At 46.5% G+C, this 279,876-nt stretch overlaps 26 protein-coding genes and 1 long non-coding RNA gene across 58 annotated transcripts; 14 read left to right on the top strand and 13 right to left on the bottom strand.

The window, feature by feature from the left end:
• The first annotated feature begins 6,701 nt into the window (after positions 1 to 6,701).
• On the top strand, positions 6,702 to 7,943 carry LOC120904970. The gene has a single exon (XM_040315548.1). The coding sequence runs from the start codon at positions 7,014 to 7,016 to the stop codon at positions 7,941 to 7,943; it is 930 nt and encodes a 309-aa protein (XP_040171482.1). The 5' UTR covers positions 6,702 to 7,013.
• A 9,950-nt stretch (positions 7,944 to 17,893) lies between these two features.
• On the top strand, positions 17,894 to 19,571 carry LOC120904969. Its single transcript, XM_040315547.1, has 3 exons — positions 17,894 to 17,983; positions 18,048 to 18,963; positions 19,009 to 19,571. Exons 1-3 carry the CDS (start codon positions 17,894 to 17,896, stop codon positions 19,569 to 19,571), a joined length of 1,569 nt encoding a protein of 522 aa, XP_040171481.1.
• Positions 19,572 to 24,023: 4,452 nt separating this feature from the next.
• LOC120902840 (meiosis regulator and mRNA stability factor 1) lies at positions 24,024 to 30,739 on the bottom strand. Of its 2 annotated transcripts, XR_005739491.1 has the most exons (12): positions 30,124 to 30,739; positions 29,872 to 30,053; positions 29,073 to 29,804; positions 28,327 to 29,002; positions 27,540 to 28,255; positions 27,023 to 27,463; positions 26,729 to 26,882; positions 26,537 to 26,647; positions 25,692 to 26,467; positions 25,539 to 25,625; positions 25,051 to 25,452; positions 24,024 to 24,920 (listed from the first exon to the last, which is right to left on the bottom strand). XR_005739491.1 is itself a non-coding variant. In XM_040311877.1 (11 exons), the coding sequence occupies exons 2-11, from the start codon at positions 30,025 to 30,027 to the stop codon at positions 25,339 to 25,341; spliced, it is 3,963 nt and encodes a 1,320-aa protein (XP_040167811.1). In that variant the 5' UTR covers positions 30,028 to 30,053; positions 30,124 to 30,739; the 3' UTR covers positions 24,024 to 25,338. The 2 variants fall into 2 exon arrangements, 1 of the variants encoding a protein (XP_040167811.1); XM_040311877.1 differs by having other exon boundaries at positions 24,024 to 25,452.
• Positions 30,740 to 37,377: 6,638 nt separating this feature from the next.
• LOC120904966 (basic helix-loop-helix neural transcription factor TAP-like) lies at positions 37,378 to 38,247 on the top strand. The gene has a single exon (XM_040315536.1). It carries the CDS (start codon positions 37,378 to 37,380, stop codon positions 38,245 to 38,247), a length of 870 nt encoding a protein of 289 aa, XP_040171470.1.
• A 4,926-nt stretch (positions 38,248 to 43,173) lies between these two features.
• On the bottom strand, positions 43,174 to 67,068 carry LOC120902006. Its single transcript, XM_040310426.1, has 3 exons — positions 66,463 to 67,068; positions 48,794 to 48,875; positions 43,174 to 46,343 (listed from the first exon to the last, which is right to left on the bottom strand). The coding sequence occupies exons 1-3, from the start codon at positions 66,593 to 66,595 to the stop codon at positions 46,181 to 46,183; spliced, it is 378 nt and encodes a 125-aa protein (XP_040166360.1). The 5' UTR covers positions 66,596 to 67,068; the 3' UTR covers positions 43,174 to 46,180.
• A 5,157-nt stretch (positions 67,069 to 72,225) lies between these two features.
• LOC120901517 (AT-rich interactive domain-containing protein 1A-like) lies at positions 72,226 to 80,641 on the bottom strand. Of its 2 annotated transcripts, XM_040309536.1 has the most exons (9): positions 80,281 to 80,641; positions 79,541 to 79,971; positions 78,706 to 79,457; positions 78,375 to 78,633; positions 77,335 to 77,876; positions 76,379 to 77,251; positions 76,203 to 76,302; positions 75,926 to 76,066; positions 72,226 to 75,768 (listed from the first exon to the last, which is right to left on the bottom strand). In XM_040309536.1, exons 2-9 carry the CDS (start codon positions 79,764 to 79,766, stop codon positions 74,993 to 74,995), a joined length of 3,669 nt encoding a protein of 1,222 aa, XP_040165470.1. In that variant the 5' UTR covers positions 79,767 to 79,971; positions 80,281 to 80,641; the 3' UTR covers positions 72,226 to 74,992. The 2 variants fall into 2 exon arrangements, with proteins under 2 accessions (XP_040165470.1, XP_040165471.1); XM_040309537.1 differs by having other exon boundaries at positions 77,335 to 77,789; positions 79,541 to 80,641.
• Positions 80,642 to 81,224: 583 nt separating this feature from the next.
• On the top strand, positions 81,225 to 83,872 carry LOC120902880 (ATP-sensitive inward rectifier potassium channel 11-like). 3 transcript variants are annotated; one of them, XM_040311955.1, is made up of 6 exons: positions 81,225 to 81,382; positions 81,487 to 81,681; positions 81,833 to 81,960; positions 82,037 to 82,236; positions 82,313 to 83,269; positions 83,352 to 83,872. In XM_040311955.1, exons 1-6 carry the CDS (start codon positions 81,372 to 81,374, stop codon positions 83,607 to 83,609), a joined length of 1,749 nt encoding a protein of 582 aa, XP_040167889.1. In that variant the 5' UTR covers positions 81,225 to 81,371; the 3' UTR covers positions 83,610 to 83,872. The 3 variants fall into 3 exon arrangements, with proteins under 3 accessions (XP_040167889.1, XP_040167888.1, XP_040167890.1); XM_040311954.1 differs by having other exon boundaries at positions 81,484 to 81,681; XM_040311956.1 differs by lacking the exon at positions 81,225 to 81,382 and having other exon boundaries at positions 81,575 to 81,681; positions 81,838 to 81,960.
• Positions 83,873 to 83,976: 104 nt separating this feature from the next.
• LOC120902881 (G protein-activated inward rectifier potassium channel 4) lies at positions 83,977 to 85,406 on the top strand. The gene is made up of 2 exons (XM_040311957.1): positions 83,977 to 84,265; positions 84,349 to 85,406. The coding sequence occupies exons 1-2, from the start codon at positions 84,086 to 84,088 to the stop codon at positions 85,357 to 85,359; spliced, it is 1,191 nt and encodes a 396-aa protein (XP_040167891.1). The 5' UTR covers positions 83,977 to 84,085; the 3' UTR covers positions 85,360 to 85,406.
• Positions 85,407 to 85,423: 17 nt separating this feature from the next.
• On the bottom strand, positions 85,424 to 87,862 carry LOC120902879. Its single transcript, XM_040311953.1, has 2 exons — positions 87,224 to 87,862; positions 85,424 to 87,154 (listed from the first exon to the last, which is right to left on the bottom strand). Exons 1-2 carry the CDS (start codon positions 87,751 to 87,753, stop codon positions 85,594 to 85,596), a joined length of 2,091 nt encoding a protein of 696 aa, XP_040167887.1. The 5' UTR covers positions 87,754 to 87,862; the 3' UTR covers positions 85,424 to 85,593.
• A 367-nt stretch (positions 87,863 to 88,229) lies between these two features.
• Positions 88,230 to 129,061, bottom strand: LOC120900045 (kinesin-like protein KIF21B). 8 transcript variants are annotated; one of them, XM_040306548.1, is made up of 17 exons: positions 128,948 to 129,061; positions 127,411 to 127,738; positions 119,821 to 120,116; positions 102,410 to 102,548; positions 100,336 to 100,419; positions 100,029 to 100,265; positions 99,492 to 99,960; positions 99,220 to 99,422; positions 97,173 to 99,142; positions 96,040 to 96,274; positions 95,792 to 95,970; positions 94,413 to 94,556; positions 93,253 to 93,397; positions 92,902 to 93,191; positions 92,189 to 92,830; positions 90,621 to 91,920; positions 88,230 to 90,042 (listed from the first exon to the last, which is right to left on the bottom strand). In XM_040306548.1, exons 3-16 carry the CDS (start codon positions 119,862 to 119,864, stop codon positions 91,752 to 91,754), a joined length of 4,950 nt encoding a protein of 1,649 aa, XP_040162482.1. In that variant the 5' UTR covers positions 119,865 to 120,116; positions 127,411 to 127,738; positions 128,948 to 129,061; the 3' UTR covers positions 88,230 to 90,042; positions 90,621 to 91,751. The 8 variants fall into 8 exon arrangements, with proteins under 8 accessions (XP_040162482.1, XP_040162478.1, XP_040162477.1 ...); XM_040306544.1 differs by having other exon boundaries at positions 95,792 to 96,274; positions 128,928 to 129,061; XM_040306543.1 differs by having other exon boundaries at positions 95,792 to 96,274.
• A 321-nt stretch (positions 129,062 to 129,382) lies between these two features.
• On the top strand, positions 129,383 to 131,321 carry LOC120904771 (probable aminopeptidase NPEPL1). Its single transcript, XM_040315104.1, has one exon. The coding sequence runs from the start codon at positions 129,543 to 129,545 to the stop codon at positions 131,121 to 131,123; it is 1,581 nt and encodes a 526-aa protein (XP_040171038.1). The 5' UTR covers positions 129,383 to 129,542; the 3' UTR covers positions 131,124 to 131,321.
• Positions 131,322 to 131,346: 25 nt separating this feature from the next.
• Positions 131,347 to 132,405, bottom strand: LOC120904773 (ankyrin repeat domain-containing protein 49). Its single transcript, XM_040315107.1, has 2 exons — positions 132,113 to 132,405; positions 131,347 to 132,045 (listed from the first exon to the last, which is right to left on the bottom strand). The coding sequence occupies exons 1-2, from the start codon at positions 132,306 to 132,308 to the stop codon at positions 131,534 to 131,536; spliced, it is 708 nt and encodes a 235-aa protein (XP_040171041.1). The 5' UTR covers positions 132,309 to 132,405; the 3' UTR covers positions 131,347 to 131,533.
• A 170-nt stretch (positions 132,406 to 132,575) lies between these two features.
• Positions 132,576 to 133,858, bottom strand: LOC120904774 (peroxisomal membrane protein 11B). Its single transcript, XM_040315108.1, has 3 exons — positions 133,532 to 133,858; positions 133,350 to 133,462; positions 132,576 to 133,273 (listed from the first exon to the last, which is right to left on the bottom strand). The coding sequence occupies exons 1-3, from the start codon at positions 133,585 to 133,587 to the stop codon at positions 132,780 to 132,782; spliced, it is 663 nt and encodes a 220-aa protein (XP_040171042.1). The 5' UTR covers positions 133,588 to 133,858; the 3' UTR covers positions 132,576 to 132,779.
• A 115-nt stretch (positions 133,859 to 133,973) lies between these two features.
• LOC120904772 (uncharacterized protein C19orf47 homolog) lies at positions 133,974 to 135,774 on the bottom strand. Its single transcript, XM_040315105.1, has 3 exons — positions 135,572 to 135,774; positions 135,160 to 135,486; positions 133,974 to 135,086 (listed from the first exon to the last, which is right to left on the bottom strand). The coding sequence occupies exons 1-3, from the start codon at positions 135,588 to 135,590 to the stop codon at positions 134,050 to 134,052; spliced, it is 1,383 nt and encodes a 460-aa protein (XP_040171039.1). The 5' UTR covers positions 135,591 to 135,774; the 3' UTR covers positions 133,974 to 134,049.
• Positions 135,775 to 136,043: 269 nt separating this feature from the next.
• On the top strand, positions 136,044 to 142,759 carry LOC120904770 (DNA-directed RNA polymerase II subunit RPB1). The gene is made up of 3 exons (XM_040315103.1): positions 136,044 to 138,773; positions 138,840 to 142,159; positions 142,228 to 142,759. Exons 1-2 carry the CDS (start codon positions 136,458 to 136,460, stop codon positions 142,155 to 142,157), a joined length of 5,634 nt encoding a protein of 1,877 aa, XP_040171037.1. The 5' UTR covers positions 136,044 to 136,457; the 3' UTR covers positions 142,158 to 142,159; positions 142,228 to 142,759.
• A 478-nt stretch (positions 142,760 to 143,237) lies between these two features.
• LOC120902125 (protein Gawky-like) lies at positions 143,238 to 169,239 on the top strand. 6 transcript variants are annotated; one of them, XM_040310640.1, is made up of 12 exons: positions 143,238 to 144,406; positions 146,050 to 147,695; positions 148,867 to 148,949; positions 149,044 to 153,653; positions 153,725 to 154,117; positions 154,219 to 154,760; positions 154,855 to 154,990; positions 155,071 to 155,565; positions 155,655 to 155,988; positions 156,088 to 156,517; positions 156,724 to 163,957; positions 164,389 to 169,239. In XM_040310640.1, the coding sequence occupies exons 4-10, from the start codon at positions 150,636 to 150,638 to the stop codon at positions 156,234 to 156,236; spliced, it is 5,067 nt and encodes a 1,688-aa protein (XP_040166574.1). In that variant the 5' UTR covers positions 143,238 to 144,406; positions 146,050 to 147,695; positions 148,867 to 148,949; positions 149,044 to 150,635; the 3' UTR covers positions 156,237 to 156,517; positions 156,724 to 163,957; positions 164,389 to 169,239. The 6 variants fall into 6 exon arrangements, with proteins under 6 accessions (XP_040166574.1, XP_040166577.1, XP_040166576.1 ...); XM_040310643.1 differs by having other exon boundaries at positions 156,724 to 164,577; positions 164,645 to 169,239; XM_040310642.1 differs by having other exon boundaries at positions 156,724 to 164,875; positions 166,169 to 169,239.
• A 396-nt stretch (positions 169,240 to 169,635) lies between these two features.
• On the top strand, positions 169,636 to 173,851 carry LOC120902126 (DDB1- and CUL4-associated factor 11). The gene is made up of 9 exons (XM_040310645.1): positions 169,636 to 170,220; positions 170,309 to 170,687; positions 170,772 to 170,859; positions 170,934 to 171,378; positions 171,483 to 171,766; positions 171,839 to 172,073; positions 172,153 to 172,308; positions 172,391 to 172,497; positions 172,584 to 173,851. Exons 2-9 carry the CDS (start codon positions 170,497 to 170,499, stop codon positions 172,995 to 172,997), a joined length of 1,920 nt encoding a protein of 639 aa, XP_040166579.1. The 5' UTR covers positions 169,636 to 170,220; positions 170,309 to 170,496; the 3' UTR covers positions 172,998 to 173,851.
• Positions 173,852 to 173,860: 9 nt separating this feature from the next.
• LOC120902128 (F-box/LRR-repeat protein 20) lies at positions 173,861 to 186,362 on the bottom strand. 4 transcript variants are annotated; one of them, XM_040310648.1, is made up of 11 exons: positions 186,235 to 186,362; positions 183,322 to 184,371; positions 178,840 to 178,947; positions 178,689 to 178,772; positions 178,350 to 178,622; positions 178,173 to 178,275; positions 177,784 to 177,869; positions 177,494 to 177,685; positions 177,322 to 177,423; positions 177,027 to 177,239; positions 173,863 to 176,952 (listed from the first exon to the last, which is right to left on the bottom strand). In XM_040310648.1, exons 2-11 carry the CDS (start codon positions 183,427 to 183,429, stop codon positions 176,845 to 176,847), a joined length of 1,377 nt encoding a protein of 458 aa, XP_040166582.1. In that variant the 5' UTR covers positions 183,430 to 184,371; positions 186,235 to 186,362; the 3' UTR covers positions 173,863 to 176,844. The 4 variants fall into 4 exon arrangements, with proteins under 4 accessions (XP_040166581.1, XP_040166582.1, XP_040166583.1 ...); XM_040310649.1 differs by lacking the exon at positions 186,235 to 186,362 and adding an exon at positions 184,472 to 184,828; XM_040310647.1 differs by lacking the exons at positions 183,322 to 184,371; positions 186,235 to 186,362 and adding an exon at positions 179,878 to 181,745 and having other exon boundaries at positions 173,861 to 176,952.
• On the top strand, positions 185,993 to 186,763 carry LOC120902131. The gene is made up of 3 exons (XM_040310662.1): positions 185,993 to 186,262; positions 186,385 to 186,511; positions 186,572 to 186,763. Exons 1-3 carry the CDS (start codon positions 186,100 to 186,102, stop codon positions 186,729 to 186,731), a joined length of 450 nt encoding a protein of 149 aa, XP_040166596.1. The 5' UTR covers positions 185,993 to 186,099; the 3' UTR covers positions 186,732 to 186,763.
• On the top strand, positions 186,665 to 194,667 carry LOC120902130 (myosin-2 essential light chain). 7 transcript variants are annotated; one of them, XM_040310660.1, is made up of 4 exons: positions 186,665 to 186,794; positions 186,904 to 186,931; positions 193,318 to 193,646; positions 193,727 to 194,667. In XM_040310660.1, exons 1-4 carry the CDS (start codon positions 186,792 to 186,794, stop codon positions 193,808 to 193,810), a joined length of 444 nt encoding a protein of 147 aa, XP_040166594.1. In that variant the 5' UTR covers positions 186,665 to 186,791; the 3' UTR covers positions 193,811 to 194,667. The 7 variants fall into 7 exon arrangements, with proteins under 7 accessions (XP_040166594.1, XP_040166591.1, XP_040166592.1 ...); XM_040310657.1 differs by lacking the exons at positions 186,665 to 186,794; positions 186,904 to 186,931 and adding exons at positions 191,604 to 191,735; positions 192,467 to 192,697; XM_040310658.1 differs by lacking the exons at positions 186,665 to 186,794; positions 186,904 to 186,931 and adding exons at positions 191,606 to 191,731; positions 192,467 to 192,697.
• On the bottom strand, positions 194,312 to 196,573 carry LOC120902129 (STE20-related kinase adapter protein alpha). The gene is made up of 3 exons (XM_040310653.1): positions 195,477 to 196,573; positions 195,279 to 195,409; positions 194,312 to 195,210 (listed from the first exon to the last, which is right to left on the bottom strand). Exons 1-3 carry the CDS (start codon positions 196,343 to 196,345, stop codon positions 195,122 to 195,124), a joined length of 1,089 nt encoding a protein of 362 aa, XP_040166587.1. The 5' UTR covers positions 196,346 to 196,573; the 3' UTR covers positions 194,312 to 195,121.
• Positions 196,574 to 196,643: 70 nt separating this feature from the next.
• LOC120902127 (zinc finger and BTB domain-containing protein 17-like) lies at positions 196,644 to 198,507 on the top strand. The gene is made up of 3 exons (XM_040310646.1): positions 196,644 to 196,852; positions 196,925 to 197,061; positions 197,126 to 198,507. The coding sequence occupies exons 1-3, from the start codon at positions 196,739 to 196,741 to the stop codon at positions 198,369 to 198,371; spliced, it is 1,497 nt and encodes a 498-aa protein (XP_040166580.1). The 5' UTR covers positions 196,644 to 196,738; the 3' UTR covers positions 198,372 to 198,507.
• Positions 198,508 to 198,602: 95 nt separating this feature from the next.
• On the bottom strand, positions 198,603 to 207,585 carry LOC120902123 (protein Gawky-like). Of its 2 annotated transcripts, none has more exons than XM_040310636.1 (9): positions 207,508 to 207,585; positions 205,729 to 206,034; positions 202,191 to 205,658; positions 201,707 to 202,108; positions 201,006 to 201,637; positions 200,746 to 200,905; positions 200,169 to 200,675; positions 199,784 to 200,099; positions 198,603 to 199,702 (listed from the first exon to the last, which is right to left on the bottom strand). In XM_040310636.1, exons 3-9 carry the CDS (start codon positions 205,335 to 205,337, stop codon positions 199,530 to 199,532), a joined length of 5,337 nt encoding a protein of 1,778 aa, XP_040166570.1. In that variant the 5' UTR covers positions 205,338 to 205,658; positions 205,729 to 206,034; positions 207,508 to 207,585; the 3' UTR covers positions 198,603 to 199,529. The 2 variants fall into 2 exon arrangements, with proteins under 2 accessions (XP_040166570.1, XP_040166571.1); XM_040310637.1 differs by lacking the exon at positions 207,508 to 207,585 and adding an exon at positions 207,087 to 207,183.
• Positions 207,586 to 208,127: 542 nt separating this feature from the next.
• Positions 208,128 to 243,743, top strand: LOC120904474 (protein Gawky-like). Of its 3 annotated transcripts, none has more exons than XM_040314482.1 (9): positions 208,128 to 208,429; positions 217,772 to 218,083; positions 218,171 to 222,924; positions 223,001 to 223,387; positions 223,449 to 224,092; positions 224,156 to 224,297; positions 224,372 to 224,911; positions 224,976 to 225,327; positions 225,390 to 243,743. In XM_040314482.1, the coding sequence occupies exons 3-9, from the start codon at positions 220,090 to 220,092 to the stop codon at positions 225,527 to 225,529; spliced, it is 5,040 nt and encodes a 1,679-aa protein (XP_040170416.1). In that variant the 5' UTR covers positions 208,128 to 208,429; positions 217,772 to 218,083; positions 218,171 to 220,089; the 3' UTR covers positions 225,530 to 243,743. The 3 variants fall into 3 exon arrangements, with proteins under 3 accessions (XP_040170416.1, XP_040170413.1, XP_040170415.1); XM_040314479.1 differs by having other exon boundaries at positions 208,128 to 209,290; XM_040314481.1 differs by lacking the exon at positions 208,128 to 208,429 and adding an exon at positions 212,087 to 212,486.
• LOC120904476 lies at positions 214,212 to 248,445 on the bottom strand. Of its 2 annotated transcripts, none has more exons than XR_005739766.1 (3): positions 247,837 to 248,445; positions 247,580 to 247,762; positions 214,212 to 214,342 (listed from the first exon to the last, which is right to left on the bottom strand). It is a non-coding gene; the product is annotated as an uncharacterized LOC120904476 (long non-coding RNA). The 2 variants fall into 2 exon arrangements; XR_005739767.1 differs by lacking the exon at positions 214,212 to 214,342 and adding an exon at positions 233,812 to 233,915.
• Positions 245,039 to 247,586, top strand: LOC120904475. Its single transcript, XM_040314483.1, has 2 exons — positions 245,039 to 245,934; positions 246,008 to 247,586. The coding sequence occupies exons 1-2, from the start codon at positions 245,810 to 245,812 to the stop codon at positions 246,570 to 246,572; spliced, it is 690 nt and encodes a 229-aa protein (XP_040170417.1). The 5' UTR covers positions 245,039 to 245,809; the 3' UTR covers positions 246,573 to 247,586.
• Positions 248,446 to 251,640: 3,195 nt separating the features above from the next.
• Positions 251,641 to 258,591, bottom strand: LOC120904555. Of its 3 annotated transcripts, XR_005739789.1 has the most exons (3): positions 258,498 to 258,589; positions 257,168 to 257,416; positions 251,641 to 252,252 (listed from the first exon to the last, which is right to left on the bottom strand). XR_005739789.1 is itself a non-coding variant. In XM_040314649.1 (2 exons), the coding sequence occupies exons 1-2, from the start codon at positions 258,553 to 258,555 to the stop codon at positions 258,067 to 258,069; spliced, it is 411 nt and encodes a 136-aa protein (XP_040170583.1). In that variant the 5' UTR covers positions 258,556 to 258,591; the 3' UTR covers positions 257,974 to 258,066. The 3 variants fall into 3 exon arrangements, 1 of the variants encoding a protein (XP_040170583.1); XR_005739790.1 differs by lacking the exons at positions 257,168 to 257,416; positions 258,498 to 258,589 and adding an exon at positions 252,509 to 254,285; XM_040314649.1 differs by lacking the exons at positions 251,641 to 252,252; positions 257,168 to 257,416 and adding an exon at positions 257,974 to 258,419 and having other exon boundaries at positions 258,498 to 258,591.
• Between the last annotated feature and the right edge of the window lie 21,285 nt (positions 258,592 to 279,876).

Here is a 279,876-nt window from a genome sequence, read left to right as displayed (position 1 = left end):
AATTTCCGGTTAATGACATAATTGCACACCGTTAGAATAAATCGAGAAAAGCTCAGCGCCTCTAATAAACACCAACACCGCAACGGACATGCACCCCGGTAACCTTAACGCAACCTCCCGGTCAGTCCCTGAGGGCACGATGGGTTTGCTTCCGTTTTCTCTCCTTCTCCAAACCATCGCTGCGAGATGAATCTCTCGACGAAATTAATCCATCATCCATTAATCGACATCGACGCTCGGTAGCGATCGGTCGGGCTGTGATTGCAATCCAATACTGAAGCCGAAGTTTGCCCAGTCTCCGTTGACTTCTTCCGAATTCCATCGCAAAGGTGAGGTCCATGCAACGTACAGACAGATCGATAGATCCGATCGATACTACGCCGCACCCAAGTACACTCACCTTCAGGGAGGAATCTTGCCTTACGCAGTTTTGGGGAAAAATCCACTAAAATGGAAACGCCCAACTCAACCAGGCATACGGCGGTGGGTTGAGCCCGTTGTTGGGTAACAACTCGCGCGCGCCTCTAGGGGATGATGCCTCGTGGTATGCCGGAAGTAAAGAGAAGCAAATACCTTTTCGACGTCTCTCTCTCTCTCGTCTTTCTCGGCTGGAGGGCATCATTGCCGAAAATCACTTCACCACTTACCCCCACAAAAAGCTCTCCTTCTCTCTCTCTCTCACCTAAGGCAGTTTCTCAATTAGAACGCGCAGAAGAGAAAACCACACTGAAGGTGTAAAAAAACGCGTGCCCTCTCCTCGCCCCAGGGTCAGTTCATCTTAACATGGAACGGGTTACGAAAGAAAGTGGTGCGTTTTGCGCTTCGAGAAAGACCTCCGGCAACACCCCAATCGAGAACAAGGTGGAAAAGATCGCGGAGATTACACGATCAGGCGCCGATTGATTGGTATTTTAACCCTTCAGGGGCAACCCTTGGAACAATTTTAACCCTTGGAACATTCAGGGGCAGAAAAGCCTGGTGCAAGCCTTTCCTAGCACATGCTTTGGCGGGTTGCCGTAGTAACGTAGATGAGACTTCATCCACTTCATAAATAAATAAAACCCCACTAGAAAGCGCCCCAAGGGTTAATGAGTAGAGTAGTAAATCGATTTACGCAGCCTACTCCGCTAGTCCACGGTTGACAGCCGGGCGAACCAAAGTGCAGACCGCGGACGGTTGACTTGCCCGTAAACATGCTCTCACTTCGGTAATAATTCGGAAGACTATAATCATCTTCGCACCATCATCATCCAGCGTGTTCTGAAGCAGCCGCAGCAGCATCAGCATCAACAGCAAGCAAGAAACAAGGGAAGTTCATCCGGATTCTTGTAGAGGTGTGCGGTTTCGTTCACCCGCTCGCGCTTAATACGGTGAGCAATTTGTAGCCGGCGGTACTTTTGGAAGACTGGGTCTAGGGGCCTTTTTTTCATAAGCAAAAGGTAAAAGGGTGTAAAGGCCAACGGTGTTAAGCGGTTATCCATTTCCGCAATGCATTTTTCTAACCGTTTTCCGATCGCCTTTCCTCGGTGCAGTTCCGGTGGAGCGTAAGGCTCATTATATTACAGTTTGTAGCGTGCGATGTGGAGGAAAAGTCCTAACCGAACTCTACGATTGGCAAATTTTGGACATGATTTATGTGGGAAACAAGAGTCGCCTAACCCACACCACCTGCCACTCAGTATGGCCGCGAATCATTAGCCCTAGACATCGTGGCTATTGTTTTACCAGGCGCCATCCGATCTACTTCGAAACCGAAGGCCCTCCTCCCAAGGGCAGCATCCCATCTGGCCCTCCTTACCTGGGCCCGGGTCCAATCTCAAACACTCTCTGGGAACTGTCAAACCCCGATCCGTCAATTGGCAAATTTGTGGTGGTCAGCTGGGCTGGCCTGCGGAACCGCCAACCGCCACTCTAAGAAAAGAAGCAAAGCCCGCCAAAGTCATTAGCACATCGGGCGATTCCCTCTTTAGCGATGTACAAACCAACCAGCCGACGCAAAATCATAATGATAGCCTTTCAAGCTGCGACCCCGTAGAAGCCGAACCGGAAAGTGAAATAGTTATAAATTGGCAGCAGTTTTTCTTAACCCAATGAAGGGCACCGCAATGCCCACGCACAAAACAAAGCAATGAATAATTGAATCGAGAGAACGCCGGAGAGCCGCGCCGACAGAGAACGGACCGACTAAGGCAGGATCAAAGACGAAGGTGCTAATAGTGGGCTGGCCCACGTTCTGTTACCGTGTATTCGGGGCATCGATGCTGGCTTTGGAAATCAAACACTACCACTGAGTGATGAGCTCGGTCAGCTACAGAAACGGGAGCAGCCTAGAAAGGAGGAAGGATCTCGATAGGTTATGTCATCCTTTCTCCAGGATTTGGCCTTTTACCGGAGGCGGCATTGCCTTTGCCGTAGGATGGCAGTGCCTTCCCCTACTCCCCGCGCTCGTCAAGTTGAGAAGGACGTTTATTAGACTTTTTATTTGAAAGTAAATGAGAAATCCCGGGAACTTCTCGAGCAGCATTCCAGCAGCAGCAAAAGCTCACAAACTGTCACACAGCTCACTGCCCTTGTTGACTTCGACCACAGTCACACACACACACACACACTGGCCCTGTGGAACGAGCTAATCGGTTTTCCGTGTGGGTTTGGCAAGTGGTGTACGCCCACGTTCGGGTCCGGGATTCTCGGGCAAAGGATCATCTTACACACACCAGTGGATATGGTCCAGTTCGTCCTTTCTTCATCCCGCCCAAAACCCTGTAATTTGGGCCGAGTTTAGCGCCACCTTTGTTGTCCAGCACCGCCACATTAACCGCCCTTACCTTGTACGATATCGATACGGTTTATTTGTCCGAGGGCCAGACAGTACGCCGTCTATTGTTCTCGATTCGATAGGGTGTGTCGGAGTGTGGTGACGGGTGAGCAGGCGGTAAACGGGAACCTTCCAAGAGGTCGTCAAAATTAAATTCCAAACTTTTGCGGAGTGAGAATCTCGGGAGTGGGCGCTACATTTGCGGGACAATGATGGACAGTTGGCAGAACGGTTTTGTTTTTGGCAAAGGAAAGGCAGCAACAAGCTAGCAAATAATTACCACAACTGTGGTGAGGTTTGGCGAGGAATTGGATCAACTACATCAAGATTAATGGCTGGATCATTAATGTGTAGATCAGGCTTGTTAGATTTACTTGCTTGGAACATGATGGGTGTTGGGTATCTTGCTTTCTATCATCACTTCTTTTGCGTACATTGTATACGCCTGTGCACGTTTAATGTGTTGTCTTCGAAGGATTAACTGCTAACTGCGTCACCATTACCGCTTCGTATGATATGATCACCGTGGATCGCGTCCTAGTTCGTTCCTCACAAAGATCCTCACAAGATCTCAACCAACTGAAACCTATCCCGCTACAGTAGTGCTGCGATATAGCAATAATAATAATAATAATTTGATCTTGAACTGCATCTCAAAATTGCATCAATGCAGTATCCCTTTTATTGGTAGCTTCCGTACCATCGTTCCACCGTGTCGATTGCCACTTGATGGCGGTGCTTTACCCGTCGCTACCTCCGAGATCACTTTAAACGCTTCCGATTATCTCAATTTTATCGTGCACATCGCCCGAAGCTAAGCGAGTGAGAGCGACGAGACGGGAAGGGAAAACAATTTCGGAAGAAAATAAGCCTCCTCCCCATCCCCCGAGCGCGGGTTGGTGGGATCGATGCAAAGTGGTACCCAGAAGACGCCGCAGTCCACTTTTTATCGGTCTGGCGATAGGCGAAAGGTTTGCCGGCTCAACGTAAAAGAAGTGGTAGAGCACACACAAAAAAAAACCCTAACGGTGTCTTTACTGTTTCTTTTTGCCTGCCCTTTCCAATAAAAAACCCCTTTTTCGGTATCGATATTGGCGTTTTTATCAGTAACGGCAGCAACGGCAAGGTAGAACCTTTCGCAGTCGCTCGAAAGGTTCTCGTTTTCGTATTTATAGATTTACCGGCTGTAAATTAAATAAACACAACGAGCACACAGGAGCGTTTTTGTGAAAAGTGTTTGATTTTGTTTGATTGTATTTTGTAGCCACAAAACGACGTGGGTCATCATTATGCTGTCCAAAATTGGGATTGCCCTGGAATAGATTAAAAGAAGCGACACATTAAACAACTATGTACACAACCGTTCGAAGGGGATTGTCCATTGCACATGCTGAAATGATGCTGGTTTTAATGTCGTTCGAGCGTACAAGACTCCTACAGTCGGTCGGATGTCCTCGGAATCAGTGCTCAATCAACAAATTACAAGATACGAGTGTGTGGTTTCATCCTGTTTGATCCGTACTTTTTATGACTTGTCCTTTCCACTGTTTATGATCCATGTGGTTGCGGTTAACCCCGGTTTAATCGGGTTCCGTAGGTGGGTCTCATTAAGATGGATGTCATTCGTAATTGTTGCTGCACTGGTTTCCCACTTCGGATGTGTTCGCTTTACACGCTACCGAAACCGCATCACATTTATAGTAGTTTTGGAGCACAAAAAAAACTTAATTAAACGAACAATTCCAAGCAAAAGTTTCTGAGTTAAAAATACAGTCAAAATTAAGAGGTAAATGGATTGTGTTGCTGAGAAAAAACTGAAACCCAAACACTTTCGCTGAGTCACCCGTTTGCCGCACTGCACAAGACATTGTGGCGCTTATCCTCCATATCCTTTCGGCGTATAGACATGGCAGGATGGGAATGCCAGGAAAGGATATTGTAGCAGCAAAAATAAGAAGAAAAAAAAAGGTTGAGTAGTAACCCCCCGTGGTGGAACCCTTGCTAGAGCGTGGTAATTTGCAACAAAGCATGCTTCATTTCATGCCGCGTTAGCTAAAGCGAGCACCAGGCGAGGCCTGCACGAAGCCGTCCTCCGTACGGAAGCGCGCAAAACTCGGCTAGATTAAATCATCCAGGATGTGGGCCACCTACCGTGTGGAACAGACCTTTGCTGGTATACAGTGTCTGTGTGTGTGTTTGTGTGTCCTTTCCCGCACAGCGACAAGCGTTTTGCTGCATTTTCACGCCTGGCGGGTGGTTGCACTTTTTTCCCTTTCATTTGGAGTGTTTGTGCATCCTTCCTGTGAATCGGTCCGGCAGGTTGGTGGCAGGTTGGATTCGAGGGCGTGAAATTAGTACGATTGTTCGCAAACAAATACCAATGTTTGCCATCCGGTGGGTGAGTGCGTTTGGGTGAGAATTAATTAAGTCGTGCCGTTGAATAATGTAAAAACTATCGCTCGATCTTCTAATGCACGCTTTGGCCAAGATTACTTCCAAGTGATTCCCCATGTGACGGGTTCGATTGTGTGAGAAGAGAATTCCATTATGCTATTTGTAGATGCAAGCCTGAACAAACTGCTCCTAAACTCTAAACGCCCCGCGTCTAGCATTGAAATACGCAAACAATGCTCCATCTGGTCGGCGTCGGGGAGCGTAGTTGAAGCTCTCTCTCTCTCTTTATAGTAATCTTTCATTAATTGTAGAGCAATCAAATTTAATCAAATCAGTGTTTAACAGACCGGGCGCCGGGTAGACACATTTAAATCAATTTTGCCCTCCCAAAACCTTCCTCCGACACCGAAGTCCGCAAACGCGTTGAGGTGAGAAGAAATCAACCATCGCGATCGCGACCACCATTATGGGGCGCGTTATGTTCAATTGTTTTTCCACGCGAGATAATTCGTTGGAATGGCGATAAATGGGCTTGAACGGTTTTGGCCCCTCTCAGGTAGGTGCCACTCAGTGATTAAGGGCATCAAACTGGACCAACTGGCATTGGCCTTGGGGAGTAACACCGGTTGACCACTCTGGGCGCCACTCTGCTAGGCCGGGAGTCCTTAAAATGTAGAAATCGCTTCTTACTGGAGCACTTACTATGGGGCACCAATTTGGATCAATTTTGAGTAGACAGAAACAGAGCTTTTTTGTTTTGTTTTGGGGTAAATTAGATGCCATCTGTTGAATGTGTTGGATGGTGCCAAATGCATGTTAAAAATGGTTCAATAATGGTGCACAGCAGCTAAGCGAACCGTGTGAATATTCGGCGTTTGCGTTTGGGTAACAAAGAAAAAAGAATCCTTCATCCAAGAGAAGCAAGCGTGCAGTGATCATTTCATCAGCACCGGCTGCTACGTCAAGCCCTTCGACCGATCGTCCCAACACTGGTCTGCACCGTGCACGGTCCTCTCCTCGCAGGTCGATCGTGCCGGAAAATGAACGCAAAAGAAACTTCCGATAAACGAGGAGAAACGATCATACGCATTTTTCGATATGCGAGGCGACCGTACACACCTCAGCCGAGCGGCAGAATGAGATGGAACATTCTTCCAGCAGCGATCGCCGGCTCTTTCCCTTCGGGAGGGATCGACCAATCACACGTCCATCCAAGCGTATCCCGCTGCGTTTTGCTTTGTTTTGATCTTTCGATTCGGCGGTTGTAGAGGCACGCGAGATCCACCTGACGCGATGTAGAGATTTCCGTAGGCCGTACAAGATCCCGGCCACGGAGCAGCTCTTCGTACGCACGAAGGTATTGCGTTCTTCCCGACTTACCAGGGGCCACGACCGGGACCAGAGCATGCTTCGATCATTCGATTACGAAACCTTGTCGAAATCGGACGAACCATACATTGATGCTGCGGCTCACCTCGAAGATCAGTTTAGCGATCGTGCCCAGAGTCAGAGCGTTTTTGTTTCCAGTGTGACGTTAATGATACTTAATTTGTCGATTAAAATATCCGTGTACGTCTGGATAGAGTGCAAAGTGTGCACGGTGTGCAGAAGTAAAGGAAGTGCTTTGTGATCTGATCGTGATCTTCAGCAGGACAGCAGTGATAGTGGAAATCGTTCTTTGCGATTCTGTGACAAGCTGTGGCGGGAATTTTATAATTGACGTTTCATTTTGAAGATCGTTAATGCGTGTTTGTGCCCGTGATCAAGACAGGTGACTTAAACGAAGACACTCTAGTGATTGAAAATGACTTCGGCATACGTGCAGCAGCAGCAGCAGTACAATCATTCTTCGATGTACGGTGGCGGTGGAATGATGGGTTCCGGAGCAGGAGCTATGTTGGACACCTCGTCCTACAACCATTACAACGGAATGTCTGCCATGAGTATGGGAGGTTCAGGGCTCTGCTATGGCTATGGAACGGACAGTGCATCCTCAGAGGGCTATCACAGCCCAGGGCCGGTGTCGAGTCCTGAATCGTACTTCAACAACACAAGTCCCGCAGAATACAGTCCATCCAGTCCGTACACAAACTATGGATACTGCAGTGGAGGAGGCTCTGGATCGGGTGTTCCCAGTAACTCCAGCACCAGTAATCAAAACGCATCCTGCGAATCATACTACAGCTACGCTAATAACAGTTTCAAAACTGCCTGCCCAACCGTTCCTCGCTATGGTATGACGGAAACGAGCACTACTTCCGATCGTCCCGTCCTGCTAAACAACTACCAGAAGCGTGAGGAAAGTACACAACCACTCACCTCGTCTCAAAGCCATGCCCTCCAATCTTCAGCTACTACTTGTGGTACTGCGAAACGGCCTGTTGCTGTCGCTCAGCATCATCCGATCGCTGCGAGCTACTACAACCCGTACACCGTACCGATCGCTCGCAATCGAGCCAGCCCGACACACAGTTCCAGCAGCTCAGTCTCGCCCACTCCTTCGCAATCCAGTGGACAATCGGTGGTCGTGGTGCAGCCGGAAGTTGTGAAGAAGCGCCGACTGGCAGCGAATGCACGGGAGCGCCGGAGAATGAACAGTCTGAACGATGCGTTCGATCGCTTAAGAGATGTGGTTCCTTCGCTGGGGAACGATCGTAAGCTGTCCAAGTTTGAAACGCTTCAGATGGCCCAGACGTACATAGCGGCATTGAATGAGCTGCTTTCGCGGGATTAAGCAGCAGAATAGATAGAGGGTTTTGTAATATACTGTACAGGTGTAAGAAGTGGCTTAGCGGAGTGATATCAGAGGTGCTATGATCATGTACAGCGAAGATCGTTTAAGATAGAAATCATCGTTAAACAAGGTTCAGTAAATATAGAATAAGGCATGAAGTACTTGTAAAAAGAATCAATAATTGCACAAACCACTATGAGGAAAGCTAACATACCAAGAGCAGTTTAGGATAAGTAGAGTAAACATCAAACAATACACTAATTCAGTTTCAATAATGCTACCGTTCTTTAGCAACTCCATTGCAGCAGTGCTCCCCAACAGGATCAGGCAAGTAAGGAGAACGAACAAGTAACAAGAAAAGCAGTATAAAGAGAGAGGCAAGACTAAATGTGTATATTTAAGAAATTAATGTGTGACCAATGTGTTTGCGAGTAGGTCACTCTCGATTGTAGACATCTCTCCTGGGTCTCTCTGCCTGATTTGGCTGGAATTTTGCCCCGAAAATCGAACAGCGAAAAACCGTACCGTCATCGTCGTCAGGGTGAAATACTTCGATAATGGTACGCAATTGCTCGAAATTAAGGTGTGAAATCGAAAACGGAATGAACGATAACAGACGAAAGAAGGAGAAACGAAGGGGAGCGAATGGGACGCGGGGGGGCATATACGAAATATACCCACAAAATAAACGATAAACGCTAAACGATTGTTCGGCGATCGAGTGATAACTAATTTGTGCGAGTTGGAATTGTCTTTGTAGTTCGAAGTTGAAGGAAAGAAAACATTCCACAGCAGCCCCAGCGAACCTGTTCGGGACCAGCGACCAGCGGACGAAGGACATTCACTAGCCATACCGTAAGGTGACGGTCAATGGTGTGTCTTCCCATATTTTTTCCAGTCCTCTGTGTACGTAGGTCGTCCAGAAAAATTGGGTCTGATCAATTACCCATCGCTCCAACCAGCTCCCCCAACAGGGACGGCGGCCCGAGGTAGACCCGAGACCCGAATTACGTGCCACTCGATTGGTTTTTGGTAATTAAATTATACGCCCAAAACTTCCAGCACGTCTTCACGATCGTAACGATCGTATCGAACGTGGAGGCTGATTAGCGAAAGGAAAGCCAGAAAAAGGGCAGGGGCCTCGTCGGTGACAGCAAAACGTAAGAATTACCGGCAATTTACCCGTAAGAGGGTGAACTATTAGGACGGTTTTGTAGATCACGGCTTGAAGGTGGTGATCGATCGTCGGTGGGTAAGCATCGTCGATCGGTGTCTGTCGTCGCCGTCGTTCGTCTGGAGCCGTTGACTGCGAGATGACTTGTGGAAAATGCGCTTTGCTTCGGTCAGTTTTTGTGTGGTAGGTGTTGTGTTGGGGGGGGGGGGGGGGTATAGTGTTCTTTGCTGTACGGTCTTTGATGGGGTTAGACTTGCAAACATCTCTCTGTACAGGGTGAGCTACAGGGATGCGCGGATTGTATGTTTCATTCAAATAGTATGTTAAAATAGCAATAAAGTAGGACCAGCATCCTTGAACAAGACTTTTTTGAAAATGAAACTAGACTTCTTGAGAAAAATTCCAACACAAAAATCGTTTCAGCTGGGAGTAATTTTGCCATTAAACGTAGTCATACATCCAGCAGTGTAGCTCCACATATCCAACAAACAACCAAGCTCTCTCGGGCTGTCGTTATTGTTGCAGACGTCCCACCGATTGGCATCATCTACCCGAGCTGGTAGCTGTCGGTTCTTGGTAACGCCAGCCAAGCAGTGTGTTATTACCGTCTTCACACTTCGTCTTAGCCGACTGGCACGTTTTGTCTGATTACAATGATTTTCGAATTTGTGGTACCTTACGCACCTTACCGGAGTGCTCCACTATCCGTCACCCGGGGAGCTCGATTCACTCGCGCCACTCCACGATCTGTGGCCTGTGTCGTAAAGCCGGAAGGCTACAGGAAACGTTGCTAGATCGATTGATTAGATTCTAAGGTGGATCGTTATGACTCGACGGATAGAAGGCTAGAAGTGCCGAGATGATCTAATTGGATTTGTGGTTTAGCTGGCAGGGGTGTATTTGACGTCACTGTATTCAATTTAAGACACGTTGCATCATATTCCATCACTTTTGAAGAAGTTTTAGATAGTTAAGTTGCAAATTGAACTCTTATAGGTTATCCGTTTCCCTAGTCTTATCCACATGGGAACTACATTGTGTCTCGCAATATCTGAAGCAATTTACGAGGTGTTAGGCAGTCCCAACAAAAGCCAAACCCACACTTCATAAATTACACTTCATGGCGCCAAGCAACTGGGTTCAACTTCTCCGGACCAACAAGCAACAAGCGAACCCCTAGCAAATCCAAACAAACAAACAAAAAGTGCAAAACGCACAACGAAAACAACTTATGAAGCCATCAAAACGGTGGAAAACGTCTCCACAAGGGCGACAAGGATTGGTGGGCTTCCGTGTGACCTGCCCTGGGAGAACTTCTGGCGGAATCGGTTGCGAAAGAATCTCAAACTCGGATCTGATTTCCGATAACAGCCATCCTTCCGATACCGTTCCCATTGCACGAAGACATAAAACTACCTGCACGGGACGGGGTGGGCGAAACCGACCTGCGTCGGTTGTGCCCCGGCCGTAATTTACCACCCTCTGGGGCGATAACCGGAACGATAACTGACTATTGTCGGATGTGAACTGAAGCCCCTGGTATGGGTCAATCGAACTGCGGATGAATGACGGATAGAGCTGACCCGAGATCTGTGAAGGTCACAAAAACAGTTCGACACCGAAGGCGCACCACCAGAGGATCCCGATCGGTTTATGACAGTCGTAAATTTTAGCCTAATTTGACCGGCTTCCACCGACACATTACATGGGATGCTGCTGCTGCTGTTCCAAAGCATTTGTTGCCCTAAATGGCCATTGTTGCAATTGGTGAGCCTAAAGCCGGTCGATTATGAAACCCACGGGATGTGTGTTGCTTTCTTGGAAAACAAAGCAAAAACATATGTACCCGACTTGAGGCAGTTTGGGAGTTATGAGTTCAGGGTTGGTGCGGCGCCAGCGATTAGAAGTTTGTGTGAAATGTGGCAAATTTATTGATTCTAGGTATAGGACGATCTTACACAAGAGTGCAAGAAAGATTCCTTAGAAGTGTTTGCTGTTTAACGTGTGCCTTTTAAACGCTGAAATAGATAAACGCTCGCTTCTGATACTCCACCTCCACACGTGAATGAGCTTCCAATGGCTTTCATGCCTCATTTTCCAAAGTAACAAGGGAACCTCTCACTGCTCTCGATTATTAGCCGCCGATTGATTAACGCACAACAAACATCATCCTACAGTTATAGTTCATTGAAATGCTAAAAAGGTATCGGTTCCTTTGCGTTTTCCCGGGGGCCAGGTCGGAAGTGCCCGTTGCAACCCTCGGGCATCAATTATCCGTGGCCACCAGTTCAACGACTTTTTCGTCGCTGGACGCGCCTCGGGTTGTATTTGTTGGGGTGAAAAATCCGAAAATCGTTCTTTCTCCCCCAAAACATGCCCGTCGGAAGGTGAACAAACCTGAGCGACCATTATGAGCCTTCTCGCGCGCTCTCTTTCTCTATCGGCACAATGGAAAATTATTCAAATTACACTGATAGTTCTAAGAACTTCGGCAACATTCCGCGTATCATACAGGCCGTGAGCACTTCCAGCATCCCGACGGCATTATTTCTTTCTCTCTCTCTCTCTCGCTGTCTTCCGTTCCGGCAGATAATGTTCCGGTTTTTGGGGGGTTGCTCGGTGGCAAGGTGAACGAGCCTCTCCCCATCAAATCGTACCGCGTCCGGATGGAAGTGGTCAGCAGTATATCGGGAAATAGACGCGGGAAGCAAGAGAGGTTCAAAAAAATTGCATAATTTCCTTCCACAACCTATGCACTCCGGAGCTGAACAGGGGCAAGAGGCTTTGTAGCATTCGGCAAAGAATATTCCGGCGAATGGATTTCGAGCGATTTGATTTGGCAAAAGAGGAAATTTGGTGCTGAAATGGAAGATTGGCTGTAAAGACGGAGAAAAGAAGAGGCGCCACTGAATGGACTTGTTCGTGTTCAACGCACTTCAAGTGTTTTCCCCCATTCGCACTCTCGCTTTTAAACTCCCAATTGAGCTGCAGAAGGAAAAGGAGGCAATATGTAAAGATGTAAAGTACATTTAAACTATAGTAGAAATGCCAACACACAGCTTGTGGTTTACCTTCAATATCATCTATAAAAAATGCATACTTTTTTTCAGATCATCATTTAAACTTGTTCCTTCCGGATCTCATCTCAACAGTCGGAACAAAAAAACAGACCATAAAAATCACAATACAATATCATCCTCCAAGTGCCCAGTCGTGCGTAGATCCTTCCTGCGTAAAGTGCAGCTCGCCTCGCTTATCTGCTTGCTTGCGTGCTTACTTGCGCATGCATCGATGCGCAACGGAAGATGCTGCAACACAAACTCAGCCAAGGCGCAGAACGCAACTCGGGAGCGCAAACATTCGCACATCCGTGCACGCAGCAGGGGAAACGGGAGGGCGGTATCGTTAATGGTAAATGATGAGTGGAGTGTGTATATATTTTCCTCTCCAATTCTTCTGCCCGGGTTTTTCACTTTGGCCTTCATTATTATTTAGCTTCTCGCTTTCGTTTACACTTTCGTTGGTTGTGGCGGTTTGTTTTTTTTCTCTTCCCTTTGCTCAAAATATGTATTCCACCGACCTGGCACCGACGTTACCTCCTGAGATTCCACCGTCTTAGTAGCACATTTTGTTGCCCTTTAGTTTTGTCTAAGTAGCCGGCGGGTTGCTAAGGGCAGTGCCGCGCGGTCGTCTTGCACTGATTGCCCTCCGCCCGGTAGCTGATCATTATTCAAACAATAATCCCTAATCACCGGTACGGCACGACTGGGGCGAAGGCCGCCGAATGCAAAAACCCCTCCGAAGCGAGGCTGGAGCGTGGAATTCGTGCCAATGTAGCTACAAAGAAGCCAAATCTATAATGTTTGGGCCTTGAATGCTTTACAGGCTGCGTATTTTTTGCGTTCGGTACAGTTTTGGTGCTGAAAAAGGAGAACAGTGTGTGAGTGTTTGGTCCATTTGTGCTTTTCTTCCCAGTTTTCGATCGCAACGGCGTTGATTAACATTCTAGTTGCTGTTTAATGTCATTAAATGGGAGAATATGGTAGTTATGTTTAAGAAATTGCAAGGTAAAATTAAATGGTTGTAATTATGTATGGAAGCTTTCATTTACTTAACGACCCTTTTTTGCTTGGTGGAAGGAAAATGAAGAATTGATCATTTGTCTCAACAATAGGCTATCGGGATCTTGGGCTAAAGCTTTCCCAGGGAAATTAAGCACAAATGGGTAAATTTTCTTAAGACAAACCAAATCTTTTCCTAACAACAGGACATGGATACAATATAAAAATCTAACAAAAACCTCAAAGCGTGTTTGAGGCTTCAAATTGAAACAATTTCATCGAAAAAAGAAGATAAATGCAAACATAAAAAACAACATTTGTCCGTCATGGGAGTTTAGAAAACTGCAGACTGTATTTGTGGTTTCAAGTACGTATTTCCGCTGCACCGTGTAGCTTCCGACTTCGATCTCAATCTCCAGCCTACGCATTTATGTGGTTGCAAACAAACTGGTACAGTCTCACATCTAGATTAGCGTAAATCGTTGCCCTAAGCGCGCAAAGAAACCGCCTCCGAAAAGGAATCCGCTTGCCAATGGTAACAATTTTATTAAATTACATCCCTAACCGCACGCATACCTGGGCAAGGGAAAAAAGCCAAATGTTTAGGTAACGGACAACAGCACTATCGACGCCACCGTTGCCGCTACCATTTCAACAGGTAGCTGCTGGTCTCTGCCAGATCATGGGTAATCAACCCACACCACCACCATCATCCCATCGGTTCCCACGGCACTGGCCAGTGTTACAATTTATCATAAACATCTCCACCCGCTCGTACTCGGACCACGAGGTCATCGGCGGTGGTCGAAAAATTCCCAGCACTGGGAGAACCTGCGAAAGACATCAATTAGCGATCGATAAGCGAACTGCGATGATGAACGGTGTTTGCAGACAGGAGGCCGGAAATTCCAGGCCCCAAACAAAAAAAACCTACGTTCCACGAGGAACTGAGAGAGAGTGCAATACTCCTAAAACATCGCACCCCAGACGGACGCGCGTGTAATTAGAGCTGAGGGCTGAGAACAAGAAGCCCCATGTACGCATACGATCCGTCACATTAGGATCACCGCTAATCGTTCTGGTGCTGTGCGCGGCTCGATTAAGCTAAAAACGGTAGCAAAATTGTGTCGAGAAAGTCGACAAAGACGGATGCCGCCACCACGGTAAAGCCACGGTGCGGTGCGCTGATGACTACAAGAAAGCAAGCATGGCAAAGGGCGGCACTGTTCTGTCCCACGGCGCTAGTGACCTCTGTGTTTGCTCCGCCGCCAACACTGTAAGCGGGCGGTCGGCTGCGCTTGCCTTTGACTCATCTACATACATCTACGCCACATTGGAGGAAGGGATTGTTTACGCTTATTAATTAAATTCAAATTATGATCTTCTGTACTTTTTCTTTCTCTCTCTCTCTCTATCCCTCTCTGTTGTTGCACAATTATCCGGTGCTCCATCTAGTGCTCACTGATGTAAATGATGTTTCGGCGTGAAGAATAAGCCGTCGATGACGAAGAATGGATACTCACGGGACTTTAGGATGGACTTTAGTTGGGCCACGGTTTATTCATTCGCTATGGTTGCCTATGGGTTCATCCCAGCAATGAAAGGATTTGGAGGGAAGGGATTTTTTTCTATGCTCAGTCTCCCCAAAACTTGGGAGCGGAACAGAGACGTGTAACGGCATAGCAACCGTAGTGTGCTATGAGTATGTTATGGACGGTGGTATGATGACCACACAAGATTTGTGAGTTCCGTAAGAACGATCTATTCGTTCAAGTTCGAAAACTTCAAGAAACCTCTTTGCAATCGGGAAAAGAAACAACAGAAGCACCTCAAAAAGTCCATTATCCTGAAATCCTGAAACGGCGTTGCAACTTCACAACACACGTACCAATCGGCTCCGGGCAGAAACGTGTCGCGTGCTGAAATGAGCCTTTTAAGCTGCCCGTTCCTGCATTTCAACACGTTCGCAGAAAAGCCATTCGCCCCCCAGGACAAGACACTCTCGATCGGCTCCATTTATACTCACCGCCTCGCAAACTGCCTCGGAGGTGTTAAGCTGAAAATGATTCCTAACAAGCGGCATCCTTTCACCGGCACGAGAGCCTTCCCGACGGCGACCAAGGGACTCTTTCGTGAAAAACAATTGCGTGCAATCTGATTACGGTAAGAACGGGCTGTGTCTTGTTATTTAAGATCGGCACAAGTTCGTAGCCTTTGGGGATCGAAGGAGCATGTTATCTTCTCTGAGTTTTGGGGGCAAGATCGTGTACAGAACTGGTCTTGTCAATTGAAGTCATTAAGGTAAGTCCAGACTGGAGGCGCTAGTATGATGTGATTATTAGTTATGGCCTATAATGTTGTAAATCATTTTCAACACACCAACCAAGGACCATTAATCTCTTCAACAACTTCAGAAGCAAATCCGAACAACCCTCAACACTGTCGCGCTCAACAATCACAGCCATCCTGTCATTGGAACCGTTTAAATGAACCTTCTTCCCCCGTCAAGAATCGATTGAATTCTCGAAAAATCAAAATAACTCTCTGCCCAACGCACTGGCCAATCGAACCCTTCCCGGCTATTGGTAATTATCGGCGATTATCAGCAGGTCCCCGTTTAATCACACTTGTGCTTCGCGAGTTTCGCTTTCACGCAGGCCGACGACCACGGAGGTCATTCTCCCCCTGCCGGGCCGCCCCCGGGGGTATCAATCGGAAACGAGTCACATTGCTAGGATTGTTACCCCTTCCGATGCAGAAATGATGGCGCTTTCGGTTCTACCCGCACCTGCCGGAGGTCTCTATCTCCGACTCGATCGCCAATTAGATCACAGAATGGTCTCCAAGGTGAATTGTTGGTGAATTCGATTAACCTCCACTCGATGTCCAATCTCGAGTGCGCTCGATCTGGAATGAATTCAGAATGCTAGAAACCAAGTTCCTTACCCCGTATAAGCTCTAGCCTGGTTAACACGCATGGTGAACAATTTAATAAGCAATAATGACATTTCTGTGTCTCATCGATTGCTTCCAGTGATGCGGCGCTTTGCTGCAAGATGGGGTGTGGAGGATTTACTGAAGGTACTGATCGAACTGATCGTTTGTGTTGCTTGTTTTTTTTGCTCTCCACTCCAGAACTTCCGCCGGGATTCACATTTTTCCGATACCGATCGGGTACTTATGTAACTCGGCGGAGCTTACGGTTCGGCCCGCGAGGCCCACAAGGTAATAGCCCATAATTGAGACTGAAAAATTGTAAACCTCCGCGCACCGAACACCGTTTGCACCGCATCGGGAAGCGGGTGTAAGCGTTGAGAGTATCACCGGGTAAAGAAAGAAAGAGAGAGCAAGAGAGAAGAAATCACCGATTGAGCATATTTATTAATTATCTTCATCGCTTCGGTACGGATTTAACGCAGCGACCGGAAAGCATTTCGGACGCTTTGTGCCAACGAGTTTGGCTGGGCTGTGTGCTTGCGCGGTGTCTTTTGAATGCCCCCGTTGAAGTAACGATCGATTTGAAGATGTTACCACGGGGTTGACTTTTTGCAGGCAAGAAAATCTGGACTGAAACTCCTTTATAACCCTTAAAATACGAGGAGCTATTATCCCACTGAGCGAAATGTATGATAAATTGCTAATCAAAATATTTCCTTGTCATCCCATCTCCAACGCAACTCGCTGCGTGTTTAACCGCTTCTTCCGGCCGTACTCGTAGTAAGAGCGAAAAATTCTTCCGATCTATCAAACTCATCGATCGGTTTCCCATCGACCCCGATGAGAACGAGATCACTTCCGGAAGTCGTGCTCGATAATCGTTTTTTCCTCCCTTCCTTGGTGATCATCGTGGGACACACGGGACACTCGTCTAGAGCCCCTTCTTGGTCACGGAGCATCATTCGTCATTCTCAAGATTTTCTCACAACTCATCCCATCGGCACAGTGAACCGATCGGATCGTGTAAGCGCGCGCAAACTAAATTGACCGAAAAATTTCTCCACGGGCGTGGAATATTAGACTAGCGAGACCAGCGCCACCAGAGCAGCAGCACCACGGCGGCAGTGAGCGTTCTGAGGGATAATTAATTTCTCAAGCTTAGCGGCTCATCATGGTAACGTTGGAACCGGGTTTGTTACTGGGCGGCATCCAGCAAAGTATCGTCGGGAGCGGTTTTGTTCCATTGAAGATGGGTTGAGACGATAGTGTGCAATTGAATATCTTTGTCCAATGCCGCTCTTGTAACATCACACAATATTGTGCCACAGGTTGACAAAAGTTGATGTTGGTCTAAGGTAAAGAATCCCTTGACAGTTAGCTCCATATACAGAGTTGAAATTATTTGCCATCCCCAAGGGAACAATTTTGTGACATAGCTAATAACGTTTATTTTTACTATAATTACTCATATTAATTGTTGGACGAGGAGGACCTCAGTTCATTCAGTTGTGTTTCAGCTACCAAACCTTCAACTAAACATGACGCGTAAGCTACTGTGTGTAGTAGTACTCTTGTGTTTCGTCACCTCCAGTGCTAATGCTTCTTTAGTGGTTAAGCCCGCTCCAGATGACTACAAGGCGGAAAGCACCGCTTCTTTGGTAGAACGAATTCTTCTCGAATCAACCTCCATACCGATCGAAACTTACACCCTTGCGGGAACAAATGAGTCATTTGTCAAAGCGGTGATTGATCGGCTTGCTTGGAGAGCAGGCAAACTAATGATTCCGATGTTTAACAACGCTCTCTCGTCGCATGTCCAAACTAGACAGCTGATCATAATGGGAGCAGATGATGTCGACACTATGATGGTATGGTTGGAATGATACTTTATTTCATTGTGATGATAAAACGAATAGTTGTACATCTTTTAAGGGCACCGATGTGAAGGTGTTTGGACGACAACAGCCCAACTACTTTGCTGCTAACAACCGGGACATCTACATCATACTCCTTTTGTCCGATCTGCGTTTCCTGAATGGGCGAATCGTGTTTCTGCTCAGTGAATTGTTCTCATCGATCAACTTTATAGTGATTGTGCCGCCTCCGTTTGAATTTCAACCACCGCTCCTCATTAGCACTGACTATAACAAGGGCCTCGTGATCGTGCCTCATGACGTAACTATGCGGGAAATGTTTTCCGATCGCTTCGATGCCGATCGTCACCCAGTGGTGAAGATAGTAGGCTATGGTTTTCGAATATGTATACGGATCAACGAGCAGGGACAAGCGGTAGGCTACGATTGGAACGTGTTTCGTACCATTTTGGAGCACATGAAACTGCGCTGGCATGTGACTGTTTACGAGCTGAATTCAACTATGGAGCTGATGCAATGGTTCAACAAGGAGCTGGATGAGGGTCACATAGAGATCTTGATCGATCGAACCTTCCGGCCGAATACGAACTCGGTGCAGCATGTCCTACCCGAGATGAACGGAGTGTGTCTGATCATTCCCAAAACGCAAAAGTACGAGATCCTACAGCATCTCCTGCGACCGTTTGCCTCGACTGCTTGGATTGTACTGATCGTTGCCCTGCTGGTTGGTTCCTACATAGCTAAGCGCCACTTTCGGCATAGCCTACTCGACACTCTCATCTTCGGTGTGGACCTGGACGCTGCCAGCGTATCTCGCAGGGAACGTATCGTGCTGTTCGCCTGCTTGGTTGTGTTTTTCATCCTTTCCGAAGCGTACCAAGCCAAGCTGTTGGCGCTGATGAGCTCCAGCCGCTATCCGCCCGATCCAAAGACGGTGGCCGAATTCCTGCAAACCGACACACTGCTGTACGTAGGTGAGGCTACTGCAACGGTTCTTTCGTTTCGTCCATCGTTAACAGGACGCGTGCGGAAGGCGGCCGACTACTGGTTCACGTTCGATGGTGAGCAGGACTACGGCACACTGATGCAGTGTCCTGTTGCATGGGACTTTTTCCTACGCTGGACCAACCGGCATTACAACCTGTACGGGTACAACGTTCGGCCGCGGGTGCACATCGTGGCGGAGAATATCCTTTCCCTGTCGGCTTCTTACACGTTTTCACGTACGTTTTTGCTCTATCCACGGTTTAAGGTTTATCTGGACCGTATTTACGAAAGCGGGCTGATGCGCTACTGGCAAACGGAACAGGATCGTCGGCAAATGTTTGAGCAAAAGTTTGTGTTCGTAGAGAATGAGATCATTTCGTTCAACGATCTGATCATGGTGTGGATCGTACTGGGGATCGGTCATGGATTGGCGTTTGGGGTGTTTTTGATAGAGCTGTTGAGCTTTTTGCTCAAACGATACGTGCGCAATCGTTGGCCCGCAACACGCAGACAACAACGGTTGTTTAAAAAGTCCAAAAAGCATCGTCAATTATATCCATCCATACCGATGAACGACTCCAACGAAAGCCATTAACTCGGATTCAATTGCAGTTAAGCAAATCACAATAAAGTGCAGCTTAATCCAATGTAGTACCCAGCGGGCACTATCAGCACACGCTCCCTCACAGATGGTTCGTATCGTTTTTCCCCAGCTTTCAATTACGGGTTGTCATTATTACAGCTTTTGCTCGCGTGTCACTCCGCACTCTGCTTAATTGAGCCGTAAAGCTAAGGGATAAGCCTTGAAGCGCCTGTAAAGAGCCACCGAAAACAGCAGCCAGGGCGCATAACTGGCCAGCTGTTGCACCCAGCACAAACACATTGTCGCTTAACATTGTCTTCGACGACCTATGGCGCGTAATTTCGTGGCGCAAGACATAGACAAAAGCCCGTGGCACCCGTGGGTCAGCTCCAGCCGTATCTAAATTGCTTTCCAAACGCCGATACTTGCTTCCCATGTATCCCATGAACCATAAGTTCTCATCTCAAACCGTACAACTGGTTGTTTGTGCTTGTTTGTGTCTACAATGAGCTTCGGCTTATCTTCACACCTGATCGGTATCTCAATTGCTTACCTTGTAACCGGGGGCTAATTTACGAGCTTAGTGTATGTAAGCTGCTCTGCTGCTATTTACACCATCAGTGTTTGGTGTCGTCCTTTTCGTCACACTTCAATCTACCCCGATAGGCGACCGGATCAAGACACGACATGTGATGAGGTAGGAAAAGAAAGGAATTGAAAAGAAATAACCAAGGGCTTTGAAGAATCAACGGTAACGGCAACAGAAGAAGGAGAAGAAAAAAAACACTCCTCCCGAGAGCATCAGTGTCAATCTCTGTCCTGCCTTACTTGCAGGAGACATTGTGATGGCGCATTCCGGCCGGGTTGGTACGGCACCGGCAAGATGTTCGACGGCCGATAAAACATCCATCCATCCAGCCCAATCCTGGTCGGTACGACGCTCATTACCTAATTACGGCGAGGTGTCTTTGAATTCCCGGAATGGCTTTATGGCTTCGGCCTGCCTCGTGTCATGCGGGCTTTGCGGGTGGATGCTGGTGGTGTTGAAATTGTGTGCTTTCTGATGTGAAGCTTCACAAAACGTTGTGCAGAGACACCGGGCACAATAATTCACCCGAAAACTCTGTCGCTGTAGCTTAAGCTCAACGATAACTTTGCACAGGGTGTGTGTGTGCTCTTGGAATGGGAAAGATCACGTGCTGTGGAAGTTGTAATGAAAGGATTGATTTACATAATTGGTTCTATTAAAATTGATTCGTGAAAGTGTCGGATTGATGCATGTATAATGTGGTTGGAAATTGAAATTGTAGCTCTCATGGGTATCTAGCTTTTGCATTTTAATTCAAATAAATCACACAATATTTATCAAATCGTCTCCAGACTGAGCTAAATTTCGTTCCGAAACTCGTTCGTTCCAGCCAACGAGGAGAGGGTAATACAATTTTCCAATAAAAAAATCACTAATTCCCTCCACGCATGTGGGACAGTTATGCAAATGCAAACTGAATCGTTTCATATTTTTCGCACTCAGTCGTTCGTTTGTCGATCAGCAAAAAGGACTAACCGCTACCATGAAACCTACCCGCTGGTTGTATATTAAATGTAAGAGAGAGAGCGAGAGAGAGAGAGAGAGAAACTATTTTTGCAAGCATACGATATCTCTAGCGTGTCCGACGATGGATAAGGGATTGTTGGGACGAATCTGCATCTAATAAATCACATAAACTCATCAATCCGAAATCGAGTGGGCAAAAGGGGGTTTAAAAAAAGGGGCCAAACCGAGAAGCCAAGCGTCAGGCACACACATACACACACACAAACACAGCAAACGTTACGAAGTGACGAATGGTACGAACGGTGGATCGATTTTTGGCTCACGGTTATTGGATTCCCGCACCCGGGATGACGGATCGGTGTAACGGAATCTGAGCGAAGTAATAGACCGAGAGAGAGAGAGAGAGAGAGAGAGAGAAGAGAAAGAGCATGGAGAGAGATATGCATAAATGGATTGTGCCCATCTAGCTACCATCAATGGTACGAAAAAGGGCTAGAGGAACGCGAGACAGGATGGACTGTCTTTAGCCTGTCTTTAGTGGTTTCGGACATCGGACATCGGACTGTGAAATAAATCATCCCTGCGCACCCTAACGGTCCGGCGTAGGAAGAGAATTGCTTCCTAGAATTGCCTCAGGTGCTGATGCAAAGCATGCAGCAAGCAGTCATCTGTACTGTGACAGTGAAAAAACAACGGGTGGAAGAGAGGAGGTCCTGTGCAATATGGATGCATTAGAAGGTGGGTTTTTTAGGTCTTACCTGTGGTTGGGCAGGTCTTAATGCAATGATTATTTTAAATCGTACTAACTTCAACATTTTCATACACACTCCGGTATTTGTCTGCTGATCAACAGAACGCATCATGGACATGAGTTGAAGTTGAAAAAACCCTTTTAACGGTCCTTCTACACTTCAGCATGTGGATGCATATTGATTAGACCGGACTCTGCATATTATGTATTTGTCCAAACCCATACCCATTAGTTCGTCAAATATTAATGCTCAGGAGATAGAGGAGTGTGTGTGCGTGTGTGTGTTTGCGATTCGATTGCCGAGATTGCAGATTGTGTGTGGCATTAATTCGCTTGAGGGATTATAACGTTTTAAGTTCTCTTCCTTTTTTTTGTTTAGTTTGCTCCATCCTTGTGCCTTTAACTCGAGCTGTGTGCATTCAAAGATTTCCATTTCTATGTTGGACCGGACCGGTTCACCGGCGCTGCTGGGATGGAATATTTATGTTTCCATTTTCATCCATAATCGATAGTTCACACTACTTTCGAGCTCGTCGTCTGGACTGAACGTTCGTGAATATGCAAACGGGCACGTCGGCTTAGACATGTTCCAGTGATGTTTTCATTTTTCAGAGAGAATGTTGAATTTTACATTCATTTTAAATCAATGCTTTTTATAAATGTGTTTTTTTATTTGTGAACTGAGAACTAGAAGCACAACATAGCACCCAGCAAACCCATAATGCACCGTCCATCGTCCTTTACTGGGTACGCGCTCGGACACAAATTATGTCTTAAGGCAACGCTTTGCTGCATGCAGCACCCTGCAAAAACCCATCTCACCGGCGAACGGGAGGCACTTGTGAGCGATAAAATCCCTTCTTCGCCAGTTCAGTTTAATAAATTCATAACGGCAACCCCTACGGTGGAACGGTCACTTTTCGCGATCGGAATGCTTCGCCCTACCTCTATCTCCAGCGTTCATACCGTGCGCATTGTCAGACAAACGGAGAAAAATGTGCAAGAATGTCGCTGGGTGCATGCATGCATGCGTTCATTGGGTGTATATGAGACAAAAAGGAAAGCAAAGACACACACACACACACACACGCACAATAGGCACCTTCGGAGTAGGAAATAACTCCGATCCGATCGTGACCATAACGTCGTCGCTGCGACCGGCCGCCCATCGGCAACGGATCTCGATCAACGCGCGCCGATTACCTGACGAAAGCGAACGAGAGAGAGAAAAAAATATATCACAGAATGAATGTCTTAAAGGAGGTCCACAGTGCGCCCCAAACACGGCAAAGGAATGAAATTAATAACTCATAAGAACGCTATTTAAATAATTTTGATTTTTAATTAACCTTCGGCTCGATGATGACGATGACGATGAGGACGACGTCGGTGCACCCATTCGTCGGTCGTCTACGACGCGCCTTTTGTGTGTTGCCTTGTACGGCAAATCAAGGGAATGAGCTCCTGGGCTGGCGTCTGGATGCGTGGTCACAGGACGCAGGGTTGGATTTTATTGTCACATCTTCTCGATTTTGATTTTGACTGACGCCCTGCGCAAAGTGGCGAAAGTGCGGACAGGGACGGGAACCGTACGCGCTTGACGACTTCGAAATGACAGATCGATTGGGCGACATACAGGACACATACATTCGGATGGAAGGCGGTTCCCTTGGGACGGTAAGGGAGTACCGTCCATGGGTGCACGTTTGCACGATTGAGAAGTTAAATCATGAAGTGATCGTCTGGTAAAGAAGTCGATCTTTTGGGCGATCTCGTCTGATCGGACGCATTCGCGCCCGGAATGATGAAAAGGAAGCTAAGACTGTCCCATCGCCGTAAGAAGCTTCTTGTGGCGAAGGTGTATCTGATAATTTATGATGTGCATTGGCGGTCGGGAAAGGCAAACAAGTATAATTAGAAACGACAGTTAACGGTTCGGTAGTAAAGGGCTTGTAAAGGGCCCTGTTCTCCTTTAATGGAGTGGTCATTCAGACGGACGACAAGTCATTGTGTTTTTGCTTAGATTTTGAAGATGTTGTTAATGGTCGCTCAGGCCGGTACTAATAAAATGAAGATACATCTAAAAAGAATTATGATGATAGTGGCATTGAGTGACAACATCAATTGCAGTAACACATCATGCTGGAAGTCACACAGATTACAGAAGAACAGAAAATTTATTAAGTACATTAACAACGGTGGAACTTAATACTAGCTTAGGTTTGAAGGCCTCGCACAAGCAAACATGACGTGTTTTGTAAGGACAACTGATTGTTCATAAACATGGCACTCGCGCAGCAATCGATTAAATCTACAAAATAACGTTTATGCATGCAATCAATACAATTGGCGAACGAACCTGCCATTGGATATGGCCTAGCCTTTTTTTAACTAAAAATTATCCTCACCTTTTGCTTACAAACTAGCGAGCTATTGCACAACCCCAGCTCAACGATTAAAATCTTTTAATAACAGAAACAATGCGTCGATAAAATCGATAACATGCAGAAACACTCGCTAACGGGTAACAATCACACCTTTCTCTTTATGGCCGAATAATAAATTATTAATTATGACGGTTAAAATTGTTTCACATAAAGCTATGATAATTGCTAAAAGCCTCGACGGCATCGGGCACACGGGAGCTTCACTTGCGCACTTTTCTTGCTGTGTGTTTTTCACGAATGTAAATTCGTTCCTGTTGTTTCGCGGCTCATTTGCTGCTGCTCACTCCTGCCGTTACCGATAAGGGGACATTGTTTGTTTGATTTACTTGGCTAATCTTGGCTCTCCAGCACTGTTGCTCGCTTTTGACCAGAAAAGCGATCCGGAATCAAGATTGTTCCATTGTACAAGGGTTATGCATTACAATGGTTTGTTGTGGTACAATGTCGCACTCCTTCGGACTTCGTAACATCCCTCCAGTTTCTTCTCCAATAGTCACAAATACTAGAAATTGTACGAGTTTTGGTGAGCTTTCTTTGGTGCTTGCACCGCTCCCGATCTGAGTAATGTGAATCAGGTTCGCTTAATTGGCCCACTGTCTCTTTTCTCCCTAGGCGATGAATAAATTTAACGTTACGATCAATTTAAACTTAAATAATATCGAGTCCTTCACACAGGGCCTGAAAGGTACTTTATGATACTTAAGCGTAATAGGGCTGATGCAGCATCGTAGGAATTACCTCGTTGATGCTATACTATCGTTTCCACGAACAATTCAACTTCCAGTGAAATATATCCCTTTCGGAAAATCGATCTCCTCGGAAATCCTTCCAATGGCAAACAGGATTATGATCCTTGCCGGGCCGGGGTGAAGCTTTAACCCATGACCGAAAGGGAAAGCAGTCGATCAATCTCCAAGAAAAGGATATCGCCCGCGTTTGTGAGGGTCTCGCGCGAGTGCCTGACCGTCACCGACAGCTTGTGGTCGACTCAATCGACTGCCTGTCAGGATGAAAGGGACATGATCACTACTTATCTTGATCAAAAGAAAATGACGATAGTTTCTCCGACAGCATTGCGAGTGGCGTATCCAGGGGCGGTAGATTGTTGATTGTTTTCAGCTCCGGAATAGGAATGTTAAGCTGTAACGAAGAAGGGGTACTTGACTGAAGAAAGGCGATAGGAAATAACGTGTTAGTTGACACTATTAGAAGTCATTATTACATACCATCTTGCTGGCATCCGAGCGCATGGAAATGTTGTCCAGGTTTTGTAGAGAATCACTCCAGACAGGATCCAGCCAGAATGGAAGATTCTTTGGAATGAAACGATAACAGTTAGCAAGGAGGGAGATTACATATGCTGAGGATAATATTGTTACCATTTCTGTCGGAGTATCGGGTTTTGGTGGCTCCCAGTACGCGGAAACCACATCCATCATAGATTTGCGGGATAGCGACAAATCGGTTAAATGTTCACCCTTCTTCTTCCAATTATCTTGACATTGCACTCGTGGATTATGCATGGCCAATTGATCTGTTAGTCCTTTGGTAGCAGGCATTTTAAGCGACTGGAACACATTTGTCTGCTGATCTTGTGGAAAGGCTGATGAAAACTTGTTACTATTGCTATTCGTGCCCATTAGCCCCTGAATACCATAACCGTTCGGTAGCGGGTGGATGTTTTCCTTATCAAATTGAATGCCAAATTCGTTGGAATGCTGTCCCATCAATGGTCCGTGTGCCATTGTTGAAAGCATTGATGGATTATTGCCATTGCCGTAATTATTGTGCTGAAGCGTGTTCTGTTGCATGCGATTGTTTGCGTAGTAAGAATTCGGTGGTCCTTGCTGCTGTTGGTTGTATTGCATCGAATGTTGCTGTATAGCTTGCAACGGTTGTGGAGCAGGTGGTTGTTGCGGAACTTTAAACAAAGGATTTGCATAATCATTGCCCCCCGAATGGCGCTGCTGCTGGTACTGTGTGTTGACCATGTTACGGAATGGTGCCGGATCTTTAGGATAACAACCTCCAGAAGGTATGGGAGCAGCTGGATAGCGAGTATCATTGGCTACATTTTTGTTATTTTGAGCTAGGTTAGCCTGTGATGCATACATCATGAAAGAGCTTTCTTCTAATGTATTCAATGATTTAGATACTGTGTGAACGAATCGATAGTTATAGTTACCCATGTTTACTAGTTACCAATCAAAAAGCGCATACTTACAAATACAGTCACGATTTAATTCAATATCACTTTTTTCCCCGATGAAAGTAGTATTGCTAGCCACAAACACGTCCGAAAAAGCGTTCAGTACAGACACCAGATTGGGAAATCCTTTGGGAAAAGAGACAAGTAGAGAACGAAAATCGAAAAGTAAAATCCGGGCGTTCTTTTAGAGAAGATCATATTGCTCACCAAATTCAAAGCACGTTCCTAACGACACATTCATGGCCAGTTTTAGATCGTACACGTTGATAGACGGTCGTTGTTTGACCACTTGCACCATTCGCATGACAAAATTCATCAACGCCGTCAGTGACACCGTTTGCAAGCCCTTATCCATTTCAATCTTTCGTATCGCAGAGCAGTCCCAACAAATGAAAGAATTAAATTACATTAATCGATGCGTTGGCTCGTCGCATACACAAACATCATCGTAATTTGCACACGTCAGCTGAATGCAAATCGCGACTACGACCTTCAACTTACGGTCAGCGCATGTTTCATATTGCAAATATTCTTTTCGTTCAGGAACTCCTTGAATCGTAAATGATAGCTACGCACCAGCTCCGAGAGGGAAATGCGATCTTTGCGTGTCTCCGTCAGCACCATACAAACGGCGTACGTTCGCATGCGAAAGGCAGGATCTTCGAGATGCGATACTACCATGTACTCACCGCCAGACTCAAATACTTCGGTGTACGGTAGAGCTTTTATAGCGTCGTACATATTGCTGAATCCTAGGCAGCCCGGTTGAAGCTGATAGCCGTATTGACTCTTGTGAATGTTCAGAATAGCCGACAGCCGCACGACAGTGCACGGTTTACCAGTGCATGTCTTGATGATCTCCTGGACCTGCTCCGCGAAGATACGTAGCGCAACCTGATAGTTGAGATAAATCTTACGATCCTCATCGTTGGTTTGCTCCATCTAAAAAATAGACATAAATAAGAACTTAGCTACTGCCACCATCTAATGATGTATTGTAAAGGATTCGCCAACACACCTCAACAATTCCGCTTATTGCTTCAAGCAGATCCGCTAGCTTCAACAGTCCATAATCGCTCAGACGACACTGATACCCAAAATGATAGTGGTACGATCGAACAAACTTCTTAAACAGTATCGAGAACTGAGGCGCTTTCCGGAACAGCTCCACCACTTCACCGGCAAATACACTTGTCTTGTCCAGCTCGGGTAGAGTCTGTTTGCGTTTGACGATCGAAATCATCACATCGTTGTCGTTGTGTACCTTTGTCGTGATGGAATTGCTGTACACCAACCCATCCACAATGTCGTACAGATTGCACACACCGTAGTCGGTCACGTCGAAGGGCCGATTTTGAGCATGCATGAATACCATTGGCAGCTGGGACAGCAGTATCGACTTGTTGGCTCGGTTGCGCAAGATCTTTAGCAGATCGTTCGTGAACCGGCGTATCTGTGTGCGATGGGTTAGGGTAATGTGACGGTTTTCACCATCTCCCATTACTTGCACGACTGGTGAGAGAGCCTCAAACAGTTCGATCAGTCTCGTGTATCCATAGTCCGCTACCCGACATTGTTTCCCAAAGTGGTTATGATAGGCGGGAATGAAACGTGTAAACTTCATCGTGGATTTAGGTGACATCTTGATCAGCTCAACGACCTCGCGTGAGATCTGTTGAAGGAACTCATTGGATGGACTTTTCGGCATGTAACGCAAATTTACGGACCAAGCATCTAAGAAACCAAAAGAAATGCTGTAAATAAAAAACACCTCAAACACCTAGAAACATTGCTTTCCAGCTTACCATCGTTATCCTTGGTCGAGTTCTGTTCGTGATCCATCCAGGACAGCACTTTAATGCCGAAACTATTGTTCGCTATTTGTACTCCCCGGATGCAACACAGCAAATGCTCCATCGGCACACCATTATCGTTGGGCACAATCTTTACCTGCAACTCATGCTCGATGCAGTACAGAATACTTGCCACAGGTATGTCGTTCTTGTGAGACTTGAGCAGCGAATACACAAGCGACTGCAGCTGATTAATGGTCATCATAACGTTTGGCAACGGTTCGACCTCCTGTTCAGCCCAGCCCTTTTCCTTCTCCTGCTTAAAGTGATACATACAGTACGGGACACTGTGCTGCGACGTCTCCACGAGCGAACTGTTCTTCAGCGTATCGATCAACACCGGTTGGAGCGAGATGTGCTTCTCTTCGTTCTTATCGAGCGCTATCACGCACACATCCTGCATGCGGTACAGGTCGAGCACACTAATGGAAGACTTGAAGCGTGATTGAAACAGCTCACGGAAACGGTTGATGGGCAGGCTACAAAACGGGACATCCTTCAGTAAACCGGCCACCTGGCAACGCAGGGCGGACGATTCCGCCGAAGTAGGATCCTTGATGTACGAAACCACCATACGCTTGTGGCCAATCTTCTTACGATGCAGATTGGCAACCACTTGTTTGGCACACTGTTGAAAAGACAAAAGGAGGACAAATTAACACCGCATCTAGTAGGCTGTGGCATGCCAATGAACTTACCTGTGCCGTGGGTACTTTAACCTTCGCCAGCGAAGGACTTTCAATCGTCAGCGAAATAACGGGAGTGATGGGTTTCAGCTGACACATCAAGAACTGGTGCATCTTGTGCTCCTCGATGGACGAATCCAGATTGCTAATCTGAAGCACTACCATCTCCTTCTGATCGGACGCATCCACACTCGCACTCAGCAGTGCTGCAGACAGTGGCTGCGATGATGATGATGGTGGTTGTGGTGGCGGTGGTGGTACTTGTGGCACCGGCGACACCGAGGAGCTGGATGTACTGGAGCAAGTTCCCAGGCCACTGCTCGTGTTAATCGTACTGCTGCTACCGGTGCTGACCATGCTGCCACTGTCGTTCGAGTAGTTGCTCTGATGTGGGCTGCTGCACCCGCTCTGATTACTGCTGAAGAAGGTGGAGTTCTTACCGGAATCGGAATAGCTGCTACTGTTCAGCGACGAGTTCAACGACTTATTAATCGGCACCGGCACCTGGCTGAAGCAGGTGCTAGCGGATTGAAACGCGGACGACAAATGTGACTGTGGTTGCTGGCTTTGTTGTGCTGGAGGTAGAAGCGGCTGCGGTAGGTTGCTTTGATTCGTAGCACCGCCGTAGTTGCTAAGGGTGTTGTTAGCGTTGACACCTCCGCCGTAGTTGCGGCTTGCGTACGGTGCATAGCGCTGCTTCTGAAGATTATTGCCATACATTTGCGGTACAAATGGTGCAGATTGCTTGTAAAAAAGAGAGAAAATGCTTTAAAATTAACAAACAGGCTGCTTCTGGCGGTTGAAAACGCACCTGATAATAATTAGAAAGCTTCGTATTATAACCACCCTGCCCATTGTAGGACTGTCGCGTGTTGGGCATCTTGGTGTTTTCCCAAGCAGCCAAGCTTACCACCAGATCGGGAAAGGATCGCATATCGTAGTACGCGTTGGCGGTACCGTTATTCATGGTCACAAATTACGAGTTGAGCACCACTGCAATGGAGGAAATGCATCGAAAGGACGCCATTTTGAAAGCCTTCAACGAGAAACCGGTCAACCTTACCTTTAGCAAGATGACACAAAATTGTTACAAGAGTAGCTTGTTCTTCTCTTCAAAAAAAACGGCAAACGTTAAATCGTACCTAGCTACTCTAGTTCAATAAATAACTTTACAATAAACGCACGCACAGCACAACCTACTTTCACACGTACGCTCAGAAGTCTCGGAAGACTTGCACTAACACGCAACAAACGATACTAAACTAAACTTTCAACTTATTTGGTTCCTGCACACAGACGTCCAAACCAAAGGACGCACGATACGCTAACGGTAAATGGTTAAAATCAAGGGCTTAACCTATCTAACTACGAACGAAATTACAATGGTCGCACTGGAAGGGTTAAAAGCACACAACCGTACGGGACTCTGCGCGTAGTACGGGGACGCTGTAACACAATTGCACAACAATCACTATCGAACAGGCGCCTCGGCGGTCGGACAAAGGAGACACACACGTGACAATGGGAATGTTGCGAAGAAAACAGGTGGATACGAATTGAAAAAACGGCAGCTTAAGTTAGGTGATACAGAGTTAAAATAGGAAAGGAAACGGGCCTAAAAATACGGGCCACTATGCTAGCAAGCTGGGTTGCTCCCGTGAGTGCCGACGAAGCAATGTCCTGCCAGTGGCTCGGGAAGTGGCAATTGTCCTCCGGCAGCAGCTTGATCAGGTGATCGCACACCTACAAGCGATAGTGTGCAGGTGCGATAATACGCAGTGTGTGTGTTGGTGCTAAGCTTTAGTACAAGCAATCGTTACAGCGTGTGCTATTTGAATACGTTTAAGCACGTTTAGATTTTGGGAGAGAAATGATGTGTAGTTCATGTGACATAGGGTCAGCAATTTCTTCTTTTTTGACCGAAATAGCTGACCCAAATATTGCCGATGAGTGATAAAGTGACGGACAATACCTCATCATCTACAACGCGACCTGAACAGGGCTGGCAAAGAAAATTCACAGCATAGAATCTATCAAGGTCACACGGGGAACGTGCAATAAAGTTGTCAAAACGATCACCTTAACAGGCTCAATGTTTACACCTTTGCTTGTCAGCATAACATTGTTCTCCCTGGATATTATGTTACCGTGCAAGAAACAACACTCCCCGCCGTCACAATGATGCGGCCAGCGCTGGGAATGATGCTGCTCACTTCCTACAACAGCGGGCACAGCATTAGCTATCGTTCATCCCCAATTGTTCATCAGCGTTCATTAGGGGCGGCGATAATCTCAGTCGAAACTATCGACAATTTAACGCCACATATAATACGCGCCTTCACGCCTTTGATCTCTGAAGACGCGCGCACCGCATCATGCACCCAACGGTTTTCTTATCGCCGGACGATCGATCGATCGCGGAGGTCAGAGGTACGGTACGCGTTTTCCGGCATTACACTGCCTCCAAGGTGGTCAGCAACAGCAAACAGCAAAGCGATTGAGGGAGAGCGAGCAAACGATACAATGCCGGCAAAAGAGCCCTTAAGGTGACTTACGGTTTTTGGGGGCTTTCGGGGCGCTTATCGGCTCTCGTTTATCTATTGCTATTGCCGTTTCTGCTTCCACGCGGTGGGCTGGTGTGCGGTTGCTCAGATCAATCCGTGTGGTGGAATTAATCGAAATCTATTGGTGCTCACTGAGATCTTAATCGATTTCGTCCGAGAAAACAGTGCGCTGATGAAGCTGTATGGATTGGTATGGTGCGCAGTGAGAGCGGGAGAACGAGGAAGATGTCTGCACACGGCGTTCACACATTACCAATATTTGTTTCCCATGCAACCGGGGTTTCTGGTGGCTCGGAGGGTGTTCAAATGAAAAAGGCCGCCAACCACATACCACCCGGCAGCTGATCGAGTGATATGCTGAATATCTAATTGAAGCAATGGGTTTGCGTTTGAAGTGGCCAACAAATGAAGACATCGAAGCACGTTTCCTTTGATTGCTTGTGTTAAAACCAACACATACAGTATTTTTGTCGATTATTTAAGCACTTTCTACAGCGCTTAAGCCTACTTGCCGCTTCGATACCAAAGATTTCGTCGTTTTCGCGATTCAAACCGGACGCCGGCTACCCTTTTCGCTCGAACCAGGACCAACGCATCCTTTCGATGGTCATAAATTTTACGCTTCGCTGAACAACACAAAGCAACAAGGGGCATCCTTGTTTCACAACCCCAAAGCAAAAGTGCCATTCCACTGACTGAATTGACCCCTAAAAACGCTGGCACGCGTTTGAACTGGTAAAAAGGTGGTTCTGGTCTGCTGGCTTTGGGCCGAGCAGGGGTGGAAATGGTGGACACCATGACGGGCTTCCAGGGCTGGATCCCTTCTTCTGTGTAAAGAGATCAATTTGGATCGTGTTTATCGTGCAATTCGATCTGGGTAATTTCGGTCCAGTGCGGCGTCCCGCAGGAAACTACCCGTTTTTGTGTTCTAACCTTTCCGATCAGTTTGCTAGCCCATTGACCGCTTGTTTAATAATGTGGATATTTCTTGTGGTAAGCTCCAATAATAGAGCACACAGTTTCTTGCACTGGTGGACAACCGCAATGCCATATCACACTGCGTTCCTTGCTCTGCGGCCGAATTATCAAGAACAATTCCCCTTCTCCGTCCCACTCCCCCGGCCGAAATAATCCGACAGCAGAATTATTGGATTGTAAGATGTTGGGTTAAAAATAGCTAATCCTTTTCGCGGTTTTCCTTCCCCGTTGGAAGGAATCATTTCTGCCGCACACTTTCCTTCCCACAAACCCACACGCAACATGATTGTGTCGATTTTTCCACCCTGTAGTCTTGCGTCTTTGGCAGCATTTTGTAGTGGGAAGGAAAGGGAAAGAAAAAAGTCGTTCAATTATTCATGAATTTCGATTTCGGACGACTTTGCAGCTGCTGATCGTCAAACTGATGCTGCTCGTGCTGCTGCTGTGAAGTTGTGTAGGTGGGATACATTCCTCTGGTTGTTGTCGGGGCTGGAAATCACACTTGACAGCAATTCCAAACAGTTCAAGTGATCGGTTTTCTTTCGCATTTGGCCGCTTGTTTGCTTCATCCGTTTTGTTGGTGGAAGGTAAAATCGTTTGGTTGTAATCGGATTGGAATTCAATTTGCATCCGACGGTGGGTTGGTCGGGCGCAGTTCGCAGTTCGACACTGGTAGAGAATTGCATTTTCGATGCTTAAAGTAGTTGGTTTTGTTCGTATTAGTCAGTGGAATTAAATAAGCGTCTTTCTAGGGTTCGTTTTCTTAGGAGCAAAAGTCAATTAAGCATGTTTTCTAATAGTAATTCACACACAGGAAGCATTACTTCGTAATGTTATGTGTTTAAATTATGGAAAATAAATAAAATTCATTTTTCCATCGAAGTTTATTCCGTACATATGTATGCATATTGCTTCAAAACCAACGCATCTTCTTATAAGTAACTGTACGTTAGGTGCATCGAACCATAGCGACACTGACTGACGCGTTCAAGTAGAGTCATGAATATTCAATTGTCCAAATATTCGTACCACCACGCACAATACACCACCGAAAGCAGCTGCCATCTTTGCTTCCTCCTCCAAAGGACGCCTTCCCGAAACAAGCCCAACGAGTCCTGTTTCTTACCAAATCTTAAGATCCGTGCTTTTGAACACATCGCTCCGCTTTAAAGCAGCCCCTAATGCAGTCCCTACAACACGGACTCACCGATGCGCAAACGGGCACCCCAGCGCAGTAAGGATGGCTTCCGACATTGCGGCCTCATCCCATCCCTCTGCTCCCTGGCAAGGATCGCGATCGTTATGGTTGATGGTGCACTATGCTTCCACCGCTTGCAGTGGAGCGAATACACGCGCAAGGGTGCTCTAATTATGACCCTAACGCGTCCATCCCTCCCTGCTTGTGCAGTAAAAGACGCGCAAAGGACAACAGTTGGTCAGCACAGCACGCCCCGGAGAGATCGATCGGTCGGTCGGCTCGGTGATCGAGATCCCTTGGAAATTAACAAACGCGAGGGTGAAAACAGGACGAGACAAGTCAGTTAGACACAAAAAAACGGTAACAAACCAACCGTCTGCATCGACTGGCACGTGTGTGTGTGCTGGCGAGGATTCGGCACACCGTCTGTTTGATATGGTTCATTACCTGTCATCAATCCCAACCGGAATCGACCCCCACACAGGACACACGGGACGCATGGCCGTTCTTGCACGAGCTGGAGCGGGTTGATTGTATTGATTGATTGTAAAACTGTCGTCGATAATTGAATTTGCTGTCATAAAAATTGAAAATTTATGAGCCCGCACGACCCCGTTGGCGAGACAGTTGGTCGCGATGTGTGTGTGTGTTTGTCGTGCACATTCCGTCACTGGGTTCGATTCCTTCGTACGAGGACTTCCATTTCGCCACCCTTTACGATCAACGAATTACCGTATCGAATGTAAACAAGCTAATAACACTCGTAATAATATGGCTAATCCGTGGTCGTGGAGGTGAAATCAATTGGACGTGGTCGTCGGCGTCAGTGGTGATGATGATGAGTAGTCAGGACGACCTTTTGTCGAGTACAGGACCGTAAAGTGGTTCAACAAGGGATTTTTATGTGGCGTATCCCGATGTCAGCAGGTCACCGATAGCGATAAGCTCTCTCTCTATGTGTGTGTGTTTGAGGTTGGAGGCTTGATGAAGGTAAAAATCTGTCCAGTCACTTTGGGTTAATCAACGGGAATCGAAAAACGCCTAATGAAATAGTATCAGAATTTTACTGTCCTTTTATTGGAAAACGATGATGCGCAGTTTGGAGGAATTTGATATGAAATGAAGCATTTATATCTTTTCGATTGAGAGTTTACATTACTTGCAGTGAATATAAAGCGTTCTTTATTTCTTCTCCCTAAAACAAAGGATGCAAAACCCTAAAACATAGTTAAATGAAAGTTGTTATGCTTTATTTTTGCAATTCAAACAGCCATTAAAGTGCAAACAACTCAACTCAAGATCCTTGAACGTAAAGGAATTTATTCCACTGCATGGACGTTAGTTCTTTTGTCCGCAGCTCGGCATCATTCCAGTGAACAGTAAAAACAGAAAAAAACTTTTTGTTCACCTTTCCTACGTCCTGCATCCCCACACTTAGAAAAGCTCTTGCGAGGTAGCAGTTAACACCTACTGTCTAACGGCACGTTCTCCAAACTATTCTCGCCGCACATCGCCGCCGTCTGCGTCGTCCTTTTTTCTTTGCGTCGTCCTCCGCACGCGCGCGCTCGCACGCACCGCAACCCACACCGTTGCCCCGTGTCCACGCGTAAGACACTGTAGCGTAATTTAAGTTTACGCGTTCTTGTGTTGTTGTTTTTTTGCTTCTTCGCTATCCTCTTTATTCCTTGAAGGGGAGAGAACTCAAGACAGATGTTTCACGGTGCACGGTGAATCCTTACAAGCGGCTGTGATGTTTTACCTTTCACAGCCCCACACAGTTTGCTGGCGAAAGATAAACACAGAAGGTGTGCGAACTGACCAAACTGGACGCCGGGACAGCACGCGATGCTTCTTCTTTCTGTGTTCACCCTACGCCCAGGACCAACAATTCTGACTTCCGTCCGTAATGAACGCTGATCTTTGGAGACCTTGTTAACCTTTGAAACACATTCCTTCGCTATCATTGCGTACTTGGGAGCAGTAATGCTTATCTATTTATGGTTCAATTGCCATCTTTTCAATTTTCATTCACATTTATTTAATTTCGTTTTCTCTGGATGGAATCCCCAACATCATTTCCTTATTGACGATCACCATCTCGAGCACAGCAAGCTCGTCTGTTCACCCAAAACATTAAGGCCTCAAATCACAATACACATACAAGGAGCCACTGTGTCGTTGCTAAGCAATTTTTGTCTCATTTCAATGCCTTTTTCTTTCCCTTTCCCTATGATTTTTCCCGTTATTTCTCGTCAATATCCGAGCTCGAGGGCGGAAATCAATGCGAAAAAGGCCTCCGTTTGGATGATCCAAGCACCGTTCAATCCGTAGCGAACCTATCAGCAAGTTATTGTTGTCGTGACCTTTTCTCCCCTGCAACCCAAGCGACACTTCAGGCGCCCCATCATCCATCATCAACGCGCTCCATCGAATGAATCGATCAGCGTGCAGGCGACGGAAAATAGAAAAGACAAACGCCGGACACGTGCGACAGCAACGCGCTAATGCGATTATCTGTTGAATGTGTCCCGCCCGTAAGACGGGGAAAGTTTGCTACTCCCACGATGACACCGTGTAACTTTACTCACCGCCAAAGACGCCCGGTTCGCGACGCATAAGTTAATGGGCGGGATATTAAAATTGTGCGATGTGCCGGTGTGCCGGTGTGCGGAAAATGCGGCCGTGCGGAACACATCCCAACATAGATTTGCTCTGCACGACGTTACGGTTCATTAATGAGCGAATGAGCTAAACCAATTACGATGGCGGGAAGGGAGCAGGGCCAATGCTTTGCGAAATTGCGAAAGTGTGCCAATGTGTCGATAATAATCCGTTTATGAAAATGGTCAGAAGCGGGCACGCTGCCGGAATGCTAATTTCCGTCACGAACAGGGTCGAATTTGTTTGTTTTTTTTTTTCGATTAAATGCTCTACTAACTAAACAGTAAACGTGAATGCTGAACAGTAGCATAATTTATCCTTCGATTTTGAGGTTCATTTGCTCAAAGGTTCATTCGTTCGATCAAAACATTGATCCTGTTTCCGGTATTTTTCATTCGATTCTGCTTATATTTAGCTCGTATTCCAACACAAAAGAGAGTGCTCCTCCTTTGAACTTCATCCATCCTCATGCACGCTTTGGCACGTGCTGCCAGGGGGAATCATCCCTCTATCGCTTCTTCTCTGTATCCTTTTCTTTCCGGAAGGAATTGATCGTGCGTGCCATCTCCCTTGCCATTCACCCTGTGGTTACATTGAACATGTGTGTCCGTCCGTAGAACGCCCTCTCTCTCTCTCTCTCTCTCTCTCTCTCTCTCTCTCTCTCTGACTGTCCCCTTGTGCTACAAAGGGACATTAACTTTATACTGCAGGATCGATCCCCTTTCCGTGTTTTGTAGGATCAGGGAAGCGTGGCACGATCCTGAGGGCTTCCCCATTTCGCTCGCCGTGGATCGGGTCAACAACATACCGACGCAGTTCACTCCCGTCCATCGTTCTGTGCAGATCAACCACTTCACAAAAGTGGAAGAAAGCGTTTGTCTGTGCCTTAAGCCAACAAAAAATGGAACACTACACAATGATGGGCATCGACAGGATAACGACGTACGGGCATATCACCGACAGTAGTGCTGCTGCTGCTGCTGTTAGTGCCGCTGCTGGTGTCACTTACTTATCACACTACCCAACGCCCGACACTTCCCTCTGCCGGAGCAGCTACAGTGCATCCTCCCCGGGCACAAGTCCATCGGTGTCCGGGCCCGATCTGAACCACACCAACTTCGGCCTCTCCTTTGCGGACGTAATGTTCGATGGCGAATCGTTCGTACAGATAGACTCCTCCGATCTGCACATCTTTGGATCCGGCCCAGCGCAAACGCTCGGTGGCACGATTGATCCTTGTCCGGTGCAAAGTCACCCCAGCTCACCCTACCCACCGGAAGAGTCGCGGAACGGACGGCCAGTTGAGACGAAGACGTGCACTGCCAGTTTCATATCTACCCCGGTGAGCCGCACTACCGACCACCGTCGGCTGTACAAGACGCGCAAATCTATCTCGGCGGGTAAGAAGGACTGCACACCACCGAGTCCGACCGTGCTGAAGAAGCGACGGCTAGCGGCGAACGCACGGGAACGCAAGCGCATGAACAGTCTGAACGTTGCGTTCGATCGGTTGCGCGAGATCGTCCCTTCGCTAGGGCCGGATCACAAGCTGTCCAAGTTTGAGACGCTTCAGATGGCGCAGACGTACATTAATGCGCTCAGTGATCTGTTGGAGCGCGGTGCCGATGCAACGACCTACAGTCTGTTCGATAGTCTTGAATCGAGGGTCGCGTCCAACGATACCAACAATAACAGCAGTAGCGGCGTGAATGGGCAGCAGTTGCTCGGGAGGGACGATGACTCGCTGGACGATCGATTCTTGGACATGGGATATGATGTGATGTGAATGTGGGGAGGTGGCTGAAGCGTGCGGGGGGCACCACGAAAGTATAAATCAGTGATATTAGGAAGCTTCAACCCGTTTTGTGGTCCGCCGTGTGCAGTGCGGTACGAGTAAGCAGTGCTCTAGTCCTAAGCGAAGTTTGTTTTGTCACTACTCTGCCGAGTGGATTTGACCGATATTATAGCGTTGTATTTAAGACACAGCTGTGTGAATGTATATTAGTGGGATACAAATAAAGAAGAATGTAAAATTGAATGATTTATCTAAACTATCTAAATAGCTTTACGGAGGTGATCTATTTCCACCAGAAATTTCGCACCCGAAAACTCGATTCCCCACTTTTGCCAATTTAATTTACTCCCTTCACTGACCGGTACTGATCGCTACATTTTACCGATATGAGTCCCTCCTCGTCCCGTTGCTTCCCCAAAGTTTCAGTAAATTTAATCGAAAAAACGGCACTGGTTCCCACTGGAGCGGCAACATTCAATCAGCACCGTATCCGGAAGATAAGTAACAAAACTCGCACCTCACGATCCCGATACCGCCCGATCGATCGATTGCAGCAGCGAATTCCAGGCACGTCCACACACACACGCACACACACCCGACAGTTCCGGATATTGATTCTGACGTATTTGTTTGACGTATCTAGTGCTGGGTATTGAGTTTTAAAGCTTCGTACAGCAGCCCCAATAACCGCGGCATGAGAACGCGCTCGCCCAGCACTCATCATTGCGCCTACAGGGGCAATTTGCTATTGACCCTGGTACGATATGCCGTGTCCCATAAAGTCCGTCCAACCGAGTTCCCATGCTGTTTCGGAAGTACACGCAGTCGAGAGTTAAGGGATGGGGTGAGGCTTGGTCCCGGAAGTTTTGTTGTTCCGCTGTGATCATGTGCTGTTCGTCCCCGAAGGGAGTTTCGCTGCGTCATCATGATTCCGATGGAAAGGGGCAGAGTGGGATGGGAGGGTTTTTTTTGTTGTTTTGGGAAGAAAATGCGAGGAATTTCAATAACACTTCCACGGTGCAGAAGAGTTGAGCTGGAGTGTTTGAACTGAGCCGCCAATCGCCACCGTCGAGTGTCTTACTGGAGGTAAGATTGAGCAACGATTTTCCAACCCTCTGACCGTTAAACCGTTTGTTCGTGGAATGTAACGAATGTGGGACAAAGGGGGAGCCAGTTGGGGAAGCGACGGAGAGCTTGGTATTTGACAAGCCCTGAAGTATTTGAAAAGGATTAAGGTTAAGGTGAAGGTGTCAGGAGAGGGGTCGGTATTTTCAGATGGCTATTTAGGATACGTTCAGAAAGTTGTGCTCTATTGCTAGTCGAGTTACAGATTTTGCGTGTAAATCTTAAAGCACCAACATCCCTTTTTAAAGCACTCTCAGCTAAAATATCAAACATTGGAGGAATCTTTCACACAAACAAAGCTCTTCCGTACGAGGATGCTCTTCTTCCACGCGATTTATGATGCTGATTCACGCGTTTCGCCCAATCGGATTGGGCTGTTGTTGTGTCAGATTACGAGTGCTATTTCAACGTTTTCTGTGCCAGCTTCCGTGCTTGACTTTGCGTGAATCAATATTTCCCTATCGGCTTTTCCGCGAGCAGCTTTTCGCCGTGCAAACATCGCTTGGGCTAGCGGTAAAAAAACGAAGAAAAAACGAGATCTGTCTCCCTGCTTCATACAAGCAGCTCGAACAGGCAACTTATTTGCAATTTGTTTGTGCTGCTCTTGAGCGAACGGCGAACAAGGAGTCTCCGGTCCGTGTGACATAGTTCGATTGGAAACCAGCTTGGCTTAAAAGTCAGTGCGTCTTCCCTCAAATTCCCCTCTACCCCTTCCCCATAGTGTGTGTGGTTGTGTGCTCCATTGTGTTCCAACCCCGCGGTGGGAGCTGCGAAAATCACGACACGACACGCATTCTGGTAAAGATATCTGCGCAAACATATCGAGGCACGTGTTGTGTGACAAGCTTTCGTCAAAAAAAGCCAACGCCTACTAACGGTGCGGTACCTTTGCATTGCCCTCGCACAATGCAAGGATTGTGTACATGCAAGAAAAGCAATCCCTGTGCGCACAGCAGCAGTAGTAGTAGTAGTCAATGGCTCTAGATTACATATCAATTTCATTCGCCCCGGCTGTTTGACAGCGAGCGAGAACGTGTTATCTATCGCGTAGACGGCTTGCGTTGACGTCACACGTCCGTTGGGCGCTGCTACTACAGCCACTATAATGTAATGTTCTACCACCGACAACACTCCCCGTTCGCGGTTGTTTATTTTTAGGTACCGGCATATGTCGCACATATTAAGAAGAACGTTTCTTTCCCTCCATTAAGCGCTGATCAAATCTCCTTCTCGGTATGTGATGTTAACGCCAAACGTGTCGCGCGTTCGAGTGATGCGTTGTTCGGTGGGTGGGGAGTGGGATTTTAAGTTATATTTTTAGTGCTTTCCAGCTCACACGGTTTTGTTCCATTCTAAACGAAAATTAAATTCCCAAACCACCCGAAAGGCCACTGAACTGTATCGATATCTAAAAACACGAACGGCCCAAAAATTCCCATCCAGCACCACGAATACAACATAAAAAAACAGGCATTCGCAAATATTTCACCACAATTTCCATTTTCATCACAAAGAGGTGAATGCATATTTTAGAAAACAGGATGCTGCCCCAACAATAGCTAATTGCACTTAATTTGCGCTCCCGTTGCTGTACCATTTGTTCTGCATCAAACAGCAACGGGTATGGGCGAAAAAATTGCATCGTTATTCAAATCGCTCGTGTGTATGTGTGCGTGTTGCAATCGTCTATTGTGTTAGAGCTAGCGTTTTACGGGCGAAATTATCCTTTACCAAAACCGCATCGTGCATTTGTTTCTTTCCTTTGGTCCGCTCTTTTTCATGTTGTCCTTTTAACAAAAGAGCATAAATTAAACGTACGTACTCGTACAACAATAGCTTACCAATTTCCGACCGGGATCATTCTGGGCGAGCTGTATTTTCTTTCGCAGGAAACAGGGCCAATGTACTCCAAAGGGGGAGGGTGTTATGCAACATTAGTCGCTTTTTTGTTTGTCCCAACAGCTTGGCTTATGATGTGTGGGGTTGAGAAAGGTGGTTTGATCCTGTTTCATCTGACGTCAATTAAATCAAATGCCAACATTTCCGCTTTTGAAGCATGTAAGTTCATCAAGATGAGCAAAGAAAGCTCCCTTTTTTCAATATATGTAATAAGCAAATGTTATTGCTGCGGTTGCCAACCTCAAGCATATGTTTCGCAACCGTGTGTTTGGGGGAAAGCATCGCTTTATTGGCTTCCTGGAAATGGGTACGGAAGCAAAAAGTAAGCAATACTCTCTCGCAACACGTCGTAATTGGCGTATTGCGATACATTTGGAATGGAATATTACATCATTTTAACGTAAAGAGATTGGTTGGATTGTATTAAAAAGCGATACTTCTAAGCGATCTGCTGCGTGACATGACGACCAAACCCATGATGTGATGAGGAGCAAACACATTAATGGAAAGGATTCTTGGAACTTTACAGTCGGTATTTCGCAAAACGTAACATTTCCCATATATCTATCGCCCACAATGTCTGTATGTATTCTGATGCTACCATGAAGTGAAATTTGATTCTCTCAATCAATTGGCCCGTAGCGGGAACGCGAATATTGACGCGCCTTGAAGCGTTGCGCCTTGGTAAACAACACCGAGCGAGAAGCGACACCGATGGCCTGCTCATTCCTGCAAAACCGCCACCACCACCATCGATTGGTCGATCGGTAGCTCACGTTTGGGAAGAAAATGGAGGAAAAACAACACGTTACAGTGACTTGTTTTTGTGCCGATATCGGAAGGCAGTCAATAATCGGGTGAGTGATTGATAAATAACGTTTCACGAATCGCACCCCATCAAGTGTCAATTTGTGGCATGACGAGTACGAGCTTTTCCGAAATTAGCTAACTTTATTTTCCTATGAATGGAGTTGATTTGCATTTCAATAGAAATGACGTGAAAACAATACGATTGAAGCTCTGGGAATCGTTAGCGTTGCGAACGCACCGCGTCCTTTCCGTATACGCCTAAATGTATGCAATCCGCTCGTAATCATCGTTCGTGCGCTGGCTGCGTACGTTCCGATGCACGAGAGCACGTGGTTTGATGGACCTTTTTGCTTTAGTGAATGGGTTTCCAAGTTTAGCTATTGTTTAAAAACGTAAAACCATTTAAAGTACTTCATATTCAAAATGAACAGAAATTTAAGTGTGATATTATTCAAATCCCATTTTACTGCAGAGTTTTCTTAAGCTTCATAGCAGATGACAATGCACCCGTGGATGGATGCTTCCTTGAAAGCGCTTCCAGATGCTCTCGAAAGCTTCTTATCGTACAAGATCATGCTGCTGGAAGTGGACCAACTTTTGTCTTTATATCGCTCATCCCGACAAACTCTTTCACTCGAGATCCATTTCGCACGCCTCGAGAGTGGTGCTTTATGGCGTTAAAACCAAAGTTTTACTCTAGACTAACTTCTTGCAGCGCGGGTGCCGGTATAAGAAAGGGACGAGCAGCACCACTTAGCGGTAATAGAAATTCACGCTTTATTAGCATTCACGTTGATTGAGTGAAATAATCGCAAGAAATACTTCTTTTGTTGAATGAAACGGCTCTCCTGCTAACCAGCATTAAGCGAACACGTTAATCATGTTATCTTACCTTCGCATCGCCGAAAACACGATCCAACTCAATCAACAATCCTTTTCTTTCATATTTTTCTCAGCTTTTTCCAGTATAATTAACAACAAAAAAAAAAGATCTGGATGTTTCAGAACGGAAGCATCCCAAAACAGAAGGGAAAGTGTAGAGCAGTGATTTATGCTTTTGCAACAGTGTATCGAACAGTGTGATTAACTTTGCATTGGTTTGTTTGTATATTGTTTTATTTGTTCATTTTTCATTGTCCACATCATACTCTCTCTCTCTCTCTCCTCCCTCGCTATCCCCTTGTACTATTCCCTTCTCTCTTTACAGTGTGTTTTATCCTTCTTTTATTTATCTTGTCTTGTTTCATCATGCTCCTGATCTCTTCCCAAGCGATTCTTTGCTTTGGGCGCACGACGCACCGCTGCCCAGCCAGTGCGGAATGGGCATCGAAAAATAACGGACCATTAACGTAAGATTTTCAAACAAAAAGACTCACACATCTTCATCATCAGGACACACTCGTTACAGAGCTTGCGTGTTGTAAAGTCTCGTGAAGCTTACTCAGAGTTTCTTTTGTTTAAATACGGCAAGGACTTCAATGACACTAGTTGGATCGTTCCGATCTATACATATATGTATGTATGTATGTATGTATATGGGGGATGAGAAGGATGGAGGTGGGAATAATTACAATTCGTCCAGCAACTACAATACAATAACTGCTAGTGTTCTAGATGCTTACCGATTGGATAAAAAATGCAAACTTTGGTATCAATAAACAAAAAGGCTTACACGCAAAAGGTTCCACGCGCAAAGGGCATGCCACAGCTGGGAAGAGTGTTGCTCCCCCTGGTGGTGGGGATTTTAAGCTACCGCACAAATCGATTGCAATCGCCGTATCCTCCAAACGGTGGAGAGAGATGAATTTTACTATCGTTTGTTTGAAAGGCTGGGAAACGGTCCACCTCTCGCCATCGTGTGTGTGTGCACCGGTTGACCGGTGGTGCATGTGGCAGAGACACAGCAATAAGCAGGCTTGCACGAACGTCCCACTACACACCGGTCGGACTTTTGCCGTCAGTCCGTTTTTGGAGCATAAAAACACACTTCACCACACCACAGACAACAATTGCGGTAAACCTTTTTGGTGAGCCTTTTTTTGTTGTTCGCACCATTCGAGCTAATTAGCTGCCAAGATGAGATTTCGAGCAGTTAGGTATGGGCGGTTGCGCAGGTTCGCTTCTTGCGCCACCTTTGCAACCCAACCCAGAGCGTACTTTGATGGAGTTTGCGGCTCAATCTTCCTCCAACTGCTCGACCATTCTCTGAATCTTTCGCCTTACGTGTGCGCCTAACCTGTGCTGTTGTGTTATTGTGTGTGGCTGGGCACTAGGACGCTCACAGGAGACCACATTAAGTAGCTCCAAAGTATTCGTACCACGCATGGATGGTTGTACAATTATACTGCACATAGATAATGGCGTTAAATATGTATGCGTATTTTTATATGCAACTGAATGAAAAGTTTCCATCATTTCGGCTTGTGCCTTGTATCTAGTGCCAATGGGGGCGAAAACTTACTATTTGGTATTTGTTTTACATCATAATGCTAGTTTCTGTCCCCCATCCCAATCTAGTGCTGTGTCCGTACCCTGCTCGACTGTGCATATTTGCTAGTGCAACCTTTCTCGGTATCTTCTCCTCTCCCTGGACAGAAAAAAAACTTGTACAATTGATCTTGTCATTTTGTGCACTGTGTCTAATTGGATCGTTTTCTTTAAGTCTTTTTGCCACCCATCTCTTTCTCTTATTGACACAAAGATTAAACAACAATGGAAAGCTTCTTTTGCAAGTGATGTTTGAAGATCTTTAAAAGAAACGTTCTGATTTGAATGATGGTGTTTTCAGTGGAAGTACACAAACAATACATTTTTCGCCAAGCGATTTACTAGAATGGAATGGTATTTATTCCTTACAAACGTAATGATTGTACGAAAATGAACTAAACCAAGATAGGAATCGCTTTTCTCATTTAATTCTATTATCTTTGGACACTCACACACATCGAGAAGCTTTTGAGAGCTTGTTTAAGGGAGGGGGTTTGATTTCTCCTATTAAAAACGTTTATCTTTATCATGATTAATAGCAATGGCAACGGCAGTTAACCTGCCTGGTGATTTTCATGTAACACCTTGTCCACCCATCCTAATCCTAAAACAGTAACTCTGTAATGTGTAGTTAGTTTCGTCATCCCCGATCTCGCCAGTCACCGCAGTCACACCACACCAGAGTCAGTCCGACCATCTGTCTGTGAAGTGCGTTTGGAAGTATGAAGGACAGACAACGAAGAAACGAGCGGGGTTTATGCGGGTGTTTGCTGCAGGGTTGCTGCAGGGTTTGTTCTTGAACCAGTTGAACCAGTTGGACACTTCATTCGTATGGAGCGGCGCAATGGAACGTATTTGGCACCGCCCAAGGAGCCACTTCGGAGTGTGTCTGTGCCGTACGGCCCTGTTCCCGTACACACCCGTGTACATACACACGCACACACACACGCCATCAGGTGCGTGTGTATGGGAATGTGCTAGCAGAGGAGCTAGCACTGTGTGTGTGTGCGGAATCGTAAAACGTATGCTTTAGGGATGCTTTATGTGTACGTGTGTATATATATAATATATATGTATAGGGGGGTTTGTATATATATAAATGTATTTGGTTTTGCTTCTTTATATAAAATCCTTAATTTCACCATCAGAGCAGCTAGGAAGTAATTTGTGTGGTTTGCAATACAACATTGCGCGTTTGTTTTTCATACAATGCGTCGGTAAATGTTAGTTTTTGCCATGTTCCGTGATCAGATGTTCCTGTTCGTGTTATTTTTTTTTTCTCTCCCATTGTCTCTGTTCCGTGTCGTGATAGAATTGCGCGTTTTTCCGATAAATCGTTTGCTATGGTTCTGATATCGGTATCCGTTTTGGGAGCAAAGATTGAAATTATTTAACTGAAGCCAATACAAAAACCAATCACTGGATACTGGGAGGATAAATAATAAGTGTCTACTAAATTGAACAGAATCGTCAATGTAAGATAGGAAATACAGTTTCTTCAAAAAGATTTGACTACTATTTCAAATGTGAAATGAGGATCGGGAAATGATTGGGAAGAAAGCAAAAAAATGGAAAGATCTTAGTGGTCTAGCTCGTTCAGCGCTCATCCCCATTTCTGGAACAGGCCCATGCGTTGACAGCGACAGTTGGAGCCCCAAAGGTTGCATCGGCAGGAGCTGTTGTGGCAGCAGTCGTTGGACCGATGATCGCAGTTGCCACCTCTTGGGATGCATCCCCTTCGGTACACCTGGATCAGGGATGATCGTCTGCAAAGTTAGGAAACGAAATGACACTGTTAAGTAGTGGGTTGTCATACAAACGACATTTGTGGGGAAAGTTAGGTCATATCAACTGAAGAAATAAGTAATAATGTACTAAATGTATGCTATCGGTATATCTATGACTCATCGAAACTCTTAATTATCCTTGTCGTTAACATTATCGGGGCCTCCTGGCTTATTTGTTGAACAATAGCAGTACATGTGAACATGATACTTCATAAGTACGAAACGACACTAAATCTGAATACGTTAATTATCTCCACAAACAATGATAGCTGCTCCTACACAAACCCATACTCCTTGAATGGCTATTAATCATCCAATCACTGACAGCAGCGTTGGACACATCGATAGTGACATCGGCAAAACAGTGCCTGTCTTTTGGCGTAAAAATGGTGTACCACTCATTTACCGCTGCTGAAAACAAAGACCAAACAAGGCTACGGGATGAAGATGATACGAGCTTCTCAAATGTCAGCTCTCCACCTCCACCACGGAGAACAGAAAAATAGTCCCAAAAATGCCAAAAGCGAAAAATTAAACGACAAAAAACGAACGAACCCGGAACACAGCATAATCGCACAAAAATCGTTAATCCGGTCCCACTAATAGAAGGTCATGCTGGAGGAAGCCACATCGTCGTCGGTCACGGTTTTTGGTAAACAAAGCTCTCGTAGAGCAGCACAAGCAGCAACAGCAGCAGTCGCAAAAAACGAACAGCTTGATAACTACGGAGTGTTGAAATGTGTGTCGCTTCCAATCAATTTTCACATCCCACTGCCGCGTCGTTATCGGCACATTTTCCTCTCCCGGGCTACGGGGACCATGTATGACAACTCAGCATTTTTGTCGCATTTTCCCTTGACTTCATTCTCCAGCCGCGACCACAGAGATTAAGTAAACCGTCAAACCGTCAAAAGCTCAAAAGCTCAACCAATAATGCGCAACAACAACAACAACAACAGCGTGCCCACAAAAAAATCACGTACAAGTGGTAGAAAAGTTGAAGTTATGTTCCACTGGTTGGAGTGATTTTTTTTTCTTCTGGTTTTGTTATTACTTACTCCCACACCAACCAACCATTACGATGCCTGTCCGTTAGTGCCACACACTCGTGTCGCTATGGTGCGATAGGAATTTTGGGCATTTATCGTACCGATAAGGCGTTTACGAAATCAGAGCGAGAGAGGAACATGGCGGCGTAGGGGACACGCATGCACACACACACACACAAAGAGAAGAAATCCTCTTCGTTGGGCTGATAAAATGCCTTGAGGATGGAGGTTACGGTGCGAAAGGAAAAAAACAATCTCCTGTCAGTGCTGGAGCTTTCTCTGTCATGATGACAACAATAATAATAATGCTAGCATGCTCTTGATCAGAGCGCTTTGCACTGGTGAGTGGAGTGGAGTTGGGAAGCGAAACGGCCACCGTGCCACCGGCCTTGGTCCTTGAAGTCGGTTGTGTCGGTGTCGCTTTATTTTTTGCACTTCTCATGGTCAAGCGCTGGTGGATTTGTCTCGTGCCTGTACTGCTGCCTTGTGCTAACACATATTAATATCTCCAGCACTTTCTACCAGCACCAGCACTTTCTACTTATCGTTATCGGCTTTGTGATGTGTTTTGTTTTCGAGGTTGTTGTACATTTTTTCGTCATTCTCTTCTCCTTGATAAAAGGTTTGCTTTTGCACACTTACAGCGAAATGTTCTTCCCGCGCAAGCTTGTTCTACTTCTCATTCATCTTTCCTTCACTCCCTAACCCCAACTCTCTCTCTCTCCCTCGCTCTCTCTCCCCAGCTCCATCCATCATCATCTGTCTGTTTGTGTTTGTCGAGTGTAGTTGGCACGTTGTTGATGAAATGGAATTTTCATCACGTCCCGGATTGGTTGTACTATCACTACACTCGAGCCGCTGCTATCAATCCTCAACCAGGGCGGGACGCGGTGTAAGCTAGTGCGAAATACATATTGGTACACATTTTTATGACGAATGCCTGTTACAATTCCTCCTCGCACCATATGGTGCTGCAGTAATGGAATAAAAACAACATTAAATTAGTTCACCAGTCGCCGCGGGCCGTGCACTTTGTAACAGAAAAAGTGCCCTTATTTTTGCCAACAACGTGAACAACGAGAGCGAGGTCTTAGAATCCACTTGAAAGTTATTCATATCGCATCTAATCGATCATTCATGACAAAAACAAAAGCACCACCCCTCCACGACCAGCGCAGCAGGGGGTGGTGGTAAATTGAAAAACTTTTCCCACCAGAATCCGTAGAGATTTAAGGGATGTAGAAGCTCTGGAAGTTCATCGAAATTGGGCTACGGGTTGGGTTCTTCCGGCAATGCAATGACTGAATATTGCTAGAACTGGAACTTCGAGAATGTTTTGTCACGTGATTTGAATGGGGCTTTTTGTTTGCCGATACTTACTTGGAAGCACCTCCTCCTTGCAAATAGTTTTCTAGCACCCCATCGTCCGTGAGGCTCGTTCGATCGCTATCCTCGACGTCATCTGTAAATAAAGAGCAATGGTAAATACTTGTACATTAATGGTCGAGTTCCATCAAAAGTCAAAGAAAAATGGTGAAATGTTTGGTTTCATGCCTTTCCAAAGAATGTAATTAAGCTAATAAAGTGATCACCACCATTTACACCCATGGGAATGTAAAGCACAAACACAAATACACACACACATGGAAGATCGCAACCTTGGCGTTCCATTATGCCATGCTGCTATCCTTCAATTACCGCCCGTCAATTAATCGTCCCTCAAATCACATCATTTCCCACGCACCCAAAAACGCAACGCACAGAGGCGTTAGGGATTGGGAGGGGAACTTTGTCATTAAATTTCCTCCCTAAATGCTTCCAAATAATGCAAAAAACACACCACGCATAAAATTCCATATGTCGGAAATTACCGCACAACGCTCTATCCTTTTACGTTTCTTCTTCCTTTTTTGTATGGTTTTGTGGTCCCTACGCCCTCTCTAAAGCTACTGGCGTCCAACCAACGCAGGCCTGTCGCAGGGGTGAATGGATACGATAGCAGCATAAATTTGTACCGAACCAAGTTAACATCCACTTAGGGCGGCACATGAGATCACAACCCCTACGTCCCAAAGCATACGGAGCAGCGCCAGCAGCAGCAGCAACAACAACACATTATTGATCCACGTGTTCGACATCGCACGTTGGTGGCTGGCAAAGTGTTGATGGTGGCCCCCACCGCGCTGTGGGAATGCTTCCTCCCCGGCTGGGTGTGTGTGTGTGTGTGTGTAGGACGAGGAGGAAGTGCGGGTTGACGTTTACGCTCACTTGCTCCCCGGGACCTGGGACCCTTTAATCGATCTCGTCGTAGGCGTCGTAGACACAGGCTGGCCGGCCAACCGAACCGACGGAACCATTTCGTTAGTGGTTAGTCACATGGATTGATTGTATTTATTGGCTGTATTTTTTACATCGCCACACACACACACATGCACACGTACAGCTTACTGTTCCCTTATCGATAAGAGTACGAGTCAACATCACAGGCTGCACAGCTGGTACGATGGTACGTGCAGCGAGGGCGTTCAGGGTACGAAAAGTGCGATGTAATTGAGCATTAAGTTGGTGCGTCGAAGGAATAACGGGGAAGCCGGAACACTCCGCTCTGCCGGAGTGGGTCGGAAGTGGGGCGGACGACAAAAAATGACGAGCAACTGGAGATAAATCATCTGCTAGTGTGGTACAGCATGTTACCAGCGAGCGCCCGATGACGTTCGGGTGTGTTCTATATATATATATTGGTTCTCGTTCGATAAACTCGTTTTATGGTAAGTTTATCGAAATCGAACAGAATCAATGGATGGGCTTGGGTTGGGATGGGTGCTGGAATGAAGCACGAACGTGTGGGCGAACGAACTAATGTACTAAACTGCCAGCCACACCAAGTCGATGCTGACGTTGGCCGATAAGTTTTGGGAAGGAGTATCAGATCAGTAAATAAATAATTAAATTTTATCTGTCGTTACAAAACACAACACACTACAGATATCGTTTTCACAAGAAATGTCCCCCAAAACAACAGAAAACAAAAGCTTTCTCTTTCACAACAACGTGTCCTGCCGATATCGGTATCAATTTCTCATCATCCTTGCATGGGAGAATGCTACCTACTGAAGCAGCACAGCTGACTCCCTTGTGTTAGTAGAAAGCTTCTCCTTCTCACCCAGACCCAGCACCATTCAACAGGTTACCAATTACAGCAATCGCTTCCCAACCCGTAGGGGGTAAACGAGCCCTTGTGCGAGCCTTTGTTGCATCATAATGGGAGATTTATATCAATTGCGTGAAACGGCCTCTGCCTCTGCCTGATGCTAGCTGGATCGGAGGTGCTGGGGAAGCTTATTTTTCTAACAGCGCCCGAATCAATCCATGAATGAATGGAAATTCTCGTAGGCGGAAGGAACGCAAAAACCTACGCAAAATAAACCACCCGTAAGGATACATCATCGCTCGCCTTGTGGATAGGCTGGATGGGCGAAGAAGGACAAGAGCAGTTTCTGGTGAAACGTTTTAAAAAGACATTCCATCCATTGTAATTATGAATGGCTCAAAAGGATGCTTAGAAAAAAGAGCTTTTGTCACTGGAATATGCACGACAGAAGGGTCGATAGCATTAATGATACTACAAATGCTGCCCATAAATTCGGTGTACATCGTGTCTTAATTTTCATGAGCAAACAGCCGCTTTAACAAAACCACCACCCAGGGCTATGACCACATCAAAAACGATTCAGGCAGACATAAAAGTTAACCTCATTTTGTGCACTCAAAAGGCTCATCTTTGCGAAAGCTTTTCGCGGCCCACTCCAAAGTAAGCCTTTTGTGATCTGCCAACCATACGCCACAAGATAATGCAAGAGGGCGGTTTTCCTTCACTTCCTTCACTTTACACTACTTCCGACTATCAAACAGGATATGAGATCACACTTCCCAGCTCGAATAACGTACGACACTGTACGATAAATCGTTCAATAACGAAAAAAAAAGCTTAGCTAACGTAAATTAAGCTCCACGCGTGAAAGAAAGTATCCCCAAGTCCGTGGAAATTGACCCACCCCGGAAACTCTTGCACATATTGCCCGTCGTGCACTTCAAAGGAACTCCTCTGTACCCCTCGTTTCACAGTAGCCTTGCTGAAGCACCATTTCGTCAACGCCAGCATAATAATACCCTCTGCTTGTTGAATTAACGATGCCATGGACTTTCTTTCCAACGCTTCCAGATGATACGCCAAAGGGACTGTTGCACGCAAGGTGTGGAGCTGCTGCGGCTCGAAAAGCACTCTCCGACACTCCAGCACGGTGAGCAGGCTCGCTGGGTTTTGCTAGCTGTCCTCTATATTTTCCAACCCCACTCCAACCAGCGGCTGAAGAATCGTGAGGAAGCGAATGAACGTTACACTGTGTTCCTTCTGCGTGCCGAGGAAAATGTTTTCTTAAATCTCTCCTGCCCATGTTGGCTGTCCTATGCGAAGCATGTCGCCAGTACGCAGCAGTGGAATGGCAACGCATGACTACGATGATCATCCCGATGACGATGATGATCCATTTTTATATTTTTACATCATCAATTTGAGGGTGCTTCGGTAAGCGTGAAGTAATATTCGTAGATTTTATTTGCCAGACGATGATAGGGCTTCGGCGAAAAAACAGACCAAAAAACACACACACGCAGGAAACCCTCGGCACATCCAGACCGCCTCATGCAGGGCGATGCTTATTGGGAAATGGGGGAAATTACTTCATCCAATGTTATGCTTTTGGAATTTCGGGAATCGCAGATGAAGAAGCATCGAGGATGCATACCAACGATGAAGCAAAAGCTCCAACGAAGGGGGAAGAGGGCGTAAGAAAAGTGACATAATCACGTTTTTAATGTAACTTAATTTAACATCCGTTTGAGGGGGGGGGGTGAAACTCGACGGTTCATTGTACAGCGGGGTTTGATTTTCTGGGTTTCCGGAAGCCCACAAGAGCGATGTTTTATAGGGAAAAAATCGAGGATGGAAAATAATTGGCAAATTGTAAGCGATACCTATGCGTCTGGGTGATGAATTCCTGGAGTTTGAGAGCAAGACGACGAAGACGACGAACCAACGTCATACAATGAGTGATGTGGGACGAAAATGAGTTTTGGTTAAGCACATTTGGTTCCATTTTTCATCTCATCATCAAACATAAAAGCTAATCAATCTTTATCGTCCCATCCTCATCATAAACTCAGTCACTGGGTAATCTAAATATTGCTTTAAAATTCTCACAGTCTTTCGTAAGAGTTACCCTTTATATCCCATTGACCATTATAATTCGCAGGTGGTTGCAATCTTTGCAATATCCTCTGGCTTTAAATGCTTTTCTTCTTTAAAAGAACACGACTCCCATCACAAAAAGAAGGCACAGCAAACGTGGGGAGGAAACAGTTCCAAGAGACGACCACCTTCGCCGCTGTGTGTTGATTCAGAGTGCAATTTCAATTTCCTCCTTACTTCCTGGAGCTGGTCGTAAGACACCCACAACCCCACAATCCACACAACGTACGGAGGACACAATGCTCCCCCCGGAAACGCCATCTGGGTTTTGTCGACCAGCCAGAACCAGCCGGAGGTTATGGGTTGCTTTAGCTCAACAGAGCTTCATTTATTGTGCACTGGCAGCAGCAGCGAGTCCCAAGGGACAGACCCTGCAGTGGTGCAGGGATCGCTTGCGGTACAATGGATCTCAAAATGGCAACCATTAATTGAGACCTTTCCAGCTTACCGGTTCCGGTCGCACCAAAGGCACGACGGGGAAGTGTGTCACCATGATCCAATTCTGGTGTAAAATCTGTTGCTAAAAAATTGTCACACACCAGACAGAGCACATGGGCCTGCAGTGTGCTCTGGAGCGCTGTTACGTTGATTGGATCATGCAGCGACTGCAGACACTTAATGGTCGAGACTGGTCGAGACGAACAAGAAACGTAGGGCTCCAGCGGGTAGGGTGGTTTGGTGGTTTTGGGTGGATGATGATTCCATTAAGAATTGTTTATTCGAGAGTTTGTAACATAGATCCTCAGACTAATATTGTTAAATTAATTAAGTTTTCTTCTTGTTATCATCACATTCCTAGGAACCAATGGCTAAGAGATGGTATGAATAATAGAGTCATTAGTAAAACTAATCTCAAACGAAAAGCTCACGGTACATCAAATCTCGGCTCACTTTAAAATGGTTTAAATCCCAAACCCAACACGCCTAGCACCCTTTAACCCAATCTTAAGCTTTTGAGGTTTTTGATGTTATCTACCCGTTGTTTTCTCCAGTACCTTTCGCACACCACGATAAAGCTGTTTAACCGAAGGCACAGCACCTACCCTTTTCCTCGTCGGTACAATCCACCATGGCAGACGCCCTGTTATCTAGTATTGTCGCTAGTCACTGATCCGTAAATGAGTACGTCCTTGTTTGCTCTCCTCCGTTTTTTTCTCTTCCCTGGCTCCATCCGACTGATGGATCCCTTTGATTGGCATGGAAGCATAGTCGTGTGAGTCAAGCGTAACGGTACATTATGTGGGGTTCAGTGCGTGGATAGAAGCGAGATTTATTCTTTTCTTACATTGCCCGTATCGCTTTTTGTGTAGCTTATTGACCCTTGAAGGCTGATTTTCGGGTGAATTACTGTAGGTGTCTGGTTTAACAGGAGATCAGCTCTACCTATGCAAACAGGCTTTTGAAGTAAAGTGGAAAAGAAGACACAGTTCCTTCATCTAAAGCACACACACACACACACACACACACACACACACACAACAAAAAGCACTTAACAAAGCTGTACAAACAAATACGCAAACACACACACACATTCTAGCACTAGCAAACCTTGCTGCCATTGAAGACGAGCCAAACGATATCATCTTTCAACGGAAGTGCCTTGCGTCCATCGACATGTCCATTTGCACGTCAACATCAAACACTTGCGTTCCGTTCTCCTAAATTCAATAACCATTTCCATTCCATCCCCAAAAGTACCTTCGACCGGTGTTGTGGAGACAGGACAGGTGTGTCAATCGCCATCGGAACGGGAACGGCAATCCAATTCAAACTCGGCCATTCCCCTTGAGAGTGGGGGAACAAACAAGTGATCGATTTTCCACCGTTCCACCTGGTCCATAATTTAAACAAACTCCTTCGCAGAAAGTATGCTAACTCTATTGTATCCTTCAGTTCCTGTTCCAGGACATACGTTAAATGCAAGCTTCGTAATAACTACCGAACGGCTTGGGAGCTTTCCCGGCGCAAAGAAGGAAAGCCAATAGGCGACGATGCTCACCCTCCTCGAAAGTTCAATCGATTGTTGTTCCTTCCAAGAAATCGGATCTTGGAAAATCAGATAAGAGCAACGAGCAGAAACAACAATCTGCAAAGTGTTGCTAGTGTTGCAGTGCCGTCTAAGCTAATCGAATTACCATCGTCATCAACACCGCCGTGTCGCCGATGCATACGTAATTAAAGCTCCTGCTCAACAACGGGCCACAGCAGACAAAAACGGCAACCCACTCACTCCGGGCGGAAAAGCGTTGTACAGCTTTCCGGTTCCATTATTAGGTTTCGTAAAGGCGCCACACGCGTTCATCTCATCCCTCTTCCCTGGCCGACCCTGAAGGCCGACCCCCCGGGGCGGTGGATGTGGTAGGAAAGCGTATTTTCTTTTGTAACTATTTATTTACGTATCATAAACTACACGGCGACGGGTCGCACGGGTGTAGCGTTTCATTATAATTTATGCAGCCATTTCTCACGCTGCGGGAACGTGAGCGAACGTGAAGCGATGAATATATTACAACGCCACACTTTACGCCCCGGCTAAGGTTTCTAGTCCCCTTTTTTCCCCGCGTATGTGTTTGTGCACGATGTGAAGGAAGTAATGGAAGTTGAATCCTTCTTCTTTTTTGGTTTGTAGCGCATGGAACCACTCTCTCCAAGGTGCCATAAATATTTTTGCACTAACCTGCGTTAGTGCATTCATATCGCAAGGGATAAAGAGCGGCTGGTTGTGGGTACGTTATTGAGATAAAGAGCTGGGATAGCAACGTAATGGAATTATTGCAACGCGTCGGCTAATGGGAACAGGGCGCCCAACCATATGGTTAATTTCCATTTCCATTTTACAGCGTGTCAGAGCTGAAAGCGACCAAAGTCTTTGAAGCCGATTTCTAGGGAAAACTAGTCCTTACCTTATTTACCTTTTACAACTAGTCTATCTTAAGCGTTACGTACTTCATACACTAACGTCACATCCAATATGATCTATTTCTGAAAACCATTACCAACCACAATGACTATTTATATCCCAACCCACACCATCATCCAACGCGCCTCCAAATCGACCAAAATACAAGCTTCCGACAGTGTTTTCCCATCCGACTCGACCGACTGATGCATCCAAACTTGACACATTGAGCTGCAACCGAGAGGCGCTCTAAAAATAGTGTCCATTAAAACAGACACACTATACATCGTCACCACAATCCCGCCAGCTTAATCCCGAAAAAGGAGAAAATTAAGCATAATCGATCACCAGCCCGAACGGCGAATTCGGAAAGGTCAAATTTACGTTCCCGGAACTGTTTACTCCAGCTCCTGGTCCCCGGATTGAAAGTTTGTTTGCATCATCGTTTATAAATTATTCATAGCTTTATCCACCTAGATGGCATAGATGCTTTCCATAGGTCAATTATAGATTTTGTGGCCTTCAATTCCCGGCTGAACTTTGCTTTGCTGGCAATAGAAATAAGCCAAAACTGGTAACCACATTTATTGAGAATGCAGTTGCCCGAACAGTGCCTTCTCACACATCTCGGAAACGATTCAATCAGAAGCCGGCAAAGTTTAAATTATGTTTTTTTTGTTCTTCTGCCACACAACATGGTCAAGGGAAAAAGTTCCTATAGAACACCGTAGCGACCTGTCCGACAATAGCTTCATCGCTCGCACGTACTACATCCGCACAACAATTTCTCGACATTTCTTTTTCCAAGGGAAATAGCCAACTTCACCATGCAAGTTTGTCGCTTCGAACCGTTTCATTCCATTTTTATTTGTGTTTGCAAAACAATAGCTACTACGCCCCATGACTATTTGCTCACAGTTCACCCTCCAACTGGCAGGCAGGTTGACATAGTTTAACGCCAAAGCGCCATACGGATAATGCGGCGAGAAGTTGCTGGTGGCACCATACCGGAAATACACAGGTGAAGAGGAAATTGTTCCCTGCACTCTGCATGGTACGTACGCATTTCCTGTGTGTGTTTTTTTCTGTTCCCCAACCCACCACGCCGGATTATCAGAAAGCTCATTCCAGTTGGTAAACAGTTTACCGAACGACAAATGATGGCCAATATTTCGCTCCACCGCATGTGGCTCCTGTGGCATCGGTGTTTCGCTTCTGTTTTTTTTCCACAACAGGCCTCAACAAAGACCACGAACGTCATCCACATTGCATCAGCTGCCTGTTTGCGGTGGTAAAAAAATTGCATCAGCTTCAATTACACCCCGTACCGTGCAGGATAGACACGAGCTACTTTAACCCGGGAGTTGGGCTGAAATTAGCCTCGCTTAACTCTTCCCATGCTCGGTGGCGTGTGAGAAGTTACAAAAGCACCGTACGCAAGGCAAGTGTTATTTATCTTTCTTCTTATCCCCCAGCGGTGAGGGCCATGCAAGTGAGTAGAAAAGGACGAGTGGGGGAGCGTGAAACTGTGAACGAGGCACCGATGATGCTTTCTACCTAACAGCCCGTACGTGCCCGTGCCTTTTACCGACACTTTAATTGGTGTTTCAATAGATGGTTAAACGCTTGAATGTGATGCTTGCCGATTTATGGTGACGATAAATCATCTATAAGCAATAAAACAATAAACAATTTAACAGAAATCCGCTTACAAAATACTCACATAACTCTCAATAGCTAGACTATGTATTGCAGTTTGCATACTTTAAGGCGTTTTGTTGAATGCTTCCAAATCTACATCCCAAACAAACCAAATACTTTAAATTGTAAGTAAACCGGGTTGCACCAGAAAGCAATTAAATCCTCCTTTTTACAATATTATCCATCCACACGGCTTGTGGAAGCACATTCCAAAACAATGGGCAAATGTAAGGAAGGACATGCATCATAATTCTCTCACATTTCTTCACTTCTTGCACTACGCATAACAATAATGCTTGTTGAAAATGACCTCTTTTTTTGTTGTTTTTTTTTCTTTCACAACTGTTCCGTTTCCCGTCGCAGAGCGAGGAAAATAATAAATTTAATCACAAAAGTCATGCACCGTTTTTCCTTTTTCCCGTCGGACAGCACACAATGCAGCGCACACGCAACAATACCGGACCGGAAGCTGCTGGGAAAATGGTTTATCTGCTTCCCATTCCCCAGAGTGCACACGAAAGGCAAGCCAACAGGACTTCTCGTGACGGCACACGGTAGTTATCGGTGTCCTAGATAAGTGGCTAGTGCTTCACGAACATGCTGTACTACCACTGGGTGTCTCGCTAGTTTGTCGGACACCGCCCGGAGTGCGCTCATCCCTTTTGCAAGAGTTTTTCTTTCCATCATCGTCATCATCATCTGCAACATCATTATGAACTTGGTCGGAGGCGTAAGGCGTCGAGGAAAAGGAAGCTCACCCATTCACACCATTCACAGAACTAACTATTTCTCTCGCTCTCACAACACCGTTCCACAGTGGGAATATGCAATTTTGCACAATTTACATCCAACCAGTTCGAGCGAATTTGCACATAGCGTTAATCACGCCACGCATCGTGTTACAACTCCAACACGTCCAATGCTAAAGCAGGTGGGCTGATAAACGATTCACTTCCAGGTGCCAATGATGCTAAAGTCATTAGTCTATCGTTAGTCGTTGGCGTGGGCCCTGCTTGCTTTGAAGTGTGACACGGCGCGCGCGCGTAATAATGAACCCGACTGTATCAGTACGGAATCAGTGGTGAAAGAATATTGCATTCCCACGCCTCTAAAGGAAGCATTCAAATCTGCGACATGAAATTTCCATTTCGCCGGCTGTTTTGGTGTTGCATATGGATACAATTGGAAATGATTTCGATGGATGATTGAAGAGAGTGGGCATATTCCACACAAACAGCAACATACATATTTATAGACATTGTCGGATAGCACATCCATTGCACAGCGAAGATAAAAGAACAAGAGCCAATTAAATTTGCAGATAGGTGGGTCAAAACGTGCCTCAACCATTAATGAACAGGCCCAAGATTATTGTTAATCTTCTTAGCTTAAGTTGCTAAATACTAAATCCAACTCAAAACGGTCAGACCGGTCTACGCCGTGTTCGTCTTTTTCTGAAAAAAAAATCAAACGACCGCCTTATCTCTTGTAGTAAGATGAGTCTTCCCAGAAGTGCCATCTATCGTCCATAATGATCGACAGAAAATACAATCAGGGACATCAGCCATCAGGAGCTTCACGGGGGCTGACCGATTTGGCTAGCGAGGTTCACCCACGAAAGCTTCAAAGTTAATCTATTTTTCGATTTTACGTCTTTGTTTGATCCCTCGTTGGCCACGCAACTCTCGCCAACAACAGACGGTAGGAGTTGCTTTGCCTTTCTCTATTCGGTCCACACCCCACCGAACCAGCGGGACCAATAAATTCATCATTATGCCAAGCTGAGCAGTCAAACCGTGTCTCGTGTCCGTTGGAATCGATGGTGAATCATTCAAGACGGTCATTTTTCAAATTTACTTCCCCTCACAGCAACAGATCGTCTCCGAGGAAAGTGTGTCGTCGACACGGTAGCACATTGGAGCGCACAGCAAACATTCATTTGAAAATTATTCCCTTATTGATGATTTTTTCCCCTCTGTTTGTTTGCTCACACAGTCCGTTTCGGTTCGAAGAAATTGTAATTCCAGCGGGTGCTGCCCCTTACGCTAAGCTCCAGCAAACAAACGCGCAAATGTCTTCGCACCCGGGCGAAAATGAAAATTGATTTATTGGAATAAAACCTTCATCACCGTCTCGTTGGAATACTAATGAGTGATTCTTTGCAGAAAGTTCATTTTTTTGCTTATTTTCAAGAAAATTTATTCCTCAAGGAAACTTTCGCCTTCCCGGAGCATCCTATAAGCACCGCGGTTTGCTGATTATGTTTCACTTTTAGAATTAATTTATACATCGAAACAAGCTCCCTTAAACGCTGGCTAATTGATACGCACAGACAACTGCAAGCGGTCCTAAGCAAACGCCAGCAGGAAAGTGTTAAACTGTTCCTCATCGCTCCAGTATCCAGTGAATAAATCGTTCGGCACGATCGCTAACGATAAAGGGCAGCTGGGAAACCCCACAACAAAAGGCAACAACAAAAACAACGCTGCGAAACACTGCGAAAGAGAACGTATTAGTGCAGCATGAAAAGGAAACCCATCAAAGGTGGCGCTGCTTTGTGGCAAACGAGGCCAATTATGTTGCGTACGCGCCTACAGAGTGACGATTCGTCGAAGAGTCGGGCTGGCGCGTGATATTCGGTGCGTGTTGAGCGCAATGGAAGAGAAAAATTGCAACTGTTTGTGTTTTTATTCAGTTATAAAAGCCTTTTCTATGAAATAAAAATTGTGATGCCGGCATACCATAAGCCCTCGTTTAATAAGGATTACCAAACGAAACGATCCACAGCAACGTTTTGGTGAATGTACCTAACCAATGAAGGCTTTTGAGCTTATTTGAAAATCCTCTGGATTCAGCAGGCACTTCTAAAACAAAGTTAGATATTTATTTCTACCCTTTACAACTATAAACGGGTATTACTTTCAAAGCTCCAACCCAAAAAAGGCACCATATTAAACAATTTTAACCGGTCTCGTAGTACAGTCGTCAACTAGTACGACTTAACAACATGCCCATCATGGGTTCAATCCCCAAATAGACCGCGCCGCCATACGTAGGACTGATTATCCTGCTATGGGGGGGAATCAATTAGTCACTGAAAGCCAAGCCCACAAGTGGGTACAGGCAGGCCTTGACCGACATCGGTTGTTGAGCCAAAGAAGAAGAAGAAGAAGATTAAACAATTACCATTTTCCATTACTTTACCTTTAGCTAACTTTCGTTCCACTCTGTACGTTGTGTGATGGCGAGAAAGTTTTTCGGGTACAATCATTATATTTTAATCATTTTCCAAATTTCCCTCCCATCACGCACAGAAGCCAACAAACCTTCATCCCCAACCACCCATCATCCTCTCATAATTTGCTGGCATTTCCGCGAACGGTTAGCCCGACCGACCGCCTTCGCTCCCTTAAATAAACCGTCAATCAACCTGAGGACGGTAACGGTCGCGTGGATTTGGCGATGGAGAAAGGGGGTGGTAGTGGCGAAATTGGTTCATCAAAGCACCGGAAGTTCAATCGATCACTTCGAGCTGTCCGTCAGTTGCTTTAGGCAGATTTACGTCAACTTAGTGTCAGTGCGGGCAGGCAATGTGCGCGCGGCCCGTGCGTTTAAGAGGGCAAGATTTGCCGAAAGCTGTGGGAAGTGCCATTTCACCTGTTACTTTAATCGAGCAACTGACGACGTTTGTGGTTATACACCTGACCAAGAGACTGTTTTGTGATCTTCTAATCATTTCACTCTTCCAAAGTTTCTTCCAAGACATTGCCTATTGAAAAGCCACTGTGGTTTGTTGCAATATAAAGCTGTCAATAGAAACTGCCGCTCACTAGAAACTCCCATTTGCATGAAATATTTGCACCTTGACCTTAAGATCACAAAAATGTAACAAACACATCTATTTTATGTCCCGGTGGAACTGCCCACCCCCAAAAAAACAGACTTCATAAGGCAAAAACTGTCCCTCAAACACGCTCTTCGCAACACATTTTCCCTCTCTCCATTGGCGGTGGAAAGTTTGCGTGACTCAGACGCACAAACTGTGTCACAAAACGGACGAGATGGCGACGAAATTGAAACGATGACGAAGCCGATCTCCACCCCCCCATCCAAAAAGCTGTATCCAATTTCGCACCCACGCACAGGCTCAGTCGTAGGTGGATCGCTGTGTGCCATCAGGCGAAGAAACTGGCAACAGTGAAATGAAAGTGTCTTTCTTCCGTAAAACGTTCTCTTCCGGTTTCCTGTCACGGCGCTTTTTAATTCCTCGACAGCAGTTGTTGCTGCTGCTTTGTGACGAATCACTGGCGCGTGGTAAGCGTTCGCCGACAAAAACCGGCTGCTGAGTGGACCACTTCTCTTATGTCTTTCACACAGTGCTACAACGATAATTCATAATCGTTCAATTGCTGTCCGAAGCAATTTCGTCTGTTTCTGGCCGAGTTGTGCCGAGCAAGCAATAAATGCGGTTGCCATTTTGTTCTAGTTTTGGCGAAATGGCGAGTTCTTCAAAAGTCATACCGAGCGCGCCAGAAACACACCAAACTCTTAGGGAGAGGGAGAGAGGGAAAACAAATGCGGGTCAACAGGACCGTTTGTGTTCCCCGATGGGTAATCTTGCTCGTGAATGGGAAAAAGATATGAAAAACGAGGTAATCATTCAATGTCGCTTGAAATTTCCACACACTCGTTACAGCGGCATTCCCTTTCCCTTTGCAGCGCTCTTGAACGTCTTGTTTGTCTGCAGCAGCATCCTTTCGGTGGAAGTAAATAATCGCATGTTTTTGGGCAAATAAAAAGAACACAATTTTGTGTGTGTGGCTGATGAACTTTTGATTCATAAAAAAGTTCTTTCATATGCCAATCGTACTCGGTGTCCTCAACGCAATTCTCGGGAGCATTTGTGTGGGTGCTGCAGTAATATATCCACTTTGCGAAGTGTTTTTAGGCGAAGTGATTAAAGGAATGATTCCGTAAAAGCAATATCTAAATGGCTTTGTGTGTGTGTTGAATGCTGCAAGCCCCCGCAAGCTTTAAAGTGAGCAAACACATTTGTTTTTTTACGGATTCGAAATTCTTATTAAGAACTTTATACGTATGTGAATAATTTTCAAAAAAAAAACGTCATTTTTGCACTGATTTTCTGATCAACCCAAACCCCGTGTCAGTGACATTTCAAACCGGGAAAGCCACAAGAAAGCACCCATTTTTCCACTGCACGCCAAACCGGTTATAAAATTCTGTCCAAACGACTTGGGTTCGACATGCCAACCACCGTATCCACAATCCTCCGAATCCATTCCCGCACAGTACTGTTATTCCCGGCCCCCACTCACAATAGGAAGCCCCACCATTTGGGAAGGGAACGGATTGCAATTTTTCACCCTCAGCTTTATTCTGTCTCGCTTCTTTTTTTAACACAATCACACGGGTGAATCACCGCACATAGACCGACATTTTTCGCCAAATTCCCTTCCAATGGAATGCCATTGACGTTTTTGTGCGGTGCTCGTTTTTTCTCCTCCCATTTTAGAACTCATTTCAAAGCGTGATGAAAGAGTTGTCAAACAAGGCTTCTGGGTTTTGTGATAAACAAGACGTGTCATGTGCATTATTTACACCGAAAAACCCCACACTCACACCCACACTTCTTAGCAGATGGAAGGAAAATTCCATTTCTAAACGCGTCTGATGCCAAATCGAAAACATAAACAGAAGGCTTGTACCTTCGCACGGTAGCACCTGCCTGTCAGGTTACGGACAGGTGTTGGTTCGATTAAAGTTTTTCCGGTACTTCTCGGTACGAAGTTTTTTGACGAAGGTACGAAGGGCCCATTCAATTGACCGGTATGGCAAGTAGGCTTCCCTTTGCGCCAATGTATTGGTACAAAAGTTCGGAAAGAATGATAGGCCCGGCCGCCGCCGTACTACTTGTGACCCCAAACATTAATTAACGCTCTGGTCAGTGGTGTTATCCTTAGTGGAGAGCCACACACAGAAAAAAAAAACTCAATTAACGAGGACGACAATGGCTGATAAGACGGTTGCACGTTGTGTCTTGGATGAGTCAGCAACAGATCTCATCCTCATCTAGATATTAATTGAACTTTTCGGGGTATTTAATACTGTACAATAGAAAACTCTTATATTGCAGCTTATATTGAGTGTAATCCCTAGAAAGGCATCGGTTATTGTACGAGAACCAACCACTTGCATCCCTTTTTACATGAAATTGCTTGTCAATATGGTCGTTCTGTTCATCCTTTTCAGTTCTTGTCCTCGCCCTGTGTGCGTGTGTGTGTGTGTGTGTTACTACGGATTCTATTTACAACACTTCGGGATATTTGGCGCCAACAGAGAGCAGTCGCTCTGTCGATGATCGTGTCAGTGGACTCTGGGGTGTACGGCTACAAACATGCTATTTGCCGAATTCGTGTAATTTGTTCGCCATATAACTTTCATCGCGCGTTCCCACTTTTCTGCTGACAAGTCAAACATTGACTTGCGACATTATCCGATTGTCTTCGCCTTTCTGTCTGAGCTGTCTTGGCTGTCTTGGCTGTCTGTATGTGTGTCGATCTGTCTGTCACGGTTCGCCCAAATTGCTGCATTCCGTCCCTTCTTCCAACAAGGAAAACCACCGTTCAACTCAATCAATGGTACAACTTTTCCCATCTCAATCCACGCCTATTGTCAATGGGAAATTTTAAATCAGTGCCCGCTTCCCCATGTCTGTAGCACAGTTAATATAATCAATAAATGGTATGCAGATGACGCAATGAAACGGTGGTAGATCTATGGGGCATAACACGCGCTTCACCTGCAGCAATCGTTGCCACAGCCCACCACCGAACACAAATAATTCATTCAAACTTTGCTCACAACCGCACAATTGTACTGTGAAAGTTCTGTGGAGAAAGCCTGTAGTACTTGTGTGTTTGGAGCTGTACCTGTCACTAACTCAGTTCGGCTGCCGCTGGTACTGTGCTCTGGTAAACCATGGAAAACTAAACTTTTTACTAAAACAAAAACGAAAAACATCGGATAGCTGGAAAAGGTTAAACAAGTTTACCTTTGTTTGCTAAAAATAAACCAATCAGTAGGGAATTGTTGATTACAGTGCCAATGGTCTTTTAATTGATAACACAAAAGAGTGTCTTTTCTTCGCAAAACTTCATACAACAACCCAGCAGGGAGTAACTTTTCCCCTTTCAATAAGTCTTGATTCATGTCACATCATACACTTAAATGTATCTTTTTCCCCTTTAGATAAAACCCCCCAGATTCATCAAAATTATCCCTTTGCTCTGTGTGTTTGCCATGCAAACCACGTCCGGGTGTAAAGTGAGTTTTGCAGACGTTCATGCTGCGTGACTCGCATTCAACGCGAGTGAAACTTTTATGCACATGTCTGGCTGCCAAACATTGGTACGCCAAACATCGCTCTACTTATCGCCCAACAGTGTGATGCCACAGTGAACACTTTAACACCACCCTGGAACACTGGCTGGCGCCGAGCATTGAATTTTACCTCCGAGATACGGTGCTTTACGTCGCTTCAGACATCCGCTGGTTCGATCGTGTGCGTAAGGATAAATATTTACGCACAAGATGTTACTTCCCGAGCACGCCATCCCTACCTGCAAGTGGAACGCCACATTGGAATTCACACTCATCGTGTTAAGCGCAAGCGGAATAGCGCAACAGAGCTCAACGGCTGGCAACGAGCCACGAGAGTGGCTTGAGGTATGCTTTCCACAACATTAAAGCCATTCATAAAATTCCACCACCAGCATACCAGCAGCGAGCGCAGTGCTGCAATCGGACTACACACACACGGGGCCATTTCGAGCGCTTCCACCGTACGGGAGGCTGGGCGTCTCCATTTGCCCGACGGAGGCACAATCTCGAGCACGACCGGGCGCTTCCATCAGATTTCATCGACCGTGAAGGGAGTGCAGTGCAAAACAGCCGAATGGACTGGTTGTGTGTTTGTGTGTGTGTGTGTGTATGTGCTGCTAGCGATAAGGATGGGAAGGGAGTGAAATTCATTAAGCTTGTCAAGCGAACGGCACATGCAGCTTAACCTTTGATTGTTGTCTGCTCGGTCTCTGGCTCGCTCGCTTGCTCACTGATATCTTACGGTCGAACGATGATAACACAACAACGCACGCACGCCCTTGTGTAGTGGAATGCTTACGGTTGGTTAGAAGGTAATTGAATTATAATAGGCAAACGAGGCACGGCTTAAGTGTGAAACAACGGCGTTTGCTGCTCAACGTAGTATAAATGAACTAACCAAATTGAACAAAGTGAATCGGATTTGTTTGTGCTTGTATAATTATAGAGCACTTAAAATGCTTGAATGGTTAATCTTCGTAACATAAAAGTTTTCCAAAAATCTATTCCACAACCAGCACCACGAAACGTACCCAAGCACAGACACCGAAAAGTTCGTACCAAACAAAATACGAAAAACGTCCGGAAATTATTGCCCCACTCCCCCAACATGGCGTGCTTCTTCAGCCCGTACACCACACCCATTTATTAGAATTTCCTGCCTTTTCGACCATTTTGCCTTGCGACAGCGGCCGCCCAGCACACACACACACACAGCATGATGCCTGGAAGGCATTCAACAGTTTGTGGCAACGAAAACACCGTGACACTCACCGCACCACTCAAATACACCTGGATGGGAAGGGTGCTGGTGAAGGCGAAGCTTGCTGTATGCAACAGGCTGGCTACACTTGGGCTGAGCGTTCCCCGACGGCACCAGGGATAGGTGCCACTTTTGCTGCGTGTTCCTCCCTCTGCTCGTCAAATGCCACCATATGGTGGCGAAACCGTTAACGCACAGTGACGGGGGGGAGGGGGGCGCTCTACCGAAGTACCGTCTGTCACGGCCTGCTCTTCAAGATAAATGAGCTCGTCCCAGCGCTTTGCTAACGGTTGGTCGCTAGGGAGAGACACACATGGACACGCTTACACACACACACACACACACACACACACACACACGCACACACTCATTTCGGGGATGGATTTTCGGGAATGTTGGGTGTTGGGAGCATTATTTTCTATTGCTCGCAGTCACGGCGTTTCAGCGTACATTTTGCAACACTGCAAGATCACACTTACCTTCGAGCAGGTTTGAGGCGGGCACTGGGTACCGCTCCTCGGACTCGTACAGATAGTTGCTGGCACCGTGCGCTCCCGCAATGAACGCAATCAGTAAGCAGATCAACAGTTTTCCCACCGTACACTTATTCATCTTGCTTTGGCCACTGCCGCTGCTTCTCCGTCGCTTAGCACACCACGATCACGTATCGAGTAAACCCACACACACCCGGTCGGGTATGCGCGCACTGTTCCTTTCCTTTGCTTCAAAAGCGCCCGCAACTAGTTTGCCACGGCACACTAAGATTTCTCCTGTGTTTGAACCGTTAATTCAAAACTCCACCAAACAAACACACACGCACACTCACTCGACACGTGCCAGACACGATCGATTTGGGCTGCGTTTGCTGACAGCTTATTAGCCGCGCGTTACAACAGGTGGGAAGATATTACACCCTTTCAATCACTCTCCAGCAGCTCCGCGACCAACCTCCGCCTTCGGGAAAAAAGCTCGCCGTTTTCGTAGACGCGTTCGCTATTCTGTACGGCAGCAGCTCACACAACAGCAGGCAGCCACTTCCGAGAGCCACCGTTTCCGAGAGCGAAATGATGGGCCACCGTCACTACCGCCACGTTCTTATATAGAGCCTATCCGTCCACCTTCTCGTGCGCGTCGACTGGGCGGCGTCCCTTCTACCCCTCACCGCTTGTACTGCTGCTGCATCCCTTACTGCACTGTGCATCTCTTTCCATGCTTGGCCGTGAGTGTGTGCGTGTGTCTCACTCTTTCGCAGGGACAGTCTACGGCAGTGCCCCATCCGTCCCTCTTATCTTTTGCCGTCGTTTGTTAATCATTGCCGAAGCTGAAGCCGAACGTAACCGAACTCCCGAGTCGCCGAGATAGCACGCACCATCGTGGTGCGCTTTTCTACTACTACACACACTCGCACAGCGCTGGCCATATCCCATATCTCGTCTGTTTTGATACTGTGTTTCTATTTCTCCGCGTTCATCCTGCCTGGCAGGAAATTGGTAGTGGAACGCCACTATTATCACATTGCGGTGGCGTCGTGCTACAGAAACCCGAGAGATGTAAAGGCGCGCGGACGACGACGCGCCTTGATCACACTATGGGGCGGCTGGACATAATACGGGGCTGCTGTAATTGCTGCGTGTAAAACTTATCGAGCGAACCGAGCGAAATCGGAAGGATCGAACGGGCACGTTAAAATTACATTTGCATATCTACAGCCTGTGCAAGATGTATGCAGCTCAGGCGCCTTGCCAGTATGCAATCCGCACAACAGTACTCCGATTTTGAGCTCGCCTACAAGTATGCAATACGGGCAGCAGTATGCCGTTTGTAACAGTAAACGAATGTTTAATTCATTTTAAAGGCTTTAGAGACCGTTTGGTTTGTTCTAAATAGAAACAAACACAACAAATTAGTCATTAGAAGTGGCACTATCAGAAGCAGCGGACAGACTTCCATACGGAGCACATAAAACACTTGCCCCATGTCGGTCGTGCACCCGCCATCCGATGCCTGTTTTCGCTGCTTGCCTTTCCACTTCCACTTGGTGTTGCTCCCCACAGCCCCATCCCGAACTAGGATCATCGTACACGCTAGCCCTGTGAGCCTTGGGTAGTAGTGCTGTGTCGGCTGGACGTTAGCGATAAAGTATCACATCACGTCGTACGGTGTTCGTTCTTCGTTCCCCCCGTTGTGTACCTCGGCATTGTGCCTGTGTCTGGGACTGCGACAGCGTAAGCTGATGCCGCTGCACTTCAATACATTTTACTGCCTCTTCCTTGCTATCGGATCGCACGCTAGCGCTAACCATTCAAGGGAACTTCACGAAACAGCACCCACCCCAGGCCGCTCCACTCCGTGGGTCTCGTGTGACGCGACGACTGTGGCCATCGATTTGGTTATGATCATAAGTTAGTGTGCTTTGCCGCCTAATAAAGCGATATTTTTAACAGGGCATGAATCACAAAGTCTGGCGTGTGTGTGTGTGCGCGAGAGTCTGGCCCATGTTTGAATTTCCATATGTTAGGAACTTTGCGCCCTGGAAAGGAGTCGAATTCACCGATTATTGATCAGCTCGTTGCTGGCTCGTTGAGGGAGATATTTTGTGAGTTGCTTTTCATACAATCCACTACTGCAAGTCTATTAATAAAGGCATCAGCACTTTCATCGCTGATTCTGCACTTAAAATACGCGTCAAAGTTTACACTTTTTAAACGCGCAAAGTTGAGTCACGTGGTTGTGATGTAAAAAATCGCGCCGCCATCGTCATCCCTATTCATTTTGTGCGAGGAAGGAACACTTCTTCCTGTTTTCACAATTGCATTTTTAATCGTGTTATACATATGAGATGATGTCGCCTTCATCTTGCGGGTGTAGCATACATCCTTATACTGATAGCGGTGCAAAAAACAGACGGGTGATACGATGACGGGAAAGTAACTTACTTGCAAGTTGTTTTGTACGCTGCTCGACTTTTTACATGTGACGAGTTGTAAGTTGGGGTGCGAACTGCTTCCATAGTAGGTGCGTCATAATAAGTCTCAGCCAGCGTCATGCTTCAAACTGTTCTACAAGAATAAATTCAAAGCATAATGAAATTAAATATGAAGTAAAGGTGGAGACTCCATGGTTTGTATCATAAGATCCTTCACAATTTTCGAGACTTTAAGCATGGTTTGTATCTACATTGTACCTAATTTACTCGTTTAATAGCAAACGTATTGTCCCTTTCAAATGTATGGCCAATCAACAAACATCAAGCTGTTTGCAGCCGTTAAAGAAACGCTCCTTAAAGACGCGTACACACACCAAAAAACCAATCAACTGAATCCTAGGGTGACTGTAACGACATGAAACTTCAACTATGCGTCCCAAGATGCGTTACATTCCCCCACATTCCTTTCCTGTAGAAATAATTAAGCTATTTATACGAAATATTTCCCTCCGTTGGATGCTTCTCCCGATTCATCCCTACGACAGGGGGGGCGATTGGCCACCACCATTGATGCTGTCATTCATGTACTCATCATGTTAAGATCACGTGCTGTGGTCTTTGCAGGGGATTACCACCACCATCACCACCCGATGACGGTGTATCGGTCAAACACTGTTGGATACTCTTCAAACTGCGACAGATCGCGTGCTGAGTTCCATTCAACAGGCGAAGTCGACCAGCAACCACCACCATAGAGCTTGGTGTGTGTGTGTTTCTAACTTTTTCTGACATTTTTGCAAGATGAAAGCCAAAGCCACATCACCGAACAGGGAAAGCATCTGTGGGATGAAGAGAAAAGATGGTAAAAAAAGCCAAAGAAAGAGTCCATCACAGGGGGTTCATGGGTGAAATGAGCTGCCAGGACTCCTACCGCTACAACGCCAGCCAGAAGGAGGAGAAGGAGGAGGCGATTAGTAGTGGCTGAAATTACACAGCAAACGAGAACAATGTCAAGCCGGGAACATTTTGATAAGCGACCAACCTAATCGTCCGTGACCCACTGGTGCTGGTACCATGCTGGGGTGGGAAACCGGCTGACACTTGCAGGATCAACAGGAGCCAACAGCTGAAGCTGAAATAAACCCTGTATCAACCCCCTTGTTCTCCCACCTTGTGCACCATCTCACTTCGGAACTGTGGTGCGGAAGAATGGTGTAAAAATAATACAACAAACCCCTTTCTTTTAGCACCACAAGCCCAGCGCCGCAAGTGACCAGTGCAGCAGCAGTGTCAGCAGTGCAATAGTTGCTGTAACTGATCCCCACACTGTTGTGGATTGGTTTAAATTGCCATTTTCAAATCGAACCGACAATCCGTACCCTTTTTGCAATAAGTTCCGTCACACATGCGTGGGTCACAATGCAGGTGCGAAAGACAGTGCACGGTTGCCCCTGGGAGTGACATTCGAATCTATATTTGTTCCGAATAATCCCGACCCGTCCGTCCGGGTGTGATATTAAATCTATTTGTTATCGTCATTAGATTGGTATAAGAAACGTGGACCGTATTGTTTTAAAAACAATACAATACAATACAAAATACAACAAACAATTGTATAGAGAAATTGCACAAATGACGCACACATTTAACTCATTTAAATCCGAACCGAACGAATCAGTGCGACTGCAAACCATTCATTAAGTGTGCTTTTCCACGAAGGACAAAATTGTCCAATTAATGGGTGCAAAAATGAAGCCAAATTAGCAGGCAACAACAAAATTGCATGGTAAAAGAGCAGGGCGACGGGGACGCATACAATTATCGAACCGTTTATCGATGCAGATGTAGGACGAGTAAAAAGCAAGATATAATTAATTACTTTTCAATCCCCCTGGAGGTATGTGGTAACTTCAAATGAGAACGATTCTGAATGCAGTTCACCAAAAAGTTAGGATAATCTAGGTAGCTGCAATAACATCTTAAAGCTGTGCTGTGTTGCAAAACAAGCACCAAAACCATGACCAGTTCATTGCTATCTGTGCGCGTTGATAACGCTCCCCTCCTTCGCACACAGGGCTCTTCCCACTTACTCTCAAATGGGGCAAACATTAATTTCATTCCCGAGGAGATGGGGGATGGTTTTCCAATTTCCCACAACAGAACTAGAGTGCATTAACTTTCTCACACGTCCCAGAGTTCTGTTTAATAGACTCGTAAATCTCCTGCAACTTGTCCTCGAACGTCACGCCGAGAAACGCGAACACCCACCAGCACTGGCAGCAGCAGCCGCGACGGGTTTCCTCAGTGTGACCGGGTTTCACCAGGCCAGTCGTACAGCACACCGAGCGATTCATAAATAATTCCAAGCTCATTAAAACACGCATGGTCACACGGTTGGTTCTTGCTTAGTATCCTTGTCCACTTTCACACGACACATTGCAACAACGCCAGGCAGGTTTTGCAGGCTGGAATCTAAAAAAGAAAACAACCATGAATCATTAGTAATGTGAGCAAAGGTACGAGCAGAAGGCTAGTAGCGGCAACAACCAGCGAGATATTTCAGAGTTTGTCTTACTACACGGGAAAATTAATCGGATTTTGTGACACTAACCTATCATTATTAGCCGCATTCAGTCCGCTTTGTTCTGTGCTCCTTTCAAGCTAAAGCTGCATGCTGGGCCAGTTTCGCCACCACACACCCCAAAATCACGCCCAAAACTCGAGATTGTTGGGAGGGAATTATTAAATAATTACTTTACGATCCATCCATCCTATTCCTTTAACATCAAAGCACGGCGACGGAAAGGACACTTCAAGACAGCACACACACACACACAACCACCAACCAGGAGGGGGAGGGGTCGTCGACAATTCTCGGGTTACACGCGTTATCTCGGTGTGCGCGCGAGAGATGGAACAAAACACCGGCCACAACGCGGCAGCAGTTTGCCGAATTCCCTTCACTACGTCATCAGGAGGGAGGTCCCCGCTCCCCCTTAGACCTTGAACCAATCATTACCGTGTCAATCACTGTATTATGTTTCCAATTATATTCCCCCACTCAGAGTAGGCGGCGCTTTCGATATGCCCTGCCGCGCTCTCCCCATCGGCCGATTTTCACAATGAAATTCGTGCTCGATTCGATAATAAAAGCCTCCTTCGATCCGAGACCAACCATTTCGCCTTCCCAAAGGGATGCTGTCAATGTCCTGAAAGCCTGTCTGTCTGTGGCTGTCTGTCTCGCGCTGCTTAAACGTTGTGCGAATAGTGCGAGTAGACCCTGTTCGGATGTAGCAAACAACTTCATCGCTTTACATTATTTTACAAACTGAGCTTGTATTGTATTCGATTGTACGCTGATTTTCAGCCTCGTTTGTCGGATGGATCCACCACTGTTCTTCGCACCGATCTTGCTTGCCTTCAGGCAGCTCTTTTTTCATCCCAGCCGCGTGTGCGTGGGCTATTTACAGCTTTTGTACGTATCTGTCCACCTTACCAAACAACAAATCCTCCAACGCTGCCTAAAGCTATTCCTGACGACTATCACTAGTACCGTTTTTGTTATGATTTAATACCTAAATGGGACCTTCCCCGTGTCACTACGTGTCACTACGCGTGTTTTTTCCTTGCTTTGTACAATAAAGTTCCTGTTTGTCGCCCAAATGAATCTCGTTCCTCGCCTACTCATTTGATGATTAACGTTCAAAAAGGTACTAATAAAAAAGGATATATCTACAATAAGGTCTGTGGTGAGGGGAGACCATAGGGAATAAGGGGCAGACTATCTCGGGCAGCACAGAAAACTATTAATCCTAGGAGATCGATCACCGCCAAACGGCGGCTTGCTGTGGAAAGGTTTGCTGTGCATTGCGATTGGGTGTGTTTTTTCCTTCTTTTTTCTTCAATTCAATCTTGGTCACTAAAGGGTCGGGACGGGCGGCGAGTTAGCGGACGGTGTGGTAGCAATAGGTAACAGCGAACGATACAGAAGTATACACAGTGCGCAAGTGACTAACACGCAATTATGCACAGATAATTAAATGAAGTTGTTTTCTTTTTCAAAAATCTTTAATTACTCTAACAAACGAACAAATGGAATCATAATATTAAAGTAGTTTATTTCATAAGGAAATTCATCTCTAACTTTAATCAAATATGATATTATTGCAAACCCACACACATGACTTATCCATATGGAAATGAAAGATGTAACATATCATGTTGTAAAATGATAAAAATAATAAAAATATTTATGAGTATTCAAAGTCAATCGTCACAAAACAGGTACTAGTCATTGAATACTTAACAAATGGTACATTGTTTCTCTTCATTACAAAGACTGGATAATAAAAATTGACACATTTTTGTGCTGTATGAACGTACAAAGACCATTGGTTTAATGCTGATTAAACTCATAACACTGCACAAAAAAGTGTAATAAATCTAATTTAAAACAGCAAAAAAGCATCGTACGGCTTCATGCCATACACTAATTAAAAGAAAATAATCTTTCATCATAACAATATTGCGTTGGTACATATCGTTCTCATAAAACGCAACAACACATACAAAAAAGCAAATCAAAAGTACTAAATAGAAGAAACAAACACAACCAAAACAACAACTGCAATCGTCCATACATAGGCGACGGAGTGTCGCGCAGTCACGGGCTAACAGTCAGTCACCGCCATCGGTTCACGAATTAAACACATTTTAATTTATTTCTATCTTTCAAACACTTGTAAAACATCTATAGTGTCTAGTAGTAGTAGTAGTAGGCGTAGTACTAGTAGTAGTAAGGTTCCACAGGAAGGGCAGAGAGATAAAACGGGTCCAGTGAAAAGAAACAAGCAATACAGTTCTTTGTTTTGTTTTGTATTGTTTCCTACATTCCTACAAACCCTACAGAGATGTATTTTAACCTCACACATACGCACACACACACAAACATATGGTATTTTATAACCCTTTTACAACATGTTGTGGTTTTATTTCGTTTCTCACATTTTAACTCATTCCCCTGTTGTATGTGTGTGTGTGTGTTTTTTTAACGATGCTGGTATATTGTTTCGGTCTACTGGCCGCTGTATTAACTCTTTGTATGTTCGTTTGTTAGTGATATATTTATGAAAAAGTTGTAAAACTCCTCCAAGGTAAGCTTTACCGTACTTGTTATTCACAGGAAATGTGCGAAAATAGTACATACAAACACACACGCGCAGAGGGAGATTGTGATTGATTATGAAGAGTAGTAATAGTGTATCGTGGTTGCATACCCAAATGCAAATGTATGCTACTGGCTTGCCGTGGAACGCGCTTCAGCATGCAAATACTCAAGTAGCGCTAGAAGCATGCTAGCTACAAAGGGTAAGAGTAAGGGACTGACTGACAACAAACAGCCGCTCTCTAGAAGACAAAACGTAAATCGCTTCTTCATTTAGTATCTCTTGAATGCCCGTTTCATCAAATGTTGCATCGGTGTTCTGTGATCGCGCATTGCCGCCATTGCCTAATCCCACATCCGACCGTCAGCAGCACAGCGTAGTACCGCGCTTGTGGCGAACTATAGATCTCCAGCAGCAAACTATAACTTCCACCCATTTTCTATGCCAATCCAGTGTGTCGTCTGCATTTGTCCCCGTTTTGACCGGCGCGAGGAAACAAGATCATCTGACGTCAATTGTTTGTTGCTTTACAGATGCTTCTTCCCTGTGCTATTTCCTGTTGTTGGGGGGGTTCGATAAGTGCGATAAGTGTTTCTGTTTTGCTATATAGTACATTTTCTATACGCTACTGTATGTACATACAATCCTGCACTTCGATCGAATTAGCACGCAGTGCCATCGTCCTGTAACATTTTCTATTCGGTAGAATTATGCCTCCCCTTCCGCTTTACCTACTAACCCTACTACGTATTATCCACGCTTCGGTCAACACTTAAACATTAGACGGCTCTCTTCTTGGTATCCGCATGCGAACGCATACCTTCTGCCTATGTTACCGGTGCTGCCATCCCCATCGATCAACCCTAACTATCGTGTTGCGTCTTAACACTATCGACAATCGCGCATCCCCTAGCCTCGTTACCAGCCGGTTCGATTGTTGCCTCCACCACCACCACCGCCGCCGCGGAATTTGTTACCACCACCACCCCGATGATAGCCACCGCGCATTCCCGGTGATCCACCGGTGCCACCAACGATCGGTCCAGCGAATGGACTTCCGCCCGGGCCACCCATCATCATTCCCCCACCCGGGATCATGTTTGCCCGCATACCACCCGCTCCACCGCCGCGAAAGTACGGTGGTCGATTATGGCCGCGGCCACCACCACGTGGCGTACCACCACCACCGCGATGGTAGCTGTTGTTACCGATGCCTTTCGGGCCACCCGAACCGAACGGAAGCGGCGGCGGAGGACGGTTCGGTGTGCCAAATAGGCTCGGAGGACCATCGGCTCCTCCTCCTCCGACTGGCGGTGGCTGATCGGCCCAAATAGCACCACCGGCCGTCGGCGGTGGCTGCGTTAGCTTTCCCACCAGCGCACCAGGCGTCGGTGGTGGCGGTAGGACCGCATTAAAGTTGCCCAGCATCGGCAAACTCATCAGGTTCGGTGGCGGCAGATCCCATTTAGGACCAGCGCCGTGCGGGAACGTCGGATCCGGTAGCAATGGGGGCCGCTGATGCAACGGTGGCGTCGGATTGTTAGCTCCTCCCGTGCTGCTGCTGTTGCTGTTGTTACTGCCACCAATGCCGTTGTTCAGCGACAGTCGCACCAGCGAGCTGTCGCTACTCTGTCCTTCGTCCTTTGCCGGAGCTTCGCTGCTATTCTCCGCGTCCGCGCCATGATGAAACGCAGCTGCAAGATACAAATTGTGCAACGGATATCGGGTGGAAAAGGGAGGCAAATGTAAACATGCCAATATAGCATTCCATGTGATTATTGAGAAAATCGGTCCAATCGACCTTTTCGAACGACGAACGCAACCAAATACACCTTCCTGCTGCTTGCTTACCTGACGATCGGGATGGTGAACGTTTGCTCTCATCTTGTTCCACTGGCTCGTCCTCCTCCTCCTCAGACACATCCATGTCGACGCTCTCCGTATTATCGGAAGGATTTCGCTTCACTTCTCCCGTCGCCGGAACGGAACGGTCTGTTAAATGTACAATGTTGAGACCCAACGCACAATAGCACCAAGTGTTTTAGCATAATTCAATGGGCAGCAAAAACCACTTTCGCAACGCATACAATCATTCCTATTTCAATCCAAAAGTACAGCTATGAATTACCTGAGGTAGCTGGCGGTGATTGGGACGATTCCGTCTGGTTGCTCATCAGCAAGGCCGGTGGTTTGGTAAAATCGTCAAAGTTTTCCCGTTCAAAGTTTTGCTACATTGTTGGAAGAACAAAACAAGTGTGACCCATTATCTTTCATTTTCCACCTGCAAAACATTTCGCTACTTACCAAAAAGCTGTCAATCTCCAGCAGCGAGACCGGAGTTTGCAGCGTCGGTAGGTTCAGTTCACCGTCACCTTCCGCTGCGCCTTCGACCGAGTGTACGCTATCCTCATTCTCTTCGCCATCGTGTGCCGAACCACCTTCCAACAGGTCCGACCCCCCATCCGCATCATCGAGCTTGTCCAGGGACAGTGGTGGAACCGTGCTGTGATTGCCACTGCTCGCTATTTGTGCTGCGATCGCCTTCTCCAGCGATTGTATCCTCATATCCAGATCATTTGATTCGTCCCCTGCATCGTTCGACGCCGCCTCCGAACTGCCGTCCGTTGTCGGAACCACGGTCAGGGCCGAATTTGACGCCTGTACGCCATACGATGACGATGCACCGGACGGAGGCATTAGCCTTAGGTCGATGTCGTTGGTCGGTACGGGGAAAACGTTGCCGTGGGCGGCCCAAACAGACCCTCTACCACCACCCCTGTCCGAATCGTTCGATGGCACCGTCGGAGGAGCAGGTACTGGTTGGGGAGCCGGCTTGCGTTTATGCATACCACCACGCATACCGGACGCCATCGGCATGCTGCTCGAGGACGAACTGTCGTCCAGTGCGTCCAGCTCGTGCAAGTCCTTCAGCTGCGGCGGACCTCCGGGCGATCCGGTAAGTGAGATTAGATTCCGATGGTCAACGTCAGCCAAGCGGCCCTTTTCCTTCAGGAACGAAGGCATCGACAGATTACCCGACATTTGTCGATGGTCCACGTCCTGCATAAGCCCACCGTCACCGCTGCTGCCGTCGCCGTAATCCAGCAGCATGCCACCCTTGCGATCGTAATGGGACGGAGAGACCGGCGCTTCCAAACTTTGGAAGCCGGATGAGTCCTGCAAGTGGAGAAAAGACAAAACATTACAATCAGTACAGCGTCATGAAACCACACACACACACAGCTCATCAATTTACTTACATGAGTCCCGTCCCACGTCATGGACATGTTCCAGGTCGAATTATACTCGTCCGATGCGTCCAGATTGATTGGCGGCATTGGTGGCGGTTGCAGGGGCTGTGCGACCGGTCCCGCATTGCGCCCCGGCGGCTGCTGCGGTGCACCGTAGTCCTGCAGCATCGGTGGACCACCGTACGGTAGCGGGGGCCTATTATTGCCAGCGTATCCACCATTATTCCCTCTGCCCGGTGGTGGGCCACGGGGGGTTGAGGTGGTCCAAGGATTTATAAAACCACCACCACCGCCTCCACCACCACCACCACCACCTCCACTACCTCCACCGTACGGGTGTGGGACGATGCCGGGTGGTGGCTGGGATCCTGGTACGATACCACCGCCGCCACCACCACCACCACCACCACCACCCCCACCCGTCGGCATGTTGGACGCGTTCACCGGCGGCCCTGGATGGTAACCTGATGGATCGGGGAAAAAAGTCTTCAGGAAATCGTTCACCCCTTCCGATTGTTCCTTACGCGAATTTATCACTTGTATCGGTTGTACTGCCGGATCACCGTGCAAATCCGGGCCAAGCCGCATTGTGTGTTTTGGTTTTTAGTAGTAGTCAGACAGAAGTAGCAGAAGAAGAAGAACAGGGAAAAGTAGGGGAATACAGAAACATGAAAGTAACACGACATCATGAGCGCGCACGGGGCCGTTTTGCGTGTGCCAAATTAAAACAAACAAACAAACAAACAACTATTCCTGCCCTACAGTGTGCAAGTTTCACTACAGTGTGCTTTTATCGTTTGTGTTATAAACTAACATGGCCAAATTCACCAAAAGAAGAAGAAAAATACAAGCTTTTAAACAAATCTACTGTATAATGTCCGAACAACTCAACTCAAAAATAAAATCCCCAAATAATAGCACCGACAATATAAGAATGATAATGTTCTGGTAGAAATGAAAATGTATCCCGCCGCATCCCACCAGCTGCATGCATCTACGATCAAAGCCCCAATCCACACACACAGCGCGGCACGCCGACCACCACTTACCTCGGTTCATAACCATCGGTGAGTTACTGCGACCGAAGTCATTGATGTCGAACGAAAGTGGTCCACCGCCCATGTAGCTGCCCTGGTGCTGTATCATGGGGAAGTAGCTGTCCTCGTTCGGTAGAATGTTGTCACCATCCGACGGTACCGGCGACGGTGCATTAATGTCCGGCGATGGGATCGGACTCGGCAAGCTTACCGTAAGTTCGTCCAGCTTCTTCTTCATGCTTTTGAGCCGATTGCCAAAGTTGCGATACGCCTGAAACAAATAAGTTTTTCCCCAAAATGATCATGGCGTTGAATTCATAAAAAACCCATAAGATTTACTTACATTCACCACGACTTTCACCTCCGTGCGCTGGTTCTCGTAGAACAGTCGCGCCTGTTCCAGCACGGTCAGCAGCTCCTGGCGTGATTTTTGCTCCGTCTTCAGCACATCCACCACGTTCTCGTACTGTGAGAGATGATCCTCGATCTCAAGCTCGACCGCTTCCACCCGCTTGCGATCCTTGCCCTTGATCGAGTTCATTACCACCTCCACATCGACGTGCGGCTTCTTGTTCAGTCCCTTGAACGTCTGATCGGTGTCGCTCTGGTGTTTGACACATTCGCGCACGATCGCCACCAGATGGGTGGCCTGATAGTCGTCCACGTCCAGCTGGGTGCTGTTCGCATTAACGACCGATTTCGTCTCCGTAAGCTTCGTGGGCCCGGTGGCGAGCGTTGCGCCGCTTTGGTTCGAACCGAGGGCATTTTGTTGCTGCTGCGACTGCTGCTGCTGTGGCTGTTGTTGCTGTAGTTGTTGTTGCTGTTGTTGCTGCTGTTGGAGTTTCTTGGCGGACGAGGTCGTCACGCTTAGCAGGCCGTTCAGATCGGCTAAAAACTCCTCGTTGTAGATTTCCCGCTCTTCCCAGATTTTGAAGATGCGCAAAATCTTGTGCTTCACCTTTTCGTCCCGCACCAGCGTGGTCGCTTTCTGCAGGTACGTTCCCCAGCTGTCGACGTACTCGTAGTTTTTGCGCTTACTGTTCTGTATCACATCGTTGGCCAGATGGAACAACGTTAATCTGCTTTCGATTTTCACTGCAATAGAGAAAACGATGCGTTCGCATTAAATTTGCACAGAAACAGTCAACCCATCCATTTCACAAATCCAATTCACCTACCTTGCTTCAGCACATTCAGCCAGCTGCTGACGATCTTTTTGTGGTGAGCTCGCCTCGATAAACACCAGCTCGACAGATGCTGAATGCTGTCCTGCGTATCCTTCAGGTCACGCAGCCGTTTCTCGAACGAGGCAACATCGAACTCGCCGGAACTGCCGCCGCCGCTGCTGCTGCTGCTACGGCCAGTCGATGTGGTGGTGGTGGTTGTGGTTGTTTTCGTTGACATTTTGCCGCTGCTGCTACTGCTGCTGTTGACCAGCCTCCCCTCTACTACACAACACACAAACGCGTTTGATCACACGCTGCGTTCTGCTTGGGAAACGTGCTCTTCCCTGGCAGGAGTCGCCATCGGTATGATGAGTTTGAAAATTTTACCAATTTTACCACTTTTTCGTCACACTTGCTGTGTTCTATCACGTCTACACTGTTTGCTGGTTACCAGAGAGAGAGATAGACAAATACCTTAGCCAAGGATGCTGCACCCGCGGCTACTTATGCTACATCACTGAACGCGGTTATGCTTTAAATATTTCACCGAAAATACACTTCCTCTAGCAATCTAGACCAATTTGCTGCCAGACTATTCCACTGGCTATACGACTTGAAGGAACGAGGGAAACACAACATAAACACGACTCGTTGCGATGCCAGCATCCCACACGCTGGGCACAACACAACACTACTAGTAGCGCGGTTTCTACCACTGCCCGAAGGAGCTTCACCACTATGGTACGACTTACCTCCCGAAGGAGTTGAACTGGTGTTGATAATACGCGCTCTGCAGCACAATATCGAAGGTAAGCAAACACACTTTTCACTGCAACAACGCCCGCGAGGAGCGCTACAACAGAACGGTGTGTACCGCCACAAATTCTGCCCACAACCGGAGACCCGCCTAAAGCGCCCGTCGAACTGTACTGTTCGCGTACCGTAGAATCACGTTTATCTTTCGATCCGCCCGCTTGCACACGATGGAAAAGCGCTTTTCTTTTGGGAGGCGAAAAGTATACACAACACACGATACCGTACTTGCGTTTCTGTGCGTAGAGCAAAAACCAACTTTTCTCGCCTGAATACAGGCGATCTGTCAAAATGGTGTTAGCTTCTTTTTCTCCGTGTGTTTACGGGAAACGCACACATTCACGCGCACACACTCTCGCAACACCTTCGCGGTGCTTGACAGCACTGCGGGTGTTGTTTGGGCTCAAGTTCAAGGACGTTTTAATTCGACCTAGGGAGTTTGCTTATTTTCAGACTGAGTATTGTTTTATTTAATAAAAAATCGCATTATTTGTACTACATTTCTTTCATCGATTGTGCGATAAATAACAAATTAATGTTGCTGCTCCGCAGGCAGCATCCCACTGTGCGGATAGATCCAGATTGACAGGTTATGACACAAATAACACCAGTCCCACTGACAGTTCGTATCAAACGATTTTTTTCGTGCACGTGAACAATTTGAATTTTGAATTTTGGATGAAACAATTATTTGTATCTTCCTTTCCCTTTGATTGTTAGTCTCCTACTTCTTATAAGTAGATCGTTATTACATCTCATTTAAAACCACACCCACACCCTCAAATTCGCACGTTCGCTATGAATCACAGCAAAACAAAAGGCAATTGCCTATCTTATCTACTATCGAAATTGGCAGAAGGGGTACTGCTAGCGCATCGATTTCACTCCCCATCCATTTCTACTGATAATTGCCATCACATTGTAAAGTGAACTGCACGCGCGCGGTACCGCTCTCTTTGCTGTCTGTCTCGAATTTTAGTGACCTACTACTTACTAACCATATTTTGTGACCATCCACAATCAGTTAACAATGAGCCTCGAGTAAGTACTTCCTCATTTTTACAGCTTCTTAAATGACACAGTTTCAGTTCGGAAGAAGAATTATGTCATAAACTTGCTGTTTCTTTATCATCACATCGCAGCAGTCTGGATTCGCTTACCGGAAGTCCGTATTCTGCGCGAAAAAACTGGCTCAAAGCACAGGAACATCAGCAACACATCGAATATCGATTCTCCAGACCGATCAAGATTGTCGACTACGATAAGGAGCGATATTCCTGGTCAGCGCCCGGTAGTCCTTATCACATACGTCGACCGGCCTTCGATCGAAATAGACTATGGTAAGAGGAGAGGGAGGGAGGCGGGGGGCACACGAAAGTTATCCCACCACATGGACCACATGCGTTTGGGCGAACTGTTTTCAAACATTTCTCTTATCGCACCCACTAGTAGACGGGTCTTATCAATAGCGTGTTGGGTTTGTCTCGACAGGATAGAAGACGATACGAGTTCGGAGTCGGAAATCGATCGAAAACAACATCACATCATTAACGATCTCGGGACGGAAGATGCCTTCAGCAATTCGGATCAGCCTGCATCGATGCTCAATGCGGAAACAGGTGTGTGCGGTGTTGTAGCTTCATGTGCCACTTAAACGAACGATCTTTTCGACTCCTAAATCAATCTAATCTACAGACACGGAACCAAAGTTTCCAATCACGATACGAAGTGCCCGCAGTCTGCAGAGTCTTCGGATGCGACGAGATCCTCAGCATCAAGGAACCAGAGCAATAAAGGCACGACGTGTCATCAACAAAAAGGGCGAAGGAAACGTTCATCTGGCCCATCTGCCGCAACGGTCGCTTCGATACGTGCGCGACATTGCCACCACGTTGGTACGAACATGCAAGGGGGATTCACTGCTGCTGCAGTGGTGTAATAATGATTTCTCAATCTTCTTTCTCCCCGAAGGTGGACGAACAATGGCGCTACACGCTGATGCTGTTTGTGCTGAGCTTCGTTGCGAGTTGGATCTTCTTCGCGGTCCTGTGGTATCTAATCGCGTACGCGCACGGTGACCTGCTCAAGGATCCCACCACGGGCGAACGGCTCGGCGATGGTAATAAACCGTGCGTCGAAGGAACGACCAGCTTCACAGGCTTTCTCCTGTTCAGTGTGGAAACGCAGGTGTCCACCGGGTACGGTGTGATCGTCCCAACCGAGGAGTGTCCGGAAGCGTTCTTTCTACTGCTAATACAGATCGTCTTCGGACTCGTGATCGGAGGCGCGATGGTGGGTGTTGTGTACGCGAAAATGATTCGCCTTCCGAAGCGATCGTGTGAGATGAAGTTTAGCAAGCGGGCCGTGATCTGTATGCGCGACGGTCGGTTGTGCCTCGTGTTTCGTGTGTGTGACCACAAGCAGCAGCACGTGATAGGGACGCAAATAACGGCCACCATGCTCGAACCAAAGCGCCACGCCGGTTCGAACGTGATCGAACGCTACGAAACACGCCTCCGACTGCAAAACAACGGGCGTGTCTTACCCCTGTGGCCCATTACCGTCTGTCACGTGATCGATCGGTACAGCCCGCTGTACGACACTTCGGCGGCGGATCTGCTTGACCGGCGGTTCGAAATCGTGATCACAATGACGGGCAGTACGATGACTACGGGGCAGAGCACGCAGGCCCGCACCTCCTACATACCGGTGGAGATTCTGTGGGGACATCGGTTTCAGAACATCATCGAGTACGATCCGAAGCGAGAGTGTTATGTGGCGATGAACGAGCAGCTCGATCTGCTGGAGGAGGTCGACACACCGCTCTGCAGTGCACGCCAGCTGGAGGAGGTGTTCGATGAGCTGCAAAACGAGCACCATCGGGGTGCCGATGATTATCCTTCTGCGGACGATGACAGCAGGCTAGGTGTAGGTTGATCAACGATCATTAGAAGAAAGAAGGCATCCACCATTGCTATATTGCTAAACCCGTTTTCTATTTCATTTGCAGGCATCTTTCCGCTCAAAAATACATTCTAGACTGCGCAGCAATCCCAGCTCGTTTGTGAGATTCAACGAAATATACTCCGAAGCAGAAGAAGAAGATGAGGAGGAGCAAACGATGGAGAATGGCAAGCAAATGTATGACGATTTGCCCAAGAATAGCCAACCTGTCGCAGTTCCCATTGAGGACGGAACATTGATTGAACCACCGGTGTCCGTTGACGCTGCTAACCGCAACGACTCAAAGGAAACAACCGCAACTTAACTTACACTTGTAGATTGCGGGAAAGAAGCATTCTGCTCACAAAATTGTCAGTATTCTTTTATAGACTTAGTAAAATTTAGATCTAAACAAATAAATTATGCATCAAACGCAGCAAGAATCCAAAATCCGTTTAGTACGATGAACAAGATTAGAGACTCGATCGCGATGGACGATTCATCATGATCTCTAACCTTGCTCTTACCAACCAACCAACCATCCAACCAACCACCCACCCACCCACCCTTTCGCGCGCCACCGTGCGTCTGTTTGCAATTGGCTTAATTCTTATCCGTCCAGACCGTCCCGCTTGCTGCGTCTTTAATTTAACCCATCAAGCGAACACCTCCGTTAGCGGCCACACATTAGCGATATCTTATCACATCATCACGGACAACATCGGCGCTCTATCCTCCAGGAGAGGAAGCTGGGAATATCTGGCATATCAGTGCGTACGATCGCTGAAAAGCAGCAGTACAATGGATTCCTCCAGTGCACAAGAAGGTCTCAGAAAGAGACCGAAAAGCAGTGATTCGGATTCGCAAGATCAGCTAACGCTCGACACACGTGTGGTGAACAAAATTGGCGAACGAAATGTGCGTATTTACAATCTTCCCCAACGGTCGATTCGCTTCGTGAAAGATCTGGTGACAACACTGGTAAGTGGGAGAGTGGGAAAGGCGCCGATTTGTAACCATAGGAAGTTGCCATGTAATGAGCATTTCGCCCTTACTCCCGGCAGGTGGAAGAGCAATGGCGTTACGTTTTGTTCGTGTTTGTCGCCAGCTACGTCGGCAGCTGGGTGTTCTTTGCCGGCCTGTGGTACATTCTTTCCTACGCTCACGGTGATCTGATTCAGGATTCACCCACCGGGGAACGGTTGGGCGATGGCGTTATGCCGTGCGTGCAGGGAGCCACCAACTTCATCGGGTTCGTGCTGTTCAGCATGGAAACGCAAATATCTACCGGATACGGCGAAAAGGTACCGACCGAGGAATGTCCGGAATCGTTCGGACTGCTCACCATCCAGCTGATCGTGGGGCTGCTAATCGACGGTGCCATACTCGGGGTGGTGTACGCGAAGTTGGTCCGACCGCCGCAGAAAATCTCCGAAATGAAGTTCAGCCGACGGGCCGTGATCTGTCAGCGGGATGGGCAGCTGTGTTTCGTGTTTCGTATCTGCGACCGGAAGTGGCAGCATGCCATCGAGACCAAGGTGACGGCCGTCCTGCTCGCATCAAGACGCACCGCCGAGGGAGAGGAGATCGAGAAGAACGAATCCTACCTGAAGTTGGAGAACGATGGACGGTTGGTGTTGCTGTGGCCCGTTACCGCTTGTCATGTGATCGATCGCGATAGCCCGCTGTACGATGTGTCCGCGGCGGACCTGCTCGAGCGCAAGCTGGAAATTGTGATAACGATTACGGGCGGCACGATGACGACGGGGCAGATTAATCAGGCGCGCACGTCCTACGTACCGTCGGAAATATGCTGGGGCCATCGGTTCCGTGACATTGTGGAGTATGACGCACGAAAGCAGTCGTATGTGGCCGTAAACGAGCGCATGCATGAGATAGAGCAGGTCGACACGCCACTGTGCAGTGCGCGCCAGTTAGATATGTTGAAGAAACGGCTACAGCGAGATGTTAAGCAGGACCGACTTCCGGCAAGTGCTCGCCAAGAATCGAGTATCATTTTCAAAGACAATGTGAATTCCGATTCGGAGCCAAAGGTGGCCGATAGTATTGTATAAAAAATGGGCTTCTTTCCAACAAATATAATCGTTTCATGCATCAGAAATCTTCAATTGCAATTCATAGAAATCTATAGTAAAGCATGTATATTACAGTAAGACACAAACATATGTTACAATTCACAATCCTCAATACCTAAAACCATTCAACACAATGAAGTATAAGGCAAAAAGATTCATTAAATCACCAGAGGTATGGATACTTTGTGGAGAGGACTTCTCCCTTCCTTACTCCTACGCATGTTTTCCGCCTTCCTCCAGCTGTTTCAAGCGTGCCCTCAGCGACTCATTCTCTGCCCGCATGCTGAGAAACTGTTGCGCAAACTCATCCCTCGGCAACAGCAGCCCCAGTCCGGTGCTAACGTACTGCTCCAACGATTCCAGCTTGCTTTGCGTTTCCCGCCACAGATTGTACATACACATCCACAGGTGGCTTTGCATCGCCTGCTCCGCATCCAGCTGGCGCAACGTGCACTGCTCAAACTTTTCCATCATTGCTTTCCGCAGTTCGGCAATCTCTTCCCGAACCATTGCCGACTCTTCGCTGTCCCTGTAGACAGGCGTTGTGGAGTCTTTCCGTTTTTCCGCCGTGCTTACTGTGGAAAGGAGCACAGTCGATGCTTCCGGTGTTGATGTGTATACTTCCGGTTTTAGCGTCGAAAGGCGAGTGCGATTTTCCTTGTCCGATTTTACCTCAGCGACCTGTTCCGATTCATCGGCGGGAACGTTGCTCTTTTTCCCCTCACCCAACGGTGTGAACGTGTTTCCCTGTTGACTTTCTGCGAGAACTCTTGGAGTGGCAGCAGGCTGATTATTGCTACTGGCTAACACTTCATTCGCTCCGTCGCCTACCTCAGATCCTTCCTCGCGAATGTACTCCAAATTATCGCCTACACCGTGGGCTTTCCTTCTCGAAACGTCTCCTTTTACACGCCTAAGCAAACGGTTCACGTTCACAAAGCTATCGTCCACACCGGAGATCGATTCAGCGGCCGGTTGTGTCTGAGAATCGGTAGCTTCCGGATCGATATTACAATCGGACAGTTCCTCCAGAAAGCCCATCAGATTATTGCCCGCCATCTGCATGCTGTTGCGCGAGTCCGTGCTCAAACGGGATGACGTACTCAGCCGGGAGAGACAATCCATCGGTGCATCGCGGCGCTGTAGAAACAGATCGATCTCTCCGATGAAGCTGTCATGCTGTTCCACTGCTCCGAGCGGTGTTTGAGGATCGTTTACCGTAAGCCGGTCGGGACGACGACTGGTCTGCTCTTTGTGATTCGCGTCCAGCTGTCCTCCTTCACTGATGCGCACACTTTTCGTTACCTTTTTCGACTCGTCCAGCTCAATCATGCTGCGCCGGTTCGATCCTTCACGTGGTTGCGGCACAAATGAAATGCTGTTCACGCAGCTCTGGTGAATCTTTTGCATGTTCAGCGGGTCCTTCAGGTTGCGCAGGTCGTACCCGTACACGTAGCCCTTCAGATTACCCACCGCCAGGTGAATACCATCTTCCGCGATCGCCAGCGATTCGAAAGGATAGTTGGATTGGATCTGCGATGCCGTCGCCTTCCTCCTGGTGTCGAAAATGTTAATCACATTGTCATAGCCTACCGAGAACAGATAGTCGGGATACGATTCAACCATACCCACATCGCGACACGGGGCAGCGTGGGCAGTAGTCTGCGAGAATATCGTTTTCTTCGACTGCGTATCGTACAGCAGAACGGCACCGTTGTACGACGCTATGGCCATCGAGAACCGTTTCGTCGGATGAAATCGTGCTTTGACGGTGCTGTGAACGATGGGAGAAAACCAGATGTATAACGATGATTCAACTCCTGTGCGATCATAATAAACTTACTTCTTGTCGAATGCGAGTGTGTGCAGCTTAGAGTTTGACTTCATGCCATACACATTCACCAGCCCGTTCTCGAACACGGCTGCCAAAAAATCGTCTGTCGCGTTAAAGTCCATAAACGTTACTCCGATGGCGATCCGGTCGGCGTCGAACCGTTTCGTGAAGTTTGCCTTCTTGTAGTTCATGAACCGCACCGTGCCAGTAGTCAACCCGATCGCAATCTCCTCCTTCCCAGCCGTCTTCGGGCAGGCAACACAGTACAGATTGTCGATCATGATCTTCTTCACGTTCGCGATCGTGCGGCTACCGCTGCTACCCATTTTGCCAGCTCCATCCGGCTGCTGGTCCGTTCCTGGCTTGATCCGCAGCAGCTCGATACCCCAATCTTTGTTGGCCCGGACAAACAGCTTGGAGGAGCCGAAGAATTGGCAGTACGAACCATCGCTAACGACATGGGCGCTGCTGGCCAGCTGCTCCAGCCCCGGGAAGCTGTGCAGCTGTGTATCCTTTGCGCACGATACTATCTCCGACATGTTTGCGCTACTTTTCCACTCATATAATCGATCACAAATACGCTCTAAATTAGAAGGCACTGTTTATGAAGACCCTTCGCAACGGGTCAGCAAGCGATGGGGACGCACTGCTACGTACAAAAAGCCGCGGTCATTCAAATGTTTGGTTTGTTGACAGCGCAGTTGCCAAGGAGCCAGATGACAGCAGTGCGCCGAATGTCATCCTGGCAGCACGATTTGAATTGACCGTTTGTTACAGGCGTTGAAATAATATTCATTACATTGCCAAATTATATTGGTTTAATTGTTTAAAAAAACAGGTTAAAACCATTTTTACTCGTATCTTAGGTCGAAGAAACATCAAAATTGTATTGTAAAAGCCTAACTTGCATCATTTCGCTTCCAGGCCGTATCCCATGTGGCAGAAAAATACTGTTTTTGGCCAAAGGTAACATTTCTTTCAACATTTTCATTTTTCACTTCCACTTTCGATAGGATTTGTTTTGCAAATTAGTAGTTTTTTTTATTTATTCAATTTGAACGTTCCTAAGTAGCATCTTTACTGTGCTTGTCGAGCTCTAGATTTCACGTTACAGACTTTTCCATCGGTATACACTCAATAACGATCAGTTAGATTCATTATTACAATCCATTACATAACATTGCGTTGACGATCCTAAACATTCTTTTCGTGCCAGTACTACACACTCTACACACGGACACAATCTAAATTTACTTTCGCTCCCCTAATGTACCTGTATTCTTTCATAAATCCTTTCTATCCTTCCATTTGTTCCACATACCCATCGTATCAAGTTGCAGTTGAGCTTGGAGCATGATAACTATCCATAAGCAAATAAAACAAGGACTTTGTTTGGAATGTTTGTAATCCAGTACAATGAAGGAAGCCGGTCACAGTGTTAGTTGGGCTTGATCTTTATGCAAAAATAATTCTAATATTAACGCAACGTTTGTTCTGCCATTTAACAACGCAATACTGATCGTGGCAGAAAGATATTTGCAATACAGGGACATAATCTGCTTGCTGCCATACGAGAATACTGGTAAAAATTAATCATAAATTGTCATTAGAGCCATATATCACTTTCAATTGAAATTAAGATTTACATACAAATACAAAATATACTGTGAAGAAAGTGATCTGGTTATAGTTGGTTAAGTAATAATAGGTAGAGTCTAACAAAGCAAAACGAAGTAAGTAAATACTTATCGATTTCTTCTATAAACTAAAATCACAACCAATATTAAACATACTGCGTGTACATGTATGGTAAATGACAAATAATTGATTAGGTAAAAATAACCGCAACGCGGAAAAGACAAAACTAAACGTAAGAAATTTGGCCATTTCTGCTGTGTTCGCAGGATGTGTGTATCCCGCGTGGTCGTATCAATTAATCATGGTGAAATGATAATTAAATCGCAAACAAAAATATAAAATAATTTGCCCAACACAAAAATAAGTATCATTCCTAAATCATGTTTATGTCATGTTCATAATAGCTAGAGCATGCTGTAAGCTTATACACACAAAAGATTACTGATATACACAACGTAAAAAATACGATGTTGGTGATAGTGTTTAGTAAGCTCGATGTTTTCGCATATAGACCATCAAGCAAAACCTGATACAGAGTTTAGGCTGGTTTTGTGTCTGTCTAAACAACGAACACAAATTCTTCGTACTGGGAATACACCAATGCTGTTGTAACCCAGTGTACGGACACAGAAAGAGAGCATATGAATGGTAAGAGAGGCAAGCAAAAGTGTTGATCGTTTCTCAACACGAATAATCTAACCTATCTCTAACCAACTAGCCCCAGTAGGAACAACTACCTTCGATTTGTGCGATTCAAAATACTGAGATAGTTGTGGTTTAGGCTGCGATAGAGTTTGCTGTTTCGCAACGAGCTTGACATCGTTGCCAAACCGGTCGCGGCACTGTTGGGCACTAATGGTCTACCTGTAGCTAGCGGAGGCACGGAAGCAAATGTCGACGGGGCGCATGACGAGGACGATGAGGACGATGTTGACGATGAGGATACCGTCGCTGTGGATGGGTTATAGCTGCTGCGAGTCATTATTGGTAAGGCTGCCCTGCCATCAGCAACGAGTTTGGAGTGTTCAGCCGACTGGGTCATTACATTGTGTCGCAAACTGCTCTGTCTGGTGTACATCAACCGACCAGATGTGGACATCGCTTCCGTGCTCTGGCGTCATATGCTAGTCTCATTCGGTCCTAGTCGTCGAATTGCCGATGAAACACGCCACAGACGAACCTTTCCATCGCTGGGAGGGGGAGAGGGTGTGATAGAGAGAAAAAAAACACACAACATTACAATCGGGTTTGCACAATCGCTATACAAACAAGAAGCAAAACATTGAGAAGAAAAACATGATACATCAAGCGAAAGCGGTGTAGGATGAATGACGATCAATTACGGCGAATGAACAAGGTTTTCACTAAGGTTTTGAAATTAAAGGAAGCAGAATGGCACAACATAATATTTGGTGCTTTCGAAAACGGATAGCGCTTTGCATAGATATAATAAAAGGACTGATTAAAACTTTTAATATGTTCAGGAACTCTGAAAGATATTCACACCTCACAATACAAAAGTGGCTTATTGTATTTACAAAGTGTCAAAGTGTCGATGTACTCTTTGTATAATTCAAATAATTATAACTTAGGGTAGCTAGCATTTAAAAAAATAGATCAGTGTCAATACATATGAGAGCTTAACATAAAAACAGTAACGAAATCAATGAAATAAGTAAAACATAACGATAAATATGAAAATGGCACATGTGATAACAACGAGCAAAACATCCGAAAACAACAAGAAAATACTTTAAAGAAAACTTACAAATCGATTGCTTTATCTCATGAGTTGCACAAGACAGACGTTAAGTCACATAGCTGCTAGCAAATATTAGATAGTTCCATTTAAAACAAATAGTTAACACGGAATGTTTGAAACGTTGGTCCATTGCGGACAAAACACTCAATTTGGGAGGGGTGGGTGTGTTGTGTTTACTTTGCTACCTATTCTAATGTCTCGGATAGCAAACCCTCCATCATTTAGGCTCTTTGCTTGCAGCTAATTGGACAGAAGAAGAACAATATCATCTGTAACGTCCACACCAGTACCATCAGCCAGAGGATTAATTTTGCCCACATCCTTTCGATTGAAATACATAAAAATGTGAATTTTGCATCAGTTATAAGAAAACAGAGGCTCAGTATAAAATAAGCGTAGCATGTTATAATGTACAAGCTTCGTGTATCATAAGCCTAACCATTATCTCCAAAGCCCAACCGTAACGAACAACTCGAAGGTACGAATCCGCTATCCAGTTTTTACAAACCTAATCAGTCCACTAGGAAGATCCTGTTCCTTTCATCTGCCCCTTCTCATACGCCGTTCTGTTCTATGTTCAAAGCATATTGTTCCAACTCTTATCACCACTCAGTTTCTGTCTTTTGCTTCTTTTCCTTTTCTTCTTTGAATAGAATAGTTCTGAACGTGAATAAAGAAGCAGCCTTGCTTGTAATTACATGATCGTTAAAAATTAAATCAACACAAATGCTAAATAAGCAATCAAACTCACTGGATGGCTGTAGCCCATTTGCTCATGAAGTAATCTGACTTAATTATTAGTTGCCTTTCACAGATGAAACACCGTACAGTCTAATCGCTACATCAATAAGTCTTCTGCTTTTCCCTGGCATCGTTTTACTTTAAGCCTTCGGTGTATGCTTGCTAGTTTCCTTTCAATTGAATGCTTATTAATTTCCGTTAGCTGCGCTATGATGATTTACATCCTTTGTTATGAACTATCACATAAGGAACCGGAATCAGCCCTACAACTACTACGATACATGCTAGACATAAGGTAGGTTATTGTGTTAAAATCTTTAAAATTGAGGCATTAGAGATTATTGAAGTTTGTTGCATTATTAAATCGGCATGTATAATGTGCTGTGATGAGTTTAGTTAACGTTTTGCTTTAGTACCACCTCCACCACCTGCACCACCACCTGTACCACCACCTGCACCACCACCACCATTGCCACTGGCGCCGATTGATCCAGCACCGGACGAAGATGCGTTCAGCGAATCCCAATCGGTGGTTACAAATCGCCAGATCCGTACCTCACCGGAACTATGTGAATGCATTCAACGAAGAGCAATAAAGAGAATGTATGTAACAAGCAAATGAGAGCAAGAGAACAGGAAGAGAAAAAGAGAAAGGAAAAAGAGAACCGTAAAACCGATCCATCGTCAAACGCACCACACCACCGCTTAATATCAAGAAAAAAAATTGCTACGATCAAAATCGATTCGTTAAGGTAGGAAATTATTGTTTAACTAGAAACGGAAATACGGGAAATGTAGGAGGATGAATGTGGTTACACACAGTAAATACTCACTTCGATGCAGTAAACACGCGATTATCGCTCGTTACGATGTCATTGATTGACTGTTCCGTTTTCATTTCGGCCAGACTGTCACAAGTTTTAATATTCCACAGGCGCACAACGCCACCGCGACAGCTAGACAGCAGAATATCACCGTAGATGGCCATCCCAGATACCCATCCTTTATGGGCATTGTTGAGCGACTGCTTGAGCTCTCCATTTCGCAGGTCCCACCTTTTGATCCCGGAGTCACGACTCCCGGAAAACAGCTCCGCATCGACACCGATGGCATCGTTCGCCACGGCTAGCGCTTGAACGCCGTCGTAATGCGGTGGTTCCAGGTTCAACAGGGGCTGCACAACACCGCCACTCGAGTTCACCTCAAACACCTTCACGTAGTGGTCCTTCGATCCTGTCGCTACAAGGTCCGTGTTGTTCGGTCCCTCCCAAGCGGTCAGACACATGACGGCCGCCTGGTGGCCACCGGATAGCCGACCAAGGCTTGAAAATTGACGCAGATCCCAGAAGCGAACCTTATCGGAGGCGGCCGTGTACAGCTTACCCGATGCACCCATAGTGAGTGCCGTAATTGAGCATTCACCTGGTACTAGATCGGACAGGGTAGCGTTGGCAGGTAGAGTTGTTCCAGAGGAGCTGCAACAAGTAAACAATACCGAGTTACAAATCCACTATCGCTATACACCAGGATCTTCTTTTGCACTTACCATAGAGTAATTATTGGACGAATGTTGCTGCTCCGCAGATCCCACACCTTGACGAAGGCTCCCGAGGCCGAAAAGAGCAGATTGTTCACCCGATCGTACTCGACAGCCGCCACCGGGCCCAGATGTCCCGTCAGACAGTGTGGCGTTGAGTTTGTTCGCAGATCCCAAACCTTCACCGTACGATCGGCTGCCGCTGTGAACAGCATCTGATTGCTCACCTTGATCGAGAGCACCGAATTGGTGTGTCCTTCAACTACGTGGGTGCAGATAAGCGGGGAACCAGCCTTGTACTGAAATGGAAATTATTCCATTAGTTATCCTTCCAGCCTATGTTCACCAGCAGAAGCTTACCCTTCCGTTGAGTTCCTTGATGTTTCCTCCGGGCTGAGGATCCTGCGTTCCTGCACCGAGACGGGAGAATACGTCCCCATTATCCTCGCGGGATATTCCCCGCCGGTAAACTGGCGGTGAGGTTGGTACGTCGGTCGAGTCCTCACTGCAGAACTCATACCAGGTTTTATGCGGATTTTGTGCACGGGTGCATTATGGTGGTTTATGATGATGTGTCAGTACGTTTAGTTGTGTGATTAAAGCAAGCGGCCAGTCAGGTCAGTTCAGCAAAAACACAACAGTAGGTCACACACACACACACACGCACATTATTAAAGTACGCCCATCGGTCAAGCATCGGGTCCAACGCGATTTGGTTAGTTTCGAGCGTTTGTAGCGATGATGGTTGGGTGTATAAAATGAAACAATTTTTGGCAAGAGATTAATATGAATATCGCAACGAAAACAGCTGTCGAATCAGTTCTTTAGGTTTCAATCTTTTTTAACAAATGCAACCATTTAAAACATGCTGTTGTCAATATTAAAGCTTATTAGATTATCTGAAACTGTAAAACTGTTTTACATTATGAACGACGAAGCGATCTCGTAGTATTAGTAGTACAAAAACAACTAATTATTTTATTAACTTCATTTCAAGTTTGAATTGTTTGTTTTGATCTCAAACAAAACCTTAACTAGATTTATCAATTTTATTCGATACTGGGTATAACAAATATAAATCTTTTACTATAGGTTAGCGACTGGTATTGATACTGCACATTTCCGCGGCCATGAAGGTTTAATACATTCCAAAATAACTGGTTTTAGTTGGTCAACTCCATCAGATACGGTACGCTAATGAAAAATGGTATTGAGCTATTATCCTATCCTATATGGAGAATCGGTGCGCGTGCCGAGAAGCATTATCTACGAGAAAGCTTCTTTGTTCATCAATCATCGTTTGCCGTAGTAGTAAACTGCCGAGTTCTTAAACTGATGATCACTTATCAAACCGCTGAAAGGGCAACAAGTGGGAAAGTGGTTTTCTATCATTACATAAATGGCTTAAAACTCTGCCTGATCTCAGCTAAAACAAAACCAACTATTTATGCGATCGTCGAGGGAGAGTCTATCAATAACTCCTGTAACTGATGCCCAATAATCAACACAAGTATACTCACATGCCGGGAGACATTTTGCTGGTAAACGTCCTTCGGCTGATTCTTGGGGATGAGGGAGCACCGCTCGCTTCGAACGATTTTCTGGCAAGCAGCGGCGATGCCGTACTGTTCTGGCGCGACAATCCTTGATGCGGCTGCAAACCTCTGCAAGATGGGTGTGTGTCGAGTTTTGTGATTAAAGTACGTGTATCGATGTGTATCGTTGTGACTGTTGCGTGCTAAATGCATGATTTCCCTTGCATGATACAAACATAGCTACTGCTGTTGTGCGTACGGATGTGGAGCGGCAATGTCATGGTGTTCCAAACCATCTCAAAACTCTTCATCCCATGGTATCACAAAATAGACCTTTACCGTTTACCTTCTAGAAATCTTTTATTCAAATGGCAGTGCGACTGATCACAATCAATACCCGTCAGTATTTCTACATGTTCACAGACAATAAAAAACAACGCATTCTTTTACTAGTGCTGTCTATCAAAAGTTACATCTACATCTTAAAGCTTTGTGTGCAATCCCGACCGCAGAGATAACTTTCTGCAATGAAATAGTGAAAAATCAAACGAAAAGAAAAGAAGAAGAAAAAAAAACAAAACAATACCAAATCCATCGATCTCAAGTTGATAAAGCTAATATTGGCTGCAGTTTCTAGCAGAAGCGCGCTCACACTAAACAAACAAAAAACAATAGCAACACCATTCTTGCAAACAAACTCCCGATGTTAATCAGAAAAGCCGTCAAGAATAGATGAACAGTATAGTATGCTGGGGTTCAGTGTTTAGCAAACAATCCATTTTCTCTTTTGGCAGCGGCTGAGTGGCCTCGGTAGTGCAGTGTTGCCGGGACGATGCTGCCGCTATCCTCCAGCAGTACTGCTGCCGGAGGAAGCAACTGTTCACCGATGGTGGTCAAACTGCTTTCTATCAGCCGCTTAAGCTCTAGAAAGGCCTGTATGGGTAGCAGACGATACAACATATCGATGGTGGCCAGTAGACGCAGCATGATTTTTCTAAAACAAAGGGAAACGATACATCATGGCTCCGGGTGCAACAGATAGAGATGACTTGCACCACCAAACGCATACATGCTCGGTGCACAGTCGAAAACAGGAAGCAGAGCACAGCATTCTGGTTATTGGTCACAACGCACTCATGCGGAAATTCAATCGCGCAATCCTCAATTAATGTTCGATGTACACGAAACAATGGGATGAAAGCTACTTACAAGTAGCTATTTCGATCACCGATATCTCACAGCATCCATAACACACGCAGGCAGATACAACAACAACAGCAAAAGGTCAGTATAAAGTTTAAGCAAGCAAAAGAATCCCATAAACCAACACCGAAGGCAGCGTTGCATTGCCCGCGACTACTTACTTCAGCGAACCGGGTGCACTGGGAACGCGCGAAAGCGGTACAAACGTACGGGCAGGAACGGGAGCCACTGGTGGCGGTGGTGCGATCGGTAGTCCTGCGTTAGCAGCCGCGACCGCATCCATCGCCCCGTCCAGTATCGTGTATGAGCGGGTCATAACGTCCGACCTTTCGTGCCGGTCCTGCAGAGAGGGCGGGTGCTTCGTGTCATCTTCATCTGCGGAATCCTCGAGATAAATACAAATACCCACTTTCTCAAGCTTACTGCCGCCACTGCTGGCTCCATTGCTAGCGCCCGTTCCACCGTTGCCGGCGCTGTGGTTGAGATTCCGATCGGGAATGCCAACGCCACCAGCACCGTCACCGGCAGGACCGACGTAGCTGGAGCTGCTGCCGTACAGCAAATCCTGAATGGTAGCCACCGAGGGCACCACCGATGGGTTTCGTCTTTGTTTCGAGGAGTTCCTGTAGATGACGATAGAATCGCTAATTTTCATTCAATCCCAAAATGCAAGGGTTTCAGGACAGGGGAAGTATTTAACAAGGAGAACCGTCGTAACGTGGTCGAAGAAAACCATATTGGTAAACGGAGAGGGGTAAGTGCATTTACAGCAGGGAAGGAGAGAAAAAGCGAATAGAAGAGCCCGGAAAGAAAATTAAAAAGGGGAAAAAGAAACAAAAAATACATCATAAAACCATATCATATCACACATAAATAAACTTTAAAAACATAGCTAAACCCTACGCGGATAACTTAACAGCTGGAAGGTCAATGAATGGATATTAACAAATAAAACACATGTGCACTGTAAATTCTACAATGCAGAACATAAGTTCTATGAAGAATATTCCGAAAACATAAAGCTACTACTATGTCAAATTTAGTGTTTCTGACGTCATTTTCTTATTTCGCTGCAGGAGTACGTATTCTGTAGCAAATTAGACTGAGACTTGTGTCGGACAACTTCATAACCAATGTTCATTCGATTTCGTTGCATTTGCGTATACCTTCGTGAACTGGGAAGACACAGAAGAAAGAAAACGTAGTAAGATCTTTTAATATACAAGTTCAAAGACGATGGGCATCTGAAGATCTGGTTTGAAATCTATATGACGCGCATCAGAAAGCCCAGCATGTCGAAGACCGTTGATGATCCCGATGATAAATTTACAAGACTTTAATGTAAACAGGACCGTTGAATCATTAAACACACTGGCAAAGTGCTGGTACGTACTATCTAATACACTCTAGACCACACATTTACACATTCATCAAACTAACCAGGTGGAAAAGCTTGCCTGTGTTATGTGCGCTATTGATGGGAATAAAAGCTGCAAGAAAAGGTTCACTTACGAACCGGAGCATGAAAACATGGCTACTCACAGATTTGTGTTGCTGCTGCTCGGTGAGGGGCTGCGCGTCGTCGAATCCACCACGTGGGGTAAACGATACTGCTGTGATGAGGACGGCTGTGGTTCGCCATTTTCCAACAAATTCGCTTGCGATTGAGTCGCGTACGAGTTGGCCGATTGGGCGGAGCTAAAGCTAGCATCCGACGCGGAAGCTGCAGGAGCCCGCGTCAGAATGTACTGCAGTAGCTGCTCCTGTACGCTAGTATCACGCTGCAGCTCAGTGAGTAGTGCGTCTCGCTCACGCAGCTTGGACTGTGCCACGCCGGCCTCGCACACATGCCCAATGGTAACGGTACAGACACGTTGCAGCATAAATTTGGCTTCCTCGACGGTTCCGATGTTCTCCATAATAGTCTGCAGCATCAAGTGCTCCGAGTTCAGATCCTTTCCATCCTCTATCTGGATAATCGACTTTTGTAGTTCCGTGATCGTGTCGTGCAAGTAGTTCATGTTCGCTATTATCGTGTCCTCCTCCGACACGAGATCTTGTAGTGTGGACTCAGCGTTATCCTTCCTTCGCTGCCGCAAGTTCGTCAGATCTCGTGACAGCACGTCACGCTCCTGCATAACGCGCTCCAGCTCCATTTCCAGCTCCAGCACCGCCTGCCGTGTGCGAGCCGCTCGCATAATCGAACGCTGCAACTCTTCCCAGCGACTCTTGAAGCGTTTCGTGCCCTGCAGCATGCTGCCAATGGATGTGTTGCCCTGCACACGCCCTGCCGCCTTTAAGCTCATTATTCCGCGCTGCGATTTTCGTAGGTTGAAAACCTCCTCAGTCTTTCGCTTCAGTACCTGATCCTTGGCGGCACCCTGTGCCTGCAGTGATTTTATCATATTTTTATGCTTCCGCGTTTCCTTGCGAAGCTGCGCAATTTCGCGGGTCTTGCGGCTTTCCATCTCTTTGTGGCGGTTGCTCTCTTCCTGGATTTTCTTCATCAGTCGTGTCTTCACCTGCTTCAGCTCCGCCAGTTCACCTCGAAGTGTTTTGATCTTTGCGTCCTGCGCCTGCATATTGCGCTGCAGCCGCAGATGTTCTTTGTTCGTCGCTTGGAAATGGTTCAGCTGGCGCCTCAGCTCGTTCAGCTTTCGCTCGTAATCCTCCTTCACGCGTTTGATAGCCGTCTCATTACCTGAATTTTGTCCCTTGTTGTTCATAGCACCCGTACCTCCATTGCCGATGGTGGCGAGTACTTCATCACGCTCCCGTTCGGTGTTGGATATTTTCTCCTTCATCAAGTTGAACTGCTTCTCGTACTGTTGTCGCATAATCTGCAACCGCTGTTGAGATTCTTCCAGCTGTTCTATTAGCCGCACTTTCAGTTCAATGTCCGAGTTCACGTCGGACATTTCCGCACGCAACACTTCAGCCTTATCGTCCGATTCGGTGTCCGAATCGCTATCCGAGTTCTGGTCCATACTGCTGGATTCGTGCTCGAGTCCAGGTAACGATCGGGACATCAGCGTTTCTCGTTCCTTTTCCATCTCGTGCTTTAACATATTGATCATCGTTTCCGGATTATCTTCGATAAACGGATACGTTTTTATGCCAAGCTTCGATTGCGAGCTCTTAGCTTTTTTGAATTGCTGGAACATCTGTTCCGATTCGATCAGCTTCGCCTTTAGCTTTTCTATCTCGCTGATATAACCGACTATCAGTTCCTGCATGGCGGAATCGTTACCACCTGTCGTGCCGACCGGACTAGAACCATTGTTTGTGCTCGCAGCATCAGCACCACCGTCCCCAGCGGCGGATACCTTGTGCAGGGAGGCTATCGTCTGCTGGGCCTGCAGTGCAGCATTCTTTTCCGTTAAGGCATTTATAGTCTCTTGCATCGCTTTCACCCGCTGCTGCAGTCGCTTATTGTCTTGCGATAGCATTTCATTCTCCAGCGACACATCGGATATGGCTATATTACCATCGGCATCGATGCTGCGTTTGCCCTGCATTTTAACAAGAAAAACAAAACACACACTGGTTAATAATTCTATTACATGACTCACTTTCACAACAAACCCACCTGCTTGTATTCGAGAATTTCGAGCTGAAGATTGGCAATTTCTCGCCGCAGTAACGATATGGTCCGTGAGCTCTGATCTTGGTTGATTTGTACTTTGTTTTTAATGTTCCGAGCTCGGTTGGCATACTTCAACGTGTTTAGCGTCTCCATAAAATCTCTATCACTTGGCGATACGCATGCAATCATTATCGTCTGACTGTTGCCTGTAGAAGAGTGAACAATTGTTATGCAACTTAAACGACCAGCTCTCACACCAAAACCGCCTCACTAACCTCCGAGCGAATCCTGCAATAGTCGGGTCAACTTGGAGTCCCGGTACGGTACATGGGAAACCTTTTTGGTCTTATCACCCAGCGCAGATATGACATTGCCCAACGCTAACAGTCCACAGTTGATGGAGATTCCTTCACGAGCCCGCTCACCGGTGGCACCAGTACGTTTCAGTCGTTCCGAACCAGCCAGATCGACAAAATGAAACTTGGAAGTGAGCGTTTCGGTGTCACCTTCAGCGTTACCACACTGCTCGGCCGTCATGACACGCTGCCTTCGGATTAGAATGGTGAACAGTGCGTGGCTTCGCGAAGACTGTTCGTTCATTTGCGTAGAGGCGGTGGTACGAGCGAGGGCACCCTGCTGCAAGCAATTCAGGGCTTCCTGAGGACCAGCCAATGGTTTGATAGTTGCACCCGCCACCGAAATGCCACCGGTCGCATCTTCAAAGATTTTAAACACCCGAGCACCCTGGAAACAGAGAAGCGAATGTTACAAAACGGATCCACTTTCGCAACAAGCTAAACTCGCACACTTACTTTATTGTAAGGGTCCAGTAAATCTATAACTTCTTCATTGTAGAGCTCCATAAACTGTGCGGCAACACTGAACGTCACCGTGCCCAGGTACGTTCCATCCTCGTCATACGGGTTTTGCTGCAGCTGGGCAATGCCTTCAAACAGATGCCGGACTGCTCTCGGGATGATACCTTCTTGTGCTTCTGGCAGGGCTCGTTCAAACCCAGTTCCCATCGTGTACGTTTTACCAGATCCGGTCTGCAAATAGAGTCATTTTATTTGTTTTAAAATCATTCGATAAACTGTTGCTGCTGTTTATGCAACTCACCTGTCCGTACGCTAACACTGTAGCATTGTAACCTTGCAGTGCGCCATCGACCAATTTTTCGATGCAGTTATTGTACACGGACACCTGTAAAATATTCAATGTAAAAGAATAAAGTTATAGCAAAGTCTGCAAGATATTCGGAAATATTTTATTCTCTTTCTGTACATTTTTTTCTGCATTTATATGCCCTCATACTCATTCGACCTACATTATTTTCTTCTTCAAAATAAAGAGCAATCGTTCCAGCGGCAAGCATGAACCCAATCTGCAAATACTTTGGACGAAAACTGTCGTTTCATGCCAAAAAAGTAAAATGAAATGCTGGATGCTGCTATTCCCACTCCTCCGAGCCACTGTCGCGCGCCCGGTTGTTTGTTATGCCTTAAGAGAGCATTTTGTAATCATTTGCTTTGCATATTGTATGGCAGCAGTAACAGCAGCAGTAAAGCAACAAATCACGTACACACAAAGTACATCCCATCCATTCGTGTTAGCTTGCGGTTCTTCTCCCAACATGGAACCGAGGAGGTCGTGCACCGAGCTCCGGAGTTTGTGTGCTTTACTCCAAACACGACACATTTCCGTGCGTTCACAATTTGGTAATGCACCACACCACAAAACACTCTGGACCCCCACCTGTTCCCTGCCCAGCAGCCGGAAATAAACAAATGCCATGCCATGCCGGCACACTCGTCCACCACCACACACTGTCAAATGATATTTTGAAGAACGAGCCGGTGTGCCTCCAACTGTGATGGTTTGTTTCTTCTTTCATGGATCCATAAAAAAAATGGTTCAACCGGTAAAGAGCGCATCTTCTCCGGCGGGTACATCCGTTGAAGCTGGTGGCCTCATAAGCGCCATGCTGAGCATGAGGAATGGTGCACGAGATCTATCCGCCACCGTTCTCATCTTCCTATTGTTAGCTACGTATCTCTTACATAGTATAGCTGAAATGTCGTGGCGAGATTGAGACACCTTGGAAGCACATCTATCATGCCCGATGTTCTAGTTCTAACACAACAAACCATTCCGTAGTAAACGGTAGATGCCATACAACAAGTGAAAATACACACGTCTCATGTTTCATTCCATCTTTTCATCTCATAGACATTACAAAAAAAAACGAGCGTAAAAGAAACTGCTGAAAGGTGCCAAGCTATCAACAACACTGGTTGGGGCTCGTCTCCTGAAAACGCTGCACGTGCGCCCACATACGCGTGCGTTATCTACACCTTACAATCCCTCCACCATAACTGTTGAGCGCTTGCACAACGTGAATGCATCATTTTTGCCCGCTGCCACTGTGCTACCACCAACCAGCAGCATGCCGTTTGTTACAAGCGACACAAACAACACACGAAAGATGATGGCAAATATTGTTCCTTATAAAATAGAAGCCTCTTTTGATGTGCCACTGCCAAAGGCGACAACTCACCCGCAGTACAAAAGATAACACAAAAAGGCAAACGAACCTCAACGACTTGGCTGAAACGGTGGGCCGTAATGCAAACAAAGTAGATTATGCTAACAGTTATCGAAAGGAAATAAAACCCCTTACGTCGTATGTACACCTTAACCTGTTGTCCAGTCCAGTCTAGCTGTGACCCACGGGAAGATGCATTGTTATCGCTTATCATCATTCAACATTACACCCCTGGGCGGGAACAAATGATAACAAAACACAGTGTGTGCTGCAACATGCGAATGCAACCGTGGTGCCTCCGAAGCAAACGATAATCGATTTGATGACAACAAATCGTTCTCTATCATCAATGGCATTTAACAAACGACACTCAGCTGATTTCTCCGCTCAGCAGCGCTTTCTTAGAAGAGGAAGGCCAGCCGGTCGGTCGGTCGGTCAAGTCAGCCAGCTAGCGCTAATGGCGCGTTTTGTGTTGGTTCCATGGGCCCACGAACACGCTCCAACATCCTACGCAACAACGTACGCAGCAGGCAACCCACACCACCACCACACGCCGTCCATGGACAAAACGTTTGCGGCGCTTTGGTATCGTTGGATTTCTACCGGAACCTTGTTGGAAGTTCCGCGCGCCTATGTTTTAACACTTACCTGCGTCGTACTCATATCGAACACATAGTCGAAGGTAAAGGCCTTATCGGATCCGAGCAAAACCTGCGGCTCACCAGGCGTGACCTGCGTGCACACCCGGCACATGTCGATTAGCTCACGCGGTATCTGTGGACGAATTCTGAAACGATGTCCGAGAAAGAGAGAGAGAGAGAAAACATTAGTCAACAATCAGGAACGAATGTGAGGAAAGAATAGCCAAACCACGATGGGCCAAACTACACAGGATGTGAAATCGGTGACACAAAAGTTGGTAAAACCATACACGCTTGATTAACGGTTAATTTTGCAATTACCATGTAGCATTTGTTCACGCCACGAACGGCCGGACCGGGGAGAGAAGAAAGTTCAAAGATCGGGAATGCCCGGTACAACTGTAAGATCTAGCTTACAACAGCTGGTACACGACCGGTTACACATCGTTGCATCGCTGATTGGGGTAAAGTTTCCGCACTTGTATGCAAATTAATTGAATTAGCGGTCAAAGTCATTGCAACGGGATGGTCGCTGCCCTTTTCTTATTCGTGTTGTGTGCTGCAGCAGCATGTACGGACTTCTTCCATCTCGCAACTCGTTTCGTGAGCCCTCCCTCTTACGCGCTGTTGTTAGTCAATAGTGCAATCGAGCTGCATTGCCCTCTACGTATATGCACCTCACATCGCATAAAAAGTTTGCATTAAACGGGTCAGTCTTTGTCCCCTCGTAATCGCCACATAGGCCTGCCTGTGTGTGTAAACTTGTCTGTTGGGGTTCACGGAAGTAACCACACCACACACACACACACGGGAAGATTAAAACGGCATAGACAGTCAAGTTGGCTAGCCCAAAGGTATTTATATCTAGAAACCACCAGCAGTTTGACACTCGTCGTCTTAGGAAACGCCCGCAGCAACACTCCGAAGGTCAGCTTGTCAACCGTTCGTGTTGTACCTTGTCCGGGCGGCAGTTAACGGTGTACTACGATGCAACTGCGGTACAGGGAAGAAGGCAAAAATGTGTCGTTGTTTTGGAAGTACAGGAAACCTAGCGATTTTTTTTAATCTGCGCACTTTAAGAAGTGCTTGCTATCCCTACAAACACCCTCTACCATTGACAGTTTCTATGATTGATATACGTCGTGGTTGATCGATTGCATTGTTGACATCGTTGCACGTTAAACATGCATTTAAATACAAAAAAATGAAACACTTCAACGCGTTGAAAGCAACAACTATTTTTCTTTTTCACCACCCATCTCCTCAGCTGGAGCTGGAGTCACGTATAGTTCAACATAAAACTATTAAAATCTCATCAGAAACTCAATCACGAACAGACACTCATAAATAATGACATGTACGTGCGTGATTGGTGGAGAACGACGCGTCCGCGGACTTCAATTTCCTGCCGCACACGCACGCTACTTTCGTAAGGAAAATCAGCAGCATCCCAAATGGAACGGACGACTAATATGGGATAGAATCCGAATATCTTCACGCTTACCATTCTTGTAGACGACAGACGGCCTTCCGATAATTGTGCGCACTTCCAAGAAATTGCACTTCCCATCAGCGCATACTAACCGCAGGTAATCCGAGATGCAGGATGTAGAAACGCATTCAAAATGAGATTCACAAAGCCATGAGTTATCCCCCACAAAAACCCATCCTCCAATGCAGCTGAAACTGAAACACGTTCCAGGTATTTGAAAAAGAAATTTAAACTCATTCTCCGGGCGGCGGCAGCAGCGGTAGCACTACCTTTTGCTGATTAAGTTTACGCTCTCAGACACACGTGGCATCGGTTTAAATTTGCCACTTTAACCTTTCCCTCCCCGATCATCCCCGATTTGCGCCTACAAAGCTTATAACACTGTGACATCGGATGGTGTCGTGTAACAACCAGAAGCCAACCGTTCAAATGAAGACAAAGTTGTCTGTTTTTGTACACGATACCAAAATATCAGAAACAGGAAATATGAGGAAGTTAAGCGGCGTTTCTTCACATTTTACACCACACGACGACGACCACTTTGGATGTCTTCTCACGTACATGCCAGGGGGAACACACATAACAAAAACGGTCGGCTAGACGCCGGGACAACTTCGCTTTGTGGTTATCTTCTTCACCACCGTCGCCATTTAGCTGGGTTTCAAAAAACCACTCTCCAGTGTATGCATGCATAAAGAACTATATTCTGTGATGCAATTTTTATATCCTTTTGCACCTTCCGCCTATGTACTCGCGGTTCGTTTCCTTTGCGGGTGGCAGTAGCGCCGACAGTCACAGTACAGTTAAGAGCATCATTGAACTCCGTTTGTTCGAACGGAATGCATGCAGCAGAATCGTGCGCCTTTTTAGGAACCACACATACACAGGAAACGAGCTGCATGCACCCTGACGAATCTGTAAAAGGGCTTCTGCATAACAACAGCACAAGCATTCACCAATAGTAGTAGGTTTGTTGTCTACCCAGCTGCCGATAGTAATGACATCACCAGCCGTCAATTAGCATACGGGTTAAGAGATTCCCCGTCTCAGTGTCTTGGAAAACTAAGCGATTTACAATTAACGGCGCTATTTACGATCCGTACGACTATCATTAAATCACACTCCCACAAGCTCTGCTGTTAAGACAACATCATCTACAGATTGACTTCACAACTATTTGCCCATAGAGTCAGTTTCGTCTCACGATAGGACGATAGGATCGTGCTACTCCGCCAAACGATCAAGCAAATAACTTTCTTCGCGTTTGTAAAGATAATCTCACGGAGAAGGTGGAACAGCTGCGAACGCACATAATGCATGCGTGACGAGGAATATGATCTAGGCGAAATGCAATCAGGGACTGAACGAATGATGACTCGTGATGCACGTCCGCTACTGCAACAACTCCATCTGCCATGTATACGTATTAAATCGTTACAGGTCGTGAGAAGTGAAAATAGAGATTTGTAGTTAGCGTTCCCATGTAATAATAAAGCAGGTAGCCACATGCTACATGCATGATTCATCATCCAGGGTTGACTTAGGCGTGATAGGGCTTCATAATCTTGCGGGCGAAATGATTCGATCAACCGAAGTTTACAAACCCAATCGTTGCACAATAACCTAACGAGCTTATAAGTCTTGCCCTGCACAATGAGTCAAACAACGAGATTAGTGTATCTACATTGAATGTCTTTGTAGTGGCATGGATAATTTCCGCTACCCATGGATTTGATCGTGCTACTATCGAATGGGCACACCACGCCTTACATCGTTTATAGATCGATATTTCGCACACTTCTAACGCCAGATAAGATATGTTTTATCAAAACGAAGTAAAAACAACGCGTCTGATAAAAGTGGTCGTGACCCACATGGATCTTGAGTAGCTCTTGTTTGTACTTGTTAGACTTTTATCAAGCTTTTACCCAAGGATATATTTTTTTTGTGGAGGTAACAAACAATTACTTGCATGAATTGCATGATCAAGCTTGCATGAGATTACTTAATGGTAAAAGATCGTTACAAGGATCCATTTTCAATCACAACGCCTTTAATTGATTTTACATGTTTAATGCACCCTTTCCTCTCTGTTCAGTTCTACTAGTATCATGTCCATTCGTAAAGGGCTTGTTATTTCCATTAATTAGTGTCTGGCTTATTTGCCCCCTCTGTCTCTCTCCTTCCTGACGTCATTGTTGACATCGCTGATCGTAAATTCAGCGCACGTCGGCCGTTCCTTACAGCGCATTGCCCCTGTGGTGCAAAGCGATAGCTGAGTTGACAATACATGTACAATGTCAAGGTTACGATGCAGCAACAATCGATGAGGAAGAACAACAAAAAAAACTGCACCGAATGCACATTTGCGCGTGAAACGCATTTATACCAAGCAGCCAAGCCAACAAACCTCATCATCACCTGTTTTGTGTATATTCTTGCGATCTTTCAGCGGGTAAACAGCGTGCTTTAGAACTCTTTACACCTCAAATCGCATGCACTTTTCTCCCTCCATTGTAATGTAGCACTTTTGAGACCTGTATTGCCGTAAACGGAAAGTTGTCGTGCCAATTCCGGGTTCGAAGCGGCCAATGCGGAAGCGGAAAATTTCTAGACAGAAAGCAAATTCCAATTCCTCAATCTATTGCTCCTCCACAAGTTTCTCCACCAGCGAAAAGGGGGACTTTATCCTATACCCTCAGGCATTCACCACATTGCGTCCCACTGGGCGGGCTCTCGGGAGTTTGATATTTGCATATTTTTCCCGCTCTCCAGAGTGCATAAATTATTCTCACGTCGCACCGGCAAGAGAGTTTCACCCTTTTTCCGCGCCAATTACCCACACACACACACGACACGACACGAATCGATTGCGTCGGAGAGGAAGCGTGCGGCAAGATAGAAGAAACCTTAAGCTGCTCCCACAATATCGGCGTGTCAAACATGGAAATTTGTACCGATGAATTATGCATCGTGGTGCGGGCGCATAAGTACACCCTTTTGGCCACACGAACAACCCTCGCCCCTTCGTGTGTCCGCGTGTGTGGGGAATAGATGTACGAATGTGATTGTATCCGTGTACACGGGTTAATAAGCTTTTCACTGCGTGATGCTCTTGTGCCCGGCAGCTGCCTCCCGCGGAGAAGCTTCTTCACAGGCTGAACTTTTCTCCAAATCATTTCACCAAATTAACCACAGTAATCACCCCCAGGCAGCGGAGGAATGGCGCTGCTTCTCATCCAAGAAAAAATAAATCTTTCATATTCGTTTGATGCACACAACTAACGGTGTCCCGTAGCATTCACAAACCGTCCCATCTTCTACCCACCCTCGAAAACGGAGGTAAACTTATGCACCCTAAATCTCGATCGTGAAAACCGTCACTCCCCAATTCTCTTGAAACCCCTCTCCCCCTCCCCCACCCATTTCTTCAAGCACATGATGCACGAGCTATAATTAATTGGCCATGCAACATAATTTAATCCGCAATGGGAACAACGGGGAAGCCGTCGTCCACGATGTTTCACGCTTTGCAGCAGGCTTCGTGGGGCGGCTCATCATCATCATCTGCTGCTGCACCTTATCGAAATGAAAACAGCAGTTCAGCCCATTCAACAGGTTGTTGACCTCGGTGTGAACTATCGCACGGAGTGTGGCGCACGCGATTCGGAGCGCAGAGTCTTTCTTGTGTATTTATTTGGCGAAACGCAGCATCTTCTTAAGATAAAGTCAACATAATCTTGTGTAAGGCATCATCAGCGCTGGCAAGATGATGGTTTATCATTTAAATCCACTATTCAGCAGAGGTTCTCAGGTTCACATGTAGTAATTTAGCAACTAATTGCCATCAGTCAACGACGCAGCAGGAAGCAGTTTTCCTCTAACCTACAGAAGAAAATTGAGATCATATCTTTACAACATCTTAATTCTCTCATTCGCACGATCGTCTTTAAGAGAAGAAGAACAATTCGCGATGGAGTTTGATGAATAGTTTATCTATTCAAAACGATGACGGCAAATCATTCAACTGTAACAACTTCGGGCACCTGAGCGTTACACAGCACACCAAGGTATTCGTAAACATTTGAGAGTTCATAAAACCATGTTGATTAAATGACTCTAATAAAGAGCAGAGAATATCCCCATAAAAAAAGAAGGTTGCTCATTAAACGGACAACCTGCGTACGTGCGTAGGTGTTTTCACGGCAATCTGCCACTCTAAACGCTACGAATGTCACTCAACCCGTCAACCTTTTTGTTGTTCCCCTGTACGATCGATCCACCCAAAAGTGTATGTCCAAAAGGGATTTGTATCAACCAATACCCCATACAGCCACAGTCCACAGCCGCAGTCTGACGCGCGCGCATGAATGAAACCATCTTTCACGTTTACGGAGCAGAACTTTACGCAACCACCAAGAGACGCTCTCTGCTGCAGCTCACAGGCGCGCTGCTGCTGCTGCCGCCACCGTCTTCACTACGACGCACGAAAAAACCAGTCGTCCTTGACCAGACCATATGCACCAGGCACCCACCGGGCCGCCCTTCCACAGACCACGCTTACTGCCGAGGTGGTATAGAGACAAACACACGAAGCACATGGCTCTTTGATACCGATGATCAAGCCTGCTAGTGTGTGTTTGTGTTTGTGTACGTCGTCTTTTGCCTTTACTTCTTAAATGGATCTTCGCGGACAAAACAGCTGAGAGCATCGAAAACATCGAGCAAGAATGCCCCCACATCGAGTATCGAGGGAGAAAAACGGAGTCGCAGCACGGATGGCGCCACCGCCAATGACCGGTACGGTACCGACGAACGCCAACGACCGACCGTCACCCAGAAGATGGCGCGCACGAGCAAGGGAGTGCTGTGCTTGATGCTTCCTGCCTTTTGCATTTATATACAAGCCGCTTGCAACGCCCACGGCCGGCCCAACGAATGGTGGTCGTCTGTTTTTATTGCACTTTCCGTAGTTTATCGACAGCTCCCACAAACAGATGGCACTGTTTGATTGCGCCGTACGACACCAGATGACCGTGGGGGGATGGATGGCCGGAGATGGCCGGGAGATACTATCGACGAACGACCTGCCTGCGAATAACGTGAGCAGAATATGTTTCTCTTTTATTGCGCAATGGTGGTACTTGGGCTGTGGGTAATGACATAACTGATGTCTTATTTAAAGGAAGACGCGCTAGTTAAAGCATTCGTGGTGACATGATGACTAGCGTGTGCCTCAGTTCGGGACATTTTAATAGATGTCTAATGAGGTACTTATTCCATGCGTTACAATGCTATCTCCACTGCCGAAGAGAATCGACTTTCCATGCCCCAAGTAAAGACTGTGTCCTACAGCAAATTGGGCATCAATACAATATGCAAATATTTACCCACGGGAAGTCTAAAATACTGCCACTTGGCAGCAAGGTTCCATTCACATTTTTGTAAACCCAAAATGTCAAGAGGATACTCCGCCGCCGTGGGTTCTGTACCGAAATTAGCGGATCACTGCGGTGGTACACTCAATTTTTGAAAGTGCTTTTTTGCACGTAAGGTCTTTTGCATATGACCTCTCTCTACCTGTCTTGCCAACAAAATCGAGTTATTTTATTAGCCCTCTCCTCAAAGTGTGCTGAGTGACGTTGAACCAAATTTCAGTTCAAAAGCTTACCCTCCAATTTGCGTTTTTATGCTAATCAATGTTCAACCCCGCAAGCAATTGCAACTGCACACGTGCTGGAATCTCGGCGTCGAATAGGTATACCACCACCTTTCGCCCACTGATGAACATTCTTGAGGCAACCACACACACACTTCAGAACGAGAAGAGGTGTTGGTGGCAGAGCGAGCCGTCCACGGCTGCAGCACGCGTAAGAAGAGTAATGTGGGCGAAAAAATCGATGCTCGGCGTGCTGCCAAAAACTGTTCACCATCAATCTATACAGCAGCGAGAGGGCAGTTTCTGGGACAAGTGCTCTAAGCCTTGCACCTCCTCGATTTCTTGACGTGGACACTTGGTCTCAGTCGGTGTGTGTGTATGTGCACACGCGCCGTATTTCTAGCCAATGATGACGTACACGAGAGCGAGACAGTGCGCGCACTTCGATCGGCATCCATAAGCTAATTGGATCGATTGAATTGCGTGTCAGTGAGGATGGGCAGCACACACAAAAAACTGCACCCTGCAAATAAACTCGTAAGAGAAGTGCAACGCACACACACAGACACACATACAGACATTAGATATTCGCTTTGTGTTTCGCCAATGAAGGTTAGTTGAAGTGAAAATCAATTACAGTGGCGTGGCCTGCATTTCACCACGAGATAAATGCAACTGTACACTTCATGGTACGATGAAGTTGTCCCAACAGAAATTGTCTCAATCTGGAGCATTGAACCTTTCGAGTGGACTCCATCTCTAAAAATATTAACACGCTCTGCATCTTCATGTAAATTTCAAATCCCACGATCAAAACTCGTTGCCGTCAGCCTTAACAAAACAACGATTTACACAAAAACAACCTTTTTTCTCTCGCGTGTGATCCACTCAATCTGCGCCTAACACGACGACGCACGATGGGCGTAGCGAACCCACTGACTGAAAACTTGTACAACACACAGCCAACAATCACAAAACGATTTATGTGAAATGTTTTATGCACGAAAACAATCGCTTGTTTCCAAAGATTTATTTACTCCCTTCACTCATTGCTGATGCAAACAAAATAAAACACCACAGACCACTCTAATTGAATTTTTAATCAAATCATTCTAATTACAGCTAAACTAAGCAGCGCAACATATTTCTCTTTAATTAATTAATGACAAGACACTAATGGACACGGCTACCGACCACTTGACGTAACCACTTTGAATCTTGGCGCTCGACCCAAACATGTTAAAAATCAATGTCGGAAGACGCACAGACAACGAACGCACCGTTGCGGGATCGCGGTGCTGGTCGGCAGAAACATTATCATCAACCAACCAGATAAAAGTGCGTAATTTAATCGCGTTGCTAATCAATTATCCCCTTTCTAGTTAAGATATCGATTTAATACGCACAACAAAAAAACAACCAACCGCCGGCGTTTTTACATTTAATCATAAAGCTTGACCCCGACGGGAACCCGCTTTAGCATGATAAGTAAGCACTCCGTCGTACCTTATATTCCTTCCCACTAGCCTCCTCTCATTCCACCAGCAGTGCTGTGTAATTGAGATGGTTAATGAAAGCACCAGTGTGAGCGCTCTTTGCGGTAGCACGGTATATGTGTATCTAACAAATTCGCTTACGTCGCTTTAATTCATCGAACCGGTTGACATACAAACGATGCCGCGCTCGGTCTTGTTAAAGCCAAACGGATCTCGCCCCGATCCCCAGGTCCGGGGTTCATTTCATTTTATTGACATAAGCCGACTTAAACTACGCCTGTCGCGCCCAGACATGCGCGGTTGAGCAGCCGGCTGTTGGTGGAAGGAGCACCAGAAGGGCGAAGATCGCAACCTTTAGCAGCGTTTAACCCTCGAATCAATTTGTTGTCTATCGCTCGCTCGTAGCAATTTCATGCGTAGACACAAATTTATTTAACGATTATTGAGCATAATTGATCATTCATAAATATTTGACAAACTATAGAGTTTGATCATTGTAAGTGACTGTATTTTAAAACAACGTTTTTGAGATGATGCAACGTCACTGAAGGTTCCCTTAAGGGTTTGACAATCTTTGAACAAATAGAAAATCTTCCATATGATGCTATAATGTGTCCTCTCTCTCTCTAGATTACCTCAGGAGATATCCGGTAATTTATAATATCCAAGATTACTACTGACACTTCCAATCAACTTCTAACAAACTTCCAACATAGCTCGACAACGCCGCCGCAAAAACCACTCATCTGCGGAGAGCTGACCAGCGCAAAACGACTATTAATTACTTAATGGTTGCGTGTGGGGGAACCAATCATACGCCACCATGCATTGCATGCGAGCGGGCGGCATTTGCAAATCTCTATTAATGCACCTTAATGCCACTTAATCGTGTGCACACCACACTTATACGCGCGCGTCTGTGTGTCTGTGTGTGTCTGTGTGTGACTATAATTTGCATGCACATTATCGACGCACCGACTGCGCTTCTTCTCCATCGGTTCAATATTCAAATCCTCTCCATAAGCATCCGCCTTGAACAGTGCTGCTCCAGTTTTGCAACGCCTCCCACAGGCCCCGGATGGTGCTGCATCGTCGCACAATGCCCAAACCCTGTAACTAGCACCTTTCTTGCGAGCGTGCCGGAATTCAAGCATTTCCTGTTCTCGATCGATTTTCCGCTTCCTTCCTTCCAAGAGTGCGGGGAAATGCTATTGAACCAGGCCAACGTACCACGGGGTAACACATTTTGCACTGAGACATGCAACTTGAGTTTCCCGTGCTTTCTACACCACGCCCAACAAACGCAACCCGTAATAATAGATTTGCTTTTTTGTTCCATGCGATCGATCGATCATGCTACACATATGTGTGAACAACACAACAGCTCTTTTCCGTGAGGAAAGTGAATAAATAGAACAAGCCAGGCACAAAAAGCGCACAAATACACACACTCCCTCGCTCCTTCGGGAGGTATGTATGGTAAGACACGGGCGCCGTCGTCGTAACAATTCCACGTGAAAGTGTTAAACTCAACTTAAGGGCAATGATCTGGGCGGGGTGGTCCGAAACGAAGGAAACAGAAACAACCCCCGAATATGTTTCGCACAATCCGTCCCAACCAACCTACCGTTGCGAGAGCTTTAGAGGTGTGTAAAAAAAAGCATCGTTAAAGCTCACTCACCTCAGCCGCACGCCATAATGTCGATCAAGGATGGACACCTCGCTTCCAACGGCGGTGCCAAAACGGGGCGTTTAATTAATGCCCTCAGCTGTCCGCCCTTCGGCGTGAGATGACGACGGGAGGCCAAAGCATTTAAGTTGAGTTATGTTCGGTTGTATGATAAAAAAAGATCAATCTCGGCAGTGCCACGAAATCTTTGCGCTCTTTCGCTCTCTCTCTCTCAGTCTGTCCCAATCCTGGTCATGGCACCAAATTAAATACATATTTTTAGATAAAAAACGAGGTTCTTTACAAGAAAGTACATTCTTTATCTATGTCTAAGCAGAAAAAAACTCCGCTCAACAATCGCTTAACCTTTAAGGTTAAATATTTGCTCGACAATCAACACTACGCGTGAGCCCCAGACTCCAACATCCTCAGTTTGAAGGGGAAATTTGGCTATGGTACAAACACCACAACAAAGTGTCCGCTTTTCAGTTATGAAACATCTCCCCCCCTGTTGAGGTGTTCTGTGTTCGCCTCTGGCACAGCACCACCACACTAAGTTGACCCGAGGACTAAGCGACCAAGAGGGCCAATCCTATATTTACCAAGCATCATTGCCTCACGCAAACATTACGCCTAAGCTCAGCCTCTTAAACACGAACAACAGACTCACTGTTTATGCGCAGCCAGAGACACAAACCCCTTGCCCTTGCCTTCCCAGTTTACTTGAGATCTACGTTACCTGGACGGGATGTTGTTAGGCTTCAAAGTGTCCTACACGCATTATGTAGCCCTCCTAGCCAGCTTCCTAGCGCTTTTGTCCCCGCCGGCTCGGCACGACAACGCTTTTCACTGGCTTAAGCCGTGTCCCGTGTGTCACGATTTGAGCAGCACATCGACAGCAATGTCTTGTTTAAAGTGGTTGTTTTGAGGGAATTCAAAGGAAACGCACGCTAGATGACAATATTTAAAGAACCGATTGTCACTCGCACGCTACTGCGCGTCACCTTTGCGCGTTTGTTTCAAACAAACACACAACACATTGCGTGTGCGTGTGTGTAGTACATGGTTGAGGTACTTTTATTTTTGCAATTTCAAATGGACAGCGAAAACCCAATACCATGAGGCCGTGTTGGGTGGTCTTCACTGCTGGGAGCCATACGCAAACTTCTCCAGATATGTTTATGGTGCTCCTAATTAGATACGAGTGATTGTTCCTCAAGCATTGGCAAATATTTCATCGTACCCTTGACTTTTGGCTAGAAAAGCACAGGTGTCAACAAACATAAAGAACGATTCTTCGACCTATTAAACACTGTGTTGTCTTTGCAAACATACTCACACATCGTAAGTGACGTAACGCAGAGCAGAGCATTCGTTGTGATTTTGCGACAACTTCAACGCGTCCGATCATCTCTCCTCCGCCAACGTCAGCACCGAAATAAAAAGGGTCACCCCAAAACCCACAAGGAAGGTCGTGAGCGCAACTCTCTTCGGGATATCTCTCTTCGCGACGCGTAAATAATGATCTATTTTAATCCACCCCAATACCGGAGAAGAGCGCAAAGCAGGACACTGTACGTGGCCACATCGCCGAAAAAGGCGGGACTCGGTGTAAACTGAAGCTTATTTTAGGTTCCCACATGATTCAATCGCACGCGCACATTTGAAGCCGACGGCTGAGCGCCACAGCTTTGAAACTGACAGTTTTAGCGCAATCTCAGCTGAGCGGGGGGCTGATGCCGATGTGTTTGCTCTTGAAATTCTAGCCCTCCCCAAGGTCTCACGACCTCCCGTGTGTGACGACCTGCCTGTGCTAGTAATATGATGGTGTGCTTGGCGTCGGTGCTGTTCATACTGTTGTTCTGTTTATCCCACCGTAGGGAGATTCAACTTAACTAGACTTCTGTAAAAAAGAAGGGTGCACCAGAGCAAACTAGCACACACATTATGCATTGAACTTTATTGCGGTTAAATACGTAACCGATCCCAATCATCATTCAGCGGAAATTGACAATATCCGGATATTGGGAAGCCATTCAAGCAACGACTCCACACAAACCACCTGCCACTACCTCTGGTTGTGGCAAAAAGACATCATCATGGGAAATTTATTGGCCATACGGCACACGACAGTGCTCGAATTTCAACAGGTGCTGCTTCAAACGTACGTGTTCCACTTTCAGAGTGTGACCTTAACATTGTGTCACGGGGTGGTTGGATCACGGCGATTATAACGACACAACTGGCATTGACTATCACTATTCTATAGACCTATTTTGCTCTGAGATCTCGAGATTTAGAGATGGCGTATGTGACCATCCTAACAATTAATCAGACACGTGATATATCTTACACCGACCACGACACCAGACATCTCTAATCTCAAACACAACATAAACCACAAAGCATCCCTCTCTTTTGAGGTGACAAAAATGCCGCCATATCAACTACCGCAGTTGCAATATCCTTGCCGCAAACCGATCAAACGATATATCAAAGGAAACCGCAGCGATTGATTTGCAATGCAGGGAAGCAAGCAAACAGCAAGCCGTATCATCTTCCATACCAAACGTCCATTGAAGCTTCCAAAACCGCAATGTATGGCACCTTGCCAGCACGGGAAGAAGCGGAAATTGAAGGCAAAACCGTTTTAGCAAGCAGCAGCAGCAGCAGCAGTAGAATTGCTAATCGTGCGTGGATCGAATTACTGAAAGGGTGTCTTTCACTAACACCACCACCACCACCACCACCACCACCAACCGAAAACAACAATGCACGGACGAAACACACAGGTTCATTAGCATCTAGCCCTTGGCTTACGGTTGCCGAACCGTTCATTGCACCATCCGCCCCATTAGGGCGATGTGATTCTTCGACGTCCAACATCGGCAACAATCCAAGAAACGACAAGGCATCTGAACGTTACAAAACGAGCATCGCGTCCAATCAAAAGGCCTTGTGGCAAAGCCAAACCCCAAACCAATTTCCAAACAGCTCGTTAGGAAATCGATAAGATTAAAGGCGCGTAGTTATTGATGCTTCGTGGTCACCTTTAAGGGTACACCTTCAAAACTACACCACTGCAATGTAATAATACTGCCCCCCGCATAGGTATCGCAAAGAAGCGAAAACAACATCCGACACCCAAACTGCGGTATCTGCTGCGTACAATCCCCCAATACAACCTTAGCAATCTTCATTAAAACTCCAATAAAATACCTCAATCGAGCACTTACAGGCTTTTCTTTACGGTCCGGAATTCGTACGGAATCGGAATTCGATACAATCGTCTCGCTACCGTTACACCGATGGCAATCCAATCTTTTATCAACCTGCCTTCCGCTTTCTGCCCTCTGTCCGCTACCACAGGAACTGCAAACCTCAGTGAAAGTACTTTCACCAAGTACGACTCCCTGCAGCGTTACTTTCATACGCTAGTATTAGAAACCGTAAAAAAACGCATAAAATGTCACCGAAATCGATTGGAAAAGCTGCAGCCGACTGACGAATTCCCTCGATACTCGTTACCTCGTTACTTCCTAAACGATCGTGCGCCAGCTAGATCAGATCAATTTTCCTTCCATGGGGCTGTTGTGTTTTCCACTTTCATATCCGTTTCAACCGGCCAATCGCGAGTACCTTCTCCAACCGTTTACTTTACGTGCTTGAAACAATTGATAGCAAAAGAGGGACGACGCCCTGCTTGAGCATTAAATTGTCCACTTAAGGGTGCAGTTTGTGACGTTCTTTTCAACGTCTGTCTGGCACAGTTTTTGCCATTTTGCACGTGCAAAAGATCTCTTTGATCACCTAGACGGTGGGTGATGGCTTGTGGTCGTGAGCGTTCACAATATTCAATTAAGTGTTTTCTATGCAACTATTGTCGTACAGATTGCAGCACAACCACCGATGATGGATATACTTGATACTCTCGCACAGTGCACACTCTGTTGTGTTCAGTGCGCACTCCAACAAACACTAGCCAAGAGATCATTGCAACAAATGGACCCTCTTTCACCCACCCCGACTTCTCATTCAGCCGAGCCGAGTAATTGCGTTAAGTTGGCGGAGGTCACGCAAGATTGACGCCTAATTTTAGGCGGCCATCGTACGCATACAGACAATCTCCATCTTTCCTACGAGTCCTATTTTTCGCCCGTCTCCTTGAGGCACGCGTAGACTAGACCACCGGCAAGTCTCCATCACGCTTGGCGTCGAGCTAGATACCTTCGATGACCCGCTTGTGCACTGGCACGGTAAACCCGCTGCGGTTGCAGAGACGACGACCGTGTCCATGTTAAGTGCCTCTTGGGAAATTACTTCAGATAAGAAAGTGAGTTGCATGGGCATTTGTTTCGATACAACCGACAACAAGTACTTAAATGCTTGAATTTAAATCATCTTTTATCCCACGCAGATGCGGAAATGGTTTCCAAACAAACTTGGGGCGTTTGAAATCAAACGAAATAAAACAAACATACAGTTCTCGCTGTTCCGCCGAGCGCGCGGTAGAAATAGCTCGATGATGTACTACAGCTCAGGCTCCTCATGACACCTGAGTAAAGCCGGTCTGCGTCCAGAAAAAACAATACCGGCCCAATATTTGCTCAAATGTTTCAACGCTTCCATCCGGCAAACCGGCATCCGTTACCAAAAACGGTACCAGTGTTCGATGGGAAAACAAACGAGCAACGAACCCATTTGCACCAGATCAGCGATCGATACAGAACTTTAGTTCGGAAGAATCAACAACTCCATCAACGGATGTAAACCACCTCGCTCTCCCTCTCATGTCCGCGCTCTGTGTATCCGGTTCCTTCGCACTTTCGGTCAGTAAATCTACATTTATGGATCACCAACACCTTCCTCCACACTAGCCTCCCCAAACATGGCGTTGATCGTTCGGATGTTTGGTAAATTAGGGAGAGAAACATCAAACGTCGACGTGTATTGCCCCCAACTGGATTTGGCCTGTTGATCGAACGAAACAGTTGTATGACGGTTTCAGCGCAGGGCCGATTTGCGTAGTGCAGCCAAACGCGCTCACGTACACGTACCGACCGACCGGCGCGCGCTCACTGTACCGACAGACTGATGAGGTAATCGTCCAACCCAGACCCGCTCCCTTCCCGACATCCCGGCGTGGCCTTTTCGTCACGCCGCTAGACGGACCATGCCGCAAATGTGATTGACGAAGTGTGATATGACCGTGGGGCGTGAAATCTGCCGTTTTTGTGAAAGAAACGGCGGATTACCTCACGCACATTCATTACGGCGCCTGGGATCAGGAGCAGTGGACCGCATGGCACGTATATCTCGATTCGAACCTCGAGCGCAAGGTTACAAGCAAACAAGATAAGAGACCAAACCCTGCGTACACCAAACACAACAACCCTATTTGATGCTCCACTTTCGGGGAAGCATAAGACGCAATGAGTCAAGCTGTTCTGCTAGTCAAAGTTGGTGGCTAAGTGTGCCCTAAGTTCGGTTTTGGGACCATCAGTTTATCAGACGCTGATAATGTTCGTGGTGTAGGCCTACGCGAGGCATCACGGACACACTTTCAAGCTCAGCTTCAGGCTACGCTGGTAGATTGATCAAGTGCTGAGGTAAATGATGGCACTTTTAGACTAACCCAAACCGGCAGACGCCAGTCCAAGGCACATAAATACAAAAAGGTCACAATTTGACCGTCAAAAGAGTTTGTTTGATCTGCGCTGATCTAAGGAACTGGAGAGGCGTTAGTTTGATTTGGTCAGTGGCATGGAAATGAGCATGGCAAACATTGCACGTCCTCCTCTTCTGATTCGATCGGTCAAGGAAAGTTGGAAAAACAAACAAGTTGTATATTTGGTAGCTTCATATTGTGGGGAAGGTGAATCTTCCCTCCAACGGCCTTGAATACGAAACAAATACCAAAACAAGCTTTTGAGGTGCGATGAAGCGGTTTGTAGTGGAATATTCGGAAGCTAAACCACCACTCCAACAGCTTGCAATATGTGAGCGGTAAAAGTAAAAGGCGGTGGCGTTTTTCAAAGGCAGTCTAATTCTGTGCCCTATCAATAATGTATGAGTTTGCCTAAAAAGTTTGCTGCAAGAGCTTGTTGCTAAACCTTCCTACGACGCATTTCTGGTGAATGGTTCACACATTTTAAAGTATACGCCACGAGTCATCCCCGGCCGAAAAGAAACATCCACCACACAAATGCACCAAGTGAACGGGTCTGCCTTTGAATCAGTCAAATGAAACATAATTTAACATTTGAAAGTGCAAAATGACGCTGCATGCACACGACGCCGCACAGTTGGTTGAATTGCAACGGAAAAAAGCGAGAACGGCAACGGCAACCACCACAACAATCCACAGCACAGCCATAGCAAACATCATAATATTTTATCAACATCATCAAGTCGTGATCATCATCATTCCATGATCACCCTAACCTTAGGCACGGGGTACTACTGCAACAGACTCTTGCGGTTGGTCGTAGGTTCTCCCTTCCCGGAAGTGGTAATGAAAATGGACACCATTTTCACTGCTACGGGTCGGTGGTGCCACAACGATCGTACCATGCACACATACACACGAGTGCGAAGGGTGCCCAAACTTGCCAGAGGACAGGACAAATAAAGCGTAGCCCCGGGAATGGGAATGTTTGACGACGACAGATCACCAAAAGAAGAAACGTTAAAACCCCGCTCAGCACAACATAACACGGGGTTGAAGACACCTAAATCAATAAATTTCAACCACAAAGTTGTGTGCGACTCTCTCTCTCTCTGTCGTAGAGCGTAATAAAGACTGCCGTGTTGTGGACGCCTCGATTAGGGGGGGAGAAGAAAATGTGTTCCTCTTCATTCTGGTGTCGAAAACAGCTGTACACTTTTAAGTTTAACACATCACAGAGGTGTTAGAAATGTCTCAATTATTGCCTTGAACGCCAAACAAAAATACAGTCGCTTGCGAAGGTCAGTTACTGTTGAGGCTATATTTAACACCGAAAAGGCGGAGCACGAATTGAACTCAATTTCATCAAAATAATCCAATGCTAACGTGGTACACAATATAGATAAATTTTAGAAAACGCAGAGATATGCTCACCTGACGGCCACCCGTACGGACGATTCCTTGTCTTCGTCTGGCATGTTGCCGTTTTTGGGAAGCTTTGTTTCACGGTCAGAAAAAGAATGCCTGTTTCCCGCTGACTTCACTAATGTTGCTGCTGATTACGCACTGCCACACATCCGAAACACGGTGGTGGAGGTAGTTGCAGCCGCTCTGTGTACGTTGAATCTTGCTGGCAGTTGAGGCAGTAGTGGGTTGATGCAAGGTGCGCTGACACTGTTCCGGATGGGTTCAACTTCACAAGCCACTATTTGCGTATCAAACTATGAGGTCTGAAAGAAAGAAAGAATAGAAAAAAACGAGCCATGACAAAACAGTTGTAAGCAATCAATGTGGAAAGGGAAAGCCCGCTGCTGCTACCCCGTATAATTATCTACAACCTCAACCAGAACCTCCCTCGGTAGGTTTTGGTAGCATCAAGTGTACAGAATTCTAAACGTCACCTCCCCCCTAACGAGGAAACACATGAAACAGGCAAACGTTCATGAATATTAACCACGACACTCGAAAAAAAAAGCATAAGCGCTGCCATCCGAGTGAGGTTTGACTACTCTCTCTGCACGCGGCTCAGGTGGAAGTTGTTGTAACGAGTGGACGGGTCGTCGGTCGATCGGTCGGTAAACTCTTCAATGTACACACGTTTTATGCTCGCAACCGCAACCGAAAAACATTGACTGAGACGCGCTGCTGCTGAAAACCAAGATCAACCGTGCTGATAGTACCCAGGAACGAACGTAGGAGAGCATGAGGAGAAGAAGCATACGGGGTCTGAGACTGCGTCATAAATTACTGCGGCATGTATTTTTACTTCCGATGGCAGCCAAAGGTGACAAGAGGGCGAGCGTTACCGACGACACATCATCAAGCTAAGTAGTTTGGGGCTGTCGGACACAAGAGCTGCGCTTACGAACTGTTCGCTCCTCAAAGGTAGCAGCAGAGGTTTCGTTTTTATATTTTAAAACGACTTTTAGCCGGCGACACAGTGTTAAGAGCGTCCTCCATTCTGTCTCAAAATAGTCTCGAAAATATAGGTACAAGGCTTACAATAAAAGCAAGCTTAGTAATACGAGTTCTTTCCTACCTCCCAATGGGGACAGAATCGGACCGATCGACACGTTGCAGGTGAGTGTCGTCTGTCTTGCACAGAGCTGTACACCAGTTCGTAACCTGTTCACAGAGCGCCTCATGTTTATGGACATACAAAGTAACGATTCGTCACAATTATTCCAGCATACGCATAAGCACCGATAAAAATGTTAATATAGTTTCATTCAACAGTTTCCGTTTGTCTTTTCTTTGCTTCCCATCCTCGAACCGCGCCCCCCAAGGGCAGCATTAAAACATACAAAATAAAACAATTTTATCGATGCCGTAAATTAGGAGAAAATAAGTGACGTTTCTTTTATGCCCCTTGGAATTCGTTAATTGCACTTCGGACGTTGGTCGGCGGGCGGCTACACATCCACGCATGACGACGAACCACCACACCACCGTTCGTTTGATGGGTGAAAAATGTATGATGGGAAAAGGTGGATGGAGAGAATTAAAACGGACTCCCATTGTGTTGTTACCAGGCTGAAGATAATGTAAGATTATTAACTATAAAACAAACCCCTGATAACTCTTTCCTTTGAGTATGAGATCTTTTACTCCAAGTTATTAAACGTTTCATCATTTTCCTAATGAACTCACAGCGAATAATAGTACATTAGAGAAGATTCAGAAGACCTATACAACGTGTAGACAACAGCGTAATCTTGCGAGGACGTTCTAAATTCAATCTTCAAAAATAAACGATTGAGGGACATAAAAATAAATCCGTATGATTATACGCACACCAGGATAGTACACCAAATCGTAACACAGAACTCGCGTGACACATCGAACAAAGTGTTTGAACTTAGAGGCCTATTCGCTGGGGAATACAATTCTTCGCTAGTCTGTCTGGTCCCCTTCAAACCACCCATCGGGCAATGAAAACCCAAATGAAACCAGATAATAGTTTAAAAGCATGCCGCCCTCCTGTTTATCTAAAAGAAAAAGCGGGCACATTGTTTCGTTTCCAGCTCTCGTTCAAATAATGTGTCATACGCTTTAATGGCTGCTTCACCCCGCGAACAAGCAAAGTGTGTGTGTGTGTGTTCACGAAGGTAACAAAAAGTACTTCCCTCACTAATCAATAGAACAGCCATCAACGTAATGGAACGTTGAATGCGCTTGCGTTTATTGCTATCACTTCCCAATTCGATAGTTTTGGCTATTGCGCGTGGGGAGACACTCAGGGACAAACATTTACAATACACCTCAAACTCCTCAAAACCGCAGTACAATTCGTGGTGTGCAATAAAAAACAAAAACACCCAAGCAACCTTACACCTATGCCATTAGCTGACAAGGGGATGCTAATGATGGAAAGTACGTGTAAATGAGTAAGCGTAGGCTTTTACATGTATGATTTTTCGTTCAATTTAAATCTTCATGCTAAATCTACCTCTTACCATCAGTAAAGACAACCCAAAGCTTCGAATTAATGTCTTTATTCAATGAAAAACTAAATAAATTTGACGAAATAAACTCCCCATCATTAAATTTAGAGGCAATAAAAATACCTTTCCAAGCGCATTGTCACGTAACCGAGGGAACACACCCCGCAAGACACATCAGCCGATCGGAAGCGAGAGTTGAATGAACTTTCTCGCCTAAATTTGTGACACAAGACTCACCAAAAAAACCAAAAATCAAGACTAATGTGTCTCTAAACTCACCAGCGTCCCCAGCAAAAAAAAAACCAGAGCAACAATCTCGTTTCACCGCGATTGCGACTCTTTTTTCCAACACGTCCGTCCACGCCAACAGCCAATTTTAACGTCCAAAATCTTTGCTTTCAAGGCGAACAGTCCTTGGGAGAAAATGGAAAGCAGCGCCGTTTTCCCTCCCATTTCCCTCCGGTGTAATAGCCGGCCATTCGGCAGCCCTTCGTCGTGGTGTTTTTAGTTTATTTTGGGCACACGCAAAAGGTCCGTATGCATCACCGAAAGGAAGTGGAAGCAATCAACAGCTGTTCGCTGCGTTTGATCCAAATTTTAACTCTTTCAATTTCAATCCAACAAAAGCTCACTGATTGATTACTGCGGTGTGAACTCGTGGGACGATAACTTTTGGTGCATTTAGTGGAAAAGTATCTCGTATCGCTTATTTTATGAATTCATACATTCCATTCCATTCTTCCATTAATAATATTTTTTTTAGTTTTCTTAGTTGCACAACAAGCCTGTTTCTTCATGCTCTGTTTAATTAATTTATCACACTGTATGATCTAAACAATACCTAGATGAAATGGCATAATGGACGCAAAGAAGGACAAAGATTGGAAAAGTATGATAAACATGCTCACGTGAGACACCCCATGGTGTGAAAACTTAAACCTCCCAAAAACGGCAGAGGACACGGCCGATAAAACACAACCACATGACGATGACGATGATGATGTAATTTCCATTCGATCTGTAGAGGTTGCCATTTCACTAATTAGATTATGACCCATCGCACCTTCAAGGGCTGTGCAATAAAAATGCTGAATTTTATTGTCTCTTTATTCGATTTCTTTTCACCGATGTCATGTAACGTTTTGTGAAGGATTTAAGTAGAAGGACTTTGTACACTATGAACATTTTGGATGCGAATAGGAAATGTATAATTTTCCACAATAACCGTTCACGCAAAGACGCCATTGTATCCTCATTACAAGCACTACACACACATCCATCACAATCCATCACACGCTTCTTCATTGGTTGATGGACAATTGCAGGCACAAGGAGTACTCATTACAGACCACAAAAAAGAAGCAATCGATAATCATCCAGTTCAATCGAAATAATTGAACATGCCACCCTGTCCAAACAAAACGCAATACGAAGATTAGGAAACATCGACCCATTGTGGATAAGTTATTAGAAAATCGTTCATTAAGCCGCCGCCACGCCGCTAATATGATTCTTCTTTGTACCATTGCAACGGTAGACATAAAGTTGCAAATAAACTAGGACATTTCCTTCACACCCACCTCCCAAACGAATCCAGTTCAATCGCGCACTGCACGGCACTGCACTTTTCCCTCCCCGTGCAACCGATCAAACCTACTTTTCCTCTGCTGGATGAACTGGTTTGTGCCCCTACATGCAGCACGCATGCATCTCGGTCGCTCTTCAGCAACACCCACCACCACAGTCTCATAGATTTCACCCAACTTCCCCTTAGCTTTTTTCCAGGTGTACGGAAGTGCACGAAGTTTGGAGGGCCGCAAGGGGGTGGTTGATAATGGCAAATGGCCCCCACGAGTAGCGCACCGAGTTGGAGAGTTGATTCGATTTTCCATCACACACTGTGGCGCGTTGTCGAGACAGAACACACTCTTTCTTCTTTCTGTGCGGATAGAGTTTAAGCCTGCCATCGATGATGGTGGTATCGATCGAAAACTGAGCCCACCAAATAGGGTCGGACAGGGGAGATGAAATGGGAGAAAAAAGCTGACACTTGCGAGCTATGTTTGGATGGATTTAATTAAAGCTAAAGAAGTGAAAACACGTTTGCCGCGGGACTAGTTAGGGCTGTTTGGACCACATTTTGATAACAATGTGAACGGGATTAGATAGAAAAAAGAGAAAAAGTGAGAAAAATAATGCAAGAAAAATTATGAAAAAAACTCGTAGTTTAGCTGCTTGATTCAAATCATTCACCCTCCACCAAGCAATTCCAACCCCTAATGGAAAGAATACTACACCGAAAGGTGCGAACATAATTCCTGCTTCTTGTTATGTTTCCCGCGCGTGTATTCTGCTCAAAACGTGCCTCCTCAAAACTGCACGAGGGAAAACCAAATTAAAGTCAGGGAAAAAACGGCCGCAGCAGCTCTCCTCTTCTTATTGCGCCGCTCGAAAGCAGACCAGCGGCCCCTTTCTTAGGCTCAGACGCCACCCTCACCACACTGAGCCGGCGGCTGGTGGTGTGGAAAGTGATGCAGAAACATTGCTTTCCCACCCCACCAACCCGGTTTCGTGGTTGGCACTAACGGAAAATTTCAGCCAACCGCCACCACCACCTTGGCGCGCGTTTTCTGCGCCATATCCCACGAGGCCGCGCAGAAGGAAATTTCGCGAAGCTCGCTTGCGCACACGACTCTAACACACACACAGAGGCAGGCGTGCACGAGTTTTGGGAGCTTTTTCCATGCACAGCGTGTATTGTTGCTAGGAGGTTGCCATGTGGCGGTGTGCGACCACGTTGCTCTGCTGCTAATTTCGAGCCACGGAGGAGGGAGAGTGTGTTTGGCAGGGAAAAGCAAATTTGAAACCAAAGCAAAACAGTGCGATCGAACAAACGAGGCAAACACAAAGTGAGGGAAAATCACTGCTCTTTTGGGGGGTGAAAACCCAACGAGCGGTACAAATCCGTGATCGGAGAAAGACGATGAACCGTGTAAACGCGTTTTTATATGAAATAATCTTTACGTTTTTGGTTGTAAAATAAAGTTCCACCATGTGTCTTCGAATGCTTTTCAAACCGACACAACACACACAACCGGTTCGAAACACAACCGCTGCGCGAATATCGTGATAAAAAGGTCCCAATCAATAAATGACGCATTCAAAAAAAAAAGTAAGCGATCGATCCCCCCCGTGTGCTTAACCGGGCGTGCAGCATCCGCCAGAACCGGTTTGCCGTTTGCATGATTTGGCCGATTATTTGATTCGAACGTATTTATTGTAATGGTATTTTCTCTTTCTCTCTCTCTCTTTCTCTGTGTTTTTTACTTGACATAATTCCAAAAATCATCACCTCAATGATTTTCAAACTCGTTGAAACGATTGAACAAGAAAAGTTGGTTGTATATTTTAATCGTGCACGGCCGGGCAAACGAGAAACAGGAATAAGTTGCAGTGGAAAAGCTGGAAAAGCATTCTATTGACAATGACCTACAACCTACAAGAAACACATTAAAACACGATTTTCTTTCGCTCCTGTGCTTTTTGTATGGATTACCGTCCCAAATGAAGAGTCACGAATGTTTTTATAAAAACATTAGCTCTTGGCAGTTGTGTGTGTTTTTGGCAGCTTTAGTCCCATTTGCCAAAAGAAGAGCATGCCTTTTGTCTGGCACGGCTTTTGCCAGCGCTATGCCCTTGAAAACATCGACCCCTCGAGATGTCATGTGCACACACACGCCCCCTGCTCAGCAGCATAATGTGTCCATAGCACACAAACGCCCTTATTTTCTCGTAAAAGGGGACTGTCGAGTTTTGCTCTAATGCTGTCCCAGTGTTGAATGTTCTTTTCCATCGCCTGCTTCGTCCCAGAGATTGGCACACACCCTGACACATCCATACAACGATGCTACACCTTTTCCCCTGTCTCGTCTGGGGGACCACAATTGAAAATGAATCAACCCCCGCAAAACGAAACGAAATTTCTTCAATGAAGTAAAGCCCGAACCGTGGCTTATGTAATGTGGCTGGACCGACCGACCAGGCCGGTCCGAGCAGCGCTGAATGGAAGTCAGGGTCAGTCATCTGACTTACAGCCCGCGGCGGGAGGATGCGATCGGAACTCGGTCGCTCTGCTCTTCCGTTCCCGTCTATAGGTCCGTTTCATCACGTTCCGATTTTTTCTGAATGTATCCCCCACCATTATCCCAGCTTACCCCACGAACCAGAGTCGACAACCCACGCAACCACGGCCAACATAAGGCCTACATTTCTGTAATGTCACGTACGGTACCAGTAACTGCTGGCCAGCAAAGTGGGCAGCTTATCTTTCATCAATAAATGTGCTAAACTTAACTCATGATGCCAAACAAGCATAGGTTGGGGCGAAATATCTCTTGCTGGGGCACTACTTGGAACAGGAAACGTGTATTTCTAGTTTCAGAGAGATAGAATGAGAGAGACAGTCCCCCAAGCGCAGTCGACCCCAAACTGGACTTGCGGAAAGAGTTATCAGGTGGTACTATCTCCTGAGGACTAAAGCAAGGGTTGCTTAAGACCTGCCAATTGTCCCACAATACCTGACGACGCTTCTCAAGCTAATCTGAACCAGAATGTCTAACCAAAATTGAATTAGAATTTCAAAAATCAAACGCATTCAGCATGGCAAGCTCGTTATGGTTGGACTCGTTGTTTCATCGCATAACCAATCGAAGTAGCTTGGCCAACGCAACCGTTACAAACACCCCCCTCCCCCTTGCAACCACCCGGCACAGTTCGATTCACGTTGTCATGGAAGATTTTGCACGGTCCCCTTTCTACAAGCACACCACCATCGGACAGGCACACACACGCATACACCCTGTCTACCTTATGTGAAACGTGCGGAGGCAGACCCATTCAAGAGACGAAGTTCAAGCCAGGGGCCCACACACATATACGGTCGCGGACTGCAGGTTCCGCGCGGAGGAGGAGGACACAAAACAACCCCTACACCCTAACACAGTAACCGCCGCCACCGCCACCACCGCCAACCGCCGAATGCGTCTCTCTCGCATTACCACCCCACGACTGTTGTACTTACCCACTGATTCTGCGCTGGTTTCTGTGCTGCGACTTCACACAAAAACAGCACGAGTTTCCGCTTTGTGGATCACCAAATTTCCTTCGATTTTGAATCGAGTTGACTTCCGTTCTCTTCCCTTTTTGCTTTCTTTTCAAGCGCATACGCACACTCACGCACGCACGAACGATGATGGCGAATGATGAGTATTCTTGTTTTTCTTTTTTCTTTTTTAATAGCAAAACATAACTACGAAATCAATCACTGAACACACGCACTCGATGGAGGTTACTTGGATGTGCGAGGGGAAAGAAAAACTTCATTTTTATGCAGCGACTGCACACGGGTACTGCAAGAAAAGCACACACACACACGTAAACATAAACGAATTAAGACACACAGGCATATACATTTCAAACACTTTAGTAGTTTACGTTGTCGACAGGTAACTTTTAATATTTTTTTACTGATTGGCAATTTTCCCAAAAGCTACCCAAGAGTTATGCCCGAAAACAAGGCTCTAGAACAGGGTACAATTTCACACACGTCTTTGTCGCTAAATCGAAGAACGATGATGTTCCCTCTTCGTTCTAAAGACACACAAAAAGTAATGATAAATCGATTGCAGACAGGTGGTAGAGAGCAAAAATAAAAAAAAAAACAGCTCAATCATCCATCAAAAACCTGTTCCCTGTAATGTGCCCAGCATCCATAGAGGCAGCCGCACACGATCCCGTGCACAAACAAGTTTTATGTTTTTGCACTCTCAAACGGTCGACACAAAAATGCAACCGTCCGCATGCAGCAGAAACAATAAGGTAACGAGTTTGCATATTTTGTGGTTCATCACACACACACACGCGACACCAAGAGGAGTCCACGGCGAAGGGTCTGGCTAATAAAACCACGGAAACAAAAAACAAAATGCCCCAAGCCGAATATTTGTCAGGCAATTTAGGCTTCAGGGCAGGAATATTTGTTTTTTTTTCCATTACGCTGTCCGGGATTGTACGAAAGACACAATCGAAAAAGGGCAACTCGATAATAAGGATGTTTTGCCACAACCGAAATAACATTTGCTTTCACGCCTTACATGCCCACTATTGTTCCAGAGCGTACCCCCGATACGCGGAATCGTGTTTCCTCAGCCAAGCTTCTCGCTTCGCATGACTCTTGCCAGCAGGGTCTGCTATGGTATTATTGATTTTTATGCGAACCAAATTTTGACTACGCCACCGTGAACGCTTTCCAGAATCCTATCGATGCCGAATTTCCAGTTGGATTGCAGTTGGAATATGATACAATTCATCCATATACGCTCACGGAAAATCACAATTCACATATTTCTTCACCCTTTTTAATGCTTTTTGTTGTAACCTTTCGGTAGGGTGTCGTTTCGCTAGATTGTTGCAGACCGAAAAACAAAGCTTTTAACCATTTCAAACACTGGCAACAGAAAGCACACTTCCGACGGGGCAGCTAATCGGCAGTAACAACTTTTTGCATTATGTATTTCGTAAGGGAAGAAAAAAACACACAAACACATAATAATGCTCACTTCGATAACAATAGAAAAATCCACCGTGTTTCAGCAACGGTGGATGGATGAAAAGCAGAACCAAAAGCACACACCAAGCGCGACCCCGACAAACGCACACTTACGCGGTCGCTTTTGTTTTGACACTGTGCGAAGCAACACAATTTAAGAGCCACCAAGAGCGGATCAAGCCAGGCTGTATCGTCCCATGCAAATTGACAAATGGCCCCGACCAAGGTGTATTCTGAATTGACAGTTTAGATCACAAACGATTCGTTGGGCTGGATAGATTTAAAAAAAGTTGTAATTTTCAGTGGTAGACATTAAAAAACTATTTCAAAACAGATGGCACTAGGATACTGTATTGTAGGATTGGATCGAAAATACGCTCCTGTTTTGCAAAACTGTGATCTCACCTGGCACGGCGGTGCTGTCGAAGAGAGCCGGTTGATTTTTGACAGTTGACAGTAGAAACGAAACCGAAGCAAAATCTCCATTTATTTTTTTCGCTATCGTTCAAGTGTCCGCAATAAATTCCGAACCACTTTAGCCAGAGTCCACCGGGTTTTGCCACTATTGCCGTGACCGCCCGCCTTCGCAAGTGGGGTGTTACACGATGGCTCTGCTCAAGTTTCACCGCACGCTGCAGACGACCGATCCGCACACCGTACCGGTGTTGATCGTTGGGCAGCTCCGGCACCTAACGGAGCTACCGTTCGAGCGGATCAGCTCGAAGCTGGAACCGCGCGTCGAACGGGAAACGTTCGCCAAGGCCGTATCCTGCCTGCATCCCGCACCGACGGACACGTGTTCGCTCTACCTCGATCTGGCGCGCGTTGCCGCCCTGCCGCTGAAATCTTCCCGGCACAATACCGCGTCCAGGGCGCACTCGATTACGAAGCTGATTCAATCGAACACGACCGGCGTCAGCGAGTCGATCGTAATCGTGTGCGAGAAACAGGACCTGCTGGCATCGGCCTGTGCGGTCGCGCGAGCTTTCCCGCTGTACAGCCGGAAAACGTCCAAGGGCGCCAATGTGGATCCGCCGCCGACGGTTCACATCGAGTTTGTGCTGGTGGGCGGCAACAGTCCGACCGATACGGAGATTACCGAGGAGGATGTGCTGGTGCTGGCCAACGTGACTGTCGGCATCCGGCTGACGGCCCGCATCGTGGACGCGCCGTGCAACGAGATGAACGTGTCCGGATTCTTGTCCGAGGTGGAAGCAATCGCGCTGGAGCTTGGCTTAAAGTCGAAGATCATCCGGGGAGAGGAGCTGCAGCAGAAGGGTTTCGGTGGCATTTACGGTGTCGGTAAGGCGGCGCTGGACCCGCCCGCCCTGGCGGTGCTGTCGCACGAGCCCAAGGGCGCAACGGAGACGGTGGCCTGGGTGGGCAAGGGCATCGTGTTCGATACGGGCGGTCTTAGCATCAAGGGCAAGACGGCGATGCCGGGCATGAAGCGGGACTGTGGCGGTGCTGCCGCTATACTGGGCGGATTCTACGCCGCCGTCAAGAGCGGCTTCCGGCAGAACCTGCACGCCGTGTTCTGCTTGGCAGAAAACTCGGTCGGCCCGTTGGCCACCCGTCCCGACGACATTCATCGGCTGTACTCGGGCTGCACGGTGGAGATCAACAACACGGACGCGGAAGGACGGCTCGTGCTGGCGGATGGGGTCGTGTACGCGGACCGCGATCTCAAGGCAAACGTGATCCTCGACATGGCAACGCTGACCGGTGCGCAGGGCATCGCGACGGGCAAGTATCACGGTGCGATTCTCACCAACAGCGACGAGTGGGAAGAGAAGGCAATGGAAATCGGACGCCGTACCGGCGATATGCTGTGCCCGGTGCCGTACTGTCCCGAGCTGCACTTCAGCGAGTTTAACTCGGCCGTGGCGGACATGAAAAACTCCGTCATGGATCGTGGCAATGCGCAGGTCAGCTGTGCGGGACTGTTTATCGGGGCGCATCTTGGCTTCGAGTACGGCGGCTCCTGGATGCACGTCGACATGGCCGCCCCGGTGCATAATGGCGAACGTGCGACCGGGTACGGTGTGGCACTGCTGGCCGGGCTGTTCGGAGAACACAGCAAGGCGGCCATTCTGCGTGACATCGCGAACCAACCGACGGTTCTGAGGAACAAGACGGCAGGGAATGGCACGGAACCACCGCTGAAGAAGGCCTGCTTGGATTGAAGCACGAAAAAGAGCCACCAGAAGACCAACTCCACAAAATTTAGAAAAGGCTTTCGCATCACAAGCTCCTTTGTTGATTCGGGGAGAGCTGCACCGGAAAAGAAAGATCTTATTTGACGTACACGGGCTGAATCGTCGCCTTTGGTGAGGTTGGATATTCATTTTTCATATTAATAAAGCGAATTAGAAATAACAATACAAGTACGCATAGTTAGAGTAATCGTAGGATGGACATGGGCAACCACTTGACAATGGAAATAATTTATTGTACACACACAGACAGTTGTTATCACCAGTCGTCGTCCGTTCAAATTGCATTCAATGCCGAGATAATAGAATTATTGATTGTTAAAGCGAGCAAACGAGCCGATAATAGAGACTGGGTAACGATCAACCATTGCCGGTCTAATCTAATCGATCATGCCTGTTTCGACCGTAAAGGCCGAATGCGCCATCGCAAACAGCGGGAAAGTGTCGCCGCTTCGCTTCGCTATCTGTTCAGCCTTTTCATCCGAGTTGTTTCGACGCTCCGGATCACAGCGCCCATTCATCAGCAGCGTTACCAGGGTGGACCGGCAGCTCGACACGGTGACGGTAATATGTAGCGGCGTCTGATCCCCATCCGAAGGTGCATTCACGTCGGCACCATGCTGCAGCAACAGCGCAGCACAGCCAGCATTATTCCACTTGCACGCCGAATGCAACGGTGTCCAGCCCATGTCGGTGCGAGCATTCGGATCGGACCCGTACCGCAGCAACACCATAGCCATCTCGCGGTTATTGTTGTAGCACGCTTTGTGTAGTGCCGTGTACCCGTCTCGATCGATCGCCTCCACTACGCACGGTTTGCGGCAAACGATGGCTTCCACTATTTCCTGCTTGTTTTCCCCGGCAGCCCATAGCACCTGTCGTTCGTAGCTGGCTGTACAATTTTTACAAAAGCAAAAGTTAATTCAAGGTTTCGAAGCAACAAAAGTGCGTTTGCATACCGTTCGGTTCTTTGTCCTCTTCGATTAAATCGTCGGGATCGTCCCATCCGCTGACGAACATGCCGCGCGGCACCTTGCTCATCTTTGCCTCCAGTGCTTCGAGCGTGTCCATTTCCTCCTCCTCCTCTTCAGCGGCATCGTCCTTCGTTAGCGATTTGGCAATGTTATCCCAGTCGTTTAACGTACGATTAGACATTTTGCAAACTGTTTGAGATGGCCGAAGATTGCCGTTCCGCACAAAAATGTATTCCAGACACCAAGCAGAACCGTTTATTTTTGTGTTGTTTGGGTCGTTTGTTTACAATGAACTGTCAAATGCTTTGAGAAATGTTCAGCTGTGGTTAGACGAGTGGCTAAGTTGCATTCAAACACGTTCAACATCGCTTGTTGGAGAAGACGGCTATAGAAAGGTAATTTTCTGTCGATTGTGTTCTCTTCATTTTTAATCATCAATCCGCTATCAGATGTTTAGAAATAACTTTCCATAAAGATTTATTGCTATCATACTTTAGTGTGTGTTCGTTGCAGTGAAAAATAGTTGTACAAAATCGTCCCCAATTGCCTGAGTATAAATATACGCATCAGTGATCCCAACAGTTTTTACCCTTTCACCAAAAAATCACAAACGTAACAATCGTTGAGCACGTTGCACCACCCCATTCCATCGCTAAAACTTTAATCTCGGATACACCAGCGGTAAAAGTCCCATCAGGGATGAAATGGCTCCGAGCAATCCGATGGTTTGATTCGACACCGGCAAGATACCGAGTCCGTTAAGGGGAATAAAAACGTCGCACGCGTTCTTGATGGTGTCCACGAGCAGTGGTTTGTTTTCCCGATACACAGCATACAGCGTTCGTTGCAGGTTGCGAATGTTCGACCGGCTGTAGTACACAAACAGCCGGTACAGCTCCTGCACGTCCCGGCACAGATTGAACAGGATCGAAATCAACCAAAACCGGTTCGACCGATCGACCCATTTGTTTGTGTTGATGTTTTTGTTGATCCCAGACCGCGACAGCCAGACGACGTGATCGGCCAGCAGGAACAGTCCCGATGCTATCTTGCCGAGGGTGATAAACAGTTGTGCGGACAGCTCTTTTAGCTTCAGACCGGCCGTCGCGCTGTACAGCACCTCAAACCCTTTTCCAAAGCGAAGCACTGAAAGGAGAGAATGACAACAGGAAATGATAAAACTCAATGCTCGAGACACGGTAACAGTACTCGCTGTACGAACATTTTCGGAATGAACTGAGAATGCTTTCGATGTGTTTCAGCAGCTGTACCGTTTCGATGGATTCCGATCCGTCCTTGCTGGCCCACAGAGCGCGACACGAGTATTGGCACAACCTAGACGAAACACGAATGAAATCTATTAATGCTACAGTCGTTCCCGAATTCCCTGCTCCATTCCAGTACCTGGCAACCTTATCCTTTCCCACGGTTTGGCTGTTTAGCTTGATGACGATGTCCATGTTTCGGTGTCTCAGTTGTTGTCGTTCGGCTTTTAAAGACGCAATACAAGTAACTCACGAACTTAGGGCCGAAACATTAGCGGAACTCCAGCTGCACAAACTACAATTCGGATACAAAGTTCACTCCATTCAAGTGGAACGGGGAGAGCCACAATCTTGTTCTGTAATAAAGTAATTATTGACTTTGCCGATAACGAAGATAACAACAAAGCAAAATGATGAAAAACGAGCTGACCGTTTGACAGCTTCCCGCGTTTATCACACGTGTTTGAAGGATTCAATTCAAAGCGAGATCGGACAGCGTTTGGGAAAATCATTTGCCTTATTTTTGTACGCTCTGCTGGTTTAACTTGAGGAAAGCAAATTTATTGTCCGTGTGGGTCAAATTCGTCTGGCATAAATTGTCGATTTGTTTATTAGTGTAAACAATTGCTTGACGCTAGTTAGTGTGTACATTCACATTCACTTACGGCTATATCCTAGTCGTTCAAACACGCTGCCCCCGCCACTACTGGCGACCGGACCGCTGCGTCCAACTTTTGTCATTTTCGAATCGAGGCTGAATCTTTTCACCCGCTGCACGATGTCCTTCGCGCTGCTGGAGGATGTCTGCGAACCTAAGCTGAGCCGTGCTGTGATCGGTTGCTTGTGTCGCGATCCCCCACCGATCGTGTCCGCTTTCAGCCCGCTTCGCACGGGGGACACCTTGGTGACGGGTGGAGGTTTCATGTGCACTACCTTCTTTGTACCGTGCAGGGATCCGGGCAGTCGTTTGAGCGAGACAGTAGTGCTGGTTCCCGTTCTAACCCCTGCACCCCCGAGACGTTGCTTGACCGAGATTTCCTTCTCGTCGAACCTCATGCGACTGACTGGTGCTGGTTTGGGATTTGGAGGCTTTTGCAGCTTTCTTGGGGCAATTTCAAGCACCTCATCCTCTTCGGAAAACGAAACCGACTTTAGTGTGCCTCCTCCGCCCACCATCGGATAGTCCTCCAGATCGTCCTCATCCGAGGATGTAGGCAGGGCCGCCTTAGCGGGCATCTTTTTCACCAGAATTACCTTCTGCTGGGAGGGACGGATTATCGTCGGAGTTGTCGAAGATTTACCATTGGTGATGGTTGTTTTTAAAATGCTGGACGATATTGTGCTACCGTTGTCGGTCACCGTTCGGCCACCTAGCCGTGAAAAGATGGAACTCGAAGCGGAAGTTGTTATCTGTACTGGTGGGGCAGCTTTCGAGCTTACTTTACTCGGCGGTTCGCTATCTTTGTTCAGTCGATCGAAGATGCCACCCCGCTTGGTACCCGTCGCCTTTGACACCGTGGATAGAACGTCGGAGCTGTGGGAGGATTTGGTGTCCTGTGCCTTTTCCAGAATTTCTCTACTTCGCGGGGTGCTGCCGGAAGGGAGAGTGATTTTATATTTACCCTCGTGTTCGGGCAAGACGCGTCGAGCTTTTGATTCCACCTTCGACGAAACGGCAGTAGTTGATACAGTTCCTGAGGAAGACGCAGTTTATAGGGAATGTTTAGTGATAATTGTTGCCGTTGCGCGGTTTGCCATATCTGTTACTCGTGAATCCAGTTTTGTCCGTCCTTTTGCTGCCATTGCTGACCGAGGCAGTACTCGGAGTAGCTGAAACTGTCGCAACTGGGACTGGAACGTCCGGCTCTGGCACGGATAGCACCTTGTCTCTGGCGCTCTGCTCGTGGACCTTCTTAGCGTGGCGTAAGATCGCTATTATGTCGCCCATCGTAGTGATGCCCATCTCGCGAAGGTACTCCTTGTTCAGGTCCATCAGCATGTCCATCTGGATGCGATTCTCCACAAACACGTGCGCATATGTCGCGGCTGCCGGCGACGGAATATCTGCGTTGGTAAAGAACTTTACCCATGTTGCTGTAAGCAAGATGTGAGTTAGTTAGAACGAGCCATTGCCATGCACACCCCAAACAAATGGTGCCTTTCAGCATCCACAACAAACCTGCCGTCGGAGTCGGCATTGTGGCCACTGGATAGAATACTGTTGGTCAGTTGGCCTGGCTTCAGTGGCAGCGTCCCAGTAGCTTCGCCGCGTTCCAGCAACTCTCCCGAAAATACACAACTTTTTATCAACTTTTTCGCCGTATTTGGCCCAAAAATAAAGCCTGCGGCTTGGAAAATTTATAAATTGTCAAATTGCAAGAAAAAAAACACGATCTCCTGTCAATGCTGTCAGTTGCGTATCCCTTTGCTGGCAGTTTATTTGTTTGGTTCATCCCAACAACTGATGGCTGTGCACAAATATAAGCTTTTTGTACTTAAAAAATTACAAAATTTCTATAAGTTTGTTACTAATCAAGATGAGGTAGTTTTAAACGTAAAATTAAATGAATGTATTGACCGCTCCCACTGTGCACACTGCCAGCATGCGCTGACGTCTGTCACACTGTCTGTGCGAGGTGTGCGCGTGCATGTGTGTGTGCGGCGCAATTTCCCAAATGGACGCGTGTATTTCATCACGGGCAGCATTTTGTTCGCAGTGAAATTTCCTTCTCCCCACACTGTAAACCGTTCAGAACGAACCAAAACAATTGACAACGGCTGCCGGGACGCTCCGGGCACGGAGTAGTGCTGAAAGCAGCTCGGGAAACGGTGGATTTTAGGCGCAGTGTGCCTTTTTCTCCCCTGGCTGGTTCCGTGCGCTGACTGCAGACTGTACGCCGTTGTTGCTGTGCGGCGAAGAAGAGAAAGAAAACGCACACTACGAACGGGTGAGCATTGCGTTGCTCCTGTGCTTGACCTTAGTCATCCCTTCTCCGAGTGTGTGTTTTCGTTTAGCGAAAATCCGTACAACCTTGGCGTGAAGCAGTCGAATTCCGACCGTCAGGATGAGTGGAGAATCGAAGGCGCCATTGCGCTTGGTCAAGCGCGTACAGTTCGGCATCTTGTCGCCGGACGAAATCCGTCGCATGTCGGTGACGGAGGGCGGCATACAGTATGCGGAAACGATGGAAGGTGGCCGGCCGAAGCTGTGCGGCCTGATGGACCCACGGCAGGGTGTGATCGAGCGTACGTCCCGGTGTCAAACGTGCGCGGGTAACATGACCGAATGCCCGGGCCACTTTGGGCATATCGATCTGGCCAAACCGGTGTTTCACATCGGCTTCATCACGAAGACGATCAAAATATTGCGCTGCGTGTGTTTCTACTGCTCCAAGATGCTCGTGTCGCCACAGAACCCAAAGATCAAGGAGATCGTCCTGAAGTCGAAGGGCCAGCCCCGCAAGCGACTCGCCTATGTGTACGATCTGTGCAAGGGAAAGAAAATCTGCGAAGGCGGTGAAGACATGGACATGTCCAAGGAGCCAACGGCGGACGGTGCGAAGAAGCAGGGCCACGGCGGTTGCGGTCACTACCAGCCATCGATCCGACGTACCGGCCTGGACCTGATGGCCGAGTGGAAGGATGTAAACGACGAGAACCAGGAGAAAAAGATCCAGGTTTCGGCCGAGCGGGTGTATGAAATTCTGAAGCACATTACCGACGAAGAGTGTTTCGTGCTCGGCATGGATCCAAAGTTTGCGCGTCCCGATTGGATGATCATCACCGTGCTGCCGGTACCGCCGCTGGCCGTCCGGCCCGCCGTCGTGATGTTCGGCGCAACCAAGAATCAGGACGATTTAACGCACAAACTGTCCGACATCATCAAGGCGAACAACGAGCTGAAGAAGAACGAAGCTACCGGGGCGGCCGCACACGTCATTGCGGAAAACATCAAAATGCTGCAGTTCCATGTGGCCACGCTGGTGGACAACGATATGCCCGGTATGCCGAAAGCGATGCAGAAAAGTGGCAAACCGCTCAAAGCGATCAAGGCGCGTCTGAAGGGAAAGGAAGGCCGTATTCGCGGTAACTTGATGGGTAAGCGTGTCGATTTCTCGGCCCGTACCGTCATTACGCCCGATCCGAACCTGCGCATCGATCAGGTCGGCGTTCCACGCTCCGTAGCGCAGAACATGACCTTCCCCGAGCTGGTGACGCCGTTCAACATCGATCGGATGCAGGAGCTGGTACGTCGCGGTAACTCACAGTACCCGGGCGCCAAGTACATTGTGCGCGACAATGGCGAGCGAATCGATCTGCGGTTCCATCCGAAGTCGTCCGATCTGCATCTGCAGTGCGGGTACAAGGTGGAGCGCCATCTGCGCGACGACGATCTGGTCATTTTCAACCGTCAGCCCACGCTACACAAAATGAGTATGATGGGGCATCGGGTGAAGGTGTTGCCGTGGTCCACGTTTCGGATGAATCTTAGCTGCACCTCGCCGTACAACGCCGATTTCGACGGTGACGAGATGAACCTGCACGTGCCGCAGTCGATGGAGACGCGGGCGGAGATCGAAAACATTCACATCACTCCGCGCCAGATCATTACGCCGCAGGCCAACAAACCCGTCATGGGTATTGTGCAGGACACGCTGACGGCAGTGCGTAAGATGACCAAGCGCGACGTTTTCATCGAGAAGGAACAGATGATGAACCTGCTCATGTTCTTGCCAACATGGGATGGTAAAATGCCCCAGCCCGCCATTCTCAAGCCGAAGCCGCTGTGGACGGGCAAGCAGATCTTTACGCTCATCATCCCCGGCAACGTGAACATGATCCGCACGCATTCCACCCACCCGGACGAGGAGGACGATGGACCGTACAAGTGGATCTCGCCCGGCGACACGAAGGTCATGGTCGAGCACGGCGATCTGATCATGGGCATCCTGTGCAAGAAAACGCTCGGTACGTCGGCTGGGTCGCTGCTGCATATCGTGTTCCTGGAGCTGGGGCACGAAATTGCCGGCCGGTTTTACGGCAACATCCAGACGGTCGTCAACAACTGGTTGTTGTTGGAGGGTCACAGCATCGGTATCGGTGACACCATTGCCGATCCGCAGACGTACGCCGAAATCCAGCGCGCCATTAAGAAGGCCAAGGAGGACGTGATAGGCGTGATCCAGAAGGCGCACAACATGGAGCTGGAACCGACGCCCGGTAACACGCTGCGACAGACGTTCGAGAATCAGGTGAACCGTATCCTGAACGATGCTCGTGACAAAACTGGTGGTTCCGCCAAGAAGTCGCTTACCGAGTACAACAACCTGAAGGCTATGGTCGTTTCCGGTTCCAAGGGATCCAACATTAACATTTCTCAGGTGAGTTTCGCTCCGTGTAACCGGTTGCGTCTTCATTAACACGGGATTGTCTTTTCCCTGTGGCAGGTTATTGCTTGTGTAGGCCAACAGAACGTCGAGGGTAAGCGTATTCCGTTTGGTTTCCGCAAACGCACACTGCCGCACTTCATCAAGGACGATTACGGTCCCGAGTCTCGTGGCTTCGTGGAAAATTCGTACCTTGCCGGGCTGACGCCGACCGAGTTCTACTTCCACGCCATGGGCGGTCGTGAAGGTTTGATTGATACTGCCGTCAAAACGGCCGAAACCGGTTACATCCAGCGTCGTTTGATCAAGGCTATGGAGTCCGTGATGGTCAACTACGACGGCACGGTGCGTAATTCGGTGGGGCAGCTGATTCAGCTGCGTTACGGCGAGGACGGTCTGTGCGGAGAGACGGTCGAGTTCCAGAACCTGCCAACGATCAAGCTCTCGAACAAGGTGTTCGAGAAGCGGTACCGCTTCGATCCGACCAACGAGCGTACGCTGCGGCGGATTTTCAACGAGGACGTCATCAAGGAGCTGACCGAAACGTCGTCCGTCATTCAGGAGATTGAGGCCGAGTACGAGCAGCTGTTGCGCGATCGCGAAGCACTGCGACAGATCTTCCCGAACGGCGACTCGAAGGTCGTACTACCCTGCAATCTGCAGCGCATGATCTGGAATGTGCAGAAGATTTTCCACATCAACAAACGTTCGCCGACTGATCTGTCGCCGCTGAAGGTGATCCAGGGCGTGCGAGATCTGCTGCAACGTTGCGTGATCGTGGCCGGCACGGATCGGCTGTCGAAGCAGGCCAACGAGAACGCGACGCTGCTGTTCCAGTGTCTGGTGCGTTCGACGCTCTGCACAAAATACGTGGCCGAGGAGTTCCGGCTGAACAACGAAGCGTTCGAGTGGTTGATCGGTGAAATCGAGACGCGCTTCCAGCAGGCTCAGTGTAACCCGGGCGAGATGGTTGGTGCGTTGGCGGCTCAGTCGCTCGGCGAGCCGGCCACACAGATGACGCTGAACACGTTCCACTTTGCCGGTGTGTCGTCCAAGAACGTAACGCTCGGTGTGCCTCGTTTGAAGGAAATTATCAACATTTCCAAGCGTCCCAAGGCGCCTTCGCTGACCGTCTTCCTGACGGGCGGAGCGGCCCGTGACGCCGAAAAGGCCAAGAACGTGCTGTGCCGTTTGGAGCACACGACACTGCGTAAGGTGACGGCCAACACGGCCATCTACTACGATCCCGATCCGCAGCGTACGGTCATTGCCGAGGATCAGGAGTTCGTGAACGTGTACTACGAAATGCCTGACTTTGACCCGACGCGCATTTCCCCGTGGCTGCTGCGTATCGAGCTGGACCGTAAGCGAATGACGGACAAAAAGCTGACCATGGAACAGATCGCGGAGAAGATCAATGCCGGTTTCGGAGACGACTTGAACTGCATCTTCAACGACGACAATGCGGACAAGCTTGTGCTGCGCATCCGTATCATGAACGAGGACAACAAATTCCAGGAGAACGAGGAGGAAAACATGGACAAGATGGAGGACGACATGTTCCTGCGGTGTATCGAGGCGAACATGCTGTCGGACATGACGCTGCAGGGCATCGAAGCGATCGGCAAGGTGTACATGCATCTGCCGCAAACCGATGCGAAGAAGCGTATCGTCATCACGCCCGAGGGTGAGTTCAAGCCGATCGGTGAATGGTTGCTGGAAACGGACGGTACCTCCATGATGAAGGTGCTGAGCGAGCGGGATGTCGATCCGGTGCGCACGTACAGTAACGACATCTGTGAGATCTTCTCCGTGCTGGGCATCGAAGCCGTGCGAAAGTCGGTCGAGAAGGAAATGAACAACGTGCTGCAGTTCTACGGTCTTTACGTGAACTACCGACATCTGGCCCTGCTGTGTGACGTCATGACGGCGAAGGGCCATTTGATGGCCATCACTCGACACGGCATTAACCGGCAGGACACGGGTGCGCTGATGAGATGTTCGTTCGAGGAAACGGTTGACGTGTTGAACGATGCAGCGGCCCACGCGGAGGTCGATCCGATGCGTGGCGTGTCGGAGAACATCATCCTCGGCCAGCTGCCCCGAATGGGAACAGGTTGTTTCGATTTGCTGCTTGACGCGGAGAAATGCAAACTGGGTATGGAAATTCCGCACACCTCGATACTGGGTGGCACGGGAATGTTCTTCGGTTCGGCGGCGACACCAAGCATGACACCGTGGCAACAGTCGGCCACCCCCGGCTACGGTGGATGGTCTCCATCCGGCCCGGCCAGTGGCATGACGCCCGGTGGGCCCAGCTTCTCGCCATCGGCACAGTCGGACGCATCGGGAATGTCTCCCTCGTCCTGGTCCCCGATTCGAGGATCACCCAGCTCTCCCGGTCCATCGATGTCGCCGTACCCGCCGTCGTCGCCATCAATGTCACCGTCCTACTCGCCGAGCAGTCCGAACTACGCGCCGAACTCGCCGGGCGGTGCGTCGCCATCGTACTCTCCGACCAGCCCTGGCTATTCGCCACCGAGCCCACAGTATTCGCCGGGCAGCTCGAACTACTCCCCAAGCAGCCCCAACATCCACTCCGCGACGCAAAACTATTCGCCCACGTCGCCAAGCTATTCGCCGATGTCTCCCATGCATCCGACGAGCGCATCCAACTTTGCCAGCCCGGGCTACTCCCCGACGAGTCCGTCGTATTCGCCGACCTCGCCCAGCTATTCACCTTCCTCTCCCGTCTTTTCACCGACCAGTCCGTCGTACTCACCGTCGAGCCCTTCGTACTCCCCGACCAGCCCGTCCTACTCACCGACAAGCCCATCCTACTCACCAACATCGCCGAACTTTACTCCCGTCACACCGTCCTACTCCCCGTCGAGCCCGAACTATTCGCCCACCTCACCGCACTACTCTCCGGCATCTCCCAGCTACTCGCCTTCCTCACCGAAATATTCTCCCACATCGCCGAGCTACTCGCCCACCTCACCGTCGTACATCGGCAGTCCGCACTACACACCCGCCAGCCCACAGTACGGGCAAGCGAGCCCGAACTATTCCCCGACGTCGCCCAGCTACTCGCCCTCTTCGCCGCAGCACTCGCCTGGCAGCAGCAGCAACCACTACAGCATCGGCTCGTCGTCGTACTCGCAAACGCCGGCACCGTACTCGCCCAACATGTCCTCGTACTCGCCCAGCAGTCCGAAGTACTCTCCGACCAGCCCGGTCTACACGTCGAGCTCGCCGACCTATTCGCCCTCTTCGCCGGCCTATTCACCGACACCGCAGGGTTACAGTCCGTCGAGCCCGGCCAGTCCTACCTACTCGCCGACGAGTCCGTCGTACGACGATAGCAATGAGGATTAAGGGTATGTATCGATGTGATCGCGGAATAAAGTGCATTTTTAGTGTAATAAAACTTGTTGTTTTGTTTTAGGCTTTCTGATAGCAATTACATGCATCGCGGAGCATATGTTAACATTCTCTACGTTACTGCTGGTTCTGTTCGTTACCCTGCTTCAAATCTATTTCATATCAACGGGAATTCTTTTACACAGTGGGATACTGTTTTTCAAAAGCGATGAATATTATTTAATTTACAATTAACAACAACTGCAATGAAAGCAGAAAGGGAAAGATTATGTTTGTGCTTTTTTTCTCTCAATACGCTACAACGAAACAAGTTGGTGGCGATATAGCATTTTAGTACTGCTAAACCAGAAGCAAATGATATGTATAAGCGAAACAGCGGCACCTTAATAAGTGGAACGCCGCCGCAAATGCAAGATAGGAAATGGCGATCAATTCATTACTCATCTGGTCATCATATAATGAGTGGTATTGGTCCCGGGCACTCCATCTGCACTGGGATGGAATAAGTTTCACGTGTAAATGATATTTTTTAAGCATTATTGAACGATAATACACTATATTCAACACACCATTTCAATAAAAAGATGCAAAACGGATATTGTTTCGACTTTTCTACAGTTTTGGTACATCATTGATTTGCAGTGTTCGCTTTCGTTTGGTCGGCAAATTAACTTAAATCGTGTTCTTATGTATAATGATATAGACATCATAGAATGTGCTTTTCTTCGCAGTGAACAAGTTATCAAACAATGTTCAAATAAAGAAAAACTTTTATAAATATTGTGTAAAATTAATGAACATAAAACCGAGTGCAACGGTAAATGGGACAATTTAGTAAGATAAATTGGGAATATATAATTTATGTTGAATTTTCATTCATGTTTGAGTCAGAAATAAAAGTTTATTCATGTTTAACCAGAAAATATCTACACAAATAATGCTCCCAGCAGTGATAACGAATGTGTGCATTCAAAAACTAAGAACAGTCAGTACGCACCAACGATGAAGCGTTCAACCCGCGGCCAACAACGGAAGCAGAGAGAAACGGTCAGAACGATATTTGCAAATGGCCAATCGTCGAGAAATGGCTACAGTATATGTGAAGTATTTTTCCTTCTCAAAAATCGACGATAAATAGTAGTCTTATCGGGCGAAAGTTATTCGCAAGTGATACACTGACTGATCGTGCGTAAGCGTAAGGTGTTATTTAGCGTATCCGCGTCGGGGCCAGTGCGTAAAAGCTGGCAGCGAAAAAGTTAGTTTTCCTCAGGCAGGGCGAGAAGCAAAAGCGAGGTTGCTACCAACACTCACACACATACACACACACACGGATACACCTTTCTCGGGGTGGCCTACGGTTCTTTTTCGGTGTGTCGACTTGCGGACGGAAAGAGATAGAGTCGCGCTGGTTGGTATACACGACGAGCTGGGTAAGCGCAAGCGAGAAAGAGAAGCCCGGGCGACGATGGTGTGGTGCGCCGTTTGTGAATGATGTGCAGTGTGCGTGATGGTGTGTGTGTGACGATCGCCTTCTAGGCAGGTAGGGAAAAGAAGAGGAAGAAGCGGAAGAAGACGGGCGGTGCGGTCGGGTCAGCAGCAATAATATCGGCAGTGACAGGAACAGTAGCAGCAGTGCCAGTGGGGCAAAAGCAACAGCACACGAGCAGTGGAGTAGTGGACGCAGGAGTAGAGGAGGCGAAGAAGCGGGAGCAATTGAGGAAGGGCGGAGAACCCCGTCAAGGAAGACGCGGGAAGGCAAAAGAAAACGCGTAAAAAGAAGCCCGAAACAGCAGCGCAAAATTTGCTCCGAACTCCTCCCGGTGTGTGTGTGCTCGGAGAAGAAGACGTGTGCGTGCGTGCGTGTTTGTGTGTATGTGTGCGGTTGGTAGACGGTCGACGTCGTCGTACAAAATTCTAGCGACACACCAGTTACTCCTAACGCGCCGTGTGCGCCATTAAAGCCACACTAGCTACACTTCCGCCCGTTTTTCGGTTCCGCCGTGCACGAGTGTGTGTGGAGGACAAGTGCGGTGGCCTGGAAGCACAGCAACCACGAAGGGACAACAACGCTGATTGCATTTGCTGAGGCAACATCATCAATATTCCGGAACCGTACAGTTCTTCGTTCAGCTTCATTCCTTCGTCCAGGAAGGCCTGCAAAACTGCGCAAACTTTGCACACACACTCACACACACACGGCCAAGTTTCTGCTCAACACAACTGGATGTGGATGTGTATGTGTGGTAAGTGTGAATTTGGCTTAGCAGGGGCTATATCCGTCTAGTCGTGTTCCATGGTGTGTAATGTGTTGACTTATTCCGCAAAGATGTTTTTTTTTTCTATTCATTGTGTTGCTGACCGATAGAGGTTGAGAAACAGGTTGATGTGAGCAGCATTAAACGAGCGCGACGTAAAGAGAGAAGGCATGGTGGAATGCGAGTCTGAAGGTGCCAAATATCTTGAGTCCACCGCGTGATCAGTTTTGTTCTCGCTCGTCAATAGAGAACTCGTCCCCAATACCCTTCCCGAAACCACCCATCTTCACTACCCGAGCTTGCTCGAACTCGATTCAGTCCAGTTTCAAGTATCTAATCATGGCTAGTAAATCCACCCATCCTAACCCGCCTCCCCTCCTCCCCACGAGCTTCCTCGCTGATACCACCCGTGCGCGAGTGATGGGGTGGTTGGGCACACCGCCAGACTGGTGGTACGCACGGGATCATCTCCTCTCTTTCGTCGCGGTGTGCGAACAGCAACGATTTTGACAATCTGGCTGTTTCTGTCCCGTTTTTCTGACTCACACGCTCCCGCTCGCTCTCGAAAACCGTGCAAAGTGTCCCCAAAATAGAAATTTCGATACGATGATGATGCACTCCACCACACCACGCAGCACACTACACGGTTCTGCTTCTTCGAACCAAAGAGTAAAAAAAAGCCTTGCATGGTGTGAGGGTTCATCACCACAATACTGTCCCCCGTCGTAGTTGAATCGTCACACAGCAGGATGAGGCCCCGTGTATTGTCAACGTCCGTCCGTCCCCTCTTGAATCGTTCGGCGCGATGCGAAGGACAGGGTGATAGTGTTGACACTGCTCGACAGAAAGAGCCAGAGAATCTCGGCTTACGCCTTGCGAGAACGCGGCAAAGTACTAAGAGTAGCTGAAAACGCGGCGAAAACGAGGATCCCCTTTCTGGCTGGTAGGCCAGTTGCTGTACAATAGCGCGTGTTCCTTGTCGGTCAATCATCAATATAATAGGCGCCCGTGGTAGTCGTCTCACATGAGAACGATCAAAGTGAGCGATAGACAAAGACAGTTGAAGAGGAAAAGAGAGCGACCGAAACAGTAGGATAGGAAGGAGAAAGGGTGACAGGAGAATGATATCTTTTTGAAGGGTATCAATCGGATCACCCAAAAACGACCATCAACGTTGTTTATTTTTCATATTGCGCCATATAGGCAATTGGCAGATTTTCATTCTTAGCTCAGTTGCATAGTTTGTTTACTGAATGGCAATGGGTTCAGTCCAGAATTCGTATTGAAGAAGAAAAGTTGGCAAACATGGCTCGCCTATTTTCAAACATATCAATGGTGTTCAATGCAGTATCTGTAAAGTTTACAGTCAGTTTATACATTGTGCTATGTTAATGGCGCTGTTCACTCGGAAACGAGGGAAATTTTTGCTACCGTAAAATTGTGTTCGTATGTTGGATTTGCCGTAGTGTGTATTTGTGTGAGGATCCGCGTATTCTGCTCTAGTAGTAGTAGTGGTGGTAATGCGGTCGTGTAAACATCGCAGTACAACTCTGACTGTAAAAAGAAGCACCACAGTAGTGTCGGTCAAGTTTACAACTAATATTGTCTACATTCTTTTTCTTCTCTTCCAGAGTTGCATGATCCGCGTACCCAGGAGGAGAGATATTGGCAAAAAATAAAATAAATCATCAGTCTCGAACTTCCAAATCTACACTAGTGCGCTGTGATTAATCCCCGTCCCCTTCTAGAAGAGCGAAACTGCAAACACACGCACACTACCAGCGCCAGAGAGCAACACACGGACGGACCGGGTATACACAGCTATACGGTGGCGCTCGTTCGCAGCACGGCTTCTCAGCTGTCAGGCCAAAGGGGTTGCATAATTGCAGCGCGATTTATTCGACGCGCAAAGAAATTGTGATCGTTGCGCCGAGCAGCAGTGGTTCGCGTAGTTGCTGCGGGGACGGTACAGAACGGTTTGCAGACTAGTGGTCCCACAGACGGTGCGCGTACACTTTTCGCAGTGCAAGCGTCGTTTTGCGCCAGTTCTGTTGTCTGTAGTGTCGGTTTGTCCGAACACCGGAAACACGAAACGGAGAAAAGAAACTTACAACATAAAAAGAAACTGCTTGCACCACACCCGCGTTCACCGTGCAGTGATTTAAATCGTGATCGTGATAGTGAACCTTCCGCGCAACCATTTACCTAGTCTTGTGTTTAGTGTATCTGTGTGCTAAGTGAGCGTGAACGCACGGTATTGTGACTTTGAGCAGAGCAGAAAAACAAAATTCGAACGCACAAAATTTGGCGACAGACGATCCCTCCTCCAAACCGAATACCGATCACTCCCTTGGATGCACTTTCGTTGAAGGAAAGAAGCCATTCTAGAAGGTAGTAGTTAACATTCGCGAATTGCTAAACAAAACAAACACATTCTCCCAGACAAACACAAATCACAAGTGCGTTTAACCGAAGACAAATAATGCAAAGCGTGCAAAGTGCGGCTTGATGAATGAACTACTTTGAACTTTGAACAAACACACTAAAAAACACACACACACACACACACAAATCAACAACCAAATCATCGATCCTACCTAAATGCAAGTTTTAAACTACACTCACTCGTACAACAAAACTCAGAACCAAAATTAATGGGGATAAAGTAAGAAATTTATCGCGAAAAAAGTAACACCAAAAGCACATCAAACGCGGTCCCTTTCGGAAGATAAAGGACAGATCGTATCCGAGTGAAATTGAAACTAAGATCGAATAATACAAAACTATTAGCAGTTACAGTAGCGTGCAGGAGAGGGACAGAGTAAGGAGAAGTAGGACGTTACCGCACAGCAATCCTTTCCATTCTTCGTGATCGTGACAATATATCTTGGTAGTGCTTAAAATCGAATAATTCTAATGCGCGAACGCGTGGTACGGCAACGCGCTGAAGTGTGTATGTGTCATTCGTAGAGAGAATAAACCACCGACTAGAGAATAACGGAGACGATCCTGGAATATCAAAGCAAACCCGTAGTAGAGGACCAGAGCGGCATCAACGACGACGTGCAACTGGCGAGATCGCTCCTTCACCAGCAAAGAACGAATATTGTTTGCGTGTGCGTGTGTGTATCGGTCTCGAAGACGACGTAAGGTGTGTGCGCAAGGCAAAGCAGCGCAACCTGAACGGCGGGACCCTAATTTAGTTCGACCAGCACAAATTTATATCGCCATCAGCAGTGAACACCGAAATCATCATAATCACCCGTCTTTTTGAAAGGTAAGTTTGATTTAGTGCCTGTAACTATCAGATAAAATTCTTTACTACAGTTTTAGACACTCACACACGATTGCGCTCGGTTGCGAAAGCGTCAAGCAACACATAGTCGGTTGCATTGTTGAATACATCCATTCTAAGGTGCCATACTTTCCTCCTCCCATCCACCATTCGGCACATCTTATTGTGCAATGTGCAATGTTGGTTTTCATCTTCCAAAATAACAGCCCCTTTGGCAGACAGAGTGCCACAGTTTCTTCTTGGAAAAGATAGCCAAACGTATGGGCCAGCCAGTGTGTGCGCGATGTGAGATGGTAAAGGGAATGATTGGCAGGGGAGTGGCTGTCGGTGTGTTGAGCTGATGGTGTACACTGTATCTCAGTTTCTGTTGATAAGGAAGGGTAGATCTACCGCTACTACACACCGTTCACTATCGATGTCGCTTCGTTATCATATACGGCGCTTACCTTACCGCAAGGTGACGATGATGGCGGTTCACATCAACCCTGCCCTCGCATGGTCATGCAAGACGCAGGCATTTATTTTGAAAAGCAACATTTCCGCTAAACACTGACAGGTTTCTGCTCATAGTTAGAGATAGATGAAATGTGTTGTTTGTCTAAATCTTTGTAAATAAGCATGGACTGATCTCTTAGCTTCTTCGTACGAATTGATTTAAACTGATAACAGTCACGGCATTTAGATCGTGGAAAAACATGAAACTGAACCGACATATTTTGTGTCGGTTTTAATTTGACTCAATCTTGCACTACATGCATTCACTGATGTCTTTTTATCTTATTAGATAATCTTATTTTAAGCGCCAACAAATTAATTAATAGACCGATAAGGCAAGGTAGCCAATTACTGTTTTGTGCGCTGTTGACTGAAGTTGTGGACACTACACCGGTAGTTGTGCTCCAAAGCTAATCTTACCCCAAGCCTATCAAGTAAAAATGCACTTCAGATTAGATTAGGAGCAAAGTATCATTCGATAACACTTAACCAAGGAAACGAAACTCGAAATAAGAATTTGAATGTTAGCAACAGATATACATTGTTGTGTCAAAGGAAGGAAAATGTCCGTCGATATATCAATTTTGAATGCAAATTTGTTGTACCACTGTTTACAATTACCCGTTCATAATTTGATTGAATTTATTATTACTTGCAGATATTCTTTGAAACCCCTCTGCCATTGAGTTCAACTTTAAACACGAATAAAACCATAAACCTACAAAACTTTAAGAATCTGACGTAAGTAAACATTTGCTATAATCACTAGTTTTGTTAACAAACAAAGGCACGTGAAATTAATCCTTAACGATGCAAATCTATTACTTCATCGCAGGAAGCAGCACAGCAGCGCATACAAACACACTACTTTAGCATATAGGATTGAAAGTGATACTTTAAGCAATCCCTTCTCGTTAAGCACACTCGTGTGTGGCTGTACTCTCGGCAGGATAACAAGCGAAAACTTCAAACCAGCCTGCCAAGCACTAGGATTAGCTCCCACGGGCCACGGCACAGATCATACAAAGGTTGCAACCGCACACATACGTAGAGAAAGTCAACCAAAAACTCCAATAGATTAACGATTCCTAGCAGTATTGCCAAGATTCTTGTCGGTTGTTTGTTGAAGCACGTGCGTGTGGTAAAAAACAAAAAAAAAACAAACGCTTAGCAGACTGTAGCGCACTGCAATTGATCTTATATTACTACTAGTACACTACCGCTACTATATTACTATTACTTCTACTACCTTACTACTACAACCAACCACCAGCAGCAGCATATAGTCGAAAGTAGCAAAACAATTGTTGCTGTGTGTTGCCATTACTCAACACTACTTCACCAACAAGTCTGAATACGCTTTTATGAATTTACTTAAAAAAAAAAGGGAAAACAAATTATTGCTCGATGCCACAAAACAAACTCAACCAGTAGCACCAACCTGAGACACTAATATTACTACTACAACTACCATCGTGTTGAATGTGATTAAAAGGATGCTAATTTAGCAGTCAAGTCAGAGCGGTGAGAGAAAGATTACAGTTACAAACGCTACAAGCAGCAAACAAAAAACGGGAAAAAGAAGGAACGTGAAATAAGAACTACAACGTCAGCTGGACTGCTACCAAACTACTAATATCCATTACTACCCCACAATCGATCTATGAGTCTGAAATCACACACAATCAGGGATTGTTGCATCGACATCATCCTCTCTTAAAGTAGCTAATTTGTCTTGATCGACGTGCAGGCAGAGTAACAGAAAGAAGAGGAACGACAGGTGGATCGAGGATCGGTCCGGCCAATCTTCCAAGCTCGTATCGAAATCATTGTTGCTCATCTCTCCAACGCCAAACATCCAGTGGTGGTGCGTCTTCTGACCGGTGTTGCAGAACCATAACGTTAGTAGAAATCAATACAAACAAACGAGCCAACGAGGCAGAGAGACAGGCCGAGCGAAAGAGAGAGAGAGAGAGGAGAATCGCAAAAGTGATACTAAATTCCTTTATTATGTGCCAGTGTTCCTTAGCGGACGCACAAAACTACGTGAAACCAGCCACTAGACTAAAACCGTACAAGCAGTTAGTCGCATCTCTCGGTTGTTGTATCAGCGTGTCGAAGGACGGCACGATCAACGACACCGTTCTTTGTGGTATTTAAAATTGTTCCAAGAAGAAGATTCATCATATACGGAGCGGACAGGACAACCAACTCCCCTCCCTCCAATCCCCTCCAAAATCATCACAAGCCATCCTCTGCGTTGGGGATACAATAGAGAAGAAGGAGTATCATTACTAGCGGCATAGATCGGCCCAGTAAAGTTAGCAGCAGCTGTTAGCACTGGGTGTGTTAGTATCAGTTGGAGGTTAATCATCATCGTCATCATCAACGTATCAGCAGCAGCAGCAAAAGCATCCCGTGTTCAAGATGATGGTTGTCGGCCAGAAGGGCGAAGAGGAAATGCAGAATAACGAAAATGACACTGTGAATATGAAATGTGATTTATCTCATTACCTGATAGCTATAAAGAAAACTAAACTTAGCGTAATTACTGAAGCGGATGATAGCAAGCTAGAGAAGATGGCGATGCCAGAGCTGCAAGTGCAGCAGTTCGGTGCGGATGAGGATGACCAAATTGTAGCCATTAAGAATTCAAATTGCGAACCACCATTGAAACTAAAGGATAATAATAGTGATGTAGCGGGACGGGCGAAGCAGTGGTCGGCGGAAGAGGAGCAATGTCAGGAAAAGCAGCAAACCCAACAGAGACTATCAGGCAGCAAATTCGTTCGGTTCGAAGAACTCGTTCGTTTGACGCAGCTGGAAGCGACCATCCGTCAGCAAGCGCCGCACCATCTCCGGATGAGGTTGTGTGGTGGGGGCGAAGACTCTATCAATAACGGTACAAGTGCCTGGGGTCAGCCCACCGCTACGAACAACCCGGCCGGTAGCACCTGGGGTCCCATTGGAGGAGGCGGTGGATCTGCACAGCAATCCGGCGCTTCCGTTGGCCCATCTGGCTCATCGCAGCAACCGGGTGCCGGTGGAGCCGGTGCCGGTCCATGGGGAGCAGGCTCACAGCAAAACGGAGGTCCCGGAGGACAAAATTCAAAGGGCAATGCATCATCAGTCAATCCGAATAATGTAGGAGCCTCGGGAGTTACTGCCGACGGCAGTGGCAACAGTGCCGGCAGTGGTGGAGGAGCCGCCGGTCCTTGGAACGGAGCTGGAGGAAACGCACAAGGTGCTGCTGGTGGGGCGCAAGGTGGTGCTGGACCGGCAGGAAGTGGAAACAATGCCACCGGTGCTTCACAGCAGGATCAGCAAGGAGCGATAGGTGGTGGCGGCGTCTCTCAACAGCAGCAAGCCGTGGCAGCGGCGGCAACAGCACAACAAGCCGGACAAGCGGGACAACAGGATGCGGCAGGCGCAGCGGCAGCATCAGCTGCTGGCGCAGCAGGAGCAGCGGCGGCTGTGGTCCAGTCGAGCGCTGCCAAAAACCAGCTAGAGCATCTGAACTCGTTGCGCGAGTCACTATTCGCCCAGGACGGCTGGGGCTCGGAGAACGTTGATCAGGACACGCAGTGGGACGTGCCAGCATCGCCGGAACCCAGCGGCAAAACTGACCCGAACAGCGCCACCAGTGGGCCGACGGCCGGTATTCCGATGTGGAAGACGAACACGGGCACAGAGCTTTGGGAGGCGAATCTGCGTAACGGTGGCCAACTGCCTCAGCAGCAACCGCCAGTCCAGAAGACCCCGTGGGGCCCAGCAAACAACTACGGTGGCACCTGGGGCGAGGATGATGAGGCAAACGAGCCGGGAAGTGTCTGGAACGGAGCGATGGGTGGTGCAGGCGTCGCTGGCGGTCCAGGTGGACCGGGCGGCGTGGGACTGCGCGATCAGCCACCGGGCCCGCAGCAATCACAGCAGCTGGCCGGACAGCAGCAAGGCCAGCAACCGCCGTGGAACACGGCCGCCGGAATGGCTGGCAGTGGAGCTGGCGGTGGCGGTGGCATGTGGCCGGGAGCGGCAGCAGGGGCTCCGGGAGGTGTTGGGGCTATGGCACCAAACGTTCCCGCCGGTCTCAAGAAGGACAACGAGTGGGGCGCAGGCATTGGCGCCGGTGCTCCGGCTGGCGGAAGCGGCGCATGGGGAGCAGGTGGTGGTGGTGGTGGCGGTGCGGCCGACGGTCGCGTGGCCGGCAATCCGGCAGCAGCCGGAGGCCTCGATCCCACTGGGCTCGATATGCGCAACATACGCATTGCCAGCGCGATGGATAGCAACCGTGAGATCCGTGGCGATCCGCGCGGCATTTCTGGCCGGCTGAACGGCAACGTTGGCCTCTGGGATCAGCATCAGATGTCGAGCATGCAGCAGAAGATACCACCGACGGCCACCACTCCCGGAACGCCTACAGGAGGCGTGGGAGCGCAAGGCGGCGGCGGTCAGTGGCCCTCGAACAACCCGCTGGGCGCGGTTAACAATGGCGTTGCGGGTGGGGGCGGTGCAGGTGCTAAGCTGGGAGGCGGATCCGGCTGGGACGATCCAACGGCAGGCGGTGGCCCACCGGTGGTTGGTGGTGTGCGTCGCAACAACATGGACGATGGCACCGCCCTGTGGGGCCAGAATGCGCTGAACCGGCAAAACTCCGGCAATGTATCCGGCTGGAAGGACAACAGTGGTGGCGGGTTGGGTCCACCCGGCACTGACGGTGGTATGGGCCGGAACTTGATGCACCGCAATGCGATGGTCGGCGGAGGTGGCAACATGCCCGGCAACGGGGGACTGGTAGGACGCGGTGTCGGTGGTCCCGGCGGTCCGATGAAACCGGACAGCCTGTGGGGACAGAATCCGGCGGCCGCACTCGGTGCCGGACCGCGCGGCGGTGCAGGCAACTGGGGCGGAGACGACGTGCCGTCCGCAGCGGGCGGTGGCAACTGGGGAGACGACAAACCGCCGGGCGGTGGTGGCATGGGCGGCAACTCGCTGTGGAACGACGGTGCCAACAACAACTGGAACAACAAGGCCAAAATGTCCGCGGGCGGCGGTGGCGGTTGGAACGATGGCGCTCCGGGCGGCGGCCCGGGTGGCATGGACATGGGCAACTCGGACTGGTCAATGCCGCCACAAAGCAAGCTGCCACCGAATGGCAATAAGATGAATGCGCTCGAGATCATTCGCTGTAGCAAGCAGTACCGGCACCTGTGCGACTTGGGCTTCAAAAAGGAGGACGTGGAGAGTGTCCTGCGCATGACGAACATGAACATGGAGGAGTCGTTGGATCTGTTGCATCGCAGCAGTGGCGGCGGTGGCTCCGATTGGTCCCGTCGCCCAGACGGGCATGGTGGATTCGGAGCGGGCGACCAGTTTGTTGGCGGCGGTGGCGTTAGCGGACGCTTTGCTGCAGCGGCGGCCGGCGTTGGTCCGATGGCATTCCAGCAGGTAAGCAGCTTTGATTGTGGTGGTGTCTTTAGGTTACAGGTTTTACTTTGTCGTTATTGATACTATTACAGAACAATCAGAACAATCTGGGCGGTGGAGTTTTCGGAGGCGGAAATGGTCCCGCGGCCGGTGGCGGCTCGTTTAACAACATGAAGTTTGGCGGTGGCCACGGCGGCGCAGGTGGCAACGGTGGCGGACCGGTGGGAGGCGGTGGTCCGCCGGGAGGAGGAGCCGGTGTGTTTGGAGGGCAGCATCAGCAACAGCAGCCGGGTGGGCTCGGAGGCGCTGGCGGCTTGAATCAGCCGAACGCCCAATCGCAGCAAATCTCGAACCAGCAGTTGCGGCTGCTAGTGCAACAAATACAGCTGGCCGTCCAGAACGGGTACCTGGAGAACCAGATTCTCAACCAACCCTTGGCTCCGCAGACGCTGATGCTTCTACACCAATTGCTAACTCACATTAAGGTAGGCATTCGCTGCGGAGCGGTGTGGTACTCAGCACGGTTGTAGCTTAATTGTCCAACTAATCATTGTTTACCTCTAATATACATCTTCGCCCAATACAGCAATTGAATGTAATGCAAAGCAATCTGAGCCGTACCGGTGGTGGTGGCGTGAATGCCGTACAAATGTCCATCGCAATCAACAAGCTCAAGTCGCAGATAGCTAACCTGCAGAGCCAGATCAACATGCAGCAGGCGAACTATCTGAAACAGCAGCAGCAACAGCAGCAACAGCAGCAGCAACAGCAGCATCAGCACCAGCAGCAACCGCCCCATCCGGGCAGCCTGAACGCAGCGAACGTGAATGTATCGGCGATGGCAGCTGCTGGCGGCAACCCGGGCAACGATCTCTTCCGTACGCCGTCCGATCTAGCCGGCCTGCCGGGCAGCTTCGCCGACATGGCACTGAAGGAGAGCGGCGGCGTCCCGTTCCCATCTAGCGGCAGCACTAGTCAACAATCGCGGCTGCAGCAGTGGAAACTGCCGGCAAACAGTGCCACGACACCGAGCAGTCTCGACAAGGATGGTTCGGATCTGACCGATTTCGTACGTGCGCCTGGTGCCAGCTCCAAGTCTGGTCCGTCCGGATCGGGCATTGACGATGGGTAAATAGCGAACCAAACAGACTTGATATGTCTGTGTCTAAGTGAAATGTTAATCTAATTTCCTCTTCTCTTTGCGTACTCGTCATGGGTTTAGTACTTGGTCGAATGGGCGTAGCAATCTCGGCGACGGTTGGCCGGACTCGGGCTCACAGGACAACAAGGATTGGCCGGGAGGCAACGATGCCTTCAGCGATCTTGTTCCCGAATTCGAACCGGGAAAACCGTGGAAGGTAAGTGGTGTCATTCAAACTCTCTGTCACGATTTTTGGTTGCCGCCGGTCCTAATTGCATCCCATTTTGTCCGGCACAGGGTACGCAAGCCACACGAATCGAGGACGACCCAACAATCACACCGGGCAGTGTTGCTCGCAATCCACTATCGATCGCTGCTGCCAAGGAGTCGAATTTGTTCGGCGGCAGTGCAGCCAGCGCTGCAAGCAACAGCAAATCATCACCCACCGAATCGACCTGGAGCTTTAACCCGTCCGGCGGTGCCGGTGGTGGCCTCCAGGGCGGCAACTACGGTGGCAAGGTGCAGAAAAATCCTTGGCAAGATGCAAACACACCGACAATGCCGCCAGCCGACCTCTGGGACACACCGCTCAGTGGAGCCAACGGTGGCAAGGGCCGCGGCGTAGGTATGATGGGTGGCATCGGTAAGCCGGGCGGCGGCAGCAAGCTGGATACAAACGGCTGGAACACGCCGAGCACTCAGGCCGGTGGAGGCAGCACGTGGAACAGTGGTGCGTCTGCAGCCAACACTTGGTCGTCGACATGGATTATGCTTAGAAATCTAACCGCCCAAGTAAGTGTACGGAGTTGTGGCACTGCGAAGCATCATTCTATTCCATCACACCCACCTCTATACATCTTTCTGTCTTTACTTTCGTTCAGATTGAGGGTTCCACTCTGCGTACGCTGTGCTTGCAGCACGGTCCGGTGGTAAACTTCCATCTCTACTTGAACCAGGGCATCGCGCTGTGCAAGTATGGCACACGCGAGGAAGCGCAGAAGGCACAGTTGGCACTGAACAACTGTCAGCTGGGCAACACGACGATCATAGCCGAAATACCCAACGAAAGTGAAATACAATACATCCTGCCGCATCATGTAGGCAACAGCAACGGTATGACGAACGGACTGACCAGCGGCGGTGGACAGAACTGGCGCCTCAGTGCTGCTGCTCAATCGCAGCCAATGGTTGGCCGGTCCAATTCGGTCGTTCAGGGTAAGTAAATGAACCAATGAGGGAGTGACGTGACGGGTCCCCTAATGTCAGAGAGTAACGTTATATCATATTGTCTGTGAATCCTCTTTTTTTCGACAGATGCTTGGAGCTCGAATGCTTGGGGCTCGGGCAGCAACACTGGCTCCAGCCTATGGAACACGCTCGATGGTGGTCCGGGTGATCGAGGCACGCCGGCCAATCTGCATTCGTTGCTTCCGGAAAGCTTGCTCGGAACAGAACTGAACTGATGATTGCGAAACACCACCAACGTCACCGAACGGAACTAACAGTAAGCCTGTGAACGCGCCCAAGAGCGCGTAGATTCGAAATCCATCACTGCTGTTCCACCTCTACCGAGTAACAGGGCGACGAGAAGTTTTAACTGCATAAGCTATAGGTGATATAATACGATGATTCGCGGTATTAGAGCTCAGCTCTCCCCCCCATCATCGTGTTGGCGTTTCCAGATGCACCGAAGGCCGATGACACATCCCAAAAAAAGTAATAAAATTCTCTTAGGATAGTTAAGGTAAGCCACTATATGATGCGAAGCACCGCGTTGCTGTGGGAGGAATGGAATTGATGTAATATTTGCCACTTTATATAGTGTATTGGTTCGTGAGCCAATCGCGCATTACAAGTGCGCACAGATTTCAACAATCCTGGGGGGAAAAACACGCGCACTCTGACGCTCTTTCTTTTCTATCCTCCTTTCTCTCTCTCTCTCTCTCGCAGAATAGAACTAGTTTTAAAGAAGCTGCTGTTGTAGGAACGCATAGCTGTGGAGGTCAACACACATTCTTAAAACCCAACACACAATATACTATGCGAACTCATCTACGATGGTAGCTGAAGAATGTAGCTAAAGAGCGCAGGCCTGCGAGACTAACGCTGGAGAAAGGGAGGGAGAAACGAACGGACGGGAGTACACAGGAGTAAAACAAAAAGCAAAAAAAAAAGAAACCTAAAAAGTGTCTTTTGAAAGTCAGCGGTTTCGCGTCTGGCGTAGTATTAAGGTGTTGTGAATGTTTTTATCATTTTTTTAAACAATGTAATCTTATACAATTTAAATAATATATTATATATATTTGAGAAGCAGATGGCATGATGATGGAATAATTAATTGAATAGAAAGCAAACACAAAAACAAAAAACAAGACAGACGTTGTTTTGAGTAAGCACGAAAAGTAATAATAATAATAATAATACGGGAAAGTCTTATGTAGAAACAAAAGCAAAAGTAGTACCACACAACAAATGAGAAGTGGGTGTGTGCGTGTGTTTAATCTAAAGAATGCTAAATCTACGTAGGATCCAAACAACTCGGGCCCGCAGCATACATTTCAAGTCAAAGAGAAAACTCTAGTTCTAGATTCAAAAACAAAAAGTTGTTTGAAGAAAACTTGTTTTGTTGATTCGTTTATTTTTTTTAAACTAAAACCAACCTACAAACTCTTCCCCACCCTTTTCTCCTAATGAGAAAAAAAAAATCCTTCCGCACCTTATCGGCGTGAGAGAAAGCGCTTAATCAACGATGACGAATTAGTTGTACAAGAAGGCGATACAAACCCAGGAGTGTTTGGTAGTGGAATCAGGGAGGCGGAGGGTATAGGTAAATGAAGCGCGTGTGAGCGTGTTTAGTGAGAAGTTGACCAAAATTTGCTTCTCCCACAAAGGCGGTGAAAAGTAATAAGAAATTAACGAAAGTGTGCTACAAATGAAATCGAAAGCTAATAATGTTATTATGCGATAAGTTATTGAGTACTCGATTTATATACAGAGGTAGATATTTAGCATTTTTGTCCTAAGTGATTTTTCTCGTTTTGTTTTTAACGTAAATTATCTCCATCCACTTTCTTCCCCTTATGTGGAGTCCCTTCCCTTTATGTTTACCAACCCCCACCGCCCACCGCCCACCCTGGGGATGCGCATGGTGGTGGTGGTAGTGGTTGACGATCTGTTTTCAAAAAGTATATGATGAAGGAGGGGAAGCCTCGTATAAAAAAAAAAAAAAAACGGAACAATGGAGGGCACTAAAAGAAGAATGAAGGAACGGGGGAGAAGAGAATGTGAACGAGCTGTGGAATACAAAATACATAATACATATATATACATATACACAAAATATGGATATATCAAAAGAAACAACAACAAAAAACATTTCCTTTTTATGACGCTTGTAGAATTGGCTGTTTTGTGAAGGAGACAGACATTACATACACTCAGCCAAACAAAGCAAATTAATAGAGGTAGTAATTAAGCTAAGTAAACAATACTGACCCCGACCCGGTGTGCGGTCGTAAATCACATACCTAGTGTGCGTAAGGAAATAGTGCGTAAGAATGTACCGTAATGCGTAAGACAAAAACCAAAAGATAAAAAAGATAGAAAAAAACGCAAAACAAAAAACAGGAAAATGATAAAATCAAAAAAACACAAAAAAAACGCAACATAACTTTACAAACTAAGTCACACAAAAGAAGAAACACGAGGCAGTGTTTGATGGATGAGATGTTTCAGCAGGGGAAAAGATTATTTGTACCATTTTGTTTTGTTTTTTACCTTAAGCACGCTATTTCGTGCCGCTCTCCAGTCGTAGAGAATTATTAGCGTACGTTACACGTACGCGTCGTATCGTTGCCGTGTGTTCGTTATTCTATCCGTGCCGCGTCGTCGTCCTACTTACCCCCTTTTCTTTTGTCGCATATACGCGCGCAGTCTACAGGGGAGAAAGGCTCGAGGGCAGCCCTTCTGCCCCCAGCGTTTATGTAAGAAGGTCCCTTGCGGCCACCAACCAAATGACAGCTAAAGCCAGTAGCTAATCCAGCTGATGATCCGCATTCGTGCTTTCCATAGACTTAATAATGCTAATGCCGCCAGCAGCATCTCGTACCTCGTCGTCCAAGGTTCTCTATATTGTTTTGTTTTAATGTTTATTGTTTTGTTCGGTTTTAGTTTTGACTTTTTGCGTTTCTGAAATAACAATGTGAGATTAAAAAGACCTACTGAGAGAGCGAATGGAATTACTAATTAAAAAATAATAACCTAGGAATTAGGAAGGAGAGAGACAGCTCTGTGTGAATGGATTGTTGTGTGTGTGCGTGTGTGCGAATGAAATCTAAAAGACGTGCATACAGTGCATACAGTGAAAAATGAAAAAAGAAAAAAGAAAAAATCGAAAAGATGCACCTACTATCATAAGTCAAAAGAAACTAACAAAACCAAAACAAACAGGAAAGACAATGAGCAATTAGTTTATATTAAAAGAAGAAAATTAGAACACATTTCATCATTTGGGATTTTATACACTGCAGCGGTGAGACAAGAGAGAACAACACAAAACAAAAGTCACGGATTCTAGTTGTAGTCGATCGATTTCGTTTCGTTTTTCATGTGTTATTAAAAATCACAATTGATTAGTCATAGGGATTTCGTTAGGGTTTTTGCTTGGTTCAAATTTGTAGGAGAAAAAGCACATGCAACGAACGTAAAAAGCGCACAACTAAGGAAGTTTGTGTGTGTGTACGTGTGTTTGGTGTGTGCGTGTGTGTGTGTATACTGTGCGCGTACGAGTGTGTGTGCTCTTTTGTGTTTCGTAAAACAAAAAGTGAGGAAACAATAATAACTAACAATCGGAAACGCTTGGATTATAACTATGAAAGCCATTTTAGTCCATTACCACAAGAAGAAGAGGAAGTGTAGAGCGATAAAAGTGGGAAATAGGAAATGATACGCCAGACATTAGGAAAGACAGAGAGAGACGGCGAGTATTGCTAGTTATCTAGTGTGGAAAATGAGTACTGCGAGGAGATTAAACCAATTTTATGTTCCTACTAATGAGAAATTTTGTATAGGGCACCCTCTCCGCAGTCAGTTGTTCATGACTGTAACAACAGGCACACCACACCACAATCTGCCGAGATCTCAAAATCGGTCACGGACTCCGAATGCTGACAAGAGAAACCACATGTAATTCCATTCTAAGACCATTCTTAAGCGAGGGGTATGGGTGTGTGTGTGTGCGTGTTTGTTCAAATCCAAAGTCTTATGCGTTGTATCTGGTGAAGGGAGACAACCATCATCAACAAGTCCCCGAATATATCAGTTATAAGTGAGCAAAGGTCAGTTAAATGTGGTTATTTAAGTTTTGTATTTTGCTCAAAGCGTTCTTATTTTGGCGTTTTGGTGAATTTGGTGAAGCTCAGCCGTGTATCACACTATTGCTAGTAAACCGGCGTTTACCCGCGTGTTGCGTAAACGTTTGTATTAGACTGAACTGGAAAACAGAACGAAGCTATAATTTCACCGTGGTTCAACCCCGCAGCACAAACGGCCTTTAAGCGAGAGACGTGTGTTCCCTGTTATGTTAACATCTGATCAGGATTATTATAAATCATTTAACCATTACTCTTTCCATCTGCATTCCGCGATGAATATAATTATGTTGTTCTAGTTTGTCCGTTTTTTTTCTTTCTTTCTCTGTGCTAAGCCATAATACGATAAGGGAAGTGCGCGCCCGCGTGCGTGTGTGTGTGTGTGCGTGTGTTTGTTTGTGATATAAGTTATACAGCAGCAAGCACGCAAAACCAATCTCAACCAAAGTACGAATGCCAAGACAGGGTGGTGGTGGAAAGGGTGATGTTGTAGAGCGAGGATTGTTAAACCAGGGATATGTCGGAGAAAATCGGAACAGGAATATTTTCTCACGTGTGTGTCGCGCGTGTGATTTCCATCATGCAAAATCCGGTGCCTGTTCTTTCCGCACAGGAAACAAACAAAAAACCCCCCGGCAAAAGCAATGTATGAAGTGCCTATAACAGGAATAGCATGTGTATCATCACTATTATGTGTATTAAATCGAACGTTTTATGGTTTAGTTTTTGTGCATTTGAGTTAAACCCGGTCGTGGTGAGTGAGGGTAGCTCTTTCGTTAAAGAGAAGGGAGAATGAAACACAATCAGTAACAAAAGCGGAAACAATATATCGCCATTTCGTTGTTAACGTTGTTTACTAAAGCAATGAGTGCAATTTTTGGCTAAACAATTATTATAGTAACATAAGATAGCGATCTTTGGATAAGTATTTTTTTTTCTTCTATTTTGCTGCACGAAGGAAGCGCACCAGAGCATCACACTCATCATTTCTGGGCAAGTTTAGTATATGAATACAACACACACACACACACATACACACCGGTAGGCATATTTTGTGTACGCAAACGCAATACTCTTATTCTATTCACTCCAAAGCGGAGTCGCGTAAATCAGGGTTTTAGGATGACTAGGAAACACAGGATGTGCTAGCAAAATGACTCACACATACACACACACATACATACAGATACGATTCTGTTCAACAAAAAGGATATGCGCAATAGGAGGTGGTGGATTCATCCTCCCTTCTCCCTTACCGCACACAGTAGTAGTATTGCGGGCGTATGTTGTGTGCCAAAGGAATAACACTACAACAGCGCTTGTCTTGTTTAGCTGCACTTTATTTACTCTGTACACGTTAGGCTTTTTGGTTAGGAAGGAAGGACAAACGCTACTATTATTAGATGCTATTGTCAAACTCATGTCTCATGTCATACACTCCGCCAGATACACTCCGAAATGCTAGTTTTCTGTAAGAACAAAAGTAACGCTAGACAAAAACAAAGGGAAATACTTCAACACACACTCTGCAGCGTGGGGAAATGGGGGATATGGGGGTACACTACCAGTGAGAGTAAAGCAAGCAAGGTCCCCGGATTTCTATTTCCGGGCCAGTGTGGAGTGATTTGCCGAACCGATCAAACGTCGCGCGCATGTAGAAATGATTCAAGATTGAGCACAAAGCAAAAGTTAAGTACCCTTCCCCGTCTCCCCTCACTCCTCCTCACCCGTAATGGTTGGATAATTCCATCCAATTGATATCTAACTCCAGGCAATATACAGTAGACGTATGTAAACATGCACACACAACCCGTGCTCAAAAATATCGTGAATGTCCCTCATTTAGTGTGTTAGCAGGTAGTGCGCGTAGTTTGGCCGTTGAACCTATTTACCGTATTTAGCTGTGTAAGAATGTGGGAGAAGAAGAAAGTATACCTTTTAAGCCATCTGCCACCAATGATGTAAGGGATAGGGCCGAGTTTATCAAGAATACGATGGTAGAAACAGAGCGTAAGCGAAGCAAACGAGTAGCTTTATGTCGTCTATCTGTTTATGACTCACACCTATCAAACAGCAACGCTAATTGCAAACAACAAACCCTTTCTACTAAAAACCACAGTCGACTGGGATGGAAGTCAATAAAGCAACTCTCTCCCCAAAGTGCCCAGGTTAGGGAGCAAAGGCAGGGTTTGTCGCGGAATATGGAAACCTATATAAGATGATGAATTTGTGATATTCTACTTTCCATACCACACGACTCACAAACACACAAATAAAACAGAGCATATGTTTGATTTCTGAATAAAACGTCCCGAATAGAAGAAGCTGTCTGTAACTAATACATTTACCTCAATATAATGGGTAAAGATCAGTGGGGAAGTGTGAGAACCATCGGTGAGCGGGAGGGTTGAAAATCGAATCAGAGTGCGTGTGTGTGTGTGCGTACCGTTAGTCTTAGCAGGTAAGGAACGTGGGCAAGGCAAAGGAAAGCTATAGGGAAGTACAGACAAAGGACAAACATAACTATGGTGCTTTAAATTTGTAAACCAATTTATGCTCAATTGTAAACAGCCACACTAGAATTTGTGCAGTGTGTGCAGTTTTGTGTTATTTTAGAAAGCAAAGCGAACTGATGATGATGGGGAAGAAGAGTCCATCAAAAAAGTACTCGGAAGCCCAATCCCAAAATACATTCACACACAAACACACACACGCATGCTCCATGTACTGTTGTTTCTTTCGTTTTTCTTTCCCGCTTTTCGAGGATGCTGATACACACTTAGCCTGTTTAGTAAGACCTAGTTTTTAGCCACCGAAATGTGTGTTCCATGTACGAGTGTGATGGGATAAGGCAGAAATTTACGCACCTTTTTGTTTTCATTTCATTCCCCGGGTACTTCCTTCCAGTGAGTACTACTATGGACGCCACCGCTGTCTTCCAAACAAAGTTTAAGTGTCTTTCCAAAGCTTCTGTTTTCTTGTGAAATCTAAAGTAAAACAGTCAGTCAGAAATCAAATTTGCAAACTTTAATCCATGCTTACCCCCTACCAGTTGTGTGTGCCACACATAGGGAAAAGGTGGTCTCTCGTTTTCAGCCTAGTGCCAAACTCCTTGCTGCTAGCATGTGATCCTAAACACGAATCCTTCCGGTGACAAGACCGATAGACATAGTAGATATGGCGATATTGTTGTTACTCTTGGATGGCGTTTTCTTTTCTTGGGGGGGTCAAACGACCATTTCAATGTGGCCCTTATTTCAAACGATTACCAAACTTCTATTCTAAAAAACAAACTCACACATCTCAGTATAGCCCCAGTATAAAAGCCTCGAACGCGGATGTGATGCGGGGACGTACTCGATTAGTGCAATACTTACGCTGGTGTGTTACAACACAGCAACTTTAACGACGAATATGACAATGCAATGGCAACTAGGATAGACGGAATGACAAGCAGTGTGTGTGTGTGTGTAGCACATGTTTACCATAATAGTTGTTCTGCAGCCAGCATGTTCGGTTTGCGCAGTAGGCTTGCTAGCTATTAGTGTCCCTTTAGTAAGGTCTCGCTGTGGAAACTCCGCCGTATGCAGACAGTTCACGCACACCCGCCAAACACACCGTGCCCACATGCACACATATGAACGCACGCGAATTCAAGCTTAAAGAAATGCAATGAAGAAATCAACGAGCAATGGGAGTAAAATCTCCTTGACAATGATGAAAGTGTGATAACAAGTGGTGACGACACAAAACTAAGCAGAAGCAAAGTGAAGCGAACGGAAATATAACTGGGCAATATTACGCGAAAAACATTGGTAGGTTCCAAACCAAATCAGTAATAGTTTGCGGATAATATGTTGTGGGCGGCGAGCGTAAGTGTGAACAGCAGCTAGAAACGAGCGAAACATTCAAATCGAGTTAAGCAATGAGAGAAAAAAAAAACGACAGGAACCGACACTAGTGCAGGAATCTTAACTTTAAGAACTATGTTTTTGTTTTACTTTAACAGGCTATACGTCATATAATGTTTTAATTTCCACGGTTGTGTTGTTATCTGCATATAGAACTTGAAATCTTTGAAATTAGTTACAACGCAATGCAAAGGTTAACACAACATAGAAAACGTTCAACCAACCACCCCGCGAAGGCTGTTAAACTAACTACCTATTTGCTCAGATTTAAGTTGCTTTAATTGTGTAAAGGATTTTGTTTTAAACTATTTGTTAACCCCTTATCTTCCACGCAGCACTCTCTCTCTACACAACGACACATGAACACGAAACCCGGCAAACCAGATACTAGTGAAGCACATTCCAAAAACATCCATTCGAGCTTTATAACTTACGCGAGAAGTAGGCCGTGAGCGTGCTAGTTATGTTTTGTAATATGAAAATGAGATGGAAAGGTTAAACTCGGAGGCTCTCAAAAACGTCCTGTAAATCGTGCGATCGTCCTGGTGGTGTGTGCGCGTATTTGCTAACGCATCCTTTTCGCATCCACAGACTTGCTTGCTTGGAGGAAAGTGATAAAATGTGAATCAAAACGATAAAGTGTGAAATGAAGTGCTCATTGAATTGACAGTCAGAAACACAAACCAATTGGGAAACAAACACCCGAATGTGTTACACCGTTAGAGAAGAAGTACATTACAAAAAAACAACTAAGAATAAACGGCATGGGGAAAGAAGAAGAACAGTGTAATCAAACAATGAAGCTACAGCCAATTAGACAAGGTAAATGACGGTTAATGTAGAACAAAACACGCGCGATGAGATATCGTCCTCGTATACACTCTCTGGCAAATGCAAATGCTCTATTCCTTCGTCCTTATCATACATATGTTTCAAGCACAACACGAACGAGGGGAGGGTATAAAACTGCAATGCAATTATGTTTATTGACAAGACGATATTTACTTGCTCTAGATACTTTATGAATCTTTTATGGGGGACGATGCCCCAAGGAGGATAGAAACTGCTGTGCGCGCGCCATAAAACTACAATCATTAGCTGTATAGTTTGTGAATTTTGTTCGATTTTGTATCGCTTTTATTTCATGCTGTTAAACGCTTATATTAGAGCATACCTTTCGGGGTGATAGGTACGTGGGATAAAAAGCTATTGGCCACGCACACACACACACAAACAAACAAACACATAGACACACCGTTTATGCTGCTGCTGCATTCATATACTGTTACTTTTGAAATGGAAAACCTGACGTACTTGAAACGATGTGCAACCCGCTATATCATAGTTTTAAGCTTTAATTTATTTAGTTTTACGTGCGCTAAGTGAAGTACAACAACAAACGTCTACTCACAATAACTACCACAATTATTATCCCCTTCCCCTTTTTGTGGGTGGCCCCTGGTTGGATTATAATTCTTGCTCGTATTCATATTATGCGTTCCTAAAACAACACATTCTTATGGCCGAAGCAGAACAGGAATGCCGCAGGAGGAGTGTTTGTGTGCGTGCTGCGTGTGCATAGTGAACAAACAAAAAGGCAACAAAATATACAAGCAAACAAGAGTGAAACATCTTTAACTGTAAAACAATGACATCAAACCAAAACGACACGGCACCTTATAGCATTATAAGCAAAACTAAAACTAATGTACGGCAATAATTGGGAGCGTAACGTACAATACAATAACATCATACAACCGCAACACATGGTCTGCATATCGGTTAAACCTTTTTTTAGAAACCATTTAAGAGAAATTATAATCTCCAGAATCCGTTCTGCTGCTCCGTTGCTAGTATAAACTTTCTAAAAATCCCCCCGAGAGAAAAGAAAAACATACAAAAAGCAACAAAATCGTTTGCTGTCGATTGTGTTCCAGTTTAGAGTAGTTAACAAAAGTTGTTTTGTGCTTTAATTGTTTTGTAATGTGCGCGTGGTATGGTATGGTATACCATTTGCCACAGTTTCCATCATATTTTTCTTTCTAGCTCAGATAACGTGTATTTATACAGATATATACAACACCATATTCTGCTCATATTGTTTTTTCTTTTTAGACGGAAAAGAGGAAAGCAATGTTAGACGTTAAAAAAAAAGAAAGACGGAAGAATTTATTTATACACCATATCTTTGTAGAAATATTCCAACTTGCAGAAGAGCAGAAGAGATCACGCAAAAGTAAACAAAAATACAAACAAAAAAAATGCCAAGATCAATCAAACCGTGAAATACATTAAGCATCAGAGCAAAAATGTGTCTTATAGTATGAACTCCAATCCAAAAATCAACATATTACCATTCGTATGCAGAGAATGAATGAGAGTTTTGAGTTGCACTTTTGCGCATTGATTTATCATTGAGGGACATTTAGGAATTTACATTCTGTGCAGAGTGAAGCCTGCTAATTTTAATGTAGGAGATGTGTTGTGTTGGTGGCATGATGGGTGGTACGGGAAATATAATCCAAAGCAGTTTTATCAGGAACACGTCAATGCCATCCGAAGGGAGCGCGCTTTATCGATTTAAAGATCAGACGATCAGATCTCACTTCTCTGTCGATAGTCGAGCATCTCGCAACAACGAAGGATTAGAACAAGACGGCTCGTGTCCTGACATGCAATTTTGGGACTGATTGTTAGGACCCTTTCTAAAACAGAAAGAGTGATACGCATCTTCTTGTGCGATCATAACGATCACACACGAACACGCGCTCGGCAGTGCTGCCATGTGCATTATGTGCGCATAAACGCGCAATCTGCTGTGTTGGAAGAAAGAATCGTAGACTATTTTCACTCTATCTCTCCTTCACTTCCTATTTTGTGTATGAGGCCATCGTATACAGATTTTTTTGTGAGCGATCAACCTCCCAGCTATTTTGTTAATTCTTCGCTTTCGTGCAAGTCAATGAAAAAAGGTGCCATTATGTTTACCATACGCAAACACACACTGTTGTGTTGTGTGTATTATGTTTCGACATTAGTGCATTACATCTTTTCTATTAGTTTGAACATTTGGGATAAAGAACGATAGGGAAAACAGAGAGAGAGAGAGAGCTATTGAAGCGAGATAAACCAAACCCTTTCATAAAACTGAAAGGGTTGTTAGTTAAGGGTGGACAAAGGTGTAGTAGTCGATCGGCACTTAGTGAATCGGGTAAACGGAACATCAGTGCTGTGTGCGTCGTGTGTGTGCGAAAGCGTGTGATTCGCTCAAACTGCCTAGCTTTTGATAGGAATGATCAAAAGGGCAATATTTTCTGTTAATTTCTTAGCAAATGTAGGGGAAAGAGGAGGAACTCTGGGGGGAAAAGCCCGAACCGAAGTGAACACACCGCAACCATCTGATACTCACATTTTCTAAACACACCCAACTCCTGCTACTACGTCTACTATATAACTATAACAGAACAATGCAGCAACCAAAACCAGATTGAACAATACAATAATGATAATGATAACGAAACAGTGATTAATAAACGCTAATCGATCTAAGCAATGAAACTTAAAAACTGAGTAAAGGATATAGATAAAAAAAACACACACACACACCCACACAAACGTGAAAATACTGGTGAAAATCATTAGCTGTGTAGAGGTGTAGGAAAGGATTATAGCAAAAGCTGAATGTATGTGGTGTGGTGTAGAGATAAATCTAAAACAAAACAAAACTTTACGTGTATTTCAAACGGAAGAGGTAGCTAACTGCAAAACAAAAGCCTGTTTCCGGCGTTTCGTTAGTTTGGTTGTTTGTTTTTTACTTTCCTCCATAGCTTGATAACAAGCAAACAAACAAGGTAGTGAGAGAAATAACAAGCAAATAAATCAACACACAGAACAAAAGCAACAAACAAATAAATGTAAAAAAAATAGAAAACCAAACAAAACTCATTTGAAAAAAAATAACAAACCCCAAAGCGATAAATATGAAACACAACACAACACTGTATTATCAAAGCAAAACCTTACACACGAGACAAAACAAACATACAACTAATGGTGCATATTTAGCTGAGGAATCATGTTTTTACAATAATATACAACAGACAGAAAGAGCGAAGGAAGCAATTCTGCCGAAAGCGGATCAATGAGAGAGAGAGAGAGAGAGGGAACGAATGTGTGGCCCGAAAAACGTGGGTAGTTAGTGCGTAAATTGGAAGTGCAGCGTGCACATACTAAAGTAAGACAGAAGCAGAAAAAATCTGGATTAGGAAAGACATGTGCGCATGGATGCGTTTGTGGAGAATGAATGGAAACTATGAAATAGAGGGGGAATAAAAAGATCGGAAGAAATTCAGCAGCAAGAAAACAAAACAAAAAAGAGAGAAAAAAGAAAGAAAGATAAAAACACGAACTTCAAATGCGCATACAAATTTCACATTGAAGAGACTGAAATGCCAAATTAATCATACCTTATAGAGAACAAACAAACCAACATTGTGTAGTGAAAAGATAAAAACTAAAACAAATGGAAGAAGGAAACAAACGACAAATGAATTAAACGCTAAACAACAATTAAGCACGCACACGTACACGAAAAACACTCACACATACATGCATTCAACACTCACAATAGGAGAACAAGGGAGAGCAGAGGGAATTATACGTGCTTATGACGTTATATTGAGTCAATCGAGACATCATCAAATCAGCAAAAAAAACCCCAGAGCAAACCAAACCGGGCGTGGAATGAATTGGAAATGAGTGGATCAAGGGGCGCAAACATGTGAGCGATTTAGTGCAACACTAAAAAAAACAAGCAACACACATTACAGAGCAATGCAAGTGGAATATAAAAAAACTAAAGTTTTCGTATATTTATGATGGTGCATACCGCTGTACGCTGGAGATTGGAATGCTGGAGAAAGCTGAAAAAGTGTATGATATAGAAAAGAAAACATCAACCGAATCCAACACGTGGGCCAGCGCCCAACGTCGTGAGGGGAAATAAAACGATAAGCTGAGATGGAAATGCAAACAAACAAAAGAAAAAAAACACACAAAAACAAAAAAAAACAGTAATAATGATTATTGATAGCAAAAGTAAGACTTTTTCTGCATACCCGACTCTAATAGAGGAAGAGTTACATTTATAAGGTTCTTAATGTTCAATAAACGGTCAAAATAGTGCACACATGGTTGTTCTTTTTTTAAATGTATTTGCTATAAAACGAAAGAAAAAATCAGAATGATTCCTAACGTTTACAACCCGTTGTTAGTATTGGCCGTCGATTTAAGCTCTCCACAATTCATGCGATAAATGTCACACGACACATCGCACAACAGACCATCGCAATTCACTCAACGAGGAACTCACTCGACTGTCTGCCGAAGCTGTAGAAAGAAAATTGTTTTTAGTTTCTTTTCAGCTCTCGCAGAAAAGGTGATTGGGTAAATACAGTGCTAATGAACCTTTGTCGCATGTGTCGCATGAAGCATGAATGTCAAATAAGCAAAGAAATCAGACGTTTCACAGTTCATGTCGGTCATAGCAGTCTGACGTCTGATGTCATATTTTGTTACTTGGGCGCTCACAGCGAATTTGGTTTACTGCGTCAAAACTTTGTGGACGTATTTCTCTTGATTTTATTTCTTCACAATTGTGGCTTAATTCGTACACAGCTAGCACCGTCTACATTCGTCTCGAACGAAACGCTTCTTCCGTGATAGGGAAGGAATGCAGAACGCGTTAATTTGACCTTAATTGTGTTCACATTTGCTGTGTTTTTGTGACTGAAAGCTCACCATTCACATCATACCACTCATCCAGCCTTCGCCAGCACACAGATACGGGTGTGCAAAACAAAGCGAAGAAGAAGGCAGACGGGAAGAAACCTAAAGTGTTGGAAATTGCTGTGTGAGGATTCGTACGTGCCAAGAGGAGCAGATATCCCGTTTCGAGAAAAAGATATTCATTCTGATAAGCGTCGAAGGAGAGCAGCTTTCTTATCTCGAGTAGCTTTTGGTGCCTACAATCACACAGCGCTCGCGGGGTGGGTCTATTACGTCCTTCGGGCGAAAGCAGCAAGAGCGAGAGGGAGAAACGTCATCATCGCACAAGCTCTCTGAACTTGTTACGACAAGTTGAAGTAGGCACAGGGAACGGAACACAGGTACCGACAAACACCGTTGTGTCATTCGGCGAACGAAATACGGCCCCATTGCCTCATATTGCTCAACCCGTCTTCTTTTTTTTTGCAGGACTTTTCGCCCGTGCTGAAGTAGAACGGTGAGTGGGACCGTCCGATCGATTGAATACTATCTTCGTTTGCTGTGTCTGGAATACGGAAGCAAAGTTCCGGGGCTGTGGTGACACCGATATAGTGTGAACCCCCGCGTATTGCGCCTCCCTGCGTGGCTGGCGGCGAAATAGCTCATCCGACGCTTGTATGGGCAACATCGTCTTACGGAGTCGCATCCTGGAGAGTATGAACAACTTCGAGCACGCTGAGGATGCTGACGGTGATTTTGAGCTGCTGCGCGAACGCTTGTTCAACGATATCCAGCTAAATGACGAAGAGGAAAGCACCTATGGGTCCGGCGGCGAGTTTGCCTCGATTTTGCGCCATCTCATACGCAGGTGAGTTTCTGTACCGGCGGTGGCGCGAAGCGCCCTCTGCCTCCGAGGTCGGTATAGTTCTGATGAGATTGTGTCCCATTTCAGTGGCGAGATAATGGTGCTCAACTACGAAAGCTACATGCATCATCCACTGCCGGTAATCAAGAAGAAGCCAAATTTGGAGAAGCTAAAGGTAAGCACGAACACACACACACGACTGCTGCTTTAGGTATTTAATTTCGGGTTTTCTTCTCCATTATCTCACAGCACAATGACCTTTACCATTCGACAAAGGCTGCAGCCGGGGTGAAAGAAATGCCGGCTGCGAGTGCAGGCGGGGCGGCGGCGGCCGCTTCTAGCGCCCCATTTTCGCTGATGAGCATGGTCACCCAACGACAGCACGGGCTGGGCAAGCGGCAGGGATCGTTCGAGCCGAGCGAAATGTGCCGTATTACGAACCACTTTCGGCCGAACACGTTCACCGAGACGGTGAGCGCTTGCGATACGAAGGTGTTCTGTGGCAAGTTTACCAGCAACGGCGATCGGTTCGTCACGGCCAGCCAGGACACTTGGGTGCGTGTGTACGACTCGACCAGCAGCCAGTACAAGCTGTTGCGTCTGCTCGATACGAAGCACGTGTCGTGGTCGATCCTGGACATGGATTTCAGCCCGGACGGACAGTCGTTCGTGTACAGTACCTGGGCCGACGCATGTTAGTACCGTGTTTCTTAGTACCCCTGTTTGTGTGGGTGTGGCAGAACCAATTGTAATGTGTGCTGTTCTGTTCTGCACGCGTCATCTGCGCCTCTTGTGCAGTGTTTATTTCTAGCATGGACCGCGGCATGTCGGATAGCATACATTCGCTTTATCTGAGCCCAAACAATCAGAAGCTGGGAGTGTTCACCGTATGCTACTCGGGGTGCGGCAAGCACATCTTGTGCGGCGCCAACGACGGCACACTGTACGCCTACGACCTGGAGGCAAATCAACGCACGCTGATGGCGCCCGTTGCGCGTGTCGATATGGACGTCAATACGGTCGGCTTTGTAGAGGAGTTGTCGAACATATTCTACAGTGGAAGTGACGATGGTGTTATCAAGGTAAGTGTGTGTCCCTTACGAAGCTGAACTGCGTTCCTTAATAATTTGACATTCTCCCGTTTTCATTCATAGTTATGGGATCGTCGCTGCATTGACGAATCGAACCCGCAACCGGTTGGCCGATTGATTGGCCATTTTGACGGTATCACGTACATCGATTCACGGAACGACGGTCGCTACATCATTTCGAACTCCAAGGACCAGAGCATTAAGCTGTGGGATCTGCGCAAAATGACACCTTCTTATGCCCGACCGGAACACGTGTACAGCAACTGGGACTACCGATGGGACGATGTACCCAGACGCTGTAAGTATCTGGGGATGAGTGTTTTTTTTTATTCTTTGCAAAATACTACAATTAACTGCCTTTTCTTTTCTTATTCCAGTCTTCAACGTTAAAAGAGCGCAGAGAGGAGACACCAGCATCATGACCTACCGTGGCCATAAGGTGCAGAAGAGTTTAATCCGCGCGAAATTTTCACCCGCCAGTACCACCGGCCAACGGTACATCTATACCGGTTGTGGCACGGGCCGTTTGATAAGTAAGGCCTCTTCTTTCAGTTGTATTCCGGCTTGTTTGTTCAGCATATTAACGAAAACACTTCCACACGTTCATTCTTCCAGTTTACGACGTCCTCACAGGCAAGATTGTCGAGGCAATCGAAGGACACCATGATATTGTACGCGATGTTGCCTGGCATCCGCATCGAACAGAAATCATCACATGTTCGGTAAGTAGTTGTAGCTAAGGAAGCAATACGCAAGAGAAACGCTTCTACCAACGTGCACTGAATCAAACGTGAATCCTCTTCCTCAGTGGGATTGCACCGTTCACCGGCACACCTACTGCAGTCCGATCGAGAAGCAGGAGCAGCGGGACAAGTTGCTCGATTTGAAAACGCGCCGTCTGTCCTACACGAGTCGTTCGAATGGTGTCGTTTCCGAGAGTGAAGTATCGGAACAGCCGCCGGTCCGCCGATCGCGCCGTTTAGCAGAGCGCAACAGCAACGGTGGCCGGGTCAGCGCCAGCAGTAGCAGTAGCAGCAGCGTCAGTAGCAGCAGCAGCAGCAGCAGTAGCAACGGCAGCCTGGCCAGCAATGGCAGCACCAGCGGCCGTAGTTCGAGCTCGGGCCGAATCAGCCGCAATAGGAACGTGTCGGCATCGCGGCACATTGCATCCGGAAGTGCTTTTCGATCACTGCACAGACGCCATCATCGCGGCAGTCCATGAGGTACGGAACTGCAAGAGGAGACACACACACACATCACCCTTGGTAGGTAAGTACCGGTATAAAAGAGGGTAGAGATGTACATGATGGGAATGCGTGGTACACCTCTACTGCGCCACCGTGCAGAGGGTGAAGAGGGGAAGGGAGCTATTTGAAATCGGAAGTAATTTTTGAAGTGTTTTTTTTTGCTACTAGAAGGTTTGCTGTGTACTGCAAACTGCTGAACTTATTTTCGTTTCACTTTATCACTTTCTCACTCTATTTCTTGCTCTGTTTGTTAAGATGATTTAGTGTTTATTCCGTTTTTAAAGTAATCGTTCACGTAGATACAAGATTGCACTGTATGTTGTTAGGCCGGTTTAAATTGATCCCTCGCGTTCGTTCCATTCTTTCGACCTGTTTTACAATAAACTATCTTTTTACACATATTTCCAAAATGATTGTCGGGCAATCAATCGATATCAAGTGATTGAAGGTTATAAATATATTTTCCTTTCGACATCCACACTTCACTCCACAAACAAGGCAATTGCAGCTGTTTTGTTGCGTACTCCTCTACTAATATACAGGCGGAAATTAACGGAATCGTTCAGTTAGCAGGGAGCAGGGGCAAAGGAAAAATGGTGGAGTTTAGTAGAGGTCATTATATTATTAATTATTAACCATTCTACTGTACATTTGACCTAATGTTATATATTCGATGGACTGATTTTCTATTCTAAGAAGTGTGCGATTATCGAAAACGTATCGAAAATGGGAGAGGAGTAAAAAAACAGGAATAAAAAGCATGCGTGCGTATACCCACACAACGTCGGAAATATTTCAGTAAAATCGAATAAAGTTAAAATAATCTGAATTATTGTTGTTTATTTCATTTTCGTTTGTTTTATTTAAACCATATTTTCGCTTGCCTACACGCGTGCGCGCGATCTCTACCCAGTACTGGATGTTGTTCCTGATCCTAGATTCCCACACACACACATTCCATCGTTTCCTTACTGGGCGAAATTAATGTTTGCGTGTTCGTGTGTTTATGGGGTAGATGTTATTGTTGCAATGACAAGGTGTTGTATTTCCGAATTTGAGTCTCTTCTTTTGGGAAATTGAATCCATACAAAAAACGTATACGAATAAGTATATTCTTACTTGACAAACATATACACAAACACATGCGCACACAGCTCTTAACAGCTACTCTTTTGTTCAACGGGTCGTTTTGCTTTAACTTTTTCATATAAAACTAAAAACAAATATACCCAACCGGAGCTTACAATCTCAATGAGGGTGGAGAAACACAAAGCACACAAAGCACGGGACGAACTAATCAACAGTGAAAAAAAAAATGCAATTCAACCACCGGTACCAACTGCTGAATACACTGTTTGTTTTGATTAGAACCGAGGTCTGTAGGGGTTCGCAAACATTTTTCATACATAAATTGATGTTAAGCCATTCTCTTCCTTCGAAAAATAAATCCAACCCCTCTCCATTAGTGTGTGTGTGTAGTTGTGTAGTTGTATTCGTATTTAAGGGATATCGGCTACCTTAGCTTTTTCACCCTTCTGGCTTACCCAAGTGTGCCCACTGTGACCACAGTTCCATTCCCATGCTACTCGCGAGTGTATGTATAATGTATAAAATATGCTTATGTAAAGATCACAATCAAATATAATCGCTGCCTATCATCATCACGCCCTAGCTCCGGTCCGGTCTATCGGATCATCTGCCCCTGCCTGTGTCTGGCCTCTTTGAATTATTTTGTTCAGTGTGTAAAAACTGCTACTGCTACAGTATTGATGATGATAATGATGATTATGATGACTCGGGATAAGATGCAAGAAACGATCCAAAACGCTGCCCAGCAATCCTTTCATTCGTGCTTCCCTTTCCGAAGAGACCTAACCCTTCTATGCTATGCTGCGAACCGGCCGCAGTCATTACCAAAAACCGATCCTGCAACTCTCGTCCTCTTTCCTCTCATTATTACCTCTTACCAGATCACATTCTCTAAAGCTCACGCGCATGTACAACACAATCACACATTACATTCACACACCCGTCCAGTATACAACACACACACACATACACGATAGGGAAAAATGAATAAGAGTACGATGAAGCAGAGGTCCGTGTTGGAAGTAGTAGCAATTAAATCCAGTAGTAGTTGTTGGGTAGATGCTATAGTATGAAAACATAGCTACATTTTGTGCGGATTTACAGTATTAAAACAAGGACGAAAGCGAGTAATATTGGAAGAAAATTAAAGATTTTAACCATAAAGCGCCCACCCACTCATTTCTTTTGGGCTTGTTTATCACAATCTGCTAGCATCGTACTCGGGTAAAACATATTTCCTATCATCCCTGTGTGTGTGTACTTGTTCCATTGTCAGCCATCACATCCGGTCAATTTTTTGCTTGTTTTTTTCTATTCACTTCTCTTTTTACCATTCCTGCAGTTTTGTATGAAAAATATGAATTCTGGTTGCAATGCGCTCTTTCTCTCCCTCTCTCTTCTTTCACTCTCTTCTAATTCCGGCTATCTCCTGCACATTACAAACACACCTAGTACAAAAGCTTATGTGCTACACAGTGTAATGATGCTTAATGTAGATAGTGCTCGTGAGCATTATTAGTACACCAGTTGTTGCTTCTTCCGCCTCTCCCCCTCCCCCTCGTTTCTGGCTGTTATGTTTATCTAAACAGTTGCATACTATGTTTCCTTTTTAGTTGCAAGTCTTTCAAACACATACGCATACACTTAAAGTATTGTTTTAGTAGTGTAGTAGATGATTTCATTCCATAAAATGTATATCGATGCGTACGCGTGTGCACTTTCCTACCTTTCCTGCGGTGCATCGGCGGTATGTTTAAGTATTCGAACTGCTACAAGTGTTGGGGGGTATTTTTGGAGGGGGTATGTTGTTGTTGTTGTTGTTATTGTTACCGCCATCCGCATGCTCCCGCATCTACAATGGTTCAATGTACAAATGATTGCACGATACGTCGATTCGTTATGCTACGTTATGTGTGTATGATACTTTTGCTGATCTCACACCATACTTATGCTTTGCTGAACACATGTGACAGAGTTTGTGTGTTTGTCGTTAGTGTGGTTGTTTTGTGTTTTTTTTTGCCGTTCCAACCCCGTTCTTTTGGTATCTTCCGGTGTCTCTGAATCCACCCTCCCCCCTCTATCCCCCCGTTTCCACAACTTCGACGTAGAATAAGCTGTTACTTTTTGGTGTGATATTCTGTGTGTTTTGTTGTCGGTTTGTCGTACTTTCCTACCACCGGCGGCGTCGTTTGTTTAGGGCCCATTTCGTGTTACGCTAACATGTTCTAAGTAATGCTTACACATACACCCACCCACACCCGCACACACACAAGGCGACTAAAGCATGCATTAAGCTGTTTACGAACATTACACGTGGGATGTGATCCAGCTTCTTGTAGAATGTTGTTCCGTTTCGCTCTTCTTGACACCACACTGGCACAGAGACATCAAATTAGCGACTGGTGCACTGCACCGTGCATGCAAAGCGAATGCAGTTTTCGTGTGTATGTATGTGTGTGTGTGTGTTTGTATGTATGTATGTAGTTTTCAGTCCAGGCCTAGCAGCCAGTATTTGGAGGCTAGTGTGCCCCATAGCTGCCCTTAACGAAAGGTTCTTGATTCGCACGATGCCTCCAGCGTTTGTGGTGCACAAACGACAATGCGATAGACCCTCCTACCAGCCCCCTGGGGTGTTCTATCAAATCCGAAAGGTGTATGCTACGGTTACAAGTATAAATATCAGTCGTCTCTACTCCTACAGAGCACTTTTCTGGCTAAGCCAATCGCCTGATCTCAGAGAATCTCGCAACACCGGCAGTACCTAGGGCGCGGACCGTTTATTGTTGGTGGCGGCGTAACCGGTGCAAAGTAAGCGTGAACCTTTATGTTGGGAAGATGATTCTGGAAAGCAAAAAAACGAGGTTTGTAACGTTCAACCCGATAAATGGAGGGGCCGGTTTTTTTTGCCCGCTTACCCTTAAACGACGGATTGCATTGCGTGAAATGAGTTGGCAGTCGTACAGCTCTATCCGTTGCAGATTGTGACAGGATATTAGATGCTCTAGCGTTGCGTCAGTGATCAGTGGACAGTTGTCAAGCTCCAGGACGGAAAGGCTTTCAGCGGCACAGCCACCGCCGGCCAGCTGCCGGATGCCTTCGTCCGTTATCAGCTCGCAGTGTGATAAAGTCTGACCGGAGAGAGAGAGAGAGAGAGAGTGTGGAATTAGAAGTGTAAGATATACGTTATAGGACTGAAGTTCCATTTCTTACCAGCTTCTCCAGACTAGGACATCCCAATGCCAGGTTCTGCAAAGTGGCATCGGTGATCAGACTACACTCTTCCAGATCCATGCGCTCCAAGTATTTACAGTTCTGCAAACCAAAAACAATATTTTTGAGAAAGGAAATGGAAATGATGAGAAATGCACACAACTGTGCTCACCTTTGCCAGCGCGATGAAGCCACTATCGGTGAATTGTGCACATCCGGCGACCTCGAGCGTGTTGAGGTACTGATTATTCATCGCTAGGGCAGTGAGGGACTGATCGGTAAGCTCGGTACACTTGGACACGCACAGCTGCTTCAGGTTGCAGCATTTTTCTGCAATCTTCGATATCGATGCATCCGTTATGCTCTGGAAAAGGTCAAAGGACACAAAAATATATGGAAAAATAGTATGGATCCATCAGTTTCTTGCTTCGCGTGCTTGCAGCAGTGCGCGTGACTACTCACATCACAACTATGTAGATTTAAAACCTCGATCCCGGGACAGTACAGTGCAAGCGCGATAACAGCCCTATCGTTCACCTGCTTGCATCCTGCAACGAACAAATAGCAGAAGTGAGTGTATGTGTGTGTGAGAGGGAGAGAGATAGCAAGACAGTAAGATAAACACAGGCACGTTAAACCCATTTGCAGCATGCATTCTAATGAGGGCACATTATCACATACGTGTAGTTTAAACAAACAGTGACTATTATGTTGACCAACCAGCGATACGCAATGTGCAACACTTGTTTGGCCACTCAAACACGGTAAGATTAAACTTTGGCTTGCACAGAAAGGAATATTTTATCCAACAAACATTGTCGTCGTTTGTAGTTGGACGGTGTGATGCTTACCTTTACTGCTGAACTTTTTGATCTTGTTGCATCCCCTAGCGAGCGCTTCGACGCCATTCTCCGTGATTAGATTGCACCAGGATACATTGATTTCGGACAAATTCTACAACGATAGTGGAAGGCAATTCAACAATTGGTAAATGATATTAAAATGCTTCTCCAAAGCTGTCTACCTACCGGACACCCGTCGGAGAGTGCCTTAAGGCTGCTGTCGGATATTTGCGAGCACGACTCCAAATTGATCGCGGTCAGCTTGGCGCAGTTCTTGCTGAGCTGCTGTATGGCAACGTCGCTGATCTTCTTGCACTCGGACAGATCGAGATGCTCGATGTTATGGCAGTAGTTGGCAAGGGTACGGATCGAGTGGCTGCCGACCGACTGGCAGCCCCGCAATCGCAGATACTTCAGAAAGCCGCCACAGCGCTGTGAGATGTTTTCGATCACTGGACCCTAAAAATTTTGCCAAAAGAAACTTGTGAGTAACATGCAGTTGTATTTCCGGTCGAGCAGTTTTACCTCAATGTCTCGTTGAAAATCGAACAGATCTATCTTTTGCCAGTTGGAGCCGTCCAGTGCGAGAATATTCCAATATCGAGAAACCTAGCAGGGCAAGAATAACGGTTGCTAGGTTAAATCTGTAAGCATCATTGGTGCCTTGGATGCTTACCTGTCCACAGCGGCAAAGCGAGGTTACATCAAGGTATGATAAAATGCGAAGCAGAATTTCCTTTGGTAGTTTTCGTGAGATCTCATCATCCGGAATGATGCACGATTTCTAGAGCAGTGATCGAATATAGGAAAGAACAATAGTATTTAGATTAATATATAATAAAGGACTACATCATAAGAAAGGTGCTTGAAACGAAGTTATTTAGCAAAATAATAGAAAAAAAACTCTTCTAGGAACTACGTAGTCATACATGGAGCTTGTTTCAGTACACAAATCACGCCATCGATCAATGCAAATGATTCAACCCTCTCTCTGAATGTGAAGCACTCCACCGTTGGTTTACAGCAAACGACGTTCTTCTTGATCGCTTAGTAATTGCTTACTTTTCAACGGAATGTAAATGTAAAACACACTCCTTCCAACGCTTTCCACACCAAGCCACACAGTGCGAGCGAACACTGAAAAAAAGGGTGATTTCGACTCCCCTAACACCCCTAACCTTAGCTCCTTAAAGCAGGTCAAGTAATGGACCACCGTTGTCGGAGGTCAAGGTTTACGAGGGGAGACATGCATGTACGGTGGTGATAGCGCCGGACGGGCGAACCGTGATATCGCGCACGGTCACGACACCAACACACCGTCACTGAATGGGGAAAAACGAAAGATAGAGCTAGCCCCGAAGTTAGGGTGTAAAATTTCGGCCGTAGTAACTGTTGACCCAGGTCAGTACCGTTGGGTATCGTTCGGATAGCGGATATTGAGGTTAGCCTTCGTCCGTGTGGAGTGGAGCGAACGACAAAGAAAACTTACGACTGGCATCGCCCGTCTACAGCTACGGAAGGAGTTTCTTCTTTTCATCCTCCTCCCAATCTGCGATAGAACTTCTGCTGGAGTTTGTGCTGGAGTGTTCTGCTTCGAGAGCTCCGGAGCAGACAAAGGACACACGGCAAAACTGTGCTTTTAAAACGCTATCCAAATGACTTTTTCAACGTAAAATTAACAGGACAGGCAAAATGTACAAGTCCTGTTGCAAACCTGCTGCTGCTGCTGCGCTCGTCGGCTGTAGACATCGTAGCTACGTTGGCTGTGATACTGTTCCTGGTAATGAAGATACTGGGGTTGCTGCTGCTGCTGTTGGTAGTACTGAAGCTGCTGTTGATGCGTCCCGCGAGATCCGTTTCCATGGTGATGGTGATGATGATGATGGTAATGATGATGATGGTTATGATGGGAATAATGGCTGGGATGGTAACGATTCATCTTGAGGCGCGCTCGGATAACTTTGATGGATATGATTAGCTTGGGCGATGAGTTTTGAGACAGTCCGTGGTTTTCGTAGGAGCACTGATGGTCACCTTATAAAATCCACAGTGGACACAAAGAAGGCACACACTGCTAGCTATCCCTGAGACAGAAAACTGAAGACGTGAAAACACTTGCTGGTGGTGGGTTTCCTATTTCCTGAGTTTGGGTTTCAAAATCCTTCCTAAAAGTCTCAAAAAAAAACTAGCACCGTTGGTCGTTATTGCACACCATAGCAGCTTTGAAGTGATTCCGGGAAAAAACTGCCACACTAACGGTCCCTCTTCTCCTAAGCGCTTCGTGCAAGGATTCTGCACTGGTAACACAGGTTCCTCTTTGTCTCGTGTGTCCTGCGCGAAAAAGGAGCAGGAAAGTACAAAGCACAGCCGGGGGAAGATGTCTATCCTCGCACTCCAGTCGCTCAGGATGTGTGTGCCCTGTGCCGTCGAGACAACACAACTAGTTTAATAATGCAACCCCGCGCGCATTGCTAGTTCGGCAGAACGGTATTCGTTCGCCGTGCTGTGTTAGTAAACCCAAGACCCAGGTCCCATCACGCCCGAGTGCTAAAACTAAGAAGAAACAAGTGCTGCCCTACGCATTCGCAAACCACGCGAACGAAGTGGCGGAGAAACCCAATACATGGGCGTACCGATCCTGCTACGGGGATTCCGTTTCATGTCGCTTCTGAATGAGAGCAACCCCCCCACCATCAAGAGCCCAACGGGGTGCTGCAGGGGAGATGAGTTGTGACTGGAAAGGACCACGCAGGACGATGTTGGTGGCAGGCGAATGCACACGTTGTGCACACAAAGAGACCCGAACGCCCGATCCAGTGCAGCCCGAAGGTGGTAGTGCACGGTTAAAGGGCAAGGCAGTGTAAAGCGAGGCAAGAGGGAAGGACTTAGCTTTCCTTGGCATTAGTCGGTGGAGGGTTTGCCACGTCAGATGCTGATGCTGACACGAAAACGGAACACGAAAACCGCCGAAGACGAACCGAAGCCAGATTTGGGACAGCTCGCGACAGTCGTGTGGTGCTCCTGTTGGTTGGAGCGGAGAAGAAACGGATGAGGTATTAAACTTTATATGGAGTAGTACCTTCACCAGCACCACCATCGTCGCCATCATCGAGCATACGCAGCCAGACGACGCTATGCAAACAAAAAACCAGCAGAACAGCGTCGTTTGCACGACGCACCCGAAAGGATGAAAAAGGGATCCAGACGACAGACATCAGCTCCTGCTCGCTGGGGTGTTTTTTGTCTCATTGGCTCACCCACAAGCATCCTCTGCGGGCAGCGTGACGGTCTGGTTGACAACGCCCGACACTACTCCAGCCGATCCTTCCACTTCCGAGACCGTGGCGTGGTGAAGCAACAGTCATTAGTGACGAAAGGATTCTAGGTACACACAGTGAATGCTGGGGGAAACTGCTGGGAAACGCTTTAAGAAGCTTAAGTAAGCGCCACAGAAACTAGGGAACCCGTGCAGCTGGTGAGAATGTAGACAAAATGCTTGTTGTTACTAACTAAATGGAATGGGTTTTAGGGAGATTTACTTTTTAAGAATCTGGCTATTGTGAAACCCATTGGTACCATACTAACGGACGAGGTAAAACAGTAACATAGACATGACGAAGACGGCCACGAATACTTTGTAGAGCGCATGTGTCTTCAAAAACCGATAACAAAAATGCAGACATGGCACTTCAGTAAGGAAAGATGAGCATTGGCACTGCACACACGGGTAGTTACTGTTATATTTAAATGCAGCAGTTTTTTTGATAAAGTATAACTCAAAAAACTGTGAATAGTTGCTTTGATAATCCTTAAAATTGTGGCACATACTAGCCTTTTTTAAATGAAAACATCACTCCAAAAAAGTCCCAACATTCAACACACACTTTGTTCTATTTGGGTGGAGGTTTTGTTGGCATTGAATCTAACGACTCTTGACTTGACCTAAATTCGTACCACTTCCCTTGGCAAGGGGTCGCTGGTTGGTGTTATCTGCAGCCCCGCCGCATCCCAAGTGCATCCCAGGCAAAATTTTGTTTACTTTAAGAAACTGCGCACCAGCCAGCCCCAACAGTATGCCTTTTAACCCTCGCCGCCACGTTGCCTAGACTTATATTTTTCAGCACCGTATGGAAATGAGTTGCAGTTGGGTCCTGAGCTGGTATGTAATACATCCCGCAAGTGGGGAGATTTTCTTCTTCCTTTTTGAAATCCGAAGAGGGTGTGTGCCAAATAAAGTTCCATGGGAGAAGGCAGCGGGAGGATTAACACCATTCCTCCCATCCTTCACTGCACATACGTATGATCGCATCGTATTATCTTACTTTCTCCTTCGGCGAGACACCTTTTCATAACACAAGCCGTATCAGGGGGATGTAGGAGAGGTTTCGTGTTTACGACTGCGCTTCTTCTTTTTGTGTGTGTGTGTGTGCAAAAGCATGGTGCAAAAGTTTGACCTACATCGCACGACAGGGTACGATAATACAGAAACAGGGAGATGCAATATTGTGACGAAGAGAACACAAACACAAAGTTGCAGTTAAATTTTGCTGCTAATCAGAATTGCTAATTTCTTAGATTGAGCTTTAAAAAATCCAAAACCTCTTTGTAAAAAATGCACCTATTTTCAAACTGCTCAAAACGACTCACCAGGTAGAGGAGCTTAATGATAACAAAGAACCAAAGTGTTTTAATGCCTTTTCGGGTTATTACAACTATAGAATAGTATCGCTTTCTAGTCTAAATGTGTGTGAAGTGTGTCAAAAAACGATTCAGCCACCCATGTCCACATCAATGGATACAAAAATGCTCCAAAGCAAGGAAATTTTTCTTTCTGCCATTGCATTCCATCGCAATTGCTATGTTGGATCACATTTGAAATGGCAGATCAATTGCACTTCGGGAAATTGCGCCACGAATAACAACCGGAAAGGAAGAGGCTGACCACGGTCACACATTCAAGGTGAGTAAATTGCTCAGTTAGCTTATTTGCTCTTTCTCAGCGTACAAAGCACTCGTCTTGGCGTAATGGACAAATGCGTGGATCATCAATATATTTCCACGCTCTTCCTAGAATCGTTTTCATTCAAGCATTACACCACCCTTCCTACAAAATAACGTACATGTTCATTAATCCGGCGAGGGAGAGTTCAAGCCTTACCTCGAATCGATTGCGAACCAGCTGAATCTGGTTCATCATCTTGTCGTTCGGCTCCTTGGCGGAGCTTTTCTGCCGCGACGGTGAACGCTCTCCGTTCCGTGCCTTCATCGTGCTAACTCCGTGCCGTTGTCGCGTGCGTTGTCGTAGCTGGTGGTGTTTCCTCCGTCTGCGTTAGGCTCACTTCCGGTTGGAATTTCGTAACGGTTGTTGCTGTCGCTGTTGCCCTTTCACTCGCAGCAGGCGAAGAAATTCCGGCGCACGCTTAGCAACCGCTGTCCCGATCGCGCAGAGGGTGGTTCTAGCTTCTCTTCTCTTCCCGATCTGTGTTTGTGTTGGTGTGTGACCGCCCGTCAACGAAACACTGCTTCGTTGTTGCGGTTGTCCTCCTCCTCTCTTTGCGGTGTGTCTCCAGCGCAGGAAGGCAAGGAACTACGCAATAGAAAACGGTCTCGCCTTAACCAACAAAGAAGCAACAAACGTCACACACAGCGATAGGGAGAGAGAGAGAGCACCGACACAAACACACAGGCGCAACCCACTCGATCAGCAGCAGCAACAGGGTTCAAGGGAGTCGTGAACCTCACACGGATGAATTGAAGGGAAACCGATGACTGCTGTGCGGATTGAATTCACGCTTCCTGAGGGCACAAGCACACACGGCTGGAAGGAAGGGGTCGTGGGTGTGGGTGTGTCGAACGCACTCCAATATAATTGAGAACGCACAGCGAGCGATTCCGGGCAGGCGGGAGGGTCTACCGGAAGGGATGGCTCTACATTGGCTAACGGCGACAGTGTGTGGTCGGGAGCACTTTCCTTTGTTTGGAGGATGCACGCGCACTGCACGCACACGTATGCACCCCGTAACGCCGTCACTCTAGCACTGCGCCTTCTAGATGGGGTTTTCAATTTTCTTGCCAAACGTTTATCACTTGCCACTATCGACACTACACTTGCACCGTGTACTCACTACCACGGCAACAGCAACTACACTTTGCCAAACAGTCCTGACTGCATTTTACGCAACAGCAACTAGACACGATCCTAAATCGACTAGAAACAAGAAACCAGGGTTGTAACCACCCTACTCTTAACATTGATTGCGCGAATGCTCCCGGACACCTCCCCCGGAATGAATTGATCTACTTCCTACTTTGCATGAACCCATCGACAGACGACACACTCCCGGCTAATGAGGAAGCCCCTACGTTGAAGCAACAGAGCACAAACTACGGCACACTTGCAGCACGGAGTCCCCCCTTGAGCTGGACTGGTTGGATGGATTCTGAAGCGAAACAGACGACCGCGTCGAAGAGGCCCCCGTGTATAGGCCCGTCCGTCCGTCGTCTGCTTCGCGATTAGCAGCGAAACAAGGGAAGCAGAAAAAGGGCACACATCGTACACACACCGCGGCAAGACAGACACCCATCGCCACAATCAACACCACCACCACCACCAACCCGCTACACACATTCGCACACATGTGGTCAACCCCACTAGCGGGGGAAGGGGGGGGGGAGAAAATGTGTGTAGGCTATTTGTTTCTTCTTACTACCTGTCATCGCCCATCTCTTACCCCAACCCTCTTCTCTGAATCGACCCCTTCCGTGCGTAGTAATTGAAGCATTCTTGATTCAATATGGCGACACGACTTCTTTTGTCGGGTTCTTCGTGTTCTGTGTGTGTGTTTGTTTTTTGCTGTTGCTGCTGTAAATTGTTTGGCCTGCTTCGTTGTGTGCGTTCCTGTTTCAGCTTGTTGTTGTTTTCGGTGCGAGGCCGTTGTGGTACGCTCTCACTCTCTTTCAGTTGGGGCGGAAAGGGGTGAAAAGGGGAGGAATGGGGAGGATCACATTATCCGCTCATCTCATTTTGGGGTTGTTTTTGTTGACACTGCTGTGTAATGTGAAGGGTGAAATAGCTCATTTCATTCATTCCACAAGAAAGGTCACATTATAGGAACATTTGAATGAACATTAATGTTGAATGGCAACAACATGAAGACAAATTTCTCCGTTTGTTGTCCATCTTGCCACCAACAGGGCATAGGCATCTGTCGGGCCTATGCTGCACCTGTATTATTATGATCAGCTGTTCGGGCATTGTATTTGACACCCGTACAAAAAAAAAACCTTTACCATTGCCTACCCCTTCCGCTCCTTGCCAACACTTCCTTTGGTCACAGCGCATAGCAGGGCTCTCTTCTATTTACTTTAACCTTTGACAGCCAGTGCCTAGCACCGTTTAGTGTGTGTGGTGGCATGCTGCGATGATTGATGTGTGCCGTTTGTTTTGTATAACGAACCCAAAACCCCGCACAGCACTATCGCGGGTGGTGTTGTACACGGTTATTGATTTTCACCTCGCCTTTGCTCGAATCCATGCCTCATGCAAGTTACACTAATTGGATAAAAACTTGCGGTGCACTGTGTACGTTTTAAAAGTCCTTCTCTCCCTTGCGCACTCACTCACGTATCCCACTCGCTCGGTGTTATCTCGCTCCCACTTGCTGTACAAAACAAACGAACACAAACACACACACACACACGCACACTGTATTCCAGATTTTTGCTTCCCGAACTGAACCATTTCTTTCCCTGTCTCCTTGTAGTTTTTTTTTCTCTTTAGATCGCACAAAATATTCACAATTTATGTAATCACACTAGATCGGTTTGGCCGCACCATGCCGCCCTGACCGCACACGATCCGCTTAGCAATGCAGTCGTGTGCAGGCAGTGTGCAGAGATAGGGCATCAACACTGCTGCTTCTTTAAATGCTACGCAATGCCACTTGCACCACTGGCGAAGGAAAATAGGGCGAAGCTGCACGGTTCAGTCCCTTCCGTTTGCACGAAAATAGATAGTGCCAGCTTAGAAAAGAGCATAGAGGACGCATACAGCCAGCGGAACAACACACACCTTGCTGCGTTTCAACGTTTTCCACACGGTAACAACAATCGGGCAGCGCTATCCTGCTGCTTTTTGCAAACAATTTTTCTCCTGCTGTGCTGTGACAATTCCACCAATTGGAAAATTCGTTTTTTTTCCTCGAAACATCTGCACTGACAGCTCCGTGCTCAAAACATGGCAAGGTGTATAGAGCAGTAACGATAGAATGTTGTTGTTGGGCAAACATTAATTTGAGTAATAGTTTACTCTTGGACGGTGTACCATTGAAGATAAAATCAGCATTTAAGTAATGTGGCACAACACTTTTATGTTTGAAATAATTAATAAGTAAAATGCGCCTTTCCAGCATCCTGCGCACACCTTGGCCGACCGTTGACATCTGGAAGTGTTACGAAGCGTTACGGCACGAAGGGGCAGCGAACGGGAGTTGTCAAACAGTCCAGTATTCGTCGCATTCGATATTCATTCCGCGAGTGTTGCTGGAATTTATCAAAATTCTAGATTAGTTGCGCTTTGCATTCCTTGTTATTTGCGTTTAATTGCTTCCACACATCCCAAACAGCAAAATGGTAAGTTACAAACAGCGCCCTGCGCGGCGGAAAAGCGGAAAACGACCGTTTACAGCACCGATGTTTTGTTTTCCTTTTCCTTTGTTAACGCTTGCCTGTCTTCCCGCAGACTAATCTCACCGAGGATCAATTGGCTGGTAAGTGCTGCAATATTCTAAACTTTCCAGCTGCGTGCCGTTCTGTGGTGAACTTAGACATCGGTCATAATCGATACAGTTTTAGTAAGGTTTCTACATGGATTTGTTCCGAAAAGTACCACTTCCTGTTCGAGATGTTGGAATTCCACAGCAGTGACGTCATGTGCGGTGCCAGTGTAGGGTACGCTCTGAGTTGTCATCGCGTATGTAGGCGAGTCTTCTTTCTCCGTTCAGCGTAGGTCGGTCAGGAAAGCGGTTGGGGAGAGGTGGTGGAGGCGAAACCATCGCAGAGCGATGACAAATCACGATTTTTAAAAACCGTGTAAGAATGTGCATCCGTTGCGGACGTGATAACCAACCGGTGCGGAATGTTTGTTTAACATTGACGGCCCACAAGGCAAGACAGTTTTATGGCTGGGGCTAGGTGCGAAACATCCACCCGCCCTGTGGCAGATGTTAGAACTGGTTGAAAAGTGACTGAAACACGCTGAAGGAATATTTTGCGATTAGCTTAAAAAATGCCACTGAGGACGCACGTTTGGAATAAAATTGGATTAGTTTATTGGTAACACATTTCCATCGTCAGATTGCAGCTGTCGCGCTTTTCCAGTCACCATCGAACATCGGCCAAATTTAAATATTCGTAAGTTTAGTATGTTTTAATATTCGTTCAAGCGATGAAAGTAGAGATTGAAATCGGTTAGTCCAACATTTGAATGATTTTACCTGCATCGCATTGACTGATAGCTTATCAAGACGGTGCAGTGAAGATTTGGCCTTCGAACGTACTGATAATAATTTTACATTGTAGCGTATTGATTATTTTTCAAATCATTTCAAGACTTTTGCCACAAACTTCGTATGTAGAGTTGTTATTCCTGTTGCAACCATTCGCTGTTTCTGATTCATTGATTTCGTACGGATCAGAAGCCACTGATGGCGGTGGCGGTATCAATTTCAATTAATGTCATTGCTATTCTACTAGAACGAGGGACACGTTTCACGTACGAACGTAGATAGTAGCGAAACTATCGGCCCGGTTCATGCCTCCCGTTTCCATTTTGCCCGTGTAACATTATCAGTTGTTATTTCGAAACGCCAGATAGGTGAGCCCTGTTCGATGAATCAACACGTACTGAAAGATAGCGGCCATCGGGAAGGTGCAACCCACCATCTGTTACTAAAGTGCTATGTAGATCCTTCTGTAGACGAAGAAAGGGGTTAGAACTTTGGCCAACCGTCGCGTCACATGGCACCGATTCGTCAATCATGCTTTCGTGCGAATCGATAAGCCACGACGTCTTGCGTTTGCTGTCTTATTTATATCCCCGTATGCAGCCCTGGACAAGGCAAGGCGCGCCATCGAAGGCTCACAACAACAAAAGAGGGAAAGATGGAGCGAGCCTTCACACATACACACACAAACACGCCGTTCCACCCGTACCAATTGCTGGCTTAAGTTTGCGGTTCTGGGTCCGTCATTGGCAGGGCTCTTCGCGTGATACGTTTTGCTAAAAGAAGAAACGAGGTCAAGCCATTTGCGACGCGCGTTCCTTAAAAGGCAAACAAGTTGCCCGTAGTCCACGCGTGGTGGATGGCGGTGTGGAGTGACCTCGCAAAAAAAAATGGACCCCATCTCGCACACCCCAAAGCCAACGTGGGGCCATGTCGTAGAGTCAGTTGTTGTGACGAGCGGAGTAGTTCTTTGCATCCCCCACCCGATCACAGCCCTCATGGCTCATGGCAACTTGTTTCGCTTTCGTGCAGTGGAGGGGTGTTGTGTTTGACCCTTCAGTCACAATGGAGGTTCGGAACCTTCTTTTTGATTGTTGTCTTCCAAGAAGCGGTACGATGCGGTGATTATTGTGGTCTAGGTTAAATAATACGCAAAGGTAGCTTACTATGTGATGCTCGTGATCTTGACGGCCTATGCAGCACTACTGTGGATTAGTCATTCGGTTGAAAGGTTGACTCTCCCTTGCACCCTTCCTTCCCTTGTTTATCTCATTTTTGGAGCCTTACTTGGAGTCTTACAGAAGGCAAGCAATCAAGAAACAATTCATAAAGGTAGAAGATTACATGATCTCCATCAGTGGTTTAAGGGCTAAAAGGTTTGGTAGGGCAGCAATTTGTCATCCGAAGGGAATATATCCATATGGGTGAGAATGAATGATTAATTATGAATTTGCATCGTTGGATCGTGTAGTTATGATGAATTAATAGTACCTTAACAGTAGTGTATTTGTTGTTAAATAGCGCTGTACGTCTATTGATCATGTAAACCAACAGATTTACATTGATAGATACACTATTCGGAAGACTTTTGGAAACTGTTTTAGTAACATACGCATGCTCTCACTATGCGCTATTTACGCGCCAATGCCTAGCGAGTGAGAACAGAGACCCGCCACCGTTCAGAGTTAGTATGTGTGAATCAGTGCTGTGGCAGGCCGCTGCCTACATCATACAAAGATCTGCGTGTGGTGGCGATCGTACGCGCGCGCCCTCCCCCCTCGGAGAAGAAGGGTGATCGCTGCTGCCGAACATAAAAGATTATTCAATTTTCTTCCATAAATGGCGTTGACTGTGCGATGGCGCGGTGGTGCGCTGCTGTTGTGTGTACATTCGTACGCTACGATTGCCTTCGTTTGGTCAGCCCTCGGAGGACTCGTACGGTGGGTCCCCATCCTCACCTCCCGCCATCTTGGGACTCCCCTCGTGCGCGCGCGCACACCCTTTTCTGCTAAAACACTGTCTCGCATATTGTAAAGTTGCAGTGTGTATATTTGGTAAAAACGGGTTACTTTTGAGTGTTACGCAGTTGGGTAGGAGTTTATTTTATTGTTTCGTTGTTCGGATGTGAAAATGTAGGTCCGTCCGCGTGTGTGTGTGTGCCGTCATCTTTGGTTTTATAAGGCAAAGCAATTTGGTGACTTATTTTGGGCTACTCGGGCCGATTCGGATGTAGCGGATAGTTATGAAGACCCTTCTGCGATGCAAGCAAATTGATTCGAACAAGCTTCCTGTTGCATGTCTTAATTGTCCTAATTGAGAGACGTATGTAAACAATTCAATTGTGGTGAGCAATGTTTTCTCGTTTTCCATGCAAAACTTTTGGTGATCTTTTGGTGTGTAAAGACACTTATTTTCCTTATTTTACTTTACTTTTTACTTTTGTGAAAGTCTAAACATTTCTGTGCCTTTTGTGCCACCCATCCCCGAATTATGGCTTGCATTACCATATAAATAGCGATTGAGATTGTCTCCCAAAGGCGCGAAAGGCTTCTCATAACCATTTAGCATCTCCAGTCTCCAGTGGGAATCCACCACCCTGCAAGGTTGTGGGAAACGATGTGAAATGAGCCATTTTTTTTTGCTTCTTAACAGCAATAATAATACACACAACGAATGGGCCTAATTGATACCTCGGCAGTTTGGTAGAAAGTGGGCTTTATAGTGAAAGAAAGCCGAGGTTGAGGTTTCACACACAAAAGAAGTGGCGAAAACAGTGACACTGCAGTACCCTTTCCTACTTTTAGCAATATTAAGTTAACAGATGTTATGCCACGACGGACGGACGGGTGGCAATGCATTCATATAATATTCACTCAAATAGCGCGTGTGGCGCTATTTCGTCCTTCAAAAGTACGTCGTTGATGATGCCTTCGCGCGCATGTTTTAGTATTATGGTTGCCGTTTGCAATTATCTGCACGAGATAAATGCATTAAAAAACCAGTGTTGATCGGTCCCACTGCAGCAGTTCGGGGGTTTCAGGTTTAGTTTTGCGTTATTTTAATGATGTTTATTGCATGTCTGGGAAGGAAGGACTGAATGGTGTCTGTGACCCGAAAACTCCACCCCAAGACGACATTATGTTAAGATTGAGGGAATGCATCTGCTACAACAATCTTTCCTGGATGCATTCTTAATCAGTTCTAGACCTCAAACTTTTGGATATCTGCATGCACACGGATATGACACTCCTTATCTTATCGGTCGGGTGTGTGTTTGTGTGTGTGATTATAGATCCATCCAAGGCTTGTGCTGTCTGTTTTGTTGTTCATGCAGTAATCATGCAGGAGAAGAAACAAAACTGGCACTGGAGGAGAAGAGGAGGGAATGTGTGGCCTTCTCTTTTTGCTCGTGCTCGGGAAGTTTGACGACGTCGAGTGTTTGTGTGTGTGTTTATCCAGTTGCACATGCGAAAACCCTTTCGGTCGGCGTTACATTCGCACACTACCCATGCAGTGCACTTTTTGCTCTTTTAGTCGCTTGCTGCCCGGTTTTCCCACCACCACCGTCGTCGTCGTGTGTCGTGTGAAACTGGGAGAGCCTTTCGAACGTCTCGCACCCCCCCCCCCCCTTCTTTTTACCACTATGCGTTCGCATTCACGCAGATAGTGAAGTTTTGCGTTCCGATCTTTCGGCCGATCGCGCCACGATCATCATCTCGCGGCTGGCTGGGCTAGCATGGGTGCGCATGGCATAAGGGTGGGGTTGTGGTGTGAAGCAACGGCAGCATCCCTCTCTCTGCGCTTAATATGCCCAATATGGTTACGGAGACGGAGTTGTGCTGTAAAGCAGCAGCAGCAGCAGTAGTAGCAGCAACACAGGTCGGGGTGGGGAGGACCACAAAGCTCTCACGGCTGCCTGCTGCACGGGGTTCGCTAGCGGACAGACACACCGACCAGACCCAGACAGACACACGGGCTGGTATCTTTTGCCGCTGCCAGTTGTCAACATACTATCCGATCGTCGACACACGGCCCACGGCACGCGCGGCACGGTGTTGGGTCCTCGTTGGTATTTTGCTTCTTTTCTGTTTGTGCGAGATCGTGTTGTGCACGCGCCTGCTAGATCACAGTGACATTCGATCCGTCCCAGCTGATCCGTCGTATGTCGTTTGACCCGTCATTCTAGCGGGGGGTGGGCTGTGTGTTGTGTGGAATGGGTGATTTGATCAAGTGACGCTGAGACCTGAGGAGAACGGGAACGGGAGAGGAGAAAGCGCATGGAATAGTGAGACGAACGTTAAAATGTGCTAAAAATTGCGTCAAAGCGAAAAACGCGCCACGTGCCATTCATTTGCGTTCTATTTGAAGTGACGACTCGCAAACTCTTTCTTTTCCCCTTTTTCGAGCTTTTTTTCTCTTGCTTATTCCACTGCAGTTTGCTACGTTTGCAGTTTTCGATCCGGGACGTTATTTTCCAAGTGTTACGTTTCGTGGGTTTGGTGTGTGTGTGTGTGTGTGTGTGTGGTGTGATAAAAACGCGCATTACAAACAATAGTGAGAAACGTACCTTCGGGGCGCCGCTTGCTTAGTCGCTTGGTCGCTTGTGACACACTACTTTACACCGGCTGTCCGTCGTCCGTGTGAGTGTGTGTGGTGTGTTGCGATGGTGACACCGAAAACCGCAACCACTCAAACCGAACGAAAGCGTGACCGTGAAATTGTTTTGTTTTAACCGCGTTTCCACCAACTCCACCGCCGTTGACCCTTCTCCTCGGTTTCCATCCATTTTCCTACCTATAGCGGGTTTTTCAGTCCAAGCTTTTTCTCTTACCCCGGACAGTTGGCAGTGTAGAGAAAGAGGGGTACAGATACAGGTGTGTAACTAATCTGGCGGCAGCTGCGCAAATAGAAAGTGTATTTGAAGTGAATTAGAAACAGTTGCTGGAAGGAAAAAAAACCGTATACGACCAAATCCGGCAAACATGTACATGTACGATCCACCGAAGAAAAACAATTTCACATCTGTGGAAGGTAAGATGCAAAAAAGTGATCAAATATCAGAATTGGTCGTACGGTGATTATTGGTTATTTTCTTAAAGCAATTGTTGCACTTTTGTAGAAATAAAGCTCTTAATTTTGGAATGCATCCGAGCTGCATCTTCCAAGAACGTGAAACTGGTGGCTGAGTTCGCTGTAATGCATTCTACCAGCTGCGCAAGTGCATTCGTTGTTGCATTCGCTGCAACAATTTGTGCCACAACGACAAACCCCCCCTACACACGACGGAAAAGGGAAATAGCTTGTTAATTAAACTGTCCCGTCGTATTGATAATGAAGCCCCCTTCCATGAAGCACAGGGGCAGAGCAAGAAGAAGGGAATTTGCCAAGTAAGGGCACCTCGATTGGTGGCACTGCAACATGTTTGTGCAACTGTCGACTGTAGCTTCTTGCCAAGTGGGGAAAATGCATGCATAATGTATAATTTGTAACCAGTACCAGCATATATTCCATCTCTCCCACATAACGTGGAGCCACGAACTACGCACGAAGACTTTCCTTTACTTATAACAATCACCCCTGTTTCCGAAAAGAAACAAATAACAGATTATAATCCTTTTTTCGTCGCATACTTGGTTCTCTACTCGGCACAGAATTCCAGGAGGCGTTCAATCTGTTCGACAACCGTGGCGATGGCAAGATCCAGCAGCAGCAGATCGGCGAATGTCTGCGAGCGCTCGGCCAAAACCCGACCGAGTCGGACGTGAAGAAGTTCACGATGCAGCTGAAACCGGACGAGCGCGTCTCGTTCGAAGTCTTCCTGCCCATCTACCAGGCCATCTCGAAGCAGCGCACGGCCGAAACGGCGGACGACTTCATCGAGGGGCTGCGCCACTTCGACAAGGACGCCAGCGGGTTCATCTCGTCGGCCGAGCTGCGCCATCTGCTGACGACGCTCGGCGAGAAGTTGGGCGATGATGAGGTAGGGAGAAGCAAGAAGAAGAAGAAAACATGATCAAATGTAGAGCTTTTGTCTAATGGATCGTTATCGTTTACGTTTAGGTGGAACAGTTGCTCCAGAACCAGGAGGACTCGCAAGGAAATGTCAACTACGAAGAGTTCGTCCGGATGGTTATGAGCGGCTAAACGCGTGTCGGTGGTGGTGTTGGTGGTGATGTGGTAGTGATGATGTTTTGTACCGTACCACTATTCTGTGCACACGACAGCTTTCCTGCGTTTGTTTAGTAACAGGAAGGCTGACCAAACACACACACACACACACACACACACACACTAACCCGATATAGACTTACGTGCGAGTATCGTTTACTTAAGCTACTTATGTTTCCATTCCGGCAAATGTTCGTTCATGGCGATAAAAGGGTATGACCGCGTGTTGTAGTGTACGCATGACGAGCTGGCGCGCTTTAGCAGAGTTTGCATTTTTCGCTTCTTAGATTCTTTCTACTACTTCTACTAAAAAAAACAGTGGTTGCAGAACGCAACAGTGGGGCACAAAGGCAGCAGCACCTTCAGAGAAGATGAACAATATTTTTGTTTTTCTTTACTTTTTAACACAAAAAGCAGCTCCACCCGCGGGGAAGGGTTTTTTTGCGTGCCGAATTTCTTTTTTTCTTATAAATGCTATTTTTTTTTTTTTGTTGCTGCGTCTCAAAAAATGCCCGATATAATGCCAAGAAAAGAAGCGTAGTGTATAGTGGGCAGTGAAGGAAAGGACGGTGTGTAGAGCGGGATAGGAAACGGAAACGCGTCGTCGTCGTGGTGAGAGAGAGTAAAAAGAAGGCAAAGTATTAAGCGACCCCGTCCTTTCCTTCAACAAACAATACACGATAGAGAGGGTTTTGGACCTTTTTTCCCGGTTTGTTTCTTTCGAATTTAAGTGTATCCGTGAGCCGTGTGTGTTTTTGATAATCAAGCACCTAGGAACTTCTCTTTATAAACCAATAAACTTGCTCCTTGTTTTGGAGACATATAAAGGATTATATTCGAACTGTGTTTCAGTTGTTGCTTTTTCATTCTTTTTTCTTCATTAAATATCTGTTTTGATTTTTGCCTCTCATCGTGCGCGGTACTGTTGTCTCTACTAAAATCGTGTTTTACCGTTCACATCTATATTTAATGTTGGAACAATTGCAACGAGTTTTAAAACCGATAAAAACATAATATAATAAGAAGTAGCGCTAATAAAAAACACCTTTCAACACAAAATAGCGTCTGAATTGGTTTGCTTTGCCCTGGGTGCCACAGGTGCCGAGGTGATGAGATTATACACATACATATCTGTTTCCCAGCCTACTGTTTGCTTCTAACCTGCTCTCTAACCCTTACCGGAGACACGGACCATCATTGCCCTATTGATTGATTGATTGACTGACGTTTCACACCGTTTCGCCCCATATTCGCAACATTTTAGCCTGCGAACCACGCACGCCGCCGTTACGAATCATCAAAGTCCCATTCGAAGGAACCATCAGCGTCCATGCGCATCTGCGAGAAGCTGTTGGTCATATTGATGTCGTCGTTATCTGTAAGAGAGGAGAAGCTGTTAATTGTGCTCATCCGACCAATAACCAATAACGCGACATATCCCTACCTTGAATCGAGTCAAAATCAACAGTCTGTATGCAGTGCTTTGCAAACTGTTCTCTAATGTTGGTGTGCGATACCTGCTTGAATACGGGGTGCGATGTTAAGGCGGAGGCACTGGGTCGATTCTTCGGGTCGCTGTTATCCGAAATGAAAGAAATTGCGTATTATTCCCTGGCCCCCTCGGAACCATTGAATCGCTTACCTTTCCGAACACTGCTCGGCAAACTTGTGCAGTGCATCGGTGAACTGGCGCGAGGCGTAGATCTGGCGCATCGAGGCGGCGGCCGCTTCGTTCGACTTCGCTTCCGCCGACTGGGCCAGCACCACCTCCTCGCTCGGTATCGTGCTGGCGTCCAGCAGCATCGGCAGATAGCCACCCTTCATCTTCTCCGTCAGCATCAGCGTGGTGGTGATGTTGGAGAACGGTTCCAGCCCGTTCGCCAGCTCGTACACCGTGATCGCCAGGCTGTACACGTCCGACTTTTCCGTGTAGCCGGTCAGATTCTGGGCCAGCACTTCCGGGGCCAGCCAGTTGAGCGACTTCACCGAGTGGGGCGGCAGCTCGTGCAGGTTGCGTATTCGCTTGCCCTCGCCCAGGAAGCTGGTGCACACGCGGAAGCCCCCGAGCACGGCGCGCGTCTCGTTCAGAAAGACGTGGCTGGCCCGGATCGACCGGTGGATGTAGCCCTTCCAGTGCAGATACACCAGCCCCTGCAGGATGTCGCGCAGAATGCACACCAGTATCGGTTCTGGGAAGCCCGTCTCGAAGTAGTTGGCCATCGTGTCCCGGCAGGAGCCGTAGCACATGAGCGGCAGCACAAAGTACAGATCGAGATGGTGCACGAACGCGGTGTGGTAGCAGAGGATGTTCGGATGGTCGAACTCGCGCAGATGCTTCGCCTCGTCCATCACGTAGCTGATGTCGTTCTTCAGATCCTCGACCAGGAACTTCTTCACCGCGACGTGCTGCCGGGTGGGCAGGTGCTGTGCCAGAAACACCGTCCCCAGATTGCCGAAGCATTTGGCCAGCTCCACCTTCAGCACGTAGTGGTTGATGTTATTGTCGAACATGTCGTCGCGGAAGGGTCCTTTATTCGCCCCCTAAAATGACCGCATCGACATTAACTGGCGCGGGTGGTGTGTTCGGTGCGCTTCGGGCTTCGTATTGCTCGCCAAGTCACTCCATCGGATACGTTTTCACAAATGCAAAATGTAAGTACTTGCGGTGCACCTACACACCTGGCTGGCTGGGGCTGGCGTAATGTCCGCGACGCGTTTGACGTTTCGGATTGTTGACAAAACAAATCGCTCTGAAAATTGTACCCCAAAATTACCCCGCATGTACCGCGCGGTAATTTATCGCCATCTGTCAGACTGGTTTGTAAACAAAAGACTTCTATCCAGCGCAGAAGAGAAGAGCGTTTTCCCCCGTTTTTTTCGTACGAAAACGGCACATATTTTACGATGAGTCTTCAGTGTCGTGTTTGTTTGGACGCGCTGAGCAATGCTTACTATCTGTTCGAGGAGACCGGTGGCATCACACTGGCCGAAATTATACAATTCTGCGCCCAGGTTCAGGTACGTACATGCTCTACTACGCCTTGTTGTTATGGCTCGCAACCTCTGAAATCGCAACCTCTTTCTCGATAGATTGCCGAAGATGATGGACTGCCAACGTTTATCTGCCCAGCATGCTGTGAAGATGCCCAGCAAGCCTTTGCATTTATCCAGAAGGCTCGCCAATCGGACGAAGAACTACGAGCGTCAAGAAGCATTACCCAGCAGTCGTAAGCTATTCCTTTAGGAAGAAGGGGATAGGGAAGCGTAATACAATTGTTTTTTTTTGTTTAGCTTACAGGTCGATCCCGAAAGTGTGGCAGAATCGAACGTGGAGATGCAAGAGTTGGTGGTGGAATTGCTAATGGATTCCGATGAAATCCACAACCAACTGCATCCGGTCGAGTCGCTGGAAGAACACTTTGATCTGACCAGTGACACAGAGTGTGCCCTTGATCTGACCAGTGAGCAGAGTGAGGAAAACTTGCCAGATTTGGAAATTGTTTCTGCTCTCGCGGACCAGGATGAGGAAGGGGTCAGCTTAGCGACAAACAACGGCAATGGTCCGTGCTATTACTGTTGCCACGAGGACTGTCTGCTAACGTTTCACACAAAGGAGGCGCTGAAACGTCACGCCGGTTTAAACCATCCAACCGAACAGCACAGTGCGCCGAACGTTGTGCAGCATCGTTGTGATAATTGTGATCGTGGATTTGCCAGCGCGGAGGATCAACGCATACACCAGACGGCTTTCCACCTCAAACGGACCATAGTGAGTTCGTCCTGCAAGGGACGTCCAAACACACGCTTTTCCCTGTTCACGGCGACGGAAAAGAAGTGTTGCGATTGTTTCGCCTCCTTCCCCACGCTAGAGGCACTGCTAAAGCATGCTGTTCAGCAGCACTCCATTCGGAAAGCGGTGCACGATCCCACGCGGCCAGTGCGGTGCGAGGTGTGCTTCAAACTGTTCCGCTGCCGTACGAAGCGTAACTATCACCAGAGCATACCGTACAAACCGCTCCGGTACCGGTGTGGCACGTGTGACGCTTGCTTTCGAACCTCCGCACAGCTTGAAACGCACGAAATCGAACAGCACAGCACGGAACAGAAGTACGTGTGCGGGAAGTGTGGCGCTTGCTTCAAGAGCGCCCAAAACCTTAAGATGCACACACTGTTGCACGAGGAGAAGCGCGAAGTTTGCAAGACGTGCGGGGTACGGTTTCACCGGAAGTCGAACCTGCGCATCCACGAGCGCGTCCACTCCAACACGTACTACGCGGTGTGTCCACACTGTGACAAGAAGTACAAAACTCAGTCGCAGCTGAAGCAACACCTGAAGGTGCACACGCAGGAACGATCGCTCGGCTGCCGGTACTGTGCGAAGCGGTTCATGTACACCAGCGATCGGAAGCGGCACGAGATGACGCACACGGGCGAGTATCCGTTCGTGTGTGGCGGTTGCTCGAGAAAGTTCAGTCGCAATAGGCTGTACACGCAGCATGTCGCCGTGTGCAAAGCTGCAGCAAAAGACGAAGCATAGTGGAGGGAGGTGTACCTAATGAACCCAGAACCGTGCCAATATTGGCTTGCTTTTCAGACCAACACAATCCATCTGTAGTTGTACCGATTTTCGAATAGTGTACCGATTTATAGACATAGAAGAACGGAAATGCCCATCTCTAAAGCATAGACGAGTGGCTTTCCAACCGAAGAACGTCATCATATTCAGAGGCCTTACAATGGGGTGAAGCACATCCTACCCCATTTGCTGTTTGCTAGATCAATTTGATGGTTTCGTTTTATTTATCTCTGGCATTATATCTAAATAATTTCAAAAATAATTCAATAACATTTATGTATACCTTTTATAATATAGTAAATCTAATACGGGTTCATATTTTTGCTCCTTTCCCTCTTCGTCTCATCTCGTCTGATCATCATTTGCTGCGCTTTTTCGCATGATGTGTATATTAAAAGTAATAAATATGTTCTTTTCTGCCTTCCGTCTCTGGACCTGCCGTTTGCTCTGTTGTTTCCTTTGCGATGGCGTTCGGGTCCTGCTGCCTGGCCGGTGCTCTCGTATTTTTAGGTGTGTGCAGCACACAATTCGTTCCACGCCTTTGATCGGTTTACAAGTTCGTCCACCACAATGTGGACGATGGACAGGACAGTTTGCTAACCCATTGGATGGTTTTCGTATGGTAAACAGCGCTACTCTTCAGCTGCTTGTGTTTGATCGGGGTCGTCTGCTGGTTCATTAAAACATGTTCAGTGCAACTGCACTGCACTGAATATTGAGTAGTTCACGGGTTGATATTTGCGTCTTTGCGGAGCCAAAAGTCGCAGCTGCACCATCGGAAGTAGACGGATTAGGAATGAAAAGGCATTCAAAGTAAGATTGTTCTTATTTTGGTGCACAATAAAGTGATAAAACAAAACAAACCAAATGGCTTAAAAAGCCAAATACACGAGCATTGTTAGCTGTGCGATAATGCGCTAGTGTGTAAAAGATGGTTTGAAAAAAAAAGCAAAATAGGCCAAAATATGGCTTCTTTGCAACCATTCCATCTATACATATTGCTATGTATGTAACTCGTAAACAAAACGACACAGAAACAAACAAAAACAGTCTTCAAAAATAAAGGAAAGTCCGTTACTCTTCCTGCTGCGGCATCCTGCTGCTCGAACTCGACCGAATTCAGTTCAGCTCCGGCCCGAGCAAACTGTCCGGTAGGAACGAATTCAAACTGGTTGGCGTTCCACTGTCCGTACCTGCATCCAGCGGTGCCCACAGATTGGCTGCTGCTGCGCCGGCACCACTCGCACCGGAGCTGCCACCGATGGCCCATCCAGAGCCCCAGGTGTCGGCGCCTGAAACAAATGCCCAGAACACGTTACAAACGAGCTTTTTTCGTGCTTGTTGAATGACTAAGGGGCATTGAAAATCCTCACCTGAACTGCTCGAAGTACGCTCCTGTCTCCAGGTCGGAGACGTTAGGCTCGAGGCGCTAATGCTGACCGCCACACTGGCAGCTGCGGCTGCACCGCCAAGCTGCTGCAGATACGTTTGCACCTCCGACTCACTGGCCGGACATTCGGCACTGATCGTGCTCGAGCCGAGTGTACAGTTGTTGAGCGCCTGTTGAGCTTTGGCCGCTTCCTCGCGTGTCGCGTATCGGCACAGGGCCAGCCCGTGGGCTGGATAGGAGTGGAAGGTAAGGATCGGACCGTGCTGCATGCAAAGCGTGCGCAGTGTCGATGCATCGATCTGTTGAAAGGGAGTTAGAAAGATCCATTAGTTTGACATATTTTGTCCCCAAGGGAGGGGATATCATACCTGGGAAGTGAAGTTTTTCAGCAAAAGCCACGATGTTCCTGTGGACCATCCTGCACCACGTTGTTGCTGTGTACCGGCGGCAGTTCCAGCGTTGCCGCTCTTATTGGCCGCCGGGCCGCCCAGACCGGGCGGAGGGCCTCGTGTAGCCGATGGTTTGGTGATCGGAGTGCACCATACATCAACGGCGGCAGCGTTGTTGCTGCCGCTGCCGCCACCGGCCGAACTGTCCGACCAGACGGATTTACCGGCCAGCGGTTTGTTGCCACCGGAGCCACCTCCATTACCGTTTGCTGCGGACGTTAGCGAAGCGGTGTTGAAACTCCAAGCGGAAGACGTAAGATTCAGCCCTCCACCATCGGCTACGGTAGGCGACGCCTTCTCAGCGACCGATACAACACCACCACCACCGAACAGCTCGGAGTCTTTGGCGGTGGCAATCGAGAGTGGCGAACGGGCGACGCTGCCCGGTGTAATACTAGGATCATCTTCAATCTTAAGCTGTGTTCCCTGCATTTGCAAATAGAAGGGACGATAAAAATCGCAGTTCCTGGGGAGAAGGATAATTCTGGACACCTACCTTCCATGGTTTGCCCGGTTCAAACTCAGGTACTAGGTCTGTGAAAGCGGAACTGTCCTGCGAAGCAGCGTTGGTGGCCGTTGTCCAGTCTTTGCTATCGGTATCACCGGTTTGCTCTGGCCAACCATCGGCTAGATTTGTACGACCGGTAGTCCAGGTTCTGTGTATCGAGTAGACATAGAGACGAAAAGAAAAGAAAGGTCAATCAATATCCCTCTCTCTCTCCAGTATGCTCCGTTTGCTATGGCAACAACACGTACCCATCTTGCACGAGACCTAGAGAGCTTATATTAGTGCTGGTAGTGGTAGAGGTTAGCGCTGATTTGCCCGCCGACGGACCGGGAGCGCGCGAAAAATCGGTGAGATCATCTTTACCAGCGGTCGGATCCTTGTCGAGCGACGGAAGCTTCCACTGGTTTAAGCGAGACTGCTGACTAGTGCTGCCACTGACAACGACGTTGCCGGCAGCTGCCGACACGACGGCATGCTGCTGCTGCTGCTGTACGGGAACGATCGGTGGCGGGAAGACGCTACCGGTGGACGTGATGATTGGATCCTTGCCGAGCCCCATCTCGCCGAAGGTGCTTTGCAATGCCATGAGATCTTGCTGCTGGTGCTGCTGCTGCTGCTGCTGCTGGCGCATAAAGTCCAAACCGAGCGCAGCGTTCGGGTTCGAGCCCGGCATTAATGGTGGCGGCGGTCCCATCGATCCTTGATGTCCCTGTTGCTGCTGCTGTTGCTGCTTCAAGTAAATGCTCTGCTGGGTAACGATCTGCTGCTGGAGCTGGGCAATCTGCGACTTATGCTTGTTAACCGCCAGTGTCATCTGAACGGCGCTCACGCCGCCCGTTGCACCACTGCGGGCCAAGTTGCTTTGAGTTATTTGCATTTGCTGAAACGGAAGCAAGGAAACGTCAGCTAACAACACGTTCGCCTGGAGGACCACTCGCTTGCTGCTTACCTTTATGTGAGTGAGCAACTGGTTTAACAGGATGAATGTTTGCGGTGCCAGCGGTTGGTTGAGGATCTGATGGTTTAGGAAACCATTCTGCACCGCCAACTGGATCTGATGAACCAGCACACGAAGCTGCTGGTTGGTGGGTTGTGCTGCTGCCGCTGCTGCCAACTGCTGCTGCTGCTGCTGGTGTGCCTGGGACTGCTGGTTTGGTCCGCGACCACCAGGTGGCAGCAGAGAGTTATGATTGAAGGGTGCCATCGTGGCGCCACCAGCGCCACCAGCGCCCTGCGAGAGATATTTTAGATTGTTCAGTGCCATGAGATTAGCCGGCCCGGTACCGTCGAGGCCGAGTCCACCCACTGGACCACCACCTGGGATGTTGTTCAGCATGTTTTGTTGATTGTTCTGACGGGGATAGAAAACGATACAGAAAATGCGGGTGTTTATGGATAATTTGGCATTTTACCACGACAATCTCGCCTCTTACCTGTGAGTAAGACAATCCACTGGCCGCATGATTCAGCGGTGGTATGCGGCCCGAGTACGGACCATCGAAACCCATTCCGAGCCCGCCAGTATGATCCTCGGACAGTGTGCGACGCCATCCACTGGATAATCCGGCCACAGATGCCCCATGACGCAACAGTTCCATCGCCTCGTCAATGTTCATGCTGGTCGTACGCAGGGCAAACTCGACGTCCTCCTTCTTGTGGCCCATCTCGCACAGCAGCCGGTACTCCTTGCTGGCGCGGATATATTCCAACGGATTGTTCAGCGCAGCGGGCGGTTTGTTTGCACCACCGACCGAGGGCTTACCACCGAGCCCACCCCAATCCATGCCAGGGCCGGTCAGATCGTTGGGATCCGGCCATCCAATGCCGGCGGATTTCGGGGTGACCGGCGTTTTATTCCAGCCTGCACCACCGTTCGAGCCGAGATCCATATTCCAGGAGCCACCACCCTTCTCATCGCCCCAGCCCCCTCCGGTGACCGAGTCTTCCCACGAACCGTTCCGTACCATGCCTTGCACCTGACCGCCCCACATGCCGTCCTTGCCGAGAGAGCCCCGCACACCGCTGCCAGCGCCGGATGGGATCGGAACCGGACCGAACGGCCCCGCCCCTCCGCCCTGCTGCTGATTGCGTTGTTGCATAGGACCGCCGCCGGGAGCTCCTGCCCCCGGACGCATCATCACATCGGATACATCCTTCCAGCCGGCCGAGTTCTGCCTGGCCAGTGCTCCCGGACCGCCAGCACCGACCGCATTGCCCTGTCCCCAGGGCGCATCGTCCAGTGCGGACGGTCTGCCATCGTCCCAACCACCTGTGGGCAGCTTGGCTGGCCCTGCGTTGCCATTTCCGCCCCACTGCTGCTGTCCACCACCAACAGCGCTTACCGCTCCCGGCAGCACAGCACCTCCGCCCGCTCCAGCAGACATCGATCGTTGGTCGGGAACTCCCGCTCCCCACATACTGCCGGCAGCCGCACCATTGAGCCGTCCGGAAATGCCCCGTGGATCGCCACGAAGTCCATCGGCAGCCGCACCGAGCGTAGAGCCAATGTTGAAGCCACCCGCCGTTGGTCCGTTCACGTTTGCACCACCGCCAACGGACGGTAAAGCTCCCGCAACGCCCGCCGCTGCTCGTGCATCTGCCCCCCAACCGCCTTGTGCCGGGCCACCGGGGACGCCGATCGAGCCTGAACCAACAGCTCCCACTTGGCCCACGCCGCCACCGGCTCCCCATTCGTTCAGATCTTTCTTCACACCGATTGCAGCCATTTGCGGATTGTTCATGGATCCCGCGCTGGGGGCTCCCGCTGTTGTGATGGCGGGCGTATTGCCACCCGTAGGCCACATTCCCCCTGCAGCCGTTGCAGCCGCCGGTGGAGCCGGCACAACATTGCCATTGTTAAGAGCACCCCAGGATGGAGCGGGACCAACGCCTGGTCCTACGGCCGTGCCCGCGACGATTGCAGCCGCACTGCCATTCCATACGCTAGCAGCCGCATCCGTACCACCCGGTGCACCACCGGCAGCTTCATCGTCTTCCATCCAAGTTCCGCCGAGATTGTTCGTCGGAACCCATGGGGCAGCCTTCGCTTGTGCCAGATGCTGTTGAGCTTGTTGTTGTTGCTGTTGCTGCTGCTGTTGCTGCTGCTGTTGCTGGAGATGGGGTCCACCGCCACCGTTGCGTAGATTGGTTTCCCACAGCTCGGTACCGTTGTTCATGGTTTGTGCCTTCCAGCTTCCGTTCGGGCCGGTTCCGTGCGGTCCAGCACCTTCTGGCTTGGCAACGGCAGCAGCGCCAGCATTGCCAGCAGCGCCCTGAGGTTCGGGTGAGCCCGGCACCTCCCAGTTCGTGTCCTGATTGACATGCTGGCAGCCCCAACCATCCTGACTGAACAGCGCATCGCGCATCGTACTGAGCACCTCGAGCTGGTTCTTCGCGGCTCCATTTCCGGCGCCATTGTTATTGCTAGCACCCATATTAGCTGCATGTTGCTGCTGCGATTGTTGCTGCTGCTGCTGCTGCTGTTGCTGATTATTATTATTATTATGGCCGTGTGGATGGTTGCCGTTGTTGTTCGCGACATTGGCTGCTGCATTCGCACCATGGCGCCCATGATTAACGGTGGCATTCCAAGCGTTCGGGGTGGAAGTCGGTTGAGCGTTCGCTTTGTTGGAATTTGGGTCGGCGTTGGAGGAGCCTCCTCCGCCACGCTGCTGGGCAACATTCGCACCGTTTCCATTGCCATTCGCAGTATTGACGTTCGGTCCAGGGTTGTTGTTGTTGTTGCTTCCTGGGCCACTGTTGCTGTTAACGCTGCTCCAAGCGGACGGAGCTAATGGCTGTTGCTGTTGGTGTTGCTGCTGCTGCTGCTGCTGCTGATTTGGCAACATGCCCCATGCGCTCAGCGCACCGTTGCTGGAAGCGCCAGGCGGCGTACCCCACGCACTGGTACCATTGTTGATGGAATCTTCGCCACCACCGCACAACCTTAGCCGGGGCAGCCGGTGCGATAGGCCACGTCGCAACCATTCGCGCTCACGCTCGGTACAGCGCACAAGCTCGTCGAAGTGCGTGTAGGTTGGCCCGCCGTGCGTACGACGGCTCGAGCCCTTCAAACTGATATTATCACGAGCCACCATCTTACTACCCTGGGACGAAGGTACAGCATTCCGTGGTGGCAAACCGGCTCGACCATCCGACCGTGCTAAACTACAGCTAACATCTATAAGGTTAATCAGGTAATCATTTAAATCACATTTCAATGTCACAGTATCAATATGGGTCGGCTTTTCGTCGTCGTCGTCGTCGTAATCGTTATGGCTAGTGCGGATCGTCGCATCCGATGGCTGAACGGCGTCACTAGAAGCACCACCAACAGCAGCCACAGCAACATCACCGCCGTCGTTCGTTGATGGTGCGGAAATCGTTTCGATGGCTTTGGGAGTGTTTGCGGGAAGTGAGTAACGCCTGCGGGGCGCGATTTTTCTGTGATCCAGCTGCTCGATAAATGCCCCCTGATGATGCTCGCCACCTCCAACCTCCAGCGAGGTCATCCTGGACGATGTGCTGCTCTCGATCAGCTCCTCCTTCGGTTGGAGTTGCCTTCGGTTAATAGTTTCCATCTCTCGACGACCAAAGTAGCAGTGGTCGGGATAGAATCACTGGCTGGTGTTACGCTAGTGCGTTCGCTGCGCGTGTTGCAGCTAGGTCACAGTAACGCAACTCAAAACGAACGTACAGATTAGTACACTTCAGATTCCTCCTATCATCGTCTCGCCGCCCAGGGCTGTGCTGTCCACAAGCATCTTGCGCGATGTGAACGACGTGAATGCAAGGAGTAATGGGAAGCTTTTCACCGGTATAATACGAAAGAAAACGTTCCTTTGATGGAAGGAACTCCTTTTTTGGTTTTTATTTAATCTGCGAGGACAGAGCACCAGGCCCTAAAACGAAACAAAACACGAAAGTTAGTGACCTTGACGCTTTCAAGCGATCGCTCGTTTCATTATTTACCTTTCGCGTTGGACGGAATTGTCCAGCTATCGTCAAGTTCGGGATGAGATTGTTGCAATCGACAAATCGACAAACACTACTGATCCGTGGTTTCCGTGTGCTGGACTGGATGATTTGAAACTTAAACCTACAAATGTTATCACAGATCTACGGCGGGATAAATCGTTCCGCTCGGCGGAGGGAGGGGAACGATTTTCCGACCACAACTTTAAACTAACAAACAAGTAGCACTGACGCACTTCCGTCCTAGCCGTAGGTGCGTGGCTTTCGAGAGTTGCTATATTGGAAGGAGTACTTTAATGGAATCTGAAAGCAAAGATAAGAATGCAAATTAATTTAGCATGTTGTATATCGTGTAGTTGTGATTCAAATGTCAAGATTAAACAACATAACATCATAACAAGGAACAAACAGCAAAGGTATCGATGCAGTTTCTATGTTTTCATCATAATATGCTCCGCGAGAGCCAACAACAACCACGCACACAACACCTTTGCGCTCTCTTTCGCTTGCTTGGATTATCTGTTCAGCATGTTTCTCTCTCGCTCCATCATCATGTTCTCTTTGCATAACTTATGAAATACACGGCCGTCTCCACGCAAAGAATGGCCGCTCTCCCTTTTACCCAAGAATGCGAGAAGATCGGTTTGATTTCTTTGTTTTGTTACGCCGTGCGTTCGTGTGCGTGTGGTGGTGATGTTTGTTTTGTCTGCTTTTTCGTGTCCCCTATTGATGTTGTTGCGTGTTTTTTTCTTCTTCTCTCGCTGGGCCAACATAACTTTTTGCTTGTTTGCGATTGAACACGTAGAGGTGGAGGTGGACGTTTTTTTCTCCTCGCACACGAAACATGCTCCTGCAAGAGTGTTTGTGTATGGTTGCCGTTAGCTATGCAGGAGCGAAAGCGAGAAAGAGAGCGAGAATGCGAACGACTTGTACACGTAAAAAACCACTTGTACCATTCTCACCGCACACTACGCAAACTTGCCCTGCTTAAGAATTGAAGTTTTTGCTTCCAATTTTAATTGATGCTAATAGGCTAGATAAATTCCAATACAGGGCGAAATAAATCGGCTCAATAAAAAGAAAAAGGCACCTAATGAACATATTACGGTGGCACCTTTTCACATCACACGCAGAGTGTCCCTGTGGGTTGTTAATTATACAGTCATGACTTTTTCATTCGCACTGCACTCCATAATGGGGAACCAATTCCCAAATTCCAGCCCGCAACACGACAGAAATCACTGCACTTTGATCGCTTAAATATTTATGATCCAACCCAAAACAATAACACTTGCAACTACTGTTGCTGCTGGATAGCTTCGCAAATCACAGTACTGCACTCAGGTATCGCCTACCCCGTGTGTGTGTGTTTGCCACTCCCTTGCGACCAACGTCCGGAGTGTATTCACTGCTAGTGGCACGGTTACATTCCCATCACACTGTTTCTAGCACACTGGCGCGGGTGTCCCACCAGCGCACACAACATACACACTGCCTGCGTTTTGCACTGGGTATCCCCACCAGCGGGCAAAAGAAGAGGAAAAAAACTGCATCAACTGGGTGCCAAAGTGCATAGCATTTCGTTGGCGGCCGCCATATTAGATATCCCGAGTTCACGATCGCGGGGTTCCTCACACTTTTCACACACTGGCGCACGGTATTGCGGGGCAAAATCACTCGCACTGCGTGTACTGCCCGTTCCCACATGGATATTCAACTGTTTGGAGTGGATTCCGAGCGATTAACTCATGAAAATAACAAGCAACATAACTTTACCTTCTTCAGCGCGAGTGGCTGCCCTTTTTTCCTAGAGGCGAAATATGTTCTACATCTACATCTACAAGGGCTGTGATGATGATGCGTGCGTGTGTGTGTGTGCGTTTGTGGAATGTGTACCCTTGCTTGACAGCCGTTGGCAGTGTGTGGATTTTCTTGGTTGATGATGCTTTGCGAAGTGTACGGAAAAAAATGATGATTGCTATCCGACGTGTACCGAAGTTTGACACAGCAGCAATCAGCACAAGGGGTGCGCATAGTTGTACCTATTGGTCAAAATATTGCTGTGATTTTATAAGAAAATAAATTACATATTTCATGCACATGAAAGGAAGGGGCAATGTACTGCTCATTTCTGTTTGCCTCTAAATATATGGAAAAACGGTCGTAGCTCACTGGAAACAGCCCAAAGTGCTGCCAAATAATTGAACACAAATTAAAACATTAATGATGTTGATTTCGTATTCTATGTGAAATAAACTGATTGAATGAAACATCGAATGAAAAAGAATAACAAAACTTAATGTCGACAAAAATAAATAAAACCTGACCACTATACAACTCCAGTGTGCAACTCCCCCCCAAACCGATGGAGAATGTAACGGTATGCGTAGGGCTGGGGCGCAACTCTCCAAGTGTGTGTGTGTGAGCTGGTGGTTCGGATTGATGATTGGCGTTCAGTTTTCGTCAATTCCCATCCAAGGAGAAGGAAAGGAAAAAAAGGTCATCGTGCACCAAATCGCGCTGCGAAGCACCATAGTGAGGCTGCTGGCTCCACACGAGAAAGCTCGCGACGGCTCAGCTCCGTGCTGTGGTGAATGGTGGCCGTGTTGAGATAAATGTCTCTGCCTGGATGTGTGAGAAAGCAAAGAAGCAACGAGGGAGCAAAGGTGGAACCCGTGAAGCGGTGTGTGTTGTGCGCGTACGTTTGCTGACGACTACCTGTGCCAATAATTGTAATACTAGTAGCAAAACGGAAAACATTCGAGTGTGTTAAAGTTTCACGCTTGTACGTGCGCGCGGGGCCCCCCATTTTTCTTGCGAGACAAGTGTCTGTGGCGACGTGTACAAAAAAGTTCGCGAGCCGCCCTCTTGCTCCCCACTGAGGAGGCGAAGCTGATTTGCTTTTGGGTGCAGAGAATCGGGCTCCATTCTCCGTTCCTTCGCATTCCAAATAACAAATAGGGGGTGTGAAATGCAGTGCAGTGCGGGCGTGTGAAATTAGGCAGTGCGTGCGAGGAAAGGTGGGTGGAAAATTGGGAAGAAAACTTGTGCACACAACAAAACGACGATTCGGTGAAAAGTTTGCTAAAGGCGCAGCAGAGGTGTACTACGATTACATTTCCCCAATCGAAACATACCCACTCACATACACACACTCACATATATAAACACACATCCACAAACGCTCGCATCTGGCAAGCCCCCCCTATTCCCCCTCCACACATACACCTCAGTTTGGGAGACCCCGTTATCCGTGATGTCCCTGCCGTGTTGTAGCAAAGCTGCAGTTTCCCCGGGCTCCATCACCGTGCTCTAGTCACCGCCGAAAAACAGAAGAAGAAGAAAACAACAACAGGAAAAACGTTCCAGCGGGGGATCGTGTCATCGAAGCATCATCCCCAGGCCAATTTAATAATCATTCGGTGGAGAGAGAGAGAGAGAGAACGCGAGGAAGAGAGGGAGAGAACGTAAAAAGGGAGAAAAAGGAAAAAACAACACAACATACATACAACTAACCCCAAACTACACAAATCAGCGCAATGCAGCAACAGTGTGATAAGTAAGTGTTTGGTATTTGTGGGCAAGGGAGAGGAAGGGGGGTTTGGAGTGGTGATGGAATGTCACTGGGGGGGAGGGTAACAGTAGCTAGATCCTCTGGGGGGTGATTTTAGTAGGCGACGTATGACCAAATTTCGACCTTGGTTTCGATTGAAATGCTCTTTGTATGTGTGTGTGTGAGTGGGTGAGTGTGTAAGTGTGCGTTTTTCTTGCCAGCACTGTGTTGTGCCGTGATTACTGTTGCGTGCAGAATGAACATGTTTAGAAAAGGGGTTGAAAAAATGGGTTGCCGTGAGAAGGGAGGGAGGGTGGTTGGGTGAGGGAATGATGGAAAAGAAAGCTCTTTTGCGTTACTGCTGCACGCTAGACCCCCCCCCCACAAGAATTCATTATCTTTTTGTTGAACCGATTGTTTTTTATCTAAAGTTTGTCTGCCCTCGAGCCTGGAAGCCATTATATGAAGCTAAAGATAAAATAGCAAAGGAAGAGAACAAGAGATAACGATGAAGGTAGAGAAGGAGATAGAGAGACGGTACTATATTAGTATGAATGGAAATTGTTTACTATTTGTGTTGTTGATTTCAGCGTTATGTGTTATTTTGCTTGATCTAACAATTCGAGTTGGTGGGATAAATTCAAAGCCATATTTGTGTTATTATTTACTTAAAACCTCGGCATTGAATATTAGCGATATATTACAGTATTAGCTCTTAGCGTCCGAGGACGGTCTGGCGGTCTATGGGATGGATGCGCCGGCTCCTACAAGACCGGACAGGTTCGCATTCTCATTTGGAGCGTCCCGTCGTGGCAAGAATAAAAGTATTCAAAGTATTCTACGTTTCATGAAGAGTAGAATTTATTGAGTTACTTTCCAACATGGAGAGCGGTCGTTTACCGCTCACGAGAACTTTTTCAAAAGCTGTCACCTGGAATCCAAGGATTTTCTAACATGAAAAAAGGATATAAAAATCATTCGCCGCGAGATCCTAACCACGACAATGTTTACCTTTGGTTTTACGAGCTTCTAGACCAACATGGGGATGTAATTTCCTTGACATTACACAATAACTAATTAGAGACAGAGTGGAGTTTACCTTAGAGACCGTAGTAAATATGCCGTTGTTCGCCGTTTTGTTCCGTTTTCAATGGGTTCATTTGTACGAAGTGCAATTATAATGCAGACATAACTTTGCTCCGTTGACAATGCACAATCTTACTGCAGCAACTGCACGTTACACTGCACCCGCGGGCTTCCTATGTGTTGGGAAGGTTTATGTGCATCGGAGCATTTGAAACGCTTTGCGCTGCTCCTTGTGTGTGTGTGTAGCAAGGGTTTTTTTGTTTTGTTTTAATGGAGCATTGGCAAATCGCTGGGATATGTGCCATTTTCCATCGTTGGTTTTTATGACGATATCAATAAGGCGAAACGTTTTATGATGTTGCGATCGTTGTTAAATGGTTTACGATCTGCACTAGCACGATTAGGACGTGATGAAGGTAAACATGCTAAGCTTGTTGTTGAAACAATCAAACACATAAAACGGAACAAGATGAATCGGGTCGGCTTGTGGTCGGCTTTAAACGCTCATGTATATGCCAAATAAGCTTACTAGGTTAGGAGTCATTTGTGGCAGAGTGTGCTATCTTTATAGAACATGTGGAACGGATCGGAACGTCGGAAGGTCAGTATCTTTTTGTGTTCTGCTTTATTATCGCTCAATATGCAAATGATATTTCACACTTCTGCAAATTTAATGTTGCATTGCGATAGCGGCACCGTATCATACATGCCTGATTGGATGAAGCACCCGATGATGCGTTTGTCCTTGACTTTGAGCGATACCATCACAGCCTCATGCTACTGTACACACCAAATCAAACCAATTAGTGTCGAGAGTAATTGCCATTTCATTACAAACCCAATTACCTTCCAAATGTCTGCCAATCATATTCGATATTGCCTTCGTTTCTCTGCGCACTGCACCAAGCTTCCTCGGAACGACACATCCGGTAGGCAGGAGGTAGTGGGGGGAGTTATGGACACAAAAAAACATCAAAACGACAAAACTGGATCTATAGTTGCATTCATGCAGATGCCTATGTCCACAACCTCTGGCACACAGTGGGACGGAATGAAAGGGGTCGATTTTTTACCACACACAGCCGAGCCGAGCAGCTGCTGCAGAGAAATTCTGGGCTACGGCGGTATACACATAGTTGCAGTGACGTCAGCAAGGCGAGATAGAACTGACGACTCTGTGGTCGTCGCTGTGTGTTGCGGAATGTGTGCATTTACAAGAGATGTAACGAGAGAGAGGGAGAGAACGAAAGAGATGGCGAGTCCTTGCTGGAGACGAATCTTCCAACACTTGTCCTCCCCACATTACATCGAAAATCTGGCCTTCGTTTGCAGCTTGTTTCGGCCCCCAGGTTCGCCTACTACACTTACTGGCTGGTAGTAACCATGGGTGACAGAAAGAGAGGCCCGCAGGATGGACGGGACAGAACCAGGCGAAGGATAAACGTAATCGTAGGCATGCGCAGTAACCTTTCACATTTCTGCACGTTACTGCTGCTGCTGGTGGTGAATTTCTCGTACAAACACACACTCTCTCTCTCTCTCTCTCTGTGTCCTTCTGTGTTTTGGCAGGAAAAAGAAAGAACAACGCGGCAGGATTTGTTAGATCTCGAACTGCGCAAAGGAGCAAACAAGACAGAAGTACGCAACGTAAATCCAGAAACACGCAATGTGAGGGTCGCGCGAGTGTGTGTGTGTGTGTGCACGCTTTTCTATATTTAGTATCCCCTGTGCCTGTGGCGTCCAGGACGACGGATTCAAGTTCGTGCTGGTGCATACGATTTCCTGAAGAACAGTGGCCACTTTTGCAGATTTTACCAATCGCCAACAGAGAGGTGACACACCCGTGCAGAACGGGGAAAGGCGGGGAGGCGCAAAATTTGCACAAAAATATTGGATAAATGTCAAAGTGCGCGGGACATACGGTTCAATAGGATCAGGTGCAGTGTAATTGAAGGTTGGCGGGCAGTAAGGCTCGGCTTTCGTGCAAATGTCCTTCGAACTGAGAGATGCGGCATGAATGCGTACGAGCAAGAGAGCGATAGAGAAAAGTTAAGTTGTTTACTGAGGTGAAGAGTGTGGAAAAAGCTAGCGTTGGTATCCTTCTCATTCAAGATCGGTAAGGATTCTTATTCAGTGTGAAACGTGAATTGTTGTGCTACTGGAATGGAGTGCTTGGATCCACTTTAAAAGCTCACGACAGAATTCCAGTTGAGATTCCACATTCCAATAGGAATTCACTGTCCTGTTGGTATCACGTACTCTGCTGCTCTGCAGGTTTGTGTGAGCGTTTGATTGATATCACCATCATCACCCCTGTCCGTTATGAAATGTGGTCGTGCATGTCGTGTGCTGGTCGTGCTGACCTTGAATTAGTAAAACCGTATCATTAGGCCAGAGGCTAATCGCACTTGTTACTCGCACAGACACGCACATTGGTTTTTGTACATGTTCGTCGGTGGACGGGAGAGCATGTGGTTTTGATTTGCAAATGGTGCTACCAAGCGACCAACGGATGTTCCATATTATATCGGAGAGAATTGTCCAGGTCGTTGTGTCGTTTCTACCAAGCATACAAGGTTCGCTATACAATGTAGAATAGATGGTGGTCGAGTTTTCCTCCTTTATAAGTGGCATTTGCATCCCAAAATCGCATAAAATGCACCACCACACAGTAGTGCAGCAATAAAATGGTAAACCTTTAAAGTCATGTTCTAAGTATAACACACACACACACATAAATGCGTAACCTGACACCGGTGCAGCGAAATTAGCAAACGACCAACACGCAATAGCGCACAGCAACATTCATTCCGGCAGGTGTGTTTTTTGCAGCAAGTAGCGAGTCGTGGCCGGTACTACTAGGAGGGCCCTTCGACGGTGAAATGAGCTCAAAGGGAGGAGGGATGATTAACATGCGCAACAACTGGAAATCGCGCTACCATGACAGGCAAAGTTAACATCTTACCCTTCTGGTGGTTACGCGTGGTTGTGTGTACAAGTGAGTGGTGCTATTTTAAGGCAAAAATGTAAAAACCACAACAATTTGCTTACTTTTGCGCGATCCACACCGAACAGTTGGGAACAGTTCAGCAGCGTCTACGGCAATGGTCCTGCTGTAAGCTAAAGACCAATAGTATTTGATTGCAATCCTTCTAAGGTGTGAGGAATTAGTCGAACAAAAGATGGCTCTGTCTTGAAGAAAGAAAAGAAAAAAACATCCCGATTTGTAATCCAATAGAAACGCTTTGCTTTTACGGCTAAACCAACATGATGTACCAGAGAATGGGTAAACATTTGTTCAATTTAGAAACAACTGCTCACCGAAGCCAAAGCTTTCAGGTGGTGCGGCCCTTTTCTTAGCGAATTCTTCTGCTGTTGCTTCTTCTTCTTCCCGTCCCTCCGTTCGTGCCTAAGTCGCGATCTGTTGTTCCGGTTGGCAGACCACCAGCCGCGTGGTGTGTGTGGTGAGCTATGAGCGCTTTCCGCTTTGCTGCCACGGCTCTACTACACGTGATGATGATGATGATGATCGCATCTCCCTCTCGCCGAAAGACGGACCGGGAAAGCGCCGGGGCATGTCGGATGCGTGCGACGGCGTTGCCTGGGTTTTGTGCGATTTCATCTGGCTCTGAGACTTCAGTAGAAACTGCTCGCGTTTTAATTAAAAGTGTAATGAAAAGCTACAAATCGAAAATTGTTTTTTATTGGAAAGAACAAAAAAAAGAGATAATTGAGGGGCCTGAAGGGAAGTGCGGGTCTATTACATTTAGATAGTGTTCTTACTAAAGCGTAGGGCGTCAGACGAAAAACGAATGCATTTGCTTGATATATGCAGCATTAATATGAGCTTTACGGAGCTTTGTTTGTATTAAAATCAATTCTGAACGAATCAAATAGCAAAACAGGTCTTTGAAATATCGCCTAATATTCATCACCAATCCAAAATTCGATTATTTCACATTTATTTTCGGGCTGTGAATGAACAGTGTGTCGGCGCTTTAAAAACAAAGGCGCTCTTACGCAATTCCAACATGTGCGCCGGTCGGCCATACTATTATTATTATTATTAGAGAGGGAAGTGGCGGATGAGGGAGGAGGGTTTGGGTGGTGGTGGTTAATGTTGGATATTATAGCCACACCACACATCATGTCTCAGCTAGCTCGATGACGGGTTTTCTCGAGTTCTCTTTTTCTCTCTCTCTCTCTCTTTCTCTCTTTCTCTCTATCTCTCTATCTTTCTCTCATTCCCCTTACTGCCCTCTCTATCTCTCTAGTTCGATCTATTGCGAGGTTCAACTACCCCATCAGCATGCTTTTCCGAGGAACGCGAATCACATGCCTCCTCCCCCTCCCCCCGTTCTCTCTCGCGTTGGCCTCATTCAAAAAAGTGGTGGTACGGAATGCAGTACACGACTTTGCGGCTTTCCTTTGCGCGTTTGTGTGTTCGTCTGTCTGTGCATGTGTGTGTGTGTTAGAGCACGATTGTTTGTGTTTGCGATCGCGATCTTTGCGGTAGGGTTTCTATTACGTGTGAGCTTTCGAGCGCCCCTAAAGCTTTGCGGCGCAAAAATGGGACGCTGGAATCAAATCGTGATGAATCGGCTGGTGACAGCATAACGGAGGCAAGCAAGCAGCTGTAATCTTTTCTGTAACATCTATTTCGGGAAATATGATATAATATTATCGTACTGTACTAGAGGGTTTCAAAAGCTTTTTCAAAGCAGAAATAAAATTGATTTAAGCAAACATGCGTTCATGCGTTTTGCTGGTCTCTTGTTATTGGCAACGGGCACATGACGCCTTGCTGCACCTTTTTGATGAATAGAGCCAAAGGCTGCGCGGTGCTGACATCAAACGATCAATAGATCAATGATCGCCGGCGTCCCTGAGTTGAAATCTATTGCGACCGTTAAACACAGCCGTTAAAGTTGTGCTACGAACCGCGCAACAACGTTGGTGAAGGTTCGCAACAGAACACGCTAGTCGTGTCAAATTCGAATGAGATTTGTTTTATGTGAGTGTGTGTGTGTTTGTGTGTGTTTGGCTCTTAAAGACCCTGTGCCTCTTCTTAAAGCTAAACTCCCCCACCTGGACACTGCGACCGGTTCCCGGGCAATGCACTGTGTGGCACAGTGTGTGCAACCTTGCTTTCGCCCAGCTTTCAGGGCGAGTGGGGTGGTGCAGGAGGCGGGTGGGTGGGTGGGTTTACTGCGCTTATGCCATTTGATGTCTGACGCGCAGAACGCGCGGCGGGCCGCGCGGCGCACGCGGATTTGCGTAGAAGAGCGCGCGCACAGTGTGGAGAGGGGAACCGGGGCAAGGCTTTGCGTAATAGTTTATTGAACCGAAACCGTTTGTTTTTACTGCCCTTTTGCTTTGTGTGTTGTTTGGTGTTGTTGGAATGGTGGGTTGGGGGGTGGGTGGGGAAGTGGGTTAGGGGGTGGTGGTAGCTTAGAAAGAGTTTGTGTTGAACACACACACACACAGCGAGGTTGGAGCATTAAAAAAACCGGCAAAACTAACCCGTTTGGTTGTTCATTACAGCCACACTTACAGTTTTCCACCACCATTTTTCGGTGGCTGTTTCGTGTGCTGCGAATGGGCCAAAAAGCTGCAGCAGTATGTGTGAGTGTGTGTTTTGATTTGTAATGGCATTTTGTGTGTGTGATGTGTTTGTTGTGTTCGATTTTATTTAAGTCGCAGTTTTATTGCAGCTCAACGGCAACTCACTCACCGCGTTAGCGAACCGAGCGGGGCTTTTGCGTATTAGAAGGCACTTAAAATGGAGTTGAATGGGGTTTGATGGATGGAATTACTATTTCTTCTTCTTAAAAATAGGACAATGTGTGTTCTTGCTTCAGTATGAATGATATTGAACACGTGCATGTAGTTTGAACACTATTCCACATTCAAGCAATCGTCACACATATCAAAAGCTGTCTGGATATTTAATGTTTGCATATACTGCGCAATAAGGTACTTCAGTAATTGACAAAAAACAAACGCTCCATAAAAAGCGAACGTTAAAGATCACCTGCGGCTGCTTAACACCTTAAAAGGCCACGAAAATGGATGAACCTCGGTCGTGTTTACAGCTGGCGAGGAGAGATGTGCGCTGCTTTCGATCGTAGATTTCTTCTGACCTTAAACTAACCGCTGCTGCTGCATCATCATCAGCAGAGAACGGAGTGGATGATGTAAAAAAAAAACCCCTCCAAATGGGGACGGCGGACGACCGGGGTTGGTGGAAGAATAAATTGCGTCTTGCCATGCTAATATTTGGTTGGCATTAAAATTCGTATAAATATTAATGGATCGCGTGCAGACTGGAGAAGAAGACGCAATTCTTTGGCTATCTGTGTGTGTGTGTGAGAGCTGGGTGGAGGTTGAGTTTGTTTTGATTTTTGGCACCACGATTCGCCGAGATTTTCGTGTGTGTGTGTTGGTGAAAAAGCTTTAAAATTCTCAGAAGCAATATAAAAGCTTTCAAGTACTCGAAGGGGGTAGGTAGACATGTTGGGTAGGAAATGGGGCGGGTCGTCCATGCTGTTTATGTATTGCAGCATCGCGACCGGGTAACGGTATCATCATCTGTCTGTGCCATCATCATTCTCTTCCCATCTCACAATACCCACGCCGCATTTGACGGCGTTGATTTTGTGTATCATAATTTCGACCGGAGCAATGAATTGTGCTGTGTAATTGGCCTTCAACCGGTGGCATGATTCTGATGGGAGAGAAGAAAGTTTGGTGGGACTGCGGGCAGACGGCAGAAGGAAGAGAAATGTGAAGAGAGGGGCGCAACGCAACGTGGTGATGAATTAATAAAAGCCAACGGCATCGGAAGAAATTGTTTACTGCTGCTGTGTCAGTCCCGAACGATCACCTCGGTCCCACGGTCACCGAGTTAAAGCGAGTAAATGCTCATTCACAGCCGCCGTAGGAGAAGAAGGGTTCAAAGAAGAAGCTGGAAGACACGGGGCAGAAGGTACACGAACGGTTTTGGGGCGATGTTGGGGTTACTATGGGAAGATGGAATTAATTTGTGACTTTAAATAGGCTCATTCATTAGCGTTTCAATGGGAGGCAAATTATCAGGGCTTTGATGGCGAAAGGACAGAAAGAGAGAGCATATTCGAAGAAGAGCAGCTTGGTGATGAAATTAGTGATAAACTTTTCTTTCGCTGGGGAAGATAAGCTTCTAGATGGAGCAGAAAGTGTAAATGAGAAGAGTCGTTAGTGTAATCGATAACTGTGTATCATGCCTGGCCTGTCAATGGGAAGTACACGATCGTTGAGAATCTGAGAATTGGAAGGCAAATTGAGCTTGAATAGCAATGAGTTTATAAGATTTTTTTGATTTTTTTTAAATCATTATTCTATGTTCTTTTCCCGTTTCAGGTGCTAAAACAAATACAATATAAACACACCACCGACGAACGAATCAGCAAACGAACGGAACCGGATGTCGTTCGGTATGAATGATCTGCATATATACTACTGAAGAACATTTCTGCGGCTCCAGGCATTTACTGCTATCTGCCCTCCAGAGATTGATCAACATTTCATCATAAAACATTAAGGCAAAGCGAAAATCTGTGATATTTCCCACTGCTGGGATCATCCTCTCCTTTGGGCACGAGCGTGTGCGTGTGTGTCTCTGTGGGACCGACGCACGGTGTGCCTACGGGCATTAAAACTCCGTCCTAAGAGGTAAGGCACATGGCTCGAGTTGCCACACCGAGTGCAACTGAACTAAGTCTAACGCATTGCTCTTGCTTGCTCGCTTTACCATTCCAGGGTGCAAAAGGTGCTTCATCTCCCTGCCAACAAAACTTAAGTTTAGATTTGAATTTGCGTTGTACGTGAGAGCGCCCCTGAGATCGAAAAGCTGGTGGTACGATCGTGAGAGCAAGACGTGCCGGTGTGACGTACCTGCCACCTATCATGTGAGCGCGCATTAAAACGGGATAGCGCGTCGTTTGACAGGATCTGGCATCCTTCATTGTGCATCCGTGTTTCCGGTGACGACAAGCAGGATGCAAGGAAACACCAAAACAGATAATAATTACATTACACATGAACCATCGCAAGTACAATAACAGACAACTGAACAATTTGTAGAAAACCATTTCTGTGCAAAAAGGCATAAAAAGTGGGGAAGGAGGAGTTTTGACAAACGGAGGCTAAGCAAGGGCAAAAGTGAAACGTATTCTTTGCACAAAAAATCTTCCATTTGGAAATTGATTGAATGTGGATAGGGTGGAAACATCTTAGCCCATGCAAGCCCTACTCAGCATTACAATCAATCAGTGTGTGTAAGCGGTCGTAGTGTTTTAGTGTAAAGTGAACTGATTCTTACAGTTGTGCGAATGCGGACGTACGTTGGACGAGATCCTCGCATTTTAGAACTCTCATAACTGATCAGTTCGCTTGTCCTGTGCGTGTGTGTGTGTATCCTGTGTATTTGAGCAATATTAGGCGGTGAAACCTATGGTTTATTTACTGAGTGGTGGATGCATGCGTTAGGAGAGAAACAGAAACTCAGCTTTAACGAAAAATTCGTGTTTCAAGCCATCGGTTAATAATGCGTGTGTTAGTGGATAAGCGTAGCAAGTGAACCATTCCTAGAATGGTTGGCAAAAGTGTGCGGCATTGCGGTACGTGAAACAAAACAAAACAAAACAAACAGAAACATTGTAGCGCTAAACTGAATCAATCTTTCTGCTCCACCGACAAAGAGAACAAGACTGTCCTCTCTCTAGCATAAGCGCTCATATGTTAGCATGTTCTCGTGAGGTGATTTATGGTAGCAAGTCAAACAAAAGTATAACGTCCTAGACATATCCATATCTCCCGACTGCTGAAGGTGGAGTTTGAGAGCAGTTTTGCGGGGGGGTACGACATCGATTCTCCCAGTGTATGTTTGCGGAAAGCTGCGTGCTTTTTTAAAAATATTCCCAACTCGTAACAGTATTTCACGCAAACGGGATATTAATAAGCACAAAGGAGGAGGGCTGCTACACTGTGACAGTCTACGGGTTTAGATCGACTACCGCCGAGGTGCACAAACTGCAGTCGAGTGCAAGATTGGAGAGAGTGGATTGCAAGCGGTTGCTCGGAAAGGATGCGAGCATCACCTGGACCAAGTGGGGCGGCACCAACATTCGAGGAAGTCTGAAGTGATAGCTTTTTATGTTCGAACACATTAGTCAAACGTAGAGGAAAGCATCGCTCGGTGCTGTTAAAACAACGAGCATACTAAATAATCTCACAGTTTCCGTCAGCTGATCAGCAGCGCAGAGGCTAAACATTCGGCATTGGAGTTAATTTATCGACACAAGGTGACAAGATTTTAGCGTGATTGCCGAAGCTAACGAATACGCCATACGTACACGTTCCCGGCCTGAAAGACGAAGAGAGAACAACGCTGGCCGTTCATAGCTCACATTGCGCCGTTACTTTCGTGAGATGTGATTTTCTTGATTACCTGACTAACCGTTAACGTGTTAGCAATAATTTTAAAAGTATTTGTACGACAAGCGAAGGAGTGACGTTAAGGGCAGAGCCATCGTCTCCTTTTCGTAATCCAATCAAAGCGAAACTATCAAAAAAGGGCCATACACCAGCGAGAAATTGGTTCTTCATTTGGACAATTTGACGAACAATTTATACTAAGCACAAAGTCGAAACACGAGACGCTGCACGAGACGAAAATAATGTTCGATACTGACCAAACGATAGAACGTAAGCAAACTCTGGAATCATCATTTGTTACACAGCATGAGAGCGTGCGCGTGAACCATTCTTCTTACCATCACAACATGTCAACAAAGCAACAGCAGCAGCAGCAGCGACACAGTCTTTACACACCATTTGACGAATTGCTGCGTTTAACAGAGCGAATGAGAATGCTCGAGTCTCAAGGAAGCAGCCGGATTGGGTCCGGTCGGCTCTGCGGTGGTGGAGAGAGCTCCCTGAACGGAGGTGCCTGGGGCTCGCCGCCGGGTGCAGGGTCTAACGCCGTCGGGGGCGGTGTTTCTGGCTGGAGTGCGACAGCGGTCGGTAGCTCGCAGCAGGCCGCCCAGCAACAGTCGTGGAACAGTGGACAGGCGGGTATGCCACCACCTGTTGGTCCGCCGGGCAGTGGTCCGAGACAGGAGCTGCTGGGAAAGTCGGGCGTTGGCAACAGTGGCCCACCAATGGTTGTCGGCAGCAATGCAGGAAGCGGACAGAGCGGTACGGGTGGCTGGAATCAAGTGGTAAATCCTAACAAGCAGTCCACGTCACAAGCTATGGGCCAGCAGCAACAGCAGCAGCAACAGCAACAGCAACAAGGTGCAAATCAGCAGAACTCTGGACCAAACTCTAATCAATCTCAGTCCAGCAGCGGAAATCAGGCCGCCGGAGGTAATCAAGGTGGAGCTGCTGGCGGAAGTGGCGTAGGAGGTGCTGCAGCTGCTATGGCTGCAGGTAATGGAGGCGCAGGTGGTGCCGCGGTTAGCGGTATGGCGGCCACACCATCCGCCAAGCTGGAACATCTGAACTCGATGCGCGAGGCGCTGTTCGCACAAGATGGCTGGGGCTGTCAGCACGTCAACCAGGACACGCAGTGGGATGTGCCGATTTCACCCGAACCGAGTACTAAACCCGATCCCTCCCTGAAGGCTACGGTCAACAATGGGACGGAGCTGTGGGAGACCAACTTGCGCAACGGTGGCCAGCCGCCGGTACAGGCGCCGTCACAGAAAACACCTTGGGGTCCGCAAAGCCACCACGGTGGCACTTGGGGCGTGGATGATGAGAGCAGCGGTGAGGCAAGCAACGTATGGACTGGTGCGCCTGGGGCTCCGGGAGGGGCCAGCATGGTGGCCGGTGCACTGGCCGGAACGGCTGGAGGTCCTCCGCCAGTAGGCGGCAATCCTGGCGCGTTAGTTGCCGGACAGGTGGGACCAGTGGGCAGCGGTAGCGGTGGAATGTGGCAGGCGGGCGGAGGAAGTCTGCCCGGGGCCGGTGGCGGAATTGCTCCCCCCAAGAAGGACAATGATTGGGGCAGTGGAACGGGAGGTATTGGAGCGACCGGAGGTGGCGGAGGCGGCGGTTGGGGAGAGCCCCGAGGAAATGTCGGAGGTGGAGGTGCGGTTGGTGGAGCTGGTGCGCCGAATACGGGCGTTCCGCCTCACCTGGCATCGCAGCTAGAAGGATTACCAAACGTTGACATTCGAAGCATGCGTCCGCCAGGGGCTGGCGGGATTGATCAAAGCCGCGAATTCCGTGGCGATCCGCGTGGCATCTCTGGTCGGCTGAGCGGATCTACGACGGGCATGCTGGACCATTATCCGATGGGCAAGATGCCTCCACCGGGTGCCATGTCCTCGGGCGCATCAGCAATCGGTGCCGGCGGTAACAACCAGTGGCCCCTTGGTGGCGGTGGAGGTGGTGGTGGTGGTGGCGGCGTCGGTGGAGCAGCCAATGGAGGCCCAGTGGGTGGGGGTGTTCCATCTAGTATGCCTCCCACGAAGTCGGTGTCCGGTGGATGGGACGATAACTCTCCGCCGGCTGTACGCCGCAACCCGAACATTGACGATGGCACTGCATTGTGGGCCTCTGGCGGACCTGGCAGTGGTGGTGGAGGTGGTGTTGGTACCGGCCGAGCCACAGGCACTGTATCCGATGGCCAAATGGTCGGTAGAAATGGTCGCAACGGTCCGTTGGGAGGAATGAGCTCCGGTCCGATTGGTGGCGGTCCTTCAGGTGGCCCGGGTGGCCTGGGAGGCGGTCCACGAATGGTCGGCTCCGGACCGGCCGGCAATGCGATGAAAGCGGACAGCAGCAACATGTGGATGACCGGACATGGAGCGGGAGTGGGAGGCTCACGAAACGGTTCCTGGGATGATCCCACCATCGGTGGCACTGGAGGCAACAACTGGGACGATAAGCCAACCGGTGGATCAAGCGGCCCGCTCGGCGGTGGTGCTTCGTGGATGGATGGACCGGGTACGGCAGCACCCGGTGCTGGCCTTCCTGGGGCTGGCAATCAATCGTGGAACGCAAACAAAAAGCCACTTGGTGGAGGCGGCGGCGGTGGAGCCGTGTGGCCCGATTCATCGTCCGGCGCCGATCTGATCGGCAATGACTGGGGCGTAGGGGGAGGCAAGATGACGAACAAACCCCCACACGGACCGCTCGAGATCATCCGCAGCAGCAAGCAGTACCGCATTCTGTGCGAGATGGGCTACAAGAAGGAAGATGTGGAGTATGCACTGCGGGCCGCTAACATGGCGCTGGAGGAAGCGGTCGATTTGCTGCAGCGCAATGGCTCGCTGCCAAATGTAACCGGTATGGGCAATGCTGCCGGTGGAGGAGACTGGAGAAGAGACGATGCACACGCTCAGCTGGGCGGCGGTGGCACTGGTGGCAGCAACGTTGGAGGAGGTAGTGGAGTCTTTGAACCACCGTTCGGTAATCGTTACTTGGGAAGCGGTGGCGGCGGCGCAGGAGGAGGAGCTGGCAATGGTGGCGGTGGCAGTGGACATTCTTTACATTTCCAGCAGGTAAGTTTTACTGTTGCAGCTTACCGTTAGGCTTAAAATGTGGGTAACGTGTGTGGTTTGTGTTTGATTGTTGCAGGGTAATCAGAATGGTATGCCCGGCAGCGGTGCTGGAGGTATGGGAGGAGCTGGAGGAAATCCCAACCTGTCTGGATTGCATGGTTTGTCGTCCAAGTCGCTTGGCAGCTATTTGAATCAGGCTCCTCCACCGATGACTGGCATCGGCGGACAGGGCGGCTCCATGGCTCCGTTCAATCAAGGCGGAGGAGCGGGCGGAAATCCGGTCGGCGGGGGTGGTGGTGGCGCCGGTGGACAGAACGCAGTCCAGCCCAATACGCAACTGCGCTCGCTCGTGCAGCAGATTCAGATGGCCGTGCAGACTGGATACCTGAACCCGCAGATCCTGAATCAGCCGCTGGCTCCACAAACTTTCCTGTTGTTGAATCAGCTGTTGAGCAGCATTAAGGTAACTTAGAGAAGAGTCGTATATTACAGGGTAGTTCATTACTGGTGCTTCTCGATTACAGCAACTGCAAGTAACCCAGGGCAACCTGCAGCGTGGCGGCGCCGGCACGAACAACCAGATAGCCATGATTTCCAAGATCAAGCAGCAGATAGCTAGTCTGCAGAATCAAATCGCCACCCAGCAGACGCTGTACGTAAAGCAGCAGCAGCAGCAGCAACAGCAGCAACAGCAGCATCCTCATCAACAACAGCACCAGCAACATCAGCATCAGCAGCATCAGCAACAGCAACAGCAGCAACAACAGCATCAGCAGCACCAACATCAGCAGTCCCATCATCAGCATTCGTCCGTCGGCAATCCATCGTCCCATCTTGGCGGAGGGCATCTCGGTGGAAACTTCCATCGCAACGATCCCAACGATCTGAGCGCACTGCAGAACAGTCTGTCAGAAATGACGCTCGGCAAAGAGCACAACGGTCCATACCTTTCTGGCCCACCGGGCAGCGGTGGCGGCGCCAGCGGAATGGGTGGTGGAGCCGGGCCCACTAGCCAGCAGTCGCGACTGAACCAATGGAAGCTCCCGTCAATGATGGACAAGGACAACAGTCATGATTTAACTGATTTTTCGCGTGCGCCAGGATCGACAGCGAAAGCGGTTGGGCTCGGTGGCAATGGCGGTGTGCTCGGTGGAATACAAACCGATGGGTAAGTAAGGATGGGCCGCTTTGTTTTGCTTTATATGTAATTCTTTTGAATGTTTGCCTGTAGCACATGGTCATCGGGTCGCGCCGGTATGACAGACGGTTGGCCAGATAATGCATCGACCGATATTAGTGGTAAGGATTGGCCATCTACCCAGGACTCGTTCTCTGACTTGGTCCCGGAATTCGAACCAGGAAAACCGTGGAAGGTAAGAAGGGGGAGGGTAGTGATACCACAAGAACGTTATATTCTTACTCACTCTCTACGATTGTCTTTTCCCAGGGCACTCAAATGAAAATAGAAGAAGATCCGACTATCACTCCGGGTAGTATTGCCCGCAGCCCGATAGCAGCGATTTCCGTTGGGTCCGCAAAGGATTCGGAACTGTTTGCGACCAGCAGCAAACCATCGCCGACGGACTCGATTAGTCTTTCCTCGTCGACCTGGAGCTTCAATGCGAGCAGCAGCAATTATTCATCCGCGACAGGGTCTGGCGCTATGGGTAAGCTCGGCGGACCGTCTAAGAACACCTGGTCCGATAGTGGTGTCACTGGAGCAGCAGCTGACGTGTGGGGAGCCGGCCTTGGTACTGGTTCCGGAGGGCCAACTGGCAACAGTGCATCGAAAACACCGCGTGGACCTCCGCCCGGGCTGTCATCGGGAAAAGTGTCTGGCAGTGGCGGTGTAGGTGGAGGCCCGGGCAGCAACGGATGGATGCCAAGAACCAGCCATGGCCAGGGAGGAAATTGGTCGGCAGGTGGTGGTGGAGCATCCGGCTCCTGGTACTCGACCTGGTTGCTGCTGAAGAACCTTACCGCTCAGGTAGTTCAAGCCAGAGTGGGGATTACAGAAGGAGTGATTAAAAACGTTTGCTTTTCGTTTCCAGATTGATGGTTCAACGCTGCGAACACTTTGCATGCAGCATGGCCCGCTGCAAAACTTCCATCTGTATCTAAACCATGGCATTGCGCTGTGCAAATACTTGACCCGCGAGGAAGCAAACAAAGCTCAGCTAGCTTTGAACAACTGCGTACTGGGCAACACAACCATCTGTGCCGAATCGCCCACAGACAGCGAGGTACAGACGATCTTGCAACATTTGGGCTTGCCGGGACAGAATGGAGGTGGTAGCGCTAGTGGCGGAGGCCAAAGCGCGAGTGCTGGATCTGGCGGCATTGGAAACTCGAGCATGGCTCAGTCGTGGCGCTCTAACGGTCCTATCACAGGACGTGTCACTGGTATGTGATACTTGAAATGTAAAAGGAATATGCTGTTCTTTAAAAAGTCACACTATTCACAGATACCTGGGGCTCTTCATGGGCATCTTCCGGCGGTGGCAGCAACCTGTGGACCCCGTTGGATGGTCCAACCGAGCGAGGAACTCCATCGAATTTGAACTCATTCCTGCCGGAGAATTTACTCGTTGGCGAGCTTAACTAAACTGTGACCAGCAACAACACCAGCAATACGTGGAGCGCCATTGAAACGTGACATGCGTTCGGCATCAGACACGCAGTCACTGTCGTCCGATCGGCGGGTCGATGGTGGTGTCGGTGGTAAGTTTTTAATGTGCAAAGTTTTATGCGGTACAATCTCCAGACGGAACGTGAGCACGGACGGGTGCCACATCGCCGATGGATGATCCTATGATGGTGTGTGAGGGAGCTAGTTTTAACTTTATAACGTAAAGCATTGTGATGCGCTTCAAGGCGCCACTCATACAACGGGTGGTTGTACTCAAAACAATCCACGAGGAAATAGTGTACGTGTGTGTGTGCGTGCGTGCAGCAGGGGAGCATTGGTACCGGTTATGAAACATACCGATGCACCATAATCAAACGCTTAGACCAATCGTGTTATTCCCGTTACAGACAAAATATGGTACAAATGGTTTTGTTGAATAATTTTTAATTTCTCATGCCGCTTTTTATGTAATATATCAATAAGCAATGCTTGGCAGTAAGCGATCAATGATCAATCGTGCAGCAGCAGTAAGCGGATCTGCACATCTGCCGAATACAAATGAATGCAAATATGAACAGAAAGGAAAAGGAAACCTATCACAAAGTGCGCTCTGTAGAGCATTTGACTATATATATATTCGATATCGATAAATATTTTAGAATTCCGAATCATCACAATCATCTGTGTTGGTATAGGTGCAGTACAACTGCAACAGTAATATTATTAAAGTGAAAAAAAAAACAAAAAAAAAACAAAACAAAAACAAAAACGGTTATTTGGTCGTTTTGTGTGCGAAACAACCTACCTAAGTAGCAATGATTATATACCGTGCGTTTCAGGTAACCATATAATGCATATGATATGATGTATACTTTAAGGCAACATATGAACCTGTCAGTTTACACCGAAGAAATAGATGTACTTGTAGGATTGAGGAGAGTATTTGCGAATCTTCATAAATTTCCACACATAGCAAAGAAACAGGAACGTACAGCGTTCCATATATTATCAGTGTGTGCTATTATTGTGAAAGAGTATCGTATTGTTTCGTATTTTTGAAAACTATTTATTTTGTTACTGTTTTTAATTCGATTGATTTGAATTGATGAATTTCTGAGCATTGCGATGAATGTTGCACTCACTACTGTGAGGTGAATTGATATACGAAAACGCTTATGTTTGTAGTGGAAGAAGAAAAGCCCCAACAACTAGCATCGGATCTAGTGCATTTACTTCTACTACTACTACTACTACTTCTATTGCTACAACTACTAATACTACAACAACTACTACTATTACTATTAGCAAGGATAGACAAACAGGGAACAAAACTAAAATCACTGTGAGAAAGATTACTACATTGGTAGCACCTGCCTCAGTTGTCAGTTGTTTGAAGGCAGACACACTTGCCTAAGGTGTAGTGCAAAACAATGTTTGCTAATGACACAATCAAAAGTTGAAACACACAACAATACACCGGAGATACACGAGCGATCTCAACCGATTAGGGAGGGCTTCCGTGCGTAATAAGTGATCGATTGTATTACCGTGTGACTGATCGAACAGTTAATGCGCAAACGCCAACGATTAACTACGCAAACACGTGGCCAATAGCCAACAAGTCTATCAGATTTCCATGATTGTATTCTAAATTTTCATTCTGACGAATGTAAAAGCCATTATATTGAGACGTCCACTTTGTTTGTGCATTTTGTTCCTGTATGACTATAAGAGACAGACTTAACGATGGCAGAGATGGCGTCGTAACAGCTGTAGAAAGTAAGGTGAGCGCAAGGGATGTGGATCATTCGCCAGAACAGGTGCTATCTTCTACTGATAGTATATCAGAAGTAGTCCGAGTGTACTTTAATGTCGGGAAGGTTGTGATTTTCTAACCCAGGTGTACGAACAGTGAAGGTAGTGACAATGAATCATTATACACACACACAAAGTTAGGTTTATTTTCCGAACCCCTCTTTTCGTACCTTTACCGGGCACCGAACGTTTGAATGTGAGAAGCGCTTTTGTGTCACAGTAGATCTAATACATTTTAGTTGATGAAAAACGAGTGATGTCACACAAATCTATGTCCTATTACGTGTAATACTGGTGTCTCCTATCGCTATCCTTTTTAAGTTTCAAAGATAATAATCGATGCTTTGTGCATTATTGAACTACGATATCATCTATCTTATTAAATTATTGTCTGTAGTATGGGGTTCATATGCTCGTGAATTTAGTTGTTTTGATATTTTTAAAACGTTATCGTTATGGATACTTCCTCCTACAACATTCCTGCGATAATGGGTACCAATTTGATTTAAATGTTGTTGTGTTAGGGATTCATATTTTGCGCATTAAAGAGAAAATTAGCTTTTTCCCACTTTATATGTGATTAAGTTATTGCAACACGCACACATTTACTTTGTTATTTTCAATGGGAACATACCTTCAAACGCACATTGAATTTCTTATGTTCCAGCAGGTCGCCGCCACTGTTGCTACTAATCATCGACATTAAATGATAAATGTAATGCTTTATAGCGATCTACCAACCTACCAACAGATATCTACTATAACTCCAATGCCGACACGAAATGGAGTATGTATTACACGCACAGCGAGAGATTATTGGCAAGCACAAACGAACAATTATTGAGTCGTCGATACGAACGTGAACCGAACCGTTCATCAGCTTCAACTCTTTTTTGTGCGTAAGTCATTAAAAGCAATATTTCATATTAAGGAAACAGCATGAAATCGCACAGCAAAGAAACTCATCAGTCTAGTGAAAAACAAGTGATTATTGATGTTTTTAGTTTCATTTTACACAACACCAAATTCCGTGTGTATGTGTTTGTATGAGTGCAATCGATTGAAAAAAAAACAACGGCTTGTTAGTGTCTATTCTAAATGCGTGAGTAGGAAAATGTATGTGTGTGTGTTGTGTGTGCAACAGATTTAGAAAAAAAGCAGAGAAACATATTGGCCAAACATGTGATAACGAAATTAATGATTGGTTGTAAACCAAACATTCAAACAGCCTTCAGCACAGAATGGTGAACAAAAGGGGAAAAAATGTTTTGAACAATAACTGAAATAACACGAAACACTGGTTTGAATGTGGAAGATCAGCCAGCCAACAATCGGATCAGTCAGCTCGAACATTTTCTCAACAGGTGGATCGGGGCTAGTGCATGAATAACAAAATTAGCATTATTATTGTATGTGTCTTTCGACGTTACCTGTATGATGAGCACACACGCACACGCGCATAAGCAGGAAAATGTAACATTCTTTCATTGTGTGTAGAGGTAGCAGTATATTCCAATTCTGAGATTGCCGTACGTCAACCTGCCAAAGCCCATAGCCTCAGAAAGTTGAAAAAAATATGTTTTGCATTTCCGACATTGCAACGGTGCCGGAAAATGGCCATTGTGCCGAGCGCCGATTTAACTGAAGGCTGTCTTTACTAGCGTAATTGGTGGTAATGTTTGTAGCTGTGTGTTTGTGCAACATTGGTGTGGAAGCATTATTAGAAAGCTTGTTATCATGTTTCCTGACTACCGTTTGTTAACGAAAAGCTATTACATGGAAACACCAATGCTCTACATATATGTGAATGTCTGTGCGATATACGAATAATGTGTACAAATGAGTTAGCAATGGATTGTGAAAATGAAACAACAAAATATGACAACAAATGAACCCCCCTCCCCCGCCCTTCCTCTCCGCAGTGATTGGTGAGGGGAGACAAGAATATCCACTTAAAAAGGCGCACAACATATTTGCTGTAGTGTGCGTGAAGTGAAACCACCATCAAATACTTGCAACAAACGAGTGTGTTTGATAAACTGGATTTAGTATTAAGCTATTGGTGCAAACTTATAGTAAAACGATATCAAAATATGTGTGACTGTTTGTGTGGAGGTGTGAAGAATGCGGGAGTATGGAGAAATTTTATCTAGATATTATAAGAAATGAACACATGAAAGCATCACAATGAGTAAGAATGAAAAAAGGGAACCTATATTTTAGTACCTAAGTATGGAACTATATGAGCCCACAAGAGATACAGACAGATTCTATTTATATAAAATCATTATCACAGCACTAGCAGCAATGCGTTGACCGTGCAATTTGCGCCAGAATACACCGATACAAGGAAATGACATGAATTTAATCCATGCTTCTTGATCGTGCGGAGTAGGGAGGTATTTTTAAAATTTATCACTTTCGTAAGCGCCAAACACAGTGTGTGAGCGTGTCGAACGGTGTATCGAACGAAGTAATTATAATCCCTGCAGTAATTGTAATTGATGAATTAAATGATGAAAATGTACTGTACCACATCTATGAAATACTCAAATGATTAAAACAATCACGTAAAGAGGAAAGATAGAAGTAATGAAGATAAATGATCGAAATTTGATAAAATTCAACGACACAGCAAGGGTACGCATAACTGCAAGCAAGCAGAAGGAGAAGATAAATAGCAACTGTGCTTACATGATGATGATAGCGTAGCAACGTGCGATTTGAATGGTAATGAAGCATGGATTGGCACAGAATTATGACAATATATTTAAAGCTGCAGAATTCAGATAAAAATCGGTTATTAATGTTGATGAATTCATGAATTTGGCTATGATTCGTTGTGTAGGGTAAATTGTAGTGAGGTTGAGGGGTTTTGAGGTTCCGCTCTAGTATCGTGGAATTTCATCAGACTAAAGCAAAGTTAGCAGACGTATCAGCCTCAGCTTTATGCATGTGTTATACCGTTCAATTCCGATTTGCTAGAGCCCAGGCGCTTCAAATGACCCTCATCTCATTTTTAATAGTGAATGAGTATCTGATTATCAGCGTTGGCATATTTATTACATGATCTGCAATAACGATTTATTCGTAAAACGCTACCTGATCACATCAGAGGAATATTGAGGACTTACGTACTCAACGGCAAACAGCGGATTGTTGTTAGTTGATTACAGTTTGCGAACAATTTGTAAAATGTAAAAGGTTGCGTTTCAAACTGTGCAACAAAATAATGCAACCGTTTACGCTAGTCACAAGCCACCACTCAAAAACATTCGAAAACAATTAATCACAAAATAGCTAATTGTACGAAATAGACAAAGCCAAGCTTTTGATACGAAAGTTAAGTAATCATCACGATGAAAAATAAAATCAGATGTAACTTTGACAAAATAAACCATAACACGAAAGCATAAATTGCAGCAATACCACCTCATGTAATAGATTATAGCAGGTGTGAAAGTGAAAGATAACAAAAAATCGATAAAAAAAAACGAATCGTTTTATGTTTCTGGCTCTGTCCAAACATAATCCCCAAAACATACCTGCAAGGACGCAGACAAAACAGAACTATAATAAGTGTACTTTTATCATCATCCTTCTCTGTGTGAAGTGTTTGTTTGTTCTAATCATCTCTCGTCAAACTACTACTACTACTACTAGTACTACCAAACCCCAATGTGTTTTAAACCTTTCATGGTGAATGTTTTGCCAAGAGAGGTATACCAGAAAATGCGTTCAAACGTTGTGCTTTCAGGGGTTGATGGAACATTTCACTTGATAAAAAGACTACACACGGTAAAACGTCACAAAACGAACATAATATTGAAAGTAATCAATGCAAAGGTGCTCTTTCTAACGTAATAAATAATAGGATAAAATGAATATTATAACTAAAAAAACACACACACACTCACAATTGTGACTGTCGTCGACTTTCGATGAGTAAGGGTAGTGCTGTCAAGGCGGATTTATAAAAAAAGTCCAGAGATCAAGCAAAAGCATCATCGAGCACATGGAAACTCAAAAGTCAAACCAAACACTGCTGATTAAAGGATAGCAGCATCAGGAGAGAAAATGTTAGTAAGCTAAGGTGTACACCACGATGCCACATAATAGATGGAGTATGATAATTATTTGATAACCAGTACATTCTAACCGCCGCCGACGTGTGTAGTGTGTGATCGACTAATGTAACATAATTGCAGTGGAACCATGAATGTATTTTAATGCGATATTGTGTGAGACGCCGATGCACGGAATCTGCCGAATTGTAGTAATGTAAGAACATATTTGCGCAATTACATGTATAAGACATTGCATTATCATCATATATACATATAATATATTCAACTATTCAACCCACTATCATGAGGAGTAAAACAAGTAAAGTAAACAAACATAGTTAAATCAAAAAAATGTGACATGCCATAAACTCCAAAAACAAAAAAAAAACGAAGAAAAAAGTAGTGGAAGTTAAATGTTCAGATATAGTTCATCCCTTAAAATGCAATGTTCTAGAGATTTTATTCCAAATCGACTATAAAATGCAGCTAGCTGGCATAATGAAGGCCTAAGAATGTATGAGAAAACAGTAAACTCTGTGGATGGAGATGAAATGACCAAAATTACACAAAAAGAAATGTATTTCGCCAAACGCAATTAGATATCCTTGTCAAGTAAATATTAGGCGTATAATGAAGTGCGTTTTAGAAGGCTCAATATGAATGCAAAAGTAGCGAGGAGCGAGGAGATAATAACAAAACTCCGATACATAACATACCTTCCATTGCGGAGTGCGGATGCGACGTATCTTAAAAGCTGCTGCTACACTACAGGAGGCTCATAAAGAAAAAAGCTGTAGCGAATGTTGAACAAGTAACAGAAGAGTAGTGTTTGCGAAAAACCCTTCAAACCGTTGGTGTGTTTTCGGTATCCTGCATTCTGCAGACGGAATGGCTTGAATAAGGCTGTGCTCTGGCGTGTTGGATGTAACTAATCTATTGAATGATCCATACCACGCGCACATGTTTCCTTTCCTTTATGAATTTAGGTTGTTATAGAACCGATTCTCCTTGACAGCACTACTGCTGCTATTAGTTCCTTATAATTGTTTCGATCTACTGTTTGAAGTTTGAGTTTGAAAAGAAGATGAAAAAACAGAATCACTTATTCCCCATAACATTTAAGGAATCGGGACGTGAGGAATGCATAGAAATAAAGCATAAAATGCCATATTTTGCATAATCAACAAATAAGAGATCGTTAGGTAATCAATACTACTCATCGATAACTGTATAACTCAACGCTCTACGTGTCTATGTGTGCTTTCACCCTTCCATTGAATGTGTAGCTTCAGAATATCGATGTATCTTCCAAGCTCAAAATATGTTAGCCAACCAGCGTGCGATTTCTCTCCACTCGATGTGTAAAACTAAAACCAAAAAAGGTCAGCTATTAATGGCCAGGTGTTTGTTCGCAACTAGTTCTTTCCGAATGATTCTCTTGCGTCTGTGAAAATTATAACGCCTTCTTAACGTACTTATAATATACTAAAAATAACGGTCAAGCGATAATCAAAAGCCCCCGAGAGCAGTAAGACCGTAGGATGGTGTATTTCGTGATAGGTGTGGACCCAATTTTCATTTCTTGTACGAATGTAACGCTTTTGGATATTCGCTTTAACGCGTAACATTTGAGGAAACGTTCATTTTTTACGAAGTAGATCTCTTGTGAGGGAAATGTGTTTATACTTTTTATAAAATAGTTTTTGCTTTTTTTAAAGAGTTTTAAACCCACTCTCAATACAAATCGTTTATATTATTTCTGTGCAATACAAACATGACCGCTTTTAAGGTTAAATTTAAACACAGCAGTAAGGAAACGGCATTGTTGCAAGCGTGATTTAATTACAGTTTAAAACTTTACATTTTACGGGTTAATTATGTGATGATCGTAAACGATCTACCACACACACTGCACACTTAGAGATGCTAATATCGAGTGATTCCGATTCAGTTTATTTATGTATCAGCAACTTTTAAAAAGCACGATAGTGGTTGATAGTGGTAACTGTCTTCCAGCGAATGGGGCGAGCATAGAAAGAAGATAGGTGCAGTTTGCTATTTTCGACCATTTAATTTACACTATTTTGGTTCTGTACAAGCTTCGTAGCATTTGAGTGGGTCATCTAGCAGCCCGGTGACTGGGCGGCAATCGTTATGAATACCAATTAATTTGATCCTTAGTACCACCTAACTCTACCTAGAACACGGGCCGCTAGGGTTTACTTATTGCAGAGCCGTGTGTTTGAAGAAGACAGACAGTGCCTTAAAAACTGCCACCCGGACGAAAGACATTGCCAAGGTTGGACAATTCACGTCCATGTAAGGATGCTGATGCATTGCTCGTGCATTGCACAGAGCTAACCAATGAAGATGTACCACAAGATAGTAAAATCAAATACCTTTACGTTCGTTCGGCGCGAGGCAGAGGAGGCTTACCAATTGGAGCAAATTCTACGAGAGCTTACAGTGTTAACCAAAACCTGTAGAGTGATAGGGAGGAAATAGGAGAATCTTTTGAGTAGATGTGAAATGTTTGCATTTAATGTTTTAGGAGAAATTTCCAGCGAAACAAAAACTATAAGGAAAATAGATTAAAGTTTAAGTAAAAGCGACAGTGATCCACTAATGATCAAGAGTATGTGTCTTCTGTCGTGATCGTTATTCTAGTATTATTATCAGACAAATGGTAGATGAAACAAAAACGTAGCACGTAACATTTGCTCTTATGGAAAAGCCAATCCCATTTAATGTAACAAACTTTATAACGTGTGTGCAATATTCTGTAAATCGTATTGCAATTCTATGCCACCAATATCTTTAACTCCAAAAATTACCTGCATTTGATATCTCAGTGCTTATTCCTTGTTTTTTTCTAAATTCGCTAAGCGAATGTGTTTGTTTTGAACAAGTTTTGTTACACAATTACACCATGTGTGCGCGTGGATGGTAGGGAAAGGGGAATTTTAACTGGAAACAAGAAAACAATGATCAAAAGGACGGCAGGATAAGCCAACAACACACCAGTGGTTTAGTCGGATAAGGCAACTATCTCTTCATTGTGATGTATGTTCCTTATCCTTGTAGCGACGCAGCAGAACAGTAAGCAGTAGAGAAACGAAGCAAAAGTATCTTCTCCCTCAAGCGTGCTCCGATGGAGCCAGAAATTCAACAGTGAAGCCAAAGAATTCTCCTTATCGAATGAAACGGAAACTTTAGCAAGGTGCCGAAGCATCCGATCGTATCCTGCGGGCGATGATCATCAGCAAATCTACGTCAGACACATATCATCGTCAAGCAAATCAATCAATCAATAGTGCGAATGTTTCGGTTCGCTTTACGCGGACTCTAGTACTAGGTCCAACGGTTTTGGTTGTGTAAACGAAACGAATGGACGAATATCACGATCGCAAAGTCTCTTCGCTGGTTAGCAATGAAGCGTGCCAAGAAAAATGGTCAGTACAGGGTACAACGCCATGCGGGGAAGAAGCACTGGCAGTATGCCAGCAGTGAAGTTGATGTTTCGCTCCAATGTGTCGAATCTTGTGCGTCCTGCACTATTTTAATTCAGTTGCAACTCGATCGACACATCGGACGGCGGGGCGATAGAGAGAGCGTATACGACGAATGCAACAAGGCTATTCTCTAAAGTACAAAACCAACTTCTTTGGTAGCTTTTCGTTAAAGATTGGCACGGAAGATATCAGTACCGAGGATAAAGAAACTAACTGCTAGCACCATATGATTGATGCATTCCATGCTCATGAATCAGTGAGCAACAAACAGATATCGAAATGCCAACGGAAGCTGAGCCCGGTTTCGTACCAAGCATCCATGCTTTACATCCCCGCTCTCATGTGCCACCAGTTAGTCTACAGGACATAACCAGAAGAGATGTTGTGCTGATTGTTGACATAATTCATCATTAGCATTGGTACAAGTGTTAGTCGGACATCTGGTGTATGATGTGCCGTGTGTCACGCAACCCCAAACGCTGCATTAACGTATCGAAAGCAACACATTGAAGTACCTGTGTGAGTGACGTGAAAGCCGGAAATGAGTTGCAGGCCTTGCCCTAAAAGAAGAATTGCAAGTTGATGTAAGAAGACGTGATGAAAGCTTCTTATTGTTGCAATGGAACATGGCCTGTTGCTACGAGTTCAATATTCCTTTAAGGCTTATATCCTGACTCGGACTTATCAAAACCTAGAGTATTACCGGTACTACCAAAATTAAACACAAAGCTCACACCCCCCTCCTGCAGAGGAAAACAAAGAAGCAGTAGAGAGTGACGAAATAAGGTGCTAAGAGAAAACAAAAGTAAGGCAAGGGAAAGGAACAGTGACATACAATACAAGAAACTGAACACAAATAATGCAATTTGATAAAGAAAGAAGCCTATAAACCGTAGTAATTATGTTTTAACACTGAGTGTAAGGAGCACAGCTGCTGGGGACAAACCGCAGCCTCATCAAGTGTGTCGCAGTGTATGGTTGAGAATGTTTCTGATTAGGAAACAATTATTTACCTTGACGGAAAGGAGAAAATCAACATAAGTATATTTCTTTCACGCAGAACATCACTAACCTAGCTCCTAAGGTAAATCAATACGTACCAAAAGAACTATCAAGCATGCGAATTGCGAATGAATGATTTATTCAAAGCAAACAGCAGCATACTCTGGTGCAAGAAAGAAAATTGCAAAAAAATCTTAAACAAGCAAACAGATATAATGAGGCTACAGATATGAACGAGGTTATAATAATTTAATAATAATCAAGCGGCAGCGGTGTGAATGGCAGTGGTATAGGGCCAAAGCGCAAAACACAGGGTTCAAATGAGACAAGCAAACACAAACTGCAATCTAACAGCGGATCAATTATATACTGCGGAAAACACGGCTCTGATGAACAAACTTACACAAAAACACACATATAAGCATGCATCATAAATTCACAAACCTCTCCTTATTACCTAATACATTGTATATTAAATGAAACAGCATTAAACAAAAAAAAAAAAACTAAAACCCTTAAAACCCAACAACCAACCAATGTGGAACAACAACCAAACCAATGAGAGGAGAGACTTTCTCGGGATTTGGCTGTGCACAAAAAAGGAGTAAAATAGGACCGCAACACAAATGCAAAGAATGGAAAAAAGAGACACATTTGCGCATTCATTTGACCATCACGGCGGGCAACGATGGTGCTTAAACAACACAAATTAGAAGCAACACACTATGACCAAGCGCACGTGTAAAGCAGATATCGGGACGATAAAGCGCCACAATGAATGAAACAGTTATTGCACCTACTACTACTAAGCTTAGTACACCCAATGTGTGTTGGAGTTAGTTACGTTACGATGGTACAACACACATACCGACTTCCACACAGACTGGAACCACAAAACACAAAACAATGGATATAAACATAATGAAAGCGGGCAATGAAACTTGTGCAACAAAACGACGAATACCACCTACAATAAATAACACAAAAATATATGGAAAATAAGCAAGCTCGATAATTCTATCGATGCAAGAATCAGTATTTTCTATAAGAAAATGTTTAAGAAAACAAAACAGAAGGAGAAAAAAATATGTTAAAATGTAATTGTTTTAAACTAATGCCTCATAACAACAAAAAAGTACGTGACAAACAAAACACTCGAGTGTAACAAGTGTGTGTATGCTTTCGATATGTGTAATAAGACAAGGAAATGGACAAGGATAATTAACAAAAAGAGAGATAACAATGCATGTTAGACGATTGAGCAGTAGAATTTTGAAAGCAAGAATGAATTTGAGTTCTTACGGTGTGCGTTGCTCAATCGGAAGAAGCCTTAATGTCACCAAAACACACGGTTGAATGGAAGACGATATTAAATGGAAAGCACATGACGTCGATATGAGAAAAGGGTTGCGTCAAGATTAAGTAGCGTTAGGATTATCTCTCTGTTATATGTTTTATTGCAATTATACTGATTTTGTAAGGCTGTCTAAGTTTAGAGTTGTTTTGTTGGTAGGAAAATAAACATCAAGCAGCAGGAGGTAGATAAATGAATTGGTTTTGTGAAATGTGAGACATTCAAAGGAAAGTGCAATTATTTTACATTCCGCGTACATCACAACAGTGAGAACTATTTTACGTCATGAAATGGGAATTAAATATTATTTTTTAGTTTTCCTACAAATTGGACTAAAACAAACACTGCTCGTAGGGGACGCTGGTTGAGTTTTTGCGGAATAGAAAAAAAAATCTTCGTTCAGTGACCAAGCCGCGTATACCATTGCGTCTGAGAAGTGATATGAGACTGATTTGTGGATCGTGCTGAGGAGAAGAATTAATCCGTTAGCAAGAGACAGCATAATCGAGAGAAAAACTTAATAAAACCAACCAAACCCAGCAGTGGTATGAGTATAATATTAGAAAAAAAAAATAAACTAAATATCTGATTGAAAAGCCATCCATAAAGAGTAGATTTTGATCGTTGAATGTTCCAACGATCGTGCGATCGCGAATAAGAAAACAATAATCGAGGAACAGAGCAGGAGTCGTACAGAATCCTTCTCGTGCGCGAGAAAATAAATCAATAATTTTATGTGGTGAAACAAAGTGTGAAGAACAAAATGATAGATGAATCGATATCAACCGTAGCAAACCGCAGTAGTGTGTAGTGTGTGGGTGTGTGTGTTTGTGTGCTTGATCGTACAAGAGTTGATGTGAGAGAATAAGCTTACCGTGAAGCTTCCAACTAAAGAGTGGAAAGGAAAGAAGACACAAAAAGAGTAGCAAATTAAGTCCTTGTTGATAAGGAATATAGTAAATAGTAAACACAACACTACATTGGTAGAGGAGACAGCTGGCAGCTGGCAGCTGGATTCTTGTGACATTTTGTTTATATAAGAATTACAATTAAGAGAAATATCTTACACTAAGCGGGACACAGTAGTTTGTAGGAATGGAACCAAACGTGTACTGACAAACAGGGAGCGCACGCGTAGGGAGCGGGCTTGGAAGATTATTAGTTTTTGATTTGCCTTCAACCAATAACGAGCCGACGACATCCCCAGGAAGCCTTAGCGATCTGGGTTGGACCGCTCACCTGGAGAGAAACAGCACTAAAATAATGAAACTACTAAATAACTAGATAAATGACATGTGTGTGTTGATGCTAAACTTTATCCTGGACGACGGCGTATGGTCACGTACCCGAGCCTGGTGTCGCTAACTTAAAATCACCAAATAAAGCCACAAACAGGGCTTAATTAGTATTGATGACTGGTGCATTCTAGCGCGTTAATGTTACAAATCCTGGAGAAAAGAAAAATGGACGCGCTAGAGTATAAATATGTGAAAATGTTCCTTGTTTTTATAGCGTTTTGAACTACCACACAATACCAAACATCTAAACACTAAATGAATACCGGAAAAGGGAATAACTTAAATAATTCAAAATAGATGAACTCAAATATATAACAACAATGAGAAGCTAAAAGTCGAGAAAAACACAATACAATAAGAAATTCTAAACAGTAGCTGAGTAAATCAATGTCAGTTGAGTTCCGGATGTGCGTTAAGTGTGCTCATTTTCGTTAAACAGAATGGTCGATGTGTTCGAGCTTTAAATTATCCATGGAAATTAAGAGTAAAAAAACCCAGCATCATACGGTTTGAACAGTAGCAGAGCATCCCTCCCTCCTGTATTGTGAAATGTTTGGCAAAAAAAGAAGTTAATTTCGTACAAATGCTTAACTTTTAAATGTGGGAGAGCTCGAGCAGCTTTGGTAGCTGCTGCAAAATGTGTGCCAAAAGTGAAATCAAAATTCTACCGATCGGTCACCAGGTTTTACTTGACTCCAAGATCTCCCCACACAGCAAAACGATAGCGGCTAACGCTAACGGCTACTGAACTGTAAATGGTTGATGTCCTATCAAACAGGGCCACCAAAATTCTACACTTTCTAGCCCCCCCCTTTATCCTAGTCGCTACTCTAAAATCAATCACATCCGATAATCAAACTCATACATACCTCTCCAGCGATGCTTCGAAAAGCAAATAAAGACTACGCAAAAGCAATAGCCAGCAACTCCGCAGTGGAGCGGCTTATAATATGGAACCACCTACTACTACTGCGCTTTACCAGTGGGAAGCTGTAAGCTAGTCAAAATTTGTCAAATTAGTATAAAAAACAGTTACTAAGCAGCTGCTTTTTGTGAAGAAGGTTTATGGTTTTGTTACAAATTATCATCCCAATGTCAGAGCGTTAATATATACCACGTGATTTTTGTTTTTGTTCAACATGACAATTTGGATTTGTGAGGTAACACCATCCCGCCCCAAACAAGCATTTTACCATATGATAACAGTTCGTTAAGCGGGATACTATATTATTGACACTCCTTAAGCTTTTCAGAAAAGCATCGAAACGTACACAAAAACGGCATACGAGAAGAAAAAATGGTAATGAGGGCGATTCAGTGTTTCAGCTTCAGCTTTAATAATACAAAGACTTGATCTTACCCTTAAATCCTCTTACCTTTTTCATAACTCTTTATCTGTCCTGTGTGTTTATATATATGTAGTAAAGAGAAGGCAAACAACAAAAAAGATTAAAAAAGATACTACAAAAAAAAAATAGCAAAACAGAAAACTGCACAAAAACATGATGAAACAATGTGTAATGTTTCTCGGTGTGTGTTCTATTCTTTAGAGATTCAGCGTAATTATGTGAACCAAGCCGACCCACGCACAGGGACGCACAGGAGTGGAGAAGGAGACGAAGATTTGCCTAGTAGTGGTAGCAGTAATATGAATGTGAACAATTTTTAGGTGTCGTAGTTGATAGTTTTTCTTCTCTTTGTTCGAAAATACAAGCAAGCAAACAAACAAACAAACAAACAAACAAACAAACAAACAAACAAATAAACAAACAAATAAACAAACAGTTTACAAACATTGCGCCCACCACCTTTCCTCAAAACTGTTGGATCAATCAAATCGATGTCGTCGTCGTACTTTTATAATATTGAATGCATAAGATCGTAGTACACGGTAGTGTAACGTGTTACAGAAAAAAACAACAATACAAAAACAAGCCAATCTACTATGTAAGCATGTGAAGCAACGCGTGTAGCACAAACAGTAACAGCGGAAATATAGGATGCAAGAGGAAAGAAAGAAAGAAAGAAAAAACGTTTTACAAACCAAACAAATCGATGGAAAAGTATATATACTGATACCTATAAGTGTATTTCAGCCTTCCTCTTGTTGGAACAAATTCCTAGATAAAATACATCAATAAGGCAGACAAACGACGCAAGTGATAAATAATTGTGAATCATATTAAATATATATACTATATATACAAACAACAAGTCTATCTATAAATGTGTGAACTAATCTAAACCATAGTGTGTAAAGAACCTGGAAGGAGAATCAAACTCCCCTTCCCTGGTTCAAATCTTTCACTCTTCGTGGCATCGATGTCAGTTTTTTCGCAATATCTTCTCACATAGCAAAATGAGCAAAAAAACGGAAACGAAACTTACTAAGAACAAAACCAAACCATTATCTTTCGAATCTATTTTTGTATTCCTTACTAAATGTAATATCATCATTATACAAACACAACATCCTAAATATATATATACATATACATATACATATACAATTGATTTTTTCAATACATGAAACAAACAAGCTAGCATGAAACAACTTGAATACAAACAGGAGGATAACAGGATCCAACCAACGCGTTAACGCGGACCAGCAACGAACACGACACCGGGTGCGCGGTGTGCCCCTCCAGCATCGGAGCAGTCCGGATGTGGCCTCCAGCCGCCCAAACACTTTCTCTCTCTATGTCATCTCGTATTACAAAGAACTATAAAACATCCGATATTTATGTATGTGTTCTCCGCGTACTGAGTCAAGTTTGGTAGCTTCTCAATTCTGGGTAGAAAAGGCAGGAGCGAATGTATCACAGTCGAATTTGTAAGTCAATGGACGCAATAAACAGAACAATACTCTGTAAATGAATTTCGCGACGAAAAAAAACCAAACGCAGCAACAATAAAACTTTGCCACCAATAAACATGTTTGAAAGGGAGGATGGAGTTTGGTGCAGAGATTTTTTAACAAACTTGAGAGAAAAACAATCAACAAAAAGAACAACCACACAACACAACTATAAAAATGGGTTATAATCAAGAAATCGGAAGGACACTAGGAAGGAGATAACATCCTAATTGAGTGAAGCGAATCCATTACGAATCAAACAAAAAGCAAACAAAATGAATGTGACACCGAAACATGCAAAGATTGAAGTTAAACAAACAGAAACCTTATCTTACGAGAGAAACAAAATATGTATGGATGTATTGTGCATGTAAACATCCACAGCAAATCTTTCAAAAAATGCGATAAATGTGACCAATCAAAATGAGATAAGTTAAGTAAAAACTACTTTAGCAAGTGGCGGTAATATATTATACAAACAATATTGAATACGCGGTAATCAATGGTAATAATAGAGCGGTGGTGGAGCTAGAACCACACGAGCCAGAAAGGAAACGACAAAGATGAATAAACATGATAACTTAAGCCACCCACAATACACACTAACAGAAGAAGAGACAAACAAACACATTACAAGATTCGTAAGAAGAGCAAGTTAAGCTAGATAATAAGGGCACACGCTGAGTAGATTGAACAATACAAATAAATATACATATATTTTTCTTATTTTACAACAAAATAATGGTGGTGTGTTTGGTGTGAGAACGGTGCCGACAGCAGAAACCCTAAATAAACACTTAAATAATATATACGACTAGAAAGAAGAGAGCAGCAGGAGCGTCGAAGCGACTGACTGATGTGAATGCAAAAGATAAACTTTAATCCGAACAGTAGGGATTGCAGCAGAGAACTAAAATGAAACTATAAAACAAGAAACAAAATATTGTAAGAAAATATGTTTGCAACAGCAATAGAAAGATACCGGTAGACGAGAAAGCAAGACGAAGCGCAGGACACAAATACGCAAAACAAAACCCACAAAAAACTCTGAGTAATATGAAAAAACGCTTTAATGTATTGAGTCGATAAGTGGGCAGAACGGAATGATGGGAGGTGGGCAGACTGTGGACGAATGCAAATGCGGTTTATTATCTTATTTCCATATTCTTGCCATTCAAACCAGAAAGGGGAACTGTATTACTGAGGCATAACGCATGAGTGATACTCATTTACAAGGGAAAACATTACATTTAAATACCGTAACTAAGTATATAAACTATATATATAAAACAAAGGCTGGTTGGACGTGTGCGGAAGCAGTGGAGAAGCAGCAGTGTGTGTGGTATGAGAGAATCTGTGTTCATTACGAAAGATCGCAGCATTACCAAACGTTGGATCTGGAAAGATTGTATGTGATTGCGAATGTGAATGGGGGATTTGTGCAAGAGTGTAGCGGCAATGGAATGCAATGGATTGATAAAAACAACGTGATTAGTTAACCAAAATCCAAGCATTCGATGCACGCGTAGTATGAATACGCGTACGATACGGATATTACGAGCAATGAATAGCACAGGGAAGGACGTGTGGAGAAAGATGTGGAAGAGAGTTAGATCGAGCGAGGCATAAAAGTAATAAATAAATAGTGAAATAGTCATGTGATGTGTATTTGATATAGAGAGAGTTACAAAATGAAAGTAAGACATAACTATAAACAAATGATTTAACATAACAGTAACCAATTCACATTTACAAAACGATTAATTCCGCGTTAGTAATCAATGGCAAACAAAGCAAACTGGAGAACTGTACTCGGAAGAAGCAAAGGTGCAACAAAGTCAAACAAGAATAAACAAACACACACTCACACGCACATAATGCAATATGAAACAACAACACAAACCACAGTTGGTAGAACCTTCGCCACCGATCCATTTTTCACTATCCTTGAAACAAAAACGGGGGTTCTGTGTTGAGAATGAAATGTTGAAAGACAAAACCAAGCGCGCATGCGCACTAAAGAGTGTAACAAAACATAGCATAAAAAAGCTCGTGTGACGCGTGCTCTCTAGGGAGAAGAAGACGCCGGGCAACAAAACATTTAAATGACTAAATAATAAGTTGCGCACGTGAGACGTGAGAGGGGGAGATTGGGGAGGAAAAAAAAGCCCCCTACAAACCACAACAAATGAAACTAGTGAATAGTTGTGAGCAAAAAACAAGCAAAAATATCAATGTAACCGTAATTGTACTCGTTGATTGACAAATAAAGCATATTAAACCAAGTTGTGTGTAGTAGTTAGTGTTTTAATTAAAAACTGGACAAAAAGTGAGAAAATCATGTTTTTTTATGTGTACTTTGCTGATGGATGATGTGTTTAAACAGTAAAAGGAAATGCATGATAAAATCATCAAATACCACTCGCGAGCCTTCGCATGACCATCTCTAGTTTCTGCTGTACCGCATAACGCTTAGTAACGCATCAACTGTCAGTGTAACGTGTAGGGGTAATATTTTGAAATGAAACGGTTGAAAAGGGTTATTTGTAACGGTTCGTTTGAAATATTCCGCGAATCGGATGATGGTATTGAAGCACGTGTTATTTTGTTCAATCTCGGCATAAATTTAACGCACCTTTGTAGAACATTTTGTTGTATTTAAATGTCAATTGATATGAATGATTTTTTTTTTCATTTAATAATACAGTATCCCGTTACATAATGCGCAATATTTTGTCGGACAGCACGCTGTTATCTACACTTTGTAGTGTTGAAATTTTTGACAAACATCAACACCCGACCAGCCATCGTCGAATTGAATGCATTTCTTTGTCTTCAGGCAGCCCTCGGGACGGAATTGCATTTGCGCCCCCCACCCCCGGTTCGTCGCTTATCTCCTGCCGACGAATTATTTGCACTGCCGTCGAGGCATGTAGGATTGAATGCTTGCGTTTCTCCCAATTTAATTTCCCGCACCCCACATACACACACACACACACACACACACACATGTCATGCTCCCTACCCCCCGCTCCCTCCCATACCTCTGTTTCATCCGACAGACAAACAGAGAAAAAATGGGTCATTTCGCAACAACACATTTGACGCAATTGGACACCACCACCACCATCATCATCCTGCGCTCTGCGTGAGGTAGGTCGCGACAGAAACCCGGGCGGGGTTGCATGTAACTTGAACATTGGCTAACAACGGCGCACACAGACGAAAAAAAAGTGATAAATAAATCGTAACCTCCACCGACTGTCTGGTGCGTTAGAACAAAGAACCGCTGCTGCTGCTGCTGCTGCTTCTGCTCCGACCTAGATTGATAGAGACCGCAAAAATAAGCAAAAGTAAGAGAAAGATTGTAAAAATAACAGTAACAAGATAGACGGGGGTTTTCTTGCTGTTCCTGTTCTACCGAGTTTTCTTGTTTGCAGTTCGACTGGGCAGTCTGGGAGTCAGCTCAATTACTGACCTGCGCAGCAAGAAAGCTTTTGCTTCGTATCATTTACCGTTTTACCGTATCGCACTGGTCAATGTAACGATATTTCGTTTAGAAATGAGAATAATTGCTGATATCGACACATAAAAGCAAAAATCTCTATTTATCAGCTTGAATTCCATAGAGTTCCTATTTTCCCCCCAAACGTGAAACATACTTCAACCATCGAAAATGGTCTCTTCAGAAATGGAGCCCTCTCTCCTTCGCCCTCTGAGGAATCTTTTACCCAAACTTTATCACCTTGAAATAGCTATGCTGGGTGCAAGAGGCGTATCATAAGATCTTTATACGAAATGTACATTAAACAGTAATTAATGATAGGCATCGTTCGATTGGCGGACGCAAAAATAAGGACAAAAAATGCCGAAACTGCGTTCCTCGCTACGATAAGAAAGTATCGAGTGAACCGAAGTTTGGCTCCTACGTGGTGCTATCGTACAATTTCGGCAGAAATTAATTTCCACCCAAGTTGGGTGCTGTGTGGTGCCCAAATTATTGGGCAGAATGGCTGGAAAGTGGGTGTGTTTTGCACTTTTGAAACTGTGTCCTCCTGTGTAGATGTGTAGAAGAGTGTAAAAGGTACGATTTTCTCGCCCGACCTTCCTGGATGATGGAGCTACAGAATCAACTGTATCTGATGATAGCGGTGTTTGGGGGTATGATCGCGCTGCTGTTGGTGCTTACGGTTATGCTCGCTGTGTACGTGAAGAAAACGCGAACACTTTTGGAGGATTACCGGATGGGGTATGTGTGTATGATCGTGTGGGGCAGGTTTAGAACGCTGTCAGTGCTAAATGGCTCATTCTGCTTAGTCAATCCGCAGATGCGTCGTCATATCCGAGCGGAATGATCGATGCAGGCGATAGGCGGGACCGAAGACGGATGGACAACACGGCGGCCGCCCAGCATGGTGGTTACCCGATGGATGTGTTTGCCCATGGCATGGGACCCAAAATCGATCAAACGAAAGCGTAATAACGAGTTTAGTTTGCGATTTGAAGCTGGTTAATTAGACACTCACTACACTCTTCCGTTTCGTTCCAGACGCAATGATTACATGAACAATGCGAGAAACATCCACGGCAATCGACATCAGCATCATCACGCTGGTCCGTATCGGAATGATGTGGAAGCGATGGGGGGCTACATGGGCGGGAAACGGGGTGGTGGTGGTGGTGGAGAGAAGCCACCGAAAGCCAACCAGCCCCACAAGCCCCCCCGCAGCCAGGCCAGCGTGGAAGACTCGGCGCTCGAGCTGGAGGTGGCCAACATCTTCGACATGGACGAGCTGGACGAGGAGGATCTGTCCGACTTTAACAGTGGCCCGAGCGGGCACGGCGACGCCAAGGACACCCGCTACATGGCGAATGGGGGAGCGGACGGGGCGACCGGCAGATCGAAGGGCCGGCCGGGCAGCGGGCATCACCAGTACGATCGGGAAATGGGCCGGAACGGAGCCCACATCGAAGGTCGCAGCAATCGGTTCCAGAACCCTCACGCCAAGACCAAGGGCGGTGGAAATGGGCGGGGCTTTGGGCCCGGTGGGGACGATGGGGCGGGCGGCAAGCAGAATCAGGGATACTACGACGATAGGGGCACCATGTACTGATAAGCGTGTGTGACATTGTGCATCGGCAGATGTGGCCAGTTGTTGTTTGTAAGTGCGATACACCATTTTACACGTTATAAATATGTGGCAGTTCGCTTTTGTTACATCCGTGTGCATGTGTGTGTGTGGAGTGAGACTGGGGGAAAGAACAAACTGTCATACGATTTGACAGTGTGTATATAACACTTATTTTCTTAGTAGCACAGTTTTGTGTTGATTGTTTTTTCAATCCATTCAAAATGTTGAAATCGTTTGACTTGTCTTGTTATAATTCAAGCAACAACGAGTTAATTGAATCAAAGAAAGCAATTAGCCGGACTGTTGTCACATTCAATCAAACTGATTCAACGGCATGTTTGGTGTGCGAACGGACACATCATAATGTTACAGCAGCCAAAAGGGAGCAATTACCTTTTCTTCCTCTTTATTTTCCACCACAGCCTCATATCTCCTACCTTTCCTACTACTCCATTTCCGTTCGTTTGGATCATCTCCTCCCCCGTCCTATGATTACGCCAGCCACGAGACGAATCCATACGAGGAAGAGTGAGAGAAAGAGAGAGAGAGAGGGAGAGAAAGGAGGAGGAGGAGAGAGCCAGATCGACTGCACGATTGAATAAATTGTGTCGCGGACAAAGCCGGGACCGATGACCGGTATGGCCGTAACAGACGGTGACCTAATTTCGCGTCTGCCGCTCCTGGTGGACGTTTTGTGCATTGAGGGAGGGATAAGAGGGAGGATAAGTGAAAAACAACAACGAAGGCAGGCGATGCACAATTGCGAAAACGGGAAGACTGCAGCGAACCGAAACGCTCCCGGGGAACCCGATCACTCAGAATCGGAATGCTCTGAGGAACGAACGCGGTTCGCTGAGTGCGAAAGTGGCGGGACATACAAGGAGATCTCTGGTCTGGTTGGAAATGAGGGAGAAATGGAAGATGGAGCACATTCCTTAAAGTAACTAGTAGCCTTAATTTAATGAAGTAAAAATAGCTGCAATAATTACCTTGGAATAGGAAGATCCTAGCGATTCTATCGATATTTCTTCAATATCCCGAAAAGCTTTACCGGATGCGTCAATCATTCCGCTCACGTACTCTCTTGTGTAATATCCTCAATTCAGCCATATTGAGGAACGGTTTTCTCCATCCCGAGCTGACCCAATTTCGTTCGACTGTCCGTGCACCATCTGTAATGGCGATGAAACCAAAGTAAGCAACACACGCGATGCATCAATATGAAAATGGTGCAGCTCTGTTTAACCGTATGTCATTCATTTTCACTGATGTATGATAAATGATTTCACTGTCACAAAAGTTTTCAATCGCTTCGACTATCACCAAACTGCACCAAACTGGGGCTGTAGTACTGCCAATTTTTATCGGCCATTGTTGTAATCCACCGTCGCCTCCTTTGTCGGAGGAATAGCAGCAATTTCACTCACACCAAGACCAGATTCGAACATTTGGGATTTCCGTAGGTGCCCCGACCCCCGCTTTACGACTGTCATGGCCTGCTGTTTTGGGCGATTTTTTTTCATATTCTCCTCTCTCTTTCTCGCTCGCTCCCTAGAGTGGTAGGTCATTCAACTCATCACCTGTCACACCGACACATCGACATATTTGGGGTGCCGAAATTGCATCCACATCGCGCCTATCTGGGTGCAGCGGCACACAGACAGAGCGCGGCCCCACCACTGCGCGCGATATAGAATTGTTATTTGTTTTTCCTATTATACCATTACGTGGGCAGTTTCGTTTTGTTCGCCTTCTCGCTCTTCTCGAAACCATTCTCGTCGTCGTGGTGTATTTTTTGCCATTTGCTATCTTTTTAAAAAGCTTAAGAAAATACATCGGCGTAGTAGTGGCGAGTGAAGAAATCAGTGAAGAAAAAAGAAATGCCAGTACAACACACAAATTTGCTTCCCGTCATGGAAAATTCCACACGCTCTTTTCGGTCCTGGTGTTTACATTCGGCTGAGACCTACTTTTGCAACGGTGCAGCGCGCTGCATATGGCCATACTGGCTCTTTGTAAAGGTTTTGGGATGCGATTGTTTTTTCGGACACACACACACACACACGCGCTTTTTTTGGGTTTTTACTTTACACGCACACATACGGTGCATGTTTACCCGATCGCTTATCTCTCGCGAGTCACGTCAGTTGCCAGGCGCATGCACCCGCTGCACTTCGGCTGCACCAGTACCGGGAAGGAGGATTGGTTTTTTTGGTTTTACTTTTGAGGATTCCAAAAACGGGGTCACTTCTTGGTGGGGGAGGCGGGGAGGCGAGTACGTTCGGTCCCATTGTTATCGACAAGAACGGGCGGCAGGACCATATTTACATCACCGTCATCATCATCAGCATCATTGTCAGCATCATCATCGAGTGATGGTTTGTTTTGTGATGTTTGCGGTATCGATTACCGCGGGTTCCCGGGTTCAGACGACTTGGGCAAATAATATTTTGGCTTATGTCAGTTCTTTGTGCAGTGGAGGATGAAGTAAGCACTGTAACATTGGAAGCTTTGTGGCCAGATTGGGTCATTAATTCTTGCAGATTGTATCATGCAATTTGACCCCTTTTTCTTCACGAAGTGTACATAAGTTTAAGTAATATTCATTGTTACTATTACTCACCTCAAACGCAGCTTATTGCTTGATAACAAAGGTAAGAAATAAAGTTATCTAGGCTTCGATAAAGTGTGTGCCACCAATCGGTTGCATTTGCGTTGCAGTTGCAGTGAAATGAGGTCAGTTTGGTGCACGATATATACATTTTTTTATGGTTGGCGATGATTGTTGCATTTTGAATACGCTACAATGTGATCCATTATATCAAGCATCAGTCCCTTATCAGATGAACGAGTCGAATAATAGAATGAAAAAAAAAACAAAGGCGTAAGAAACGATTACAAATTGCTGAAGTAATAGACGTGTGTTAGACACATAAACTTCCTCTGTTTCCCGCATCATCGCTTTGCTATATAAATGTGTCCCAGTTTGCGTATGTCTAACAATCCAACCCACACACACACACACACATAACCATCCTCAACTCTATTGCCTCAACACTTTCGTAACAAAAAGATGAAAGTAATTTCCCCGTCTGGCATTTCCACCCGGCAGGCCACACGGGCAATTGGAGAGAGCGAGAGCGAGAGACGGGCGAGGAAAATCGGACCCAAACGGGGGCGCTAGAGGGACGACCGGCATTGAAAGTAGCCAAGCATTGAATTATTCAAACCGGCACACACTTGACCTAATTTCGGGCATCGCGCGAGGCCCGGCGCATTCTCCGCACCAGAAGAGAGACATTCGCAATAGTGGAGGACGGGCCAGCCGGGTCGGACGGGGGGGCAGTAGCAGCAAATGGCAGCAAGACATGGCAGGGATTAGCCGAGTTAAGCTGGGCCCGGCTCGTGACACCAAACTGTTTGGCGTGAGAGTAGTGACGCGAGAAAGAGAGTGATGGGGATGGTTTTGTGTATCTTTCTATGCTGCCGACGAGCAAGGAGCAGGGGAGGGGGAACTCTGGGCCGAATGGAGAGAATGGAGAAGCAAGATGGTGGGTTTACGGATTAGCAAAACTTTCTGTAGAAGCGTTGCCTCGAGTTTGCTGCATAGGAGTTTGAAGCATCTAGTAAAAAGGCAAGGAAGCCTAATGAAAGCAAAAACTGTAGAAGAAGACTATCAAGAGCTTAATATCTATGCTTAAACTGTTCAATACACGTTTTATGAACATAAAAATCAGGAAAAAACCTTTCTAAAGCACTTTTGTGAGAAGCTCCATGTGCTGTAATATGTTAAAAACTGAGCCAATTATTTAACAATTTCCGAACTACATCGAGCAGTGTAAATAACCTTTCACCTATTGTTTAAATCACCTCCCACCCAGCTGACCGCAATTCCCACCAACACCCACGCGCTCCTCTCATCGTTCCAACACGCCCCCACCGCTCCAACGATGGAGGTACGGTTCGGGTACGTTTGGCCCTGATGACGGCCAATGTCTAGGCATTGATATTGAAACTGAAGCCACCAATGGCAATACCATACCATGCCGATGGGGCTGGTCGGCCCGCATGTTACACGGGTGCCCGGGTTGAAGTGAAAGCACTCATGTTCCGGCGCCCGCACTCGGGCACTCGTTATGTCAGCTACCCCGACGCCGAACGACGCCGCACGACGGGACAGACCGCGCGGCGAGCGCGTGTTGCTGCTTTGTTTTGCTTGCACTGTTGGCGTAAAATTACATGCCCTAGAAACTATGGCAAAGTCACGGCCAAAGAAAAGGAGTTTTAACGCTGAACTGAGCGACTAATAACGGAATTGTAGGAGAAATATAACAAATTACAAAGTGTTGCAAGGCACGCTTAACGCCATTTCCTACTATTGCAGTAAACGAAAATAATAATATTGGCAAAGAAAATATGGAAGAAAACGGCCAAGGAAGAAGAAAATGGAGCTTCAAACAAGAACAAAACTATTCGCGTGACCTAGAACGAACAATAACCTAGTTGTACTGATTTTGGGATCATAATTAATCGTTACCATTAAACCACCAACACCAACCGGTTGCCTAGCAACGAGCAACCGGTAAACACGTACACATTGCTTTGAAGGATGCGGATTATGATTTGCTCGGACGAACTCTCCCCATCCACAGGCACCGTTTGTGCGTGCGTGCTTGTTACGGTTGAAAATAGTAGGCTTCGGCCGATACCGAACCATTCAATTATATCATTACGCGCCCGGGAACCGTTGCAAATTGCGCAACCGGCAAGTGTTGATTCGATTTTTTAACACTTTAATTATCCGATGCGGTCGATAATTTCACCTTTATCTTTTCTGCTTACTTACTTTCTCGCTCTTCTTTGTTCGCCATTGCCGCTGCTGTAAACTGTTTCTGATCTATTTGTTTTTCCGATTTTCTTTTCGCAGCTCGTTACCAACCGAGCGTGTTCCGTTTGGCGTTTGTTCTACTTTTTGTGACTAAGTGTGTTTCAATTTTTTGTTGTTTTTATTCTTCTTCTACAGTTCTTCTTTTTCTTAAGCTAACCTTTCTTTTCAATTTTCTTATTGATTTCTTTTCTTATGCTTATTTTGATACTTTTCATTAAACTTCTTAGTGCGGCCGTTTTACCGCTAACGCGTATTGTGTTCTGCTTTGTAAGACTCGTTACAGATTCGTTTTACGTACATTTGTGCTTGAAGTTGCCCTATTGCGAAGGCAAACAGAAATATACGCTGGCATGGTGTGTAGCAAAACAGCCACAAAGAAAGGAGAAAGCTCTTTTCTCACCTGGAGCGAATGGAGCGGGGAAAACGTGCTACCACCGGGACCAGCTATCTTCCCGGATTGCATGCAACAACTAGTGGTGCAGGAGGTGCTGGTAATGGTGGTGGTAGAGGTTGTGTGTGTGGGTTGCCACGGTTGTCCCACATTTGCCAGTGCCGCTGTCCCACATTTTCATCGACGCGTCGTGTTGTCGGTCGTGCACGTTCATCCGCCGCAACCCACGCGGTTCGTGGTGGTGCTGTTGCTGTTCCTCCCGGTGTGCAACACGGCGGGATTTCGTGGCGTGTTGGGCGGGGACCATTTGAAACATTTCCTCTTTGATTATCAATCATCCAGGGGTTAGAAGATAGCTGCTTCGCCGTTTCACAGTGAGTGATCTATTGGAGAGAGGGACAGCCATCCCGATAGAAGAGGTCTTATTTGAAAGAGTGTCATGCTGTCATGTCATAACCTAACCTATAAGTCGCTCAGGAGATTATCTAAATTGAAATAATGATTTATAAGTTACACTAGAAGCAAAGAAAAAGATGAATGATTCAAAACAACTGAAAAAATATAGAGACCAACACGAAAACAACACAACCAAACTCCTCATCTGTGGGACAAAAATAGTAACGCACTGTATTTTCTCACCTTAGTAGCCATTGATTATGTTGTAGAGACTATTGCTGACATAGCACACACGTTTACTGGCCAAAGTGTTTATGACAACATGTACCTTCTCTCCTTCTCTCATCTGCAAACTTCCCCTCCTCACTCAGAGGGGTCGGTGGAACAAATTTGAACACAAAATGCAAACGAACGAAACGAAAGGTACGAACGAACGAGTGAATACAAACGAAAAAACACATTCTCCGCTGACCCACTTTTGTCCCAAAATGTCATTTCCCTTGGCAAACTTGACCGGCAAACTGTCACCCCGTAACGTGTGATGTTTTTTTTGTTTTGCTGTGTGATGTGTTCTCTCTTCTCTTTCGTTTTTATCCATTATCACCGGGAGGAAATGGATGTTCTTTTGTACTATGTTCTGCAATATAAGTTTGTTTGCCCCGTTGGCCGACAACAAGGTGATGGAGGGGGGCTTTTGTTTTTGTTTGCTTCATTTTGAGTCTCTTTTTTGGGGAGGGGAGAAGGCGAAGAAGAGTAAGCAACATTTGAATACGCGCCCGTTTCCGTGACCGTGGCCATGACAGGTGCCCCTTTCCATCGGGTGGGATGATGCTGTGTGTGTTTTTGGAAGATCATTGCATGTTGTTTGTAGTTGATGGGAATTTAAACGGTTTATTCCCGTGTACACGTTGAGGCAAAGTTCGTCCGGGGACATAACAGGAGACGATCCCCATATCGTTCGAAAGGGGGGGTGGGCACAAGATTGATCGAACACATCACCAACCGGTCAACCGGTTTTTTGGGGTCAATCAATGGAAGAAGGAGAGAACATTGGACAGCTCTGTGGAGGTGTGTGTGTGTGCTTATTAAAAGGTAAATAAACTTGCATGGAAAGAGAGAAGCAGAAGCATACGATATCGTGACCAGTCCGTCCGGTGATAGATTGATGAGAGTTGGGCATTTTTTGGTGTTTGTGTTGTTGATTTTTGACGGCCTGCCCAAAAAAGCCTGGCATACGATTCTTGTGGGACAGTGGGACTCTCTTCCCACTGGACTCTGGATCTGTTGGAATGTTGATGATTGTTGTGGTGGTGGGCCAACCAGCATTATTTAACAGCCGATGATGGCCGCGAGTCGAGTCATTCCGGAGGACGGAGAAGAAGTTAACGGTATTGTTGTTACTCCTGGAGGAGGAGGAGCGCTTATGCAATCCTTGAAGAATGTAAATCAATCTGTTGGAGTAATGGAAAAGGGGTTCTTTCACTTTAAAACATATTGAAACACACTCAAAACCAGGTCGCATCAGAACAAAGCACGATACAGGCACTGCCGGGAAAGTTGATGTTGCAGAACGATAAGAACAGAATTGCTCTGTATGGAAATGGTCCGTTTGTTCCGTGCACGGGGTTGTAGATGTAGGTCAGCCGTAACGGTCAGACGGCCGAAAGCCCCAGACGCTATTCTCTTCTATTTCTCTCCCCTCTCTCTCTGTGTATGTGATGTGCATCTACCGTGTTTCGTGTGCGCATTCTACCGTAAATGGTGCAGCGGTGCTAAATGACGCTTCAGAGAGGCCATGGGCAATTTTGATGATCGTCCGAATCTGGCACACGCCAGGGGTGTATAACAAAAAAAGTGGCCTTTTGCGCATCTTCCCGCAAAACGAGGTGAGAACCGAGTTGAATGTGTTTGCCATCGCGCGTCTGATGTCATCTTACAATTCCAAACACATGTGTGTGGGGTCAGCCCGGGGGTGGCCAGTTCTAGTGCAGAGGGAAGAGAACCAATTTAATCCATATCCATTCTATTAGTAAGTGTAAAGTGTGAAAGTAGATCAGCATCGTTCAGCGTGACGGAACAGTAATAATCCAAATTTGGTCAACAGAATAATTGCACCCACCCCTGAGTGCGCTTGGTTGCGTCATGGCCATTTTTACACACACACTTTCAACTGCACCGGAACGCATCCCACTCAATTGCAGTGCTGCAGGCCCCCAATTGCCCCATTGTTATCAGTGTCTTACACTTTCTTTCTTTCTTTCTTTCTTTTGCTTTCTGTGCAGTTCCCTCGTTCTCTCGCCGCTCCATCACACCATGTGCAGCACCAGTTGCTTTATGCTGTCATTTTGATGCACTCTGCTGCATTACCCAAAAGCGTAATTTTATTTACTCCCTCAGACACACAAACACAGAAAAAGTGAACAGGATGTTCTGTTATTGCATCAGTACGAGGGTAAGAAAACAACCAAAAATACCCCGCCAGGAAGATCCTGACCTAAATTCGAGCGCTCAGGACTGGTGTGTGTGTGTGTATCGATGCATTCTTTTTGTGCTTGTTGTGTGTGCAATGCACTTATTACTTCGCTTTCGTTCTTTGTTTCAGCAGAGGGAGAAGATACCGTTTTATATGTGCGGTTATTTTTTTGCTTCCTCGGTTTTTTTGTTGTTGATAGCACCATTACTTCCCGTTCTGGGTCAGACAGACACGCCACGCCACGCCACGCTATATTGCAATCCACCCCAAACCAGCCGGGCTGATGCAGATGCAGCGAAAACGATCGGTAAAAATGCACCAGACCAGAGCACAGAGGGGTTCATTGCCTTTTTTTGTGCCTTTTTGCTCGGTCTGTGGAACGGTGAGCTGTTGAGCGAGGTGCTTTGTTTTGTGTGCCGGGACTGCTTAATGGAACCCGAGGAAAGAATTATTAATCATGACAGTGGACAGACGCAGAATAGCACATGGTATGAGAGTATCATTTAATTATAAACCACACTGCTCACACTCCAACAGATCAGAGAGAGAGAGAGAGAGAGAGAGAGAGAGAGAGAGAGAGAGAGAGAGAGAGAGCACGGATCTTGTATGTTTGAATGTGTTTCAATTATTATACGATTCTCCAAATAATACAAGATCGTACTCCAGAACGCTTCCTGTGCTTCACAGTCTCACACAAGATAGGCAATCGCTTAATCATCCCCCCCCCTCCCACCGACTAATCGACGCCATCAAAAACCTTTACAAGGAAATTTCCTTCCTTCACAAGGCCGGGTGGGAAATTCGTATTGCGTCTTCGCGGTAGGTCCGACCAACACAGAGCCGGGGGACGTGTTTTTTCTACGCCTCTGTGTGCCGTTGCAAATAAAAATAATCATCCGATCATGCCTACAACGAAGAAGGGGGGAGGAATGGCCACAAAAGCGTACCCTGCCCTGAAGGGGTGGCGGTGGCGAATCTTTCTGTAATTTCTAAATTCACCTCAAAGCCGTGCTAAAAATAAGATTCTTACCCACCCCACGCTGTGGCCCAACTTTCTTCACGTTTCGCCCGTCACGCCCGTCCGTCCCGCCCGTCCGCCCGCTCGGATGTTGAGGAAGGAACCGCTTACACCACACACGGAGGGCTTGGCCGAGCGGGCGCAAAGAATGATTGCCACTGCTTCTTCTTCTTCTTCTTCTTGTTGTGTGAGGAAAGACAGCAATATTATGTAAGCTCTTCGGGTTCGAAGGTTCTATTTGTACCGGACCGATGGGGTAGGGTGAAAGGGGGGTTGGAGCTCGAAAAGTGGTGGAGCAAGCGCGCGTGCTAACAAGATGAATTGTGAAATCATGAGCACATGATGAGCGAGAGCGAGGAGCGCACATTTCGGGGTCTGTTTATTTGTATGGATGTTTTGTGATAATCTTCTGCGCTTCGTTTTTGTCAGCTGGGTGTAGTGCATGTGTGTGTGAGAGAGAGAGGGGGACAAGCTTCTCGTTTAATTTTCGACCAATTAATTAAGCAAACAAACGAAATAAATGACGCGATGAGCGATGAGAGCTCATCCATACGAAAGAAAGGACGATGTGGGAGTTATGGAACGTGCTGTACGTTGTGTCATAATCGAAAACACGGGTGAGATTGGCCTGCTGGCCTTTGGTCAGCTGTTGCACTGCCGTGGGATGTGAAAAATGGCCAAATCTGATTGAGTGATTTGTAAGAGACGTTTAAGTAATGAAATTACCACATATTTTTCTTTAAGTTGTATCATAGAATGTAAGGGAAGATTTTTCAATTGAGATCGATCAATCAGTATTTTTAAGATTATTTATTTTTATAGAAACCTAGAGCCAATTGGCCTTCATTTGCCACTTCTTAATCAAGTCTTAACAAATGTATTCAATTAAAAGGAAGCATTTTTTGCATATTTCTGCTTTCATTTGTTCTCTCTTATTATTGTCTTCCTAAAAAAGTTCTACCTCTAAACGGTAATGTAATATAATCCTCGTTTCCCAAGCACTCGTACAGCTAAAACAGGTCACCACGTGGCCTTGCGCGCCTCATTTCGGGGCGGGTTTGCGTTTTGCGCGCGCTACAACACACGCGGACATTACAAAACATCACACGCACGCACGCTTGATATTGAACTAATTTTAATGTAACACACACACACACCCCAGTAACACTTGCCCTCGGGTTGTGCACCCAGCCCCCTACCCCTTCACAAGCGCGTTAAGTGAGTGCGCATCAGCTAGCGCAAGAACGTTTGCGCTATCGTCGCCTTCCGCTACAGAGGAAACGCGTGTTGCGGAGGTTACATAAGCGCAAGCGGAAGCGTGATAGCGTGAAACTAGCTAGGGGAATGGTGTAGATGCAGGAGGGAAAATGGGGGGGGGGGGCAACAAAAATGTAAAAGAACCCAAACAAACCTTACGCGGCGCGTCGTCTTCGTCGTTGTCGTTGTCGCTCGGGTCGGGAAAGGGTCTGCGCGGCGTCTTGGTGTTTGCGCGATTGCCAATTCGCCCGTTCGCTGCGCGGCAAGGCGGTGTTGTGGCCCGGCCCGGCGCGTAAACTAGAACGCTTCACTTTCGCGTGCCGAGCGGTGTTTGTGTTTGCTTCCTGCGGCCTTCGCTACCTTCGCTCGGGCCGGTTGCGCAATTACGCGCGCTCACCGATTACTGCGTTTCGGTTTCGAAAGCGTTTTCGAGAGATAGAATGAAAGACAGGGTGAGACAGAGAGAGAGAGAGGGGTGAAGAGAGTTTGGGATAGAAAGAAAGAGGTGCATAGATTTAAAATGTTCGTTTTGTCAAGGATAACGAATGATGATGCCACACCGGCTCGCGGCATCTCGTGAATAAACCATTTATGTAAGAACCAATTCTGGGGCGGCCCGCGGTAAAGGTTCGACGCTCGAATCTAGGCCACGGTAATGATTTATTTTCGACGACGATGCTGATTGACAGATTTTGTGGGAAGCTTTTCAGGGTGGATTTTGTAAGTACCGGCAACGCAGATGACATTGGGAATGTTTCGGTTGCTTAAACAGTGGTTTTGGTGAAAATTATTATTTACAAAAATGTTTGTACGATTAAAATCATGCTCTTAGATTGTTTGCAGTTGATAGATTGATTTAGTTTTTATGTATATAAGAAAAGATAATCTAATTAAATAGTGAATGTAATGTTAATGTAAATAGATTATCTCATCGTTAGGTTGGCAAACGCTCTCGTTTCAACCGTGCCCTTCTAGAGGGCCTTTCTAACGGGTTTTAATCACATCGCCGAGCCGCTCTGGTACAATTACCCGGCACCTTCCCCGTACTATGCGTCATCGTGACACAGTATCAAAGTACGCGACAATGAGCGCATCCCCCATTCGGATGCTCGGTGACTTGAAGGCGAAGAAATGTTTTGCACTGCACAAGGTTTTCGGTCCGCCCGGGGTTGGCCCCGGGGTGTAATAGAAAGATTCGTTACATTTCCGCCTAGCCGCAAGCACGATGCCTTGAGGCGATGATGGAGTCAGCTTTGTGGATGTACTGTGCGATGTATGAGCCAATCCCCCCACGCATCGGAGTGTGTCGTGAGCCGGAAGATGGATGGATTGAATATGACAGTGGCGTGACAGTGGTGTGACAGACGACCCGGTGTAATCTGTCCCGATGTCGGTAAGGGTGCGAACTAAAGGCCTCAGGCGAACGTTACGTGTAAAAATTTGGACAAAGATCCTCATGGTTCCTCAATTATGCTCTTACTTACACAGAATGCGTACGAATTCTCCCTTGAAATCCAAAAGCCTCTTAGTGAGCGTTACCATGGTTACTAGTGTAAGGGCTTGCGGCAACTGCGACACATCATCATCCAACTAGCGCACAGCGAAACCAAGCGACGAGGTGATGACGACGGTAATGATGATGGTGATTGGATTGTTTACGGCGACAACAAATCCCCTGTCGGTGTGCCGTAACGGTGCCAATGGGCTAATCTCAAAAGTGGGTCTACTGAGCATCGCGGGTGAGGCCTGGGTTCCTCGTTCAAACCTGAAGGTGGGTGCTACCTGGGGGAGGAGGGGGGATGGGGGCTGTGAGTAAATGGTAAAACTGTTGTTTTCATTCAGCCGCGCTCATTAGACGGCAAGGTAACGGCTAAGCTAGGACGGGGAAGTGCTTGTTTATCATCAGCGTACAGCGAGGTAAGGGTTACAGACACATACACCCGTAGAGGTAACGTTCAAGATGGAAATATAACGGTAAATGCAGCATTCCGTCACCGCTGTCCTTGCCCGCGAATGTCACCGCCGCTCGGAGTGTGTGTGTATGCCCTTCTATGACAGTTGTCAGTTGACAGTTGTCGTGCTGTAAGCAACACCGCTCACTGCGCGCCAACCCGCGCTCGGCTGCTCGGATCAGAGCACACGATCGCTTACTTGATCGTATTCTAGCGCAATGGTGCTTTGTTGGTATAGGATTTAGTAGACAAGTTAATAAACTAGATACACACAATTTTGTTGATATTCGTTTCGATTCTAGTTTTATTTTGATGTTAGTTTGCATAACCCTTTTTCTGTTCTATGATTTCATCTATCCCTTTACTATCATAGAAACATTTTTGTTTTTAAAACTAGAATAGAATGTATACTTCAAATTATATAAGAATCGTCCAAGGGTACAATGAACTTCGTATGTTTTTGTGGCCAAATCTCGCCACGTGCCTCACCGGAAGTTGGACTTTGTGTCGACCGAAACGATCGAAACAGAAAAAACAGACAAGGCCAACATGTCCGTTGTTACGGTCAGCTGTCACCGGCGGTGTGTGCGTGTGCGCTCGGGGTGTATAGTAAATTTCTTCCTTCATTCATTCGCCATCACGTAACGAGGTCGATCGCGATGTACGATCCCATATGGCGAAGTAAGCTGCCGGCTAGAAGTATTGCAAACCCGAACTTCACTGTCTCTCTCTCTTTCTCCCCCCCCCCCCACGGGTTAGAGGGGACGAAAGTTTGCTACTCTTAATGAGAAAGTAAATACATTGGTGGGCCACGGATTGTGCAGAGTCATCGGGTTATTTTTGGCCCTACCGGCCGCAGCACATTGGGCGGAGCAGGGGGTGTTGTTAAATTTAGGCATGGGAAGACACGCGAATGCTCTACCACTGCCACGGATCGCGTGTGTGTGTGTGTGTTGACGCGTTCTGTCACGACATTGGGCAATATTATTGAATGAAAAATTAAGCAACGGCTCGCTGACGATCTGTCGAGTACGATCTTACAAGTGATCGAGAGCGTCTCAAAATACGTAGCTTGAGCTCAAGGGATGCTCTAGTAACCAGTGTGATGAGGTTGTTGTGTTGTTGTGCCAAAAAAAGCAACCGAAATGTCATCGTGATAAGCTTACTCACGGGATAATTTTGCACACAGAATCAGAATCGTCTTTAATTACGAAACCATGTTTATTGCGACGTGATTTTCCCCGGCAAAGAAAAAACTGTGCCATTTTCTTTTCTTTTTTTGTGAGAGATTTTTTCTATGTTTCTTAAGGAAGAAGTAGATATGTTGTTACTAAAAGCTTTTGATTATCTTATTGTTGTCTTTTACGATTGTTTTACACAAAGAATCTTTTTCGGTTTTGCGTCTGTAGGGCGTTTCAAGGTATTGAGGTCATCCATTACGGTGGCCCAAATATTGAGCGAAATAATCTAACTTACCATAACAGCAACAAGAAGTTGCTTAATTGAAGAAGATGTTTTTTTGTAAAAAAATATATCATAAGAACAAAGAATTCACTATTATTAAAACACAGCCAAAGTGTCTCAATACTACTAGGCGCCTCCATGATGCAGCACAGAATATATTTCCCTTGCACGAATACTACAAAAGACAAACTCAAACCTACTCCTGCATGACAGTGTTTACCTCCGTTTTGTACTTAAACCCACTTCCAATTCCAACGTTTTCCTGCGTTTGCCAAAGGTGTCGGCAGCGGTGCGATGCATCGAGCCGAGCACGGAACGCCCGTGAAAGTCTTGACCTAGTGACTTTGTGCCCTTTTCCAGCCGTGTATGCGGCAGTTTGAGGCACACACACACACACACACACACACACACACACACACACACACACACACACAGAGAAACCGTTTTGAGGCCGGTCTTTTTCGTGCCGCTTTCCGACACGGGGAGAAGACGGTGTTGTTTTCATTGCACACGGTAACGCCGACTAGCAGGAGGAGGAGTACGAGGGAAGCGGATTGGAGAAAGCTTGTTGCTGTAATGATTGTTGTTGTAACCGCCTCGTTGAAACGTTGTTGGAAAGAGCAACATCGCTAGCAGAAGGAAAGTCTTCCCCGAAAGTGGTGTGGCCCCGCTGGAATGGAAGGGGGCGTGCGCGGGCGCTCTCCCCGCAAGTGCAGTATTATGCTGTAGGTCCAAGTGAAAGAAGAAAGTGGGATGGTATGTGTGTGTGTGTGTGTGTGTGTGTGTTTGCATGAGAGGCCTTACCTTGGCAGCTTGGTCACCCTTGAGGGATGCGAATTGAAGGACTGCAATGCAAAATAGACAGTGGTGGATGGAAAAAAGTGAACCATTTTTTATACCAAAGTTTTACAATTTCTTTCGGGTTTGAATGTATTATTTAATTACAAGAGAGACTTGCCATTTATTTATTTATTTATTTTCTTCTTCTTTGGCTCAACAACCGATGTCGGTCAAGGCCTGCCTGTACCCACTTGTGGGCTTGGCTTTCAGTGACTAATTGATTTCCCCCCATAGCAGGATAGTCAGTCCTACGTATGGCGGCGCGGTCTATTTGGGGATTGAACCCATGACGGGCATGTTGTTAAGTCGTACTAGTTGACGACTGTACTACGAGACCGGCCCATTTATTTTATTTATTTTATGAGCGTTTAAAAGCAACAACTTTATGGTACCTTCACTGTAACCAGTTGAGCAATCTGTGCCACAGCCACAGAGGAGGAAAGCAACAGACGCGATTAAAAAAAAACATTGCTGCAATGAAGGAAAACGCGATGGAAATTTCACCTTTTCTTTACCGGCGCTAAACACCACAGCGTGCCCGCGCTCACCAATGCAGCACCAAATCGGGGACATGATGCTACGGAGTGTAACATTATTACCATCACGGCGGAAGATTACTTCATATGACTCGAGTATGATAGTGTGCCTGTGTGTGTGTGTGTACCCTGTGTTGAGTTCCACTTTTCCCCCCTTTTCGCTGTATTCATCCCCCGAACGCTACGGAAGGGAGAAAGCGAATCGTGAAAATTCTTGCACTACAGCGGTCGCTTCATTGGAATCTCTTTCTCATTTCATAGTGTTGCATTTGGGAGGCAGAGAAAGAGAGCAAGAGAGGAGCACGAGTGAATGAATAAACTGAACAGCCGCTTATGCTTTAATTGGGAAGCTGCTGCTGATGATGATTACAGCAGTCAAGCTGCAAAGGGGCGAGGAAGCTTTCTATGGCACCAGTGAACCAGAAACGATTATACTGGCGGAAGAGCACTCGATCGTGTAAGGTGTCTGTGTGTGTAAGCGATCGAAATGGAAGATGAAAGTTGATGCAAAAGGGTTGGATGAGATTTTAACCCAAACGAATGAGTGAGGAGAATTATGCATTGGATTTTGACATAAGTAAGTTAATGCTTTTTTATGTACAAAGATGTGCTACATGGCTTTAAAGCTTTTGCTATATTTGACGTTGTTTAGATGGTTATTGCTATAAGAAAATCACAACACGTTCAAGACAATAGTTTTTTGTTGAACTAATAATCACAAAACCACTTTCCCATGACACGATTCGTCCGACACCCGACGTAATGAGGCATGATCAAATGAGAGCACCATCGGCACTCCAAAATTCCAACTCCTCGTCGTACCCACGACGGTTAGATGAGTAAAAAAAAGGTGGTCAAATTGAAAGTTTTTTGTCGGCGAAGAACGCCTCAGAAGAAAGTGGCCGCACGGCAACACCTAACGCAAGCAACGGCAGCAAATCGTTCGCTTCGGAACCGAAACCGAAGTGAAAAGCTCGTCCGATGCGCGTACGCGGGCGTTGAGGTATGCCTCCACAATACCCACGAATGTAGCTCATTTGTGTAATAATTTGTAATTTGTTATGAAAGTGAAGCGAAAGCGTGCAGAGCGCGATCGAGGGCTTTTTTTGCGTGGCTGATAATGCTCACCCCGCTCGTAGTTATGCTGCTGGCGATATGTTTAAGTTTCCTTTTCGATTGGCATGAAATTGGAAGCAAGGATGGATTGGTTAGCACTTGTTTTGCGTTTATGAATGCAAACACATTGTTAGATACTTTTTAATTAATTTTCTTCTATCTAAAATCTCATACAATAGCGTTGAATCTGTGTTGAAAGTACTTCACAGTCACGGGTACTAAAATAGCTAGTTCTCCTGTGGAACTATGACCTTTACCACACACACACACGACCCATTGCCCTACAGATACTAGCTTCGCTCGGTGGAAAAGCCGGAAAATGCTTTTTCACGGTCGCACGGATCACTTGGCCGTGCTGTGCCAACCCCCTTCCCTATCTCTGCCGGCCTCCGCGCTGTGACCTCGAAACAGCATCCCCCATCAGCTTCCCCCCTGAGTGTGAGTGTGTAGCGTTGTGTGTGAAATCGTGAGTGAAAGTGTTCTAAATATGTGGCTACAGCATAGCAGCATCGGCTGTGCTGAACGGACGCGGGAAACGACGACGATAATCAAGAACCGGTTCCAGGGCGGAACGATCACGAAAAACCCGTGGCCTCGTTTCTGTACCTTCCCAACATCATGCAACGTCGCACCGGCCTTCCTGCCATCTCATTGGCTTCCCCGAGGGCGTTGTGTGTGTGTGTTTTTATGTTTTTGTTTCGTGCCAGCTCTATGCTACGGTGTGCCATTCTGTGTCTATTTTGCTATCGTTTCCTTCTCGTCATCCGGTTGGTGCTGCCGTTTGGGGCTGGTTTTGTACGATCGTACGAGATTTTCCTGTGGCTCAGATCGGCAACACACGCTCTACACAGCTTCACCAATGATTATCAAAGGTGCAACAGCAGCAGCGCTAATAGAAAACGGGAGTTTGTTATTGCGAAGCTGAATTTATCGCCCGTAATCCGTTGAAGAAGGTCAGTAAAAGTGCATACCGGCTCGCTGCTGGTGCTGCAGCCTGACACCATTATGTCGGTGCAGAAAATAGAACATCCTACTTCACAGACGATTGGACGCTCTTGAAACGGTCCCATAAATCATTGCGAGCAGTCTGCAGACTGTCTGAGCGGACCGAGTATGTCTTTCAAGTGTGTTTGTTGGAAAACTCGCACAATCTGTGGTGTGTATTATTTTAGAATATTTCGAAGGGAAATTCACTGGAAGTAGACTCATGATCTCATGATCGGAGAGAACGTAACTTGTATTAACCTTATTTCATTTCATTTCATTACTTACTTACTTATTTACCTATTCATTCAATATACTTACAATATTACTTATTGATATGTGTACTTAATTATTTACTCTCTGCTTTATCTTCCGACATTCCAATTTATTTCATTTATTTGTCAAATTACCTACTGACTTACTCATATATGTTTGTTCTTACTCACTAACCCACTAATCAAATTACTTGCTTACTTACATACTTGCGTATTCTCTCATTAACGTATCGACATAGATAAATATTATCATTATCTTTTACAGCCTGAACTACTTACTCTCTTTTTTCATCTTTTCTCAACTTATTTATTAACTTGTCTATTCTAATTATCTATTTACTTACTTACTTACATACTCATTTTATTGCTAACGTACTAATCATCCAAAATAGTTATTTACCTACTTACACTCGTACTTATTTGCTTATTTACTTTCTTACTTACTAACTTACTTACTTACTTACTAGCTTACTTACCTACTTTTTTACTTTGTTTCATACTCATTCACTTATTAACTCTCTTACTTACTTTATTACTTACTTACATGCTTACTTACTTACTTGCTTACTAACCTACTTACACTCGTACTAACTTGCTTATTTACTTTCTTTCTTACTTACCTACTTACTTACTTACTTACTTACTTACTTACTTACATACTTACTTACTTACTTACTTACTTACCTACTTACTTACTTACTTACTTTCTTACTTGCTTACTTACTTACTTATTTACTTACTTTCTTACTTATTTACTTACTTACTAACTAACTTACTTACTTACTTACTTACTGAATTACTCACTTACTTACTTACTTACTTTCTTACTTACTTTCTTACTTACAAACTTGCTTACTAACTTGCTTACCTACTTGCTTATCATTACTCAAACCCATCTCAGATTGTTTGCGACCTAGTGATCGTTTTACGCTGTGCGTTTCCTACACCTTTTCAAACGATTGGTACGCTTTCTCCTGTGCGGCCTTAACACTGGTTCCCCGTGATTTGCTCCTCTCATCTTCATTTCCCTTCCACACGTAATGCTTTTTTTCTCTCTCTCTCACACGCTGTGTGGTTTGCGCCATACCACATTCACAGCACCTAGCATTCGCGCTTCTAAGATGGCTCTGCTGGCTTACTCTCTGGCTGCCGGCTTTAACGACGATGCAATCGCACAAACAAGCAGTTCGCGGGCAGCGGGGCGGTTGTGAAAGATAGCATTTCCCTCCCAGTTCTCCCAGGTCCCACGGTGAAAGAGGCAAAAGCAAAAGCACAACATTTACTTTTGACACACAACCGCACGCCGGCTCCGCACCGTCAAGTACGCCGCAGTAGGCTGGCAGCGGCATTCGGTCGCTTAGGAACGGGGTAGGTTTCCGATCGTAACTTTCTTTTTATCCTTTCTCCGCACTCCACCACTCCCCTCGGTTGCGATCACCTCACTCGACACACACACGCACGCAGTAAACTTGTTGGAGCAGTTTTCTCTACTCGGTCGTTTGGTGTGACCCAGTTTCTCGACTGTGGCTTGGAACCAACCGGAAAAACGCCTTTCCTTCTTGCCTCCCCCCGTCCCTATTCGACCTGCTTGCGACCGCGAAAAGCGTGATCGTTTCAATGGCAAACCGGCTGATTTTCATGGCTTAAACATAGCTCGCTCGGCTCCCTTGTTTCTTTCGCGCGAGATCGAGAGCGAGATCTTTCCCTCGTGGCTGTGTGTTGTGTAGCACATTCCGTTTCGGTGTATATTTTTGGCTTGATTTTGGTGAAAGTTTTCCTTCGTCTACCCATCTCCTCCCCCCCCACTGTGTGTTGTGATTATGGTTTATCACATCGGTCAAAAATGGCCTGATACGTACAAGGCCCGTGGGGAGGAAGGGGCCGAGATACATCGCAGCATCGTGTATGCGGTTCCATTTTCGCAATTTTTCTTTCATTCTTCCCAGCTCATGCTGGGCGGCATGCGGCATGCAAACGCGATCGCCAGTGATGACGGTGAGGCGAACCCCGCGTCTGCATCGAAAATTTGATCGAGAAATGGAATTGGCCTTTCTCCACTTTCCACCGAAAAGTCTAAGAGATCAATGGAAGGAGTGGAATCGAAAATGTGGCAAAAAAGGCAGCTTTAATCGCCTGGCACACCTACCGGGAGCATAAATAATGCTGTTAAAAACACACACAACGCCCCAGCAGAGCGGCGATGGCGATGGCTCATTATCTTATGTTGTGTTTTGGGAGTTATTGTTTCATCTTTCTTCATATAGTTGAGGAGCGTGAATCGTGACTTTGCTAGGGTCACAGGTGAACGATTTTATTTATTTGTTTTCTATTTTTAAAGAGTACCTTTGAGCTAAATAGTGAGTTGAATTAATAATCAAAAAGGTTTCGATAGTGATATCTGAACTATTGATTCTTTTTTTGCTTCAAGCCTGCATTTACCCAAGATGTAATGCCTTTTGAACCTGCAAATCGTCACACACGAGAGTTCATTGAGGCAAAATGTGAAAAACAAACATCTTGCACGTTAAGGGGGCCAACTGTCCGCTGGTCACGTCCTCACACACGGCTTGAAATGTTATTACAGGTTGCTATCAACACAAACACACACACACCCGTAGGCCCATTACACCTACAAAAATGCACCATAATCGCCACCCTGTCTAGGGCGGTCAACGACCCAAACACCCGCGAGCCGGCGTACAATTGATCAGATGGCGCGAAGCCAAACGACATCCTATCGCCACCACCACCGACGCGCGATACCAACACCAACGATGATCGACGATTTGTTTTCGGTTCGCGAAAATCCCCTACGCTTGCCGTTGACCGTTGTACATTTCTTATTATTCCGCTAGATAACGCAAGACGCAAACGACCAACGAACTCATTTTTGGCGTTATCTTGATATCACGCAACCGCAGGTTTGGCGGGAAAGAGGAAGCAAAACGGTTTGTAATTTAAACTGTTTGTTTTGAAGGATGCACTTTTGTTCTCCAAAGAGAGGTATGATTTATTGGTGAAATTTTGAGGCAATATAAACATGAAATATTGCATCATATGAGCATCACCTTCGTGACATTGTAGCTTGTTTATCTTAATTTACACTCTGCATGAGGTAAATAAAGCTCATATTAGTGGTTTTTTTAACCAAAAATGCAACAAACAATAAAAAAGTACACATTTAACACACACACACGAGGACATTTCTTCTTCGCAGGAATGAACACGTGGGCGACATCTATTAAAAGAAGCGTACGAAAACGTACAAAAATGCATGAGAAAGGTGTGATAGCTAAATAACGTCATCTACACGTTGGATTTGGCAAACAACAGGGTTTGCAATGGGTAAAAAACAACTGCCCCCATGCGTTGGAATCAGCTGTGGAACACAAAACACAAACAAAACAAATAAACTGAGGGGGGGGGCTAAGAAAACAAGATAACACGCACACACACACACACAGGTCAGCCGAAAACAGTTCGGGAGGGAATGTTTGTGCATTTATTTGTGGAATGGTGTCGTTATCTTGTAAGGGGATTGAAAAATGGGGTAAAAGGGTAGCGAAAGCACGCGAGTTATGAAGCATTTCGAAAGGTTCGATAAATGTAAAGCAAAGGTTATTATTACACATGTGTATGACAGTTACCAAACTCTTCTACCAACCGTAAGAACGCAAAAGTTCCGTACATGATCTTGTCTTGCCTCAGTACAAGAGTGTAAGTGGCCTCCGATTGCATAATATTCTCGAGCAGCGCACTGTATGGGCACGAGGCACGTTGTGCGATTACGTTTCCCTCACACACATGTTTGCGCATTCGCCTGCGCAAAACAGCGCACGGCTGCATAGGAACAGAATTTTACATATTTCGGCGTTTTTTTCTTCTTATTATTAACATTTGACTCGTTTATGGTCGTTGCTAATTAATTTCTAAAAACATTCCACTATCATTAAGGACGCTCTTGTGCAATCGGAATAAATTACAGCAACACAAACGCGCGCACAAAATGCGCATCATCTCATCTGCAGCATCCTTTCTGCGCAAGAGAATGAGCGTTAGAGGGAACGAGCGAAATGTCTACCAAACTTCAAATCATTCTTCTCCAATCGCATCACACATACTAATACAAGCAACCTGATGATACGTTCAATGACCTTTTGCGTGTGCAGTGGTCTCCCCCCCCCTTTCCCCTATCATCTGGCCCTGCTGCATTGCACACACGCGCAAACACAAAAAATGCACCCAGCTTGATTGCCGAAATCTGTCTCACTTCATCTTCCACGGGTTGGGAAGGGAGCGAGAAGGAGGTTCTATCGAGAAGGAGGCCTGCATTTTTTTTCCTTTTTCCCTCCCCAAACCCGGGCTTGCTGCCTCTGTTTAATGCCCTCCCCCAAATGTGGGGTATTGGATGTCGCACCGGCATAATATAACAAAATGACGCCCCGAAAAAAGAAGATGCATCCAGAGGCAGTGCTGGTCGGGGACGCGCGATGCCAAACGATATGCAGCTGCACAAATGTTTTCTTGTTGCTTGCTTGCGTTTCCATTATGTTCTCCGCTCTGTTTCTGGGGCTGTTTCGTTCTAAGCATTAAACTTTGTGTGCTGCTTTTCTTGCAGTTTCTTTTGTTTTCGCTCCTTTTTTTCGCGGAGGGCATTGCATTTAGAAGAGGGAAGAATGCGTCTCCAAAGCGGCAAAGGTGCGTTGGTCCGAAACCAAAAGTGCAGCATTTGCGACGTTCGAGCAGTGGTGCGAATCAGGTGAAACAAATAAAGTGAATTAAGGAAATTAAATAAGGAAAGATATAAAATGAAGAAAAATCATGAACATTTTTGTACTTGCTATATTTTGGTGTAGTGTTTGTATGCTGTTTTGCTTGTGTTTATTTATTTAAATGATTATTTTTAAATTATTATTAAATTTCAACATTTTTTCCTTCTAATCGTTAGAATCCAATCTAATTATAACATTATAACAAATATTGCTACAGCAACGTGCTTCCAAGAATCCCTAATGATGCGCGGGGAATTTTCATGGCATCACCATGCCAACCCAAAGTTTACTGTGAATCATTTTTCACCTGAACTGTACATCCTTTCCTTTGTGTGTGTGTGCATCCCTCACCTCTTTGTACACTTGTCCCGGAAAACCGCTCGCTGCACGTGCACGGTGCAATGCGGATGCAATGGCTTGCGCAACGATTATTGCGCGCCAACAACCGAATCTCTCTCAAAATTCGCCGAAATTCCCCAAGGACATTACGGCCAACCAAATGAGTGCCACCACCCAGCGGCAGCTGTACCTGAGCTGAGTGCCCACAACCACTAACATCATGTCCGCTGTGTGTTTCTGCCGGGTCGTTTTGTTTCTTTTTCCTTGTTGCCATTTCACCTTCCGGCTTGCTGGCAAAAAAGGGGTTTGATTTGTACGTGCTCTGGTCCGTCTGTGTGTGAGTGTGTGTGGTTAGGCTGACGATGTATGGTGACCGGTAGTGCAATGCACTTTCAGCCAATGAAGCGAAGAATAAGACGAACAAAAACAATAACACTTTAAACGAACTGAAAACAAAAACAGGCCGATCCAATTTAAGCTCTTGAGTCAGTTTTTCTTTTTCGTCGCTAAGATTGTCCGTGTCCGTGTGTGTGTGTGTGTGCGATTTGTTTATCCCTCCACCAGAAAGAAGGGAGGATGCAGAAGGTGCACACGATTATGAAATCGCTCACATCACGTTGTGAAACGCGCCTCTGCCAAAATAAAGTGCACTAAATCGGCGTGTTTTTGCTCGGCTTGGAGCGCGCGTGCAGGCTCAAAATGACGCCGCAGCTCTACACCGGCAGATCATCCTCAGGGGGGGGGGTGAGCCGGGATGCTAAAACAAAAATAATAACATAACAGAGCAGTAACAACAACAACAAAAATCAGGCAAATCTTGTTCTCTCCCAGAGTGCGCGCGCGCGGGAAAAAAGAAATACGCAAAGCGTCGCGTGGCGTCGTGGAAGCGCGCACCAAGATTACGCGCCAAAGTCTCGCGCTCGCGTTGTCGCAGCGTGGTCGGTTCGCTTTTTATTCGTTGACCCCATCGGTTTGGGGTGGCTGTGGTGGCGTCGACCGTTGATGATGATGATGATGATGATGACGACGACAACGATAGTACTGCTGATGCCATCGGTCTTTCCTCTCGCAGCATTTTCGAATGTTTGGATGCGTTCAAACACCCTCCTCCCCTCATCACCCCCCCCCCTCACCACTGTGCTTGTTTTGTTGTTGCTCAAGGTACAATAAATTTATTTTGTTATTCTCCCATTTCCTTTCCAGTTTTTTTTTGCGAGGGGTTTGGATGTTTTTTGGAGATTGGCCAGAGCAGCCAGGAGCAGACATACGCAGCAGCGGCTTCGAGTGCACCGAAAAGGATGCACCCTCCGAAGGTCAACAAACCCTCGGTCTTCGCCTCGTGGTGGGTTTCTTCTTCTTCTTCTTCTTCTTCTTCTTCTCGCCAGGACGTGATTAGAACCAGCCGGACAAGTTTCGTTACACAAACGCGTGTGTGCTGTGGCGTTGCCTTTCGGCATAACTGGCCGTAATTCGGGGGTTTGTGATTGATTTCGGGGAAAATGATACACTCTCATTGGTGGCAGCAGCTGCCTGCTGCTGCTGCTGCTGCTGTTGCTGATTAGGAAGCCGATAAAGGAGGGGCACAAGAGAGCACATGTGCCAGCCGGATGCAATTTTGGCCACTGTTAGTCGGTGAGCTTCGTGAACGAGTTGTTTGCAGCGTAATTTGCAATTTGTTCGGGAAAATGTGTGTGCGTTTGAAGTCGTTCTTGATAAAACCAGGCATGTATAGCACAAGGCTGTAATCTTCGTGTGATATGTTTCGCTTCAGAATTACGAGGGAAATATTTTATGAGATAATTCGCCCAAAATTATCTTTTGTAACAATTTCTGTAGCCGTCGGGTTACGTGTTGCAAAGCGCGGGGTATCATGACTGGGGTATGTACTTTTGTACAAGACTAAATACAAACATTGCTTATCGAAAATGCTATTTTAGTTTGTAATTATGACGTGTTATGGTACGAAAATTACTCACGCGCTAAATTACGAACCCAATTTAAATCTTTTTTCAACAGCGCAATGAAACTCGTAAATAAATGTCGCTGTTTACATCCGAAACTGCGCGTCCAAATATTTAAGCTGCAATGGCTCATCGACGATTTCATCATTCTAGTTTCGTTCTGAACATGTTTCATCATGCTCGCAGCGAGACAAGCAGACAAGCATAGAATTACAGCATTGCTGACGGGAGCTTGGGGTTGAAAATTCTAGCACGATGATTCATCCACGTGAAGAATGCAGTCTTCTGGAACGGGCGCGATCCCAGCCCAATATAGGCTTCGTGTGCGAATGTTTTCTTTCTACCTGTGCGTAATTCTTGCGGATCACAAACGAGGTCGATATTTTGCACTCCAGTTTAGTTACTTTTTCCTCTGTTTAATGGTATTTCCGGACCAACGATTCTGGCGCGATCGTGGCGAGGACACAAGACCGACCCCTTGTCGGTGAGTCACTTGGCAAGCATTTCCTGGAATGATGAGTTGCAATTTCGAGCAGCAGTGGAATAGGTCTCCGAACCAAGGGCATGGGAAAATTAAAATGATTCACTTCAATATCTTACGATCTAGCATCGACTGGTGGACTGGTGGTACGGCGCGATCGCACATTGCGTAACGATCTTCGCCGGCGCAAGTTGACATTAATGATCGCGATAGAACGTCAGTGGACTGGTCAATACATTTGCATAGCTGGTGGTGCTGCTTCGGGACAAAATGTTAAATGGTTAACTGTAGAAAATGCCAATAAACAAGCTGGCCCCTGCTCATCGGATAACCGTTACGTTAATATTTAATATTCTAATTAGAACAGAATCACGTTTCCAATCTGCTCGGTAACACGTTACTTGAAACATTGTATTATTTCTTGGATGTTGGTTCCCTTTTGTAACGTCATATTACATAAAAGAAGCGAGCGCTTATGGCTTATGGATGAAAAATGTGTGTTTTAAAGACGAAACCGCGGACAGATATGGATGCACTTACCACAGCTGAGTCAAACACTGCCACCAACGCCACACCATCACCATGTCTGGGGGTCTTGGGAGAGCATCGCTTTAGCAGAACATTGTGCAAAGTGAAAAGTCTTCTAGACCCCTTTTCTCCTTCTTCATTTGCCAGTTTTGTTGCAGTTACCAACTGCTTCTTTTGCATAAAATGTGTCGTTTTGTTGGCCGAAGAGCGAAGCGAACTCGAACTTTAGCGTGCCAGTTGAAGGCCAAGCGGTTCTGTGCTGCCCGTGCCCGGGCCTCAACATAGTGCCGCAGATGCGGCGCACTGTGAATGATCTGGTGCATATGGTGCAGCAGCACTTACGAATGCAGTCGTGCTGAAACAGCACTGGCTTTTGTGAAGTGATACGTTTGTGGAATAAGCAAGTGTCTTGTTTTGTATGTACTGTTAAAATAATGTTTTAAACACAATTTTGAGCTTTATTTTGCCATTAACTTATGTATAAGACTTTAAAACATTAAATGTGAAATTAAAACGCATTATGCACTCATATAAGCGCATATCAATTCGTGCCGATTCCCTGTTCAAGGACTTCTCGATAGGTCGTTCCCGTGTCGGCAGACTGATCGGCTTTTGTTAGAGTCGGTGGAAGAGACGTGAGCGATCTGGGATAGAAGTAGAAAAGCGCAAAATGGTAAAAATGGTTCCATTTATTACTCTCCCAACACGGACCAATGCTAAGACGACGCGCTGGGGGCTATTAAGCAGTAGGCGCAGGCAGTTTGGCAAACACTTGGATACAACAAGCACGGCTGGAGCGAGATAGCATTGAGCATTGGAATATGTTTTCATAAAGGAACGGTTTGAGAATGAGAGTGGACTATACAAAATGGAGCTAATAGAAATTATTTAAAATTATAAGGTCAACAGAGACAATAGTAGGTAGCAATTATGCACACCATATCGTCTGCCCGGCGTGCGTTAGCAACCAACGCCTGCTTGTGTCACCGACGTCGCAAGCATGTCGGTTCGTTTCGCTTTCATTTATGCATTCCTTCCTCTCTGCTCAGCGCTCCGTCATTTTGTCTCACCACGATAGCAAAAGCGAATGAAAAAAACGGCATTCGCACAATTACTCAATTAAGGAAACAAATCCAACATGCCGCCATCGGGACGGAGTGATGCCAGGGGCCGCCACCATTTCTCGATCTCGCCTTTGTGCCATGCGGAAGTAAGCGCTCGCGTGTAAGGCAAAGGTGTCGTTCTTGCGCCAGCCAATCCCTTTGGCGGTGGCGCCCCGGGTTTCTCGCCCACCCGGTTTTCTGACATCGGAAACTAGTTTTCGATCTATGTCAAGTTGACGTTTGACCAGGCCGGGGGGAGGGAGGGCTAGGTAGTGGAAGTGCAGGGTAGGTCGGTAGGACTAAGCTCGCAGCGGTCGCGACGCTTGTGCCGTAAAAGGTAAGCAAGACATCGTCACGTCCAGCTTAGCCGTTGCTGCTTTACTGCTGCTGTACTGATGTGTGTCTGTGTGCATGTGTGGGTTTCTTCGCGTGAGAAGGGGGAACAAAACTCACCAACGAGGAAATTCTAGCGCAATCAATGCGCGCGGAGGCCACGTGGTGTTTGGCGCAACTAAAACCGTTGCGCGAAACCTATCCGTCGCGCGTCTAGCGATGATTGCGTAATCCTAGGGTTGGATTCCTGTTGTTGTTGTTTTTTATTGGTACCGTATGTCTAATGCCAACTAGGTTCCGGCTTTGTGTTGTTTTCTAGTTCGGTTCGTGTTCTTGAGTGTGTTTAGCGGAAGCGGCGCAACAGTTAGCTGGGGAAGTGGCAGCCCAAAAAACTGGAATGATGGTTTGGGATTTGGTTGGAGAATGGAAACAAGTTTTTAGGGGCTGGGAATGTTGGCGAAATATATATCTTCTCTACCCGGTGACCTTCACCTTGCCGGTTCTGTACGATTAGAATAATACTGTGCGTTTCTAAGTAATACGATTTTTCTACACATTAAATGATCTCCTCTTCTGATCGTCACAAAACCAAGTCATAACAATCAAACCGAAATCCTCATACATCAGTGTCCAATAACCGCATTTACCTTAAAGTTTGCCGACTATTTTCGTAGCTCAGTTTGATAACTCGCTAAGTCCCAATTCGGTCCTCACGCCAGATCCATCCTTCTTCGCCATCGACCAAAGCCACAACACTTAACACCGGCACATTCCTGTTTCCTGAGCGGCGCAGAACAACAGAATTCCTTAGACTGTCCAACGAGATGCCAGTGTCTTCTTCCTTCGGTCGTTTGTAGTTCTTTCTAATAATAATGCACAAGCACGTCACCCGTTTCCTGTTGCGCTGTTCGCTGTTGCGCGTCTTTTGCGCTTTCAGAAAATCACTTTCAGCTTCCGCCAAACGAGTGTCTTTGTGCGTGTGTCCGTGTGTGTGTGTGTGCCTGCGCAAAAACTCGTTCATTCTGGGTAAATCCAACAACCCCATCGTGTAGCAAGAAGCCCACCAACGAAATGGGCAGCAAAAAAGCCTCGATCGAGTTCGATCACCCTCGAAGTAGCGACGGCGATGGCGGTGCGGGATTGAGTAATAGCTGCCTAATTTAATGGTAGTCATCCTTAACCCGGCAGTTAAGGAATGTTTTTTTTTTCTGTGTGTTGTATGTCGGTTGCTGGAACGCGAATGTGTGGTGCCAACGAGGTATCACCTTTTTCTCACGATCGATATGTTCGAGCGAGAGAGAGAGCGAGGTGAGGTCGTGTGAAGCGATTTTTATGACCAGCGCTGACGACCGCGGTCGCTAAACCCTTTGGGGGCACTGATTGGAGTCTGGCAGAAAGATCACATTACATCGGGAAGAATGAGGGTTCGGTTTTTTTGGCTTAGAACAGCGCCAACCCAGACCGTTGAGATCGAACTTTTGAATGAATGACGCAGATCGATAGGCATTGTGCCGCGGTGTGGCATAATCTGGAAAGTAAGAGTAACGATGTCATTGCTCAAATGAAGCTACACATTTCAAATCTTGCATGTTTTATGGCGCTCTTAAAGCAAACTTCTTTATCTGTTTGATATCAAACTTAATTTACAAGCTGTTTTTTCTATAACTACTCTGAGCTTGAGTCTTAAGGCTTCTGTGCCTGTGTTTCTCAGCGAGCATTTCCGCTCCTTTTTCGTATGCTCCGTCACACACGCTCCAGCCGGTAACGAAAACGAACGACCATGAACTGTTATGTATTTCACGATGCGTTGTCGCGCCGCGCGTAAGATTAAAGTGAAGGAAGCGCAAGCCGACTGGGGATGGGGATGGGACGGAGGAGTATCGGGTGTGTTACTCTGCGCGTGTGTGTGTGTGCGACTACTATGCGGGCCGCCACCACCATCTACCACGTAATATTAATAATATGCCATAAGCCGGCAGCCCGATTGAAGGACGCACCGAGCCGCGCGCGCACACCCGATGTGTCATCTCTCTGCGTGTTGCGTTCTCTCGTTCGCGTACGCTCGTTTGGCCGCGTGAGTGCAGCTGGTGCAGCTGCTGCTGCTGCGGTGGGAGGGGGGGGGGTGGATTGGTGGGAACGAATGCAATGTGCGAATGTGAAATGAATGTGGTTCGCTTTTTGTTTGCATGTTCGCCTCGGTTTGGGTGGTACATTAACCCTAGAGGAGTATGCAAATGTCAATAATTCGAGTTCAATTCGACTGTTTCTATTTGGTACTATTTTATAGGGAGTAGAGTCCACTGTTTTAAGGCTTTAAGTTTAATAAACCATAACTTTAGTATCTATATGTTTAGGTTTTAGTATCCCCAGCCTTTCCTTCAAGGGTTAATGAAGAGCATAATCTAGAATAGTTTCCCGGTTGCCAATTCGAGCACGCCAACTTCCTAGCCCGACATGCCATCGACTCTGTAGAGCGTGGGCGCTGCACAAAGGCGCCAAAGGGCTCCCACAAGGACCCTTAAACCACTGCGGCCTTTAACAGCAAGGCGTGCACCGCAAGGAACGGCCGAGGAGCCGAATGGACGTCGCTTGTCACGCGCGTTGCTTTAATTAAGCAGCAATATAGCAAGAAGAAGGCAACGCAACCCCCCCCCCCAACACTGGCTGTGTCCACCGTCCCCATTACCTCTACAGCCAATTGTTCGCTTCCTTTCGGGCATGTGAGTGGACGGGCCCTATACATATGCTGCCGCTTCCTGGTTCTACCGGCACGCGGGGAACAACAGGGCCGTTCCAGAAGTGGTTCTACCCATCGAAAGCGAAACTCTTCCGGGAATGAATGATTGCTATTAAATCGGCAAATGTTTGTTCTGCGGCCAATTGGATTGCAGTCAGGGTGGGGGTGGGAGAGAAAGAGAGGGGGGGCCTGGACAGGTTCCATGTCGTCTCGGCACCTCACGCTCCGCACATTTATCAGGTGTGGTACAGCATAATCAGTGCGCGAAAGCGCGTCAGGGCACAGGATTAGAGAGTGAACAGTGAAGTAACACTAGAACAGCTAGGAAGGCGAGCTGAAGGTACAGTGCGGTGTGTAGCTGTAGGGCCAGTTACGGAGCGTAATGATGTGATTGAGGTAGAAGAGATAATCAAATGAAGGAATGCTATTTTAAGATTATTTTTTATTACTAATCATAAATTGCTACACTTTATTGCGATGATTTCTCTGCAAGTGTTTCATCTGCGTTTCTTTCCAGTATCATCGTTTCCTCATCCACTGCTCTCTCATACAAAACTGGCTCTTATTATATCTTTGGTTATTTTTCAAGACACCCCACCATCGTTTAATTTATTTCAATAAATTAATTAAACCGTGCAATACGTTTGTGTGATTGCTGAAAATAAATCGTACACAATTGAACGGATAATCTACGATCTTATCTGGCTCTTATGACTCTCTGCCCGTATCTCGCTCCGACCATCCCTTTACATCGCACACACACAAAGTGCAGTAGAGTTGAAGTTAATGCACTGCGCTCGCGATGCACCACCGATGGTGGTTGGTAAATGTAAATCAATTGCCTTGCGGTAAAGATTTATGTTGTGTCGGTTGCTCTGTGGCAAAGCAATTGTTACACTACTTTATAGCTCACCCCCTGTTTTTATGTGCGTCACTGCTGGTGGAACTGCTGGAAGCTGGGAGTTTTCGTGTCGTGCGAGCCACGGGACACGGGTAAGAGCATAAGCGCATTTACTGCACTTTTACATGCATGTGCCGGTGGGGTTCATTGCACATTGGGGTAGAATGGACGCTTTACGCTTTAGAACGCGTTCGAGATCATTCCAACACGCCGTCCGTTCGTCTGTCTGTCCGTCTGTCTCTCTGTTCTGCTGTCATGTACGGACACATGTAACAGTCCCCCCCGCCCTTTAACAGCGCCTCCCACCCCTTTAATGTTCAATTAAAAGCAGAAAACCACAAAATGGATCCCATCCCATTATTGGCCCGGTGGTGGGCGGTAGATTACTTTCTCGTGGATCCATTAATATCCATATCCACGCAGAAATAGGAATCGCAGTGTTTTTCACGATCTCGCGATCGAAGACGTGATCGCGATCGTATCCTGGCGAGCAATAAGCAAGTGGTGAGGAAGAATGTAATAAATACATTTGCTCAAAACGGTTAGTGCATGGCTGTTTGCACTTCATTGTTGGGGCAAACATTCTCTCGGGGGTGAGAAGGGGATTTTATTGTTGCGGATGCGTATTGTTTGTTGCACAGATAGAGTGGCGTTTATTTATTGCGAACGCTCTGTGCGTGATCGTTTCTGTGGGGTAAATAGGCAGGGTTGTAATAAATGTTGCGTCGATCCGATATCCTTATTGAAATGTTTTGTTCTACAAGAAGCGCGCTCTCCGGAGTTGAAAGTCGTTGGAATAGAAGCTATCTACATGGCCAATGAAATGAATCAGTAAAGAATAGCACCAAGAAGCGCTAACGACAAACGTAAATAATGGCTGTAATGTAATGCAAGCATACCTGATGTTTGACATTCTTTTGCCATTGTCCCACACGCACCTCAAGTGGGCCTCAAAATCAAGATCATTGCGCCCGTGATGCTCAAGTGCCGTGGGCCGTGTTCTTGGAACTGCCTAACCCCTTGCCACGCAACCGATGAGAGCCGTGGCATATTGAGTCGTGAGTGTCGCAAACGAAAGCTTCTCTACCCCGGGCCGGGACAAGATCAATCGCTCCAACTAGGTGGCTGAGTGCAAGTCCGAGAGCGTGCAGCACTTGTCTGCACGTTGCACCCGACCGGCGGCCTCAAGGCCAAGGAACACCGCGCGGCACGCAGAGCCATGAATGCAGCCTGGAAGATCAATCAAGCATGGTGCGAAAGGGTGCGAAAACGGGAGAGCAACAAAAGTGGGGAAGTGGTAGGCCGGCAATGCCTAGACCGGGCCAGCTCACCGTGCACAAACACTCCAGAATGCAGTGACCGAGCGATGGATGCAGACAGGCGAAAGAACAAAGTCGTCTTGCTGGAGGCGTCTTTAAGGGTGCTCTTGTTTAGTAAGAAGGGATGCTACAGTGTGTGACAATAGTAGAGCAATATGAAGCTTCCAATCCTTTTCTTTGCGTGATTTGCTCTTTTTGTTTAATTGTACGAAACTCCTAGTGCATTGCATTATACAAACGTTATGACTATAAAAGAAATACTTATCTTCAGTTTTTTTTTTATCAACGACTGTACCAGAACATCGCTCTGGACGGCAATTTTCCACACTTTTGCTCTCGTTGCTCTTCTCGACTGTTCCAGCGACACCCGAACGCGTCATTCTTGCCGGAAGCCGACACACACACACACACGGGCGTCTCGATCGTTTCGTTTCGCTTTCAACCGCCTCATCCGCTTCTTCTGCCAGCCAGCCAGAGGCCATCGCAGCAAGCATAGTAATCATCACGCACACTTGCACTGCCGGCAGTGTCGGGTTGCCATGGTAAAGCGCGCCATGCAGCAAAGTGCGTTCTAACTCGCAGCACGCAGAGGCGCACCAAACGGCAGGAAAATGGGTTACGCAGGAGAATGCGAAACATGCGCCAAAGCGGGCGATAAAGATGGAAAGCAATGGAAAAAAGCAAGAGTGTAGATAATTTTCTTCAATTACAGACATACGTGCTGGACGCATCCAGGCCCCCATCCGTTGCATAATAGCTTTCATAATATGTGTATGTGGCCCCCTTTTTATGCCGTTCGCATCCGCCCCGTTGTTGTTTTGATTATGCTGCATTGCTCCGATGTTCTGTGGCTTTTGGGTGGCGTCTAACGAGGAAGGAGTAAGCGATAACTGCGAGGCGTAGTTGGTTTTACGTTTGAATTTTGAATTTATGTATTTATGTTTGCTTGAAATTGTATTAATAATTCAAGTGTTTAAATCAATTGGGATCTATTTACTCGCTGTAAAGGCAACAATTCCTTCCCCTACTGCTTCCCAAATTGCATAACATCTTCTGCTCGCGCCTTAGCTAATACTTCCTCGATTATGAAATCCTCGTTTCCTCATCGTCCTCGGGGATTAGCAAGACACACACACCACAACCCGCGTTCGGTTACACTCTCGCGCGAAGAAAACTGCCATCCCAGACGACATAGGAAAAAGAGGAAGTTAACAGGCACCGC

The sequence above is a fragment of the Anopheles arabiensis genome, chromosome 3, assembly GCF_016920715.1.
Source record: "Anopheles arabiensis isolate DONGOLA chromosome 3, AaraD3, whole genome shotgun sequence".
NCBI classification, from domain to species: Eukaryota; Metazoa; Arthropoda; class Insecta; order Diptera; family Culicidae; genus Anopheles; species Anopheles arabiensis.
The sequence above is the reverse complement of the archived record's forward strand: the minus strand, read 5'-3'. Positions and strand labels throughout refer to the sequence as shown.

Coding starts and splice junctions, on each gene's coding strand:
- LOC120904970 (XM_040315548.1), top strand. CDS start 7,014: ATGACTTCGGCATACGTGCAGCAGCAGCAGCAGTACAATCATTCTTCG.
- LOC120904969 (XM_040315547.1), top strand. CDS start 17,894: ATGATTCCGATGTTTAACAACGCTCTCTCGTCGCATGTCCAAACTAGA. Junction 17,984..18,047: donor ATGATGTCGACACTATGATG/GTATGGTTGGAA, acceptor ACATCTTTTAAG/GGCACCGATGTGAAGGTGTT. Junction 18,964..19,008: donor CGACACACTGCTGTACGTAG/GTGAGGCTACTG, acceptor CATCGTTAACAG/GACGCGTGCGGAAGGCGGCC.
- LOC120902840 (XM_040311877.1), bottom strand. CDS start 30,027: ATGAATAACGGTACCGCCAACGCGTACTACGATATGCGATCCTTTCCC. Junction 29,805..29,871: donor AGCTTTCTAATTATTATCAG/GTGCGTTTTCAA, acceptor CTTTTTTACAAG/CAATCTGCACCATTTGTACC. Junction 27,464..27,539: donor CAATAAGCGGAATTGTTGAG/GTGTGTTGGCGA, acceptor TCTATTTTTTAG/ATGGAGCAAACCAACGATGA.
- LOC120904966 (XM_040315536.1), top strand. CDS start 37,378: ATGATGGGCATCGACAGGATAACGACGTACGGGCATATCACCGACAGT.
- LOC120902006 (XM_040310426.1), bottom strand. CDS start 66,595: ATGAATAAGTGTACGGTGGGAAAACTGTTGATCTGCTTACTGATTGCG. Junction 48,876..66,462: donor CGCCTCAAACCTGCTCGAAG/GTAAGTGTGATC, acceptor CTTTATTTACAG/ATGACGTCGAGGATAGCGAT. Junction 46,344..48,793: donor CAAGGAGGAGGTGCTTCCAA/GTAAGTATCGGC, acceptor CTAACTTTGCAG/ACGATCATCCCTGATCCAGG.
- LOC120901517 (XM_040309536.1), bottom strand. CDS start 79,766: ATGTCAACGAAAACAACCACAACCACCACCACCACATCGACTGGCCGT. Junction 77,252..77,334: donor TGACGTGGGACGGGACTCAT/GTAAGTAAATTG, acceptor CTCCACTTGCAG/GACTCATCCGGCTTCCAAAG. Junction 76,303..76,378: donor TGGAGATTGACAGCTTTTTG/GTAAGTAGCGAA, acceptor CCAACAATGTAG/CAAAACTTTGAACGGGAAAA.
- LOC120902880 (XM_040311954.1), top strand. Junction 82,237..82,312: donor GCGACATTGCCACCACGTTG/GTACGAACATGC, acceptor TTCTCCCCGAAG/GTGGACGAACAATGGCGCTA. Junction 83,270..83,351: donor ACGATGACAGCAGGCTAGGT/GTAGGTTGATCA, acceptor TTTCATTTGCAG/GCATCTTTCCGCTCAAAAAT.
- LOC120902881 (XM_040311957.1), top strand. CDS start 84,086: ATGGATTCCTCCAGTGCACAAGAAGGTCTCAGAAAGAGACCGAAAAGC. Junction 84,266..84,348: donor AAGATCTGGTGACAACACTG/GTAAGTGGGAGA, acceptor TACTCCCGGCAG/GTGGAAGAGCAATGGCGTTA.
- LOC120902879 (XM_040311953.1), bottom strand. CDS start 87,753: ATGTCGGAGATAGTATCGTGCGCAAAGGATACACAGCTGCACAGCTTC. Junction 87,155..87,223: donor ACACTCGCATTCGACAAGAA/GTAAGTTTATTA, acceptor CATCGTTCACAG/CACCGTCAAAGCACGATTTC.
- LOC120900045 (XM_040306544.1), bottom strand. CDS start 119,864: ATGCCAGACGAAGACAAGGAATCGTCCGTACGGGTGGCCGTCAG. Junction 99,961..100,028: donor TACTGGACCCTTACAATAAA/GTAAGTGTGCGA, acceptor CTCTGTTTCCAG/GGTGCTCGGGTGTTTAAAAT. Junction 99,143..99,219: donor AAATTCTCGAATACAAGCAG/GTGGGTTTGTTG, acceptor GTTAAAATGCAG/GGCAAACGCAGCATCGATGC.
- LOC120904771 (XM_040315104.1), top strand. CDS start 129,543: ATGGCTCTGCTCAAGTTTCACCGCACGCTGCAGACGACCGATCCGCAC.
- LOC120904773 (XM_040315107.1), bottom strand. CDS start 132,308: ATGTCTAATCGTACGTTAAACGACTGGGATAACATTGCCAAATCGCTA. Junction 132,046..132,112: donor AGAGGACAAAGAACCGAACG/GTATGCAAACGC, acceptor AAAATTGTACAG/CCAGCTACGAACGACAGGTG.
- LOC120904774 (XM_040315108.1), bottom strand. CDS start 133,587: ATGGACATCGTCATCAAGCTAAACAGCCAAACCGTGGGAAAGGATAAG. Junction 133,463..133,531: donor GGAAAGGATAAGGTTGCCAG/GTACTGGAATGG, acceptor TGTTTCGTCTAG/GTTGTGCCAATACTCGTGTC. Junction 133,274..133,349: donor TCTCAGTTCATTCCGAAAAT/GTTCGTACAGCG, acceptor CTCTCCTTTCAG/TGCTTCGCTTTGGAAAAGGG.
- LOC120904772 (XM_040315105.1), bottom strand. Junction 135,087..135,159: donor GGACAAAACTGGATTCACGA/GTAACAGATATG, acceptor CGTCTTCCTCAG/GAACTGTATCAACTACTGCC.
- LOC120904770 (XM_040315103.1), top strand. CDS start 136,458: ATGAGTGGAGAATCGAAGGCGCCATTGCGCTTGGTCAAGCGCGTACAG. Junction 138,774..138,839: donor CCAACATTAACATTTCTCAG/GTGAGTTTCGCT, acceptor TCCCTGTGGCAG/GTTATTGCTTGTGTAGGCCA.
- LOC120902125 (XM_040310639.1), top strand. CDS start 150,636: ATGATGGTTGTCGGCCAGAAGGGCGAAGAGGAAATGCAGAATAACGAA. Junction 154,118..154,218: donor AATTGCTAACTCACATTAAG/GTAGGCATTCGC, acceptor CGCCCAATACAG/CAATTGAATGTAATGCAAAG. Junction 154,991..155,070: donor AACCGGGAAAACCGTGGAAG/GTAAGTGGTGTC, acceptor TGTCCGGCACAG/GGTACGCAAGCCACACGAAT.
- LOC120902126 (XM_040310645.1), top strand. CDS start 170,497: ATGGGCAACATCGTCTTACGGAGTCGCATCCTGGAGAGTATGAACAAC. Junction 171,767..171,838: donor GTGACGATGGTGTTATCAAG/GTAAGTGTGTGT, acceptor TTTCATTCATAG/TTATGGGATCGTCGCTGCAT. Junction 172,309..172,390: donor TGGCACGGGCCGTTTGATAA/GTAAGGCCTCTT, acceptor TCATTCTTCCAG/TTTACGACGTCCTCACAGGC.
- LOC120902128 (XM_040310647.1), bottom strand. CDS start 180,102: ATGAATCGTTACCATCCCAGCCATTATTCCCATCATAACCATCATCAT. Junction 178,948..179,877: donor GAGCGCAGCAGCAGCAGCAG/GTTTGCAACAGG, acceptor TCACTGCTCTAG/AAATCGTGCATCATTCCGGA. Junction 177,240..177,321: donor GTCCTAGTCTGGAGAAGCTG/GTAAGAAATGGA, acceptor CTCTCCGGTCAG/ACTTTATCACACTGCGAGCT.
- LOC120902131 (XM_040310662.1), top strand. CDS start 186,100: ATGCCACTTGCACCACTGGCGAAGGAAAATAGGGCGAAGCTGCACGGT. Junction 186,263..186,384: donor GTTTCAACGTTTTCCACACG/GTAACAACAATC, acceptor CTGCACTGACAG/CTCCGTGCTCAAAACATGGC. Junction 186,512..186,571: donor AAGATAAAATCAGCATTTAA/GTAATGTGGCAC, acceptor GCGCCTTTCCAG/CATCCTGCGCACACCTTGGC.
- LOC120902130 (XM_040310657.1), top strand. CDS start 192,649: ATGTACATGTACGATCCACCGAAGAAAAACAATTTCACATCTGTGGAA. Junction 192,698..193,317: donor CAATTTCACATCTGTGGAAG/GTAAGATGCAAA, acceptor TACTCGGCACAG/AATTCCAGGAGGCGTTCAAT. Junction 193,647..193,726: donor AGAAGTTGGGCGATGATGAG/GTAGGGAGAAGC, acceptor GTTTACGTTTAG/GTGGAACAGTTGCTCCAGAA.
- LOC120902129 (XM_040310653.1), bottom strand. CDS start 196,345: ATGTTCGACAATAACATCAACCACTACGTGCTGAAGGTGGAGCTGGCC. Junction 195,410..195,476: donor GCCGAGCAGTGTTCGGAAAG/GTAAGCGATTCA, acceptor TTCGGATAACAG/CGACCCGAAGAATCGACCCA. Junction 195,211..195,278: donor TGATTTTGACTCGATTCAAG/GTAGGGATATGT, acceptor CCTCTCTTACAG/ATAACGACGACATCAATATG.
- LOC120902127 (XM_040310646.1), top strand. CDS start 196,739: ATGAGTCTTCAGTGTCGTGTTTGTTTGGACGCGCTGAGCAATGCTTAC. Junction 196,853..196,924: donor AATTCTGCGCCCAGGTTCAG/GTACGTACATGC, acceptor CTTTCTCGATAG/ATTGCCGAAGATGATGGACT. Junction 197,062..197,125: donor AGAAGCATTACCCAGCAGTC/GTAAGCTATTCC, acceptor TTTTTTGTTTAG/CTTACAGGTCGATCCCGAAA.
- LOC120902123 (XM_040310636.1), bottom strand. CDS start 205,337: ATGGAAACTATTAACCGAAGGCAACTCCAACCGAAGGAGGAGCTGATC. Junction 201,638..201,706: donor AGTTGCTCACTCACATAAAG/GTAAGCAGCAAG, acceptor CTTCCGTTTCAG/CAAATGCAAATAACTCAAAG. Junction 199,703..199,783: donor GCGTACTTCGAGCAGTTCAG/GTGAGGATTTTC, acceptor CATTTGTTTCAG/GCGCCGACACCTGGGGCTCT.
- LOC120904474 (XM_040314482.1), top strand. CDS start 220,090: ATGTTCGATACTGACCAAACGATAGAACGTAAGCAAACTCTGGAATCA. Junction 224,093..224,155: donor GGTGGAATACAAACCGATGG/GTAAGTAAGGAT, acceptor GTTTGCCTGTAG/CACATGGTCATCGGGTCGCG. Junction 224,912..224,975: donor TGAAGAACCTTACCGCTCAG/GTAGTTCAAGCC, acceptor TTTCGTTTCCAG/ATTGATGGTTCAACGCTGCG.
- LOC120904475 (XM_040314483.1), top strand. CDS start 245,810: ATGATCGATGCAGGCGATAGGCGGGACCGAAGACGGATGGACAACACG. Junction 245,935..246,007: donor AAAATCGATCAAACGAAAGC/GTAATAACGAGT, acceptor GTTTCGTTCCAG/ACGCAATGATTACATGAACA.
- LOC120904555 (XM_040314649.1), bottom strand. CDS start 258,555: ATGGTAACGCTCACTAAGAGGCTTTTGGATTTCAAGGGAGAATTCGTA. Junction 258,420..258,497: donor AGAATTCGTACGCATTCTGT/GTAAGTAAGAGC, acceptor TGAGGCCTTTAG/TTCGCACCCTTACCGACATC.